This window comes from Hyperolius riggenbachi, chromosome 1, assembly GCF_040937935.1.
Source record: "Hyperolius riggenbachi isolate aHypRig1 chromosome 1, aHypRig1.pri, whole genome shotgun sequence".
In the NCBI taxonomy this organism is placed as follows: Eukaryota; Metazoa; Chordata; class Amphibia; order Anura; family Hyperoliidae; genus Hyperolius; species Hyperolius riggenbachi.
This window is the reverse complement of record NC_090646.1, coordinates 139,477,229-139,755,637: the sequence shown is the minus strand read 5'-3', so window position 1 is coordinate 139,755,637 and position 278,409 is coordinate 139,477,229. Positions and strand designations below refer to the sequence as shown.

Genomic DNA, 278,409 nt, shown 5'->3' with positions numbered 1-278,409 from the left:
TCCAATAGCATGGCTCGGGGGTGTGGCTTGTCTAGCGCTTCTAACTCACTGACAGGTGTTGGACAATGTACTACTTGTGGCGGCAGTGGGGGACAATTCAAGATCCCTCCCGGTGGGCAGCGATCATCGTGGGGTACTGGCCAGGCAGCGCAAAACAGCAGCCACAGCAAAGGCAACTCACATCATGTTAAAAGCACATGGCTCTGGATTGGGAACTTCTCCAGGGCGCAGGCAGAGTGATGTCACAAGTAGTGCACAAAGAGAAATGAGAGTGTTGGGTGCCTAGTGGTGATGTACGGTGAGGGGTTTGTTGTGCAGAAGGAGAGGAAACAGAGGGGATTTACTTCATAATGTATGCATAATGCACTGTGTGCTGCAATGTTTAAGGGGATTACTTTTGCACACTGCCCACCTCACTATGTAAATAGCTGTACTTGGAGGAATTTATCCCTGCTGTGTCAGGTCAGTGACTGTTCTCAGAGGAGTTTACAATCTAATCCCTGCCATCATATCGGTAACTATACTCAGGGTAGCATACAACCTAACCCCTGCTGCCATATAACTAACTGTAGTCAGAGGATCTTACAATCTAATCCCTGCTGTCATGTCAGTAACTGTACTCAGGGGAGCTTACAATCTACTTCCTGCCACCATGATGTCACTACCTGTACTCCAAGGAGCTTACAATCTAATTCCTGTCCACCATGTCAGTAGCTGTACCCAGAAAACTGTGCGTATGTTGAGGGGGGGTTGCGGTTGGTCATGGGGCAGCTGGTGATCTTTGGCCTAGGGCAGTAAAAAGTACAAATCCGGCCCTGTCTCCATGCATGTCTGAAAAACATACAGAACTCCACATAGGGTAATATTGTTCTGTAAAGTCTTATTTGAACACCCAGGTGTCTGTGATCCACAGTGCCACTCTCCAGTGCAAAACCACAGCCCCCAATGCCTAAATGCTCACCAGAAACAGACCACCTCAGCTCTCAGGCGGATCTTAAGTTTTGTATTAGCTCTCCTTGCTTGTATCGGACAATCCTATATCTATTGGTGAATTCTGCGCTTTAGGTTAGCAACCAATAAGGCTAGTGGACAGCTTTAAAACTTCTTAGCCTCCCCAGGCCTTTTATTCCAACAGCAAATCTCAATAAAACATAAAAAACTCCATAGTGTAAAACTATAAAACACTTTCAAGGCGCAATATATATCACAATGGTACATGCTAGGCTGGCTTCAGCATGTACTGTTGGTGGTGGTATAGTGGTTAAGTGAGTTACCTACCACACACTCAGACCTGGGTTCTATTCCCAGCCAAGGTGAGTTGGCTTTTGACATGCTACAAATCCTTAAGCAAGCTGATTTTTGTCTTGGATTGATCATAATGGTACATGCTAGGCTGGCTTCAGCATGTAATGTTGGTGGTGGTATAGTGGTTAAGTGAGTTACCTACCACACACTGAGACCTGGGTTCAATTCCCAGCCACGGTGTGTAAGCTGGCTTTTGAAATACTACAATTCCCTGGAAGACGAGACCCTCTGGGGGGAGGAAGGAAGAAGGGAGAAAGGAAGGTTTTCAGGCAGAAAGTAGTTAGGTGAGATAGTAAATTAAAATTCTGCGGAATTTTAAAATTTTTCGCGGAATTCCGTTTTAGAGCTATAGCAATTCTGTTCCGTCATATCGGAACCGGAATCACCAAATTCCGTCCGGAATCACGGAATTTACAATTTTGCGGAATCCAGCGACCATCACTATACCTATACCTCACTAATGTCTCCAGAGGCTTCTTTTTCCTTTACAAGGCAACCTAGAAGAATTGGTCCATCAAAACATTTTTCATTCTATTTCTCCTGATTTCTCTACCTTACATGGCTTCTTAAGTTGACCTTGGGGTTAATGAGTTTTTGGGGTCCAGTTCACCTATGCCCCATTTTCCTATGCTCTATATTTGTAGCATTAGGATGAGGTAGATATTGGGTGCGGGTGATGCTGGGTTAGCAAAGCACTTATGGTTTTGAATTGTTATGAATGGCTTGGGCTAAAAGTCTACCACATTGATTATTCGACAGGGTTAATATTGTTAAGTCCTATTTGTGAAACACAAGCCATTAAAGTGATATGAAAGTGTAATGATCAGTGATGTATATTGATCAGTAGTAGCTCTATCAGCACAATAGTCAGTACTTTATTCAAATGAAAAGATACTCGTGATTGGGTGCACAGTAATATTCAGGACACAGGAGAGTGACGGCTTTGAGGATCAGGGGCTCAATAGTATGAGAGTGGTCGTACAGATATGGTCGGCAACAAATCAGATAGGCAGAGGTACAGAATCACTAGGCAGAAGAAGAGTCAGAAACAGGCAAAGTGTCACAACAAGTAATCAATACAATGTAATAATCCTGAACTAGTGTGAAATCCCCAGGTTCCTGCCAGATCAAAGCACACACAGATCTGACTAAGGTCTGAGAGCTTTCACTGCGAAGTTTCAGCAACAACAGACAACGAACCACTGACATTGCCAGCCTTAAATACAAACAGGCAATTCCAAACATCCCGCCCAGAACAGCCTGACCAATCCGCAGTGAGATACCGTGGTCTGACGTCAGCCGACCGGCAGGTCAGCTGACTCATCTCCTAAGACCATAAAGGTCCTGTCTCTCCACACGCGAGCGTGCTAACCTACGCTGATGTGTCACTGAGAGGCCTGTTCTGCCGGGAACTACGCAAGTCGCCTGCGGAGACGCGACCGCCGCCGCAGTGACGTCAGACATGGAAGCGGCGGGCCCGCTGCTTTCCGCCGCTGAGGTAATTCCGCTATACCTAACAGAAAGTCAGCATTTCCTCTTTGCTCTAAAAGATTATTTTTACAGCATAAAATCTACTACCACTTTTTGAATTCAGAACAGCATTCAAACAGTAAAACACAGCACTTTGTTCTTCAGTGGAAAGCGCCTTGCATTATCTTTTGTTTACATTTTGTAAATATTAGCAAACTGCCAAACCTGAGCTGAGAAGCAGAAAGAAGTGCTCACTAGATAGATTTTAATATATAAATACAGCAGCTTTCAGAGCAGATAAACTGTACTTTGGGAATTTGTAGACATATAATATTACTTGTGCACAAAAGCAAATATGATAACTGCATAGGAAATAAAAAGTTGGAAAACACATTTTTATTGAATCTTATGTCAGTTTTATCCCAATTTCAAAGGGAACCCGAGGTAAGAAGGATAGGGAGGCTCGAATATTTATTTCCTTTTAAACAATACCAGTTGCCTGGCAGTCCTCCTGATCCTGTGTCTGTAATACTTTTAGCCATAGACCCTGAACAAGCATGCAGCAGATCAGGTACTCTGTCTGCAGAGTCTTTAAAAATGTAGAATGTCCCCATGACAACCTATGAAACAGACATTTAGATTAGACCCATTCACACTGGGAATTACAAAATGCTATCAAAATCATTAGCAGTTTGTAAAGCAATTTTCTAGGGATTTTTCACAGAATGGGAAAGTAATTTTAAGCAATTTCATTTTGTGATTCTTTAACATTCAAATGCAATCACTCCAAAATCATACTGCATGCACAGAGTTTGTGATTTCAGCAAATTGCTAATCGCTGGCGATCGCTACAGTAATAACACTGCCATACACTTTACATTGCAGTAGCACTTCTCAAAAAGCCAGTAATTGAAAGCGCTGCTGAAATTGCCAGTAAAAGGTGGGTATGCAAATTGTGATATGCAGTCTGCGCTATATGTCATTTATTTCTTAAAGGTGTAATCCGTTAGTCTAAATAATAGGAAAGGAGTTTAAAACTGTAAGTACTAATAAGCGTTGGTGAAGTTTTTGAATTAAAAAACAGTTTTACCGACCGTGGAGTATGACGTATAACTCACCATCGAAATTCCCATGAGCACCCACTTCCGGTGCTTAGCCCCACCCCCTGCAGTTGAGTGCTGCGGCGTTCTCTGTGTGCCACAAAAATGCTGAACACTCTGCTGCAGGTTGATGGGGCTACGCACCAGGAGTTGGTGCACAAGGGGACTCTGAGGGTGAGTTACGCTTCATATAACGATTTTGAAGAACCACATCTTTAGTTTTGACTTTATAGTCTCTTTAAAGAGAACCCGAGGTGGGTTTGAAGAATATTATCTGCATACAGAGGCTGGATCTGCCTATACAGCCCAGCCTCTGTTGCTATCCCAAACCCCCCCCTAAGGTCCCCCCGCACTCTGCAATCCCTCATAAATCACAGCCACGCTTCTGACAAACAGCTTGTCAGAGCTGGCTGTGTTTATCTCTATAGTGTCAGTCTGCTGCTCTCTCCGCCTCCTGCAGAACTCCAGTCCCCGCCTGCATCCCTTCCCTCCCTGCTGATTGGAGGGAAGGGACGGGGGCAGGGACCAGAGCTATGCAGGAGGCGGGGGAGCAGCTGAGACTGACACTACAGATGTAAACACAGCCTCACAGCACGGCTGTGATTTATGAGGGATTGCAGAGTGCAGGGGGACCTTAGTGGGGTTTGGGATAGCAACCAAGGCTGGGCTGTATAGGCAGATCCAGCCTCTGTATGCAGATAATATTCTTTAAACACACCTCGGGTTCTCTTTAAGGTTCACTTTAACTACTATCAACAAATTTGGACTGTTTTCTCTGATTGGTGGTAATCAGGTATGAGTTCCATGTCCTGGCTATAGATGATAATCCACAATCTACTTCATTTGATATTACCCCTCTTAAATGGGGCAGTCAGTTTGGTGATGGGAAATTTGTGGTGTCTACTAGTGGTGGAGGTTTGGGCACCACCATAGGCTCCCATTGAAATGCCAGCATTGAGGAGAAATTTGGGTGCCTGTGGCGGGAAGGAACGGGGGGGGGGGGGAGGGGGTTTGAGACGACGACAGTTAAGGTTAGCTGTGGTTAAGGATAGGTGTGTGGGGGGTGGTTAAGGTTAGGCATGGGGGTGGGTGGGTTAAGGTTAGGCATCGGTAGTGGGAGGGTTCAGTGTGAGAATAGGGCTACAGTAAAATATCGGTAATACTGATATTTTACTATCATAATTTTCCCTGTAATAGTAGAATATCTGTAAATGTACTGATATGCTACTGTTCGGATTTTTGGGCGCCCTAATTTCCCCGGCACCCTTTTTACACGTATGCGTCAGTATACCTACCTAGACTGTGATTTCTAAACACTCTACTCACTTTCAAAACAAACTTCATTGTTAGCTAACAGACCCTGCTCACTTCATCAAGTTAAGGTGGACCTGAGCTCTTGCACAGAACAGACTGAAAACTGTTCATTCCACATAGAAATGCTGTAGAAATCAGCTGCACTGTGCTGTGTTTGTTTATTTAGATGCAATTGCGTGTAACAGGTGTGTAATCAGAAGACATAACTCACAGCTCCTGGGCATTAGCTGTACAAGAAAGACAGATGCTTCTTAAAGTGATCTAAGCAGCTCCTGGCTTCAAATAGCTGAAAGGGCTGCCATGTTTCAGGAGTTCAAAAACTCCTGCTGCTTTTACAATGTCATATCCAGGCTAGGTGTGAAATTCTTCAAGTGCATCTTATGTTTTCTGTTTGAAGTACAATGGGTAAGGCTCAGGGTTTGTTTGTGGTCAATTAAGTCTAATGAGGTGATTTCTTATCAGCCTTCCATCATCTGTTGATCTCGTCAGCAGGTCCTTTCACGGACGCAAGAAGTGTGTATTTTAACCCTTAAATGTAAAAAGATGAGGTAAAACAAAAGGTTTTTTTAATAATAAACCACATTTTTAGAATGCATTTTTAATTTGCTATAGAGCTGCACTGGGTGTTAAAATGATGCTTGGTTCACTTTAACCCTTCCTTTTCTCCCTGAAAGTTCATCCAGTACATTTTCAGGGCTTTTTTGGGGGGGGATTTCTGTGCTGTGTTTTCTTACTGTCCCTAATATTTTAGAGCAGAGAGGATGTTCTGAGCTCAGATTTACTTTAAATATAAAATCTGTGGTCAACTTCCTAGATGCAAATTGAAAGTAGATTTTATAGGGAAACCTTTTTCCCAGAATGATTTAACCTGAACACACAGACCCAATCTAAATTTCCAAGGTATATGTGCAGGAATGCCTAAGTAATTGCCTTTTTTTCTGAAATGCAGGATGCACTAGACTTAACCTACTGCGGACCGCCGCAGTACGAATCTACGTCGGGCAGGGGGCGCTGCGGTTCTGACCGGACGTAAACTCTACGTCCCATTGACCGCGCGCCCCCTCCCGTCCCCGCCGCTCTGTCCACTCCGTCCTCGCTGCAGTCAGCTGCCCTGCCGCCTCTATGACGGCAGAGCACTGTGAGCCGGGCAGGAGCCGTTTTCATTGGCTCCTGGCCCTGTCATTCATGTAAGCCGTTCCCATTGGCTTACATGAAGTGACAGGGTCAGGAGCCAATGAAAGCGGCTCCTGACCGGCGCACAGCGCTCTGCCGTCATAGCGACGGCAGAGAGAGCAGCCTGCGGCTGGGACAGAGTGGCGGGAGCAGCGGATTTTGTGGTGATTCGTCGGGAAGTGGCGGTTTACTGGACCAGCACCCTCTGGTCCTTAAGGTGGCAGAGGGTGCTGGTCCTCAAGTGGTTAAGTTAACTAGCTAATGAACGCATCACGCCGATGGGCGTGACTGCGGTGGCAGCCCCAGGATCGCCTAACGCCGATTGGCATCAAGTCCTGGAGCTGCAGTTTGGCAGGGAACACATGCGCGCATGTGCGATCATTCCCTGCCAGTTCACGTGATTAGCGATTGCGGCTAGCAGACTATTTAGAGCCAACAGGGGAAAGAATTCTCCTTTGTTTACAATTGTACAGCACTCCTATTTCCTGCAGCGCTGTACGAGGGACACTGGGCTGTCCCTCAGAGCAGCTCGATCTGTGTGGCCTCTCATAGGCTAATAACCTATGAGAGGCGGAGAGCAGTGTCGATCGCCATCCAATGGCGATTAGGACGGCACAGGGGGGAGGGAGAGGGAGGACGGAGGGAGGAAAAATCCTCCCTTTCCTCACTAAAAAAAAAAAAAATCACAGCAGCTATCAGATACCTCCAGCAGAGTGTCCTATTAAGGACACAAAAAGGAGGAAAACATAATTTGTGTGCCGAGTTGCAGGGGTATGCAGCACCCTGACCAAGCTGCACAGCCCTGTATTGTAAGAAATGGCCTGGTCGTTAGGGGGGGTTTAGCACTGCAGGCCTCATGTAGGTTAAAGAGGAACTCCAGTGAAAATAATGTAATAAAAAAGTGCTTCATTTTTACAATAACTATGTATAAATGATTTAGTCAGTGTTTGCCCATTGTAAAAGCTTTCCTCTCCCTGATTTACATGATGACATTTATCACAGGGTGACATTTTTACTGTTGGCAGGTAATGTCACTGGAGGTAGCTGCTGCTTGCTTTTTTGGCAGTTGGAAACAGTTGGAAACAGCTGTAAACAGCTATTTCCCACAATGCAGCGAGGTTCACATACAGGAAACTGCCAGGACCATGGTCCTCAGAGTTTTCTGTGGGAGGGGTTTCACCACAACATCAGCCATACAGAGCCACCTGATGATCCGTTTGTGAAAAGGATTGGAATAGATTTCTCATGTAAAAGGGGGTATCAACTACTGATTGGGATGAAGTTCAATTCTTGGTTACGGTTTCTCTTGAAGAAACAAATCTTACAAAGCCCTTTAAACAACAGAGCAGGGTCAGCGCAACCATAAGGGCAAAGGGGACAATAGCCCTAGGGCCCCGCATCCATAGAGGCCCCCAAGTGCCCACCACCCCACTAAATTATGTGGCCGGTGGCTGAACTCCAGGCGTTGCAGGTCTGTCTGTCTCCCCTGTAGTGTTGCTGCTCTGCACTTTCTGCTTCTATGTTTGGGCTCTAGTGCTCCACATGAGAAGCAGAGCAACAACACTACAGGGGCAATAGACGCCCCTGCAACACCTGGAACCCAGATTAGGTGAGTGGATGCTGCTTTTCCTCGCTGCTCTTTTTAGCACTGGGGTCGGGGGGGGGGGGGGGTTGGGCTAGGCCATAAGGGGACACAACTGGCCAGTATACTAGAGGGGAGGAGCACATATCTGGCTACTGTACTGGGGGGGGGGGGGAGAAGGGAGCATGCCTAACTATGCTAGGGGAGGGGAGCACATCGAGATACTACACTGGGAAAGGGAGGGGGCCCACATCTATCTACTATGCTGGGGAGGGGGGAGAACATCTGGCTACTATACTGGGGGGATGGAGGAGGAAGCACATCTGGCTATCAAACTGGGCCTGTTACAGAGAATTAGCATTAATGAGTTCTAAAAAGTGCTACTATGCATCCCAACTAGTTCACTTGACCAGATGGATTATGGCAGACCCAGCTCATAAAACATTTTGCTGCAATTCACCTCCTAGAACTAGGAACCTACTGTAGGAAAGGGAAGTCAGGGTTCCCCTCCAAAATATTTTGACATGCCAAATTTATTTGGAAGGCATTGAACAAATCCAGGGAAGTGGGTACACCTCAAGTAGGAAGCAACTCTTCCATTAATTCATCAAACTAGGAATTAGTTAATTTCGGTGCACTTCCCGATTAGTAGATTGGGTGGTGTCATAGACCACAATATAAATTGTGGTTATGATGGCACCAACTGAATAATTTGAGTGCCTTAATTCGACTATCATATAGCCAGCTAGTGGTGGTGGACAGTAAGGGGCAGTGCACAGAATTCAGCTACCGTAACTACAAAAAGCGTCAGAGATTTGTAAGCGGCACTGGGGGATTGGCTAACATGTAGTCGGACTCCAGATATCGGTGGAGGTGGGGGTGAGTAATCTATTATGTAGCCAAACCCCACATCAGCTGCCGAACAACACTCATGGCTATCGTTTAATGTTATGCGTAGGAAGGGGAGTTTATTTTAGGCATATGGAAGAGGAGGTTAGTATTAGGTGTAGGAAGGAGAGTTTATCTTAGGCATATGGAGGGGGAGGTTAGTGTAAGGCATAGGAGGGAGCGTTTATCTTAGGCATATGGAGGGGAGGGTTAATGTTAGGCATAGGAGGGGGAGTTGATCTTAGGCATATGGACGGGGGAAGTTAGTGTCAGTAGTAGGAAGGGGGTGTTAAGGTTAGGCATAGTTGCGGGGGGGGGGGGGGGGGTTGGGTGAGGGTAGTATTAGACATACAGTGGTTTGCAAAAGTATTCGGCCCCCTTGAAGCTTTCTACATTTTGTCATATTACTGCCACAAACATGAATCAATTGTATTCTAATTCCACGTGAAAGACCAATACAAAGTGGTGTTCACGTGAGAAGTGGAGCGAAAATCATGCATGATTCCAAACATTTAAAAAAAACAAAAACTGCAAAGTGGGGTGTGCATAATTATTCAGCCCCGAGTCAATACTTTGTAGAACCACCTTTTGCTGCAATTACAGCTGCCAGTCTTTTAGGGTATGTCTCTACCAGCTTTGCACATCTAGAGACTGAAATCCTTGCCCATTCTTCTTTGCAAAACAGCTCCAGCTCAGTCAGATTAGATGGACAGCGTTTGTGAACAGCAGTTTTCAGATCTTGCCACATATTCTCGATTGGATTTAGATCTGGACTTTGACTGGGCCATTCTAACACATAGATATGTTTTGTTTTAAACCATTCCATTGTTGCCCTGGCTTTGTTTAGGGTCGTTGTCCTGCTGGAAAGTGAACCTCCGCCCTAGTCTCAAGTCTTTTGCAGACTCCAAAAGGTTTTCTTCCAAGATTGCCCTGTATTTGGCTCCATCCATCTTCCCATCAACTCTGACCAGCTTCCCTGTCTCTGCTGAAGAGAAGCACCCCCAGAACATGATGCTGCCACCACCACATTTGACAGTGGGGATGTGCAGTGTTAGTTTTCCGCCACACATAGCGTTTTGCATTTTGGCCATAAAAATTTCCATTTTGGTCCCATCTGACCAAAGCACCTTCGTCCACATGTTTGCTGTGTCCCCCACATGGCTTGTGGCAAACTGCAAATGGGACTTCTTATGCTTTTCGGTTACCAATGGCTTTCTTCTTGCCACTTTTCCATAAAGGCCAACTTTGTGCGGTGCATGACTAATAGTTGTCCTATGGACAGATTCCCCCACCTGAGCTGTAGATCTCTGCAGCTCATCCAGAGTCACCATGGGCCTCTTGACTGCATTTCTGATCAGCGCTTTCCTTGTTCGGCCTGTGAGTTTAGGTGGACGGCCTTGTCTTGGTAGGTTTACAGTTGTGCCATACTCCTTCCATTTCTGAATGATTGCTTGAACAGTGCTCCGTGGGATGTTCAAGGCCTTGGAAATCTTAATGTAGCCTAAGCCTGCTTTAAATTTCTCAATAACTTGATCCCTGACCTGTCTGGTGTGTTCTTTGGACTTCATGTTGTTGTTGCTCCCAATATTCTCTTAGACAACCTCTGAGACCGTCACAGAACAGCTGTATTTGTACTGACATTAGATTACACACAGGTACACTCTATTTAGTCATTAGCACTCATCAGGAAATGTCTATGGGCAACTGACTGCACTCAGACCAAAGGGGGCTGAATAATTACGCACACCCCACTTTGCAGTTATTGATTTAAAAAAAAATGTTTGGAATCATGTATGATTTTCATTCCACTTCTCACATGTACACCACTTTGTATTGGTCTTTCACGTGGAATTCCAATAAAATTGATTTATGTTTGTGGCAGTAATGTGATAAAATGTGGAAAACTTCAAGGGGGCCGAATACTTTTGCAAACCACTGTGTGTAGGGGACAGTTAGTGTGAGGTATAGGTTAGGGAAGGTGATAGTAGAATATCGTTAACATTACTGATATTCTACCTACCGGCATAATTCAACACTCAACCCGACATCTTTTATAAATGTACATGCAATGGTTTTGCCTGTAATTTTATACCAGGAAGTACTGGAAGCAAAAAGATGTGACAACTTTCTCCAGATAGCTGTTTTCTTTCTTTCTTTCTTTTTTTTTTTTTTTTGTAATGAGCACTGTTAGGTTGCATGGCCTTACCATAGGATGGAGCCTTACCCTTAGTGGGTACTGTCTCGAGCTTGATCCACGTTCACATTAAGGATGTATTCCGGCTTAAAACACGAGCACTCTTCAGCTGCCACCAGAAAACCATTGCCCTATTTACATGAATGAAACAAGATTATTAAAATAATAGCAGCATACTGGGTTGATAAACTAAGGTTGGAGAACACTTGGGAACATAAGAGATCACAAAACTAGACGACACCATAAGCTCCAGATGTAAAATGCATAGTTATGGCACTTCAATGAGTGATTAATGATGATTACTATAACAGTCTCAATAAAAATTATATAAGAGCATTCACACCATGCCTATGTTGAAAGGGAATAGATGTTAATAAATGTATGAACGCCCCCCCCCCCCCCCCCCCCCCCCCCGGATTTGTACTTTTTACCGCCTAAGGCCACTGTCACCAGCCACCCCCCTTCAGTATAGGTAGCCAGATATCCACTCCCCCCTTTCCTCTAGTATAGGTAGCCAGATGACCCACCCTCCTTTTGCTCCAGTATAGGTAGTCAGATGACCCCTCCCCCCTTTCCCTCCAGTAAAGGTAGCCTAGCCAGATGACTCCCTTAATACCTCCTTTTTCCACCCCCCATCAGTATAGGTAGCCAGCTCACCTTCACACTGCAGCAGCCATCAGTTATCACTCATTTCTCCGCTCCTCTCCAGTGCAGAAGCTTCCTCTTCCTTTCTGTCTCCAATGCTGCCCAAGTCCATAGCCGCCGGCCACAATGCAAACGTGCACAGAGAGCAAGGTGGCTGCTGCACAGGCAGCTATCAGCAGAATACCGTGGTCAGGTGCTCTCCTGATCTCTCTGCATTGCAATTCTGCACCAGTTTAGCCTGCTGCTTTGGTGCCCTTGCTCCTGTGGTCCCCTAGGCCATGGCCTAAGTGGCCGTGGCCTAAATCCAGCCCTGTACATATATATATAGGAATTTTATGTGTAGATATTAGTAGTGATGAACAAGTGTATAATCTAGTTCAGTCTTGCAACAAATCGGCCCCAATCTCGCTTAGCGAGGTTCTCATGAACTCGGCAGCCAATTTCACTATGTGTTTGGCTTTTAGGCGTGAATGAGCTTGTACAGGGGGCAGTTGAGCGGTAATAGAATTAGTGGGAAAATTTTAGAAACTATCTCTGCTCGGCCAATAACCTCTTCCCATCTTCCCACAATGTACACCTTGCCACAGCAACCAATCCTACAAGATCACTCCACAGGCCTTTGTAAAGGGGAGGGGTTTCGCATTATGTCTTGCAATTTCATGCTGTTATGAAAAAGAGACTAGGAAAGAGCTGAATCCATTTCAGGGAAGGTTAGATCAGGTGTATTGTTGATAGAATTGTTTAGTTATATACTGTAATTGTATTATTATGCATCACATCAAAGTAGCTGCAAAGTAGAGCTGTTTTGCTCTAACTATTTTAGCAGTTATTTCACTTATTCAGCGGTAGCATTGGCACACTGTGGTGGGTCAGCTCATTGTGTATATACAGTAATAGTGATCTTATTTCTAACAATATTTACATTTACATTTTTTAGGCGTTTCTCTCTCCAGAAATTGTGTGATATTTGACCATATTGCTGGCTGATATTGTTTTGCTTCAAAAGATGCAATAGGGCTTATTTTCCAGAGATGGCTTAACATATACACTCTTGATTGATGTCGCTCAATGGGGATCAGGTCCCATTCCCTTTGGGCAACATCGTTGGGCCGAGGCTGTACAAACACGTAGTAAGCTTAGAGGGTAACAACTCGTTCTGTGGCAATTCGGGAAGGTGGAAGGCAGACAAAAAGCTGTCGCTCGGCAGAGTTGAACCTCCAGGCGGATCGCTGGCCAGGCGGCAGTCGGGGATTGGGTGCTGCTGTACACATGCCGAATTATCGGCAGAGGCGGTTGTAATCGGTCACCTCAGCCTTTATATTTTTCTAAGTGTAGCGATTGGCTCCCCCCAGTGGACAAAAGCAGCAACAACACTCTAATCCTAATTTCTGATTTGGAGCCACTATGGGCTTGATTCACAAAGCCGTGCTAACTGTTTAGCACGGGTGTGCTAAACAGTTAGCATGTGAAGTGCCGATCGCGGCACTTTGTGCGCGCAAAAGTCCGCGAACGGCACTTCATAGCATGGCTTTGTGGATCAAGCCCTATGTGATGTCTGTTGCCTCGGGGGCATACTGAGGGCTCTTTCACACCAGAGCTGATTTCTGGTGTTTTGATGCAAAGGGGGCAGCACAGCCGTTTTTTGTTTTTTTTTTATATCATGTAGCGAGACAAGGTCTCGCTACATAATAACCGCTGCTCAGCGGCATCCCCCCAGCCTCCGGCGATCGGAGATCAGGAAATCCCGTTCAAAGAACGGGATCTCCTGGAGGGCTTCCCCCGTCGCCATGGCGACGGGTGGGATAACGTCACCGATGTCCTCGACGTCGTGATGTCAAAGGGGACTCCGATCCACCCCTCAGCGCTGCCTGGCACTGATTGGCCAGGCAGCGCACGGGGTCTGGGGGGGGGGGGGCTGCGGTGCGACGGATAGCGGCAGATCGGCGGCGATCGGATTGCACACGCAGCTAGCAAAGTGCTAGCTGCGTGTAGCAAAAAAAAAAATTATGCAAATCGGCCCAGCGGGGCCTGAGCGGTGCCTTCCGGCAGCATAGCCCGACCTCAGCTCGGGCTTACCGCCAGGAAGGTTAAAGAGTAACTGTTAGCCCCAAAAATCAAATTTAAATCTCTATTGCAATGTTTTAATTACTTTGTAAGGGAGCCAAAAAGGCAATGCAGAAGTTAAAAAGCAATCTAATTTTTTTACTGTGTAGCCTTTTCCCCCAGCTCCTAAGGAGGACGCAAAGCCGCATAACAGATACTGCAGAGCATGCAGAGCATGCCCATGTCTGCCCGACCCCCCTCTCCCCCCTAGGACCAGGTGCCGATGTCTGCCCGACCCCCTCTCCCCCCCCCAGGACCAGGTGCTGATGTCTGTCCGCTCCCCCCCCCAACCCCCCCCCCCCCCCCCCAAGAGCCGATGTCTGTCCGACCCCCCAGGACCAGGTGCCGATATCTTCTCACCCCAAACAGCTGACACGGAGAGAGAGCGGAAGCGGAGTACATCTACACACTTCCAGCGCCGCCACCGCAGAGCAGCCGCCGCCGTGCATCTCTCTCCTGCTCGTGATTCTCTCACATGTGACTCGGCGGCGGCTGCTCTGCGGTGGCGGCGCTGGAAGTGTGTAGATGTACTCCGCTCCCGCTCTCTCTCCGTGTCAGCTGTTTGGGGTGAGAAGATATCGGCACCTGGTCCTGGGGGGTCGGACAGACATCGGCTCTTGGGGGGGGCGAGTTGGGGGGGAGCAGACAGACATCGGCACCTGGTCCTGGGGGGGGAGAGGGGGTTGGGCAGACATCGGCACCTGGTCCTGGGGGGGAGAGGGGGGTCAGGCAGACATGGGCATGCTCTGCATGCTCTGCAGTATCTCCTTAGGAGCTGGGGGAAAAGGCTACACAGTAAAAAAATTAGATTGATTTTTAACTTCTGCATTGCCTTTTTGGCTCCCTTACAAAGTAATTAAAACATTGCAATAGAGATTTAAATTTGATTTTTGGGGCTAACAGTTACTCTTTAAGCAAGGTAAAAAGAAAGTCCATAGATTGTCATTTTACCTTATACATCTAACGCTGCGTTTTAGCGCGGTTCAGTATGACCCGGCCGGGAGTTTTTAACCATCTGGAGCTGGTGTTTTCCTGTTGGGTTAAATTAGAACTACTGCCGCTAATCAGCGTCGCACCGCAACATCCCAACCTTCACGCCGCAGATCATGACACTTGCAGGAAATCAGCTCATGCAAGCGTTAAGTAATGTGAAAGAGCCCTCAGGGTAAAGAACGTCTAATCTGCTGTCCTGCTGAGCCTTAAATCGAAAGTGCGCCTGCCGCCTTACCACAGCTTTCCTGCAGAGTGCCAGTATGTGATTCGCTGCTAGGCAGTATGTTCGACACAGATCTAGTTGTTTTACTTTTTTACATGTGTCCCGTCCCGTCCTTCAGCTGTGAGTCAGAAAATTTGGAATCTGCTACTCCAGTCAAGTGTTCTGGGCTCAGGATTGCCACTTTAAAGCAATGCAAATTGCCTGGCTGTCTTGCTGATCCTCTGCCTCTAAAGACCCGTAGAAGTGTCCGACTGGGTGCACACATAGCAGAAATGCTAGCGCATATATGCGTTTTCAAACCTGCGTTTTTAAAAAAAACGCTGTTTTTTGTTGCATATTATAAGGAGACATTGGCAGCGTTTCCAAAGGCTGCACCCGAATGAACTACCTGCAATAGATGTGCAGAGCTCCACAATATGGACAAAATTACTCAACTTGCATTCAAAACAGGTACAGCAAAGGAGGGCGTTAGCTTCAGTATAAATAGCATGTGCACAAATTTTTCCCTACTAGACTTCCCCACGGCAATGACGGGCCCACTCAGGGAAGACTTACTGCTAGTCTAACGAAATAAACATGATTTTTTCCTAGTGCTGCTAATCATAAAATGGTATACACATTTCTTCAAACAAACAAATGACAGCGCTCATAGGCTGCATAAATGGAAATGGAAAAACGCATTGAAACTGCATACAAAACATGAGTTTCGCATTAAAACGCACATAAAACACATGAAAAATGCATCACAAATGTACCAAAAACGCAGTAAAAACACATAAAAACGCACACAACATTAACAAAGCCTTCAAGAAAAAGTTGCAATGAATACTAGTTCTCCATGGTATGCAAAAATAATGGTAATTTTATTAGGACAAACAATTTGACATTAAATAATAGTCGACTATTAATTAGCTTTCTCACCACACAGTATTGTGTTTATTTCATTGGCTTACCCCTGTATATCATCTGTTATATTACTGAGTATATTTATTGCTGGCAGCAGGGTGGCTGATTACATTCAGCAACAGGAGAATTTTTATTGAATTTTTTAATCATGTTTTTAATATCAGATTGTTTGTCCTAATAAAATTACCATTATTTTTGCACACCATGGAGAACTAGTATTTATTGAATAACTTGAGGGCAACTTTTTCTTTGACAGTTCCATTTTGTAACCAACTCCATAAACGGTTATATATATTTTTTGCTCATTTGTTTGGTTATATCTAAAGACCCGTACGCACACCTGACTTAACTTGGCTGAGGCAGCCGATAATCAGGCTTGTGTATAGAAGGCGCCGACTCCCAACCCTCGAGCGATCCGCCCAATGGATCTACTCACTCCCAGTGACACCGCTCCCCTGCCGATCTCATTGTTCATGCTGCTCCCCTGTCTGCCACGTGACACTTGTTATCCCTCCAACTCCCTGCATAGTAACACAGCCAGGGCCGGATTTCTGGAAAGGCCACAAAGGCCACGGCCTAGGGCGATAAAATCAGATAAGATAAGAAGGGCGGCATGACTTGGAGAGAGAAGAGGTCATATGTCAAAATTAATCACCTCTTCTGGTCCCGCAGCGCAGCCAGCCAGCGCCCTGCTCTGCACTAATAGCTGAATTCCAGAGTTCCCCAATTCCAGCAAGTCTCTCTCTCAATCAACATCTGCTGTCACCTCATCTGATGATCAATTCCTCTTATCATGATCATACAAGTTGATGTGAGAAATACCAGGGATTTACATTACAAAGCAGATAGAACTAAGTTCTGCTGAGTTTTAATGCAGGCATTCAAAGACATCAGTGAACCCTGCTAATTTCTTCACTTTCTCCTTTACAGTTGTAACACTGACCCCAGCAGCTGTAAATTACACTTTCTTATCTCTAGTCTACTTAAATTTATGGCTTTAGGGGTTTTTTTTCTTCCTAGCCAGCAGTGGTCTCAGTTAACTCTTTCCTGACTCATTTTCTGTTCCTACCATCTATGAGAGGAATAAAAATGCTGTTTGCTTTACTTTCATTGCTAAACTGTCACTGTCACCTGAGCTGTTACTACCTCTATGCTAGTCTGTATAGTTTGGCATCCTTCTCCTTTCCTGTAGCAGTAGAGCATTGTACCATTTTAGCCACAGCGAAAGCAGAGAGTTTTGAATGAGGATGATACCATTTATTGGCTTAAAAGTAAAAAAGTAATCTTTCTGTGAATAAGCCTTCTTAAGACTTTGTTCCTGTATACTGTCAATATGTTAGAGCACACCACCATATGTACTTTCAACATTCAAAAGAGATACATAGATTTTTCAAATATAAATAAATATCATTCAGATGCTTTAAAGTGGAGCTGAACTCTTGCACAGGACAGAAGGAAAACATAGAAAAATCTACCTTGTATTTTTTTAGAGAGCCTGTGTAATTCCCCCTCATCTGTGTCTAATCTGACGTTGTAATTTGATCTCTCCTGTGTCCCCTGACTGCCACAACATCTAAGCTAATTTGAAAGCACAGGATGTTAACAATATGTCTGCTTCCATGAAAGCAGGAAGTAGACACTGCCGATTTATTGCAGGATTTGTATCAGCTGTAACAAAGAAATGTTTTTTTTTAAAGGTTATTATGTTATTGTGTATCTTTTGAAGCAGAGAGGAAGTTCTGAGTTCAGGTCCGCTCTAATTACAACCAAACATCCAAAGTGGGTATTGACAGGATGTTTGCTACTTACCTGTTCTCTGTTTCTCTCCATTGAGCTGTCCTGTCACCTGTTTGTGGCTATGACTGCAGCCAGTCACACAGAGGACAAAGAAGCAGCGCATGCTCTGGCCACTCATGCTCCCTGTCACCTGTTTGTGGTTCTGACTGCAGCCAGTCTCACAGAGGACAAAGAAGCAGCGCATGCTCTGACCACTCACGCTCCCTGTCACCTGTTTGTGGCTATGACTGCAGCCAGTCTCACAGAGGACAAAGAAGCAGCGCATGCTCTGACCACTCACGCTCCCTGTCACCTGTTTGTGGCTCCGACTGCAGCCAGTCTCACAGAGGACAAAGAAGCAGCGCATGCTCTGGCCACTTGCGACTTGCGCAAGTTTTCTGCTCCTGCCCAGATGTGCACAGCAACCAACGCCAGTATGGTGTTATGCATTCTTGACAAGTACATATATCAGCATCATTTCTCAAGTATGCATTCCCAGAACACTATTGGCTGCTTTGCACATTCGGGCAGGAGCACAAATTGCAGGAATTATTGAGCAGACAGAGCATCCTCTGATTCTTGGCTGAATGGCCAAGGGGATCAAGTGTGTACGCATCAGTTCCCAGACCCTGAACATGCATGCAGATGAGATGTTTCTGACAAAAATATGCCAAGATTAGCTACATGATTGTTTCAAGTATGTGATTCAGACACTGCGGGAAAGGAAATAAATATGGCAGCATGACTGGAAAGGAAATAAATATGGCAGCCTCCATAACCCTCTCACTTCAGGCTGAGTGATGTCTGATCCAGTTTAGCAAACAGTAGAATAAAAAAGTGAAGAAAATCTCGTCTAAATGAACTTCAATAACACCTCTAAATTCGTTATATGTTGCCCTCTTGTGGCAAAACAGCTTAGTGCATGCTGTGTGAAGGAAAACAACATAAACAGACTGGCATGTTGATACAGTTAGCAGGATTTTCATACTTTTCTGGTGGATGAAACTCTTTTTCCATTATTAGCTCCGGTGTTGCATGTAAAATGGATCTGCTAACTGATCATTTTGGGCTCAAAAGATTAAAAGAGTTTAAAGGGGACCTGTAGTGAAAATAACATAATGAATACAATTTCTTATTTTTAAAAATATTTATTTATAGATTATTTATTCAGTGTTTGCCGTTGTAAGATCTTTCCTCTCGCTGATTTACATTCTGAAATGTATCACTGGTGGTGACATCTTTAGTTCTGCCAGGTGATCTGTACGGAATGCACGTTTACTGAGAGTTCAATACACAGAGGGAGATTCTGCCTGTTTGGCAGTTGGTAAAAACTGTTATTTCCCACAGTGCAATGAGATTCACAGACAGCAAACTGTCAGGACCCTGGATGCCTACAGTGCCTTATGGTAAATTCGGCTGTTCGTAGGGATTATATCTCCGACAGATCTGTAGCTCTAATCCTGCTGAGCATATTGATGCTGATGCCCTTACTAAAACTAAAAACAGGATCTTAAAAGACAGAAGTAGAAGATTGCTATTGTGACCAGCCACTTATTAATAACCTCCACTTCTCTCAGCTCAGTAGAAGGCCAATGAAAGATGTATATAGAGTATTCCTCAGGCCTGTATGCAAAGATGAATTTGGCTTTGACTTTGAGAAAATTCTTTGCTCATCAGGAACCAGAATTACTGTGGGATGAACCATATCTTTGTGAAGGCTGATCTAATTCTGAAAACGTTAAATGAATTACCTGACGGTTGATTAATTACTCCAGCTGTCAGACAATCAGTTATTAGCCTTCTGAATCTGATTAGCTCTATGCAAAGATCGGGTTCGCTGTAAAGTAATCGTTATTGCTGAAAACTGTACTAGTCAAATTTCACTTCCTATCTCTGTCTGAGAAAGGGGAGTACCTTTTTCTGTTATAAAAAAAAAAAACACACTGTACACAATGCTCAAAGTTTGGGGGAAACAGTCCTTGTTCAGGTAGAGCTTTTCATGAATGAGATCAGTTTACCTGTTGCAGCAGATCATAGGTCCTCCCCACCAACAGACTGATGTCCCCTCACTCACGCTACCCATAAGCTGTCAGCAGAGGAGTCTAGTTCCTGCAGACATAGAGGAGAGGGAGGAGGCTTATGCAGTGGGGACCTGGGAACTTGTTATCCTTTCTAGCAGCTAAATTGATCTAATATGTTTCAAAAAATGGAACATTTTGTACAAATAGTAATCAGGAGTATTTAATTCATTAAAATTACCCCCCCTCCCCCTTTCAGATTGTCTCACATTACTCCAACTTCTGCAATGTGTTCCCTGCTCCCCATTAGTGTTCCATGTGTTATAGTGCTCCCCTCCAGGAACATCCCCTTTCTTTATAGTGCACCTTTGTTATTTCTCCATTCGTTATGGTACCTCCCAAAGTACTTCCCTTATCACAGTGCCTCTTCTGCCACCCAAAACTTCCCTGATTATATTGTCCCGCAATAAGTGCTTCCCATAGGCATACATGTAAAAAGAGGGTGCCACAGTAATTTGGGCGCAGAGCAGTGGTGCTCACCGCCAGGTCGTGATCACGCTTACGCGTGGATTCACGACCATTTTGACGCATTCCGCCTCGGACACGAAAATCTGTGAATAGATTTTCAACCACGAAAATCTACTTCGGCTTCGCGTGAATGCGGACAGAAATCCGCATTCACGCTCGTGAAACCCGGTGCTGAAGTCGTGGTTTGCGGAAATGCGTCAAACTATGCGGAAGTGACACATTGCAGGCCAATCAGAGTGCCCCAGCCAGGCCCTAGCAACCAATCACAGGAGGGGAGCTATGCCCTCCCCTCCTGAATATAAAGCGGCGGCCATGATGGAAAAGCTCTGTCCTTGTTAGACTGTGGTGCTGAGAGGATTATCTCCAGGCCATTGTTGTTTGAGCAAGTGCATTTATTGTGTTAAAAACAAAGCGAACACTGCTCTTATACTGTACACAGTTAGCTAGTCAGTGAGTGATTGCTGTAGTTAGTTGTAGTCAGTGTAGTGTAGTGGGAGTGTGGGAGTCTAGTGATTATTTAACTGTGTGTAGTGCTGTGCAGGCAGGTTCAGTGCTGCAGTGTAGTGGGAGTGGGGATTATCTGTGTGTAGAGTGCATGCAGGCAGGTTAGTGCAGCTGCAGTGTTCACTTGTATATTCCAGTGACAGTTATACACTTGTACTATTTGCAGGCAGCCAGTCACACCGCCGGCGCTGCCACTCTCTGCCAGCGCTGTTCATTCATTCTGTCAGTGACCTTGTGCCGTGCCCAGTGCCCACTGCTCGCTCGCTGGCATATGAGCATCTCATTACACAGTGTGACATCCTTGTGTGCCCACTGCATCCTTCAGTGACCTAGTTGTATATCCAGTGCCCACTGCTGTGCCCACTGCATCCTTCAGTGACCTTGTACTGTGGCCACTGCATCCTTCAGTGACCTAGTTGTATATCCAGTGGCCACTGCTGTGCCCACTGCATCCTTCAGTGACCTTGTACTGTGGCCACTGCATCCTTCAGTGACCTAGTTGTATATCCAGTGCCCACTGCTGTGCCCACTGCATCCTTCAGTGACCTTGTACTGTCCCCACTGCATCCTTCAGTGACCTTGTACTGTGCCCACTGCATCCTTCAGTGACCTTGTACTGTGCCCACTGCATCCTTCAGTGACCTAGTTGTATATCCAGTGCCCACTGCTGTGCCCACTGCATCCTTAAGTGACCTTGGACTGTGGCCACTGCATCCTTCAGTGACCTAGTTGTATATCCAGTGCCCACTGCTGTGCCCACTGCATCCTTCAGTGACCTTGTACTGTGGCCACTGCATCCTTCAGTGACCTTGTACTGTGCCCACTGCATCCTTCAGTGACCTTGTACTGTGCCCACTGCATCCCGTGATTCATTACTAGCAACATGTCTGGCAGGGTTTCGCGGGGTGAGAGGAAAGGGAGTTCAATTGCCTCAGCCACTTCTGGGACTGCTCCACGTCCAGGGAGAGGACGCCCAGCTGTACGTGGTCGTGATGCAGCAGAAAAGGGGGCAGCAAAGCCTGGGCCGAGTCAGCGGACGCCATTGTCCAAATATTTTAAAGTTTCTGGTCCCCGTGTGGTGGTTGAGCAAATGGAACCTGACGTACTCATGGACATCATGACTTCCTCCCAGACCTCTACTGTGAGCACCACTCCAAGCAGTAGCAGCAGCAGCCAACATCCCACGCTTGTGGTGACATCCACCCCAGCACCCACTGGTCAGCAGCCCTCCCAGGATGACAGCGTTCTGTCCCTCAGTCCGGCATCTGGGAACCTGCTGATGCAAGAAGCTCAGGACTTACTGGGGACTGATGTGGCAGAGATTGAGATCGGGCCACAATCACAAGCGTTGTTGAGTTCTGGTGATGAAGAAGAGGGGTCTGTGTCTGGGGATGTAGGGACAGAAGAGGAGGCGGGGGAGTCAGAGGAAGAGCTGGATTATGATGATGCTGCTGATGATGACGTTGTGGACCCTAACTATGTGCAGCCTGCTGAGTCCGTGGAAGAATGGTCAGAGCAGGATGACGAGTCACCTCGGCCTAGGCAAGGATATCGCCATATGTCAGGCAGGGGCAGGGGCATCGGCAGCAGTGGGCGTGGAGGAAGTAGACAGGACACTGCTTCAGCCGGCACCACCACCATGCAACCCCCGGCAACTACTACCACACATTGCTCCGCTGCACCCTCTGCTAGTGGGGGCCGCAGTAAATTAAAGTGACCAGTGTGGGATTGCTTTGAGGAATGTACTGATGACAAAAGGTATGCGGTGTGCAGGTTATGCAGCAAAAGATTGAGCCGTGGGAAAAGTCTGAGCAAGATGGGTACCTCATCCCTCCAGGGCCACCTGAGAAGCCGCCACTGCCGCGAGTATGCGGACTTTAAGAGGAAGCAGGCACTGCTGGCAGGGGTTCCTGAGGGCAGAAGGCCCACCAGCGCAGCAGCATCCTCCCTCCCTCAGGGTCGTGAATCCCCCACAGCAGCAGCAGTAGTAGCACGCAAGCGCTCTTCCACCTCGGCTGCTCAGGACACAGACATTGAGGCTGGCAGCCAGTGTTCGTCTCTCTCCTCTGTCTCCCCTGCATCCCAGCGTCGTCAGACCCTGCTGAGCGACACCTTTCAGGGTCTGACCAAGCCTCTGCCTCCAAGCCACAGGCGGATCTGCAAACTAAATGGCTTGCTGGCCCGGGCCATGGCATCACAGCTGCTTCCCTACTCCCTGGTGCAGGAGGGGAGCGCCATGCGGACGCTGCTCCAATTTGGCATCCCCGAGTGGCAAGTCCCCAGTCGCCACTATTTCAGCAGGAGCGCGATCCCAGCACTCCACAAGTTTGCGGTGGAAAACGTGGCCCGTTCCCTGGACTACTCTGTGGGCAAGCGGGTCCACGTGACCATGGACTCGTGGAGTAGCAGATTTGGGACAGGTCGCTACCTGTCCTTTACGGCCCACTGGGTGACACTGATGGAAGGGAGGGAGGACAAGAGCGCATCAGCCCAGCTAGTGGTGCCACCACGCGGGATCAGGGGGATGCAGAAGGGTCCTGTCACGACACTCCCTCAGCACCCGGAAAGCAAGCCCGCCTCGGCAGCAGCAGCGCCAAGCCTCGGCACTGCCAAGCCCTTTTAACATTGGTGACCCTGGGGAAGGAGAGGCTTACGGCCACCAACGTCCTGGCCGCCCTCAGGAAGCAGGAGCAGAGGTGGCTGACCCCCAGAGGCCTGGAAGTGGGGTATGTGGCAGCCGATAACGGGGCCAACCTGGTGGCAGCAGTGCAGCAGGGAAACCTCCAGCACATCCCCTGCTTGGCCCACGTGCTCAATCTTGTGGTGCAGCGCTTCTTGCGCACCTACCAGGGGATGAGCGAGCTGCTGCAGGATGCCCGGGCGGTGGTACGCTTTTTCCGCCTGTCAGCCACTGCCTCTGCACTCTTGTCCACCTTACAGCAGCAGTATGGAAGGCCACAACACCGGCTGATCATCGACATGCCAGTTCGCTGGAATTCGACTCTGGCCATGTTGGAGCGGCTGTGTCAGCACAGGCTGGCTCTTAGGGCCTACATGCTAGACCCAAGTGTCCCCAGCAACCAACAAGTCCCCATGATTACTGCCACTCAGTGGACACTGATGCAGCAAGTATGCCTGGTGCTGAGTCCCTTCCTGGAGGCAACCAAGATGGTCAGTGAGGAGCGGGCCTCTGTGTGCCAGTGGGTGCCCTTGGTTTGTCTACTGGAGCAGGCAATGGACAATTTAATTGAGCGTGGGGATGAAGCCCTGAGGCAGTTGGAAGAACAGGAGCAGATGGCAGCACAGTCCAGCTCAGAGGAGGGCTCACAGCAGGTAGTGGAAGAGTTGGAGGTCCCTAACCTGAATGAGGAGGAGGAGGAGGAGCAGAGTGCAGCAGGCGTTGTACGTGGATGGCGGTTTGAGGAGGACAACGACATGGCACAGGAAGAGGACAGTCATGCGTTATGGGACAATGGCGAGGACGAGGAAGATCGTGCTGGCAGGGCCCACTTGTTTCCCATGGCTGTGCACATGTTGCGCTGCCTTCGCAGGGACCCCCGGGTGATCCAGATGTGTTCAAGGGAGGACATCTGGATTACCTTGATGCTTGATCCCCGTCTAAAGGGGAAGCTGGGAGACTTAATGACGCCATCCACCACCGAGCAACGCACAAGGGAGTTGAAGGAGGCCCTTGTGCGCAGACTACTGGAAGCATTCCCCCAGCCTTCCACCCCCACTGTAACTGCTCTGCCAAGCCAGCAAGAGGTGCCTGCCATTGCCACTAGCAGCACAACAACAACCACCAGCAGCAGCAGCAGCAACTGGCGCCCCGGAGATCTGAAGAGCCTTAGCAAGAGCCTGTATGCAGTGCAGCAGCCCAGAACAGAGGTGCCCGCCACAGCATCCACCACCAACCAGCACAAGCAACGACTGACCACCATGGTGTCTTACTATATGGGGTCATCCAGCGGGCTCAATGACACCGACAGCCCCGTGGACCCCTTGGAGTACTGGGTCAAGAGACTGGACATCTGGAGCGAGCTTTCCCAGTACGCCCTGGAACTCCTATCCTGCCCTCCTTCCAGTGTCCTCTCAGAGAGATGCTTTAGTGCGGCCGGTGGCGTGGTCACAGAGAAGCGCTCTCGGCTCTCCCACGCCTCTGTGGACAAACTCACCTTCCTGAAAATCAACCAGGCTTGGGTGGAAGGTGAGTTCCTGGCCCCTATTGTCGGACACAGGGGGACATGAAGTGGCTGCTGCATGTGCTGTTGTTAACTATGCCTGCCTTTATAAAGACATTTACTACCTGCCTAGTGCCTACCTTGGTTAATTTTTTTGGTGTTATGGTACTACTACCAGTAAGTTGCCATGGTCCTCCTTCTGAGCTGCTGAACTGACCGCCCGCTTTGTCCTCCTGACTCAGTCGCTACTACACTCTGCGTTCACACTGCCCGGGTCGCCGGGTGCATTTAATTTTTTGGCCAGCACTATGACGCTGTGCTACTACTACTGTGCTGCTGCTGCTGAACTGACCGCCCGCTTTGTCCTCCTGACTCAGTCGCTACTACACTCTGCGTTCACACTGCCCGGGTCGCCGGGTGCATTTAATTTTTTGGCCAGCACTATGACGCTGTGCTACTACTACTGTGCTGCTGCTGCTGAACTGACCGCCCGCTTTGTCCTCCTGACTCAGTCGCTACTACACTCTGCGTGCACACTGCCCGGGTCGACGGGTGCATTTAATTTTTTGGCCAGCACTATGACGCTGTGCTACTACTACTGTGCTGCTGCTGCTGAACTGACCGCCCGCTTTGTCCTCCTGACTCAGTCGCTACTACACTCTGTGTTCACACTGCCCGGGTCGCCGGGTGCATTTAATTTTTTGGCCAGCACTATGACGCTGTGCTACTACTACTGTGCTGCTGCTGCTGAACTGACCGCCCGCTTTGTCCTCCTGACTCAGTCGCTACTACACTCTGCGTTCACACTGCCCGGGTCGCCGGGTGCATTTAATTTTTTGGCCAGCACTATGACGCTGTGCTACTACTACTGTGCTGCTGCTGCTGAACTGACCGCCCGCTTTGTCCTCCTGACTCAGTCGCTACTACACTCTGCGTGCACACTGCCCGGGTCGCCGGGTGCATTTAATTTTTTGGCCAGCACTATGACGCTGTGCTACTACTACTGTGCTGCTGCTGCTGAAATGACCGCCCGCTTTGTCCTCCTGACTCAGTCGCTACTACACTCTGCGTTCACACTGCCCGGGTCGCCGGGTGCATTTAATTTTTTGGCCAGCACTATGACGCTGTGCTGCTACTACTACCACCAGTATGTTGCCGTGGTCCTTCTGTGCTGCTGAACTGACCGCCTGCATAGTCCTTCTCCTGACTCAGTCGCTACCACCACTGCACTCTGCGTTCACACTGCCCGTGTCCACTGACAACTCTGCTGCGATGTCATTGCTAATTGCTGCAAAAAAAAACAAAAAAAAAAAAATTACAAAAACCTCTCTGGAGCCTTTTTGCCGTCAGCCACTCATCCTCCTCCAGCGGTACCTTCGCCGCCAAGTGCCATTGGAACTCGCCTTCACCTCTTTGACTGCTTAACGCGTATATCCCTTTTTAAAACCACTTATTACCAATTAATAGCCCCATTTAAAGTGTTGATTTCACTTTAACATCCATTTTCTCTAGAAAAAAAATTTTGGGGGGAATTTTTTATGTTGAAGTTATGTTGCCCCTTATCACCTCGATAATCCATGCTATTTGGGGGACTGTAGCATGTATGGGGGCTTTGTTATTAACGTTAAAAGAAAATCCGCCTCCGGGCGTGAATCCGCGCGTGATTACGCCATTCACGGGAAAAAATCCGCGTGGTTGCGTGGACGCGGACGAAAATCCGCATGCGGCGGGGCCGAATGCGGATTTTTTTTTGCAACCACGCGGATTTCCGAATTCGTGGATGAGGCACATCCGAGCATCCCTGGCGCAGAGGATAGCCACTAGTAAAATATTGTAGCGTTACCAATATTCTACTATTGGACAAAGGGTAATTTGATAGTAGAATATTGATAGTAGAATATATTTACAGATATTTTACTCTCGCTAAAACTATCCCTATTCTTACCTGAATCCTCCCTCTAACCCTAACCAACTCCCCTCCCACCACAATTTCTGTGAATTTCTGCACTGCTTTCGCTTCTAAAACCCCACTCTGCTATTTGCACTGCCTAAAAACGATCCCCCTCGGCACTACTATAGACACAATTAACAATGCGGTGTGTGCAGCACCCATTTTACCAGAGGACCTCAAATGATCTGCTTCCTCCCATAGTGGTCCCTTAATAGTGCTCCCCTACCTTTTCAGTGCTCCATTACAGTGCCTTTATAGAACCCTTCCATTATTGTGCACCTACTAGTGCTCTTTACATTGTAGAGCAGCATTAGTGCTCCCTTTATTATAGTGGCTCCTATTACAGCCCCCTTTATTATAGTGCCCCCAGTAGTGCTCAGGCAACTCCACTAATCCACATCCAGGGATGCAAGTGTTGGGTTGCAGTTGCATACGCTCAGGCTTTGGGTGGCGGGGGCTCTGCAGGAGTTGTGGTGTTGGGTGGTGAGGGCTCTGCAGCTGTTGTGGTGTTGGGTGGTGAGGGCTCTGCAGCTGTTGTGGTGTTGGGTGTTGAGGGCTCTGCAGCTGTTGTGGTGTTGGTTAGTGAGGGCTCTGCAGTGTTTGTATTGTTGGGTGGTGAGGACTCTGCAGTGGTTGTGGTGTTGGGTGGTGAGGGCTCTGCAGCTGTTGTGGTGTTGGGTGGTGAGGGCTCTGCAATGGTTGTGCTATTGGGTGGTGAGGGCTCTGCAGTGGTTGTGGTGTTGGGTGGTGAGGGCTCTGCAGCTGTTGTGGTGTTGGGTGGTGAGGGCTCTGCAGTGGTTGTATTGTTGGGTGGTGAGGGCTCTGCAGCTGTTTTGGGGTTGGGTGGTGAGGGCTCTGCAATGGTTGTGTTATTGGGTGGTGAGGGCTCTGCAGCTGTTGTAGTGTTGGGTGGTGAGGGCTCTGCAGCTGTTGTGGTGTTGGGTGGTGAGGGCTCTGCAGCTGTTGTGGTGTTGGGTAGCAGGGCTCTGCAGCTGTTGTGGTGTTGGGTGGTGAGGGCTCTGCAGCTGTTGTGGTGTTGGGTGGCGAGGGCTCTGCAGTGGTTGTGGTGTTGGGTGGTGAGGGCTCTGCAGCTGTTGTGGTGTTGGGTGGCGAGGACTCTGCAGTGGTTGTGGTGTTGGGTGGTGAGGGCTCTGCAGCTGTTGTGGTGTTGGGTGGTGAGGGCTCTGCAATGGTTGTGTTATTGGGTGGTGAGGGCTCTGCAGCTGTTGTGGTGTTGGGTGGTGAGGGCTCTGCAGCTGTTGTGGTGTTGGGTGGTGAGGGCTCCGCAGCTGTTGTGGTGTTGGGTGGTGAGGGCTCTGCAGCTGTTGTGGTGTTGGGTGGTGAGGGCTCTGCAGTGGTTGTGGTGTTGGGTGGTGAGGGCTCTGCAGCTGTTGTGGTGTTGGGTGGTGAGGGCTCTGCAGTGGTTGTGTTCGGTGGCGGGGGCTCTGCAGCTGGTGTGGTGTTGGGTGGTGAGGGCTCTGCAGGAGTTGTGGTGTTGGGTGGCGAGGGCTCTGCAGCTGTTGTGGTGTTGGATGATGGCCTCTGCAGCGGTTGTGGTGTTGGGTGGCGGGGCTCTGTAATGGTTGTGGTGTTGGGTGGCGAGGGTTTGCAGCAGTTGTGGTGTTGGGTAGCGAGGGCTCTGCAGTGGATGTGGTATTGGGTGGCGGAGCTCTGCAGCTGTTGTGATGTTGGGTGTGTGTGTGGGGGGGGGCTCTGCAGCGGTTGTGGTGTTGGGTGGCGAGGGCTCTGCAGCTGTTGTGTTGTTGGGTGGTGAGGGCTCTGCAGTGGTTGTGTTGTTGGGTGGTAAGGACTCTGCAGTGGTTGTGGTTTTGAGTGGTGAGGGCTCTGCAGCTGTTGTGGTGTTGGGTGGTGAGGGCTCTGCAGTGGTTGTGGTGTTAGGTGGCGGGGTCTCTGCAGCTGTTGTGGTGTTGGGTGGCGAGGGCTCTGCAGTGGTTGTGTTATTGGGTGGTGAGGGCTCTGCAGTGGTTGTGTTCGGTGGCGGGGGGCTCTGCAGCTGGTGTGGTGTTGGGTGGTGAGGGCTCTGCAAGAGTTGTGGTGTTGGGTGGTGAGGGCTCTGCAGCGGTTGTGGTGTTGGGTGGCGGGGGGCTCTGTAATGGTTGTGTTATTGGGTGGTGAGGGCTCTGCAGTGGTTGTGGTGTTGGGTGGTGAGGGCTCTGCAGCTGTTGTGGTGTTGGGTGGTGAGGGCTCTGCAGTGGTTGTATTGTTGGGTGGTGAGGGCTCTGCAGCTGTTGTAGTGTTGGGTGGTGAGGGCTCTGCAGCTGTTGTGGTGTTGGGTGGTGAGGGCTGTGCAGCTGTTGTGGTGTTGGGTAGCAGGGCTCTGCAGCTGTTGTGGTGTTGGGTGGTGAGGGCTCTGCAGCTGTTGTGGTGTTGGGTGGCGAGGACTCTGCAGTGGTTGTGGTGTTGGGTGGTGAGGGCTCTGCAGCTGTTGTGGTGTTGGGTGGCGAGGACTCTGCAGTGGTTGTGGTGTTGGGTGGTGAGGGCTCTGCAGCTGTTGTGGTGTTGGGTGGTGAGGGCTCTGCAATGGTTGTGTTATTGGGTGGTGAGGGCTCTGCAGCTGTTGTGCTGTTGGGTGGTGAGGGCTCTGCAGCTGTTGTGGTGTTGGATGGTGAGGGCTCCGCAGCTGTTGTGGTGTTGGGTGGTGAGGGCTCTGCAGCTGTTGTGGTGTTGGGTGGTGAGGGCTCTGCAGTGGTTGTGGTGTTGGGTGGTGAGGGCTCTGCAGCTGTTGTGGTGTTGGGTGGTGAGGGCTCTGCAGTGGTTGTGTTCGGTGGCGGGGGCTCTGCAGCTGGTGTGGTGTTGGGTGGTGAGGGCTCTGCAGGAGTTGTGGTGTTGGGTGGTGAGGGCTCTGCAGCTGTTGTGGTGTTGGATGATAGCCTCTGCAGCGGTTGTGGTGTTGGGTGGCGGGGCTCTGTAATGGTTGTGGTGTTGGGTGGCGAGGGTTTGCAGCAGTTGTGGTGTTGGGTAGCGAGGGCTCTGCAGTGGATGTGGTATTGGGTGGCGGGGCTCTGCAGCTGTTGTGATGTTGGGTGTGTGTGTGTGGGGGGGGGGGGGCTCTGCAGCGGTTGTGGTGTTGGGTGGTGAGGGCGCTGCAGCTTTTGTGGTGTTGGGTGGTGAGGGCTCTGCAGCTGTTGTGGTGTTAGGTGGTGAGGGCTCTGCAGCTGTTGTGGTGTTGGGTGGTGAGGGCGCTGCAGCTTTTGTTGTTTTGAGTGGTGAGGGCTCTGCAGCTGTTGTGGTGTTGGGTGGTGAGGGCTCTGCAGTGGTTGTGGTGTTAGGTGGTGAGGGCTCTGCAGTGGTTGTGGTGTTGGGTGGCGGGGGCTCTGCAGCTTTTGTGGTGTTGGGTGGCGAGGGCTCTGCAGCGATTGTGGTGTTGGGTGTTGAGGGCTCTGCAGTGGTTGTGTTTGTGGGTGGTAAGGACTCTGCAGTGGTTGTGGTTTTGAGTGGTGAGGGCTCTGTAGCGGTTGTGGTGTTGGGTGGTGAGGGCTCTGCAGTGGTTGTGGTGTTAGGTGGCGGGGTCTCTGCAGCTGTTGTGGTGTTGGGTGGCGAGGGCTCTGCAGTGGTTGTGGTGTTGGGTGGTGAGGGCTCTGCAGTGGTTGTGTTCCGTGGCGAGGGCTCTGCAGCTGGTGTGGTGTTGGGTGGTGAGGGCTCTGCAGGAGTTGTGGTGTTGGGTGGTGAGGGCTCTGCAGCTGTTGTGGTGTTGGGTGGTGAGGGCGCTGCAGCTTTTGTGGTTTTGAGTGGTGAGGGCTCTGCAGCTGTTGTGGTGTTGGGTGGTGAGGGCTCTGCAGTGGTTGTGGTGTTAGGTGGTGAGGGCTCTGCAGTGGTTGTGGTGTTGGGTGGCGGGGGCTCTGCAGCTTTTGTGGTGTTGGGTGGCGAGGGCTCTGCAGCGATTGTGGTGTTGGGTGTTGAGGGCTCTGCAGTGGTTGTGTTTGTGGGTGGTAAGGACTCTGCAGTGGTTGTGGTTTTGAGTGGTGAGGGCTCTGTAGCGGTTGTGGTGTTGGGTGGTGAGGGCTCTGCAGTGGTTGTGGTGTTAGGTGGCGGGGTCTCTGCAGCTGTTGTGGTGTTGGGTGGCGAGGGCTCTGCAGTGGTTGTGGTGTTGGGTGGTGAGGGCTCTGCAGTGGTTGTGTTCCGTGGCGAGGGCTCTGCAGCTGGTGTGGTGTTGGGTGGTGAGGGCTCTGCAGGAGTTGTGGTGTTGGGTGGTGAGGGCTCTGCAGCTGTTGTGGTGGTGGATGATGGCCTCTGCAGCGGTTGTGGTGTTGGGTGGCGGGGGGCTCTGTAATGGTTGTGGTGTTGGGTGGCGAGGGTTTGCAGCAGTTGTGGTGTTGGGTAGCGAGGGCTCTGCAGTGGATGTGGTGTTATGTGGCGGGGTCTCTGCAGCTGTTGTGGTGTTGGGTGGCGAGGGCTCTGCAGTGGTTGTGGTGTTGGGTGGTGAGGGCTCTGCAGTGGTTGTGTTCCGTGGCAAAGGCTCTGCAGCTGGTGTGGTGTTGGGTGGTGAGGACTCTGCAGGAGTTGTGGTGTTGGGTGGTGAGGGCTCTGCAGCTATTGTGGTGTTGGATGATGGCCTCTGCAGCGGTTGTGGTGTTGGGTGGTGGGGGGCTCTGTAATGGTTGTGGTGTTGGGTGGCGAGGGTTTGCAGCAGTTGTGGTGTTGGGTAGCGAGGGCTCTGCAGTGGATGTGGTATTGGGTGGCGGGGCTCTGCAGTTGTTGTGATGTTGGGTGTGTGTGTGGGGGGGGGGGCTCTGCAGCAGTTGTGGTGTTGGGTGGTGAGGGCTCTGCAGCTGTTGTGGTGTTGGGTGGTGAGGGCTCTGCAGCTGTTGTGTTGTTGGGTGGTGAGGGCTCTGCAGTGGTTGTGTTGTTGGGTGGTAAGGACTCTGCAGTGGTTGTGGTTTTGAGTGGTGAGGGCTCTGCAGCTGTTGTGGTGTTGGGTGGTGAGGGCTCTGCAGTAGTTGTGGTGTTAGGTGGTGAGGGCTCTGCAGCTGTTGTGGTGTTGGGTGGCGAGGGCTCTGCAGTGGTTGTGGTGTTGGGTGGTGAGGGCTCTGCAGTGGTTGTGGTGTTGGGTGGCGGGGGCTCTGCAGCTGGTGTGGTGTTGGGTGGCGAGGGCTCTGCAGCGGTTGTGTTGTTGGGTGGTGAGGGCTCTGCAGCAATTGTGGTGTGCGATTCTTTTGAGAATTGAGAGGTTTACTGATTGATAATAAAAAGACCCGTGGTGGTAATGTGAAAATAGTCAGTGTCATTTAGAAGCCATCAGGAATGGAAAGCAATGCAATTTAGAGTGGGGACAACAATCAGAATCAGAATCATTTTATTTCGCCAAGTACAACGGGGGTTGTACCCGGAATTATTTTTGGCTCATACAGGGTCGGAGATGGTACAAACACATACATGCGATCCAACACATACAATCAGGTACAGTATACAAGTAAGCATATACCTATACATACATACAGCACATAACTGTAGTGAGGGACGTGTGGGGGAGTCTGGGGTGCTACGTGAGGGGAGCAGCCTGCCATCTACGGGCGGCGCTCACTCAGCTCTGTAGCAGTTCCAGGTGCCCCGCAGTGTGTCCTGGAAAAGAGTGGATAGAGAAAGAGAGAGAGAGATAGAGAGAAGGGATAGCTAAAGAGAGACTGAGGAATAAAGAGACAGAACCAAGGCAAGAGGAGAGAGACAGAGGCAGAGTCCTTTTAGGGCTGCAGATGTAATAACACCCCTGGGTCCGACAATCAGACCGAGAAGTGTCCATGCCTGTTGTCCGGTTCCCCGATGTTGGCAGGTGGGCAGCTGATCTTCAGGGCTGGGTGGTGGAGCAGGCTGGCTCGGTCCTCAGCAGTGGCAGAGTAAGGCATTGCGTGGCTGAGCAGGCTGGAGGCTGCAGATGGTGGTGGAGACCCTCTCTGGAGCTCAGCTGAGGATCTCTTCCACGTGGGAGGTCCCGCAGGAAGCGGTGACTATGGATGCTGAGCTCTGTGTCGGCAGCTCGCCCGTGAGCCTGCTTAGGTGTGGGGTCCTGCGGTCTCTGAAACTTCCTGTTGTGGCAGTGGCTGGCTCGAGGCAGCAATTGGGGATCAGTGGTATACTGTGTCCGCGTAAAAAGGCAGATGCAGCAGCGGACCCGGCAGCAGTGGAGGAGAGCTTTTAGTGTGGCTCCAGTGTGGTGTGAGGCTCCAGCAGTAGCAGGCTACACAGTTCCCCCTCAGCAGTCCAGGCAGCGCAGATGGAGTACCAATCAGGGCACGTGGGCCCCGATCAGCTGTCCGCCCGATTAGCTGGCAGTGGCGGAGGAGAGCTGCTAGTGTGGCTCTAGTGTGGTATGAGGCTCCAGCAGCGGCAGGCTACACAGTTCCCCCTCAGCAGTCCGGGCAGCGGTGATGGAGTAGCAATCAGGGCACGTGGGCCCCGATCAGCTGTCCGCCCGATCAGCTGGCAGCAGCGGAGGAGAGCTGCTAGTGTGGCTCCAGTGTGGTGTGAGGCTCCAGCAGGCTCCAGCAGCGGCAGGCTACACAGTTCCCCCTCAGCAGTCCGGGCAGCGGCGATGGAGTACCAATCAGGGCATGTGGGCCCCGATCAGCTGTCCGCCCGATCAGCTGGCATGCCGCCGGCGTCATGCGGTTGATTGTTCGCGCTGTGGAGAGCTCCCCGTGTCCCCACATCCTCCCCAGTGAACTAGGGAGGGGTGCCTGGGTGGTGTCGCAGATGGTCGCCGATGGACCGGGGGCAGCGGCGGCAGCAGCAGAGCTCCGTGCTGCCTGCACGTGGGCCTCCCGAGCAGCTGATCCACTCGCCGTCATATGCCAATCCGTGGCCGATGCAGAGCCGGACCGGCAGTACCCATGTCCTCCGTCTCCTACCACAGCAAGAGGTGAAGCTCAGAGGTGAGTGGAGGAGAGATTTCCTCCTAAAAAAGCAAAAAAAGCCGGAGCCCTGTGGCCGAGGCGTCCGAGTCCGGCGCCATCTTGGAGAGAGTGAATATAACCACCCAGTGACTCCTCTGCCTGTGAGACTCAGCAATGGTAAAGGCAGCACCCCAGTGTTTTGTTGTCCCCAAGTTTGATCTGACTAATATTACTATGGATTAACAGGGAAATCAATTTCTAATTAACATGCATGCTATAAGTGATAAAAACAAATCTATTACTGGATAGACTCATCCAGCACTAAAGTGCCAAGTTATAATGAAACAGAGAAGAAATGAAGACAAAGGGAACAGATAAGCTGATTAATGATCACAGGAATTTAATAAAAACAATTGCACAGCTGAAATCATATTTCAGACAAAAATTCACTTCTGACAAAGATGAGCTGAGTCATTCATATTCCAGATAAATCTTGATTAGAGATGGGCTGAAATCTGTCAGATTTCGGCTTATTTGAAAAAAAAAAGAAGGACTCGAAAATAAAGTAATAAAGATATATTATGTATGCAGATATACACAGTCCCCTACTTACAAACAATTCACGTTACGTTTCAGAGATACAAAGTTCATGTACAAATTATACAACATTGTTTTTTCATTACATATTTTTGTTGTTACTGTATAATCTCATTATAATAAACACTGATATAGTAAACATTTGGGTATAGTAAACAACCCTCCAGGTCCGAGGCGTAGCAAGGGTTTTAAAGGGACACTTATGGCAACCCAAAAAAAAAAAAGAATTTTACTCACCTGGGGCTTCTACCAGCCCCCTGCAACTGTCCTGTGCCCACGCAGTCTCGCTCGGATCCTCCTGTCCCCACTGGCAGCCACTTCCATTTTCGGCGACAGGCGCCGACAGGCCAGGGAACGCGAGTGATTCTTCGCGTTCCTGGCTGCAATGCAGTATAGATGGCGCTATTGCGTCCCGGGAACGCGAAGAAGTGCTGTGCCAGGGGACATGTTGTCACAAGCCCCCTAGTGGCCAGACCGGACAATGCCTTCCAATTGGTTTCAGCACACAGACCATGCAATCTGTGGTTGCAATCGGTGCGCAGAAACCGCTGGGAATTTGGCAGCAAACCGACTAGAAGGGAGCCTGTGGGTTACGGTAATACAAATTACACACTATTTCAGGGTATAACTGCCACCACTCCTACAGAGGTGTAGTAGACCTAACTAATACTGAGACTAATACTTGCAAATAAAAAGGTTAAACACACTCTATTTTATCTAGCTATCAACAATAGTAGCGACTCTTCAGAAACTAGAGTTCAGTTTGTGCGGCTGAATAGCAGGTGTAGCTGAACAAATAAAATGAATTTTTATAAAGTCTTTATTATAAATGCAATTTTAAATAATTAATATATACAGAAAATCATTAAAATCAACAATTATGGAGACAATCGTAGCGCAGTATAAAAAAATAAAAAGGGAAGAAAATACTTAAATTCATGTGGAAATATGTCCTTTCTGGGAAAACACATGCAGTTCTTTGTTTCCGTTCAGGAGCCAAAGTTCAGATAAGTTTCAGTTCAGGAGCCAAAGTTCAGATAAGATGGCCCGTCCTCAAGGCAGCAGCAGGCTCACATGAAGATGGAATTGGAGGAATAAAGGAGGAGGCCCTGGCAAACCTTTTTGAATAAACCACAATTTTGGGTGGAGTCTCAGGTTCAGCCCAGGGGCTGGACAGGGTGCGGTTAACCTCCTGGGTGGGTTTCTAGGGCCCACCAAATATGAGTTTTCATATCTCGGCTTACGCTTCCTGCACACACATAACAGTCACTGATTCATATTCCTCTGAATATGCCAGTTCATATGACATCAAACTTGGGTGCTTTCGAATGCCCGGTTACGAGGTAGCGGAATACCTCGGGTTCTGGGTATGTCAGTGGACTCAATTTAATATTTAAATATTCACCAGATCCAGACCAGCAGAATGAGATAACTTTCATACCTCTCATATGAACGGCATTCCTTAAACCGGTTAAAAATCATAAACTCCATGTATTTCTAAGCTGTCTACATGGCTCCGGAGAGTCTGAGCCCTTGCAGTGTGGGGAGCTCACCAAATGGTATCCTTTCCACCTGGCAGGCTCACACTTAGCAGTGATCTGGCTATGACAGGAAATCCTTTGTTCCTTGCTAGTTAAACAAAACCTTGGGACAGCCACAGACAAAAGGGCTTCATGAAAGACTTCCTCTAGCAGCTATGAAAGCTAGATTTCCAAAAGAAGACCCCCCATAGACATCAAATCTTGATATGGCAATGCAACGACAATCGGTTCAGGAAACCGATTGCGATATCTGGTCTCACGGCTCTTCCGTGACACGTGTACCCCCTTGCCCACCCATAGCTATGCCTCTGCTCCAGGTCCCAGCCAATCTCCATTGTATGTCTATGGGAGCAACTGTTACAGTAAACATGACTTTTGGCCCCTACGTGATGCTGACTCTGGATATAGTAAACAGTGGGCGGTGCATGTATCATATGTCAGTGTAAAAGCCATGCTCAGCTGCTCTCTTCAGGCTGGTTGCCATTGAGTTGATGTCTGATAACATTTGTAAAACAAGAATAATGGCACCGGTGTTGAATATACAGTACTGTACAAATAAGCGAGTGGTTGCCTCTATTCAGTGATGGCTGCAATTTTTAAGGAGCCTGGGATATTGCACTAGCGATTTGTCCAGCCTGGCTATGCAGCCCTAAGGTATACTTAAAGAAAATCTGTCAGGAAATAAAGGGCCCCTGGGGGTACTTACCTCGGAAGGGGGAAGCCTCTGGATCCTAACGAGGCTTCCCCCGTCCCTCTGTTTTTTTGCTGCGACCCCCCAAATTGCGGTGAGGCCGGCGCACTAACCACTCTTCAGGTTAATTTGGGTTAAGGCGGAAATAGCCGAACCTAATCAATCCGCCTCATGCCTTCACATGTCAAAGGTGACACGTGCCACGTTACCACATGCTGCCATTTGGCTGCATGTAATTGCAGCCGAATGACGCTTGTGGCCGGCAGCAGGGCAGCTGAACCGATTGACAAACGAGCAGTTCAGCTGCACATCAAAAAGAGGCCTAACTCTATATTACATGCACCTGAACCCCCTAATCTCCTATCCCATAACCTACCTCCAGTCACACTCTCCTATGCTTGGGCCCAGGGAATGGTTACAGGATGCACCATATTGCAATATAGAGCTGCTTTGCACACAAATCAGACAGGGTTTATTGCAGCTTATTAGTAGTTCAGAAGATAAGTGTCTGAAATAGTTGACACCCCATGTTGCAGATTGTGCACCACTGAGGGTCTTATAGACCCTGCAGCATTGTGCCTCCTGTTGGAGTTAGGTTGTGATTACTCTCTGCCTGCTTGCAGTGGGTATTATGACAGGCTGCTGCAGGGTCCATCAGATTCCACACTGCTCAAAGCCCATTTCCTGGATTTTTTTAATACTTCCCTCCCAATCTCTAACATAAGATCTAACCTTTCTTCCCCCCACATCTCCTCCAATACTTACCTACAATGGTCCACAACTTCAGAGTTCAATTGTGACCCCCTTCCCCGTGCAGACTGCTACACTCCTCTTCACACTTAACAATCCCCCATCCTGTCAACATGTCACCCTTTTACAGAGCCGGATTAAGGCTGAATGGGGCCGTAAGCAAAGTAGCAGATTTGGGCCCCCCTCGAATATCTGAATGTTATATACTTGTATTTATGTATTGTCCCTAGGCCTTCTCAAAGGACTAGAGGACATGATCTGCGCATGGAGGAAAAAACATTTTAGCCATTTATTTAGGAAAGGGTTCTTTACAGTAAGAGTGATTAAGATGTGGAATGCATTGCCACAGGAAGTCGTTATGGCAAACTCTATACCTGCATTTAAAGGGGGCTTAGATGCTTTCCTTGCGTTGAAAGACATCCATGGCTACAATTACTAGGTAATGCCTAATGATGTTGATCCAGGGATTTTATCTTATTGCCATCTGGAGTCGGGAAGGATTTTGTTTCCCTTTTGGGGCTAATTGGACCATGCCTTGTAAGGTTTTTCGCCTTCCTCTGGATCAACAGGGATATGGGAGTAGGCTGGCGTTGATGTTGTACTTTGTTCTCTGGTTGAACTCGATGGACATATGTCTTTTTTCAACCCAAATAACTATGTAACTATGTATGTATGGAGATGGGAGGACGCAGCATAAAGAATTGTAGTGCGCCTTCTGGACAGGTGAGAAGGCTATGCTGTGAACAGTTTGAATTAAAGGCAGTTGTGTGGCCCCTTGTTCCACTAGTTTAGGGGGTGGATGGATACAGACAACAACTGATACAACTAATTGGGGGAGGGGGCTGATAAAGTTTGCCCAGCCCATTTTACTTTGTTTAATATGCTCTTTGTAGCTGCACTTTTTCTACAAGTTGTCCCCTTCACCTTACCTAGCTGGAAGCAGCGGGGCTGTAGGTTATCCCCTCAGGCCATAGGCAAACGCAAGGGGGATTGAAGTTGCCCAGAATCTCCCCTCAGATCAGGGTCAGTGCAGTCTCAGGGGACAGGCACAAGTTGAGACAGAATAACATCTGCAGGTATCCTGCAGCTCACAGCACCACCCCATTTCTTTCCCTGCTACAGTTGACTTTGGCTGGAGCAGCAGCGTATGTACAGAGCATAAAGCAGCTCTGGGGAACTTAACAGAGTCAGGTATGAGCCCTGTGCCCTGCGGTGTGAATGCTTCACTTTCCCCTTCATTAGCAATGCCCGCTGTCCTCATTATTATCTGTATCCAAACTGCTCCTGATTGATCCCGTTGTCGATCGGGAGCAGATTGGACATTTAGGAATAGGAAATAATTGTCAGATCCTGTCAGTCGGACGGGAAATTGCATTATGTGTACCCAGCATGATGTCCTACCATATTTAATATACTGTATTGTGCGTGGCTGAGGGAGACCTTTCAGGAATTCCCCCCCTCCCCCTTGAAAAAGCTGGGTTTGCCCCTGCAGGCAGCAAAGGCTGTATTCTGTGTATGCCTGTCCGTGCTCTCTCCACGTGGTGTTACAGCCCCTCCTGTCAGTGACTGAGAGGCGGGAGCAGATGCCTGTAACTACCTAGAAAACAGCACAGACGGACACACTACAATACAGCCTGTGCTGCTGGGCGGGTTAATTTAAACAGCCACTCTGATTTCAGCTGTGATCAGTGTCAGTGGCTGCTAAGTGTGAGTGTGATTACCCTCCTGCCAGGAGGGAAAAGGAGGAACAGTGAAGGGCCTAATTACATGCTGATGGGGCCCCTTAAACTCTGACTGAGGCCCTAAGTCATAGCTCCCAACTGTTCCTCTTTTGGAGGGACAGTCCCTCTTTAGGAGCCCTGTCCCTATTTCTTTCTCATTTGTCCCTCTTTCAAGACTTTGTCTCTCTCTCTATGTAAATATTAAGGTGTTGGGGAGGTTGTGGGCCCTGTGGCACCTCTTAGTCTAATAGCAATCAGTGTGTGACTGCAGTGGTGGGGGGGGTGGAGGGGCGCACTTTGGTGTCTCAGCCTTGGGTGCTGGGGGACCTTGTCCCGCCTCTGCTGGTTAGTTTTCCTTCATATTAACATTTTAAAATTAGTAATACTGTATATCAATTTAAAGGATGGGAATAAAGTTTTGAGTGAAATACATTGTTTAGTAGAGAAATATATATATATATCTAGTTCTCTGGCCTGCAGTCACTGCTATGTATCCCCTTTTCTTATTTATTTCTGCTTCAAACACAATTAGGAATGACAGCTGAATGAATTCTGCGCCCCCCTCCTAGACTGCGCCCTGAGGCTGGAGCCTATCCAGCCTATGCCTCGGCCCGGCCCTGCTAACCAGGATAGAAAGGACCAGTGTGGTTTGAATTATAATGCAACATATTTTTCTCATGAAATATTTATGGTATGCATGACTAGGGGTGTGCCGGGGGCGTGATCAGGGGCGTGGCATGGATGTGGCTTAAGTGTCCCTCTTTCTCATTTTAAAAGGTGGGAGGTATGCCCCAAGCAGCTGCTTGAGGTGCTTAGTGGGTTAATTTGGCCCTGCCCTTTTACTCCACCAAACCTCTCTGCGGCCCAATTGCAATTCACTTTTTCTGCTAGGAGATATTTTTTAATCTTTGATTTAAAATAACTTTTTAGCAAGTTCCATAAAATAAAGGAAAAAGTACTGTCAAAATAATTTTGAGTATTTATTTGCTTGTTTGTGGTAAAAGGCATTTTATTTATAAATAAGTTGTGAAAATATCACTAAGGAGAAAACTCAGGAGAAAAAATGAATTGCATATGGGCCACAGGCCACCGTGAGTGAATTGGGTCAGACCCTGTGGCCCATATGCAATTTCCTTTTTCTCCTGAATTTTCTTCTAGGAGATCATTTTTCATCTTCCTTTTAAAATGACTTTTTAGAATTCTGCAATTAAAAAAGTACCAAAATGCCTAAGATGCCTATGAGAGCTGATCGCTGTGATTGGCTGGCGGGGGGAGGGAGGGGAGTATGAAAAATAAATATACAAATAGCAAAATGTATTCAACCCCCCCCCCCCCCCCCCCCAAACTAATAAAAAAATAAACATAGCAGATGCGATCAGAGACTACCAACAGAAAGCTGTTGGTGGGCAGAAAAGGGGAGGGGGGGATTCATTTGTGTGCTCGGTTGTGAGGCTTTGCAGTGAGCCATTAAAGCTGTAGAGCACTTATTTGTAAAAAATAGCCTGGTCACTAGGGGGGTGTAAGCTTGTGGTCCTTAAAGGACTTACGAGTCCAAATAAAAAAAAAAGTTAAGTACCTGAATGAAATTTGAACGCACGGAGGATGCCATCCACGCCCTCCGTGCAGTTCCCCGCACTTCAATCATCCCCCCGGGTCGCTCTTGACCCCACAGCCCGGGTCGGGCCCTCCTGCTTCTAGTAAAATGGCCGCCTGAGCTGGTCGCGGCTGCGCACTCCGCATATACGCGAGTGCGGCTGCGCAGCTCTAGGACCTCCCCCCCGATCCACGCTACAGGAGACAGCCTGTAGCGTGGATCGGGGGGAGGCACTAAAGCTGCGCAGCCGTACTCGTGTCTCTGCGGACGGTGAAGCCGCAGCCAGTTCAGGCGGCCATTTTACTAGAGGCAGGAGAGCCCGACCCGGGCGGATGATTGAAGTGTGGGGAACTGCCCGGAGGGCGCGGATGGCGTCCTCCGTGCGTTCAAATTTCATTCAGGTACTTAATTTTTTATCATTTGGACTCGTAATTCCTTTAAGTGGTTAACCACTTAGGTCTATCTGGACGGATATATCCGTCCAGATAGCCTGCACTGCTGCTGCGGCGCCGCGCATGCTCCCGCATGCACTCCCGCCGCCTTCCGCTGCCCCTGAGATTAATTAATGGGGATACAGATCCCATTCATTGATCTATGCCCCCCTTAGAAAAACCGACAGCTTTCTCTGAAAAGCTGCAATTTTTCTATGTCCCACGTCACCCCTTCAGTTCCTGTAAGCGAGAGATGTAATAACCGGGACAAATAAAATACGTGGGTTTTAATTATGGTAGCATGTATTATTTAAAAGTAGGGATGGGACGAATCCACAATTTCTTCGAATCCGAATCTAAAAAGGTTCTCGAATATCTCGAACCTTTCGAATCCCGAATCTAACGAATCCTGCACATAAGAATTGTGTGATCCGTGGTATAGTTGCCCGCAGTATAGGTACCCAGGCATAGGTAGCGAGGTAAAGGTGCCTTCAGTATAGCTAGCTAGGTATGGGTGCCTTCAATATTGGTAGCTTTCAGTATAGGTAGCAAGGTATAGAGGCCTGCAGTATAGGTAGCAAGGTATATGGGCCTTCAGTATAGGTAGCAGGGTATATGGGCCTTCAGTATAGGTAGCAGGGTATATGGGCCTTCAGTATAGGTAGCAGGGTATATGGGCCTTTAGTATAGGTAGCAGGGTATATGGGCCTTCAGTATAGGTAGCAGGGTATATGGGCCTTCAGTATAGGTAGCAGGGTATATGGGCCTTCAGTATAAGTAGCAGGGTATAGAGGCCTTCAGTATCGGTAGCAAGGTACATGTGCCTTCAGTGTCGGTAGCAAGGTACATGTGTCTTCAGTATTGGTAGCAAGGTACGTGTGCCTTCAGAATAGGTAGCAAGGTATAGGGGCCTTCAGTATAGGTAGCACGGTACATGTGCTTTCAGTATTGGTAGGTAACTAGGTATAGGGGCCTTCAGTATAGGTAGCAGGGTATATGTGCCTTCAGTATAGGTAGGTAGCAGGGTATAGAGGCCTTCAGTATCGGTAGCAAGGTACGTCTGCCTTCAGTATCTGTAGCTAGGTACATGTGCCTTCAGTATCGGTAGCAAGGTATAGGGGCCTTCAGTATAGGTAGCACAGTACATGTGCTTTCAGTATTGGTAGGTAACTAGGTATAGGGGCCTTCGGTATAGGTAGCAGGGTATATGTGCCTTCAGTATAGGTAGGTAGCTAGGTATAGGGGTCCTTCAGTATAGGTAGTAAGGTACATGTGCCCAGTGCAGTTTCTAGGCTAAAATGCACCCAGGGCGAGGGTGTAAATATTGCGCCCCCCCGGAGCAAGGTATGAGTGCCCGCAGTATAGGTTAGCCAGGTCTAGTTTCACTTAGTATAGGTCCCCCCAGTATAGGTAGCCAAGAATAGGTACCCCAGTATGGGTAGCCAGGCATAGGTGAGCCAGTATAGTTGCCCCCGCTATAGGTTAGCCAGGTAGGTGCCTCCAGTATAGGTAGCCAGTATAGTTGCCCCCAGTATAGGTTAGATAGGCAGGCGCCCCCGGTATAAGTTAGATAGGTAGGTGCCCCAGTACAGGTTAGCTAGGTGGGTGCCTCTAATATAGGTAGCCAGAATAGTTGCCCCCAGCATAGGTTAGATAGATAGGTAGGTGCCCCCAGTATAGGTCATTTAGGTAGGTGTCTCCAATATAGGTAGCCAGTATAGTTGTCACCTGGATAGGCTAGCTAGGTAGGTAGGTGCCCCCAATACAGGTTAGATAAGTGCCCCCAGTATAGGTTAGATAAGTAGCTGCCCACCCCAGTATAGGTTAGATAGGTAGCTGCCCCCCAGTATAGGTTAGATAGGTAGGTGCCCCTGAGTATACGTTAGATAGGTAGGTGCCCCCCAGTATAGGTTAGATTAGGTAGCTGCCCCCCCCCTTCCAGTATAGGCTAGATTAGACAGGTGCCCCCCAGTATAGGTTAGATAGGTAGCTGCCCCCCAGCATAGGTTAGATTAGGTAGGTGCCCCCCAGTATAGGTTAGATAGGTAGCTTCCCCCCAGTGTAGGTTAGATAGGTAGCTGCCCCCCAGTGTAGGTTAGATTAGGTAGGTGCCCCTCAGTATAGGTTAGATAGGTAGTTGCCCCCCAGTGTAGGTTAGATTAGGTAAATGCCCCCCAGTATAGGTTAGATTAGGTAGCTGCCCCCCCCCCCCCCTTCCAGTATAGGCTAGATTAGACAGGTGCCCCCCAGTATAGGTTAGATAGGTAGCTGCCCCCCAGCATAGGTTAGATTAGGTAGGTGCCCCCCAGTATAGGTTAGATAGGTAGCTTCCCCCCAGTGTAGGTTAGATAGGTAGCTGCCCCCCAGTGTAGGTTAGATTAGGTAGGTGCCCCCCAGGATAGGTTAGATAGGTAGCTGCCCCCCAGCGTAGGTTAGATTAGGTAGGTGCCCCCCAGGATAGGTTAGATAGGTAGCTGTTCCCCATAATGGAGGGGGGAAGCACCGTAGCCGCGGGGAGGGCAGCCCGACCTCTCCCTCCCTCTCCCGGGCCGCCCTCCGTGCTCCCCCCTCAGATGTATAGTGAGCAGCAGCAGCCGCCAGCCAGGGAGGGAGCGCTGTATACAACATACCTCCCTGGCTCCAAGCGCTGCTCTCTCGTCGCCGGTCTTCTCCCATCTGCCTACACGCGTATACATACGCTGCTTCCGGCTAAACAGGAAGCAGCGTGTGTATAAGCGTGTATGCAGAGAGAAGAAGAAGACCGGCAACGAGAGAGCAGCGCTTGGAGCCAGGGAGGTGAGTTGTATACGGCGCTCCCTCCCTGGCTGCTGCTGCTCACTATACATCTGAGGGGGGAGCACGGAGGGCGGCCAGGGAGAGGGAGGGTTGCCCTCTCCGCGGCTCCGGCTCCCCCCTCCATTACAGCGCCCCCCTCCAAACAGCGCCCCGGGCGGTGGCACGCCCCGCACGGGGCTAGAAACGGGCATGCATGTGCCTTCAGTATAGGTAGGTAGGTAGGTAAAGGGACCTTCAGTATAGGTAGCAGGGTATAGGGCCTTAAGTATAGGTAGGTATGTAGGTAGGTAGGTATAGGGGCCTTTAGGTAGTTAGGTAGGTACGTATAGGGGGCCTTTAGGTAGGTATAGGGGCCTATAGGTAGGTATAGCAGCCTGTAGGTAGGTAAGGATAGTGGCCGGTAGGTAGGTAGGTATAGTGGCCTGTAGGTAGGTATAGTGGCCTGTAGGTAGGTAGGTATAGTGTCCGATAGATAGGTAGACACCCCCCCCCCGTGCCTCCTCTGCTCACCCCCAACCCCGCACGGCCTTCTCCATCCCCGTGCCTCCTCCGCTCACCCCTGCATAAGTATCTACTCACCTTTCCCGTGGAGCGCAGAGCGGCAGACCTCTTCGTTACTTCCTTGTTCCCTCTAGTGGCCGGACCGGCTTTTACTGATGACGTCATTGAAAAAGCCGTCACTAGAGGGAACCAGGAAGTCAGCGAGAGGTCTGCCGCTCTGGATAGGTGAGTTGATACTAAGTATGCGGGCGGGTGGAGGAGGCGCGGGGTGTCGGAGGAGGTCGGAGGAGGACCAGTGCGAGCGGCGGATGCACGGCGAAGCACCGTCGGGATTCGGCGGATTCGTATAGTGGAAAATGGCGTCGGGATTCGAATCCACAAACTCGAATATTTCCCAATATTCGAGGGATTCGTGGATTCACCGGATTCGTCGTCCCATCCCTATTTAAAAGCTATAATGGCTGAAAACTGAGAAATAATGATTTTTTTTATCATTTTTTTCTTAATATTCCCGTTAAAATGCATTTAGAAAAATATAATTCTTAGCAAAATGTACCACCCAAAGAAAGCCTAATTAGTGGCGGAAAAAACAAGATATAGATCAATTAATTGTGATAAGTAGTGATAAAGCTATTGGTGAATGAATGGGAGGTGAAAGTTGCTCGGATGCATAAGGTGAAACGACACTGTAGGCTGAAGTGGTTAAAAAGGCATTTTATAAACAAGTTTGAAAATGTTACCTAGGAGAAAACTCAGGAGGAAATGGTAATTGCATATGGGGCTCTGTGCTCTATAAATGGCCGAATAATATGCTGGTGTTATTACAACTTGGTAAAACAAAAGTTCACATACATTTCATGGATAGTTCATATATGCCCAGCTCTTATAATCTTCACTTAACAAATCCACTGCTCACCATAAATGGTTTAGGCCCTTATTAATTCCTAGGTCTGTTGCTGTGCAGCCTACCTCCATACTTGTATTGTTAACCAGTTTTATACATGACGTGACACAGTTGTTGCTTTACTTATCTCCAGATCTCTTGTAGATGCAGAGTGATAATTGCTATAGTTCTTGACAGACTGAAGTTAAACAGCACGAGATTGAATTAAAATACCTTCCAGTAGCAAGTCTTCCTCTGAGAGGTCATGATATCTCTCCTTCAAAGAGTTATTTGCTTGCATTAAACTATTATTACAGAACTGTTGTCCCATGGGTGTCACTTAGACTACAATATGCTATGTCAACATTCCACAGCAAGAGAATGGGGCTGTCAAGTGCGTGCATTCTTACAGGCCGCAGTATCTGAATGAACTTGTCAAATGAAAGCAGTCTGTCTTCCAAATATGGCATGCTATCAAAGTGCCACTGTTACAAGACACCGGGGCCAGATAAGGATCGCTTGGCCCACCTAGTCTGTCCATATCTCTTCACAAATGTGCTGCTCATTTGCCATAAAAACATTTGCTGACTTGAGAAACATGTCTAGTTATAGATTTACTGCAGGTAGAAAAGATGTGGGGGGTGGTGACTCCCATAATGGTGGACTGCTAGAATGATGGACTTCCAATAACTTCCACCTCAATTTCTGCATAACTGGCCATTATACAAGAATCTCATTTGTACTTTATCCTTTCTTATAAAAGGACTCCATTAAATAGGAACTGTAACCAAGGACTGAACTTTTCTTGAATAGATCATCAGGAGGGTCTGTGTAGCTGATATTGTGGAGATACCGCTCCCACAGTATGTCAGGACCTAGGTCCTGACAGTTTCCTGTCTGTGAACCTTGTTGCGTTGTGAGAAATATCTTTTGTTTTCAACTGCCAAGCAACCAGAGACTCTCTCCTCTCTGTGCATATGTATATTTATTAGAAGACACCCTTTTAGCGTATCTAGTTGTTAGTGTGTGTGGTTTTAGAAAATAATGGCAGTTGGTGCTTTCTAGTTATTTTTCTGGTCTGTAAGTAGTAAAGATGATGACGTGCAGGTTTATTGTGGATCAAACAACATGAAAAAATTACATTGCAAATATCAATCATTTCTCTTTTTTAACTTTGCAATGTATTGATTTATTTTTTTCTCCTCTTCGCTAAAGTTTCTCTTAAAGCTTCCTTGAATTCCGAATCCAACAAGAACAACATGTGTGATTCATACATTTTTTGTTCTTCAAAACCTATGAGCTGGCAATGTTTTAAAGGATGTCCAAGCTGAAGGGTGGTGAAGCATAGCATTCTATCTGGTTTCTTGCTGTAGTTCCACTGCCCTCCAGGGTGCTGCTGTCTCCTCCAAAAGATCCCCGACCATAGCTGTAGCCAGGAGCCGTCTGCACTTGCACAGTTAAAGTTTTTGTGAACTGTGAAACACAGAATGCCCCCGGCCACGTGATTGAAAGAGATGCGCACACATGAGCTGTAGCCCACCACCTCAGCTGTGGTTGAGGATCTTTCAGAGGGGCTTGCAACGCATTGGAGGGCAGCGGAACTACACAGAGGGACCTGATAGATTGCTAGAGGCTGGAAGAAGCTCCAGTTAAGTAAATATAATCACCCCCCTTCAGCTCGGATGTAGTCTGTACTTTAAGCGGTCTCTCTAGCCCGCTGATCAACTCACCAATCTGAGCAAGAATAGAAATAGTAGGCACAGATTATTTGCATTTAAAGGGCATCTGATTTTGGGAATAGCAGGTGACTGTTGGGTGGCATCATTGACCTTAAAGAGGAGCTGTCAGCCATACTATCTCAGAAAAAACTCCCACATATATAAGTAGATAAATACTTGCATAACATATGTATTGCACTGTCCACGTATAGATTTTAGTGATTTTTCTACAGTAAAAAAAGGAGAAAATCCTTATTAGCATTTCCAATTTTAACTGTGGCTATTTTGAAGCCAATCCTGATGTAATTTCCTCCCTTACTCTCCTATGCCTGATTGTGTATGCATTGCCCGCCCTTCACTATGGAATGTGCATTGTCTCAGCATGAGAAATATTGACCAATCAGAGAGGAACAGAGGTGTGGGAGGGTAAAACAGAAGGGAAAGAGGCTTCAGCCAATCAGACTGCATTAGTTAAGTCTAAGGGGAAGTAGAGAAGCAAAAAAGGACAACCCAGCATGCCCTGCAACTTCCTTTTTGTGTACCAAATTGTGTGTACCAAATAAGAGTCAGGTAAATTGGGGAATGGTCATTTATCAACAAGAAATGTAATAGCGATTTTAACTTTTGGATTGCCTGGTTAGCATCCTTATTACTTGATTACCAGATAAAAATAAAGAATTGATTTTGATTGTATGCCCGACAGTTACACTTTAAAGGACACCTGAAGTGACAACGCGACAAGCGGTACTGTTTTTTTAAGTATACAGTACAAGGTAAGTAGGCATTTTCAGTGAATAAGACTCACAATTCTACAAAGTAAATACAAAAAACACAATTTCATATCAACAATTTTATTTACATGATTATATTTGGTAACAGTGTGTCATGCAGTATAATGAAAACACATTGATAAATATTCATTCAAATGATAAATCAGTTTATCTGTAACTGACAGTCATCTTAGTGTTACAAGTGGTACAAAAGTAGCCATAGGGATCAGGACTATCACAGTTTTGTATCCAGGCAACTGCCCCAAATTTAAGTAACTACAGTTTAATCATATATATAAATAATTAATAAAAAAATCTGCTGATCTAAATGAATAAATACTATTGTAGTACAACAGAGTCTTAATTGATTCTGTTGTCTTATAACTATACAAGGGCATATACAATGCGATGTTAGCTTGTTTTTGTCACTATTGCATTGTGATACTAGGATATCAGGGTAAAGTGACTGTAATCTCTTATTCAAAACTGTAACCATAATAATTGTTAGCGATAGTTTCTGGGTGAGAATTTTAAAAATGATCACTATACAAACACATTTCTCAGTTACAGCTGACCAGTCTGTACTTTTCTATTAAGAGGGTGTGAGGGTTAGTGATCTGGCAGCGACATCAGGAGAAAAACAAAAAGGCGAGGGAATCTCGCCCAAGCTCTCAATAAAGTAGGTATACACTATGCAAATGTTTTAAAATAGATGTTAGAATTGATAAAACATTAACATTTTTAATCTATTAAAAAGAGTGCATCCTCAATTGGTATCTGAGTAAATATTAGTCAGACATGCCTGATGTTTTGACCAGAGTGCAGCGATGCCGCAGGCAGGGGCGGTATTCAAGTGACAGCATGGTAGCTTTGTACTACAGTACATTGAGCAGTACAAAGTTAGCAATGGCTGTGGTGCGACTGATATTAGACAGATTTCTACTAAAATATTTTCTAATATCAAATCAAATCAAAGATAGCTTTATTGGCATGACCAAGCTTCAATACAGGCATTGCCAAAGCAGGGGGAATAGGGGACATGGGATGGGGTGGGGCAGGGATGCAATGGGTTAGCAGTTCATGGACATTTTTTTGGGGGGGAAGGGGTTTACAGTTAATTTATGCTCCTCTCAGTCTTTGGCATGCTGTGACATAGTGTGCAGCTATTGTCACTGTGGATTTCTCTTCTCCTAGTAGAATGTAGCATTTTCTCTACTCCTCTAATGTGTGAAAGTCTGGAAACAGACTACAAAATATCTACTGGTATCAGGTTGTCAACCAGGAGAATGGTCTATATCAGGTAGATAACAGTGTTTGGATCATTTATAGAATTGCATGGTGTACGCCTTGCCTAACACAGTAAAGCAGTAAAAATGACACTTGGCCCACAATGGCAGAAGCCTTTTATTTACAGTCCTCTAAATCCTCTATTAATGTTAAAGTGAACCAATAAGTAAGAACTTGCACATATAAATAGTGCTACAGTACCATATGGATCCTGCAGCCCCTTTAAGTTGATATGCTTATAGTAACTCATATTTGTAATCAACCCCTAAATTCTTCAATGCACAGCTTCCAAATTAGGGTCTGCAGTTCTGTAGTGGCAACCACCAATCACAGGGGTCTTGTATTGCAGTACCATACAGAACACTTGAGATACTTGTAATTGGTCTTCAATCAGAGCTTATAACTTTGGTTGAAACTTCGAACCTGTGTATTCAAGCATGTATTTAGGTGAATTACCACAAATAACTATATCAGTATCATTATATACAGAGGAGTTGGATACCATAATTCTATGACAAATTTATACTGTAACTGCATGTGTTCAGACTACAACAGACTTTCTTTGTACAGGCCCTTACTATATAACTAGGAAGTGATGTAACAGGCCAGACTTCCTGAAGTGGCTTCATATAAAGGATACCCGAGGTGACATGTGGCATGATGAGATATACATGTGAATACAGTGCCAAGCATACAGATAACTAGGCTATGTTCCTTTTTTTCTGCCTGTAAGGAGTGAACATTAAGCTATGTCAGTGACAGTTTCTCTCTAGGTGGGACCCAGTCGGACTGTAGAGTAGCCTTCACTGAGGAGGAATTACAGCCATAAACGCTTTACTGGCGGAGAAAAACTGAGTGTAGGGAATGGATTAAAAAAAAGGTCAAAAGTTCATATACTTTAGCTTCTGGGAAACTGAAAGATTGTATCTAGTTCTAGGCGAAAATACATTAAACGTACTTTTTTTTTGCTACACATAAAACTGTGGTAATGGTAATAAAAAAAGGGTAATGTTTTAGGAGTAGGAGGATAGATACAATTGTTTATCTCATCAGTTTATTTTCACCTTGAGTTTTCTTTGAAACACTATGCTGGCAGCTCTTCTCATATAGTTACTGTGAAAGAGAACTCCAGTAAGAGTAATTTGCATAACATCACATTTCTTCCAAGGAATCTCTCAAAGGAACAAAAAGCAATTACAGATAAATATATTTACAAATAACAATTTTCCTTCATTATGATATTTAGAAACCTGATTCATTCATACTATTCAACCATGGTGCCATGTTGCTTAGCAACGTGTTGCTGTACGGACTGGTGTGATTGTGGCCCTCGCTATTCATTATAATGTAATGAACTCACAGGTCCCAGCACATTAAAATGATGCTGGTGAGGTGAGCGGCGTTACACTGCTCAGGTGCCAATGACCTTACTGAGACTAATGCACAAGTCCGGTTTAGCCTGGGCTATTGCCAGTTGTTGTCAACTGCTCAACAATATGACACATGAGAATGAACTTTCATATGTTAAGTATCTGAGCTGTTGCAGAGCTACATATCCCAGCATGCCTTTCAAGAAGAGTTATAATTCGGTCCAATATACTTTTATTGAATTAAAAGTGTTTATGTGCTGCTCCTGCTGATTATATGCTGAGTTCTTAGTGCACAGTTTTGAGACAGGATTGCTTTATGAAGAACAGTTATTAAAATATCTATACATAATCTTTCTTTACCTTAAAAATCCAAATAATGCAATTTAAAGTAAACTTTAACCGAACCAGACAAAAAAATAAAACTTATCTGGGGCTTACACCAGCCCCCTGCAGACGTCCTATGCCCGTGCCGCTACTCACCGATTATACAGTCTCCCGCCGCGGCTTAGTTTCATTTTCAGTCGCCGGGCCAGTGCGCCTGCGCGCCCCTGTCCGCGTGCGTCCTCGATCATGCTCCCGTCGCCATGGTCAATACGGCTACTGCGCACATGCACAGTATGCGTACTACGTATAAGACAGAGCTTCACTATAAAACATTTTATCCTGACTATTGTATGAGCACACCACTATTAAAGAGACCCTGTTATAAAGTGGACTGCTTTCATAGTGTGGCTTACAGCAGCTCCTTGTAAGCGACATAAACTGGCCTCCGCTGGCTGATGTACTTTATGTGATTCAGACAGCTGATCAGCCAGCGTATTGGTGTGTTTTGATCTTTGAGTGGTGAAGTTATGACTTGCAGTGCCTGCAGATAAGTCCTATGAGATGAGATAGCAGACTAGACTTCCTATATCACCATAATCGTCTTCTGGTGCTGAGGTAAAACTCTCTGCATAAAACAGAGCGTGAGAAGGAACTATTAGCAGAGCACACTGTGGTCAATTGCTTGAGATCTGAACATGGGACAAATTCTTACAATTGCATACAACTATATGTTTACAATTAGGGTTTCGTGGCATTACACGCTTCTATATGCATATACAGTAGTATCTGAACTGCATGCAGCTAAACCACAACAGAGGAAATTATCTATAAGATGCAACAAACTAACTTCATAAAAATCTGTTACCCCAGAGAAAGGTCTCAGTCAAGTAGAAATCTTCTATTATTCCCTTTGCCTTAAAGTGGACTTGACTCTTGCACAGGACAGAAGGAGAACAGAGAGAAATACACCCTGTATGTATTTAGAGTTTAGCCTGTTCAATTCCCCTTCATCTGTGACTAATCACAAGTGCAATCTGATCTCTCAGCTGTGTCAGCTCAGGAAACTCGGTAGCCTCTGAGCAGCTAAACACGTGAAAGCAGGAAGTAGACGCACTGCAGATTTATTGCAGAATTTCTATCTGCTGTAACAAAGAAATGTTTTTCTTTGAAGGTTATTATTATGCTGTTGCTTATCTTTTAGAGCAGAGAGGAAGTACTGAGTTCAGGTCCGCTTTACCTTCACTTATTTGTTTAATGTTCAGCAATTAAGCTGTGTACCATCCAACGCTTCTGCCAGGGGAGGACTGGGACCTTTTGGCCTGGGGAAAACACAAACTAGAGGCCCATTTTCACAGAAGCCCCAGCCCAAATGACATCACATATATGCTGGTAGTCACATGGGAAATACAGCAAGGACACTCGAGGGACAGCGTGACAGGTAAAGTATAAATGCACTTGCATCGGGGGCACATAGTACATTTTGAGTTACAACAGCCAGGGTTTTCATTTCTCACACAATTCCTGCCAGCAACCCTCCTGGAGTCTAGGGACTGTCTTGTAAGCAGTCCTTCTGGAGTCTAGGGACTGTAAAAACCTTTTTAACCTAGACAATATCTTATGTAGCTGTGCACATGCAGTTAACAATGGTGAGAGACCAGAAATATTTTTTCCCATGGACCCTGTAGGCAAGCATCTGCTCTGCATCATGCTGTGTATATTTACCAGTTTGCCCACCCTCTAATTGCTCTGTAATTGGGCGTTTATTTCCCTCAGCCAGCCTAGTGGTTCACATTGCCTTATACAAAAACCTGAATTCCCCAGACATTGTACCAGCCCTAAATCATTAAATGAGAGGCAGCCTGGGGGGAAATCTCCCCCCTTTCCCCTGGCCAGTCCTCCCCTGGCTTCTGCATACCCAAACGCTTGATTTGGTAAGGCGAACATGTTTAGGCTGATGTGGAGTCGAGGTAAAGAGAAACCGACAGTGCAGCCAGATAGCAATTGTACTGGCCTAGGGAAATGATAGAGATCAGAATAAACTTCTGATTCAGTCAAAACTATTCAAATCATCTTATATCTATGGCTACATTGACTTCTGATATACATGGCTACCACTCTTGACCATCACTGATGCCACAATATCTGCCTCAGCTTACAGCCATTATACATGGCAGTGTGGGTCTGACAGCCTTGATACACCCCACATACATATGGCGGTATCACATACAGGCAGCTCGCTGCCACACTGGGCATTGTCTGGCACATGGATGTCGTGTCCCTTTATACACTGTGCTCAGTATAGTCACCAAAAAAGGTGAACACTGGCTGCCATAAAATAACATAATAAAATCACACATCCCTCTCAGATCAGAATCTGATCTAAGAGGAATTAAAAGCTTACACACTACAAGTAGATATTTTCAACATAAAATCTATTAAATATCTATTGAACCACAACACTGCACTGCTCAATCCAATGTCACGCTATGGGCCGTTGATCTACCGCTGCTCTCTCCCCTGTTCGAGCAAGAGCTTTCAACCAATACGATTGAAAATCAATTGAATATATAATTGGAAAGGCATGTTGGGCATCACTTACTGCCAGATTCAATCACAGTGATCAAATCTGCTATGAATCGACATGGAAAATTGCTAATCCTATGGGCACCTTTAGACATAGACAAGGAGGTGGGGCTTCTAATGACGAGCGGGCAGCAATGCTAGTCTATAGCTGTGATACAGGAAGCTCCGCCTCTCGTATATTTTGGAAGCATTATGCAAAACATGCAACAACAAAAAGTGCCCAAAGCCAAAATAAAACATTCTAAAATAGAACTTCAACTTAATATAAATATGTAAAAATATATTGCATCCAAATAAAAGCATGCCTTCTGCTGTTGTACTTCTGAGTGTTTGAAAAGTCAAGCTCATAAAAGAATCAGTGCACAAAAGTGAATCAAGCACCGTAAGACGTATGGCGGAGGTGCTGCAATTGTCTGCCAGTGATTATGCCTTCAAGCAGCACACATGGGGAAATGGTGTAACAGCAGTTTATCTGAGCGAATCCCTGGTGCGGACACTCCGGAATAAGGCTCGAAAGTGTTCTCTTGTGACAGACGTCACACACGTGTAGTAGTCCTTCAATCCATGCTTTGGCTTCTCCTAGAAACAGAGACATTTGAATCAGAACAGAAAATGTTTCAATTGCAACATTATATGCTTCATAGTGGTTATGGAAGGGAACCTGAGAACTTGTTACTGGTGGTATTTATACTTACCTGGGGCTTCCTCCAGCCCCATGAGGTGCTGTCCTCCCCAGCCGCTCCATTGCTTTGTAATCCCCGCCAATAATCTGGATGGCCGCGCTATTCTGTGCATGCATGACCGGGTCGCGCATGTGCAGAAGTGCACGACTGGCCAGATTAACGGAGGAGATTACCAGGCAACGGAGCGGCCAAGTAGGACAGTAAGGGAACCCACACACCAGTCATGTGGCTGGAAGAAGCCCCAAGTAAGTATAAATACCCCCAGTAACGAGATCTCAGGTACACTTTAAAGAGTGAGTGCAGTCATGTGGGAGAAAGTGGGTGGGGCTTTGCCTCTCCATGGTAGCGGCAATGTCAACACAAAAGGGTGGATCCCCCCTCCCCAAAAAAAAGATTTATTGCAAGTCTGCAGTATTTGTAAATATTATCACTCTTCAGTGTCAGTTAGGGATGGTGAATGAGTCGGAAATAATACTGAGTTGATGCAGGATTATGCAAATCCTTTAGGCAAATGTATACAGCTTGAAAGTGGACCAATCAAACCCCTCCTTGATGAGATTTAACTGGTCCATTTCCAGGCTGCATTCATTTGCATACAGAATTTGCTAAATTCTGCATCAACTCTGCATTATTTTCATGCCATTGACCATTCCTAGTTCTCGGTGAATTCACATTGTTGTTTGAAGTTAGAGTAGACATTATACAAAAAAGGATATTTTAATTGTGACAAATGCATTGGCTACATGGTAAAATGCATGATAAGTTCTGGAGTACAGACTAGCCCTTCCCAATACTATGTCACTTTGGCATTGAAGCAATGCCCTCCTGAAGACACTGCACACTACTGACGTTTTCTGGTGTGGTGGTCATGTGGTGTGTGATGACAGAAGATTTATGTCCTATTTATGATAGCTTGAAGATTTTCAAGGGGAAAAAAAGCCCCATAAATCAAGGGAGATGCTCTATGTATTTTAGGGCTGGGGCCCACTAGGCGGCTTTGACAGCGCTTGTCAAAGGATGCATTGCATGCAACTGTACTTCCATTTCATGAGTTGTCAGCTACTTAAAGGGAATGTCCGAGGTACATGAAAATAATCTACTTACCGGGGGCTTCCTCCAGCCCCTGGCAGCCTTCCTGTGCCCTCGCTGCAGCTCCACTCCCAGCCAGTGGCCCGGGGTCCCCTCCAGTGCAGATTCCAACCTCGCCAGTTGCAGTTGCGCTAATGTCATCTGGAGTGTACTGCACACACACAGTAGTCCTGCGCCTGTGATGAACACTCCGGATGATATCAGCGCAACTGCGAGCGGCTCTTGCGCAGGCGCAGTAGATGCCAACCTGGCGAGGTCGGCATCTGCACCAGAGGGGACCCCCAGGCTGTTCTGGTGGCAACAGCACAGGACAGCTGCCAAGGCCTGGAGGAAGCCCTGGTAAAGTAGATTTTTTTTCATGTAACTCGGACATTCCCTTTAAAAAACAACTAATAGCAGGGCTTGTGGTGACTTCAGCATCAGATCAGGTAATATAGGTGGATGCCACCAGGGCCGCCATCAGAAATTTTGGGGCCCCTCACAAATCATCAGTCCGCCCCCCCCCCCCCCAAAGTGAGAAATGTGCATAGCCATTACATGTTGGCAGAGCTAGTTGGAGGCTTGCTGTCCACAAATTAATCACGAATAACCACGGTGGATACTCGTGATTCAAGTTAGCTCTAATTGCCACAGCTGAGCGGCTAGATGCGGCGGGGTTAATTACCCAGAACGTCGCTCTCCGCCCAGCGTTTCAACGAGGTGCAAGTGTCCGAATGGACGCGTTGCAAGCCTCGATATCGAGCACTTCCTCCTTCAAGCCGGAAGGAGGAAGTGCTCCATCATTTTTTTAGAACCTCCCAGTTTTATTTTCTGTTTGAAAAAGCTAAAAAAGTAGGTTTAATGCTATTGTCTCATATGGTAATGATTCAGCTTTTCCCATAGTCTCGCAGTTAGCAATCATGTGACCCCCAACAAGACAAATTCAGCAATCATGAGGCCCCCAACAAGACAAATTCAGCAATCTTGAGGCTCCCAACAAATCATGAGGCCCCCAACAAGTAAAAATTCAATCATTGGGCCCCCAACAAGACAAATTCAGCAGTCATGAGGCACATAAATAGACAGCATTTCACATAAATAGGCAGAATGCCCCCTTATTATGGTAGACACCTCTCACCTGGATTCTGACAGGGACCCCCAGGTTAGGTAGTAAGTGACATGGAGCCCTTTTAGGTAGTGAGTGAGTGACAGGGAGCCCCTTTAGGGAGTGAGTGAGTGACAGGGAGCCCCTTTAGGGAGTGAGTGACAGGGAGCCCCTTTAGGGAGTGAGTGACAGGGAGCCCCTTTAGGGAGTGAGTGAGTGACAGGGAGCCCCTTCAGGGAGTGAGTGAGTGACAGGGAGCCCCTTTAAGGAGTGAGTGAGTGACAGGGAGCCCCTTTAGGGAGTGAGTGAGTGACAGGGAGCCCCTTTAGGGAGTGAGTGACAGTGAGGCCCTTTAGGCAGTGAGTGAGTGACAGGGAGCCCCTTTAGGCAGTGAGTGAGTGCCAGGGAGCCCCTTTAGCTAGTGAGTGAGTGCCAGGGAGCCCCTTTAGCTAGTGAGTGAGTGACAGGGAGCCCCTTTAGCTAGTGAGTGAGTGACAGGGAGCCCCTTTAGGGAGTGAGTGAGTGACAGGGAGCCCCTTTAGGGAGTGAGTGACAGGGAGCCCCTTTAGGGAGTGAGTGACAGGGAGCCCCTTTAGGCAGTGAGTGAGTGCCAGGGAGCCCCTTTAGCTAGTGAGTGAGTGCCAGGGAGCCCCTTTAGCTAGTGAGTGAGTGACAGGGAGCCCCTTTAGGGAGTGAGTGAGTGACAGGGAGCCCCTTTAGGGAGTGAGTGAGTGACAGGGAGCCCCTTTAGGGAGTGAGTGAGTGACAGGGAGCCCCTTTAGGAAGTGAGTGAGTGACAAGGAGCCCCTTTAGGGAGTGAGTGAGTGAGTGACAGGGAGGCCCTTTAGCTAGTGAGTGAGTGCCAGGGAGCCCCTTTAGGAAGTGAGTGACAGGGAGGCCCTTTAGCTAGTGAGTGAGTGACAGGGAGGCCCTTTAGCTAGTGAGTGAGTGACAGGGAGGCCTTTTAGCTAGTGAGTGAGTGACAGGGAGGCCCCCCCCAGCCGCCGCCGCTTCCCCTACCTTGCCAGGCTGCCAGCAGCGTCAGACCTCAAGATCAGCGGCGACCCGACCAGTAAGAGCGGCCGCTGGACGCACCCGCTCTATATGCGGAAGTGACGTCACTTCCGCATATCAGTGCGGGCGCTGGGTCCTAGCGCCCGCACTATTGTCGCTGCCTGATCGGGGTCTGATGGGCGGCGGAGGCGGCGGCTAGAGGGATGGAGGGAGGGAGCAGCGGCCAGGGGAGGTTGAGCGGCGGCCGGGCGGCACCCGCCAGGGCCGCGGCGGGGATGGGGCCCCCCTGCAGGCCCGGGGCCCGTGACGGGAGTCACGGATGTCCCCCCCCTGATGGCGGGCCTGGGTGCCACTATACATCATAATGTTATTACGGCTGTGGTGGTGCAAGGGTATTTCTCAAGAAATCCATGTAATTCTGGTTTCAGCAATAGCTTGACCCCAAATTAGTCTTCCCCAAGTAACTACAACTCAAAGGAAGCAGGGCTAGCGCTCTTTTGACTCACCTTGCACCCAATGGAACAATGGTGGGTTAATACATACCGTGCACCTTCATTCAGCATTGCCCTGGCCTGCATGTCTTACTATTTATTCCTGCTGGTTTCTGTAGTGTAGGGTATCTGCATTCTCCTCTCCTCCCAGACTCCTGTATCGCATGTGCACTCCAGCTCTTCTCCTACTTCCAGCAGACCAAGCTCTTCACAGACTAACACTAGATGCTGCACACATGCATTAGAGGGTGGGAGCTAGGACTAGCTGAAAGCAGGAGAAGCGCTACGGTCCTAGCACCAACATGAAAAATGGCTATCTACGAGAGAAAGAGGCCACAAATATCCAACATTGTGGAAAACAGCAGACGGTGGAGGTGAGTCATGCAGGGGAGTTCTGAACTAGTCTGCACTAACCATGCAGTTTTTATTGTAGCCTTAATTTGGGCTTCAAATGTTTTGCAGTTAAGTTATCCAGAGAAAAATAAGTGGGCTTCAATTGGACATGTTTTTGTAGTAGAGAAAAGGAATGAAGAAAGGATCAGTTGCGTTACCCTGTTTTACCGTAGGGTGACGCAACGGCAATGCAAGTGAGTGGGGCCATTCACACTTAAGGCATTGCGTCACGATGCGCCAGAAGTATCTCATATGCCACAATCCGGGCGCACAGCCTGCAGTGTGTTACCTCAAGCACTGCATTTAACGCACGGTGCTTGGGGTAATGGAAGTGTATGGGCGCGCAGGTCGTGTAAACGACGAAGCATGGTGTATCGCAGTGCACATACGAGGATCGATGGGAATCCCAGTGATGTACATCCTGCCTAGCAGGCAGTACGTCACTGAGTGACGGGTGGCACTATGCAAATGACCGTTGGTGCACTCTGCCAAAGGCTCATCTCGTATGATTGTAGTTTTTTTTGCGTTGCAGTGGAAATCGGCAGGAGCATCCTAGTGTAAAACCAGCCTTAATTACTAATTCTACAAGAGTTACCTCAAACTTTTGAAACATAAAGAGAAACTCCGACCAAGAGTTGAACTTCATCCCAATCAGTAGGTGATACCCCCTTTTACATGATAAATCTATTCCTTTTCACAAACAGACCATCAGGGGGCGCTGTATGACTGATATTGTGATGAAACCCCTCCCACAAGAAACTGTGAGGACCATGGTATTCCTGGCAGTTTCCTGTCTGTGAACATTGTTGCATTGTGGGAAATAGCTGTTTACAGCTGTTTCCAACTGCCAAAAAAAACATGCAGCAGCTACATCACCTGCCAACAGTATAAATGGCACCATGTAATAAATGTCAGAATGTAAATCAGGGATTTAAAAGATTTTACAATGGGCAAACACTGACTAATCATTTATACATAATTATTGTAAAAATGAAGCACTTTTTTTATTACATTATTTTCACTGGAGTTCTTCTTTAAAAGTTCCTTCTTCAGGCATGATACAGAATTGGATGAGATGCTTTAGCTGTTACATTGGTTCCAGAAAATACACGGTTTATAATAAAATGTAGTAGCTATAGTTATCATGCAAGCAGAGAAGGTAGAAGAGAGAGGTGACTTACTTATCTGGTGCTATTGAGCTGCTTCTTCAGACAGGCTCTGAAAGTTGTGTATTTCTGCTCAGTTTTGTAGCCCTGTGGAGCAGGAGAGACGTGTGCAGACGCAGACATGGTGCAGCAGCCACAGAACAGTTACAAAAATGCAATATAGAGAGAAGTAGTTGGTTAGTTTCTCACATGGTGAGCACAGAAGGACAGATATTATGACTTTTCAGAGAAAAAAAAATCTGTTATTTAGCACTGAACAAACAGTACCACGGTTCAGTAAGGTCTGGGTCAGACTTCGACCTGACAAGAACTAAACTCACCTCATGCAGCATTATACACAAGCAACACTAAAAACTGCAGAACACAAGAGACACTTCAGAGTCTCACAGAGTGCATGTTAACAAAGCAGCATGCAAGCCTGACATTTTCATGCAGTTTGCAGAATTTGTTTTTATCTGTATCATCCAATGAAAGGTTATTCAGCAGTAGCATAATATAATAGTCATGGGGACAGTACACTTAGCCACATTGGCACATTTCTTTTAATACTCTACTTTCACAGTAAAACACTGCACTCCATCACATCAAATAATATAATGGCATAGCAAAAACCATGCAATTATATTGTAATGTTTTGTTCACACAGAGAGTTATCAGTGTGGTTCCATCAGAATAATGCAAATAAGAGTCTGGATTACACACCTGAAACAAGCATGCAGCTAATCCTGTCAGATTTGTCATCCGACTGTGATGCAGAGCAGCAGTTATACATTACCTGCTTCCAACAGCAGGACAGGTCCTCTTCACTCGTCTTCAATGCAGCTCATCACCGTGCTCTCGATGTATGTCACATGTCATGCAGAGACTGGAGCTGCAAGGTGACTGGCTGCATGGTGCAGTGATAAGGTGCAGTGAAGAGGAGTAAAGAAGACCTGTCCTGCCCCCGGCAGCAGGTAATGCACAGGAGCAGGACCCCCCCTAGATATTGTTATGCCCCTGTGTAGAACCCGCTTTATACAGTGTTCCTTCTGATGATATGGGTTGAGCATTTGGGCTCTGAATTCAATTGAGTCCCAGTGCACAGCCAGATTCTGCGCTTCTTTAGTAAACATTCAGTCACCCTTTACTGGTGATCTTGAGTTTACTTTCCTTTTGTAAATCATACAAACAAGAGCAGGAGTGTAGCTGCTGCCCACTCAAGCAGTCAGGTTCCTGTGTTATTATTGCACACAAAGATGAATATTAATGGTGCATGCTCCTTCACGGTTCATGTAAAGGGCCATATCTATTCTAGAGAGGACCAGATGGCTACTTGCAGAATTCATCTTGATGTGGATAATCATTGGATAGGCTGCAGAAATATCTGAGGCTTGCCACAGTGTGGAATTTCTCCTAAGTAGCGTATGAGCTGAGAATATTTTTGACCACTGGGTGGCAGCACAGCATATCTAATTCTTCAAAACCAAAGTATTTTTTACATGCACTGAAAGTTTTAGTGAGATGCATCTGTAACTAAAAGTATTGCTAAAAGTGTGAAATTATAGATATGTTTATAGTTAGTGAGCCCGCTTTGGAAAGGACGGATGGTTTATACACAAATGTTCCAAGAAGATCAAAGAAAAATTATATCCAAAACATTTTTGCCCTTAGCCTAATTACTGTCTGTGACTGCAGCTTTTAGTTCCTCCTGATTCCTGTTCTGGAGTACATTTATTTGTTCCTATATAGAATCGACCATTGGTCTGGTGATACCTCACTGCTAGTGTGACTGGTAGAGTCTCCACAAGTATTAATGCAATACTGAAGCAACCCTGGAAAAAACAATTAGATGCTCATCCATACCTCCCAACTTTTTTGAGATGAGAAAGAGGGACAATTAAGCCATGCCCCTGCCACACCCCCTGATCACGCCCCCGTCACACCCCTAGTCACGCATACCATAAAAACTTCATAAGAAAAATATCTTGTTTTATAATTCAAAATTCAAACCCCACTGGTCCTTTTTTTATCCTGGTTCATTGTCCTCCACATTAACATTTTAAAGTTAGTAATGTATCAATTTAAAGGATGGAAATAAAGTTTAGAGTCAATCAAACCTATTTTTTAGTAGATAAATATATATATTTACATAGAAAGAGGGACAAAGTCCTGAAAGAGGGACAAATGAGGAGGACAGAGGGACTGGGCTCCCAAAGAGGGAATGTCCCTCCGAAAGAGGGACAGTTGGGAGCTATGGCTCATCTATGTAAAGGGAACGCTTTGGATCCCTTAGAGCAGGGCTGGGCAAACTTTGCGCAACCTGAGCCGTATGCTGCAGAACGCGGGCCACATTGCTTGTCTCCCTGCAGGGTGTGAGTTAATACTCACCTACTCGCCGCTTTCTGCATCGGGTCTCCATGGCCCCAGGGCATCACGTGACATGTCTGTCAGTACATGCCAGCATATTACATGCTGGCACGTCCTGACAGCATCTCACGTGGCCCAAGGTAAGTAAAGAGAGATTTATTTATTTGCCTCGGGAGTCCTTTAAAGCAAACCTGAACATTGTCCACCAATGTGGGATGACAATATTAGTCAATAATAAGTGCTGGGCTAGGACATGATCTGCATGGTATGTTCTCCCTGTGTTTGTGGTTTTCGATGTACTGTATTCATTACCCTTTTAAATAACCACCACCCTGTGACTTCTGTGTCCAAGTGCAGCATGCACTGTACAGTGCATGTGAGTATACACGGCCATGTCCACTCATGTGCATTTGGTAGGAAAGCTTTTGCTTGTCATTGCTCAAGTGAACCTAGGTTCAGGGGCCCATCACAATTTTGTTATGGAGCATCTAAATTTGTATTTATTCAACTTATTATCTGAGTTCTTGTCAACTTTAATTCTATTGTCAACAAAATTCACAGGGTTCCAAAGCTGTCATCATCCACCCCATGCAGATCCTCAGCATCTTCCAGGACCATGTTTCCTGCTTTCCTGACAGGCTTGCGGCTCCATTTATAGAACCAAAAGTATGGAAGAACTGGGTGTTTTCCTAGATCATCTAAACATGAATAATAGAAACATCGTACTGACTCATGTCATTGACAGACATGAGATCAGTTTTCTAGATTTGCGTATCAGTAAAGATGGTGACAGAATCAGAACTGAAACTTATCGAAAACCGACCGCTGGTAATACACTCCTGCATGCCTCCAGTTTCCATCCTCCTTCCCTGCTGCAAGGTATTCCTGTGGGACAATTGTTACGCGTCCGCAGGAATTGCAGTAGGGATGAAGAATATGAGAGGGAGGCGGAGGAGATGTGTGGTCGGTTTAAACGTCGTGGTTACAATAGAGAAGTATTAGAGAGGGCTAGGTCACGTAGCAATGAGACACCAAGGGAAATACTCCTGATGCAAGATTAGAGGAAGAAAGAACCAAAGGGTGAAGTAATACGGTTAGTTACACAGTATGGAACCCATTGGAATCAGTTGCGAAGATTACTGGCCAAGCATTGGCACTTATTGCGACTTGATCCCAAAATTATTCAGGTGGTTGGCGATTATCCACATATGGCGGCGAAAAGGGCACCCAACCTGCGTGATATGTTGGTGAGATCTGAGTTTAGGTCCACCACAATGCAATCATCACGCATGTGGTTGGGCCCCTCAACACGTCCCCAGGGTATGTTCTCATGTGGAAAATGCTCGGTGTGCCATTTGGTTGACCGTATAAGTACTTTTTCAGACTCTCAATCAAGGAAAATCTATGATATACGGTCTTTTATAAATTGCGAGAGCAAATTTGTTGTGTACATGATTGAATGTCCTTGTGGACTTAAGTACATTGGAAAAACGACACGTATGTTAAAACAACGCATACAGCAACATGTGGGGAATATTAAAGAGGGGGATGAGACTAGCCCTTTGGGGTTACATTTCAGATTATTCCATCATATGGATCCTGATTCCCTAAGATTCAAGGGAATCATTAAGATGCCCATTCCAACAAGGGGGGGAAATCTTGACAGACAGCTATGTCAAATAGAGTCAACTTGGATCTTTAGATTAGCTACTGTGATCCCTAGAGGGCTGAATTCTGAACTCCCTCTGGCTCCCTTTTTACCCATTTAATCATGTGAGTGAGATTGGATAGAAGAGGGGTGTCTGTGAATGTGTGGACACTTGCCCCCTCCCCCTTTTTTGCTACATTTTTGTTTTTGTTTTGTTATGTGTGCGTGTGATTGATGAGCTGACACTGTGCTGTGGGATTCTTTATTGATACTCATATTGTTGGAGTTCCCCTTAATTTAGCGTCCAAGATAAAAGGATGTATGTCTCTTGCTATTACTATTGGACGCTGTGAGTAAAGTGTGGAGTTTGCCAATCCTGATATGTGCCCAATACTTTCGGAGAATTAACTGACATCACGAGTTTCAAGCTGCTAAGAGAACTGCTCGATTATTTGTTTTGGAGAGGAGGCTTAACCAATGGGTAGAGAGTGGAGGCGGGGATATGTAGATGCGACAGGGAAGACTGCCTTTTAAAAGTAACATGACGGTGCCGATCACATGACCGTCTGAGGAAGCCCGAGGGGCGGGCGATACTAGTCACGGAAACGAGCCAGGGGTGACGTCACCCGCTGCGCGTCTTGCAAGCGCATGGATCCGGATTAGCGTGGACGGGGAGCTCTTGTGAGAAGGGGTTGAGAGGAGTGGCGAGCAGTGGCCGGAGGAATCCTGAGGAGTCCACAGGAATACATGACTGTCCCAAGGAGGTGGTGAGAGCCCTCCGGGCAATGTGATCAAATGTGTATGAGATCTGGGCTGAAGAGGTTGCAATTTATGCTGAACGCTGCCCTTTACAATCACATAGGCTTTTGCTTGCTGTGGGAAACGGACTAACACCTGGGGGGCCCCCTATGCATGGATTAACCTTACTGCATGCCTAACTCCACTCCCCCTGAGCTCGTCCTTAGAACTCAATTGCTATTTGAGGGCTTTATATGTTGGAAAGTGTGAATCATCAACCTGGAGGAAACGGGGACTATTCACTAATTGCCTTATAGCATTGACCACGCAAGTTGGATCTGAAACTACAGCCCACACACATCTAATGAACATTGCAGTTGCAATTGAAATAACTCCCGGGAGTGTACCTTCTGAGTGTGTGGGATGATTGTGAGTGCAGTGTGAGTGACATGGCCGGCTATGTATGCCAGGTTTAAATACACTCAAAGGCTCGGTTTTATGGGGGTAATGGGGGATTTTGTATGCAGACATTAAATAAATTAAAAGTGTTTATATGAGACTGAGTGATACAGTTTTTTGGTTCTAGACATTTAATCACTCTCTAGGCTCCCCCAATTGGGGTTTAACACTAACTATATACAGTGAGCGCTGGATAACATTGTTGTTGCTAGCGGCTCCATTTATAGGCTGGAGGGTGCATGGCTACAGCTCTGGTGTGTAGCCGGTGTATTAAAAGTAGTAAAAGTCGAACTCTGCTGTTTACTCAGACTGCTCTCTCTGTCTGGACCCCAGATACGTCCATGAGCTCGGGTGCTGTACATAATGCAGAACGTTGGCAGAGCGTTATACATTATCTACTCCCGGCGATGATACAGGTCCCTCTTCACTTTGCAAGTGCCATGCAGCCAGCCAATCACCATGCAGCTTCAGTCTCATGTCATGTTACAGGGACTGAAGCCACATGGTGATTGGCTGGCTGCACGGCACTTGTAAACAGAAGAGGAAATAAAGAGGACCTGTATTGCCACTGGGAACAGGTAGTGTATAACACTCCACTGCCGCTCTGCATTATCTACATACAGGACCCCCTCAGAGCAGCCACTGTGTCCTCTTGCGATGGGGGCCATTGTAACACTCCTGTTTACTACCCTGTTCAGCCTCAGTCTTGTCCACACCTGTTACCCTTGTCACTCTGCACAATGCTGGTTTCACCCTCATGCTCTCCTCTTCACTGGTAGGGGTAATACTATGGAGAGGGCTAACAGCCACTTATTCTGTGCCCCAATCACTTCCCCTGTCTCCAATAAGTGCAGACAGCAGCTGAAACAATGTATGTTGTGATCCAATGACTATTCTTCAATTTATTGCACTAGGGCTGCCCACCACATTACTCCCCATTTCGTTTTCTACTTCTTCTCAAATGTGAGAGGGAAACCCGTCTAGCAGGGCTAGATTTTCAGCAGTCACGGCCATAGAAGGTGATGAAAATGTGACAAGCAGTTCCTCACCCTGAATCCTCGATGGAGACGGTCTTTCATGATGCCAATAAATTCTTTATAACTTAATTGATCATCTCTGTCAACATCAAAGATCTTGAAGACAGTGTTCACCAAGTGCGGAGACAGCTTCAGGCCTGTAGCTACATATACGGCACGCTTGAACTCATCTGTGGAGAAACCAAACATCAAAAGAGTAAACCCCATCATTATAATAGCAAAATCTCCCATCTTGTTTAGTCATTGAGGATTCTTAAATCCTAATTGGTCATGGAGAGGCAATGGGATGAATGAAGCAAACAGCAGCAAGCTGAGCACTAGAATTAGAAATAAGCGTATCCTAGACGGGTTTTCTCTAAGTTTGGAACACACAGGTGCCCTATTATTAACTCCTTCTTGAGGGTGATTTTTCTTGCTATTGTGGTTAAAGCATTTGTAGTTGGAAGGATGTATACATTCATACATACAGAAGAGTACTGTAGAACTACAAGTGTCCATGATCCTGCACTAAAGAGGGATTGTCAGCTACAAAATATGGTGGATAGTGTACTGGTTAAGGGCTCTGCCTCTGACACAGGAGACCAGGGTTCGCATCTCGGCTCTGCCTGTTCAGTAAGCCAGCACCTATTCAGTAGGAGACCTTGGGCAAGTCTCCCTAACACTACTACTGCCTATAGTGGCTGCAGCTCTGGCGCTTTGAGTCCGCCAGGATAAAAGCACAATATAAATGTTATTTGTCTTGTCTTATTATGCAGCCTGCAACCCGACCCTGCATTGCAAGCATTCCAATCTAATCAGAAATGTTTCAGCTGTAATACATCTTATCTCAGTCAGCCTGGCTCTATTTGGTACATTGCCTATGAGAAGGAAGCTTGTCAACACCCCTCCCACATTCCTGCTCCTCACTGATTGGCTGAGGGCAGTTCAGTGAGCTGTGCTCACATGTTTATAAAGCAAGCTAGATATGAAAGTAGAGAAGTACAAAAAAGGATCCGCAAGCCAGAGCAGGATGAGGTAAAAAAAGGGCTGAAATGTTTATTAGAAAAATCCACAGACAAGGCAATAAAATCACAGGATCAACTAACGCGTATCGGGCCTACCATCTGCCCTTAGTCGTAGTTAAAAGTGAACCTGAACATGAGGAGAATTTATGTGAGGCCAGGGAAGAGAAAGCTCCACCCCCGGGGACACACAAACCGCCTGTTTAAAGAGACATACATCCCCAATGGATACAATGTAAAAATACAATAATAACATTGAAAATGAAATATAAAAGATGTAAAAATGTGTTATCACTGACAAACTGTAAAGTTGTATATGGATAGGAGAGGGGAGAGGACAACAGCAATTCACATAGATTATTATCTAAATACAATAAGTATAATTAAGGAGAGGAAAGAGAGGGGCTCAATATGTGTAAACCAAGCTCAAGTCCCATCTCTTGTTTAAACCCTGTGGTGTACGGGTACCCAGCCTATGAATCCAAAAGGCTTCACGTTTTGAAAGCATTCTCTGCAAATCACCTCCCCTAATTGGACAAACCACCCGTTCCACCCCCTGAAAAGTAAAGGAAGAGAGATCTTTCTCATGTACTGTTTCAAAATGTTTGGAAACCGCAGACTTGCGAAAGGTGTTCCAATTTGTGCCACAGTAATGTTCAGCTACGCGGGCTCTAAGGTGGCGGGTGGTACATCCCACATATTGTACACGACATGTCATGCAGGAGATAACATAAATCGTGTTTTTGGTATCGCAGTTCACATACTGTTTGATAGGAAAGCTTTTGTTATGGGCAAAAGAAAAAATCGAGTTGCTTTTTTTGTGACACTGACAATAGTTGCATGTGGTGAACCCGCAGGGATAAGAACCCACTGTAGCCAGCCAGGTTGGGGTACGGGAAGAGGAGGGGGACCGAAATAGACTGGGTGAAAGGATGGACCCCAAGGTGCGGGCCCTTCTAGCAGAAAAACGGCATCCCCTGTCCAAAATGGTTTTTAGTTTTGTATCCGGATACAGCACAGGAATATATTTTTTAATAATGCTTGTAATTTTATTGAATTCAAGGCTGTAGCCGGTGACAAAAGTAACCCGATCATCTCCGGCCCCCCTCACAACCCTACTTCTCAGTAGATCTGAACGTGATCTATTTGTGCCCTTTTGAAGCCCCACGGCCAACTGTCTTCCAGTGTAGCCTCTTTGTTTAAGTCTGGTCTCCACCAGGTTGCACTCCTGTTTAAGATCAACTGGATCCGAACAGTTTCGTGCAGCCCTGGTGAATTCCCCCGTGGGGATGGCATTTAGGGTGTGTCTGGGGTGACATGAGCTAGCAAGCAGGATGGAATTTCCCGCTGTGGGTTTCCGAAAGGTACGGGTGGTAACTGTGTGTAATGAGGGGTTTCCTGTGAGAGTAAGATCCAAAAAATCAATTCTGATCGGATCCGAGCTCATAGTGAAATTTAAATTCAGATCATTACTGTTGACATAGGTTAGGAAATCACTCAGGAGAGCAGGGGGGCCACCCCACACCAAAAGTAGATCGTCAATTTTTTACCTCATCCTGCTCTGGCTTGCGGATCCTTTTTTGTACTTCTCTACTACTATGGCCTGGCTTGCCTGATCCTGCACCGACTGGTATGAAGGTTAGGGGTAGAGCGTCATGAACCTTCTCACTGCCTAGATATGAAAGTGCAGTCTCGAAGAGAAAAAAATGAGTAAGGGAGGAAATGACATCAGGATTGGCTTTAGTCAGAAGTCAAAATAGAAAATACCAGGAACAGTTTTCTCTTTATTTACTACAGTGTTTCTAAACATTTTATTGGTTTGTACCCATCTTAAAACCCTGTACTCACCAAGTACCCCCTAGCGTAGTAAACATTATCACAGTACCTCTTGACAAATATATTTGTAGTACATGATTAATGACATTTCCAATCATGTACTATTGCTTTTAATTAACTAAAATACTAATTTGGTGTTGTTTAAATAAGATTTATAATTTTCTAAAACCCTAAGTTTGTTATTCTTGGTTAAGTCTATCAAGCCCGAGTACCCCCTGGAACCATCAGAAATACCCCCTGGGGTACGCGTACCACACGTTGAGAACCTAGGATTTTACTATATAAAATTCACTGAAATCATAACGTGGACAGTACAATACATGTGTTATGTAAGTAAAACCAAGTATTTATCTACTTATACGTGTGTTTTTTTTTCTTCTGGGATATTATAGCTGTCCATGCTGTTTTACTAGGCTAATGAGAACTTGCTTGACAAGCAAGTCAAATCTTAGGCCTTGTTTCCATGTCCGCGACGCGGCCACTGCAACACACAATGAATGAGATTGCTTTTGCAAACACGCAGAAATGCAGGCAACTATGCATTGCAATTCCGTAGTGAACTGCAATGTATGGATGGAAGAAGGTCTATGCAGTTTCTGATGTCCCAGCGGATTGCAACTTTGTGCATTGTGGAAAACATGGCCATAATCGTGCAGAGGGAGATGAGGCCTTACTCATGAGAAGGGGGGCTACAAACCAGGGTCTCCTGGGGTATTCTTCAAACTCTCTGATAATATCAGGCATCGGTGCTGCCAGCTTTTATACCAAAACATTCACATAGGTTTACTTTATGGAAAACCTCCACCTTTTAACGCTTAGGTCGGTTGTATCAACTAACAAAGTGCATGAGCAAGAAAAACATAATGAAATTAATATTTGGTGTGACCACCCTTTGACTATGAGACAGCATCATTCTACCAGGTACACTTTTAAGCAGTTATTAAAGGATCTTAAAGGGAGCCTGAGGTAAGAGGGATATGGAGGCTGACATGTATTTTTCCTTTTAAATAATGCACATTGCCTGACTGTCCTGCTGATCCGCTGCCTCTAATACTTTAAGTCACAGCACCCTGAACAAGCATGCAGATCAGATGTCTATGACAAATCTAAAAAGATTAGCTGCATGCTTGTATCAGGTGTGTGACTTCACTGTCCTCTCTCCTCCCCGTTGCTCCAGTGCCAGGTAACGGTAAAATTATTTGACCGGCGTGGTCAAATACATCTTCAGCCCTCCTCGGCAGTCTTTGGCATCCCTGAGTACTTCCAAAGACAAGTGGATCTGAGCTCATGCATGCCTGGTACCGATGCGCCTGATTTCCGAGTTACACAGAGTGGAAACTAGGGAACCTACAGAGGACAGGGAAGGCTCTATGGGACCCAGAGCCTTCCCCCTTAAAGTGGAAACTCTGACATAACATTCAATAAAAAATGCGTTTTCCTATTTTTTATTACCCACACAGTTACCATATTTGCTTTTGTGCACAAGTGATTTTTTTGTCCATTTACAAATGAGAAGTTCCCAAAGTACAGTGTATCTGCTCTGAAAGCTGAAAGCATTTTATTCAAGCTGCTCTTCATTATATATTAAAATCTTCTCGTGAGCTCTTCTGAACTGTGTGCATGCTTGAAGCAGAGAGAGCTTGTTTTCAGTTGTTACACACAATGGGGTTGATTCACCAAACCGTGCTAACTCATAGCACGGCTGTGCTGGCGGTTTTGCGCGCGTTATAATGCGTGTAACGGTTTTCGTGCCCCAACATGAATTTTCACACGCAATTGCAACATTTTGCGTGCAAAAATTTGCGTTCGCGTGCGAACATTCGTGTTTGCGAAAAATATTACGCAAAACGCTAGCGCGGCCGTGCTATGAGTTAGCACGTTTTATCAACCCCAATGTAACAACATCAGAATGTAAACAAAAGATAATATTATCTCCTCTGTGGATGCGGATCTTAAGTTGATGGTGCTTTCCAGTGCAGAGCAAAGTGGTATGTTTAACTGTTTGAATGCTGTTCTGCTACAATTTTTTTTATGATAGTAGGTTTAAGGCTGTAAGGAATCTTTTAGAGCAAAGAAGAAATGCTGAGTTTCTGACCACTTTAATTGGTATTCAGATTATTATAACTAAGCGAAATTCTGTGAAACCCACACGCTCATCCCCAATTATAACTAGCCTTAGATTTATATGCTTGGAACTCTGAGTTTATAATAGCTATCATTTTTTATTTTACCAATTTTTTCGTCATTTTCAGCAGCTAAGGTATAAAATACCAGCAAGAAAAGTTCAGCATATTCCCGCAATCTACATTTTTTACCGCGCGATCCTCCTGAGGGATGATAATACAGTCACTTACCCTGACCGATTGATCTATTGGCAAAGTTGTACATTTGCATGGCAATGGCGAAATCCTCCAGGTTGTTGAGAAACTGGAAGAAGGATCTAAAGTCATCAAAGGAGATTCCCTGAGAAGCGGAGCAGAAAGCCACGGTTAGTTCCTCTATGATTTTATCTAGATAAGTAGATGAAAGTATCAGCAGGCGATGAATAAAAGTCATTTAGAAGGTTATAATATGCAATCTGATATTTCCTGTACCAAAACCAAACTCTGTGTGCTGCAGCCAGCAGAAAGAGCTCTAATGCACGGCTCACAGGATCCAGCATTCTCCGCACAGCCGACAACTTCATTCATTTTAAAGAAACAGTCCATTCAATTCTGATATTTCAGCATAGGGAAAGCCAGCTGGGCTGATTCCCTGCCTGGCTTGTTATACTGGTCACCGGTAAAGCTGCCTGGGATCATTCCTGGCATGGAATTCTGGGGGCTTTCATTGACTCTACGGGGTCTCCTGCCTTCTGCTGCATTCTCCATCAACATGTAACAAGGGGACATTGGGCCTAATTAAAAAGGGGTGGAGAATCACCCCTTTAAAGTGAACCCGAGGTGAAAATAAACTGGTGAGATAAACAATTGTATTTATCCTCCTACTCCTAAAAATTACCCTTTTTTTAAAATATCCCATGGTTTTATTTTATATTTAACCACTTTACCCCCGCGCGTACGTATTTCTCCGCCCCTTTTTCCATCCTTTAACAACCAGGGACGGAGAAATACGTACTTTCCGCGTTCCCGACGCTGTCCGCGCTCCCGCTCGTAAACACGCCGCCCGCCCGCTCACCCAGAGATCAATGAACGGGAAAATCCATTCCCGTTCGTTGATCTAAGCCCCGCAATGATCCGCTGCTCTCCTATGGGCAGCGCGATCATTGTGAGAAAAAACTCACGTGTCCAGCCTCCTTATACTTCCTCCAAGCTTCCGGAAGGAAGCTTGGAGGTCGCATTAAAACAAAAAGTTACTGTGGCCATCTTGTGGCCAAATAGTAAACTACACACTACACATTATTCACATACAAATAAATGACTTTTACACATAAAATTAACTCATTACCTCCTACACTCCCCATTTTTTTTTTATGTAATTAAAAAATTTACAATTAAAAAAAATACATAAATAGTTACCTTAGGGACTGAACTTTTTAAATATTTATGTCAAGAGGGTATAACACTGTTACTTTATAAACTATGGGCTTGTAATTAGGGATGGACGCAAAAATGAAAAAAAATGCAACTTTATTTCCAAATAAAATATTGGCGCCAAACATTGTGATAGGGACATAATTTAAATGGTTTTATAACCGGGACAAAAGGGCAAATACATTCCATGGGTTTTAATTACAGTAGCATGCATTATTTAAAAACTATAATGGCCGAAAACTGAAAAATAATTATTTTTTTCCCCACATTTTTCCTATTTTCCCATTAAAACACATTTAGAAAAAAATAATTCTTGGCATAATGTCCCACCTAAAGAAAGCCTAATTGGTGGCGGAAAAAACAAGATATAGTTCATTTCATTGCGATAAGTAATGATAAAGTTATAGACGAATGAATGGAAGGAGCGCTGAAAGGTGAAAATTGCTCTGGTGCTCAGGGGGTAAAACCCCTCAGTGGTGAAGTGGTTAAACATTTACAAAGTAGACTGATTGTTTTGTTGACTCTGCTCAGTGGCAGCCTATGAAGCGTCCCTAAATGAAAATACATGGACTATTGACCGTTTTCTGCTTTTAGAAGTTGTATTTATTTATTTATTTATTTTATTCTGCCAGAAAAACTTTTATGGCTGTAATTTGCTTATCAGTGATGTTTAGTATATTCCCGACAAGGTACCGACAAGACAGAAGCTGTCACTTCCATGCCCAGAAATTAACTCTTTCAAGTAGAAAAGTAAAACAGCCTGGTTGTTAATATGTTTGGCACTGTACATACTCATTTTGTTCTCATCATGTCATGTGTTGCCTCGAGTACACTTTAAGACTTAGAGCATAAAAGTGGTGCACAATATAAACTCTGACCTAGTGATAAAAGTGCTTGTTTTGCAATAAACACACAGCTGCAATGCACGGCATTGTTATGGACTCCATGCACTGTGGCTGGATAGTGTACTGGTTAAGGGCTCTGCCTTTGACATGGGAGACCAGGGTTCAAATCCTGGCTAGGTCAAGTACCTATTCAGTAATGAGTTCAAGGCAAGACTCCCTAACACTGCAGGGTGGCCTCTTGAGTGCGTCCCAGTGGCTGCAGCTCTTGAGCGCTTTGAGTCCGACAGGAGAAAAGCGCTATACAAATGTTCGGATTATTATGCACTGGGTTAGGATGTGCATATACACCCAATAATTATTGGCTGATTTACCACTTTCATACAGTATGAGGGCTAATAGATACTGAATACTTCAGTATGAGCAGATTGTGTAGGGAAACCCTCACACTATATGGAGGTGGTAAAATTGGTCAGTGATTGGCTAATCATAATTGAAAGTGTGTACAAGGCCCGACTAATCTAACAAAAATCTATAAATCTATAAAATCAATGCATTATTGACATTGGATCACTTAGGGTGATATAATTTTGAATGGCCAATGATTGCACAATTTTACCATTTCCATATAGTTAAAGCCTGGTACACACTTTCAATTATGATTGGTCAATCACTGACCAATTTTACCCCCTCTCTTTTTTTTATGGGAGTTTACCTACACAATCTGCTCATAGTATTCAAACAAACAACAAATAAACACAGAACATTTATATTGCGCTTTTCTCCTGGCGGATTCAAAGCGCCAGAGCAGCAGCCACTAGGACGCGCTCTATAGGCAGTAGCAGTAGTAGTGTTAGGGAGACTTGCCTAAGGTCTCCTGCTGAATAAGTGCTGGCTTACTGAACAGGCAGAGCCGAGATTCAAACCCTGGTCTCCTGTGTCAGAGGCAGAGCCCTAAACCATTACACTATCCAGGCACTGTCAATATCTGTTGACCCTCATACTACATGGAGGTGGTAAAACTGGCCAATCATTATGCAATTAAACTTGAAGGTGTGTGCCAGTCTATAGACCACAACCAATATGGCAACCGTGGCTCAACAATGTTACTTCTCCGAATATCAGACAAGCACTTGCACAATTCTAAAACTAAACATGGATCTATTCCCTTCTCTCCCTTGGTGTAGAAACTGTTTACAAACATCCTACAGACTACCCATTGTACCTTATTCTACCTTATGCCCTCAGCATTTTTTCAACATTTGATGTAACTCTCAGCACTTGTTGGCATGTTTAGTTTTGCTTTAATTACTGACTTTTCACTTTATTGTCATATTTCCCTTTCACTAAAATTGTACAATTCAGGTTATCCCACACTGTACTGTTTTTATAAGATTTCTATGAAACCTACATTACCTACTGTAAACTATCTGACATTATATCTTTCTTCTTTTGTATGTTTTCTATGAAGATAACCGAATAAAGTAATTTTGAAACTAGACCTCAACCAAAGACTTGGTCTGATCAAAAGTACTCCAATGTCATCTCAGCAGGAAGAGCCAGTCAGATACTGTCAATATATATTTATTAAAAATTGTATAAGACATACAGTGCACAAAACGTTGCTAATTAATGCAGATTTAGTATCATATGCTTGAAATGAAAGGCTGAACCAATAATAATGCTTTTACAATGACAGAAAAGCCGCTATCGCTGTGCCCAGCAAGAAGGGTTAACCGTGGAAGAATGGGACGGATGTTTAACTAAACAGGTATTCCCATCATTTACAAGCCACAGAGAAAGAAAATAAAACTTGAAAGGCAGCTAGAGAATAGTGTTTACTTACATGAAAGACACACTGGGTAAACATGTAAGCAAACACCTCCTCTAACATTGCGGTACCATTACAGCAGCCCACTTCACAAAGGACTTGCAGTGCCCAGAAAATCAGTATCCATAAAAGATGACTTCTAACAATTCATTAACTAAACATACACCAAATCATACAGGCACGGTTATTTATTTGTTTTTATTCCCATTTATTTATGTACACTAGCGCCACCATATTACATAGCGCTTTACATAGTACAATTCATGTCGTTCACAGGAACTGTAGGGAATAAAATGTAATGAATAAAATGCTTATTTTTTTTACAATATTTATTTATTATTTACTCAGTGTTTGCCCACATTTAGTCCTGCCAGGTGATCTCTGCAGAATGTCTGTTTACTGAGAGTTGTATGCAAAGAGGGAGATACTGCTTGCTTGGCATTTGGAAACAGTTGTAATTTCCTACAATGCAATAAGGTGCACAGACAGCAAACTGTCAGCGCCATGGCCCTGACTTCATACTGTGGGAAGGGCTCTACCACAATATCAGCCACACAGAGGTTCCTGATGCCCTATGAGAGAAAAGGTTAAGACTTCTCATGGGAAAGGAGGTATCAGCTTATGATTAGGATGATGTTCAATCCTGAGCTACACACAGTTCCTCTTTAAAGTGTATCTGGAGAGGAAAAAGTGCCGAATTTGAGCACAAAGGGAGGTGGGCCCTGCCAAATAGGCTTACAATCAAAGCAGCGGGGGGGGGGGGGGGAGCTAAGAAGATGACAAGAAAGCAATTGTTAACAGATGGATCTTTAAGGCCTACTTGAATTAGTTGGAGGTGGGGGGGGGGGGGGGGGTGCCTAATGAGGGGAGGTAGTTCCATACACTTGGTGTAGCTCTGGAGAAATTCTAGAGCCTCACAAGTGAGAAAGTGGTGGAAATCCGTAGAGTCTTGGAGGAGCGGAGGGAGTGAATTGGGGGTATCTCTGGACGAGATCCAGGATGTACGAAGTGGCAGTATGGTGTACAGATTTGAATGCAAGGCAGAGCACTTTAAATTTAATTCTGAGGGGGACAGTGAAGGGATTTGAGAAGAGGCGCAGCTGAAGAGGAGCGGTGGGAGGAGTTAATAAGCCCGGTAGCTACATATGTGAAGGATGTGGGCAGCACGGTGGTGTAGTGGTTAGCTCTCTCGCCTTGCAGCGCTGGGTCCCTGGTTCGAATCCCAGCCAGGGCACTATCTGCAAAGAGTTTGTATGTTCTCTCCGTGTCTGCGTGGGTTTCCTCCAGGCACTCCGGTTTCCTCCCACATACCAAAAACATACAGATAAGTTAATTGGCTCCCCTTAAAAAAAAAAAAAAATTGGCCCTAGACTACAGTACTTACACTACATAATATAGACATATGGCAATGGTAGGGATTAGATTGTGAGCTCCTTTGAGGGACAGTTAGTGACAAGACAATATATATATACATTGTACAGCGCTGCGTAATATGTCGGCGCTATATAAATACTAAATAATAATAATAATAATAATTCAGGGGGGAATTGCAGTAGACCACACGGGAGATGACCAGAGCATGGACCAGGAGTTTGGCAGTGTCGGGTAGGGGCAAAGTCTGGCGATGTTGAGGAGATGAAAGTGGCAGGACTTAGAAACGTTGTAGATGTGTGTGTGTGTGGGGGGGGGGGGGGGGGGGGAAGGAGAGTGCCGAATCGAGAGAGACATACAGGCAGCAGGTTTGAAGAACAGGGCAGATGGACGTGTTGTTGGCATGGTAGGGATTAAGTGGGAGCCCCTCTGAGGGTCAGTTAGTGACAAGACTATATGTAAAGTACTGCAGAAGATGTCAGCGCTATATAAATACTAAATAATAATAATAATAACAACAGTGTTACTATATTCTGCCACCATACAGCCCTGTGATTCCCTCTTTGAACTGCCAGCCTGAGTAAACAATTCACACTTCACCACCAGCATCATTGACAAAGGCCCTGTGCATCGCTGGCACGCTACAGACCGACAATTGCACTTACTGCGAACAGCACCACATTCCATGCTCAGAGACACCGTTCCCTCTCTGATCTCCACACACCACCTCACAGCCTATCAGAAAATCTGGGGTTCTGAACTCATTGTTTGATTTTCCAAATATGCAATAGTTTTAATGAAATGATATTAACTTATGTGGCCAGTTTTAAACCTCCCGGAATGTAATGTCACATTTTCAGGTTTTATGATAATTTGATTGAAGAAAGCACATACTGTTCATTCCCATTTCACTATCTATTAGGAACCATGTGGAATGGCTGTGTTTTACATGGTTACATGTAGGCAAACTGTATCAAAGCTAGCTATTAATCCCAACAATGTATAAGGCTGAAATAAAGGGAATGCCTTTTGCTCGGCAAAAGTGGAATTTCACTTTGAAATATTGTTACTAATGTGACTTTGCTATTTGCTGGTTTTATTTGCTTTTAGTGCTGCTTTAAAGCAAACCTGAAGTGAAAATAAACGTATGAGATATTGAATTGTATGTGTAGTAGAGCTAAGAAATAGAACATTAGTAGCAAAGAAAAAAGTCTTATGTTGTTTTCCAGTACAGGAAGAGTTAAAAAAACTTCAGTTGTCATCTATGCAAAATAGCTTCTCTGACCTCTTCGACCCACTGGGTCGAATACAGTCCTGTTTTCTGAAGCACTTAAAACATCCAAGAAAGAGAGAGAGAGACAGCATGAGATAAGGTTTTAGTGCAGGAAAGTCCAAAGGGACATTATTAGGCATGATCACCGGATGAAATCCGAATAGGTTTTATTCGGATTTCATCCAGTTAATTAAATCACCTGCGTGGGTGGGCGAGCGCGGGGTTAATCTTACCCATGAGACATCTTCTTTGATCCCTCCCTCGGCGTCTCCCACGCTGTGCTCCAATCCGCCGTCACGTGACTATACACTTCCTCCTTCGACCCAGAAGGAGGAAGTGTTTGTAATCACGTGACGGCGGATTGGAGCACAGCGTGGGAGACGCCGAGGGAGGGATCAAAGAAGATGTCTCATGGGTAAGATTAACCCCGCGCTCGCCCACCCACGCAGGTGATTTAATTAACTGGATGAAATCCGAATAAAACCTATTCGGATTTCATCCGAGTTCAATCCCTGGTCATTATTTCTGCTTTGTTTTATAGCTTAAAAGACAGGGGCCCATATGCAATTAACTTTTCTCCTACGTAGGTTTTCTCATTTTTTATCTTCTCATTAAAATAACTTTTTCAGCACTTTGAAGTTGATAAAGTGCCAAAAAGTAGCTGAAAAAGTACTATTGCAATTATTTTGAGTATTTTATTGCTGTCTGGTGGTATTATAATCGGCAAGATGTGAAAATATCACCCTGGAGAAAACTAAGGAGAAAAAGTGAATTGCATATGGGCCAGAGTGTGATTTCTGAATTGAAAATATGACAGAATGATGCAATGTTATAAAAACACCTATATAACTGAAAATAAAAAGATGAAACTCTTTTCCTTGCTACTAATGTTCTATTCGTTATCCATACTACACATACAATTCATACTTTTTCTTTTACTTCAGATTTGTTTTAAGTAAGACACCTTTAGGGATATACTACTTATACACAACCTCAAATACCTAAATACAAATGATGGGCTTTCAATCTTCAGTCATTAACATTTCAAACGCGACCCTTCTGCTTACATGACAACAGAGACATAAAACAATGAGGTGTCAAAATGGAGGTGAAAGCCAATAAATAGTATGTTCCACATGCTTTCTTAAATGATACAACAATACTTGTTTTTCTACGGTGAGAAGCGATGAGAAACCATTGACACAGCGCTCAATTAAAGGCCATTCAGCTTTTGGCCGGGCAGTAAGATGAAAGTGCTGGCAACAATGGGCCTTGCTCTGAGTACACTTTACCATTTCTAGTCCACAAGCTGCACTGTCAACACTGCCAAAGTGTAGCCATTTCAGGCAACGGCCAACTGTTTGCGAGTTTTCCTTAGTACAGATTAAGCTGATCCCACCACAAATACAAACAGAAGAATACATCCAAAACATCCCACGCCTCAAGGACCGCTAGTGGCATCAGGCCTTTTGGTTTGCACTGAGGCATTTTTCTGTCATTAGATTTTTCTATAGCGCGGGGACTGGCAGCACAATACATCTATTACACGAGAAATGAACCAATTAGACACACAAGCTTCTAAGAAATCATTCAGTCATTCCCGGACTCTTTGAAAATTGCTTCTTGGCAGCAGAGCAGGCTCATCAATAAAAGCCATGGGTCGCCCAATAGAACAGAGATCAAATCTGTCACTTACCAGAGCAGAAAGTAAGCGCTGCCTTTTCACCTCAGAGAATTAAAAGGAAGTTTCCTGCCTGCTTTACCATTTATCTGGATGTGACTGAAATTACAGAAGCCAAGTCCTTTTACAGGTTAAAGGCCCACTACAGCAAAAAAAGTAAGCAGTTAAAATGTGACAGAACCGATTGGTTTCAGACTAGTCTATCTCCTCATGGGGGATTCTTAGGGTTTTCTTTGTTTTAAAACGCATTCCCTGAACGGGTGTTGCTAAGTCTAATTGCCATTAGGGAGGCTGGGTGGTATCTTACTATTCTGGCAGCTAGAAAACACTGAGAATCCCTCATGTGGAGATGGACTAGTCCGAAACCTGTTGGTTCTGTCAGATTTTAACTGTTTACTTTTTTTTTTTGCTATAGTGGTCCTTTAAGAGTCACTCAAGCAAAAAAAGGATGCAGTTAAACTCTAACAGAACGACAGGTTTTGGACTAGTTTATCTCCTCGTGGGGTGTTCTCAGAGTTTTCTTTGTTTTGTCAAAAGCATCTCCTGAAAGGCAGTTGCTAAGCCACTGGCGAACTGAGGGGGCTGTTCCGGGTGTCTGGAACCTCCCCCCTGCACTGAGCTGTGTATTCAGCCAGGGAAGCCCGCATAATATAAACAGCCTCATTCTCCCTCCCTTCTTACTTCTGGTGCTTTCCTCCAGCTAATAGAATGAGAGAGGCAGCCCAGCTTCCCTTACAAGAAGATGCAGCCTGCAGTGAGAGAATGTTGATTATGGAGTCCTGGACTCTCCACAGCACAGAAGTGTCGGACATGATGAAATTAGAGTGCAGGCAAGCTGGTAAATATGCACAGCATGATGCAGAGCTTGCCTGGACTCAGGGTCCGTGGGCAAACATCTGTCTGGTCTCTCCCCATTGTTATAATGACTGCATGTGTGGGTAAGGTGTTTAACAAGCTGAAAAGTTTTTGACAGTCCCTAGACTCCAGGGGGGCTTCTTTCTGACTTGTGTGAGAGACTGACAGGGACAGGAGTCCGATTACAGGCAAGTATCCTGTCTGATGTGGGACTGCAATACAGATAAGTTCTCTGCTCCATCTCAGGCTATTCTCAATTTCTCCACTCCTCTCTCTGGGCTAGTGCACGCCAAAATGACAATAGCAATCGCTAGCAATTTGTGAGTGTGATTTTGTGAAGTGATTTTCAGAGCGATTTTTGAATGAATTGCTCAAAAACATGCTACATGCAGTATACCTGCGATTTTGAAAAAATCACAACGCTGCTGTGGGAACACCCACATAGGGTAACATTAGTCAAGCGCTTTTCAAATCACTGTTGATTTGAAAAACGCTCAGAAGCACTCTTGGTGTGCACCAGCCTCCTTCATTCACCTTTGTTTCCCTCTTCCCCTAGAGCTGGCTGTGTGTTCTTGTCATACAGGAAAGCTAAATAAAAGTGCAAACCTGGTGAGGCAAAATATTATTATTTAGTATTTATATAGCGCCGCCATCTTCCGCAGATGCATATATCCCTGCATCATATGGGTATCGCTTGCGCTATGTGACACTATGTAGCATATTCCACTGAATTGTCCAAACTAAGTCTATCTCCTGTTCCTCTCTTGGGGAGTTGTTCCAGCTCTGTACCCCGTTCACATTTGCTGCTACCAGAAGCACTCAGAAACACTCGTGTCCTTGAGTACTTCCAAAGATAGGCAGCTCTGTAATACGCCAGCGCACTTTTGTGCATGGGCAGTATGGAGCCACCTGTATTCGCAAGCACTCGGGGACATACGTGCTTCTGGACCTTTCAGGAACCCCCCCCCTTAAAAATCCTGCATTTGCCCCTGTAAGCCTAACTGCCAAAATAGTGTGCAAGTGATTAGGGAGGCTATATAGAGACAAAAGGCAAAAAAGTAGTCCCTGAATACTTGTCCATCTTACCCAGGTAAAGGATAATGGGTGGGGTCAACCCCAACATTAATTACTTCCAAAATATATCTAAACACATATGGGTTACCAGCCGCCTTAATGTGCCAAGTATCAAATTTATTAATCAGTTAAGGACATACAAAATCTCTAATAAAACACACATGAAAAGTGCAACCATGATTCCAAAATTTTAAAATTGCATATGCAAAAGCTAATGTAGCCATCAAAGCAGTAAGTATTAGTAGATATTCCAGCTCAGTAGTGCATATAGATGATCCCATACATGCATACTTCAGGCATCCCGCACTTACATACTGGTGCCATGCAGATCATAGGCAGTTTTGGTGGGGGCCCCTTAATGTTTCCACTATCCGGCAATTTCCAGGCAGCAGCCACTAATAGTGGAGTTCAGTTATCCCCTCACTCAGTATCCATAAAGTTAGGGCTGGCGTGATAAGTTTCCCCGGAATAATTGCAGTTCATGCATCCATATAGGGAAAAAAAGGGTGGATCTCACCGCAAGTAGATGCTGGCGTCCCTCTAGCTTCTTTAGTGCGTATGACGCAGTTTTCTTTTACTGCTTGTGGGGCAGCCTAAATTGATGTAAGGCCGTCCCATTCGCCTGCTCCCCTCGGTGGTTAGGTCACCTCGTCCCGGATACAGTCCGGTTAGGTGTTCACTCCGGAGAGGCCATCAGCGGGAAGGCAGGACGCCAGACATTCATCAGCGCAGAAGCGTGGCTGGGAACTCAAGCTGCGTGGCTCCGCCCACCGACGTTTCGCGTCATGTGTGACGCTTCATCAGGGTGTGGCTTCAACATACGGCAGTGCGATTAAAAACAGTCTGGAGGCCCGCCCTATCTCCCTACTCACAGCATAACTTATGATCTGCGGGCTATTGGGTGGGCTGGCAGCCATACATACATGTGTCAATCTCCAGTCGGTATTTATACAGAGCAGGCAGAACCAGTAGAAGAGTCCTACGAGGGTCCATGAGGAAATCGTCAGTTCATGCCTGAAGTATGCATGTATGGGATCATCTATGTGCACTACTGAGCTGGAATATCTACTAATACTTACTGCTTTGATGGCTACATTAGCTTTTGCATATGCAATTTTAAAATTTTGCAATCATGGTTGCACTTTTCATGTGTGTTTTATTAGAGATTTTGTATGTTCTTAACTGATTAATAAATTTGAAACTTGGCACATTAAGGCGGCTGGTAACCCATATGTGTTTAGATATATTTTGGGAGTGATTAGGGAGGCTGGCTGCTATCCTACTATTTTGGCAGTTAAACTGCTGTTCAGGAAATGCTTTTGAAAACAAAGAAAACCTCGAGAATCCCCTATGAAGATGGACTAGTTCAAAACCTGTCAGTTCTGTCAGGTTTTAACTGTTTGCTTTTTCACTGGAGTGGTACTTTAAGGTGTGCTTGTGTCCAGTGAGTATGAAGGAAATAGCCGCCGGGAGACTTGGGCGCAGGATGCAGCCGATATGTGGCTTATCCTGCTGCTGCACAAGTCCCGACGGCGTTAAATACTATTCCCCCTCCAGGTCCACGTGGATGGTGGGGAATTACAGTGTTTTAAAAGTAACTTTAGCTCCGTCTTCTGACGGCGCCGAAATACTCATTGTGCGCAGCTATAGCTGTAATTCCTATTACGGCCTATGGTGGAGCCAGCTGCACCCAAATCTCCTGCGCTGGATTCCTTGTGTTCGTTGTCCAGTTGCCCAAGAAGTGAGATTCAGGCACCTTTCACACTTGATCCATTGCGGTGCACATACACAGAAATAGGATCACACTGCAACAGTGATGAAAAGTGGCACTGCATGATTCCAGTGCGCTGCGATACACACAGTGCCAGGGGCGTAACTAGACATCACTGGGCCCCCCTGCGAAACTTTGGATGGGGCCCCCCCCACGCGAAACTTTGGATGGGGCCCCCCACCTCCCCTGCTTTTTGCACAGGAAAACTGAGGGCCAATGTGTTTTCCCCATGCAGATAAAAACACTTAGACTAAAGGAAATGTCAGGCAATCTATGCTACCCCCAGCTACCCCCAGCTCTACTTACCCGGGGCTTCCTCCAGCCCTTTGCAGCTGACAAGCCCCTCGTCACAGCTCTGCTCCCAGGACATACATACACACACAGCCATATTATTTTACTAAAGGTGGGTACACACGTCAGATAAAAGTCTTTGGAAAATGAAAGATCACAGACCAATTTTACCCCCTTCCATGTAGTATGAGAGCCATACTCTACACAGTCTATTCTATGGAGCTGCACTCCCCATCAGATAGAAATCTTTGCAAGATGCTGCACACAAAGACCGCTGTACAGACACAAAAGATCAGTATCTGCAAAAGATCTGTTCCTGCAAAATGCATTCATAGTCTATGATATCTGCAGATCTCATACACACCTTGTTTAACCACCTGAGCGGTCTGGACGAGCTGAGCTCGTCCAACACCGCCGGAGGTCGCTGCTCAGGCCCTGCTGGGCCGATTTTAATCAAATAAAGTGCAGCACACGCAGCCGGCACTTTGCCAGCCGCGTGTGCTGCCTGATCGCCGCCGCTCTGCGGCGATTCGCCGCGAGCAGCGGCGAAAGAGGGCCCCCCTAGCCGCCTGAGCCCTGCGCAGCCGGAACAAAAAGTTCCGGCCAGCGCTAAGGGCTGGATCGGAGGCGGCTGACGTCAGGACGTCGGCTGACGTCGATGACGTCACTCCGCTCGTCGCTATGGCGACGATATAAGCAAAACAAGGAAGGCCGCTCATTGCGGCCTTCCTTGTTTATTCTGGGCGCCGGAGACGATCGGAAGATCGCCTCCGGAGCGCCCTCTAGTGGGCTTTCATGCAGCCAACTTTCAGTTGGCTGCATGAAATAGTTTTTTTTTTATTTGAAAAAAACCCTCCCGCAGCCACCCTGGCGATTTAATCAGAACGCCAGGGTGGTTAACAGACATTCATCTGCAGATCAGATCTTTTGCAGATACTGATCTGTTGCATGTGTACAGCATCTGTGTGTGCAGCAGCTCCATAGAATAGACTGTGTAGGTATAGCTCTTATACTACATGGAAGGGGGTAAAATTGGTCTGTGATCTTTCACTTTCCAAAGACTTTTACCTGATGTGTGTGACCTTTAATGAGAGCACATGCTATATGGAGAAACAATGACATGCTTAACATAACATATAGTATTTACTGAAACTTTGGCAAAACATTCAGAATGTCACTGATTGATTCACTCTTATTACGGGATCTTTTAACTCAGTATGAGACAAGCTCTCAATGAAGCAGCAACAGTAGACATCAATCTCCACTCTGCTGTGTTGTAAAAGTAATTAGAGGCCATAAGGTCAAGCCTGTGTGATAAGAATCTAGGAATCCTTTCAGAGTGAACAAGGGAAAGTCTAAAAGTTTTTTTCAAAATGTGACTTATTCTTTGTTAGGTTTTACATGCAGCCATCAGATCTTTGCAGCAGTGAGAGACAGAAGTTTTTTACGAACCCTAGGGAGCAGGGACAGTGTATAAATTCCAGAGTGTTTATGAGTCCTTATCTGTGTTTTGGACACATGCAGTCAATATAGCAATGGTGCGAGAGCAGAATACGTTTTTTCTCTTTTTTTCTCTCGTTCCCTTAGCTGTCAGTCTCTCAAACTTTTCCCCCCACGGGCCCCCTGTGGCTTCTGGGCCCCCCTGCGGAGGCATCCCTTGCAGGGTCTATTGTTACGCGCCTGCACAGTGCAGTATACCGTCAATAGACTTCTGCTTGCACCGCACCCCGAACTACGCATCAACCAATAATACACTGCAGGCAGTACGTTGTTCTGTCGCGTGTGTGAAAGACCCCAATTAAATACAATGGCATCTTGTTTCGGTGCAATTATCCGTTGCAAAGGATAAAGTGTGAAAGGAGCCTTAAAGAGAATCTGGACTGTAAAATTCTTACAATAAAGAGCATACCATTCTATTCATTATCTTCTCCTGGGCCCCTCTGTGCTGTTTCTGCCACTCCCTGCTGCAATCCTGGCTTGTAATTGCCATTTTTAAGCAGTGTTTACAAACAAAAGACATGGCTGCTAACCAGCTTGTGATAGGCTGAGAGGAGCTAAGTCTGTGACTCACACAGAGCCTGCAGGGGGCGTGGAGAGGGTGTGTATAGCTTCTATCCTATCACAAGCAGACCAGCACATTCCAGCCTGAGTGCCTGAACCCGACAAAGCAGCCAGAGGAAAGAAGATTAGATTATATAACAGAGATAATACAGCCACTGTGCAACTAGGAAAGGCTGCAGTAAGACAGACCACATTAGAACAGGTATAGGAACTTATAGGATAGAATAAATAAGGCTGAAAATTTTGTTACAGAGTCTCTTTAAAGTGTACATCATACAAAAAGGAAAGAAAGTATTTTTTACTTACCTGGGGTTTCCTCCATCCTCCTGAAGTCCATCTGCAGCCTCGCTGTCTTTCCTGTCCCCTCCGTTATGCAGCTGACAGTGCCTTAAGGTCCACAGCTAGGCTGAGCCATGGACTACTGTGCATATGCGGTCCCAGCCACGTGGACTGCGCATGTGTAAAAATCTGCGACCCAACAGGATCACAGCAGTGGGAATAAGGAGGACGGCAAAAGAGCTGACAGACTGAATACCATCAGAAGATTGATCATATACTGTAATATCATATTAGAAATTCTAGTCATTATATAATATTAATACGTTTTACTAGTAAAAGAAAATCACCTTTTCTTCAGGAATTCTGAAGCGTACATTCTCCAAGTAACTTGATGTGTTTTCCACATTTGTGTACCGTAACAGTATGTGGGCAAAGTCCTCCTCGCTGATTGTATTCATGCCTTTAGAATAGGACAGGAACTCAATCTCAAGCACCTCAGTCTGCAGGTTATCCATGAATCTAAGACAGAAATGGAAGGAAATAAACTTTTCAATGATAATAATGTACAATCATTCAGGCTGAGAAGTTAGTACAGCCAGGGCTAGCCCTAGGTTTTACAACGGCCTGAGGGAAACTAGACTTTGGTGCCCCCTGCTTATGACCCCTACCCGGGTCAAGAATAAATGAACAGTGAGCAGTTGCGTGGTGTGTGTTGCACTAGCAATGTGCACATTACTTGTTATATGTAACTGGTATAGGTACTGCTGTCTGCACCTGGCAATTGTACCCGTATGCCCCCTTGCTGGGCGTCCATGGGGTGGGGGGGGGGGGGGGGGGGTGAGGAGAGGGAATTATTGATGATCTGGGGGATGGTGAGTGAGGCTATTGATGGAGGGGTGGGTATAAAGAGACAGAGGGGCTAATTGTGAGTGTTAAGGGGGAGAGAGGGGCCTATTGAGGATCTTGGGACAGAGAATAAAGTAATTGAGAGTCAGAGAAAGTGATGCTATTGAGAATGCTGGAGGGTGGATACGACGAGAGTGGAACTGACTGAAAATGCTGAGAGATAGGACCTTACTGAAAATGCTGGGGGTGGGGAAAGGGTCTAACTGAGGGTGCTGAGGTTGGATGGGGAGAATGATGGGTTCACAGGGGGTGCTAGGCTGGAGAGGCATACTGAGGGTGCTTGGAGAGAGAGTGGCTTACTGGGGGAGATAGGGGCTTACTGAAGGTGTTCAGGGGCTACTAAAGGTGATGGAGGAGAGAGGATCTTAAGCCCAATCTACACGATACGATTCTTTATACGATTCGATTACGATTCTATTTACGATCCGATTAAATCCGACATGTCCGACCGGGATTCTATTCAATTTAATTCGATTTGCCATTGTTTTGCAATGGCAAATCGAATCGAATCCTGATCGGACTTGTTGGATTTAATCGGATCGTAAATAGAATCGTAATCGAATCGTATAAAGAATCGTATCGTGTAGATTGGGCTTTAGTGAGTGTGCTGAGCAGTGGATGGGTTGAGAAAGGGGCTAAGTGAAAGTGCTATTTGTGGACAGAGGGAGAGAGGGGCTTACTGAGGGAGCCGGGGGGGCAGCTTACTGAGGGTGCTGAGGGGAGGATGATGAGGGGGCTTACTAATAGTGATGGGGGAGGAGAGTTACTGAGGGTGCTGGGGGGGAGGAGAGAGGGGATTACTGAGGGTGCTGAGGGGTTGATTAGGAGAGAGCGGGGCTTACTGAGGGTAATGGGGGAAGAGAGGGGCTTATTGAGGGTTCTAAGGGTTGGATGGGGGGAGAGAGGGCTTAATGAGAGTGCTGGAAGGGATGCAGGGTGGTGTTTGAGGAGAATATGGAAACTATTGAGGGTCAGGGGGAAGAAAGGAGAGAAAAACCACCCCTGAGAGTGCTGGGTAGTCCAGAGGGAGCTGATTGGAGGGCAGGGAGGAGAGAGTAATTTACCTCTCAAGTCCCTCTGCCCCTCCTTCCTCTGCTTGATCTAGTGCAGTACACAGGCATATGCCTGTGGAGATGGACATTCGCAGGGCCTGGGGAGGAGCTTAGAGCTAGTCCAGGGTCAGGGCTTAGCAGCAGTTTGGAGGCAGGGCTTAGCGGTGTTCCCGGTGCCCCTTTCAGAGGGAATATTGTGGCACCTTGAACTCAGGGCAAAGGCTGGCCCTAACATATAGCTCGCTTTGAAAGAGCAGAAAGGATACAAATTATAGAATGCCTAACCTGACCAGCATAGAAAAGGACCTATAACGATATTATGACGCAAACACATTACCAGTATTTACAATTAGTTATTATTAACTTACCTGTAAAAATCTTCAAAGTTGAGCTCAATTTTCCCTTTCTTCCCGAAAAAGTGCACCAGGAGAGTGGTATGTATCATTGAGCTGGAGAGCTCATCCATGCCCTTTAGATAGAACATCAACAGTTTTACCATTCTGCCAGCATTTTATAGTGCTATGGTAATATGTGAGAAAATAAGCAGAGAAGAGTAGAAGGGCAAGGAGAAGCAGGGTTACAAATGATTTGCTAAGTAAGTTGTTACTTATGTAAGTTCAGGAAGTTTTGATTCAAGATGATAGCATTTATTGGCTAACTTAAAAGAAAAAGCGCAAGCTTTCGGCTAATAAGCCTCCTTCAGACTCTATTCCTGTATGCTGCTAACACTTATGGCACAGTACAATACACTACTACTAACTAAGTTATGACTGTTAGTTGAACATAAGACATTCTTTTATTTCAACCTAAAGTCATAAAGTCTGGGGGCTCATGCATCATTCTGAAAGAAGAACGCCGTGCAGTTTGGATGTTTTTTGTTATGGGAGAAGTGAAGAAGACTCAGATTCCCCAATCACCATTTAAAAACTCGTCAGGACCATGGCTGGTGACCATGGCTGGTGAATGTTCCCTCACCCAACTGTAACAGTCTAAACTTGAAAGTCTTCTTTCTAGCCAAGATACCTACTAAAAGAAAATATGAACTAAGAAGAATATAGAAGCTCCTATAATACTGCTTAATTTTTTGTTTAAAAAAAAATGACATGTTGCCGGAATGCAGATCTGTAAAATTCAGTAGCGGGCAGAGGAGGTAAATACAAATCTTAGGGCCCCCCAGCAAAACTCTGGTGAGGCCCCCTTGTTGACCCTCACAGACTGGATCCCATCTTGCAAGGGTAATAAAACAACTGTGGGTGTCATGATCTTCACACCCATAACATGTGTAGCTACAAATAAACACCTGATCTGGAGTATGGAAGGAAGCGAAGGTAAGTAGTTGCCCCCCCCCCCCACCTCTGGCCCTCCCCCCTGCAGTCGCAGTGGCTGCTGCCCTGTAGTTACACCCCTGGTAGCGGGAGTCACACACTTGGGACAAGCATGGAGTCAGTTAACAAATCACCTGATTTGTATACTTGTTTTGAGTCTGTCACTCTGAAAGTAATAGAGGCAGAGGATCAGTGATAGCCAGGTACACTGAAGGTTTTAGAGTTTCTAAACTAATAAAGCCAACAACATGATCTGCTTGTCATGCAAGTCCTAAAACCTGCTGACAAGAAATCAGAGAGACTAAAATGTTTTTCATTTTCATTTAGATATTGAGGCGAATTAAGGTTGTGTATTAATGTATGACAACAAAAACCTCCATTACTACCAGTTCATTTCGAGGAGCAGATGCTGTGAGTATGGGAGGCCCTGTCTTACCTAAAGAACAGACATTTCAGTTAGGCTCTCCACAAGACAGGCTTTTATAAGTGTGTTATGACTTTAACCTTGGAGATTGCTGAAAACGTTTAAAAACAAAGCTTCAAGATGTAAACCTCCAGAGTAAATCCCAGATAACTCCAGAGTAGTGTCTAAAGGTGTGTGCACATGCTCAATGTGTGTATCAACCTTAACGATCGTTCATTCGTTAGGTTGACACTGCCAGTAATGCTGCTGTAATGAAGATGCAGCTTCCAGTAGGTGGGCAAGTAAAACACAATGGGCCTGATCCAATTCACTTTTTCTCTTTAAGGTTTCTCCTAGGTAATGCTTTCATACTATAAATAACATGCCTTTTAAGCCACTGGCAAGCAAGAAAATACTAAGCATAATTTTGACACTTTTTCACCTACTTTTTGGTACTTTTTCAATTGCTGAAAAGTTATTTTAAACAGAAGATGAAAAATTATTTCCCAGGATAAAAAGTGAATTGAATAAGGGCCACTGTGATCATTCAAAGCTTTCTGTTTAGTGATCTGGAGCGGCGGATGACTAAATGACATGGGGGCTGTTGTAGACAGTGTAGATTCTTGGCCAAGGTGGCACTAAATGATTGCTTTGGCTGAGTTTCCGCTAATGTATGTATGAGGCTTGAGCTGCATGGACAAACTACTACCATCCAAAAAGAACATTGCTGTCCATGCGCAGTTTGCTAAAGACATTCAGGGCTACTCTGCCATGGGGGACACAGAGGATGAGGACACATAGCGACAGGACACACACAGACTCCGGGCACCACAGCACATCCCCATAGAGGCACCCAGCATGGCACCACAGAACACAGCATAGCCCCATAGAGGAACCACAGCACCCAGCATGCTTTCATAGAGTCACCACAGCTCCTAGCATGCCCCATTGATCCAGCACAACTCCCAGCATGCCCCCCAATGGCTACACAGCTCCCAGCATGTCGCCATAGACATACCAAAGCTTCCAGCATACCCCAGAGAGTTGTGGTGCTTCTATGGGGGCATGCTGGGAGCTGTGGTCCATCAATGGGTGCATGCTGGGAGCTGTGGTGCATCAATGGGGGCATGCTGGAAGCTGTGGTGCATCAACGGGGGCATGCTGGAAGCTGTAGTGCATCAACGGGGGGCATGCTGCGAGCTAAGTTGCATCAATGGCGGCATGCTGTGTGCTGTGGTTTCTCTATGGGGGGCATGCTGGGAGCTGTGGTACCTCTATGGGAGCATGCTGGGAGCTGTGGTTCCTCTATGATGGCATGCTGGGAGCTGTGGTGTCTCAGTGGGGGGCATGGGAGCATGGGTGGGGTTCCACTAGGAGGTCAGGTAATGCTATGGGAGGGGGGGGGGGCACTAGATAGCCAGGTAATAGTTAATATTGAGGGGAGGATAGGGTCCATTAAGCCAGGGAATACTATTTGGGTGTTGGGGGGACTACTGGATGGACTACTGGAGATTGGGGGGGGGGCACCACTAGCCGGCCAGAGAACATTATTGGGGGGACTACTAGACGATCAGGGATGTTATGGGGTGACCACTAGATGACCAGGGAATACTTTGTGGGGTGGGGTAGGCTACCAGAAAATACTGTGAGGGGACTGCCAGCCAAGCCAAATTATTGTCATGTTTGGTAAGAGGTGAACTCTGCATTCCAGCAAATGTGTTTTTTTCCATCTGTGAAACAACGGCATCAGTACCATAAGCTTACTTCAGGATCAGTACAGCATGACCTCACTAACAGAACTACGAGTTCTGAACTTCAAAAACAAAATCTGAAGGAAAATCTCAAGACATCATGTCCATGACCAGGAAATGAAGCTCAAGAGAAACGGACCATGCAGCAAGACAAGCATCCTAAACACACAAGGTGACCTACTAAAGCATGGCAAGTGCAGAAGAAAGTTAATATTCAGGAATGGCCAGATCAAAGTTCTGACCTTAATCCTAATTCATTTAAATACTGTGGAAGGATCTCAAGTAGGTAGATGAAGTGAGGAAACCCATCACGATGCCCTGCTTCAACCTGGGTTAAAAATCCTTTGACTTGATGTGCACAACTGAACAAGTTACCAGAACTGCTTACATGAGGCTATTGCTAGGTAGGGGAAGCACACCAGTTACTTAAAGTAGACATTCATTTTCTTTTGCTACTCAAATGTAACATTGGACCATTTTCCTCAAAAATAAATAAAAAACAATGTTAATGCCTTGTACTTGTTTGTTTAACTGGGTTCTTGTTATAACGTTTTTAGAACTTGCATGAAAGCCATATCACATTTTAGGGCTTACTTATGCACAAATATTGAAGATTCAAAAGGGTTCATTCACATATTGTAAAGCTACTGTAAGTAGTATTTTCAATGACACCTTCCATATGCCACATATTTCAGGATTTTTATAGGAAAACTATCCATATGCACTTATTGAGAAGTAGCTAGAAGGGGAATGATCCAGCATTTCTGTACGTATATTCGGAATATCAGAAGCTGACATAAGAAGCTCAGCAGTGGCCTAGACCCGGCCTCATTCCAGCTAAAATGGAAAATCTGCTTTGTGTAAAGTTCCATTCTAAATATAGTTTTTGTTTTGATCCACTGTCGACCTAAACGACTTCCTGAGCGAGTGAATATCTGGGACATCCACTGTCACCAGACACATTCTCTCTGTTCAGTAAAATCAAACTTCTTGTGGGCATTCATCTCTCCTTAAAGGGGATTCTCAAAATGTTACTAAATGACTAGATGATTAGACCTACATACAAGTCAGATAGATGAGCAGAAAATGTTCTACTGCTCTCTCTACTCACCCCACTGTGTGACAACACTCCCATGCCGCGTTTTCGGCCCTCCGCATAGTAACAGAACACATCGCTAGCCTATAGCCTAGTGATGCTTCTGTAAAGTGTCGGTTCTGCATGGTGCCGCCCATAAGTATCAATCCTGCTCTGTGACACCCAACTCCTCTCATTTAACATACAATTGTGTTACTGTATATGCTGCAATGCTATAAGTAAGATTAAAAATAATAATATTCTAGCTGTTCACCAAAACTAAACTATGTATGAAAGCCTTAAAACAAACGGAGACATTACTCTTACTCTACCAACAGCTCAGTCACAGCTCTATAGAGGTGGCTAAACTAAGGGCTCAGCTCACAATCGTTTCCATACTCATATGTACGTATAAACATACACCCAGGCACACTATTTAAACAGCAACACACATAAAACAGAAATAGTATTGCCTTTCACAATAAAAAAGCAGAATACAAGAAAAGAAACGTTTAGCAAACAATATAAAAATCAATACAGAAGACAATAGCATGCTGAAAAATGAATGTAAATTAAGATTGGAAATGCAGCTGATGATTTGTGATGATGAAAATGTAATGAGATGGAACATAACAAATGCTTCTTGGACCAGAGAGGTTTTGTTATACCTCTGCAAGGTCCGAAAACAGGGCCTGGCTTGTGCTACGCCTCAGTGTATCCCAATAGCTCCTGGAGACATTGTGATCTTCTGCATCTGTTTTATGTACCTGCAGGAGTTTTAAGAAGTGAAAATACTTGGAAATGCATTCTTAAACATCACTATTTTCAGTATACCGTACTTCTAATACACGGATCATTACAGAAAGCAGTCTGAAATTTGACCACTACATTTTGCATCACCATTTTCGCTCTGTATCTGCACAAGTGAAACCAATACTATTTAAGGGTCAACTGAAAGGTGCAAGAGGTAAATAAAGATGATGTCTAGCTAGCACTCACCTCAGTGCCATGTTGTCCTAATCAGCTGGTTTATGGCCCAAGTTCACGCAGTTCCAAGTTTGCCTGGATCTACATGTCTTTGGGGAATTTCACACACCCAGCTACAAGGAACAGTAATTCAACAAATCCAGAAAATGCCAAAGCTCGGGTATGGAGGTCAACAACACTGACGGATCACTTGTTTCCATCTGTTCCTAAGGATATGTCCTAAATATAAATGAGGAATGGTAGCTTCTCATATACAAAACCACATGAGGATTGTAAATGATCCAATCCACTGTGGAAGCCCCCATGACCGGAACAATTGAAAAGGCCTTGAGACACATCCTGTTGAAAAGGGGGCTTGATAAAATATCGGGTGGCAAACTGCGGCTACAAATAGTGGGCATGACGGGTAGCCGCAGCTACATGCACCCTTTTCAACAGGACACAGATGGGTAGGGTTAGGCATTGAAGGGAAAGGGGTTAAGGTTAAGTACCACCAGGGTTGTGTGTGTGTGTATTAAAGTTAGGCACCACCGGGGGGTTGGGGGTAAGGTAAGGCACCACTGGAGGGGCAGTTAAGGTTAGGCCCCACCAGGGGGGCAGGGGCGGTGAAGTTAGGCACCACCCAGGTGGTTAAGTTTAGGCATCGGTAGAGGGAGGGTTCTGTGTGAGAGAAGGGTTAGGTCATAGCTGATAGTAGAACAACATTACCAATATTCTACTACTTTTTTTTTACTATTTCCTACACCCTACATTATTAAATGTACGCCCTGTCACACTCTGGTCTAGAGTAATGATCTCCTGGGTTTAATCTTTCAGGCTGATCACACACTCTTCCCTGTGCAGTTTAGCATGGATGTTCAGGTGAGCTGTATATTTATATGCTGTCGTAGCACAATGGTTGTCAGGTTCTGCTTTGCATGTTACAGCCAGCTCAACTGTACTTTTCATGCAGTAATTATGCAGTTATAAGTTATGAGTGGACAAAACCATGAGTTGACAAATCAGTCAGGTAGAGCACCCAACAAAAAAAGGTCAGTGGAGAGTACTGAGCCACATCACTGAGCTTCAGCAGTATATTATTCTAATGAGAGCCAGTGCACACCAAAAAGCGCAAACGTTCAGCTCTTTTTGATGTGATTTTACTAGGCGCTTCTAGGCACGTGCCTTGCAAATTTTTAATCATGCCTAGCGATTTTTAGAGCATTTTGGTGCAACGTTTTTTATTTTTTGTTACAGTAGAGCTGTTACTGAACAGCTTCCCAAACAAAAACCGCTTGGAAAATCGCTCTGATCTAGCGCTTTTCAGAGCGATTTTCCACTTTCCTATACTTAACATTGAGGCTGATTACCCTCAGAAATCAGCAGAAATACTGCAGGACCCGTGTTTGCGTTTGGGAGAAAATCTCATCGCTCTGGTGTGCTCCATCCCATTCAAATACATTAGCCAAGTGCTTTTCAAAGGGCTGGCGTTTTTAAAAGAGCTGAGAAGCGCTCTTGGTGTGCACCAGCCCTGAGAGAGATTTTGCTTCCATACCTCAGCATATTATACCTCACAAAGATGTGGAATGGGAGATATGCTTCATACTGCTCTGTAACTCATCACAACCAAACGGATATTTGGTTTCAGGACCTTTATTTCCCACTATGTACCAGGTGGCCGTGCACTATACCACTACACCTGAATTACTCTCAGTTACAAGCACGGATGCCATTCAATGATACTGAATGGACACTACTGCACTATGAATGTAAATGTGTGTGGCTGTAATTTTCAAGAACTTCCTGCTGCGTAACGCATAACACACACATATATATATATACAGTGGTGTGAAAAACTATTTGCCCCCTTCATGATTTCTTATTCTTTTGCATGTTTGTCACACTTAAATGTTTCTGCTCATCAAAAACCGTTAACCATTAGTTAAAGATAACATAATTGAACACAAAATGCAGTTTTAAATGATGGTTTTTATTATTTAGTGAGAAAAAAACCTCAAAACCTACATGGCCCTGTGTGAAAAAGAAATTGCCCCCTGAACCTAATAACTGGTTGGGCCACCCTTAGCAGCAATAACTGCAATCAAGCGTTTGCGATAACTTGCAACAAGTCTTTTACAGCGCTCTGGAGGAATTTTGGCCCACTCATCTTTGCAGAATTGTTGTAATTCAGCTTTATTTGAGGGTTTTCTAGCATGAACCGCCTTTTTAAGGTCGTGCCACAACATCTCAATAGGATTCAGGTCAGGACTTTGACTAGGCCACTCCAAAGTCTTCATATTGTTTTTCTTCAGCCATTCAGAGGTGGATTTGCTGGTGTCTTTTGGGTCATTGTCCTGCTGCAGCACCCAAGATCGCTTCAGCTTGAGTTGACGAACAGATGGCCGGACATTCTCCTTCAGGATTTTTTGGTAGACAGTAGAATTCATGGTTCCATCTATCACAGCAAGCCTTCCAGGTCCTGAAGCAGCAAAACAACCCCAGACCATCACACTACCACCACCATATTTTACTGTTGGTATGATGTTCTTTTGCTGAAATGCTGTGTTACTTCTACAACAGATTTAACAGGACACACACCTTCCAAAAAGTTCAACTTTTGTCTCGGCGGTCCACAAGGTATTTTCCCACAGGTCTTGGCAATCATTGAGATGTTTTTTTAGCAAAATTGAGACGAGCCTTAATGTTCTTTTTGCTTAAAAGTGGTTTGCGCCTTGTATATCTGCCATGCAGGCCGTTTTTGCCTAGTCTCTTTCTTATGGTGGAGTTGTGAACACTGACCTTAATTGAGGCAAGTGAGGCCTGCAGTTCTTTAGATGTTGTCCTGGGGTCTTTTGTGGCCTCTCAGATGAGTTTTCTCTGCGCTCTTGGGGTAATTTTGGTCGGCCGGCCACTCCTGGGAAGGTTCATCACTGTTCCATGTTTTTGCCATTTGTGGATAATGGCTCTCACTGTGGTTCGCTGGAGTCCCAAAGCTTTAGAAATGGCTTTATAACCTTTACCAGACTGATAGATCTCAATTACAGTACTTTTGTTCTCATTTGTTCCTGAATTTCTTTGGATCTTGGCATGATGTCTAGCTTTTGAGGTGCTTTTGGTCTACTTCTCTGTGTCAGATAGCTCCTATTTACCGTATTTTCCGCCGTATAAGACGCACTTTTTCTCCCCAAAAAATGGGGAGAAAAAGTCCCTGCGTCTTATACGGCAAAGGCAGGGAATCCCCGACTTACGGACGCCCGCCGATACAAACCGCCGACCCGACGCCATCGGGTATTCCCTGCCTTGCCGCTGTGAGTCCTCCCCGCTTGTCTCCACCTCCCCCTGTGTCGCCGGGTCACCCCCCCTGTGTCGCCGGGTCCCCCTCTGTGAGAAGCGGCAGCGTCAGAAGCTTACCTCCTCCATCTTGCCCGCGGCGATTGAAGACCTCCGGCTCCTGTGGGCGGCTTCCTCTAGTGCCGGCTTGTAATGACGCGTCATCAATGACTAGAGGAAGCCGCCCACAGGTGCCGGAGGCCTTCAGTCGCCGCGGGCAAGATGGAGGAGGTAAGCTTCTGACGCTGCCGCTTCTCACAGAGGGGGGGACCCGGCGACAGAGGGGGGGACCCAGCGACAGAGGGGGGGGACCCAGCGACAGAGGGGGGGGACCCAGCGACAGAGGGGGGGGACCCGGCAACAGGGGGGGAGGACTCACAGTGGGATACACAGTGAGGAGGGCACTCGGGAGGACACTCGGGGGGCCAGGAGCACTTTGGGAAGACACTTGGGGGGGACAGGAGGACACTTGGGGGGGACAGGAGCACATTTGGGAGGATACTGGGGGACACTTGGGGGGCAGGAGGACACTTGGGGGTACAGGAGGACACTTGGGGGGGACAGGAGGACACTTGGGGAGACAGGACACTTGGGGGGACAGGACACTTGGGGGGACAGGAGGACACTTGGGGGGGACAGGAGCACATTTGGGAGGACACTGGGGGACACTTGGGGGGCAGGAGGACACTTGGGGGTACAGGAGGACACTTGGGGGGGACAGGAGGACACTTGGGGGGACAGGATACTTGGGGGGACAGGACACTTGGGGGGACAGGAGGACACTTGGGAGGACACTTGGGGGGGACAGGAGGACACTTGGGAGGGACAGGAGGACACTTGGGGGTACAGCACTGACACATGGGGGTACAGCACTGACACATGGGGGTACAGGAGGACAACTGGGGGTGACAGGAGGACACCTGGGGGAGACATGGGGACACAGGAGGGCACCATTTGGGGGAGGTCATGTACAAGACGCTCCTGAAATATGGACGCACCAGGTTTAGTTTATATTTTTTTTCCCTGGTTTTTGCCCTCTAAACCTGGGTGCGTCTTATATGACGGAGCGTCTTATACGGCGCGAAATACGGTAAGTGATTTCTTGATTGAAACAGGTGTGGCAGTAATCAGGCCTGGGGGTGACTACAGAAATTGAACTCAGGTGTGATAAACCACAGTTAAGTTATTTTTTAACAAGGGGGGCAATCACTTTTTCACACAGGGCCATGTAGGTTTTTAGTTTTTTTCCCTCACTAAATAATTAAATCCATCATTTAAAACTGCATTTTGTGTTCAATTATGTTATCTTCGACTAATAGTTAACGGTTTTTGATGAGCAGAAACATTTAAGTGTGACAAACATGCAAAAGAATAAGAAATCAGGAAGGGGGCAAATAGTTTTTCACACCACTGTGTGTATATATATATATATATATATATATATATATATATATATATATATATATATATATATATATATTACAATTTCTCCTATGTTGCTGTCACTTACAGTAGGTAGTAAAGAGGTAGTAAAGAGCTGACAGATCTGACAGGTGTTAAACTAGCCCATCTCCTCATGGGGAATCTCAGTATCTCCTTTATTCTTTACAAAAGCACTTTGCAGAAAGGATCTACACCAAGATGCCTTCCAGCCTCCATACTTGTTGCACACTATTTTGGCAGTTGGACTGAGCCACTTTCGTTTAGTAAATGCTGTTGAAAATAAAGAATACCCAGAGAATCCCCTATGTGGAGATAGACTAATCCAAAATATGTCAGATTTAATTTTTACTATCTTCTGCAAGTAACAAGGACATAGAAAAAAGTTAATTTGTAGCACATTTTATTCTGGGACAAATGTATCTATATGAATGTATTTAAAATTGTACAATTTTATATGATAGTGTGCCATTAAAGGACCACTGTTGTGAAAATCTTAAAATTTAAAATGCATTTAAACACATTCAAATAAGAAGTACATTTCTTCCAGAGTAAAATGAGCAATGAATTACATTTCTCCTATGTTGCTGTCACTTACAGTAGGTAGTAGAAATCTGACAGAAACGACAGGTTTTGGAGTAGCCCATCTCCTCCTGCGGAATTCTCAAGGGATTCTTTATTTTAAAAAGCACTTAGCGAATGGCAGTTGCTCCGTCCAACTGCCAAAAAAGTTCGAAGCAAGCAGGGAAATTGGTTAGCATCTTTGTATGAATCCTTTTCAGTTAGATCTTTATTAAGAATAAAGGCATGCTGAGAATCCCCCATAAAGAGATGGACTAGCCCAAAACCTGTCGGTTCTTTCAGATTTCTACTACCTACTGTAAGTGATAGCAACTTAGGAGAAAATTAATTGATGGCTCATTTTACTCTAGAAGAAATGTACTTTTTATTTGTAGGTTATTACATGTATTTTAAATTTTACTCTTTTATTTTTTTTTTTTTTTTTTTTGCGTTAGTGGTCCATTAAGAAGTTCAAGCATTTCACAACATCAGTTAGACTAAGAAAATACCACTAAACAAACAACAATCTTGGTTATTTGTGTAGCGTAAAATAATTTTTATTTTACAGTATACAAATTACAAGATTTTCCTCTTTAATAAATATGTAAAATATTACAGTACGCTGGTTTATAACACAGTTGAAATTTGAATAACTGGGCTTCGAATTACAAAAAACCCCAACAAAACTGTGCTTGCTGTATCGGTACTATAAATATTATTCTGACTGACTGTAGAAAATAAGAGCAGTCAGACATAAATCCTTTATCAACAGATCTGAATGGAAAAACGTACTGATGGACACGGAGTCCTATGAAATAGTCTTTTGTTAGATCAGATATTTCCACAGGTATCTCAAACATGAGATCCTCTATGAGGACACATGAAAAGTCGCCATTGTGCTGCGTCCCCTCCCATGGAACAGAAGGGGAAAAGCATGCATGTTATTTAAAAAAGATTAGTGGAGCCTGGGAATGAAGGAATGTGGAAGTATGTTAAATGTGCCAGTTTGACTGTAATTATTGTGTTAGTGGCATTACTTGGAATTATTAGATCAAGTAAAAAAATTCTTTATAACAGGGGGTTAGTAATACTATCTGCTCAATACACAAATGCATAAGAATTTAGATAATCACGAAACACATGAGCACGCTATTAAAAACACCTATATATAATGGTTCTGATTGCCCAGTGGACAGCACATCCGTCAAAACAGAAATGGCATAGTGTAAATGTAGCCTGAACCCAAAGGATTGTGGAACCTGAAGTGAGAAGTATCTGGAGGCTGCCATATTTATTTCCTTTTCAACAATGCCAGTTGCATGGCAGCCCTGTTGGTCTATTTGGCTGCAGTTGTGTCTGAAACACACCAGAAACGAGCATGGGGTTAATCTTGTCAGATCTGACAATAATGTCAGAAACACCTATAATAATATTCCAAACATTTGTATAGCACTTTTCTCCTGTCACATTCAAAGCACTCAAGAGCTGCAGCCACTGGGACGCTCTCAAGAGGCCACTCTGCAGTGTTAGGGAGTCTTGCCTTGAACTCCTTACTGAATAGGTACTTACCCTGGTCAGGATTTGAACCCTGGTCGCCCATGTCAAAGGCATTGCCCTTAACCAGTGCACCTGATCTGCTGCATGCTTGCTCAGGGTCTGTGACTAAAAGTATTAAAGGCAGAGGATCAGCAGGACAGCCAGGCAACTGATAAAGAAAATAAATATGGCAGCCTTTGTATCCTTCTCACTTCAGGTGTCCTTTCAAGACTGAAAATTACCAGGCAGTCCCCTGCTGATCCTCTGCCTGCAATACTTTATCCATAGTCCCTGAACAAGCATGCAGGTCAGGTGTTTCTGACTGGAGTCTGACTGGATTGGCCACATGCTTGTTTCAAATGTGTAATTTAGATGCTACTTCAGCCAAATAGTCACCAGGACTGCCAGTATAAAGGCCCTTGCCCACCATGCAATTTTCCAGATGATTTTTCCAATCACCGGCAATATTTTGAGCGTCAATCGGTCATTTCTGACATCTTGCGATGTGGATACAGACGTGCGATCACGCGAACAACGTTTAGGGACACGTGCTGGCAACAACTGTCATGGCGGATCGGATCTTTAAGATCCTAGACTACTACGCACAAAGTACCTCAATTGCATAACGTCCCATTTGCACCCATCGCGTGTCGTCGTGCAATGTCACGTGACGTCAAAACCAGGAAGAGGAATTGCTGAAACTCGTCATCAAGGGGGCATCGATGGACCCGTCGGGTGGCGAATATTCAGCTTAAAGTGAACATAAACTGAAAAAAAAAAGAGTTCCCTAGTTTTGTTTTGATGTGTGGCCTCCTGATCGTACGCCCGTATATAGGAGCGCTCTGCACATGTGCAATACAGAAGAATCTGCGCATGCACAGAACGCTCCTGTCGACAGGAGTGTGATTGAGTGGCCCATCGACTCGCCAGTTGGCCAGCCGGAAGAGGGTTGCTGCACGACACTGGACTGGAGGAACACTTAGTGACAGCGCAAGCACAGGGTGGCTGCAGGGGGCTAGTAGAAGCACAAGGTAAGTAAAAGTCTTTTTTTCAGTTTAGGTTTCCTTTAAAGAGTAACTGTCAGGCTGCAGAAGCTAATTTAAACCTCTATTCTCCTGTGTTAAACAGTTTAGAAGGAAGCCAAAAAGGCATTAGTGAAGATAAAAATCTCTCTTACCTTTGATGTGTGCTTATCAGAAAAGCTGTTAGACCCAAGCAGGACGCAAGCCGCATACTATACTGCAAAGCATTCTGGGGCCCTCCCCTCGGCTGCTAATGAGACGTTACAGCAGCTTGTAATCAGTCCAGCGAGTAGCACTGATAAATCTCCGGGCAGAGTACACTGCAGGAGTCAGCTATTGTTCCTAGCCACATGGCTAATTAATATTCACTGCACACTGTGTTATTCAGTACGAGCTTTTCTGTGATCAGGAAGCAGGGAGGACATGACGACACAATTGGCTTCATAGAAGACAGAAAAACATGGAACCTGCCATGAGCTGTCAGGAGCATCAATCTCTGCATATACTATATAAAAATTCTGTGAAGTACAAACGTGGACAGTGAAATGCATATGTAATGTAAGTACAGCCTATATTTAGCTACTGATATATGTGTTTATTTTCTCTGAGACCTTATACCTAACAGCTCCTCTTTAAGAGACACAGGAACGGGGCACAGCCAGCAACTTGCATTGTTTAAAAGGAAATAAATATGGCAGCCTCCATATCACACACACCTTGGGTTCCCTTTAGGGTCAAGAACCATGTCATGTAGTTACATCAACTCAATATGGCAGCCTCCATATCACACACACCTTGGGTTCCCTTTAGGGTCAAGAACCATGTCATGTAGTTACATCAACTCTTAAATGAAAGACAGTGCATTTGAAATGTGTCACATGCAGATTTGAATAGGAAAGGATTATTATATATTTATGACCAGACAAAGACCTTTAGAGTTTGGCATATTAGTGTACTGTTTCATTGCTGGAGACCAGGGCTAAAGCCATGACTTGGACAGAGTCTATGACATCAATAAGGAATAGTAAAAAAGTAAGCCGTATGGAAACAAAAGGCATTCACATTCCTGCTTTGGCTTCCTGACAACAACATGATCCTATGGCACTGAACACCACTTTGTAGCTACTTACAAGCACTGGGAAAGCTGAAGTGTGCAATGAAACTATGATCACAAAGGGACCCATTCAATGCATAATATAAAGGATTCCTTATTAAAGAATCAGGTACATGTATTTTATTCTTTATTTGTAGCTAAACTAATGTGACTTTTACTGTAACAGCCTCCTACTTGCTGATATCAATAATAGCCCACTCATGGCAATTTGCCCCTTTCACAGTAGAAGTATATCTCCTTTTCAGGTTACAGTAAAACTTACGGGTTCTGCGGGAATCCAATAGACTCTTGGGAATGAGCAGGGCTTTAACAGAAACAAAGGGCATAAAGAGAACCTGCTGTAAGGAAAACAGGGTAAAAAAACTCAAGCGTTGCAGTGCACAGTGCTTAGTGTGCACTTTGATGCCTCCTTGCATTCCCCTCCGCTCCAAAGAATGGAAAATCAGCCAAGTTTGGTGACAATTGGCCACATTCTGATCCATGGAGTATAAAGTTAAATGCCTTCTTCTTCGTTAATAGTGATGTGACCACCCACAGAATGACAGAGGCAGGTTACACTCATTGAAGTTGGCATTGCTTGCCTGCAACAGGCATTCTCCTCCTCTATGTACATTGGCCGAAATGAGCTGCTCACACTGTTTCCTAAATGCAACGTTCTGCATTCTGCCACTAATGGTTGGTTCAATTATAATAATAAAAATGGTAACATTTTTATAACGCTCTTCTCCTGTTGGACTCCGAGCATTTAAAAGCTGTATCCACTAAGGGCCCCCTCAGGAAGCCACTTTGGAGCGTTAGGGCTGCTGAACCGGTGTTAAGCAGTGGCCATGGCATTCATCACTTAACAGACGTTGGTACCAGCTTTTATAATTGTTTGTGCAATTTTCACGCTTGATTCCATCATTTCCTGTCATCTCTTAGGGCTCTTTCACATCAGAGCTTGCGTTGGAGAACGCTCAAAGCATACGTTTTGTTGTGTGCGTTTTAATGCGTTTTGATATGCGTTGCACTGCAGTGAGTGTGCGGTTTTAATCCGTTTTCAATGCGTTACAGCACATAGGAAAACGCAGGTAATTTTTTTTTCTTTTAGTTTTCAACTTTCTACATTGTTCCTCTGTTGCATTCTGGGACTGATTGCCTGCGTTAACGGATTAAAAACACGCATAGTGTGCGTTTTACATTGACTAACAGTGTAACGCATAAAGCTAGCGTCGGCCGAAAAACTGCACCTGGGTGCAGTGTAACGCAACGCACAAAAAGGCTGCGTTATATGTGAAAGCTAAAATGGAAGTCTATGGACTTTCATTTCACCTTTGGTAACGCAAACTTTACCCGTTGCGTTGAAACGCAGAAAATCTGCCCTAATGTGAAAGAGCCCTAAATTTTAATCAACTAAATGTAGCGCTTCTGTGCCCCCCTGGAGAGGGGAGGAAGGAAAGACAAGATGCTGCACATTTACTGAATGACAGGTGGCGCTGTTGAAGGTTGACAAATGCTTTTCTGCTCACTTGTAGAAAAGCATTTGAGCGAGATGCCAGGCTGCTGGTTCAGAGCGAGATGCCAGGCTGCTGGTTCAGAGCGAGATGCCAGGCTGCTGGTTCAGAGCGAGATGCCAGGCTGCTGGTTCAGAGCGAGATGCCAGGCTGCTGGTTCAGAGCGAGATGCCAGGCTGCTGGTTCAGAGCAAGATGCCAGGCTGCTGGTTCAGAGCGAGATGCCAGGCTGCTGGTTCAGAGCGAGATGCCAGGCTGCTGGTTCAGAGCGAGATGCCAGGCTGCTGGTTCAGAGCAAGATGCCAGGCTGCTGGTTCAGAGCGAGATGCCAGGCTGCTGGCTCAGAGCGAGATGCCAGGCTGCTGGTTCAGAGGCCCTTATATAAATGTTGTCATAATGATGGCTTTGAAGTTGAGAGGTGGGAGAGTTTATTATCTTTTTTTTTTTTTTTTTTTTTTTTTTTTTTTAAATCTTTGCACACAGACAATTTTTTTCTAATTTTGGTTCAGTACATTACCTCAATGATTTTTTTTTAGCATTCTCATGATGTACTAAATTCTAATAGTAAATTATAATTACTAAATAGTAATATTGTAGCAGTTTCTTGGATGGTTTGTTTTCTTCTGTTTTCACAATTTAAGAATGGCTTCTTTCACCTGCACGGAGAGCTCCTTTGTCCACATGATGTCTGTTTTCAGGACCACACTTCAAATCATCTCAAGGCCTTTTACCTGCTTAATTGATAATGACATAACAATGGACTTGCCCACCATTGCCCATGAAGTAGAATTTCAGTCAATTGTCCAATTACTTTTGAGCCCCTAAAATTAAGGTATTGTTTTAAAAAAATGCTTTAGTTGCCTCACACTTTTATGCAATCATTTTGTTCATCCCACTGAATCAAAGCTGAAAGTCTGCACTTCAACTGCATTTGAGTTGTTTCATGTAAAATCCATTGTGGTAATACACAGAACCAAAATTAGAAACAAGTTGTCTCAGTCCAAATATTTATGGATTTAACTGTAAATGTGTGTAAGGGGAAGAACTGTATTTGTTTAAAATCTTTTGAGTGAAGAGCAGAGTTTTCCTTTACTAGCTGTGGTGGAAAGTATGAGAGTATGCACATGTAATTCAATAGTAATGCAAGGGCTAAATTCACAACACAAATAAAGATCGGTGTGGGAAAAAGGAAAGACAGATGTGTCCTATTCTACTGATGTCATCCTGAAAGCAGGAGCACCCTGCTGTGTAGAAATAACAAGTAATTAGCGGCAGTAAAAATATTGACATATCTTCATTAAATACCATTTTCAAAAACACTTAAAAGTGGACTGTAAAGAACGCTCCAGTGACGAGAGAGAAAGGAAAGAAAACAACACTAACTCTTGACATCTGGGAAACGTGCGCTGGCAGGTTGGGGACATTTGTACTTCTTTCCAGGCACAACTGTTCAGTTCAGGGGATGTTTTCATAAACTAGTGTGTAATCATGTAAACTTTATACATGGCAGAGGAGCTCTATGTATTCCATGGTGGAGCTTCTGAAAACACTGCCCTGCTTGCTATTCCAAGGCCCGAAGTGCATTCTGCAGAAATAAACAGGATTCTCTAAAAATCATACATCTATTTTTCTCGGTGCACAAAACAGACCCCTCCCCCTGCTTTCCTCCAGCTTGCACATCCACCTGCTGGTAAATCTAAAGGTGCCCATAAATTGGTACAATCTCCCAAATCTTTCGGGCCCACCAATAATAAGCAATCCGATCAGACTAATAGAATCAATCCTAAATTTGGATTGACAGAACGATTGTTATCGATTGGCAGTATGAACGTTGCAGTTGATCGTTTGGGACATTGTACTGTTAATGTGCACCTTAAAGTGTACACGAGGTGGTGCAGGGGGTCCATGATGTGCCTCTGTGTCCCCTATGCGCCGCTCTCTGCACCACACTGCCCCCCCCCCCCCCCGAAATTGCTGACATGCAGATTGTCAGCAATCTCGAGGGAGAAGGGGCGTCCCTTGCAGGAGAGGCACTACTGCAAAATGCCCACTCAGGGCGTCAAGAACGCCCCCTCCCTTCTCTCGCAGACTCATGGCCACCTAACCCCCACATTTCTGAGCTCTGTGCTTCTTGGGTGAGAGCATAGAGCTCTGAATGCATCGTTGTGACCCCTGAAACAGAAAGTAAGCCATTACAGGCTTCAGAGGGGGTCGGGGAGCAGCGGGGATAGACGCTACCTGATCCGACCTGTACCTTTCTGCCTGACTTTTAGTTTTAACTTTCTCTTGGGAAATGCATTTCAAAAATCCAGATTGTTGGATAGATGGCATTTCAATACACGCAATCTCCAGATCTAGTAGCTACAAAGTAGTGTTCACTGCAAACCTTCCCTATCCAATTAAAGTCTAATACTTACATGAACTCTTTATATTTCATTTGTTGGCCGTATGGGTGACCCTTGTGGCACTCATTATCAAACATATGACACTGATGCAATAGAAGAGCTCTTTATAGAAACAGGGATATACAGGTAATAACAAATACAATGTCTGGGGTCAACCTTGAAGTGCAGAAATCGTTCTTTATTTGTGTAAAATGATCATGGTGAAATCACTCAACATTTTGGACAACAAGGTCCATTATCAAGTCTACGTAATAAAAAGCCTTGCTGCCCAACTTATCGTGTTGTACCATGATTTCACTATGGTACTTTCACACAAATGGAAAAATACTGCGCTTGGATTGCCAGTCATTGCATTTAGTTATGAATTTCTGCACTCAAGTGGAAGCTGGTGTGTCTGGTTTAGGCTCCCTTGAACAATAAAGTTTTATTTACAATAAAGAATACAGTTTGATTTAGAATGGTTCACATTTCTTATGTTGTTGCAGAGAATAACCAGTCATATTTAGTCTTACATTCTCCACCCTGTAAGGAAAATATAGAGCACAAAACTGTATATATAGCAAAGGATCCAATGGGTATCTGCCGATGCCACCTCTGTTTTTCATTGTTCTAGTTTAAACATGGATTTCCATGCCTTTTAACAATACTTTCTTTCTTAAAAAGTGCTCATAACCACCAATCATCTCTCCTAGAGTATATTTAGTAAACTGCAGTGTAAGAATGAGAGATGGATTCTCATTGGCTGTTATGAGTAGCACAGACTCGACCCTTTCCCTCCGTTTTAACAAATCGGCTACTTTGCCCTTTCCTAAATCATGGACAGAATATTTGTGGAGACACCAACAAGACAACTGTAACATAAACAAGATAAAAGTGGAATCAGAGAAAGGGTGATGTTATGAACACCTCACACTTTTGTTAGCTGAGTGTTAGATCTGACGAATACGGCTTTTGTATAGCATGTGAAAGTACATACACCGTTAGTTGTTGCAAGGTATCCATAAAGTTGTAGACGCTTACATACACCAACAAGGCCCAAGTGAAGTGTCACATTTCAGAGTCAAGTCGAGAGCAGCAGGATAAAAGGAAAGAAGACAAACAGAATGGGTTAAGACATGCACATCTTGCACTGTTTACAGACAATAGAAAAGGGACACATGGAGCACAGTTTACCACATACAGGTAACAGGATTGTACTTCATGCTGCGGGTGAGAGCTGGAATTCACAGCTACTTTATACACATTCACATCCTCATTTTCCGTGAGTAGGAGTTCTGACGGCAGAGCATACAGTGCAGAAACAGATGCAACTAAGAGGACCAATTAAAAAGTGGAATTAAAAGGTGTTGCTAGAGATTTCTCTGACCTCATTCAAAGTTTTTGCAGGTCATACCCTATCTTAGCCATGCAGTGACAAGCACTTCTTGGTCCTCTGCATGCAACAACGTAATAAAGATCTGCCTGTCTTTTATGCACCCTAGACATTGGTCAATGCCACCCTTCCCGCTTAATAAAATGATTTTATAATGCAAAAATGTAGCTGTTTTTGGATTGACTTGACTATGTACTCTGCAAGGTGCTGCAGAAGATGTCAGCTATATACAAATACATAATAGTAATATGCAATCAACATACAAAGTTGAATTCAGCAATGGTGAACAATGGATGTGATATAATTTAAAATGAATCTGAACTGAGTAAAAGTATTTAAAATAAACACATGATGCACCTGCAAATGAAGATTACATACTTACCTCGCCATCAGTTCCTCTAAGAAGCTTACCATTTTCTTCTTACAACGATTCCTTCCAGTTCTGACAAGATTTTGTCAGAACTGAAATATATCAGTTACTGTCAGTTATACTGTATATCAGTTGCTGTCAGGACAACTGATGAGCAAGATAATGTCCATGTATATCTATTGCTCAAGTGGGCGATATAACAGTTTAACAGTGTGCTGACCAGGAAGTTGTTATGGGCTAATGGCCATTTTCAAAATGGAGGAGTGAGAATTCTATTGATCACGGTGGACACAAAGGACACAGGAGAGAAGAAAGAAATCAGGAGGTTAAGTATGAAGTGTGTATGTATATTTTCACTTTTAATTTTCAGTTTAGGATTGCTTTAAGCAAACTCCCCGTACTTTGTCTCACTCCTCTGAATAATGGCAACATAGGTTGGTTTATACAGGTAAGTACAATGTGTAAATAACTCACATACTGCTTTCTGACATGTAACAAGTTGAAGAGCACCTATACTCATTCCACTAGTAGTATTTCCTGGCAAGTAAGCTGAGTATTTATAGGTACAAAATGTAACACCTTAGGAATATATGCTACTTACTAAACAAAATTGCTTTTCCCTCCATGGCTTCTCCCTACAGAATTGCCCACAATCTGGTGGCTCCATGCAATGCAGGGCATGCGTGGGCACTTGGAGGGGCCATAGAGGGCTTCCGCATATTGGAGTGTGCTGAGCAGCAGCAGAACAAGAACAGTAAGACCTTCCAGATGCAGCCTTACCCTCCTCCTGATGGATCTAGGATGCCTGTAAAGGAGACTTGAACTAAGAGAAATAAGAGGGGTGCCGTGATTTTATGCTTTATAAAAATGCTAAATGCTTGCTCATCCTTTGATTTCAGGAGTCTGAGCCAAACACATTATTATTATTATTTAGTATTTATATAGCGCCGACATATTACGCAGCGCTGTACAATGTATATATATATATCTTGTCACTAACTGTCCCTCAAAGGAGCTCACAATCTAATCCCTACCATTGCCATATGTCTATATTATGTAGTGTAAGTACTGTAGTCTAGAGCCAATTTTAGGGGGAGCCAATTAACTTATCCGTATGTTTTTTAAATGTGTGAGGAAACCGGAGTGCCCGGTGAAAACCCACACAGACACAGAGAGAACGTACAAACTCTTTGCAGATAGGATAGTGCCCTGGCTGGGATTCGAACCAGGGACCCAGCGCAGTCCAACACATGAACAAGCATGTAGTCAGTGGAGCCAGAAGACCTGAGCTTCATACTTATTCAGGGTCAGTGGCTCACAAAGCCATAAGGGAGGCTATAGCAGCCAGGCACACTGCATTTCCAAATAGGAGTCAGCAGCGGGGCCTTCCACTTTGCATTTATTTCAGTTTTCTTTCAAAGCATCCCGGTGACAAAACTGAGTTGAGTTGTTGAGCTTTCTCATTGGTCACAGAGGCCAATAGAAAGATTTGGGGGTGGAAAGGGTGGGACTCTGGCCAACTAAGCAAACATTCAATTACCACATTAAAATGGTTTTAAAAAATACTTTGATAAAAAATAGTTATATCTCTGAAACTAAAATTATGTTATTTGCTATTTTTACTGTAGGTAACGTCTGACTGTGATCTTGGTTTCTATTGCAAATGTTTGCTACAGGACGACTTTACAACCCAGATGCACCATCAGTCACTGAACAAAAAAAGTTGATGGTTAACAAAAAAAAAAGTGCAACAAGCATGACCCACAGCAAACAACTTGTATAATATCACAATATGGCACTTGGGACTTGAGGAAGACACACTCGAATTAGCTCCTTGCTGTTGTGTAAACATTTCCTATTTGTTGCCTGTGAGAAGGCTGAAGAATGTGTAGCTGGAGTGAACTTCACAATGTATAATGTCTACCTGAGAGCTCAGCATATGCAGGCATGATGGTCTCAACATCTGACTTTCTGTACACAGAACATTACATGCATTAGATGGACTGCTGTGCACGTTGCTAAAGACGAGTTATGACCATTACTTCTTTTTTCTACATCTAAAAACTTTTTTTCTGGCCTTAATCAGCACCACTGAAGAAGGGGAGCTCAGAACTAAAAAGCTCTGACCTTGTCCATAGTTTGGGTGTGCTAAACTTCAAAAACCAAATCTTGGCTGTTGTGAAATATTTCTCTTTACTCCTAAGTAATATTTAAAGAGCAGCTGTCAGCCATACTATCTCAGAAAAACAATAACACATATATAAGTAGATAAATACTTGCTCTACTTACATAACATATCCACGTTTTGATTTTAGTGATTTTTCTATAGTTAAAAAAGAGAAAATACAACATAGGATTATCCATTTTAACTGTCTTTCTTAAAGCCAATCCTGTTATTTCCTCCCTTACTCTCCTCTCCCTGATTGTGTATGCATTGCCCGCCCTCCTCCCAGTCTTCAGGCACTCCCACCCAGCTCTGAAATAGAAAGTGCATTGTCTCAGCATGAAAGAAATAAAGGCCAATCAGAGAGGAACAGAGGTGTGGCAGGGGAAAACGGGGGAAAGAGGCTTCAGCCAATCAGGCTGCATTAGTTAAGTCTTAGAGGAAAGTAAAGAAGCAAAAAAGACAACCCAGCATGCCTTGCAACTTCCTTTCTGCTGCAATGTACCAAATAAGAGTCAGGAAAACTGGGGAATGACCATTTATAAACAAGAAAAGTAATAGTGATTTTTAACTTTTGAATTGCCTGGTTAGCATCCTTATTACTTGTTTACCAGATACAAATAAAGAATTGATTTTTGATTTTATGCCCGACAGTTACACTTTAAAGAACTGAGCAACTCCTACCTCCAGAGGATCTTCCAAACTTAGTTCACGCCTACAACACATCACAGCTCTACTGCCGAAATGCCCTCTACACAGGCCTTCTAAATGAGGTCGAACACCACTTGCAGTTAGCCCAGAATGCTGCCAAGCTGTTTACAAAGCAACCCCACTATTGTCAACACACAGTTTTCCTTTCTCCACTGGTTACTCATAAAAGGGCAAATCCTCTGCAAGCCTGACCTGCTAACATTCAAATCGCTACAGAACTTAGGCCTTGGATACCTGAAGGATTTATTGCACTTCCCCCCAACCTATGAACAACAAGATCTAATAACTTGGTCATCATAAAGTTCACCCCTAATTCTTTGGAGTCAGAGCCTTCTGCATTTCTTTCCCTACTCTTTGGAACTACCTAGCATACGCAATCAAGAAGGCTATAACCCTATAACTCTGGAGGTGTTTAATCCCAGATTTAAAAAGCCACCTGTTTGGTCTGGCATTTATGCACTTTTTCCTCTGTAGCATTCCTTTTTCCTCTGTAGCATGCATATTCCACCCCACGACTGATTACTGGTCTGATACATTTCTTTGTGCCTACTGAAGAAAATAACTTTATATATGTTATTGATGCTGTTGTTGGACTTGCACTTTAACACTAGAAATAAAATACAGCTTTGTACACTTGCTGGCATACTGTACATACTGTAGATGAGCAAAATCAGGTCTTGGAGGTAAGAGAATGCAAATACATTTCACCCCCATTCTATGTGCCTATGCAATATTCCAAAATGTGGGCTTCCTATGTGACTGAACCTGGTTCCCACCCACAACTTGCCACAGCATTAAACAAATGCCATAACATTTTCACATGCCTGATCTTTGCTTGTTTCCTAATTTTTATCATTGGATTTCTAGGACATCAACTACCATCCCTAACTCTAACTTGTGCCTATTCTTAACACTTTTCCTATCACACCGTTACTAAACCTGTCTTTTCAAGAAACCCTTACCTTAACTCTTCAAATGTGCCTTACCACTAACCTATCAGTTGATCTATTATTACCTCAACTTATTCCAATTCTTTCAATCAACCTAACCACTAACTTGTCTCTAACACTAACCTCAAGCCTAATATCTCTTACTGTAGCCTACTTTGGCTTTTCAACCCCCAAATCCATCGATCCTACCAGGGAAGTCATCACAACAAACTTGCCTGATCTTTACCCTCAAATCCCTAGGTGCTGAAATTAACTGTTAGTAGTCTACAATTGTGTTCGAATTTTTGGCAGGCACCACAAGGCTATTTTAACAAGAAGAAAGCATAAAGAAGAAAATCTGTGAAATATTCCAGCAATAAGGATAGTCTAACCAAAGAAAGGAAAGCGTGTGTTTTCGCTGCAGTAATACCAAACGTGGGAATGCCATGAAGTTCCCAGCTTGTTCGCTCCCAGGTGTTTCACAATAGACACATTTCTCATTGATATGGCAAAGTTGTGTTTCCCCCTGTTGTGTTAGGGAAGGTGGGGTTGTCCGTTTGTTGCTTGCCAGGGGTATAACTGTACTTCTAGCAGTTATTAAGCACCAGCTAATTGCTGTACAACTCATCTGGTTCACAACATTAACAAAAACTGGGTGGTCCCAAACAGAAGATCTGGCTGAAACCCACTCGCTGCCAGATGTACTTGTATAGGCTGGTTTTCAATAACATGTTTGACATAACAGTCACATTTTTCTTTCTTCGTCTAATTCACATTAGCCGATAATATAAAATAATACAAACTTCTATCAATGTTTCTATCTATTGTTAGAATCTCTGTTGTTGAAGCCTTTGTTTATAGTTTCTGGGCAAAAACGTTATAGGTGCATTACTTTCTTACTTTAAATACAATTTTATGAAGTAAAGAATTTATAGAACATGAAAAAGTAATATTTTGTAAGTATAGTTGTCTCAATAGTATGTGCAGTAAAAAAACAAGTAAATAGCTTCTTTAGCAGAAAAAAACATCAGGCACTTGGAGAACTGGAAGATTTGTTTTTCCCTCCTAAATATTTCTTATTTGTCTTATGAATTTTGGGATGGAAAAAGCAATAGAATAATGTGGGATACCCTGTTTGTATTGCAAATACACAGCACTATGAAAGACCCATTGTAAAATCATGTTTGTGGTGACAAGGTGAATATATTTTTAAATCTGATTGGTTGAGAGATCGAATTGACATACCTCATTATTTTTAACCTGAGATGCTTGGGCTCTGTTGCAAGCATCGCAGCTGCCATCCTACATAGTGAGCAACTGACCCGGAACAAATATGCAACTATTGAGGTATGAAAAGTCTGGACTTGTGTCTGACATATTTGGCTTTTATCATATATAAGTACAGATCAGCACAGTTCACTGTCCTATCTGCGTCTCAGCAGCGTAGATTCCATGGCCTGAAACCGCAGCTGTGAATTCAATGACAGTAGCCACTGACTGGAAGGGGTTTACAATGGCCCTTGTACTCTCCGACACATAAATAATATATATTCAGGTTGGGTCACATGACATGCTTCATTTGGATACTTTTTATGCCACCTCAACCTTCCTTTACCCAGATGTAAGGGGTTAAATATTTTCAGATGGGATATTGTTAGAATCTTCTAAATATTCTCATTTAGTAATCAAACATCTTTACATATTTTTATAAAGGGCAAGGGAAATAAAAAGGATGTAAGTAAATAAGAGTGAAAAACAATGTTTGTGTCCCTACTGTTATCAGTAGACGCAACAGTTTTGGATATACAGTGGCTGCTCTTAATGATTGTGAACTATTGCGGGACAATGCAAAAGTGTTGCCCTTTATTAACAAAGGTAGATCAATACATTTTTGAAGTTAGCCTTAGGAGGGTTGAGGATCAGAGAAGGTTAGTTCCTAAAATGACAAGGTGAAGGTTAGGTATTACGAAGGGGTTTACAATGGGGGAAAAGCTAGCTTTAGATGTCAAAAGGGGTTACTATTCAGGAGGCATTTGGTTAAAGGGTCGGGAAGTGGTTAATGTTTGGAGGAAGTTAGGTGCCATGAAGGTGTTAATGTCAAGAAAGAGTTTAGGGTTATAATTAAAGTTGGGTGAAGGTTATGGATAGGCATCAATTAGGTGTTAATGTTTGGGAGGAGGTCAGAAATGGGTTACCATTTGGGGGATATTTGGGGATAGGCATCAGGAAGGGCTTAATGGCAGGAGGAGGTTAGAATCAGGCATCAGAAAGGGAAGTTGGCCTTAGGAGTATTGAGGGTTAGTTGATCAATGTGGAAGATAAGCCATAAATGTCACAAATGTGAAATAGCTGAGTACCGATATACTTATGTGCCCCAGCAGATCCACTTATCTTGGCAATGACACATTGCTTTGAAATAAAGAATGTAGTCTCATAAAGCTAAAATCTCCTGAAAAACAAAACTTGGTCCCTTTAATGTCAGGTTAGTTTTAGACTGATGTGATATTGAGGTAATAGTTAAACCTAAATTACTTGTTTGTTGTTTTTTTTACTGCCCGTGCTATTGAGAGAACTGATTTGTGGATTTCTGCAGAGATGGCTGTCCCTCTGGAACATTCTCCACTCTCCAAAGAGGACCTCTGTAGCTCTGACAGAGTCACCATCGGTTCTTGGTCACCTCCCTGACTAAGGCCCTTCTCTCCCTGATTGTTCAGTTTAGATGTCCAGGCATCTCTAGGAAGAGTCCTGGTGGTTTTGAACTTCTTATGCTGGGAATACACGTTTCGTTTTTGCCTTCGTTTTAGCCTTCGATTCGTTTGGTAAATGAATCGAGTGTTGAAAACGTATGTGAAAATAGTCATAATCTCATTATAGTTTCGATTAATAGACCCCAAAAACGAACGACTAGTGATCGAACATGTTTGATATTATCTCTCTTTATCCATCTAATCGAACCATTGGTAGGCTTGATGGCTGTTCAGATCGATTATATATTTGTTTATGCCGTCCGTCCCTGTACTACGTTTCGTTTCTTTGCAGCCTTCGATCATTGGAAAAACGAAACCATCAGAATCGAAAAAAAAAACCGAAACCGTGGGTGGTGATATTAACCGTACGATCGATTATTTCGGGATCGAAAAGGACAAAAGGCACAATGGAAACGAATGTTTAAACAAAGGCAAAAACCAAACGTGTATTCCCAGCATTACACTCACAGATGATGGAGGCCAATGTGCTCATTGGGACATTCAAAGCAGCAAACATATTTCTGTAACCTTCCCCAGATTTTGTCTCAAGACAATCCTATCTCGAGGTCTACAGACAATACCTTTGACTTTATGCTTGGTTTGTTCTCATGAACTGTAAACTGTGGGACCTTATATAGACAGATGTGTGCCTTTCCAAATCATGTCCAATCAACTGAATTTACCAAAGGTGGACTCCAATTAAGTTGCAGACATATCTCAAGGGTGATCAGGGGAAAGAAAATGCACTTGAGCTCAATTTTGAGCTTCATGGCAAAGGCTGTTAATACTTATGTACATGTCCTTTCTCAATTTTTTTTTTAATTTGCAAAAATTTTAAGTAAACTTCTTTCACATTGTCATTATGGGGTGTTTGATTAGAAATAATAAGTTACAATTGCTGTGTGGTGCACATGGTGACTATTTTGTTTTTTTTTGTCTGTTTTTATTCAGTTCAGATTCACTTTAGGAAACCTTAGTTTGGTCCTAATTAGGAACCACCTGGATGTAAATATATATTATAAAATGACTGTGCTCATTATCATCAATTTACATTTTACTGTATACATGACATTTATGCAGGGTGGGCAATATGACTTTAAGGCCTTGATTTACTAACTGGCACAAAGCTGATTAGTGTGCCTTATCACTTAGTGGGCACAAACTACAGCGCTAACCTTATCTGAGGTTAGTGTGCCTTATCTGAGGTTAGTGTGCCTTATCTGAGTTAGTGTGCCTTATCTGAGGTTAGTGTGCCTTTTCTGAGGTTAGTGTGCCTTATCTGAACTTAGTGCCCCTTAAGTAGCTTTGCGCACACTAAAAGATGCACATAGCTACATTGCGCACTGCACCGCGCACAGCGTAATGCATCTTTTAGTGCATCTTTTAGTGTGCACAAAGCTACTTAAGGGGCACTAAGTTCAGATAAGGCACACTAACCTCAGATAAGGCACACTAACTCAGATAAGGCACACTAACCTCAGATAAGGCACACTAACTCAGATAAGGCACACTAACCTCAGATAAGGCACACTAACTCAGATAAGGCACACTAACCTCAGATAAGGCACATTAACCTCAGATAAGGCACACTAACCTCAGATAAGGCACACTAACCTCAGATAAGGCACACTAACCTCAGATAAGGCACACTAACCTCAGATAAAGCACACTAACCTCAGATAAGTCACACTAACCTCAGATAAGTCACACTAACCTCAGATAAGGCACACTAACCTCAGATAATGCACACTAACCGGCTTAGCGCCGGTTAGTGAATCAAGCCCTAAGTGTTTTAACTTCATCATGTACCGAAATATATGTGTATAATAAAGTTTATCATCAAGTGGTGCTATATATTTTTTCTTGGAGTATATAGATTATACTGTGATGGCTGGATAGTGTAAGTTAAGGGCTCTGCCTCTGACACAAGAGACCTGGGTTTGAATCTCGGCTCTGCCTGTTCAGTAAGCCAGCACCTATTCAGTAAGGAGTTCTTTGGGTGAGACTCCCTAACACTGCTTCTGCCTACTGAGTGCGCTCTAGTGGCTGCCTCATAAGCGCTTTGAGTCCGACAGGAGAAAAGCGCTATACAAAAAAAGGAATTATTATTATTATATCCTGTGGGCTCCGAGCACGCTCGTGGTATTTCATGCAGATCACACCTACAGCTTGAAATTTGGCTTAGCACAGGCAGCTCACGTATCTATAGTCTTGCAGGTTCAGTTTGTTTAAGTCCAGGCACAAGTCTTCATATACCATCTGAGATCTTAGTAATCAGAGAGCCCAAATGTGACCTTCTGTGTCTGATTTTTTCCCTCTGCAACTAAAATTTCACTTTTAAAAAATGTGGTTATGTTATCTGAAGCAGCCTGGCCACAAGAGCAGCTCCATCTGTGAGGCTACAGCTTGCCTTACCATTATTATTATTATGCATTAATACAGTGCTGACATTTTCCACAATACTTCACAGAGCACATTGAACAATTTCTGGCACTAAATGTCCCTCAGAGGAGCTCACAATCTATCCTAATCTCAGCGCAATGCCCTTTCTATAGTCTACTCTAAACACAATCTAAGAGGGAGGCAAATTATCTTACCAGCATGTCTTTTAGACGAGAGAACAAATTCACCCAAAACACAGTGAGAATATTCAACCTTCATGCAGATAATGCCCTGGCTAAGATCTGAACATGCAACCCTCTAGTGACCATCACTGTGTTCCCCATTACATGCTGTTAATGGCACAGACAGAGCTCTCTGAGAATGCAGTCTGCAGATAAGAATGTTTTATGCAATAGGAACTGACTTGTGAAGGGGCTTCTGGTTAGCTACTTAGAAAGTGATTTATTTGTCATCAGCTAATTACTACAGATGAAACCAGATTGTGTCTCTGAGTGCCTATGCAGGATTGAAGCTATTTATAAAGACCAGTGGGCCATGGGCATAAATGCATAGGGCCGGCCCGGGTCCCCAAACAAATGTCTGTCGGCCTCCACCGACAGGCCTGAATTAAGCCCACTACAGGGGCATAACTATGGCCCCCACGGCCCTGTCACAGGGGGTCCTGTTCATAATTAATGCAGCGCAGTGGAGCAGTATACATACAGTACTTGTGCCCAGCGCAATACAAATCTCCTCCACTTCCTCTTCAGTTTGCAAGTGCCATGCAGCCAACCAATCACAATGCAGGAACTGAAACTCAAAGGTGATCGACTGGCTACACAGCACCTGCAAACTGAAGAGGAAGTGGAGGAGACCTATATCACATCAGGAAGAGGTATATGCCTTCCACTCTACATTTATTATGTACAGAACCGCCCCTTGGAGGCCTTTGCAATGGAAGAAAACGGTTGCGGCAGTTTTTCAGGACAGGGTGTGGCTAAACAGCAAAACTTGTATTTTCTGGTACAAACGGTCAGTTCATAAACATTCATGCTACTCTATTATACCTTCTGCAGACTATGCTGACAGTGTGGAATTAATTTCTACACTTTAGGTTCACTTTCAATAACAGACTGGTGGTCATCTTACAAAATGTTACCTTTAAAAACCCAGTTGCAACACATTTTTAAAATGTTTATTCTATTTAAAACAGTGTAGGCCTACCTAACGCTAGATGCTAAGCATTGGCAAGAAAAAAAAGCCCTCCATTTTAAAAATGCTCAATGTTTGTTCTAGAAAAAAATAAGAAAAGAGTTTTCTTTTATGGCTTTTCCTACTGTAGAAAACAGCTGGAGCATATACTAATCTTTGCTGAGAGAACACATCTGTCCTATTGTGAATTAAACAAACATTCTTGAAGAATAATATGTGACAAAGGGAGCCTGTGTACCCCAGACGGTTTATTTTAAAGCTGCCTGAATAAAGTTTTCACGTAATCATCACTACGGTGACGTACTCGAAAGACAAAAAATGTAAGCAAGAAAGATCTTTTCTGTTGGGTTTCATAGTGTACAGATGCATACAATGATTTGCAGAGGCATGTCATGTGCTTACATTACCAGGACAGTATTCATACCTGATTTAATAATGACCACAGCAATATACAGTGTTCTGACTATGGCTACTTTTAGAAGTATTTTTTTTTTGTTATGCAGATGTATAGAATGTTTGAGTTTAGGTCAGGTTTGCTTAAAGGGTACCTGAACTGACATGTGACTTGATGACATAAACATGTGTATGTACAGTGCCATTCCTGCATACAACTTGGCTGTGTTACTTTTTTTTTTCTTTTCTTCAGTGTAAGGGTTAAGAATTCAGACATTTTCTCTCTAGTTGAAATTAGTTCAACTACCTTAGCGCTTTCGGATAATCAATTACAAGCCATGATACTCTTGCCTAGCAGAGAACAACTTTTGACTGCAGAGAGTAGATAAAAAAAGGTCAAAAGTTCATAGGCTGTAGCTCCGAAACACTATAAGACTGTGCCACTCAGCTGAGAAAATAAAAACATTAAACCTGCAGGAAGCTTTGGCTGATCATCAGGAGGAAGCTTTAAATATGTGCTCGACCGAAGCCTCCCACCTGAATGCTGCTAAATGTATGCAAGTCCTGCTAGATTTGGTATAGCAGGCAAAGGGTGTATTACACTTGATTGGCTGATAGGCTGTCTGCTGACCAGATAAAGGTAGGAATTTGCTAACTGGGAGTGTGCATTTGCTTTTCGTGTGTGTTGCAATCAGCATTCAGTATAGAGGCAGTGTGGGTGATTTCCCTGGTGGTGAGAGTTCCCGGGATCACCTGTACCTCCTTCTAGGTATCGCTTGGTGGTTTAGGGGTCCCGGCCAGTGGCAGAGACCAGGACCCCTGACTGTCGTGTGAACCAGTGTTTGTGGTTTTAAATATGTCACTCACCAAAGGTTTGTTTAGTGAAAATAAAGAGTAGAGTTTGATGAAAACTGTTAAACATGAGGTCGTATCCATTATGCTTTAGGGTTGTATGGTAGCCTAGTAGCCAATGTAACAGTAAACACTGTATCGATAGATGGGAGAAGGAATTCAAGCAAATATCTGCAAAATGTGGATTATAATATTAAACAATCAGCCAAGAAGCCCGAAAAAAGGGAAAGCTTCTACAAGACTGTGATAAAAAATATACCTCAAAATCCACCATGAGCTACTTATAGAAGCGAGCAGGTTTTGGAATTCACCTCAAAATCCGATGTAAACATCAATAAAAATCTGTGTATACCCTAAACATGGTAGTCTACGGGTATCTTGGAATTAATAGTGATCTACAAGGGGGGGGGGGGGGGGGGGGGGGGGCACAAATTCCAACAAGAACTGAAATGTTCTCAGCTAAGAACAAAAGGGTTTAAAAGCTTTGATTTATGCTAGAGAGGATGTTTCAAAATATTACTAGTACTACTTTACTCCGCAGCAGCTGTTTACTAGTGCATGCAACTGTTTGGCCATCATTGGTTCCATGGAGTCTTCTGAAATATTGCCAGGTATGTATCAGCCACGTATGTGTATGAAAAAATGATGCTGGATAGTATGGAGAGATCTCAATTCCAACCTTTCAGTGGTCATCAGTAAATCCAGCTTTCATTTGGTTAATTGCAATGTTTGAATTTACTACTACACAGTAAAGGAACTGAAGCTAATACCTCATGCCATCAGCTGCCAGCACTTGGCCTGTCCTAGCATATATACTGCTCAAACTCAGACCAGCTACTACTAAGTCATGGGACAAATGGGCATTTCTGTTCTTATTTCTATTTAAAATGGCATGAGACGGGAAAGTGATGTACTTTACCAATTGTGCACACTTCTCTTCTTCTCCCTTACGTTCCTTCTTCTCATTTTTCTTTCTAAATATTTCTTGAAGCTGAAAAAAAAAATTGATTTTTGAATGGAGTCTATGTTTTCTTTTCTTACACATGGTAGGACTGTACTGAGCATAAAAGACCTTTAAAGTGTCCCGGCATTCACAAACAAATCTAGCAAATAGAGATTATTACTTAGTATTCATATGGCATTGAAGTCTTGTCACTAACTTTCCCTCAGAGGAGCTCACAATTTAATTCCTGCCATAATCTTCTGTCCATCGTAGTCTAGGTGGAAGCAAATTAGCCAGAGTGTTCAGAGGAAACCCACACAGACACAGGGTGAACATACAAACTCCATGCAGATAGTGCCAAACTGGGAAGCCAGAGCAGCAAGTGCTATCCAGTACGCCACTGTGCTGCCCATACAAATATACTTCCCTGAAAGCCCTGAAAGGGTAAAGCAATAGTGGTGGGTCATAGTGGGGAAATTTATACATGAATAAAAAAAGGAACAACCCTTTAAATGACCTCCATATCAAACATATTAACATGGATAATTAGCGCAAGTTTTCATGGTGCCCTGCCCACTTTTTGAGTTTTTTTTTTATTGTTTTTACTTACTGAGCAGCGATAAATCACCTCGTCCCTACCATTGATTTGGCTTCACCAGGGCGTTCCCAGTGAAAGATTTGCATCATGGTTTGCATTATATAATGCATAAACTTTCATTCTTATAATTACTATAGCTGTTATCGACATTACAATGATCAAAACGTTAGGACTAATGATCCATCAAACCAAGACTACCATACCAAACTAACCCTTATTCTTCCTTACATATTCAGACAATACAACCCCCATCTGTGCAAACCCACTCAGCCCAACATCTTGTGTGAAGTCCAATTCTTGTAACTATAAGGTGACACTGTCCCAGAGTTCTTTCCTGGCCCACCCCATAGCGGGTGTAGCAAAGGTAGACTCCTCATCAACCTCGTCTTCCCCTGCCTCATCCATCAGAAAGGATGCCATTTCTTCAACCTATTCATGTAAGGAAGGGGGATCTGGGTCTCTCCACTTTCCTATAATAAGTTTTCTCGTGATGGCAAAGAGTGTACCTGAAATCAGTTTTGATGCACAGAAGGCTTCCACCTCCCTCCCAAAACTACTCACCACACAGCACTACCACATCACATAAGCCAAAGAGCTGGGCGGCTTTTTGCATTTCCAACCTAGGTTGTTATCAGATAGGCCACATCTAGCCATATGCATGGGTTAAATACCATCTAGATAAGAGTTTGAATTAAAAAAGTTGCATATGGGTTTCCGAAAAACCACAAATCTTTCAAAAAATCCTGGACCAAAGCTCTGAGTTCAACTTAAAGCTGTCTTCCTTTTCCCAACTAATACAGTACAGTGGAAGAACCCTGTGTGAGATTGCTTTAATTAATTTGGATAGTGGATAGTGGCCATATTGGCCTTTGTATCAGTGGGAACCATTGTTCATATACAGTATATTTATATATTGTTTAAAGGGACTCCGAGCAGTGCAGAAACTATGGAAAGATGCATATCATTTTAAAGCTCTCTTTCTCCTCTTTCCAATGATACATAAATCGCCGCCCTATGCCTTTTAGTTTTCGCTATTTTCGTGATTGAAATTGCAGCGGCCGCGATTTCAATCGCGAAAATAAAGAAAACTAAAAGGCGTAGAGTGACGATTTAGGTGTCGCCAGAAAGAGGAGAAAGAGAGCTTTAAAATGATATCCATCTTTCCATAGTTACATTGTATTACACAGGACGACACTTTCCCTAGTGTCAGCAGCTCCATTCAGCAGAAAAAGTCGGCCTGTGTAATACAATGTAACTATGGAAAGATGGATATCATTTTAAAGCTCTCTTTCTCCTCTTTCTGGCGACACCTAAATCGTCACTCTACGCCTTTTAGTTTTCTTTATTTTCGCGATTGAAATCGCGGCCGCGGCAATTTCAATCGCGAAAATAGCAAAAACTAAAAGGCGTAGGGTGGCGGTTTATGTGTCATTGGAAAGAGGAGAAAGAGAGCTTTAAAATGATATGCATCTTTCCATAGTTTCTGCACTGCTCGGAGTCCCTTTAAGAACCGCTCCCTTTTATCAAGCCTGCGCTGCGTAATATGTTGGCGCTATATAAATCTAATAAATAATAATAATAAAAGCCTCCTCCAAAAACTTGTTACTTGCATATGACTAAATGGTAACATCTGGCCTGAGTCTGTTAAACCTTTTATTTTTCTACTTTATGTATTAATCTCAGTTCTGTACTTAGATTGTTGGAAATAAAGCAGGACTCATCCCTGGCTGTCCCGAAATCCATGTTGAATGCGAGGGACATCAGCGGGGAGATTCCTTCACTACAATTCCAGCTTTCCATTATCTCTACAGTGTTAACATCGGCAGTAACAAGGGGTGGCAGGGTAAGGTGGTGGCCCCCAACTCTTTCTGGAACCTGATAAAAAAGAAGTTCAGGCATTCTCCAAACTCTCCCAAGTCCTACTATCATCATTGATTCTCCATTCTAGGACTCACATTAAATGAATACTCATATAGTACCTATAAATATCAGGGGCAGCCATACCTTTAAATGTTTTACCAATGGTGATAGTTGAGAAGTGCAACCTGCGCCGGTCTCTCGACCATTTAAACCTTTGAAAAAACCTGTTTCAGTCACTGAACCAGCTGAGAAAGGTCAGGGGCACATGCTGCAGTAAGAATAATACCGTGGGTAAAACCATTATTAATAATTGCTATCCTCTCCAAGACATTAAATCGCTTTGTAAAATTTAAAGCTATAGGCATGCTTATAGCGGTTCTGGATGCAAGCCTGGCTCCAGGGGCATAAAGAGATAATTTGCATATTCAGTAGCAGTGCATTGTGGGTAACCACAGATGTTCACTTAAAGCTGAATTATCGCAAGTACCTTCTGTTTTAAGAAGGCAAATCACACTAATCATTGCTTTTTAGTAGTAAGGCTTTTCGATCTCTTTTAGTCCCCTATACTTTGGTAGTGGTTTGGGTCACCCCAAGCTGTTTAATTACTCTCAAGACATTAAACGAATTGTTTTTGGGTATACATGTAAATAGGGTTCTGTGGTAATTTGTGCACTGGAGATAGCCACTAGTAGAATATCAGTAAAATTACTGGTATAGCGGGTGGACCCGGCGCTCACTATTTTATCAAGCACCTACAGGGTTGCCAAATGTGCCCAAATGACCTGCTTTAGCATTAGGGATGTGACATGAAACTGGAAGATGAAGTCAAGAAAACAATATGAGAGCATACAAATGCTATGCAGGCAGTGTCCTTTTAATGGATTGCTGATCCCATCAGGTTGACGGCTTCAGCACATGTGCGGAGGCATGCACGCGCTTCCTGCGCTCACGTTGCTGGGAGTGTTGTGCGCATGTGCAGTAGTATTAGAAGAAGCCACAGGTAAGTAAAAAAAACATACTTCCTTCACCTCGGAACTCCTTTAAGGATGAAACTAGGGCCACAGCTTTTCCCAGGAAAATATGACCCAATCACAACTAACTTTAGGGAAATCTGATCACAGCACAATCGGGATTGACAGAGGGGAAGTCGGCAAAGCAACACTCATGTTTACTACTGTCACATGTTGCTAGGTGATTTACAAGTCAGTGATTACAGAGTAACCCAAATGATACATTTGCTGCTATACAACTAATCTGTTAATATGCTTCAGTTGATATAATAAATCCTATTTGACCTCTGCTCTACAAAATGGTTCCCTGGCTGTATACAGGGGCTAAGCCATATGACAATCTGCAAAGTGAATATGACTTCCTGTCAGACGTTCCGTCTTTTCTACACATAAATGGGCTTCTCAGTAAGGACCAGTGTTAATCTGGGAGAACCAGCAATTCTCAAATATCATCTCTCTACACCGAGTCATTTGTCTACATAGGAGGCACCAAGCATGCATGCAGATCCCTTTTCATACTGTCAGCACAATTCAATTAAATGATTAAGATTTTTCTGTGCCTGTAAGACTCCTGTGTGGTGCTGTACACATCATTACTTCACTGATTCCAAGCTAGTGTGACAAGACACATCTACGCATGTGAGCACTGCTCCTCGCATGCCAACACTGCTCTACAAGAGAGTCTCACTGTGGTTTAAGTACACACCTACCTACTGATGAGTTCTGCAAAGTTGAACCAGGACAAACAAGACTAAGGCCCAAACACATGTCTGATTTTTGCGGACGACGGGTCGTTTGAACGTCCCGTCGTTCAGTCATTCGCCCGTCAAATCGGGCGTGTGTACAGACTGTCGTTCGCGTGATAAGACTGAGTTTGAGCGATCCGATAGTACATATGCCAAACTAAAGTCGTTTAAAACACCTGACAATCAACAGATTTTGCTATATTTGACGATAAGGAGGAAATTTGATGATTCGTGAGGAAAAATGTAGTCAAACGATAACTACGAGCAACCTACATCGGGCATTTTGCCCATTCCGTCCGTCGGATGAACTAAGACGTCTGTTGGGTAGGTATCATGCAGTTGGCTGTGTGTGTACAATTTCATTTGAACTATATTGTTCTACTGAATGAAAGCATGTCGTTTCCTCTTGCGTGCACAATATTTAAATGCTTGGCCGTTTACAGTATCGGTTTGTGGAAATGACAAGTCGTTCTATCGATGGTGCAGGAAAAGTCGTTTCCACGACGTTTGTCCTGTTTTTGGTATGAGGATATGGACTGAGTACTGTACTTGCTGGTTTGAAATAAGGACATTTTTTATACCTTCCTAAATCAGAATCAGAATCATTTTTACTATCGCCGAGCATGACTGGGTCATGCCCGGAATTGGGTCTTGCACAGAGCAGGGCTAAAGGAACAGTAAGGAAACACAATGGAGATAACAGAAGACAACATGTTAGTATGCAATCAACAAATACAATACCATACAGCAATTTCATAACAAAAAACAAAAAAAAAAAAATAAAAAAAAACCTGCACAGGTCATAGAATTACAGCTTACTCTTGTACCTTGGAAGCAGTTATACATGCATGTAAGATAGCAGGTGTGCCCCAGTTGCAATTTTTTGTAACATGCAATAGTCACTTCCACCGAGCATCTGGCTTCTTTGTTCTTTCTCATTCAATTTGTAATGTTAAGAAAAGATCTTGTGTAAATGAATGACAACTCATCATTTGTCCCCAAAATTATATCTGCCTATGAAAAATTAGCACAACAAAACAGATTGGTCTGAACCGATTCATAGAAAACCACTGCTAGCTTCCTCCGAATTGTCTCTGTTGGTAGCTCATTCCATAAAAATATAGGGAAGCAGACCTAGTGGTAACCAAGCCTAAAGGTCCGTATCCACGTCGATTTTTGCTTTAAAAAATTTCACAATGAATTATCGTTTTCGTGATATTATGCAATGTCCTTGAACAAAAATTCAATAAACTACGGTTAATAAGGTGTTACCACTCGTGGCGATTGTTCATATTGAACGACTGTCATGCCAGATCAGTGGACGCGCAATGATTAGGATCATCATAGACTCCAACGGCAGTTTTGGTGATCACATAAAGATTGTTGGCTATTACAGTAATTCTATTGCAATTCAGGCAGCGACAATACTGCCATAATCAACATTACGATCTATGGCGGTACCCAAATCAAGCACAGGGCTGATCGGGAGCTGAGAAGACCTGACTTGTCATATAAATCTCTTGACCAGCCACTGACTGAATGTAGGCGAGTCTCGGCAGCAGTCATCAACTGGTAAAGAGGCAGGAAAACGAATGCCTGTTAGCTATCTCGGTGAACTTAGCCTTTACCATTACTCCATCTACAAGACAGAAACACATAATGGAGATATTAAGGGCAATAAAAGCATACTTACATACAATTATGTGTCTTTTTTTAGCTGCAGTAAAGCCTGCCATGGTGCTGTCACTTGGAAGCACTCTACAGAAAGCTGTTGGTTTAGCGTGCCTTTCTTGCTCCTCCATTTCATACAACACATAAAGCACGCTTCTGGAATCTGATCACCTCATACTTAGCTCTCAAAGTGATGGTTTTAGGAACCTCTTTCTAAATTGCCGTCTTAAGCATCAAGAATGTTTCTTTTTCACATTCCTCACAGCCTTCACTATCCATCAGTCCTCAACAAATGATCCTTTTATTTTTCTTTTGCAGAGTTCATTAACTACCAGCGAGCATTATTTTGCATGTCAGCTTCCATGTCTTGCGCTTTTGCTGCAAGTCACTCAGGTTGTGATGTGTCTTTCCCTCGGCAGCTCTTGAAACGTCTTGTATTACACACAGATAGCGTTCAGGTCACTGTTGCGTGATCTAGATGTAGCCAATTTAGTTTCACTCAGACGTAGCCACTGTTTTTTCTTTATACATCCCTTTAAGGTAAAGTCATTGGAAAGGTGACAGCAAAAGATTCCAGATATCTACATTTCCAGCACAAAGTTATAAAATAATGCATAAAACCAATCATTGTTTGTTTCGCCATTGTGTTTTAAAGTGTATGTATATGAATACATTTTTTACTTCCTCCATCTCTAACTTAAATGTAGAACCACCACCCGTAAACACGTAGTAAATTTAGAAAGGTTTAGCAATGACTTCATGCTGTAGCTTCTGCCAACTTCTGGGGGAAGGCCACTCTGTCATCAGGCCAATCATACCCTCTCTTGGCACTAACAGGAAGGGAGATGAAACTACTACAGCCACAAACTTATTGCCTGGTGTTGTGTCTGATTACGCTGCCTGTGGATTTGCGCAGCCCCGCATGCGCAGTAGGAGACTGTGCGGCCACAGTTCCTATTTAATTATGCTGCTGATGGTAAAATACTAAATATCTCTGCTTCTTCACATCCTACACTCCCCAACTTTTCAGGGTAGGGTGGGGACCCCCCGAACTACCTCTATGCCAAATTGCAGCCCCCGAGACCCACTGGTTTCCAAGATAGGTTTCTCTAATCTATCTTCTGAACCAGCGGGGCTCGGGGGCTGCAATTTGGCATTGAGGTCGTTCGGGGGATCCTCTCCCTACTCTGAAAATTTGGTGAGTGTAGGATGTGTGGAAGCGGAGATATTTATTATTTTACCCCCAGCAGCATAATTTACTTCACACTGAGCATGCGTGCTACTCAGTGTGGAAGGGAGCTTCCAGGCAGCGCAATCAGACATTACACCTAGCATACTGTGACAAAGAGTGGGAAGGAACAATGTAGGAGTGATGCTGGGATTCTTGGGATGCAGCAGAGGCGGTTGTGGGAGGGATGGAGTCATCCGGCCAATCAAACCTTCTCTTTGGCACTAACAGGAGGGGAGATAAAACTACTACAGCCACAAACTTATTGCCTAGCATACTGAGTGACAAAGAGTGGGAGGATACAACGTGGGAGTGGGGGTTCTTGGAATGCAGCAGAGGCAGTTGTGGTAGGGACTGAGTCTAGACAGAGCAAATGGTGGGGTCATGTGATCTTTAAGATGAACACCTCTGGAGATGAAAGAGGAGGGGGTTATGGAGGTGGTGTTAAGGACTGAAGCAAGGTGTAGCAATAAGTCAGTTAGGGAGAGGGGAGGCATTAGTACCATAAAATCCTGAAACTGGTTTAAGTATTAAAGTGAACCTGGGCCAAATTAAAATGTAAGATGTACCTGCTAATATTACATACTTACCTCGCTGTCCGTTCCTCTCAGAAGCCCACCATCGTCTTCTAACAATGATTCCTTCCAGTTCTGACAAGATTTTGTCAGAACTAAAATATATCAGTTGCTGTCAGTTACATATCAGTTTCTGTCAGTTATAACTGAAAGGACAACTGATGTGCATGGTAATGCTCATGTTTCCCTAGAGTGCTAACTCAGGAACTGTTACGGAGTCATTGGCATTTTTAAAATGGAGGACTGAGAAATCATTGATCAGAGTGGACAAACAGGATGCGTGAGAGGAGAAAGAGACTGATAAGTAGACTATGCAGGAGGTAAGTATGACATGTGTATGTTTATTTTGACTTTTAATTTTTCAGTTCAGGTTTGCTTTAAGCTTGTATATAAAACTTTCCTTCTTCATGTCCAACTGCTTTAAATATTTCAAGGAGCGTAATTAGTGACACTGCCTGACGTTTTTGTTCTTAGAGATGGTGACCAATTTGTTGGTAAATGTCCACACAAAATAGTAAAAACTGAAAAAAAAAAACTAAATTATCTCTGAGATAAATTAAAACTGACAAATCATGTACCTGACACCCATCCCCATTTATTGTGAAAGAAAAAAACATCTCACTTTGCATTAGAGATCTCGCAATCTCGTGACAGGGGTACAGGCGTGCGATCATGCAAACGTCATTTAGTGTCACACAACGATAACGACCGTCATGGCGGATCTTTAAGGTCCCCAATGACTCAGCGCAAAGTAACGTGATTACTTGACTTCCCGTTCGCCCTTGTCGGGTAGTCTCGTGTAGCGTCGCATGACTTTGTCTGCAGGAAGATGGATCGAGCAGCGCTTGTTATTGGAGGACATCTCTGGATCCTCCTTCCAGCATCGCTGCGGTGAGTATCTAACATAACAGTCAACGGCCAGAAATTGTCTGCATGCATCCTCAGACATGCCCCTGTTGTCCAAACTGACAGAAAATGGTTAGACCAATAAACTATGAACTCATGCCCATGGTTACATAATGGGGGTCTTCTTCTCTTGAGAAGTTCTCAGAATGTCTACAGAACTTTTCCTTGGTGAGAACGTTTACATAAAGCAATTCACAGTTACACTTGAATTGCTGTACTGTTTAGAATGTGAGGTGTCCTGGTCCAGGTCATAAAATATAAGCTGTTTGTGCCTGTGATGAGTCAACATATCTGTGTGTGGAAGAGGTGCCAGCATGAAGCTGTAGCCATTCAGGAATTTCCTCACATTTTCAGTATGACATTCACACTAAATCCAAGCGCTGCTGACTCAGCCTGCTCATCTCTGACATCAGTCCTGCCAAATTCATTGCCTCTGGGGAAGCATTCTGCATACAACATCTCCCATGACTAATTGTGAAAGCAATTAGAGAAAATATATACCGGTACCATTCAAATTAAAGAAATGCATAAATTACAGTTTTTAGAAATAAGGTTAAATATAAAATAAGAAACACTTCGATATTCCAACAACTGCTGTTCTGCACATTTTAAAATAACGAGGAGTGTCATGCATTACATTTGCTTCCAAAACTAAAATCCTGAGTACGTTCCTAATACCGAATGTAAACAGAAAGGATGGCCAAGGAAGAGAGAGATCCGCAGTCAGATACGTTAAATGGAATGCATCATTTTTTGGGGAGTTCAGCACTAAAATAGGAATGATTTTTTTCCAATTGCAAATAAAAAATTACATTTATATGTGTGTGTTTCTGTGAGTGTTCCACCCAACCCACGGCCTGATTAGGGTTTAGGGGGCACAATGCCAAATTATATTTTGTTGCGCACTGTCTCATTATGCTACCTACCGGTAAGTATGTTATTTAAAGGGACACACAGCCTAATATTTTTTGGGGGGAGGTACATGCTGTCTAAATGCTGCGTTTGAGGGAATATGCCACCTATTTATATTGTTTTTTGGGGGATGTTGCCTAATTATGTTATTTGAAGGGATGTGCTGACTAATATGTTGCCTACCTATGTTATTTGATGGATATGCATTGAACTATGATTCAAAATTGTAGCAGGAAGTGGCAATTGTGGAAAACACTACATACACTGTCTATTTTATTACGTCTCATATAGCAGTAAAGGTCTAATTTTTTTCTGTTAGGGGAAGGGGCCTTGTCCAAATTTTGCTAGGAGAAAAGGGGCTTGATACTGATTTCTAGTCACTCCTTACATTATTTTGCCCTAACTACAAACCACTCCCACTTTTTGCTTCAGCGAGCTGTTTGCAAATGCCCTTGTATTTTTGCCCAGAATTCTCTGGGATCCCAGCAATGCCCTATCACAGAAAATATGTGTACTGCCCAGGGGTCTAGTCCTGAAAAAAGAAGTGAGTGGACTCACCCGGAAAACCTCTGCGCGCGGCGCGCCGAAAAATGGGCGTGGTCAAGCATAATGTGGGCGTAGTCATGGGTGGGGCCAAATATACATGACCTTAGCAGTGATGTAAAAGGTCTGCCAGGGAAGTTTGAGCTCTGCCGTAGTGTATCCCCCCAAAATAGATGTAATCTGACAGCATTTCACCAAAAAGACACATAATCTGGTAGAAGTTCCTCCAAAATACAGATAATATGGCAGTGGTTCCCCCAAAATAGACAGTGTGGCAGCAGCAGTTCCCCCAACATACACATAATTTGGAAGCAGTTCCCCAAATTACGCGAAACCTGGCAGCGGATCACCCAAAATACACGTAACACCCAAAATACATATAATCTGGCAGCAGTGGTCCCCCAAACATACACAATCTGGCAGCAGTTCCCCAAAATACGCATAATCTGGCAGCAGTCGTTCCCCTAACATACACATAATCTGGCAGCTGTTCCCCAAAATACACGTAATCTGGCAGCAGCTGTTCCTCTAACATACACATAATCTGGCAGCTGTTCCCCAAAATACATAACAGCAGATAATCTGACAGCAGTTCCCCCAAAATAGGTACCCCCAGCATAGGTAGCCAGGTCTATAGGTGTCCCCAGTATAAGTAGCCATGAGTATAGTAGTCCCCAGTATATGTAGCCAGAGGTATATGTGCCTAGTATATCTAGCCAGGGGTATATATCCCTAGTATATGTAGCCAGGGGTATACGTGCCCAGTATATGTAGCCAGGGGTATACGTGCCCACTATATGTAGCCAGGGGTATACGTGCCCAGTATATGTAGCCAGGGGTATACGTGCCCACTATATGTAGTCAGGGGGATATATGTGCCCAGTATATGTAGCCAGGGGTATATATGCCCAGTATATGTAGTCAGGGGGTATATATGCCCAGTATATGTAGCCAGGGGTATATATGCCCAGTATATGTAGCCAGGGGTATATATGCCCAGTATATGTAGCCAGGGGTATATATGCCCAGTATATGTAGCCAGGGGTATATATGCCCAGTATATGTAGCCAGGGGTATATGTGCCCAGTATATGTAGCCAGGGGTATATGTGCCCAGAATAGGTGTCCCCCAGCAGGAGGGGAGCAGCGCTGTGGAAGGAGAGCTGTGAGCTGCACCATAGGGTGCTCTCCTTTCCTCGCTCTCCCCTCCTGAAGTAATGTGCGCGCAGCCGGCAGCGGGCGGGACTTACCTCTCCTCGTCGTCGGAACTCCGGATCTGCGTGCCGCAAGTCTGGTCTGATACAGACCAGAGCAGCTGCACGCAGATCCGACGCCGGAACGAGGAGAGGTAAGTCCCGCCCGCTGCCGGCTGCCTGCACTTTACTTCAGGAGGGGAGAGCGAGGGAAAGAGAGCACCTAAGGTGAGGGGAGGGGGGGGGGAATGGCCCCCCTTCTCCATTCCTGCTCACAGCTCTCCTTCCACTGCGCTGCTCCCCTCCGAACATGGCAGGGTGAACGGCGTCCACCCCAGGGAAATAGTAAGTGGACGCCGTTCACCCGCGTCCACGCACCACTCGACCCCTGGTACTGCCTTTATGTATGTAGCAGAGTGGGGTAGGGGAGAGAAAGCATGCTGTGTGTATCCAATCACCCTTGACGACCGGCTAACAGTAGTGGCTTTGGGAGTGGTCTGACAGCCTCACACAACACCATACGATGTATCTCAGGCCATACCTTAATTCCTCTGAAAATGGCAATGTGCTATAATTCTACTATTGATTAGTGCAACAAAGCTCCAAATTTTACAGCAAATTCAAGCTGTAGCAAAGTGGGTTGTCCAATGCCACTCTAAGCATTATATGAGTTCAAAGTCTTTTAAAGCTATTTTTAAAATACGATTACTTGTCTGATCTCCTTGAAAAAGTCAAAGCACCATTCCTTTTGAACTTAGAAAGAAGCCAGCCATGTACTTTCATTGCAGACAATTTTATATGAAATACAACTAAATAAAGAAATTACCCATCTGCAACAGGAGAAAGATAAAGAATGGCCACTTTCCAAGTACTGCAGGTAAACGTTAATCTGTTTATTTATAGGAATAAACAGTAAAACAAAGTGAAGAATGTGTTTCCTTCTCCAGCAGCTCGTCCTTTAATGTTTCTGCACTTACCTGTAATTACCCATTTTCACATCTGGACATATTAATCTGCATGAGTTGCTGACATAAAACATATTTTATTTTCTTTTGATATTAGAACATGACAGAGAAGGACCTGTGATATGGTTAGATTAAAAGTAGCAGAAGAACTTTGATAGTTTGCAACTGTTAAAATTCTTAAACATCAATGGAGCACAGGTTCCACAGGACCACTGTACTTTTATAATGGATTTTCAGTTAAAGCATGCACAGTATTTATGCTTTTTGTCCACTCTAGTAGAACCCAGAACTCATAGCTGTGGATTATCTACACAACTATGAGCTCGCACTAGGACAGCATTTCCCAAACATTCCATCACAGTCCACCAACAGTGCATGTTTTACACGTAGTCTCACATACGTGCAGGTGGGGTAATTAGTGTCCCAGCTATGTGGACTTCAGGAGGCCTAAATGGAAACAGTTGAAAAGGGTGCAAGATGCGCCCTGTTGAAAAGTGTGCCAGATATTTGTAGCCGCCGTTTTCATGCCGGCTAATGTGATAGTTTAAGCATCTGTGGGGGAGGGGGTTAAGGTTAGGGCACCGTCAGGGGGGTTAAAGTAAGGTGCCCACCAGGGGAAGGGGAAGGTTAGGTACCACCAGGGGGGGGGGGGGGGGTCTTAGGGTTAGACATCACAGGGAGGGGTAGTTGTCTTAGGGTTAGGCACCACCAGGGCGGGTCTTAGAGTTAGGCATCAGTAGAGGGAGGGTTCTGTGTGAAAGTAAGGTTAGGTTATAGTAAAATATCAGTAAGTAGTAAGTGAAGTAAGTAGTAGAATATAGGCAATTTCCTTAATATTCTACTATCGGCTATTTCCTACGCCCTTTTCAATGGGCCCCTTTATTAAATGTACATGACATACCACCTGTGCATATGTGAGGTTGCCTGCCAAACATACATTGTTGGTGGGTTGTGAGCACATATTTGGGGAGCAATGCTCTGGAACAATCCTGTTGAACAACTGAAGATCTGGTATGGATTTTCCCAGCCCTGAAACCTAAGGTGTTGGCAAAGGCCTTAAAAGTGTACCTGAGATGAGAAGCGTCTCAGGTTCCATACTTACCTGGGGCTTCCTTAAGCCCTGTTAAGACTGCACATCCCTCGCTGTCACAATGGTCCCCAAAAGCCGGGCCAAGTCGCACTCTGTTGTGCATACGCGGCCCAGCCAGGCACACTCAACCGCCGAGCTCCCCCACCACGATCCCTTCCCTGCGAGTGATCTGCGGGCAGGGGAGTGCGCCTGGCGGCGCATTTGTGACAGGAGTCACCCAAGGAGACGGCGAGGGACGAGCAGCTTTAACAGGGCTTAAGGAAGCCCCAGGAAAGTATTGTACCAGAGACGCTTCTCGTCTCTGGTACACTTTAAACCTGCACACTTAGCCCATGCAAGCATTTAGATTCATGACACCAGTGCTCTACAGAACTGTCCTTATTTTTCTTTATACGCTTACATGATGCAGATACATTTTTTACTGTGCTTTACAGAGAAAACTGAAGTAACAATTTCAGTTACTGTCCCTGAAAGTAGCTCCCAATTTACAATCTTTACCACATTTTAGGACCTCTTTAGGTGACGCTAACTGACCTACCAGTTTGTTTTTGTGGGAAGAAACTGGTGGACTCAGAAGAAATACACAAAAACATTCAAACACGATATAGATGGAGTATTTGATACAAATAAAAACCAGGACTGTCTTGTATAAAACACAAAAAAAGTTTGTCTCAAATAAAAATCTGTCTCCTACTGTCCATATAGATAAGCAAGCAGTACCATCAGACAAATACTGTTAGCACTCTAGTATTGGACCAATGGACCATAGTTAGGTGGCTTTACTATGCGTGTGGGTCCTGTAAAATGTTTATGGATTCTGATGGTAGCCCAGATTAAAGTGGGTGCCACTGACTGTATTGCATTTTGCAAAACTGTTTTACTGAATTTTCATGGAACCATTGGAAAGTCAAGGAAATTCTTGCAAGACTGACATAGGCATTCTCATGCATCCCTAGCTATACATACATTTTAAGATATATGTCGTTTAAATTATTAGCAGCGTCAGTAGCGTTATCTCATTTGAGATAAGTGCTCTGCTTTTGACTTCACTTGGCAGAACTCGCAGTGCTATAAATTCTTGGAATGCTTTGATCTCTCTCTGCGTAAGAAACTGAAAGCAAAAGTTCTCTGTTATTGTCTCACACTGCCCCCAGTCACAAGTGGCCATAAATACACATTACAGCAGTGCTAATTATTAGCAGGGAAATGTAACAAATAGAGAAATAAAAAAAATGTGCTAAAATAAATTGGCCTGGAGCACTTACAAGCCTCTAAATAAATTGGCTGCTGAAGTGTTAATACAATGTAAAGTAACCCCTTGCATTTTGTAAAAATTGAATAAAGTGACTGCACTTTAAAGAGACAATCAATTCTGTTTTTATCTGCTCATTACATAAGATAAATTATTGCTAGAATTTGACTGGCCAAGGTAATAAGTTTACAGCCATTTTCATTCATTGGTCCTGAACATTTTCTGTATAGAATAAAGAACACTGAAACACCTACAGTAGCTGAAGGCTATAAAGGATACTCACCACCAGGAACTCTTCCCTGTCCACCATCTGATTTCCGTCTGTGTCAAACATATTGAATGCAATTTTGAAGCCTGCATGAGGTTCTGAAAAATCCAAACGCATATAGGTTTAAAGAGCTGTATGTAAAAACTACACATATACTTTAGATAGTTAGTACATAAAAATATGCATACACTGTACATAAAAGGAACAGGATGCATAGTATAGTAAGTAATAATTGTTTAACTATCTTGGAGTTATTTATTTATTTATAAAGCCCCAACATATTACACAGCGCTGGACATTAATTTAGGTTACAGACAATATTTAGGGGTGACATACAGCAATATGACAATACAGGAGTACAAGAAAACCAGATCACACAGCACAGTACAAGTACAAGGTAATGCTTAGTCAGTCACTGGATGGAGCATGGAGATTAGGCAAGTTAGGTTCACTCAAGTGCATAGCATGGGTGCACAGTAATGGAGGTGCATGATCAGGTAGGACACAAAAGGAGGAGGACCCTGCCCAAAGGCTTACAATCTAGAGGGAGAGGTAGGGACACGAAAAGTAGGGGACCAGAGTTCAGCTGTGGGTTGAGAGCAATTGTGAGGGGTGGTAGGCCAGAGTGAAAAGGTGAGTTTTGAGGGCCTTCTTGAAGATGTTGAAGGAGGGGCTGCCCTAATGGGTGGAGGTAGATAGTTCCATAGTGTTGGAGCAGCTCTTGAGAAGTCCTGGAGGCGTGCATGGGACTGGGTGATGCGGGGGACGGCCAGGCGAAGTTCACTGGAGGAGCGGAGTGAGCGGCTAGGTGTGTATCTCTGAGTAAGATCAGAAATGTAGGATGGACAGGTTTTGTGGACAGATTTGTAGGTCAGACACAATATCTTGAATCTGATTGTGGACTGGATAGGAAGCCAGTGGAGAGTCACGGAGGGGAGCCGCCCTGGTGGAGCGATGGGAGGAGTGGATAATTCTGGCTGGCTCCATTCATGATGGACTACAGTGGAGCTATTCGGGTCATAGATAGACCAGATAGAAGGACATTGCAGTAGTGGGAAATTATGAGGGCATGGATGAGGAGTTTGGTGGTGGCAGCGGTCAGGAAAGGGCGAATCTTACAGATGTTACAAAGGTGGAAGTTGCAGGACTTTGTGAGGTTTTGGATGTGGGGAGTGAAAGAGAGTGCGGAGTCCAGGGTGACACCCAGACAGCGGGCTCGAGAGGTAGGGCGAATGGTAGTATGGTTAACAGTGACATACACATCTGGGAGATTCAGGGATGGCCGGGATGGGAAGAACCCCTGCATTATCAGGGGGAATGGGGATTTATTTTGAAGGATGCATGGTCTTTAAATGTGGAATTGGTTGTTCCTTGTGACAGCCTTATTGTGTATTCCCCATTCCATGTTTCTTCCTATGATAGCGGTGTTTCCTATAATAGTAGCGCATATTAGTGTTTCTTGCTAAATCCCACAATTATAGTGCTCCCCTGTTTGTTATACTGCCTCCCTATTTTATTATTTCATTTTATTATTGTGTTCCTCATTATCCTCCAATATACTGCTTCTGTATACAGTACCTCCTATTATAGTGTGCTCTAATAAACTCCACCACCACCCCCATCACAGTTGGGATGAGCATTCAATGAGTGAAGAGGACATAGAGCCAAGAGGTACTTTTGAAACTTTCTCAGCCCACCATTGTCACAAAAAGAAAAAAAATTCCAGGGAACCCAAGTTAAGATCTCAAGGAACTCAAGCTTAAAGAACCCAAGTTAGTGTCTCAAGCTTAAAGCACACTGCCCCCCCCCCCCCAAAAAAAAAATATTGTTCTTATTGTATGTCTAAATCCAGAGTCACCTGAAAGAATATCCAATTATAACACATGGCATGACTTGGTAACAAATTTGACTTACAAACAACCTTCCAAAACAGCATCTGTTTGTAAGTAGGGAACCGCCTGTAGTGCAAAATTGGTCAGCTGCAGGCGGCACACAGAATACACCCCAATTTCAGAGTCAGGGACAAAAGTGGCTCTGATTGGCCAAAGGGGCCCTTACAAGAATCGAGGTCCATTTTTTGAGTGCCAGTACTCCCATTCTTAATCTCATCCTGTACAACAATACATTTTATAAGGCTTCATACAGCTGATTGACAAATCTATAGTTGTAGAACATTAGGAGTACAAAACTAACATGGCAACAATGCAACTGGTTTTCAATCAGAGTTGAGCCTTCTACAAACAGCAGATTGATCTAGGCTGAGACAGCCACCTTGTCCAAGAATATAAATGTGTGTCCAGCAGTCACAATATGTTGCGGAGAGATTCAGAGTGCCGGATTGTCTTCACTGAAGCCATTGTTCTGCACCTGGACGAAGCCGGGAGGCGAAACCGGTCAGGTTAAGAGAGGCCACTCTGGTGCACCAACATTGTACTACTGTGGGTGGAAGGCACACATAACAGCATGGTCCTATGTGGATTAGGACCCTGAAACCTAACGCTGATGTTTTTTCGTGTGGAAGTTGTTTTTGAATAAACAAAGTGGGTACTGCCATTGGTGTGTGTCCCTGTATTACTTTATTACACACTTCTCTAAAGTGTGTTACAGGAGTGGAAGAGGACATGGGCATACACCTACAGTACCATTCTGAAAGTTTGGTTCTAATCTATTGATGCGGATGGGAGTAAGCCAGTGCTACAGGACCCTACAGCTTACATTGTTCTCCACTTTATCCCTCCAGCTCCATGACACTACATCGTGTGTTGTGCTGTCTTCCATTCTTCCTCCTCCATAGCAACAGACAGCACAGCACTCATCCCCTACCTATCACCTAAGGGATCGAATCCCCATCCCTGCGGGCCACAGTAATTGCAGGTGTACGCCGTGGTTGCAAGACTGCATGTTTTTAAACTGAAAGGCACCTGTAATCATTTTAAGTTAGAAAATAGCTTGCTTAAAGAGGAACTCCAGCCTAAACAAACATACTGTCATTAAGTTACATTAGTTATGTTAATTAAAATAGATAGGTAATATAATCTCTTACCCACACTGTTTTAAAAGAACAGTCAAATGTTTGATTTCATGATGGCAGCCATCTTTTTGGTTGAAAGGAGGTGACAGGGAGCATGAGACACAGTTCCAACTGTCCTGTGTCCTGAGCACCTCTCCCAGTTGCTAGGCAACGTGAATAACAACATAGGAAATCCCATCATGCTCTGCACAGCATCAGGGAAAAAAAGCCCGGGCTTTTTGTCTTTGATGGGTGGAGCTTAGATACAAATACAGCTAAAAATGATGCTTTGGTAAGAAAAACAAAGTTCTGATGCTGTGAAACTGTTAAAGAAACACCAAGGGCTTGATTCACAAAGCGGTGCTAACTGTTAGCACGCCTGTGAAAACCCCCTTAGCACGTCTAAACAAGCTTTTCGCGCATAAAACTTTACGCGCGCAAAACTTTATGCGCGTAAAACTTTACGCGCGTACTGCACAGAGCACAGGGCGCACCGCGCGAAGTGCCCATTAAAGCCTATGGGACTTAGCGCGCGTAAAACTTTGCGCGCGCAAAGTTAGCGCGCAATCTAATTGAGAAATCCGGTGCTAACCCACTTAGCACCCTGGTTAGCGCGTCTAAAGACTTTAGACGTGCTAAGTAGGTTAGCACCGCTTTGTGAATCAAGCCCCAAGCCTTTTCAGTTCTGCTGAGTAGATTTTTAGTCCGGAGGTTCACTTTAAGTGTCAGTCATAACACTGTGCTATAACAGAACCATCAAAGAACTGGAATGGGAACTTTTGAAGAACACGCAGTTTACCGGTACTATGTAAAACTTTATAGCTTAGTAGGGAAATGTTATTTCTATACATAGTGTACTTACTTGTCAATATGCAAAGCAGGAAGAGATACTCTGTGTAGGATAGCATTCCTAAACAGAGGAAAAAGAGAAGATTCACATTGTAACAATTTCATTTTCCATAAGAGATACTTTGATAATAAACAGGGTTAATTAGATGCATCAAGAAAATAATCAGTCAACAAACAAAAAAAAATCAACCAACAAGAAGGTGCCCATTAACGGTACAATCTCCTGAACGATCGGCCGTGTGATCATTCTTTCATCGTTCTGTGGATCTGAATTTCGGAAAGATTCTTTTAGTCTGAACGGATTATTTATTATTGTTCATTATTTTCCCCTCCGTTGGTGGTCAATGATCAGACAATAAACTGGGAAACTGGATTGTTAATGGACACCTTTATACTGTTCAAAACAGACTGGAACACACCAGATGAATGCAATGTACACCCCTTGACTTTTTTAGAGTATTTGGTAATGAGCTTCAAGGTGTTGCAACTTTAACTAGGTCTGAAAACTTACATTTTCTTAATTTAAAGAGGAACTGTAGTAAAAACAATAATGCCAGCAGTGCCTGGCAAGCAGCTCAGACATTGGGTTAGTGGATGTGAGCCTGCTGCCTCTCACGGCATATGTCGGGTGCGTGCGTATCTACTGGGGGTACGAGGAAACAGTGCTGGGGTGCTGAAGGACAGCACCACAACACAAAACCTCACGCCCCATTGCATGGGACATAGGAGCATCGCTCCAATGCTCTGAACGTTCAGCCATCGCATTAGTTAAAGCGGCATTTGGATTTACTGGTAGTCCTCATGTGATGGCCAGGTGATAAGCAGCTTGAGTGCTGCAAGCTAATTACCACCTTGAATAGGATATGGCCCATAGTGTGAATTTAGCCTTGCCTGAACCATACCAGCCTGGGGATTGGCTGCGGAAAGATTAGTAAATTAGCATTGGTGCAGATGCAGTCATGCATACACATGCAATAAGAACTTTAATCAGACCATAGCTTATTACAGGTAAGTTCTTGCTGTAGGTGTAAAGGATTGCAGTAGCACAAATCTAAATTTACTAACCTTTCAGCCATCATTTCTATAATTTGATATACCGTATATTCCGGGGTATAAGACGACTGGGCGTAGAAGATGACCCCCCAACTTTTCCAGTTAAAATATAGAGTTTGGGATATACTCGCCGTATAAGACTACCCCTCTTCCAATGCACACCAAATTAAAATAAAAATAAAAAAATCATATCCTGGTGCCATGTATAAACAGATACTGGTGCTGTACTGTATGTGTTACCCAGTATATAACAGTATATAGTCAATTGACTTGTTGCATTGGTCAACTCTCCTTAAAGTGAACCTAAAGTCAGGAAGAAAAAATGAGTTTAACTCACCTGGGGCTTCCCTCAGCCCCCTGAAGCTGATCGGTGCCCATGCTGACTGCATCAGATGTCCCTGGACCGGCCGGCGGCGACTTCCGGTTTCGCCGTCACCGGCCGACAGGCTGGGAACGCAAATGATTCTTCTCGTTCCCAGCCAGAATAGCGCTATTGCGGCCTCCCTATGCTGCAATAGCAGCATAGGGGGCGATATTCTGGCTGGGAACGCGAAGAATCACTCGCGTTCCCAGCCTGTCGCCTGTGACGGCGAAACCGGAAGTCGCCGCCGGCCGGTCCAGGGACATCTGATGGAGTCAGCGTGGGCACCGATCAGCTTCAGGGGGCTGAGGGAAGCCCCAGGTGAGTTAAACTCATTTTTTCTTCCTGACTTTAGGTTCACTTTAAGTAGACTGGTCAGCTCGCCTTGTCTACCTGTTTATCAGAGCGGTATGGAAGAATAGATTGCGCTCCCTCAGCAGCGAGATGATCTGAGAGGCGGTAACAGGATAGGGCGTATCACCCGGCATCAATGACACCCGGCGTACAAGACGACCCCCAACTTTTCAGAAGATTTTCAAGGGTTAAAAAGTAGTCTTATACGCAGGAATATACAGTAACTCAGTCTAGTCTTGCTAATTATTGCCAGCTAATAGGAGACAATCCAGTCAATGAGTGGAGAAGAAGACATCAAGGGCACCGCTCCTTAAAAAGACCTTTAATGCGGTTGTAGGCCTGACCGCTGTTTCATGACTAGGTGTCGCTTCTTTAGAGGCTGTAGAGGAAGTTCTACTGCCTCTGAAGAAGCAAAACCTAGTTGCTGTCTTCTTCTTCACAACCTGTATATACTATTGAGGAGCACGCCACCTATAACCTTCAGAGGATGTTGAGGTCCATATCCAGCTGCATTTGGTGGCGGTAATCAACTTCTCTGTCTTTATTAATTACTACAGTAAACATACATCACAATTTGAATTAAACATTCAGTAAGATGTATATTTACTGCCTCTGGCCATGTCTCTTAAAATGCTATCACTTGTGATGGAGTGCCTGATAATTTGCAGCCCAGGGCATTTGTCCTTTTTTACTCTGTCTTAAAGCCAACTCATGGGGCTTGCACTTAGAAGGCTTTGTTGTGAAGTGTCATTTGCACAATGTTTCAAGTTCTCAGAGCGGATCATGTTGTCAGTCAATACTGTTAGAAGCACCACAGCGAACGCACTGATCCTAGGAAGGCCTTATAGCAAGCATTGTTTTCTAACAAACATAAACACCGCACCTTCTATATGTACTGTTACTGGTTTATCACCCCACACTAACTGGGGCATTAACCACATCACTGACTTGATAGGTGCTTTAGAAAGCAAATGGGAAGAAAGAGACCTGTGAGGCAGATTCCCCTCCTGGGTATCAGATTGAAACAGGAGCATTTTGATAAAGTGGTGTAAGTCTACAGTCAGACAATGTTCAAGCCATTTGTTTTATATTGGGATCTCTTTGTTTTATAGCACTCTCTTTGTTGTGAGACAAAGGGAAGCCCAGCAACTGTCAGGCAGCATGTCAGCTGAAGTGAAGGCAGCTATCTAAGTGGTCCTGAAAGCATTCCCACCTTTTGTTTGTGATGCTGGATTGTGGCCCTGCCAGAGAGATAGTTCTGCTTGATTGCTCTGAGTGTTATGGGAGAAAGACACTGGAATGGTTGTGGCTCTACAGGCAGATCCTGTGCAGGGATGGGATGGAGGTCACAGGCGGGGGAACACCAAATATAGTAAAGGACACCATAGCTTTAAGCATTATTACTATCCGCCCAATAGAGCTTTATCTATACAGAAGGCCTGATGGAATTCATAGGAAGGACATGGCTAACAACAAATTACCAGAATCCCATTATAATTTCTTCACAAGCTAAACTGGAAACACAGGAAAATCAATTAGGGCTCTTTCACACTAAAGGCCTTTTTCTGCGTTCTACCGCCATGGCCATAGTTGGCGTTTTCCATGGTAAAATGAAAGTCCATAGACTTTCATTTTACCCTTCACACTTAACGCCACGTTTTTGAGCGTTGCATTTCGACGCTCCCAGGCGCTTTTTCAGGGCCGTCTCTCATTTCATTGATAATCATGTATTGGCGTTAAAACGCCTTCAAAACGCACCAAAACGCTGACAGCCAAAGGCAGCGTTTTGGCCATTTCTACCGCTGCCTCTAGTGTAAAAGAGCCCTTAACAGCTACTGTATAAACAGCTTGCAGTGGAAATAGGCCTTTGTCCTCTTCCTGTCATGACAGGAAATAATAGAAACCTACCAGATTGGGGAAAGGACAATACTAAGCTATGAAGAATTCTAATTCTTTTTCCCACTATCCAATATTAAAATATAGGGGTATTTTTGCTGGAGATAGGCTGTAATCATGCGTAAGAAATCTACTCTTTTCCTTCATATACATTTTTTTTCACTCCAATGTGTGAATGTCATTGACTTAATGTAACTTACATTATGAACATGTGTCAATATTAAAGTAAATACAGTAGTCTTTATTAATAGGTTTGACGGATGCAACCATATTTGCCATGTCATGCTTCCTATTAAGTAGTCAAACACAATGGTTGCTCCTCCTATCTCAGTGTGAGATTATGGTCAACTCTGTCAACACAGTTTTATTCAAAGTGTTGCTAAGCTAAAACCTTTCCCGTATGGAAATTGTTTGCTCTTCAGATGGCTTATCCTGTAATTGGTTTTCTTTCACTGTTTACTCAACCATTACATATTGCCATGAAAATATAACACGGCAAGCATGAAAATCTTGGCAGCCATTGCTTTCAAGACATTTTTTTTCAAGACCACAAAAATGAATCCTTGCACCTACGTTATGTTTTTCCCTTCATTTGATTTTATCACCTGTATTTTAATTACAGTATAAGTAGCACTAAAATATTTTTAATCAGGAAAATATTAAATGTCAAAGGCTAAAACGAAAAAAAAGTTATAGTTGTTTATAGCCCCATCTGCTGGCTTTACTAGCAAAATGTCTAAATGCAAGAAAGACTTGGATGTGCTGCAGTGAAATAAAAGATAAGATATCTCCATAGAGAATAATAATGCTTAGTTAAAGTGTACCCTAGGCGGCATGTGACATAATGAGATAAACATGTGTTATGTGCCAACCATATGAATAACTAGGATGTGTTCCTTTTTTTCTTTTACTGCCTGAAAGTGTTAACCTTTAGGCATGCAAGTGATAGCGTCTCTCTTGTCTGATCCTTGATTATAGAGTAACCCTCACTGATAAGGAATTACAGCCATATAAATTTTCCTGGCAGAAAACAACTTCTGAGAGCAGGGGATAGATAAAAAGGTCAAATAGGTTATAGATTTTAGCTCTGAGGCTCTTGAGAGACTGCCATTGAGCTGAGACAATGAATCATAAAATCTACTTTGCAAATGTTTAAACATAAAACAAAACAATGTGATATCTACAAAAGTAATTTTAGTAATAGAAGGATGGATACAATTGTTTATCTCATCAGTTTATTTTCACCTCGGGTTCACTTTAAGGGAGAAGTCTACATATGGTCTTTTGCTGAAACATTGGTTCTAAATGAATAAAGATTTTACATTGAGAAAACCTCACAGATTCTTACACCAGGCATCAAGTAAAGAATTATTCAGTCACACAGGCGTACGAAACAATGGTAGTAAGACAGCTACATTCAAGGCAGGAATATTTGCTTTATCCCAGCCAGGTCATTATTATCCCAGCCAGGTCAACATTTGCAAGGAGTTTGTATGTTCTCCCTGTGTCTGCATGGGTTTCCTCCGGGCACTCCGGTTTCCTCCCACATCCCAAAAACATACAGGTAAGTTAATTGGCTTCCCCCTATATTGGCCCTAGACTATGATACATACACTGTATGATACATATATAGACATATGACTATTGTAGGGACTAGATTGTGATCCCCTCTGAGGGACAGTTAGTGACAAGACAATATACTCTGTACAGCGCTGCGTAATATGTTGGCGCTATATAAATACTGAAATAACTAAAATAAATTTGCTGCTGGACAATTTCTGTGCTGCATTCATTTGGCAGCAGAAAATGAACAATATGCTGTAAGCGGTTCCGATGCAGATAGGCAAGTATAAATATGTAAGCATAGGTCTGGAAGTCAGATTGCGTTAGTGGGGAGGAAAAGTAATGGTGCCCATTAACGGTACAGTTTATGAATTGTATTTTCTATCATATTATGTAGATTGTATGTAAACCGAGAAACTAATGTGCTTAACCTTTTCGGGACCATGTGCATTAGTTTCTACGCCGCACTTGTGGCTGTTCTAGCCTGATGCGGCGTAGAATCTACGCCGGCCCGCAATTTCCGCTCCCGACGCGATCGTGCGCACCCGGAGGGGGAGATTAAGCTGTCATATGACAGCCGACATCTCCCCCGAGTGATCACTACGATCGCCGTCGGATCGTAGTGATCTGTTTGACAGCTGCGGCGGCAGGGGGGGAAAGAAGAGGATCCACTCACCTCCCTGCCGTTCCAGCGACGATCGGCGCCCCCTTCCGCTCTGGCCGGCATCTCCGCTTCATCTGACGTCAGCGCCGGGTCCCGGCTTGATGACGTCATCAAGCCGCGACCCGGAACTGCTCGTCAGACAGAACGGAGATGCCGGCCGGAGAAGAGGGTCCCGTGCGGCTCATCGCTGGAGCCTGGAAGGTAAGTGAAGGCTGCTGGCAGAAGGGGGGGCCCAGGCCACCAAGGAGGGACACAATGCCAGGCAGCCACACACGGGATCCGGCCGCCTGACCCCCCAAACGTGCGCACCCCCTTCCCGCGCAAAATGCCTGGTCCTTAAGGGGGGGTAGGTGGCCGGTCCCGAAAAGGTTAATAGATCCTAAATGATCACATTATCGCTTGTTTTCATAAAGAACTGGTTGATCAGTATTGGCTGATTTTTCTTAGATATGATCATAATTGATTTAAATATAATCACAAGTTGGATTCTTTGAAGCTAGAGAACAATTACAGTGGGATGCGAAAGTTTAGGCAACCTTGTTAATCGTCATGATTTTCCTGTATAAATCGTTGGTTGTTACAACAAAAAATGTCAGGTAAATATATCATATAGGAGACACACAGTGATATTTGAGAAGTGAAATAAAGTTTTTGGATTTACACAAAGTGCACAATAATTTTTTAAATAAAATTAGGCAGGTGCATAAAATGTCATTTTATTGATTCCAAAACCTTTAGAACTAATTATTGGAACTCAAATGGCTTGGTAAGCTCACTGACCCCTGACCTACATATAAAGGTGAATACAATTATGAGAAAGAGTAATTAAGGGGGTCAATTGTAAGTGTCCCTCCTCTTCTCATTTTCTCTGAAGAGTAGCAACATGGGGGTCTCAAAACAACTCTCAAATTACCTGAAGACAAAGATTGTTCACCATCATGGTTTAGGGGAAGGATACAGAAAGCTGTCTCAGAGATTTCAGCTGTCTGTTTTCACAGTTAGGAACATATGTGGCAGACCACGAAAAATGTCGGATAAACAGAAGTGACGAATGGTGAGAACTGTTACAGTCAACCCACAGACCAGTACTAAAAACCTACAGCATCATCTTGCTGCAGATGGAGTCACTGTGCATCGTTCAACCATTCGGCGCACTTTACACAAGGAGATGCTGTATGCGAGAGTCATGCAGAGGAAGCCTTTTCTCCGCCCACAGCACAAACAGAGCCGCTTGAGATATGCTAAAGCACATTTGGACAAGCCAGCTTCGTTTTGGAATAAGGTGCTGTGGACTGCTGAAACTAAAATTGAGTTATGTGGGCATAACAAGGGGCGTTATGCATGGAGGAAAAAGAACACAGCATTCCAAGAAAAACACCTGCTACCTACAGTAAAATATGGTGGTGGTTCCATCATGCTGTGGGGCTGTGTGGCCAGTGCAGGGACTGGGAATCTTGTCAAAGTTGAGGGAAGCATGGATTCCACTCAGTATCAGCAGATTCTGGAGACCAATGTCCAGGAATAAGGGACAAAGCTGAAGCTGTGCTGGGGCTGGATCTTTCAACAAGACAACGACCCTAAACACTGCTCAAAATCCACTAAGGCATTCATGCAGAGGAACAAGTACAACGTTCTGGAATGGCCATCTCAGTCCCCAGACCTGAGTATAATTGAAAATCTTTTTTTTTTAATTCCCACTATTATTATTTTTTTCACTTATGTTTTCACTCCTTTTCTCCACCTTTCCTATTGTCCTGCCTGCCACTCGCTGCAGAATGCCTTCTAATTTAGGACACTAGATGGAGCCCCTCCATGTAGCTGCTCTATTCCCTCTGGCGTTCGGGTACACATAATGAATGTGATGCGTCGCCCAATAGGATGCAACGTTTTGGACGCCAAGGGATGTATTGGTCGCGTCGGTAGGCGTCACTGGAACGCATATGCGCCTCAAACGGCGCAGGTCGTGACCCGCAGGAAGTGAATGGGTGCAACCTATCTGCGTCATTCACCTGGTCGACGGCAATTGGCTACAAATAATGCTAGCCAACCTCGCGCAAAACAGCCGTCAGGCTCCAGCTCCCAGCACCCACCGCACCCAACCTCAGCCCTCACTCAGGATGGTATGTGCAATTGTTATTCACTTATTTTCATGACGAAACTTTGCCTGATTGAGCAGATGTTTTAAACTTGGAAACAAATAAAGCTACATTTCAACGGTGCCGATTCACTTTCTATGTGCAGCATAATTGAAAATCTGTGGTGTGAGTTAAAGAGAGCTGTCCATACTCGAAAGCGATCAAACCTGAATGAACTAAAGATGTTTTGCAAAGAGGAAAGGTCCAAAATACCTTCAACCAGAATCCAGACTCTCATTGGAACCTACAGGAAGTGTTTAGAGGCTGTAATTTCTGGAAAAGAGGATCTACTAAATATTGATTTCATTTCTTGTTTATGGTGCCCAAATTTATAAACCTGCCTAATTTTGTTTAAACAATTATTGCACACTTTCTGTAAATCCAATAAACGTCATTTCACTTCTCAAATATCACTGTGTGTGTCTCCTATATGATATACCTATATGACCTTTTTGTATCGTAACAACCAACGATTTATACAGGAAAATCATGACGATTAACAAGGTTGTCCAAACTTTCGCATCCCACTGTAAATACGATCGTTTCATTTGATCTGAATAATCTTAGAAAATAAGATAATTTGCTACAAGTCCCACCATTAATGGGCACCTTTATTTTTTTAGGAAATGTTATGGAAATTGAGGGTTATCGTTAAGGTGCCTACACACCTATGATGTATGTTGCCTGTCGAGGATTGGGATTCAATCCCCTCGGACGACACTGCTAGGTGGGCCAGTACAGACCCGTGTTAGCTGTGTAGCTGCCAAGGCGTTCTGTTGCTATGCGGGGGTGGGGTGGGTGGGTGTGGGTACGACGGAGTGGCGCATGCAAGACATCACAGGCAGGGGAGTGGTGTCTTCAAAGAAGTTGGAATTCAAAAGAATAGCAAGTAGTGCGGCACTCCCTCAGTATCACATCAATTGTAGCAAAATAAAGTAAATAAAACAATATTCTCACCACTGCTGCAGCATCTCTGGTAGCTGATAAGAGGACGTGTGCTCCGTAATTCAAATGTGAAGAAAGGGTTGCAAAGCAGTCCATAAAAGGAAAGAGCATGTGCACCATCTGTCCTTAGCAAAGTGTGCTTTATTCAAAAACTTGTCAGCATACATAAATGTATCCAGGTTGCTGTACAATTAAGCCATGGCTAATGGCATCAAAGGCAGATATGGGAGTAGAGGTGGGTGGCAGGCACTGTGTGCAGGCAAGCAACGGCTGTGTTGCATCCTACCAAATGCTTGGTCATGCTGCATTCCACTAACCGTTTTTGTATAAACCACGCTTTGCAATGGACGGATGGTACACATGCTCTTTCCTTTTATGGCCTGTCTTCAAAGAAGTTGGCCGCCTATTGGGTGAGTAGATCCACCGGGCGGATCGCTCATGGGTTGGGGGCTGCCGTACATACACTTGATGATCAGCTGAGGAGGTTGCTATCGGCTGCCTTATGGTGGCCACTAACGATCAAATCTTTTTCATCCAATCTTACCATTTCTATGTAATATAAGGGAACTGCCTAAATAATCCATTCAATATATTCACTCAGTTTACCCTTCTACAACATAGATTTGGTAAAATTGGATGAAAAACATAGGATCATTAGTGGCCACCATTAGCCATCTTTAGTCAAGCTTGTATACAAGCCTTTAGGCACTTGGCAGGGAAAAGGTTAAGAATAGGAACAATGGATCATCAAGGAGTAAAGGTGAGCAAGAAATGAATGCTAACGTTAGGGATTGAAGAGGGCAGGAAAGGTTGGGTTAAGACACAGGACAGGAATAATATTAGGATTAGGCTAGCATAGGAGAATAAGGGATAGGCATTTGAGGGGTGCCTAATACTTCATAACTCCATCCTAAAAATCTGTGCTCATAAAACAGGCAGCCAGTATAATATCTGGCACATGCCGTGCACTGTCTCAGGCCCCATGGTAGCTGTATCTGATACCATACAGCCTGTAACTCCTCGGCTTTGCGTGAAGGAACTGACCTGACAGCTAGGTGTGTGGGCATCTCATGGGGAATGCATGGATGGCTCAATGACTTCTTCTTTATGGATCAAAGCTGTGGGGCCATTGAAAAGTGTGCTAAGCCCAAAGCTCCCTAGCAGACCATAACAACGGTAGTATGTCTGCACAGGACATCATGCTTGTGCTTGAAGAGTTTTCCTTGTTCAAGTGACTGACAAGAGCATTTACGTATTAAAATGTTGTGAAAACATCCCGATGGTTTGCTCATCCCAAAGTGCGATTAGTATCTCTAAGTATGACACAAAGCTTGCACTTACATTAATATATTGTGTTGCTTTCTTTAGTGGCTCAAACCCCATGCGCTGAATCGCTCAGCTTAACGCTTTGATGAACGTGGCTTAAAATCAAGAGGAAGAAAATGCTTTAAGAAGGGAAAAAAAAGTTTTCTTTCAAGAAATGAAACACAATGCCTCTCTTTGACTTAAATCTGTCCGTGATAATCAGGAGGAATCACATACAACTGTCTATCTGTGTCCAAGAGGCTAAGGGAGAATGTCAACATTTTTTCATACCTCTCTAAAGGCGCTTTGTTTTGGGGGAGCCTTCTTTGCTATTTTGTGGAGACTTGCTCTGGTTTGAAACTCAACACCAGGATTAACAGGTTTCATCCCAGCACAGGTATTTGGCCAGAGTACAGAAAGCTCCCTACCGCCTAAATGTGCCCAGCGAACAGGCTTTACATCTTCAAAGATCTGAAATGAGAGGAATGTGGATGCACCAATAAACTACAGCAAAAGCGTGTTAAGCGCCAACACTGTGTTGTAAGCAAATAGATTCGCCTGAATTCAGACTGTGCTGGCTGCATGCATTAAATATGTTACATCATTTTGGTGTTTGTGATTTGCTTTAACAAAAAAATAAATAAAAATAAAATAAACAAGGAACTATCTTGGGCATATCATCCCTTAGCTGGTGGAGTAACCAATGACAAAGAAGGTGTAGGGTGAACAAGGTTCATGACCCTGAAAACTAAGTACCCATGCCTCTTTATACACTGATTGTCCAAAAAATAAGAGACACCCTCTAAAACCGAATTGGTCCTCTTTTAGCTCTGATTACAGCCGATATTCTTCTTGGCATGGACTCAACAAGATGCTGATACCATTGCTGAGCTGGCCATGAAAGCAGGTTAAACTCTGATTGATGTACCTCAAACTAATTTCAACCAATCGAGCACAGTGGCAAGGGACCACAACAAGCGTATTCTCTTATTTTTCTGTGATACCAAAGGCACTCTTGATGGTCTCCTGCTGCTAAAGTCCTTCCTTTACAAAGTCCGTCTTGGGCATTGGGATCTGCTTTGTGATGCACCTGCATTGAAGTCAGCTGTAATTTGTCATGTTGTTGCCCTTCTGTTGCTGCAGACTATGTGTACTGCTCACCTTTCACCAGAATAGTCCTCATCGCTTGAAGTTTTCTTTTCTCAACTGCAACTCTCTAAACACCCAAGACACTTTTGGGCAAGAAAATCCTAAAAGAGTCGTTGTTTCAGAGATGCAAGCACCAGCTCTTTTTGCACCAATGATTATCCCTCATTCACAGTCACTTACGGTAAATCTTTCGTCTTTCCCATTTTGACATTAACTTCCATGGTAACTACATAGTCTAAAGCTGAGTGTTCCTTATATAAGCAACTCTGCGTCGTTACATCACTCTATGTCACTGTTGGACTGATTTACTTTCAAATAAGGGGTGTCTCTAATTTTTGGTTAACTCAGTTTATATTTGTTACAGTTACATAGCTAAATATTAATTGTTTTTAAAGCTTTTGTAAAGTTTTTTTTGGTCAGGTAAATATGAATTTTTCCATAGTAATATTTCATGCTTACCAGTTGCAGTGAACAGGAAGAGCCCTGGGTAAATAAAACAGATTGATAAAGCCACATAGAAGACTTCTGGCAGCCGACACAATCTTTTGTGATCCTGTCAGGTGATAATTTAATTGTAATGACTGTAATGCTGGGAATACACAATGAGATTTTTCAGCAGATTTACTGTCCGATCGATTTTTCGATCGTTTTTTCGATGGAGTTTTTATAATCGATTTTTATTCACTTCTATGAGAAATCGATCAGAAAAACAATCGAAAATAAGATCGGACCTGTCGGAAATTATCGAACCATCTACCTGCCAAAAAAAATCTCATGGTGTGTTCCCAGCATAAGGGCTTGTTCACATTCCACTCGCATTAGCATTGGGGGTGTTTTACTTGCATTTTTTTTCCGATTCCCGGCGCTTGGGTGGGAGTTCCGTTTTTGTGAAATCGCTTTGCTAAGCTCTTTTCCAGAGCGTTTTTTTTAATTCACTCCCTGACGCAAGTCAGGAAGTGAACTCTTTGACCTGGAAAAGAATGAATACAATGGGCTTGATTCACAAAGCGGTGCTAACCTAGTTAGCACGCCTAAAGACTTTTGGGCGTGATAAGCATTGCACTAAGTAGGTTAGCAGCGCTTTGAGGGAAAAATTCGCACGCAAAGTCCGGTGCGCGCAAAGTCCGGTACGCGCAAAACGTTGCATAGGGTTTAATGGAGTTGCGCGCGAGTTTATTTTATCACGCCTAAACTGAGTTTAGGCGTGATAATGGGCTTTTCTCCAGCGTGCTAACAGTTAGCACGGCTTTGTGAATCAAGCCCAATGTATTTATTATTTAAAACGCGAACGCAATCGCATTACAAAGCAAGTTTGTGAGCATTTAGCACTCTTCCTATACCTTTCATTATAGCAAAATCGCCCCAAAAATGGTCCAGGCACCGCTTTGCTGAACGCACAGCGTACGAACCCCGCTAATATGAACCTTCTCATAGACATTCATTGCACAAGCGTTTTGGGGTCGATTTTAAATATCGCCTGTGCTTGAAGAAAAGGCAGAAAAAACGCCTCTAGTGTGAACGATCCCTTAAGATGTGTTGCTGGGCTGAACATGTTTGAAACAGGTTTGCAACAGGCTAGGGTTAGCATCAGATGTTAGGTCTGCATTTATTGTGGCACAGACCAGTGTGTAAAAGCTGGCCATGCGGTATGCAACTTTTACCCACTCAGGTAAATCACAGATATTATCCCTGATCAAAAATTATAGGAGGATCCGTCTAGTTTTCCACCTTGCACTATTTGATATCACACTTCAGGAGGAACCTTTTACAAAATTGTCCATAACAACATTACTGCTATCCCTGTACTACTCCATACAGTACACAGTTATGTGGACAAACATTACTCAAGCTTGATCGATACAAAGAACGGACATTCCTGATTATTATTCAATCTATGGTTCAACCAGAACACTCTGGTTTTTATAGCTTTTTCATTTGATTCACTGCTTTTATTGGATGTCTAATTTATAAAAAAAATGTTGGGATTTGAGGAAGGAGACAGCCTAACTAAAAATTATTATCTTATCTCGAATGAGGGGTAGTGTATCTAAAGACAGAATTTTATTGGACACTTAAAATGACGATGCATTTCATGGGTCTTACCAGCTTAGTCAGGTCAGGGTCACAGTGTCTTAGCGTCTTAGCCCCTAAGTCCAACGTGTCCTAAGCCAAGGCACTGTGACCCTGACCTGAAGAAGCTGGTAACACCCTCAAAATGCGTAGTCCTTTTAAGTGTCCAATAAAATTGTGTTTTTTAATAGCCTACCCCTCATTTAAGGTAAGATTGATAACAATCTTTGTTATAATTGTTGAGGCACCTCCTTCCACCCATCCCAGTGTTTTCCCATAGACAGAGCTCCCCCCATGACATTAGTCCAGTGGTCCATTTTTATTGGAGAGCGACCAGCAACTTTTATAAGAAGAGTAGCCAGATTGGCGTGGAGACTGAATTCTCCACCTGCTCATTAATTTGGTAGTATTTTAGCAACCCAGTTTTGTAAGTAGTAATCTACTAGCTTAACGTTCCCATTGTTTTAAATGCTACACTTTATTGGTGCTTCTGTGTTCTCTGTATCTTCTTTTCCTGGTACTTGTAGTTCATTGAACTTCATCAACCGGACACATCTACTATTAAAAATGTTGGACAGTGTATGACTAGCTAGAGGCAGTGATACGTCACAGCCAATCAGAATGAACCTATCACGCTGGTGTGTGATTAGACAGCGTTTAGGTACGTGAGGTAGCGTACAGGTAAATACAACGATAATACAAAACGTAGTCAATCAGGCTGAGGTCAGATACAGGTCAGAGATATCGAAGTACAAGGGAGTAAAGCTAAATCGTGGTCAAATATTCGAGTAGGGTCATACACGTAATCAGATGTCAGTCGTATTGTAAGGATCAGTCAATAACTGAGTAAGGGACAGGCCGAGTCGGCAACGTAAATCAGATGGCAGCGGTACAGAAGGACTAGACAAGAGCGAGGTCCGAAGGCAAGCGAGAAGTCGGTACACAGAAAATATACAATATGATGTTACAATAATATTACGAGAATATATACGAAAATAACAATGAATGACTAACTGGAGTACATATATATTGTGCGTCTACACAATATATCAATGTAGCTCAAAGAAACTAGCTAGACCTAGAACCAGCAAACGGATTAGTATCAAGGTCAGCGAGCACTGAATGCTCTGGCCTTAAATACAAAAATACTCAACCAGTAGCCACTCCCCTTTGGTGATGTCACTTAGTGACATCAGCAGTCATCCTAGACCCTCCTCCTGAGCCTCTAAGGCTCACTCGAACTCGCGCGTGACCCAAAGGTCGCATCACGCACGCACGAGTCAGAAGACACCGCCGGAGGGATGCCGGCAGAAGATTTTAGCGCAGAAGCCTCGCCGCTCGTCCGGACAAAGCCGGAGTTGCCGCGGGACCTGCCGCTGGAAGGTAAGCGTATTACAGAACCCTTTCACTCATCTAACCTTAGAAAGCGGATTAGTTACTGTATGTAGCTTCAGTACTTCTCTTATTTCTGCTTTATGGAATCAATCTGACCAATAGTTTTGCAGGAAAAAAATATTAATTTTCAGTTGATCTAAACTAAGCATAAATGCCTCTGTCCTCAAACAACCAAAGAAAACAATGTGTGATATCTCCTTCTGCAGCCAACAGGAACTCAGATAATAAAAGTGATTCAATTATTTTATGCCGCAGCTATTTAATATTACTTCTGCTATTATCTACTGGTTTATTGTGAAAGAAGAGATTGTGAAGCCGATTAAGGCCTGAACAATGTATCCTAGCAGACTAGAAGCCAGGACATTGCAATACATAAAAGCTTGGCAGTGAGTCCGCACGTGTTCCAACAGGCATTGGGACTGAGAAGGTGTCATTTATCGTTATCTGATAATAACTTTGTTTTGGCCCAAAAGATGCAAAAGATGTAAGTGTATCTTAAAAATCTTAAATGACACAAAATTACACAGTGCCTATGACTCACGCTAAGCTGAAATAGGCAGCGGAACAGAAAATGGTGGCTTCCACTAGATGACATCATTAACAGGCTGCGCTGAGAGTTTGTCAGAGGATTAACAAGCTCGATGATTGAGTTAAGTTTCAAGTTTTCTGCATTTAGGCATAGCTGTAGGGTCTGACTGACCCCCGTAAGGCTATTTAGTATTCTCTGGTGTATATGCAGAAACAGCAACATTCTCTTAAAGGGGAACTGAAGAGAGAGGTATATGGAGGCTGCCATGTTTATTTCCTTTTAAGCAATACCAGTTGCCTGGCAGCCCTGCTGATGCTCTGCCTCTAATACTATTAGCCATAGCCCCTGAACAAGCATGCAGCAGATCAGGTGTTTCAGACTTTAAAGTCAGATCTGGCAAGACTAGCTGCATGCTTGTTTCTGGTGTTATTCAGATACTACTGCAGAGAAATAGACCAGCAGGGCTGCCAGGCAACTGGTATTGATTAAAAGGAAATAAATATGGCAGCCTCCGTATACCTCTTACTTCAGTTCCCCTTTAAAGTGCACCTGAACTCTTGCATGGGACAGAAGGAAAACATAGAGCAATGCATTCTGTATGTATTTAGAGAGTTTAGCCTTTGTAACTTGATCTCTCACTGTGGGCAGCACGGTAGCATAGTGGTTAGCGCTCTCGCCTTGCAGCGCTGGGTCCCCGTTTCGTATCCCAGCCAGGTCAACATCTGCAAGGAGTTTGTATGTTCTCCCCGTATCTGCGTGGGTTTCCTCTGGACACTCTGGTTTCCTCCCACATCCGAAAAACATACAGACAGGTTTATTGGCTTCCCTGTAAACATTGGCCCTAGACTACATTACTCACACTGCACGATGCATACACAGACATACGACTATGGTAGGGATTGGATTGTGAGCCCCTCTGAGACAGTTAGTGACATGACAATATACTTTGTACAGCACTGCGGAAGATGTCAGCGCAACATAAATACTACATAATAATAAAATACTGTAATACCTCTCAGCTGGCTGCATTGGCAGAGCAGCTAATTAGTAAACACAGGATGTTAACCCTATGTCCATGAAAGCAGGAAGTAGACACACTGCAAATTTATTGCAGGATTTGCATCAGCTGTAACAAAGAAATGTTTTTCTTTAAAGGTTATTATGCTGCTGGTTATCTTTTAGAGCAAAGAGGAAGTTCTGAGTTCAGGTCCGCTTTGACAAGCAATGAAGTTTATGTGCTTGATGAGCTCTAACAGGGGGTGCTCAAATGGTTTAAACAACGGTTTATAACAATGTTCACATTACTGTAAACTGCTTACCAGTATAGAGCCCACATCATAGAGCTCTCCTTTACAATATCTGTTATAGAGCTTCCCACAGTAGTGCCCTTATGGTAGTCATCCCCATAATAGTGCTGTTATAGGTCTCATATACTACACATGCCATACTACCCTCTATTATAATGTCCAGTTTCTCTGCTTCCCCAGTCACATGTTCCCTGCAGAGATCAGCAGGCAGGAGCATAGATACCTCCTTGGAGTCCACCAGCATTGCACTTCTACTTTGCCAGTACAATGCTCACATGTTACGGGACGCAACAATCACATGACTATCAGGATGAAGAAGACACGGAAGCTAAAATGAGTAGTGCTTGAGGACTCTAAACAGGCAACTAATATTTACCATTACGGCTATGCTTGAGCTACGTACACACTCTAGACCACCGTCGGTAGCAAACTAACCATAGCAAACTAACAATTCTTGACAATAATGCAACAAATGAACAATGTCTAATGGCAACATGGCACATTTGTATTCAATACCGCCAAAATGATAGTCTCCCGATCAGATTATTAGCAAAGAGTTTAAAACTGAGGATCTGGGGTAGCTAGCTACACAGGATGGTTTTGAATGGTGCAATCATTTATCATCGTCCAATACACATGTTTTCATCCGCCAGGACGGATCAGTCTACATGGCCAATAATCATTCTTTTTTTGATGATACTCTGAACCAGAGAGGAGTTGTGGAGTTGTGGTAGGGGTGGCTCACCCCCCTGTAGAAAAAGACACGGGAGACAAAAACGGGAGCCCAGTAGTGCAATATGTCAATAATAAGTGATGAATAGAAATACTACTCACAAAGGAGGGTTGCAAGGGGCAACCAACCACAGGAAGCAGCTGGAGACAATAAACACAACTCCACTCGGGGTGGTCCTAGCCAGGACTCGGATGTGGTCGCTCTCTTTGAAAGAACAGGGACAGATGTCCACCGTGGTGGGGGCCACAGGTGGTCTGTCGCTACCCCTCGGACAGCAAGTGAACGGGAGTATACTACGCACGATATTGGGAAAGAGATAGAATAAAAGCGTCTAAAAACAGTTTAAAATCGAAAAATATGAGGTAGCTTACCTCAATGACGAAAATCTCTGTAGTTATACAAAAGATTTTTTATTTAGCAAAGGCAACGCGTTTCGCGGGTCTGAGCCCGCTTCCTCAGGCCAATAACAGTGCCAAATAGAAAGGAACAATCTGGCAAAAGAAGGCTCCCTTTGCCAGATTGTTCTTTTCTATTTGGCATTGTTATTGGCCTGAGGAAGAGGCTCAGACATGCAAAACGCATTGCTAAATAAAAAATCTTTTGTATAATTACAGAGATTTTCGTCATTTCACAAGAAAAGAGAGAAAGATCCCTGATATAAAATTGCTGCACCACCATTCATAGTACAAAAAGAAGTTTATTGAAATGCTAAACAAGTCTAAAAACATTTAAAACCAAAACAATCCCCAATACAATCATATGGAGATCAAAATATGTACAAAATCACAAGTACCTCACCTCCAAAAATATGCATTGATAAGCCCTGATGGCTGTTGTACATATCTATCTTTGTTCGTAAGAGCCAAGAGTGGAATAATGGGACCCGGGTCCTGATGAATCAGTTAACTAACTGCCAAGGTTAACGTGCTAAAAGGATTCAAACAAGTGTAGAAATATAAATACAGTGTGCAGTGTAAGGGCAATATGCTCATAACATGAGACTTGAAGTAATCAAAATATAAGGTGCATCAGATGTGGACAAAACTTATCTGAACCAGGCAATGCCAGCAAGTAAAGTGATAGATACGTGGTCCTGGCGGGGTAGGGTCCCCTAGTGCAATGTGAGGCAGCCAACTGAGTAAGGGCGGAGGGAGGCACAGCAAACGCTCTACGCATGGCGTGGTCCTACATGACCACTTCGTCAGGAGCCCGGGCGGATTTTCGTCACTGAGGTAAGCTACCTCATATTTTTCGATTTTAAACAGTTTATAGATGCTTTTATTCTATCAGGGCGCCTCTTTCCCAATATTGTGCTGAACCAGAGAGGAGAGAAACATCAGGCTGTGCATTGCAGGCACTGGCACTACACTTACCTCCCTCTGCTTCCTCGAAGACAACATCTCCTCCCTGCTAGACCATCCTGGCTCTGATCCCCAGGATGCCAGGTATGTGCTCCATTGGCGCCGGATCACTCACCTGGTCTCAGCAGATTAGCAATGGGATCCCCAGCAACACGTGAAGTCCTGCTTCCTCTCTGACTAGAGCGGTGCCTCATGTGACCTGGTAGCAAGTAACAAGTCACATGAGGCACCGTTGTACCCATGGATACAGGCCGCTGGACGGGTGGATGGAGAACCCATTGCTGGACTGCTGAAAGCAGGTGAGTGAAGTGGTGCCGCGCAATGGAGAGAGCAAGGAGCAGGGCATAAGGGGAAGGGACCACATTACAAACCTCAGGGAATGCTGATTTAAACCAAGGATCAACATCAAATTAACATTACGCAAGAGGTTCAGTTCATTGTTACTTATTTCATGAGACCCGAACTATAGAGTCAAAGATGGAAATCTCTAAACCCTGATGGTACCTCCTGTGTGCCTTCTAAACCAAACAGCTCATGAGCAGATATTATGCTCATTTTCCTGCAGATTGTCGTGAGGTGCACAGTGCAATCTCTGAAAATATCCTACAACAACAAAGGAAAGAATAACATCATACTGGCATGAGAAAGATCTCCTCTCAGGTGTTTGACTGGGAGTTGCTGCATGGCTCATATTGCAGTACCAGTAAGTGACAGATTAGAAACAGCAGTGATTGTTAGCACATCTGCAGAGCGTGATGAAGAGCCTAGCTATCAGAGACCATTCATGTCAGACCTGTCAGTTTTCTGCATATAAAATGACACAATACAGTATCCTATAATAACAGGTATTCTGCCTATCCCTCTCATGTAGATAATTCACTGTTATGAAAACAAACTAGCACTTTAAAAGTGCAGACCGAAAACAAGGCACTTCAAAGAATATCTACGTTTTAAGTTGTTATTTCTACAACAAGTTTGGTACAGCTGTTTTTTAAGCATCAAAACACGGACAATGTATTACAACAAAAGAAGAGAAAAATCTGCGTGTTCTTATGAAATCAGCCTTGTCAGCTGTGCTTAAGGAGCAAGAACAAGCTATCGAGCTGGCCTTTTTAATCCAGCAATAGAGAACAATTTGCCCTGGGGCCACCAATGCAAAGAGCCAACAAACAAGCTATAATCCAGAGGTAAGAAGAAAAGCTATCCTGGGGCCACCAATACAGGATGCCGGTTACTTGACCTTTTTGCAGAGGAACCTGAAATGCCTGACTTCTGACATCTAGGAATTAGGAGGCTGGTCACATGGAACAGTAAAGCTGTCTGCACCATGGACCATATTCACAAAACCGAACGATTGCAAGTTGGGATCTTTTGTCTTATTATGCCTCAGCCAGTATTGATTACATTTTTACATCTTTTTCCTTAACCTCTTGAGGACCGCGGTCTTAAGCCTCCCTAGTGACCAGGCCATTTTTTACAAAATTGGCCACTGCAGCTTTAAGGGCTCGCTGCAGGGCCGCACAACTCAGCACACAAGTGATCCCCTCCTTTCTGCCCACCAACAGAGCTTTCTGTTGGTGGGCTGTGATTGCTTCCCCAATGTTTATTTATTTATTTTTTAATATTTATTTGTTTATATTTTAATAGATTTTGCTGTGTTTTTTTTTTAACCCTTCCTCCCTCCCTCCACCAGCCAGTCAGCGTGATCGGTTGTCATGACAGTGGATCACTTTTCTGCCACCCAGGGGGACAGCCGTGTCACACAGCTGTCACAGTACAGCGCTGCCTTAGAATGCAGCGCTGTACAATGTTATTAGATGGCGATTTCACCATCTAACAGCCCCTAGCGGCAATCGCCGCTGGGAGGCTGATGACGGAGCCGAGCTCCGTCATTCAAACAGGGATGCGAGCGCTGTACAATGTTATTAGACGACGGTTTTCGCCGTCTAACAGCCCCTAGCTCCGTCATTCAAGCAGGGATGTGCGCGCATTGCCGCGCACGATCCCCTGCAATCTCCGCCCCTAGCACTTCATGCCAATTGGCGTGAAGTGGTCCTGGGGCTGCCGCGCTGCTCACGCCAATTGGTGTTGAGCAGTCGTTAATCATGTAATAATAATAAAAATCTGAACATTTGTTTAGAGCTTTTCTCCTGTATGACTCAAAGCGGTCAAGAGCTGCAGCCACTGGGACGCGCTCAAGGGGCCACCCTGCAGTGTTAGGGAGTCTTGCCTTGAACTCCTTACTGATTAGGTACTGACCCTAGCCAGGATTCGAACCCTGGTCTCCCATGTCAAAGGCAGTGCTTTTAACCAGTACACTATCCAGCATGTGTGACACTATGGCAAGGGAGGCAATGGTACTTGGTTGTGGCCTAGTAATATAAGGTGTGCAATATGGGTGAAGGACTTGCAATACATTTAAACAGTACATGCATCATGTAACCATTAGTCATTTTTGAACATGGCGACCTCCATGTGCCATCCAGCTCCCACTGGTTGGTGCCTAGAGTTGTCCTGTATGTGGTCATTACTGTGCACAATTCCACCTTTTGCTTAACCCCTCCTGTGGAGTAAAGCAAAAGGGGTTTCAGGGGATGAAACAACAATATTGGGCCTGCACTTCATTACTATATGACCTTTTCAATGGTTTGAATGGCTCTATTTGCCAATGGTTTAAATGGCTCTATCTTCTCTGAATTAATTTCAATTAAAGGGGCACTACAGCGAAAAAAACTGTAAAATGTAAAATATGTGCAAACATATACAAATAAGAAGTACATTTCTACCAGAGTAAAATGAGCCATACATTACTTTTCTCCTATGTTGCTGTCACTTACAGTAAGTAGTAGAAATCTGACAGAACCGACAGGTTTTGGACTAGTCCATATCTTCATAGGGGATTCTCAGCAAGGCTTTTATTCTTTATAAAGATATTCCCTAAAAAGGATTTAAACAATGATGCTGGCCAGCTTCCCTGCTCGCTACACTGTTTTTGGTAGTTGGACGGAGCAACTGCCATTCACTAAGAGCTTTTGAAAATAAATGTATCCCTGAGAATCCCCTATGAAGAGATGGACTAGTCCAAAACCTGTCGCTTCTGTCAGATTTCTACTACTTACTGTAAGTGAAAGCATTATAGGAGAAAAGTAATTTATGGCTCATGTTACTCTGGAAGAAACGTACTTCTTATTTGTATGTGTTTGCACATATTTTACATTGTACAGTTTTTCGCTGTAGTGCCCCTTTAAGTCATTAAATTAATTTCTCTGAATTTTTTAATTAAATCTCATATTGGTTTTTCTTGACTTGAAATTTTTATATACCGTATTTTTTGCACCATAAGACGCACTTGACTTTATGACACACCTGGTTTAGAGAACAGAAAACAGGGAAAAATATTCTGAACTTGAGGTGTCCATGGTGCAGAAGCATCTTGTGGTGTGTCTCCCCCTAAGCTGTCTTACCCTCCTAACCTGACACTTCTCCCCTGAGGCCCCAGCAGAGTAGCTGCAGCCACCGCCATGTGTCCCCCACCAAGATGTCTCCCACCCATCCAGGCTAAAGACTATCGGCAGCCGGTGCCAGGTGCCCCCCATCAAGCTCTCCCCTCCCCTCTCCGTTCAAGCTAAAAAATAGCAGCAGCAGTCACAGCCAGGTGTCCCCCGCCAAGCTGTCTCCCCACTCTATCCAAGCTAAAGACAAGTGGCAACTGGTGGCATTTGCACCCCCTCCCCCTCATCTCTTCCCCCTCCTGCACCAAAGCAAACTGATCCCCCACTACAGCCGCCTCCTCTCTCCATCCAAGCTAGGTGAACCAGTAGCAACTGCAGAGTCACATTGTGACCTAGCAGTGCCAGGGTCACGGAAAGGGTGCACCAAAGGGGCGTAGCAATAGGGAGTGCAGAGGTTGCGAACGCATCGGGGCCCTTGGGCCAGAGGGCCGGTTGGAGAGGTGACGTCTTCCAATGAGCTTGTACTCTGCAGTTGCTGCGGGATCACTTAGCTTGGACTGAGGTATTATTCGCTCCATAAGATGCACATGCTAAACCACCCCATGATAGGGCAATGTCTCTGTAGTTATACCACTGCAGAGCTGTGAGCTGCAGTTTAAAAAGTTCCTACTGACAGCAACTTGATATTCAGCTACAAAACTTTGGTTTCAAAGCTGGTTTACAGTGGTGGGTAAGAAAGTAGGATGAGTCTGTAGATGTAGATGGTCTGTCGGTAGCTTATCCTGAGCAGTGTTGTTTTCACTATGCTAGGATTCTATGGAGTCTCTATTCACTATGGAGTGACTATTCAGCAGTAATTGCATAACCGGCAGGCTTACAATCTTATAACTAATGACATTCCAACAAGAAAAACATCAGGTAAATATAGTATCTTACCTCGGTCTCCAAGATTTCTAAACAGCTTAGACGATCCCTTCCATACTGGTGGAGTATCTATGAGCAAATCGTTCACATCCTGTAAAAGAGAAATATATAACAAGAACTATAATAAGGATTACTTCCAGGTTTTGCAAAAAAAGTCACCCTGAAAATATGGAAATATATGGTAATGACCCAGTTGTGTCCCTGCCTTGGGAAAACTAACGTATGTATCATGGCAAATGGGAGGATGGGGGAGATTTCTTAAAATATTCAGGCACTTTTAGGGGAAAGTTTAGGGTGTTTTCACTGATTTGGTTGATAAATAAAATTAACAATATTCACGCAGACAAAACCTGAGGAGCTTCTACACGTACTTTGAAGAGCTGCCAGTTGTATTTGCTAATTCCATAGTGTAGGGCGTGCAGACTACTCCACTCCCCAGCACCAGGCCTACTGCTGTAAGCTAGGGCTATACTGCAGGATACATCCTGCAAGCCACCAAACTGATATTAGGTCTGTGAACATCCACATGCCTCCTGACATCAATCTATGGAAGCTATATCATGGAAGTACTATAATAGCAGGTGACTAGAATAGCAGGTAAGATAACTAGGGTATTGCTGTATATACAGCATTAGCCCTACTATCTAAATGGGCATTTTTATTTCAGATGTACTTCAGCCCTTTCCCACTGCGCACTGCCTAAATGTCAAGGGAAAGTTTGTTTTCCACAAGAAATAATCCCTTTAGCAGTCAATTTATTTAGAGGCTTGCAAGTGCTCCAGGCCAATTTATTTTAGCACATTTTCTTATTTCTTACTTGTTACACTTTTCTGCTTCTAATTAGTACCACTGTAATGTGTATTAATGGCTACTTGTCACTAGGGGGCAGTGTGAGACAATAACAGAAGACTTTTGCTTTCAGTTTCTATATTTTCTGCTAGTAGAGAGAGATCAAAGCATTCCAAGAATTTACAGCCCCCATGGGTTCTGCCGACAGAGGCCAAAAGCAGTGCACTTATCTCAAACGCGATAACTCTATTGAAGTTGCTAAAGGGTTAAGTACTGTGATTGTGGTCAGCTGATCACAGCAATCACATGATTGGTAACCGCATTACAAAAAGATAGGCACAGTAAGTTTAAAATACTGTACGTTTAAATTATATCTTGTGCAGTTGTTTCTCCCTGCATTGCTGTGCATAATTTAGTATGTTCCATAGTATCACACTGCCTGTAGCTGAGTTACTTTGGCATAGTGATTCCTTAGCAAGACTTACAATTATTATTATTATTATTTGTTTTTTATATAGCGCCCTCATATTCCGCAGCGGAGACCAGAACAGAAGTGGACGCTCACAATGGATCCTACATCGGATCAGCTGTGACTGTCCATGTTCTGGCCATTGTCTGATGTGAACCCAGCCTAATTTGAGGTTTGCTACTACCATTAATTGCTTGTAATAAACACAGCATCAGCCCTATCCCTATGGAGGTAAGTATGTTTTGCGGTGCAACCACATAAGTTGAACATCAGGTGGTGCCATTAGTACAAAACGGTAATTTACATTACCGATATATTACTATGCATTTTTCCAGCACCTATTCTTACTTGAACCCTCCTCTCCTAGTGCCTAAAACTAACCCCCCTCCTAATGCTCAAGACAACCCCCCCCCCCTCTTGAAATGCCTAAAACTATCCCCCCCCCCCCTCCTAATGCCTAAGACAAACCACCCTCTTAAAGGCATACTTTTGAAAAAGTCGGAAGTTGAAAAGGTCGCAGATAAGCAGTAATAGAATATTGGTATTGATATAGTAAAATAACCACCCATTCAGATGCCTAAAATCAACCTCCCCCCTCCTAATTTTTAACACTAATCTCATCGCCCAAACGACCGCTAGTTGTTGCAGATAATTTACACAGGCATCTATTAGATGCCTGCCGACGCCGTGCCCAAATAACCTGGTCTGTATGGAGGGGTCTGCAGCTTTCACATCCTAGGTAGAAAATGGCAATTACTTTATGGCAGGGCATGGGAAAGAAGGGGGGGGGGAGGGGCATGGCACGTTTAACTGGGCCACTTTTAACTGCAAATATACTTTTCCTTTAATACAAAGGAGGAGGTTCTCAGACTACTGACAGATGTGCATTAAAACTTGTTACTTAGGAAACTGTGCTACAAAAATAATAAATAAGCATAATCCAGAGAATCCTATAAATGAGTAATTCCGCTGATGTCTTTCTTCTTGAGTAAAGAGACAGACGGGTAAAATTATGGCACTGCAGAGAACACTTGCTTATTGATTTACAGAACTGAGGACAGACATACTGTAGATGGAGGGCTCAGATTCCATCATCGGCCCCTTGCAATTTGTCAGTCTATTCCGCCAACAAATGGAACACATACCAACTTCCACCCTGACATTTGTGAGCACTTATATTATCAGATCCATATATATAATTCATTACAGCAAATGTTCTGCACAAAAAAAATGAAAATGTAGCCCGATGAATTATTCAAAAATCCCCCTTTCAGTATTTGAAGAAATTATAAAAGAATTACAAAGCCTTATTTCTCAGTTTTAGAAATGGGACATAAGTCATTAAAATGCATTAGGCTTGCGGCACAAAATCCATGAAAGCAGTCTAGAGTTAATGATACTGCAATTTCATTACAAGATTCTGCGGACGCCTTTTGTGGAAATTTAGTAGACGTATCGAGTCTCTTTAGCTTAACTGCAGCACAAGAAAAATACAAAAGAGTTACAAAGCAGATTATTATTATTTTTTATTTATAAAGTGCAATCATCTTTTGTGGTGCTGTAGAGAGTATACATAGTTCATACAGGACAGGAAAGCATCCAGTAATACAGGTACATATCTGTTTGATAAAAGAACAACTATGGAAACAAGACACATAAGGTGGAGGAGGACCCTGCTCTTCCAAACTTACAAGCTACAGGGTAATGGGGTGGAGACACTAGGTAAGCTGGAGGAAGAGATAGTACATTTTGACATCTGACACAGATCTGGATATGTTTCTGAAGGGCACTTTGAGAGATGAAATGCCTGTCTGAAGAAGTATATTTTATGGGTGTCTTTGAAGCTTTCCCAGTTTGAAATATGGAGGACAAGATGTAGAAAAAACTTTTAAAGAAGAGGTGAAACTCAAGAGAAGTTCTGTATGGGAGCGTGAGAGGAACCAAAATGAAGGATAGGAGGAATTCATGTGCAGAGCTAAGGCTGCGGATGCAATGGTATCTGGATATTAGCAAGGGAATGTATGGAGGGGACAACTTATAAAGGCTTTGAAAGGGAAGGCTAGGAGTTTATTATTATTATTATTATTAATATTGATTTGTAAAGTGGCAACATATTCCGTGGCCCAGTACAAAGTTAGGCCTCGTTCACATCAGGGCCGTTTCTGTGCGCTTTTTACAGCGCACTGCCCTGTGCGATCAGCAAGGTATTTATTTTCCCATGTAACTAAATGTAGCTGGTTCACATCTATGCGCTGCGCTGAGCAGCGTTACAGAAACGTAGGGTTGCATGCATTTCTGTGCGTTGAGCTGGAAAGCGCACATCAATGCAAGTGAATGGGTGCGCTTTTTTAGCGCATAGAAGCGCATACAAGCGCATAGAAGCGCATGCAATTTTTACCTCTAATTGGAGAAAAAAATACATTTACATACAAAAACAAAGTTTTATTGACAACTGCTGCTGGTACAACAAGCAAAACGTGCTTTAAAGAAGCGCAGCGCATCGCACAGAAACGCGCACTAAAGCGCGCACAAGCGCATGCGTTTTTTCCCACGCGCTTTCACACATTTTTCAGCGCAGCAGATGTGAACGAGGCCTTAGACACGAACATGGTACATAATAATACAGACAAATGGAATCAGAATCAGAATTCGTTTATTTCGCCAAGCACGGTTGCATGCCCGGAATTAGGTTTGGCACGTTGATTGGCAAGAAAGAGTTGTACAAACAGACAAGAATAATACAACATAACAAGAGTGCAGCAGAACAATACAACAGATACAGGAGTAATACAACATTTGTGGTAGGTCAGTTGCGGGTCTAGCAGGGACAGCAGCGTGTAGCAGAAGATAATTCTAGTACGACCTAGGCAAGGCAGTAAACAGAGCGGCTGCAGCCGAAGTCAAATATTAGTCCGGTAGATGGCTGCAGGGGCGGTCAGCGGAATGGGCAGAGTTCAAGACTCTGACGGCCGTGGGGAAAAAAGTGTTCATACGCCTAGTAGTCTTAGCAGGGATGTACCGAAACCTCCGGCCCAGTTTGAGTCGAGTGAAAAAACTGTGGCCAGGGTGAGAGGGGTCGCCCACAATTTTCATTGCAGTCTAGTGTTATAGATGAGATCTAGAGGGGGAAGAGGTTTCCCAATAATCCTCTCCGCTGAGCTGATGACCCTCTGGAGTTTGTATCTGTCGCTGGCGGTGCAGCTAGAGAACCAGACCAGGATGGATGAGCAGAGGACTGACTCGATCGTAGCAGAGTAGAAGGACCTCAGAAGTTCATGGGCCATGCCAAACTTCTTAAGTTGGCGAAGGAAGAAGAGTCTTTGCTGTGCCTTCCTATGAGTCGCGGTAGTGTTTGCCCTCCAGGTCAGGTCAGCAGAGATGGTTGGACCCAGGAGGCGGACGTTGGGAACCCTAGCGACCTCAATGCCCTCGATATATATCGGAGGGGGGTTGCTGGCATGCTTCCTGAAATCAATGACATCTCCACGGTTTTGGCTGTGTTAAGAACTAGCCTATTCTCTCTACACCAATTGCAGATTCTGTCTACCTCCTTGCGGTAAGCCTGCTCGTCGTTCTCACTAATAAGGCCAATGATTGTGGTATTGTCCACAAAATGGATGATTTTGACAGAGTCAGCTGTGGATGTGCAGTTATTCGTGTATAGAGAGAACAGAAATGGTGACAAGACGCAGCCCTGAGGGGCTCCAATGTTGGTCACTCTGGGTCTGGAGGATATGTCACCCAACTTAACCACCTGGGACCTGTTCGAGAGAAAGTCTGTGATCCAGAGACGGAGGGTTGGATGGACTTTGAGCTCCGTTAGATTGTCGTGCAGAATACGGGGGCAGATAGTATTAAAAGCCGAGCTGAAGTCCAGGAGAAGAACTCTAGCATATGAGTTTGGCATGTTGAGGTGGTTAGTGATAAACTCCAGGCAGATGTTGATAGCGTCGTCAGTGGACCTGTTTGCTCTGTATGCAAACTGGAGAGGGTCCAGTCGGTCCAGAGTAACATTCTTGAGCAGCAACAGTACTGCTCTTTCAAAGGTCTTCACGACCACCGATGTTAGGGCAACGGGCCTGAAGTTGTTTAGGTTAGAAACCCCTTGCTTTTTCGGGATGGGGATAATGATGGATTCCTTGAAGCAAGTAGGGACTTTCCCTTCGGTGAGGGACCTGGCGAAGATAGAGCTCAGGACGGGGGCCAGCTGACGTGCGCAGGACTTCAGACATGCAGGTGACACGCAATCAGGGCCATATGCTTTCCTGGCATTCAAGGAACACAAGAGGTGCAGAACAACGGCTTTGTATACTGTCAAGGGGGGGCATGTGCTCGAGCTAGGTTCAATGCTCTTATAGACAGAGGCGGGGGGGGGGGGAGTAAGGAGTAGACGGCCCCCCAGAGGTACCCGGTACCTCAAACCTGCAATAAAAGTTACTGAGTTCCTCAGCTAGCTCGGAGCAGGGGGTAGCCTGTTGGGGAAGAGGCTTGTAGCTGGTGGCAGCCTTCAGGCCCTTCCAGACAGCCCGAGGGTCGTTTGAGCAGAGATTGTTCTGAATTCTTTTAGCATATGACCGTTTAGCTCAAACGACCATCAGGCTGTCTACACCAATATACAAAATACATACCGTAATTGGTGACAAAATACATAATTGGTAATGACAATGACACAAGTAACATGATGAATAAAATGTATAATTAATTCCAAGACACAAAAGGGGGAGAGAGCCCTGCCCTTGCAAGCTTACAATTTAAAGAAATGGGGTGGGGAGCAAGAGGTGGGGTAGTATACAATAAACATACCCAGACGCAGTGTGATTTAGGATATTTAGTAGGAGTGCAACTTGGCCTTAGGACAACGGACAAGTGGCCTAAGGTAGAGCAAGTGAGTTTTGACAGAGCATTTAAAGGTAACAAAGGTTGGAGAGTGATGGATGTGTTGTGGAAGGGCATTCCAGAGGAGGGGTGAAGCACGTGAGAATTCCTGTATACGTGAATACGAAGAGGTAATTCTAGAAGAGGACAACAGAAGGTCATGTGCAAATCAGAGACTGCGGTTGGGTTGGTATCTGGAAACTAGTGACAAGATGTACAGCGGAGAGAGATTGTGGAGAGCTTTGTAAGTTAGAGTTAGGAGTTTGAACTTGATCCTCTGGTTAATTGGCAGCCAATGAAGAGCTTGACAGAGAGGAGCAGCAGAGGAAAAGCAAGAAGAAAGATGAATGAGAGCAGCCGAGTTCAGTACAGATTAAAAGGATGCCAGTCTGTTAGTTGGTAGTCCACAAAGTAGTATGTTAGAATAGACCAGACGAGATATTATATATATATACTTATATATTATAAGAGAATGTATTAACTCAGGCCACAGTTTTTTATAAGAGAATGTATTAACATTTTATTTGTGTCTGAACTGGTTAGTTGAGTTTGAACTGGTTCCTTTGGGTAACTGCCAGCTAACAAAGGGACAGGACTGGCAAAGTAGGGCAGCATCAGAGGAGTAAGTGTGCTGGAGTTAAGGGACTGGGGAGGCACCAATCTGTTTTGGTAGGTTGCAGAGTAGGATGCAGGGCCGGCGCTTCCATGGGGGCAAAGGGGGCAATTGCCCCAGGGCCTGTAGTGGCCCTCAAGGTGTGTGTCTGCTCCCCACCCAGCTATGGTGACCCCATAAATACCTGCAGGGAATGAGGAAGAGAGGCGCTGTGGGGAGAAGTCCAGAGTGTAGAGCATGATGCTGCCTCCTGTGTCCAGCCTGGATTAGGTAAGACCCCAATGTGTGTACACTCTGGATTTGTAAAGGAAAGGAGGAGGGGAAATAATGGGGTCCCCAACAATGCGTTTGGGGACATATGGGCAGCACGGTGGCATAGTGGTTAGCACTCTCGCCTTGCAGCGCTGGGTCCCTGGTTCGAATCCCAGCCAGGGCACTATCTGCAAAGAGTTTGTATGTTCTCTCCGTGTCTGCGTGGGTTTCCTCCGGGCACTCCGGTTTCCTCCCGCATCATCAAAACATACGAATAAGTTAATTAGCTCCCCCTAAATTGGCCCTAGACTACAGTACTTACACTATATAATATAGACATATGGCAATGGTAGGGATTAGATTGTGAGCTCCTTTGAGGGACAGTTAGTGACAAGACAATATATATATATATATATATATATATATATATATATATATACTCTGTACAGCGCTGCGTAATATGTCGGGGCTATATAAATACTAAATAATAATAATAATAATAATATGATGGACACCTAATGATTTTGTGTGGCTGATAGTGTGGTGGGATGGGCCCTGGGAGGCAGCTCAGAGGTTGCAGGAAAGGGAGGGGGGCCCTCCAAGTTACTTTTGCCCCAGGGCCCTATTGTAAATAGAGATGGCCCTGGTAGGATGTTGCAGCAGTTGAGACTGGATATTATTAAGGGATACACAAACATTTTAGTTGCCTTTTGTGGTGAAAGGGGAGCATTTGGGTGTATTTTAGAGACGGATGTAGTCAATGAGGTAATATAAGGCTTATGAAAGAAGATCAGCAGAGCTTGAGCTCTGCTGATCTTCCTCTTTCATTTGTCTTGGGGTCTGGCTAATTTAGTCCAGCACCAGTGAGGACTTTACACGGAGAGTGAGCGTTTATACTTTTCTTTTATGTAATGTGAGACTTAAATGAGCGTTCAGAGTTTATTATTACCCCCAGACAGTGGAACTGATGAAATTAGGTTTTTGGGGTTGTAGAGAGTTACTCTAAGCATTATCAATATGCTGTATTCCAGAGCACTCATGCCCTATCTAGTCCACTACACAGGCCCAGGTGTAGGAAAAAGTTTAACTGACATCTATGCTGCCAGATACTACTTGAAGACTTGAGAAGAGCGAAGGCAACAGAGGCTGATGTGGCAGAAACCAACAGTTTGAATAACTCTAAACTAGGGGCAAGATCATCTTAAATTATCCATTAGAATATTCAATCCTTGTTATGGTTTTGATGGCCACAGGATAACAGGATAACCCTCCTGCAAACCACTGCTATGAGTATGTTCTATTAAGCTTAGACTGTTAGTCTGTACAAACCAGGGTCTTAGCTGAGCTTACCCTGTATGACAGTGTGTTCTGCTTTTCACAGTTTAGGACAACTCGCCCAGTAAAGAGATCTCTTCTATGTAAAGAATATAACAAAACAATTGTCAATAAAAATTTGATAACATGCAGGCTTTTTTCTACATATTCTGATGTTAAATAGATGGCTTTTAAAGTGGGCCTGAACTCAGAACTCCTCTCTGCTCTAAAATATACACAACAGCATAATAAATAATAACATAATAAAAAGCATGTTTTTGTTACAGCTGACACAAATCCTAAAATAAATTTCCACAGTTTCTACTTCCTGATTCATGGAAGCAGACATATTGGGCTCGATTCACAAAGCGGTGCTAAGCCAGTTAGAGACTTTAGGCGTGATAACCATTGCACCACGCTGGTGAAAAGCCAGTTTAGGTGTGATAAGTTTAGGTGTGATAAGTTTAGGCATGCTAAGTTTAGATAAGTGTAGATAGCGTGCAAAGTCCCGCACGCAAAGCAGCACCATTAAACTCTATGCGATGTGCACCAGACTTTGCTAGCGCAAAACTTTTGATCAGCTGTGCACTGCGGTGCTAACCCAGTTGGTGCTTAAACTTATCATGCCTAAACTTATCACACCTAAACGTATCATGCCTAAACTTATCACACCTAAACTTATCACACCTAAACTTATCATGCCTAAACTGAGTTTAGGCATGATAAAGGGCTTATCACCAGCGTGCTAACTGTTAGCACCGCTTTGTGAATCAGGCCCATTGTTTACATCCAGTGCCTTCAAATGGGCTTATCTGCTTATCTGCCACAGGCAGTCAGGTGACAAAGGAGAGGATCAAATTACAACTTGTGATTTGACACAAATGAGGGGGAATTAAACAGGCTAAACTCGCTAAATACATTCAGGGTACATTTCTCTACGTTTTCCTTCTGTCCTGTGCAAGAGTTCAGATCCACTTTAACCACTTCCCTACCACGGTATTTTGTGCTGATCGGTGCTGCGTGGGCTCTCCAGCCCGCAGCACCGATCAGCTAGCAGCCAGGCCGATCAGACTTCCCCCCTTTTTTCCCCACCAGGGGGATGTCCTGCTGGGGGGGTCTGATCGCCGCCGGCTGCTTGCGCTTGCGGGGGGGGGGGCTCTTCAAAGCCCCCCTCCGCAGCGCTTCCTGGCCTCCTTCCCCTTCCCTCCCTCTCCCTCCCCCTGTGAGCGGCGCAGGACGGATTTCCGTCCTGCGCCTGATGGGATAGGCTTTAGCCTATCAGATGCCGGTGATCCCCGGCCAATCAGAGGCCGGGGATCACCGATCTCCTCTACGGCGCTGCTGCGCAGCAGCGCCGTATGCATGTAAACACCGGGGAAGGTCTTCCCCGTGTGTTTACATTTACCCTGCGAGCCGCCGATCGGCTCGCAGGGTGTTCACGGAGACACCCTCCGTGAGCTGACATGGAACGGCCGCTCATACGAGCGGCCGTTTCCATGTAATACACTTCAGGATTCAGGGGCGTGTATATACGCTCCGAGAATCCGGAAGTGGTTAAGGTACCTGATAAGGAGCCCACTTGCCATGACCATTGGACAGTTATACACTAGGTTTTATTACTGGCCTGCATAACTCTGACCAAGAACAGAATGCACAGAGAACATCAAAGGAGGCAGCAGAAAGAGATGTCCAGTCCACTATACAGGCTCAGGTGTAGAAATAATTTTGACATCTATGCTGCCAGAAACTAATTGTAGGCTTGAGCAGAGCAGAGGCAATGCTGACGTGTGAGGCGTCACACTGGTCTGCCTGCATACTTCTGTCCTGGAGGACCACAGCACATCTAAAGGCTTGTACGCTTGCAACTATTCTGCCCAACTATTGTCTAAACTGAGTCTGTTGGACGATAGTTGGGCGTGTGTAGGCGTGGCAAATAACTAGACGAACGACCAATAACAGGCATTTTGTCCGCTCCAACTTATACATCTGTTGGGCTGATATTGTGCAGTTGCCCACGTGTGTAAAAGTCATTTGAATGACTTGTACTTGTTTTTAGGGTGTCCATATCGTGCAGTCCGTTGTTCCGCTTGTGCGAACAATATGCAGATGAGTTGTTTGTTCAGTTGGTTGGTGCACAGAATATACAAGTCGTGCAATCACTTGCTCGTGCGGTTTGCCATGTTGTGGTGTTGGTCGTACACTTTGTTGAATGTGTGTATCAGCCTTAACCCTCTGGGCGATACAATTATATCGCCCAGGAGGTCGCGCAGCACAATTTTTTTTAAATTTTTTGTTTTTTAAATCATGTAGCGAGCCCAGGGCTCGCTACATGATAGCCGCAGCGCAGCGGCATCCCCCCACCCACTCCGATCGCCTTCGGCGATCAGAGTAAGCAGGAAATCCCGTTCAGAACGGGATTTCCTGCTGGGCTTCCCCGGTCGCCATGGCGACAGGGCGGGATGACGTCACCGACGTCTTGGACGTCGTGACGTCAGAGGGAGTCCCGATCCACCCCTCAGCGCTGCCTGGCCTGATTGGCCAGGCTGCGCAAGGGGTCGGGGAGGGGGGGGGCTGCGCGGCACGGCGAGCGGCGGCGGATCGGCGGCGATCGGAAGTTACACGCAGCTAGCAAAGTGCTAGCCGCGTGTAACAAAAAAAAAATTATGCAAATCGGCCCACCAGGGCCTGAGAAATCCTCCTGCGCGATATACCCTGAGCTCAGCTCGGGATTATCGCTCAGGAGGTTAACATACAAACTGTTGATGAATGTAGCCCATTGAGGATTGGGACACAATCCCTCGGGAGATATCCCTGAGCTGATGATGTACAGTCACGGAGTCACCTGTATAGCTGATAATGCGTTCTGTTGCTATGCGGGAGGGGGCGGAGGGATGATGCACACGGAGGACTGGGTTGCACAATAGACTAAATCATCGCTCAGCCAAGTTGATTGTCTCCAAAGGGTGGCTGTGTGTATAGCTTAAAGGATACCCGAGGTGACATGTGACATGATGAGTTAGACATGTGTATGTACAGTGCCTAGCACACAAATAACTATGCTGTGTTTTTTGTTTTTTTTCCCTCCCTGAAAGAGTTAAATATCAAGTATGTAAGTTGCCGACTCAGTCCTGACTCAGACAGGAAGTGACTACAGTGTGACCCTCACTGATAAGAAAATGCAACTATAAAACACTTTCCAAGCAGAAAAATGCTTCTGAGAGCAGGAAAGAGATAAAAAGGTTCAATAGCTCATAGATTTTAGCTCTGGCATACTTCAATGAATGTGTAATTGAGCAAAAACAAAACAACAGTTAAAACTTAAAAAAGTAGATTTAAACATAAAATAAAACTGTGGAATATCTTAAAAAGTCATTTTTAGGAGAAAGAAGATAGATAAAATTGTTTATTTTATTAGTTTATTTTCACCTCGGGCATCCTTTAAGGTGGTATCAGAATGAGATATTCACCAAACAAAACCACATAAAATCATTACAGTAAGGAAGGGTGCTGCCCAGGATGCTACTCCAGTAAAAAACACTAAGAGCAAGGGCACCCTCTACTGTAGCTGCATCCAATGCAGAATGCACACAGTTCTCTGCAGATAAGATGCCACTAGGGTTGTATCTAACAGGAGAGTCATAATCATTTGCAGTTGTGAAAATTCATGATGTTGAAAAAGTCTGAAAACTGAATGTACAGGGTGGAAGGGCAAAAGAAACATGAAGACCAAACATTTCAAGGCATTACATAAACAGTGTCGGGGAGTTTGAAAGTTTGCACACTTACAAAGAAATGAACAGTTTGTAATGTTTATGGTGGTTCCATTTTAATGAAGACAACCAATAGAAATCCAGTAGAAATGCATTACATAAAATGATAAATTGATTTGCATGTCATTGAATGAAATATGTATTCGATCCCCAAGCAAAACATGACTTAGTACTTGGTAGGGGAACCCATGTTGGCAAGCACAGCAGTAAGATATTTCTTGTAGTTGGTACCCAGGTTTGCACACATCTCAGGAGAGACTTTGTCCGCTCCTCTAAAAAAAACCTCACTAAATCCTTTAGGTTTTTGTGGCTGCTGCTTGGTAGGTATGTTTTGGGTCTCTTATTCTGGAAGGACGACACATCTTCAGAGTATTGTCTGAGGGATGGAGTTTTCATTCTCATTCATAGATGGTCCCATCTATCGGCCTCTCAGTGCAAGAAGTCTTTCTATGCATTTAGCAGCAAAACAGCCTCAAAGCTAAAAACGTTTCTGCCTCTGTGCATGACTGAGGGGATGGGGTTCTTTAGGCCATACTCAGTAATTCTCTTCTTTTAAACACAGTGGTTAGAGTTGATGGTGAAAAGCTTGATTTTGGGCTTATCTGAGCAAAGCACTTACTCGCAAGCTTTATCTGAATCATTTACATGTTCACATCCAAACCTAATGAGAAACCGTAACCAAGAATTGAACTTCATCCCAATCAGTAGCCGATTCCCCCTTTCCCATGAGAAATCTATTCCTTTTCTCAAACGGATCATCGGGGGCTCTGTACTGTTTGGCTGATTTTGTGGTGAAACCCCTCCCACAAATGATGTCAGCGCCTCACAGCACTAATGTACTGACATTACTCTGGAGCCTTGTTGCACTGTAGGAAATAACAGCTGCCAAAAAAGCAAGCAGCATCTCATTCCAGTGACATCACCTGCCAGCAGTAAAAATGTCACCATGTGATAAATGTCAGAATGTAAATTAGAGAGAGGAAATATTTTACAATGAGCAAACACTGACTAAATCATTTATACGTAATTATTGTAAAAATGTAGCACTTTTTTATTACATTATTTTCACTAGAGTTCCTCTTTAAGACTGGCCATTACATGTGCCTTTTTAAGCAGGGGGGCATTATGGGCTCTGTAAGATTTCAATCCATTAAGGTATAGTGTGTTACCAAAAGTGTTCTTGGTGACAGTGGTTCCAACTGCCTTCAGATCATTAACATGGTCCTCCCATTCAATTGTGTGTTTTAGGAAACCTCCAGACTAAAAATCTACTCAGCAGCACTAAAAAGGCTAGGTGTTTTTTTTACAGTTTCACAGCATCAGAACTTTGTTTTTTTCCATAAGCCTCATTTTAGCTGCACAAAAGAAAACTGCCCGGGCATTTTTCCCCTGATGCTGTGCAAAGCATGATGGGATTTCTGATGTTGTTGTTCTCGTTCTGCTGTTTTGGTGCAAATTTTTTTTCTTCAAATATTGAATTTGAGATCTGAAGCCTAGCGCTTAGATGGGAGGGTGATCAGGACACAGGACAGTTGGAACTGTGTCTCATTCTCCCTGTCACCTCCCTTCAACCAAAAAGATGGCTGCCTCCATGAAAAAGATGGCTGCCCCCATAATCACAAACATTTCTTCTTTTAAAACAGGGTGGGTAAGAGATTATATTACCTATTTTAATTAGCATAACTAATGTAACCTAATGACAGTATGTTTGTTTAGGATGAAGTTCCCCTTTAAGCCTATGCCTTCCAATGATCATCCTCATCCTGTAAGGAAAGAACTTGCAAAGAGCTCCAGACCTAGGGAGATTGATGGCCATTTTACATTTCTCACACTTAGGCCACATACACACATCAGCCCATAGTCTTTGGAAAATGAAAGATCACAGACCAATTTTACCCCCTTCCATGTGGTATGAGAGCCATACCTACACAGACTATTCTATGGAGCTGAACTCCCCATCAAACAGAAATCTTTGCAAGATGCTGCACACAAAGATGCTGTAGACATTCAAAAGATCAGTGTCTGCAAAAGATCTGTTCCTGCAAAAGATCTGTTCCTGCAAAATGCATTCATAGTCTATGATATCTGCAGATCATCATACACACCTTGCTTAACAGACATTCTTCTGTAGATCAGATCCACCAGGATGGATTTTCAGATCTGCAGATGATTGTCTGATCTGCAGATGAATGTCAGTTAAACAAGGTGCGTATGATGATCTGCAGATCTCATAGACTATGAATGCAATTTGCAGGAACGGATCTTTGGCAGGAACAGATCTTTTGCAGATATTGATCTTTTGTCTCTGTACAGCATCTGTGTGTGCAGCATCTTGCAAAGATTTTTTTCTGATGGGGAGTTCAGCTCCATAGAAAAGACTGTGAAGGTATGGCTCTCATACTACATGAAGGGTGGTAAGATTGGTTTGTGATCTTTCATTTTCCAAAGACTATAGTCTGATGTGTGTATGAGCCTTAACAGTTGTCACACACTTATCAGGCTTCTTGCTAATGCTCTTGAAGCTTATTCCAGTATTGTGCAGCACTACAATCTTGTTCCCAAAGTCATCTGACTGCTCTTTAATTCATGGTGATTGAGGTTGTATTGGGAAAAAAAAGTTATCCCGTGGACAGGTGTGCTTTATGCAAATGATGAGTCGGGATCAGGAATATCTCTAATGTATTGACTGTAATGTCTTGTGTAATCTGTGTGCCACATGGAAACATAATCTGTGGGAGCCAGAATTCTGTCTGGGTTGTAGGGGATAAGATACTTATTTCACTTAAAGAGAATCTGTATTGTTAAAATCACTCAAAAGTAAACATACCAGTGCGTTAGGGGACATCTCCTATTACCCTCTGTCACAATTTCGCCGCTCCTCGCCGCATTAAAAGTGGTTAAAAACAGTTTTAAAAAGTTTGTTTGTAAACAAACAAAATGGCCACCAAAACAGGAAGTGGGTTGATGTACGTCCACACATAGAAAATACATCCATACACAAGCAGGCTGTATACACCCTTCCTTTTGTATCTCAAGAGATCACTTGTGTGTTTCTTTCCCCCATGCACTGAAGTTTCAGGCTGCTCTTTTCTTCCTGCAAACAGCTCTGCCTGTATGTAATTCCTCAGTATGTGAAAGCCCAGCCAGCTCAGAGGACGATTTATCCAGCTTGTAAAAGATAAGAGAGAAGCTGCTCTAATCTAAATAACACACAGGCAGTGTGCAGAGAGGGGCCTGGAAGGGTGAGTTCATAGCAGAACCACAACACTGAAGAACTTGGCAGCCTTCCAGACACAGGCCGACAAGTCTGACAGGGGAAAGATACATTGATTTATTACAGAGACAGTGATAGTATAGAGTGCTGCAGTTAGCCAGAACACATTAAAATAGCATTTGGAACTTGTAGGATGATAAAAAACAGGATGCAATTTTTGTTACGGAGTCTCTTTAATGGAGAAAAGAAAGGTCTGCACTATGCCCACAAATATAAAATCTTTATTGTGGATCTATTAAATAAAATTGACCAGCAATCACAACTAGCTTGTCAAGATTTCTGGTCATTTTTATTGGATATGTCCACAGTAAAGATTCAATATTTTTGGACTTAGTGTGGGTGTTTTTCTTCATCATTGTTGTTACCGGATTGGTTGTCTTGGGTCGAGCACTGTGCAGTCGGCCTTGGAAAAAGCAAGCGGTCTTTCTACTTTTCACTTATTATTAATGATATAATATGAAATTATACTCAAAACAGTTTATAAATCTTTTCAGTTAAATGTTTTTTTTCTACATTTTTGATTGAAAAAAATAAACAGTACCCAAAAATTACAAAATTTGACAAAATTTATACTTATTAATGTCACTTTAGGTGTGGACTATAATATTCAGTATTTGCTGGTAAATACTTACTTGTCTTGAAAGTGTTTTCCACTTTTTACGAACTGAAAAGAAAAAAAAAATGTTAATGAAAAATATTTGTGGCACTTTTACTGTAGATACATATTTCTTCATGTTTTCTTTTTCAGTTTTAAAGTTTATATTACTTCTGCAGAAGTGGAATTTGGCAAAAAATACATATTATGGCTGCCCTTAACTGAAAAGTACACCCATTCAAACGACTGATATGTTGATTTTTGTGAATCCTCATGACTCAAGTCAGCTGATCGGCCCACCTCCAGTCCACCTTTATTGTTTGAGCCACTCCCCCAGCGGCGGCGGCTCGTTATGCATGCACTGCTTCGTCCTCCCACCACCAGCACCGCATAGCAGTATACAGCGTCGTCAGCAACACAGCTGACACATGTCTGTACATCTGAGCCCAGCAATGCCACAAAAGGGGATCGGGTTCTGATCCCCAGAGGGCGACATCAGTAGTTTGGTGTGTACGCACCTTCAAGGTCTAGCGATTGGTCACACTGGTAAGGAAGCTCTATTCACACACAGCCAGAAAGTGTCCCTGACAACATACTTACATACTTAGTTTGGCGGAAAAAAAGACACCTGTCCATCAAGTTCAAAAAATGTGGTGAAGAATGGCTCTAAGGACTAAGGATAGCTAATAGTGTTAAATTGGGAAATACTCTTCTCAACTGGTGTCTTAAGGTACGTACACATGCACAATGGTTGTAATCTGAAGAGATTGGGACTTTGGGTGACAGTTTGAGAGCCGAGCAATGTTAAAGAGAAACTACGACCAAGAATTGAACTTAATCCCAATCAGTAGCTGACACCCCCTTTTTTATGAGAAATCTATTCCTTTTCACAAACAGACCATCAGGGGGCGCTGTATGACTGATATTGTGATGAAACCCCTCCCACAAGAAATTCTGAGGACCGTGGTACTCCTGGCAGTTTCCTGTCTGTGAACATTGCTGCATTGTGGGAAATAGCTGTTTACAGCTGTTTCCAACTGCCAAAACAGCAAGCAGCAGCTACATCACTTGCCAGCAGTAAAAATGTCACCATGTGATAAATGTCAGAATGTAAATCAGGGACTTCAAAGATTTTACAATGAGCAAACACTGACTAAATCATTTATACATCATTATTGTAAAAATGAAGCACGTTTTTATTACATTATTTTCACTGGAGTTCCTCTTTAAGACGTCCCACTCTGCTACAGCACAAAAACAGCTATGGGGAGGAGGGACAACAGTGACTTCCACTGTTGTTCAAAGATCTGGCTTTCTGGATCTTTACCAAGCTTGGGGGCACATGTACATGGATGTAGCATGTGTATGCACCTTTGCAGTATTGGCTTGACTCTATAGCAGAAAATACAGAAAATATTGTGATTCAAGGTGGACAGAATTATTATGTGTTCTTTCTACCTTTCACTATTAAAGACTAAGGGGCTTCCACACTCCATTGAACAGTACATAGAGCCCATCTTAATAGTTAATAGTCCCCACTCCCCAAAATACTGTCCTAATGACTGAGCGACAACAGCCATTAACCTCCCAGGCGGTACAATTCCCACGGCTGCGCAGCCGCGGGAGGGTTTTTTTCACCTTTTTTTTTTTTAGCATGTAGCTAGCCTAGCGCTAGCTACATGCTTCCCCCCTCCCCACGGCGTCCGCCCGTCCCCTCCGATCGCCGCCGGCGCCGCTTGCCCATAAGGAAATCCCGTTCTGAACGGGATTTCCTTGAGGGCTTCCCCCATCGCCATGGCGACGAACGGAGTGACGTCATCAACGTCATGGACGTCGTGACGTCACAGGGAGTCCCGATCCACCCCATAGCGCAGCCTGGCGGCGATTGGCCAGGCTGCGCAAGGGGTATGCGGGGGGGGGCCTGTATCCGCAGCGGGTAGCGGCGCATCGGCGGCGGCGATCAGACCAAACACGCAGCTAGCAAAGTGCTAGCTGCGTGTTTGAAAAAAAAATTATGTAAATCGGCCCAGCAGGGCCTGAGCGGCACCCTCCGGCGGCTTACCCCGTGTCAGACACGGGGTTAGCGCCAAGGAGGTTAAGGGCATTGTTAATTTAATATGTGTACAAGCTTCAAGTCAAATAAATGGTACATGCTTTAAAGAGAGGAATGTAGCAGGAAACCACACTGTCGAAAACAAAACTCTTTAAAGGGGCACTATGGTGAAAAATTGTAAAATTTAAAATATGTGCAAACATAAACAAATAAGAAGTACATTTTTCCAGAGTAAAATGAGGCATAAATTATTTTTCTCCTATGTTGCTGTCACTTACAGTAGGTAGTAGAAGTCTGACAGAAGCGACAGGTTTTGCACATATTTTAAATTAAATTAAATTTTTTTGCCATGGTGCCCCTTTAAAGAGGAACCCCAGTGAAAATAATGTAGTAAAAAAGTGCTTCATTTTTTACCATAATTATGTATAAATAATTTAGTCAGCGTTTTCTCATTGTAAAATCTTTCCTCTCCCCGATTTACATTCTGACATTTATTACATGGCGACATTTTTACTGTGGGCAGGTTATGTAGCTGCTCCTAGCTGTTTTGGCTGTTAGAGACAGCTGTAAACAGCTAATTCCTGTCTGTGAACATTGTTACATTGTGGCAGTTTGCCCAGAGTACCACTGTACTCAGAGCTTCTTGTGGGAGGGGGTTCAGCACAAAAATCAGTCATACAGCGCCCCCTGATGGTCTGTTTGTGAAAAGCATTCTATTTCTCATGTAAAAGGGTGTATCAGCTACTGATTGGGATAAAGTTCAATTCTAGGTTGGAGTTTCTCTTTAAGTCTTTATCTTCAACTTAAAATCATGATATAGTTGGGCTGGATCATAGTGACACACAGTGTTTCAGACAAGGTCCTTTCTCAAGCTCAGGACACATTGTATTCCAGGGATACTTAAACCATTAATGACCCACCTATCTAGACATTTTCACCAGTCAGAAACCGTATTACCCATAGCAGACCTGATGGGAGACTCCACAGAACAAAAATCTACCTAGCAGGGCATGGATCCCTGCTACATTTCATAGACTGTGATATATCCCTGTGGTTCCAAAGGTGGACCAGCATGTTATATTTTCCATTGGTTTTAGCCAAACTGAACTTAATTGCTCTGAAGAGAGGTTCACATATAGAAGTGATAGTACCACATCCCTCCTATACGGCTTTCTTTATCATAGATTCTCAGAGTATGAAGGTGTTCAAAGCGGACCTGAACTCTTGCACAGCCCACAATTAAAATTATTTATTTCACTTATAATTGCTGAAGAAGTTCACTTCTTTGTGTTCTGTGTTTCTTCAGGCAGATTAAGGTGTCTAATTAGTTCTTATGAGCAACTGTAAATAGGCAGAATAGCTGTGCTTAGGCAGCTCACCATATAGTAAACACTGAGGCTTAACCCTTTCAGTGCATTCTGTAAAAGTGAAACCAAGTAAAACGTCAGTTTTTTTTAGGATTTCCGAATGTTATAATGAAGATTTTTTTCCCCCCATAAAGGTTACCATGCCATGGCTAATCTTTTACAGCAGAAAGGAAGTTCTGAGTTGAGTTCCACTTTAATGAAACACATAAATAGAGTCTCCCGGTGTAGAGTATACATTTCTAACATACGAAACGGAAAGTCCTTTCAGTCTTTGCACAAGATGAGATAAATTATTCCAGCAGTGCAATATACAAATCGCATAAGGGGAAAGTGGGAGGAGATGACATGAACTAGTCACCTAGGGAACCAAAATGGTCAGCCGAGCTTGCCCGTGTTTGATATTTATGGGCACTATTGTGAGTTTGAATGTATCTGCGGTCACATCTTAATATACCAAACTGAGCATATTCAACAACAACAATAATAATAATAAACATAATACTTACGCCTTGGTTCATCTGTAGTTACTGATTCTAGAAAATCCCTTGGGGTCATATACAACTGTCCTTCATACTCTAATGATGCAAATACGCGGAAACGCTGCTCTCGGGAACTAGCAAAAACATCCAGATCCTCCGAGTCTGACCTGTCAGCTGGGTTCTGTGGGAAAAAAAGACCATGTGGGCTTAGTTCCAAGACAACAGCAACAGAACTCATAGTCAAAATAAGGAAAACACACACTACACACACACACACACACACACACACACACACACACACACACACACACACACAGACAGACACACACACACACACACACAGACACAGACACACACACACACACAGACACACACACACACACACACACACACACACACACACACACACACACACACACACACACACACACACAGACACACACACACACACACACACACACACACACACAGACACAGACACACACACACACACACAGACACAGACACACACACACACACAGAAACAAGTAAAGAAAAAGGAAGAACAGTATTACCATAGGATAGTATGATGACTATTAAAATCCTAAATATACCATTTATGGTTTAGTAAACAGTGTGTTCAAATGTCAAACAAGTCTTCTCCAGCTTAACATTTTGTTTTAAAGTTTTGATCATGTGACCTGAAATAGCCCAGTTGAAGTAAGTGGAGCTGCTGCTGCCATTTGGCTTAGCATTATTATGTTTTTAATAATAAATCCAACATTTGTACAGCGTTTTTCTCCTGTTGGACTCAAAGCACTTGAGAGCCGCAGCCACAAAGACCAGTCAATTAGGGAGTCTTGCCCAAGGACTGCTTACTGAATAGGTAGAATTGAGATTCGAAACCCTGGTTTCCTATTTTAGAGGCAGAGCCCTTGACCAAAACACTATTTCTGACTGCAAGTTGGGGCCCCAGCTATATGAGAAGACTGCAGTTTTAAGGTTGGAATGTCTGTGCTGCAGGAAAGGGCTGATGTAAATACTCCTCCTGACTAGGTACTTTTAAAGTTACTTATTGGACATCAGGTAGTAACAGAGATTATCCACAGGCAATACAAATTTCTGACACTGAATGGGGACCAGAAATACAGCTGGAGTTGGTCTTTAAACTCAGAAGAAGACAGTCCTAAACATATACACATATCTTAAATATAAAATGAATACATTTACTCCAGATATTCCAATCATATTAATTTAAAAGCTCAACTGAAAACCTAGAGCTAAATGAGAAAAGGAACAGATTTAAGGGATTTATGACTGAATTAAAATAACTTATATAATGAAATAGTTATTTTCACTCAAGAAACCCCATTGAATCTGAATGATACACAAATCTCTGTGTTCTGCTGTCACAGATAACTACAGTACTTTTTCAGGAACAAGAAGTAATCCCTTGTGTGAATTACTGGGCCGCTACTGACCCAAATACGGCCAGCATTAGGGGATCTTTCACACCCTGTCCAGGCTTCTTTTCAAAGTACACCTGAAGTCTCAAAAAAGGCTTTTTGGACCCTCCTTCAGCCCACTGATCTATCATAGGAACACTCTTTACCTATTCATGAGTGGAACATGTATCTTCCACTCATGCCCAGTAGAATGAAGCGTTTGTGCACGAAGGAAAAAGCAGCTTTGTTCTACTTTGCAGACTTTATTGGCACATGTCCAGTAGGGATATGCTCATCCATGGTCAGAAGAATCTATTTGACTTGCGCTGAGTCAAGTAGGTAAAGAGGGTCTTTAAGATAGGTCAGTGGTCTGAAGGGGGACCAGGAAGCCTGTAGACCATATGCGTAGGATGAGCACAGTTATCTTGTATGTTGGAATGCCTCTGGAAGCCATGTTGGCCAGGCCTCAAGCTGTAGCTCTCCTATCCTTATACCAATACAGCTCATTATTGTAATGGCGTAATAGGGAGTTTGTACCTCCTTGAAAGGCTGCTTGGATGCATACGTGTGTGTTCCCTTTATTTAAAGGTTGAGAACCCCAGTCACTTCCAGTCTGAATGATCTACTTGCTTGCTGGTATGAGTGGACCGATTCTAAGGTGGGAAACTTGATGATTTTGGTGGGCTGGCTTTATCTAAGAATGCTGCAACATTTTTGGAGAACTAAGATCCTCCACTTTTTTTTTGGGGGGGGGGGGGGGGGAGGGTTGTTTTTATTGCTGTGCGTTAGACATTGCTGCAAGTGCGTGCAAGCCTCCAGTGCAAGGGTTAATACTAATTTTTTTCAATAGGTAGCCTCACTATTATAACTTCTAAGAACAAACTCACTTTTTTTTTTTAAGTACAAGAAAGGGTTAGAAGGTTTATTTTCATTTTCACCTGGGAGCATTATCAGCATGCCAAACTGAGCTGCGGTGAGCTCTGCGGACTGACAGGAAATTGTTTTTTCATCTCAGACTGCAGAAGGTAAAACTTCATTTATATCAATGAGCTTCTATGTGAAATTTAACCACTTTCCCCCCACGCGTACTAATTTCTCAGTCCCTTTTTCCATCCTTTAACCCCCAGGGACGGAGAAATCCGTACTTTGCGCACTCCCGCCGCTGTCCGCGCTCCCGCTCGTAAACACGCTGCCCGCCGCTAGTAAACACGCTGCCGCCCGTTCGTTGATCTAAGCCCCGCAATGATCCGCTGCTCTCCGATGGGCAGCGAGATCATTGTGATCTTACCCAGCCTCCAAGTACTTCCTCCAAGCTTCCGGAAGGACGCTTGGAGGTCGCATTAAAACAAAAAGTTACTGTGGCCATCTTGTGGCCAAATAGTAAAACTACACCCTACACATTTTTCACATACAAATAAATTACTTTTACACAAAAAATTAACTCATTACCTCCCACTCCCAATTTTTTTTTTTTTTTTGTAATTAAAAAAAAATAAAAAAATGTACAATAAAAAAAATACATAAATAGTTACCTTAGGGACTGAACTTTTTAAATATTTCTGTCAGGAGGGTACAACACTGTTACTTTATAAACTGTGGGCTTGTAATTAAGGATGGACGCAAAACTGAAAAAAATGCACCTTTATTTCCAAATAAAATATTGGCGCCAAACATTGTGATAGGGACAATTTTATAACAGTTTTATAACCGGGACAAAAGGGCAAATACATTTCATGGATTTTAATTACAGTAGCATGCATTAATTAAAAACTATAATGGCTGAAAACTGAAAAATAATTAATTTTTTCCCCGATTTTTCCTATTTTCCCATTAAAACACATTTAGAATAAAATAATTCTTGGCATAATGTCCCACCTAAAGAAAGCCTAATTAGTGGTGGAAAAAACAAGATATAGATCGTTTAATTGTGATAAGTAATGATAAAGTTATAGACGAATGAATGGAAGGAGCGCTGAAAGGTGAAAATTGCTCTGGTGGTCAGGGGGTAAACCCCCTCAGTGGTGAAGTGGTTAAACTGACTGTAATGGTATTTTCCTAGGTACTTAGCTTTAAGATTGAACTATTACATAGCAAAGAAATTAACAGCGCTACTTAAAAACAGATAAGTGCCTACCTGCAAGAGAGTGCAAGTCCCACTTGTGGGATAAAATACACACCTAGCATACACATAACCTGTCTACCACTGGAGGATGTTGGTTTCCTGGAACAGCTTGCATGCAAATTGTTAAGTACTCGTCCCTCCCACTGCGGAGAAGTCATCCCCCTATGGGAGGGGACCTAACACTAACTAAATCCTAACCTATGCATATGCATAGCCTTGGTGCGCTACCAAATAAAATCGAAAATTGAAAATTGCGCAAAAGGTGGATCAGCGCATCACCAGGCCGCCTCCGAATGGACTACAATCAGAGGTGCGCTGAGCCCCGCTCATTTCTTTGCTATGTACTAATTTAATAAGCGACGAATGCAATGGAATCCTGGTGCTGCCCCCCCCTCCAGTGTAAAATGTGCCCCCTGGTGCCTGTGCAGTATGCTTCACCTGTCAGTGTCTGCTCCCTTCTCCTTCCTTCGTCCACATACACGTGGCCCACGTGGTGTGACATCACACACGTGACCACATTATGCTGGCAACCACGTGGGGCGCATGTATGTGGACAGAGGATGGGGCATGGAGCCAGCGGTGGACACCGACAAGCAAAGCATACACCACAAGGCACCATTTACATCAGGTGGCCCATGGTGGTGTCACAATACTGAGTCCTGATAGATTTCATGCTGACATTGATCGGGAATCAGCCTGTGGTGTATGGGCAGGCATCAGATCTCTCTCTGATCAGATTTGATCAGAAAGAGATCTGTCTCTTGGTCAATCTGCCTATAAATTGTCTGTTGTATGGGCATCTTTAGAGATTTGATCAGTTCTGGTATTAAAGGTCTTACAAAAGACTGTTAAGTCCATAATTTTCTTTTAATCTGACATCAGACACAATAGAGTGTTTAGCACCTTTGTCAATAGCCATTTGGAAAGTAGTTTGTGTAGCGTTAGATGTGGGAATTCTCAGCAAACACAATGCAGTAGATCAATCTAGCTGATGCTAGGTCTTCAATGGTTATGTTACTTCATTATACTATAGGTAAGAAGAGAAAAGGTTCACTGCCAAGTCATTGTCTCACGTTACATTGGGTCACTAATTCAAAAGTTTCACTCAGCGGGCAAAATATTTGGTTTTCCCATACAGACAAGATTAAATGCCAGATAAGGGATTCGCTGCCTGACAGAGGATACTGATGCCTACAAGCTGATAATATCCTAAACAGGTAAACTGAAACAATTATATCAGTTATCTAGGCCCTACACAATGGCCTGTCTTTCACCATCCCATAGATACTTGCACATGATCATGTGACGGCAGTAAGGTGGGAACACCCTGAGGTCAGCGGGCATATGGTAGAAATAGATTACCTTTGCTTGCACTGCCATTCATTTATTTACTCCACGCAGACCAACTTGACTTGTTTAACCTAAGAGTGCCATGGTTTATTTTAGTTAAGACTAATATACTGAAGACCAAACACACACTTTGTATATGTGGAACCATAGATACTTTCACTGTCGTCAGGCTCAGATTTACCTCACAGGAGCCTATAGGCACAGATGTCCTGGCACCCTAGACTTCGCCCACCATGGACCTACAAACACCTGCTGAACACACCACAAGTGTGCTGGCTTTCCAAGCTGTCCTAGGTAGCTACAGGTGACCTTTATTATTAGGTAGCCAGAACTATCCTCAATATTAAGTAGCTATAGGTGCCCCCGACTGAAGGGAGATCTCGTTAGTGGAATGGCGAGAGCTGGGTGAGTAACCTCTCATTTATGCTTTGCTTAGGACTCTGCATAGGGAAGGTGGCCCTAGGGGAGGAAAGTGAGCCACCTTTCCATCATTAGGCACCTGTAGGCATGTGCCTACAGTGCCTTATGGTAAATCCGGCCATGCGAGCAGGTATTTTATATGGTTGTGCATCTTCCCAAGTATCTGCACATACATACTGTATGTGCAAATGATATTTCATTCAGTTTAGAGAAAGGTAATTTTCAAGTCTTGGAGCTAATGTTCACCTTATTCATGAACCAAAAAGAAAACAGATTATGAGTTAGACCATACCAGCATATCCAAATGTAATTAAGGCCTAATTCCAATGAACAGGAGTGTTTCTCTGTCTTTCTCATTGCTGGGTGAACGATAGGGGTTTGCCTATAAAATGTGGGCATGGGGGTTCAATGGCAGCTTTCACACTAGCGCTCAGTGCTGATATTCCATTGAGGTCACTTTGGGCAGGTATGCCATAATGCCAGGAAACAATGTGTGCATCGCTATGTGATTTTCGCTGATGCGATTGCGATTCCATTATAATGAATGGCAATCACTATGATTTTGCTTATTTTTGTCTGCAACCATGTGTTGGGATTCCATGGTGGATCACAATAGATTGATAGATACATCAGAGAGTGCAGTCTATGCACTTCTGATGTCCCTGCAGATTGCATGATTGTATATTGCTAAAAATGCCATTGGCAACACACAGGTGGGGAAGGAGCCTAAAACTCTGTGTGCTGCATTTTGTGAATCACGTTTCATCGGAATTGCATCAGAAAGCACAGCACAAACATAATCAGTGTCAAAGAACCCTACGACCACAAAATATTCTATGAATGCATTTGTTAAGGTTTTGAAAATAAATGATGCATATGATATGTAAATTAAATTAAGAATACTTTGACCTTCTTGGCGGTAACCACGAGTCAGGCTCAGGGTGGAAAAAAGAAGCCAGGAACAGTAATCCTAAATCTCGAGGTAGCCTAAGTAGCAGGAGATATGCAGACACAGCGCATCGGTGTTTCTAACTCACCTCCCCCGGGATCTAGACACTGGCAGCCATTCTTCTTCCAGTCCTCTGAGGCTCTGAATCCCTGAGGTGAGATAGCCGTTTGCCGTCATGACTACAGACAGCGATCTAACTATAAGGGTACAGCGCCACCTGGAGGACGAAAGGAGAATTACCGTGCTGGATCCCAGGGAGTCTGTGCAGGGGCTCCTGCAGATCTCACTGTAGTATGATTTTTTCCCCTACTTTTATGGTCTAAAAGCTTGTAAAAAAAATTGGACCGCTTTAAAAAAAACCTAAAACGCGGAAATAATTATACCGCTAGAGAGGTTAATGGTAGTTGCAGGTGTAAGATCTAAGAACCCTTCTACACCCAAAAATCATGATCACAGCAATGTGATTTTCTTTATTTAAATGCATTTTTCCCCACAACTTTTGGCCGCTATTAAAACAAGTGAATAGCAGCCAATTGCAAGCACACAACAAATGCAGCATGCACTATTATCCCGAAATGCTGTAAATCAAATTGCACTGATGCAAAAGATGCACCGCGTGCCCTTGAGACCAGCAAAACGCAAGCGTTCCAGAAATGTTAAGGATTTGTCTTATAAAGGAGTATTACCGGTATGTGAACAAGTGTGCCAGCTTTAGCTGTTTGGTGTATACTAATTCCTATGGAAATGGGTGGGAGAAAGAGTCAAAAGGGATATCCGGCCTCTACCTTATTTTAGAAAGATGAATAGCGAATTTGAAGATACAGTGGGTTGCAAAAGTATTCGGCCCCCTTGAAGTTTTCCACATTTTGTCACATTACTGCCACAAACATGCATCAATTTTATTGGAATTCCACGTGAAAGACCAATACAAAGTGGTGTACATGTGAGAAATGGATCGAAAATCATACATCATTCCAAACATTTTTTTTACAAATAAATAACTGCAAAGTGGGGTGTGCGTAATTATTCGGCCCCCTGAGTCAATACTTTGTAGAACCACCTTTTGCTGCAATTACACCTGCCAGTCTTTTAGGGTATGTCTCTACCAGCTTTGCACATCTAGAGACTGAAATCCTTGCCCATTCTTCTTTGCAAAACAGCTCCAGCTCAGTCAGATTAGATGGACAGCGTTTGTGAACAGCAGTTTTCAGATCTTGCCACAGATTCTCAATTGGATTTAGATCTGGACTTTGACTGGGCCATTCTAACACATAGATATGTTTTGTTTTAAACTATTCCATTGTTGACCTGGCTTTATGTTTAGGGTAGTTGTCCTGCTGGAAGGTGAACCTCCACCCCAGTCTCAAGTCTTTTGCAGTCTCCAGGAGGTTTTCTTCCAAGATTGCCCTGTATTTGGCTCCATCCATCTTCCCATCAACTCTGACCAGCTTCCCTGTCCCTGCTGAAGAGATGCACTCCCCGAGCATGATGCTGCCACCACATTTGACAGTGGGGATAGTGTGTTCAGAGTGATGTGCAGTGTTACTTTTCCGCCACACATAGCGTTTTGCATTTTGGCCAAAAAGTTCCATTTTGGTCTCATCTGACCAGAGCACCTTCTTCCACATGGTTGCTGTGTACCCCACATGGCTTGTGGCAAACTGCAAACGGGACTTCTTATGCTTTCTGTTAACAATGCCTTTCTTCTTGCCATTCTTCCATAGAGGCCAACTTTGTACAGTGCATGACTAATAGTTGTCCTATGGACAGAGTCTCCCACCTGCGCTGTAGATCTCTGCAGCTCGTCCAGAGTCACCATGGGCCTCTTGACTGCATTTCTGATCAGCGTTCTCCTTGTTCGGCCTGTGAGTTTAGGTGGCTGGCCTTGTCTTGGTAGGTTTACAGTTGTGTCATACTCCTTCCATTTCTGAATGATCGCTTGAACAGTGCTCCGTGGAATGTTCAAGGCTTTGGAAATCTTTTTGTAGCCTAAGCCTGCTTTAAATTTCTCAATAACTTGATCCCTGACCTGTCTTGTGTGTTCTTTGGACTTCACGGGGGTTGTTGCTCCCAATATTCTCTTAGACAACCTCTGAGGCCCTCACAGAGCAGCTGTATTTGTACTGACATTAGATTACACACAGGTGCACTCTATTTAGTCATTAGCACTCATCAGGCAATGTCTATAGGCAACTAACTGCACTCAGATGAAAGGGGGCCAAATAATTATGCACACACCACTTTGCAGTTATTTATTTGTAAAAAAAAAAATTGGAATCATGTATGATTTGCGTGCCACTTCTCACGTGTACACCACTTTGTATTGGTCTTTCATGTGGAATTCCAATAAAATTGATTCATGTTTGTGGCAGTAATATGACAAAATGTGGAAAACTTCAAGGGGGCCGAATACTTTTGCAACCCACTGTGTTTACAACCAAGTGATCATTTCTGACCATTGATTGCTGAACGAAATATACTACCATAGCCTTTCCAAATGTGACCATAAGTAGTCAGATTGGGCAATAGTGATGGTGTTTGCAGGCAGCTTTTTTGTCATGACCCGTTAGAAAGTGAGTAAATAAATAATTAGACGTCATGAACAATTTCCCAGTGCTGTTGAAATATCCGTGAACTTGAGATGAAGCTGGAAACCCCAGTTGAAAAGTGCAGAAGAGGATCAGGCAACAAGCATGGGATACCCACTTCATGTGAGTATGGCTGATTATATTACACTTGCCTGTGTGTAACCTCACAGAGGTGATGTGCTGTGTGTGAGCACCACATGGAATCAAACAGGAAGAGATCAGCATCCCAAGGCTTTGTTCACAACCGGCCTTTCTTATTACATCGTTACACAAAGCAAGGGATGCTGCTAAAAGTTTTTGAAGCCCCAAGTGGCACATAATTTGTCCCTCCCATCCCACAGGGAGTGCGTCATGACAAAAAAATGAGTGTGGCCATTATATGTGATGTGGGAGAAGCCCACTGCATGATGCAATCATGTCAATATGGACCAAAAATCTCAGAGGAATACCATGAAGAATTAAGGCAGTTCTGATGGCAGTACCAGCATACAGTGGCAAGATAGAGGGGAGGCCAGAAGTAACAAGGAACCTGGAGGGGTCTGAAGTGCATATAGATCATTGAGGGTAATGTTTTTTCACCCCCCCCCCCTTTTTTTTTTTACTTTTAAGCACACCTGAACTGATCCTCAAGCTGCTCAATGAATTATGTCAGTGTGTGATTATGTCCACTGCAATGCTGCGGCACCATTTGTGACTTTAACTGGATGGACTCAGCTCTCCCTGGGCTCCTGCCCAGCTCTATATAGCAGTCACAGCCAGGAGCGTTCTGGTCATACGCACTTCAGAAGCTTCACGAATGGCACTTCTGAAAAGCACATGTCCAGAACACTCCTGGCCATGCCTGCTATACACGGCCAGGAGTGGATATCCAGAGAGCAAAGAGTCTGTTAGACTAGAAACAGCAGGGGTCACTAATGGGAGCCATGGCAGCGCAATGGACAGAGACCTGGCCAAACAGGAGGGAACTGTATGCATTGTCTGCACTGTTTGTATGGGAGGCTTGATGGACCTCCTGTCCCACTTGGACTCCCCTCTATCTACTATCACTGTTCCCTGAGGCTGGCAGACATACTTTTGCCACAAAGCTATACCCAGGATTGTGCTAATGCTGCTAATTGTATCAGGAGGACCTCAGTGACAGAAAGAGGTCCTTCACTTTGACCTTTCAAGTCTCTCAACTTGAACTGTAATGACTATTGCACAATAGAAACAGAGGTGTGTGCTCGGACCAAGCAGCACTTGTTATATAATGGATTTAAAGGAACAGCATGTGCAAATTGCATCTGTTTGCCAGTATATGCAGGGCCTAAACTAACTGTACTGCTATGCAGAGACATGCACTTCTCCCTGTCTCTTCTCTCCCAGGGCACCCACGTCACTTGACACACACTAGAGTCCGAACAGTAGAGGCCTCTAGTGGTCATGCTATGTTCATGCAACGATGTGTTTGGCCTCTAGCGTTTAGTCATGCGGTACAGGTGCCTCAAGACAAAAGAGACAGGGAGAAAAGCTGCCGGTGGAGAGAAGATATTACAACAGTTTGCATATGTGTCTCCCATTTGTTAAGGGACCAAAAGTAATGGGACAGAATAACAATCATAAATAAAACTTTCACTTTTTAATACTTGGTTGCAAATCCTTTGCAGTCAATGACAGCCTGAAGTGTGCAACACACAGACATCACCAGATGCTGGGTTTAATCCCTGGTTATGCTCTGCCAGGCCTCTACTGCAACTGTCTTCAGTTCCTGCTCGTTCTTGGGGCACTTTCCCTTCAGTTTTGTGTTCAGCAAGTGAAATGCATGCACAATCGGAATTAAGTCAGGTTGATTGACTTGGCCATTGCATACCATTTTACCTATTTCCCTTCAAAAACTCTTTGGTTGCTTTTGCAGTATGCTTTGGGTCATTGTCCATCTGCACTAGGCGTGTGTGTGGGGGGAGATTAGTGTTAGTAGTAGGTGGGGGAGGGTGAGTGTGGGAATCAGGTTAGTTAGGGTGATAATAGAATATCTCTAAAATTGCAACATGCAGCAACTGCAGATAATTTTTTCACCAATTATGAAAACAAAAATTATTGAAAACTGAAAAAATGATTTGGTCTATAAGTCAAGAAATTGACAATCTACCCTAAACCATTCAATTTCCATAAAAAACTATCAGAAAAATGTGCCACTCCTGATCTCCGTGCTCTTAGGGTTAGGTACTACAGGGGGAGGGGGTGTATTAGGGGTAGGTATCAGTACAGGGAGGGCTCTGTGTGAGAGTAGGGTTAGTTTGGGTCATTAACCACTTGACGACCAGTGGATTTCTGTCTGTGCAGCCCGCAGCACAGATCAGGATTATGCCAGGGTGATCAGACTTACCCCCTTTTTTCCCCACTAGGGGGATGTCCTGCCCGCGTGTTTACATTTTGCCGGCGAGCCACGATCGGCGGCTCTCCGGCTGTTCACGGAGACAGCCTCCGTGAACGGACATGGAAAGGCCGCTCTAACCGTTTCCATGGAAACCCGCAGACGACCAATTTACGCCAATCGGCGTTAGCTGGTCGTCAAGAGGTTAATTGCCAAAATTTTACTATTATAATTAAGTAGTAGAATATCGGTTATTTTACAGATATTCTACTATCGGCGATTTCCTGCTCCCTTTTCGACGGGCACCTTTAACATTCGGACCAAACTTTTTCTAAAAAGTTTTCTCCTGGGAGATAACTTTTCAGCACTCTGCTATTGAAAAAGCAAAAGTATTTTCTTGCTTCCTGGTGGCTTAAAAGGCATTTTATTGATAAGATGTGAAGATATCTCCTAGGAGAAAACTCAGGAGAAAAAGTGAATTGGATCAGGCCTGTAGTCTAATGTGGATATTTCATCCTAATGGTGGCCATACATGGTACAATTTTTTTCATACAGTCTTACCATTTCTATGTAATAAAAGGGAACTGCCTAAATTATCCTTTCAGTGTATTCACTACATTTACCCTTATACTACATAGAAATGGTAAGATTGTATGAAAAAAATTGTACCATGTATGGCCACCATAAGGCCAGTTTTAGGGAAACCAATTACATTTCAGTATGCTTTTGGGATCATGATTACTGCTATCATAAGTCCAAATAATAGGATTGTAGGTTTTTTTTTTCCTATCACAACTCATTTTGTTTAGGGGCAAATGACTAGTATGTGGTCTGGGGTTGGACTTTACCCCCCTTGTACCACCTTCCTAGATCAACCTCTATTATCATTGTCAGTGAAGTCGGCCTAAGCTGATCTCTCAGGTATCTTATAACTGTACAGCAGGATCAGAGTGAACACTATCAAGTACTGTAAGTTGCAAAAGAATTAAGGGATTCCCAATCCTCCAGTTCATCTTAAAAATATTACAAAAATCAGTTCAAATATGAACAGTGTTTTTATCTTGATTTGCTTTTGTTTTAATGGCACTGTAATTTAATAAACAAAAAAAAAATCAGTCATGAATATTTATCGTGTTGAAATGTTGATCTTATTTTCCTACTTGATTTCAGTTGATACAATAAAAATTAAAAAAGCACTTTGTAGCCCCACTGTAAGAAAATAATGTTAAACAGGATGATTGAACTTGTTGCACTATCTCTCAGCTTCAGCCAGTCCTCACTGCCAGAATGCAGCAGCAGGGTTAGCACATCAAATCGCTTCCGACTTTGCTGTAAAGTACTCATCTAGAATTAGTTTAAAGTTACTAGTGTCCGGTATTCTAATCACACTTAAACACTAGGTGCTTTCTTCTGTCGCTTAAGGCAGAATCAGCCGTGCATCAGGCAAAGACTTATTGCTAAAGCCTGCAGTTACAGAATTGCATAAATACAATGTGACGTACCAGTGGCGTGTTAAGGAGTTATGAGCACCAGTGTGAGTTTTACATCGAGCCCTCTCAAGCATTGTATATACAGTATAACAATTGATATGGAGCGCAAAACCCAGGATATCTGCAGTATCAATGTAAATAGGAGAGAGGAAAACCTGGATAGAAATCACTAGCAAATCCAGGGGCGATTTTGTCGCACCATTTCCCCCCCCCCCCAAAAAAAAAAACAACTTAACAGACAACATTACACACTAAAGACTGTAGACCAAGTGATGTATAGGGTGGATGTATAGTACATGGAGTCCCTGAGATACAAACAACCCGCTGTTCCCGGGGCCGGATTTAGACTTTTTGCTGCCTGGGGCAAATCTGTGAGAATGCCCCCCCCCCCACCCAATTTGGAATGATCACACAGCACCCAACAATTTACTCTGCTTCATTTAATGTTCTCACATGACTTGCTGCAGCTCAACACAATAGCACACTGGCAGGCTGTGAGTCTGTGACAAACAAACTGCTCACCTCTAGCCACTCCATTTCTCCCAGTCAGGACAGCAGTGCCACCTCCTGCCTTCTGCTGTGCAAGTCAAATGAAAGACTTCTGCTCTCCTGCCTTCCCCCTCCTCGCTCACTGTCAGGCTCCTCACACAGCACAACAAGCTGCTTTTCCCCAATGATGACCTCTTCACCTCACTCTCCTCTCACTTCTCCTCCTACTCTGACTGCATGCTGTACTTGTAAACACACTACAAAAATGCTGCACCTGTAATCTTTGTGCCTGATGCAAATGTTTCACCTTGCTTCATGAAAGAATTGGCTGGAGTCCAGTGCTGTGCTTCCCCCTGTCTGTACAGGGGGACTAAAGGTGGCACAATGAGAAGGAATGAGGGACAAAGGAAGACAGGAGACAAAAAGGGAGACAGAAGGAGGCACGGGGGATAGAGGGACACACAGGGAAACTGAAAGTGGCCCAAGGAGATAGAACACCCATGGGGCATGGCTTAATTAGGGGCGGGGCTTAATTCAGGGGCATGGCAACCCAGGACCAATGGCACTCCAGGCAGTGGCCTGCAGTGCCTTTGCCTAAAAATGCCCCTGGCCAAATCCCATCTCTTTCCATGAAGTAACACCATCCTCACCCATCCTTCTCTCTCAAGCACATGTGCTTATGCCACTCCCTCTCCATTATATTACTATGTGAGTGACGATAAAGAAGGCCAATGGTTTATATTTAGCTAAAGTGCTGTGAACAAAGCGGGATCATCTACATGGCAACAAACGCAGGTGCCTGGGGCATAGTGGGTGTCAGGGGGCCTAACTGCCACTTTCCCTATCTCGTCTCCCACCTCAGATTGCCAACAGGACCATTGGGATGACACAAAATAACTGCCTTTCCTAAGCTGGGACAGGCCAAGATTTGAAGAGATTATTACAGTGATCCTGGACTGGGGATCATGTAGTATGAGGTGTGTGAAGGCAGTCAGCACTATATGTGGAGACATGCCCTGTTGGCACTCGTGTTCCTCTCCAATAAATCCAGCAGCAACCATAATGTAAATCCATGTTCCCATGTTCTTCTTGTTGATTTAGGAGCCTTCAGCATTGTCATCTTTTCTTGGCCTAGTCTCACAGCCAAATGACAGGAATTCCTGCAGCTCCTGCATATTTGAATTAATAGGCATTAATAAGTATTTAGAGTTTATTACAAGCATTTTTATACAAATATGGAGTATACCTAACAAATATACAGTGGTGTGAAAAACTATTTGCCCCCTTCCTGATTTCCTATTCTTTTGCATGTTTGTCACACTTAAATGTTTCTGCTCATCAAAAACCGTTAACTATTAGTCAAAGATAACATAATTGAACACAAAATGCAGTTGTAAATGATGGTTTTTATTATTTAGTGAGAAAAATAACTCAAAACCTACATGGCCCTGTGTGAAAAAGAAATTGCCCCCTGAACCTAATAACTGGTTGGGCCACCCTTAGCAGCAATAACAGCAATCAAGTGTTTGCGATAACTTGCAACAAGTCTTTTACAGCGCTCTTGAGGAATTTTGGCCCACTCATCTTTGCAGAATTGTTGTAATTCAGCTTTATTTGAGGGTTTTCTAGCATGAACCGCCTTTTTAAGGTCATGCCACAACATCTCAATAGGATTCAGGTCAGGACTTTGACTAGGCCACTCCAAAGTCTTCATTTTGTTTTTCTTCAGCCATTCAGAGGTGGATTTGCTGGTGTGTTTTGGGTCATTGTCCTGCTGCAGCACCCAAGATCGCTTCAGCTTGAGTTGACAAACAGATGGCCGGACATTCTCCTTCAGGATTTTTTGGTAGACAGTAGAATTCATGGTTCCATCTATCACAGCAAGCCTTCCAGGTCCTGAAGCAGCAAAACAACCCCAGACCATCACACTACCACCACCATATTTTACTGTTGGTATGATGTTCTTTTGCTGAAATGCTGTGTTACTTCTACGCCAGATGTAACGGGACACGCACCTTCCAAAAAGTTCAACTTTTCTCTCGTCGGTCCACAAGGTATTTTCCCAAAAGTCTTGCCAATCATTGAGATTTTTTTTAGCAAAATTGAGACGAGCCTTAATGTTCTTTTTGCTTAAAAGTGGTTTGCGCCTTGGATATCTGCCATGCAGACCGTTTTTGCCCAGTCTCTTTCTTATGGTGGAGTCATGAACAATGACCTTAATTGAGGCAAGTGAGGCCTGCAGTTCTTTAGATGTTGTCCTGGGGTCTTTTGTGGCCTCTCGGATGAGTTTTCTCTGCGCTCTTGGGGTAATTTTGGTCGGCCAGCCACTCCTGGGAAGGTTCATCACTGTTCCATGTTTTTGCCATCTGTGGATAATGGCTCTCACTGTGGTTCGCTGGAGTCCCAAAGCTTTAGAAATGGCTTTATAACCTTTACCAGACTGATAGATCTCAATTACAGTACTTTGTTCTCATTTGTTTCTGAATTTCTTTGGATCTTGGCATGATGTCTAGCTTTTGAGGTGCTTTTGGTCTACTTCTCTGTGTCAGATAGCTCCTATTTAAGTGATTTCTTGATTGAAACAGGTGTGGCAGTAATCAGGCCTGGGGGTGACTACAGAAATTGAACTCAGGTGTGATAAACCACAGTTAAGTTATTTTTTAACAAGGGGGGCAATCACTTTTTCACACAGGCCCATGTAGATTTGGGAGTTTTTTTTTCTCACTAAATAATAAAAACCATCATTTAAAACTGCATTTTGTGTTCAATTATGTTATCTTTGACTAATAGTTAACGGTTTTTGATGAGCAGAAACATTTAAGTGTGACAAACATGCAAAAGAATAAGAAATCAGGAAGGGGGCAATTAGTTTTTCACACCACTGTATATGTGTCAAAGGGTACTAGAACAAGAACACACTGCTGGAAGTAGTGCTGTACCAGTCAGTCAGGGGCGTAGCAATAGGGGGTGCAGAGGTTGCAACCACATCGGGGCCCTTGGGCCAGAGGGGCCCTCCCTCAACTGAGGTACTAGCTCTCTATTGGTCCTGTGCTCATAATAATCACTTCTCTAGATGCTTTGAATAGTGGTAATCATCAACAAGCTGTTCCCCATCCACTTCTTGCACCTCTGACACTGTAGTTGCCATTGGCAGGTTTTGGTGCACTGTATCAATTGTTATGTATAGAGTGTTTAGGGGGCCCCAATATAAAACTTGCATCAGAGGCCACAGCTCCTTAGCTACGCCACTGCAGTCAGTATAGTTGAATGTGGGCAGCACTGTAATGAAAAGCATCACAGGTGCCATGTACTTCGGTAAAATGCACAGACACTTGCTCTGCAAAGCAATGTAAAGGTGTGCCCAGGGCCTTTCAGCTCCCTGGAATTGTCTTTCTTGGTTCTGAAAAGTGTCTATGGGGTAAATTCACTAAACTGCAGTAAGCAAAATAATGTACGTAGTCTTATTACATGATGAGTACTTACATTCAATACACTGTACACATCATGCAATAAGACTTTGTCATGGTATTCCGCTTACTGCAGTTTAGTGAATATACCCCTATAATTCACTTTGACTTAGAACCTTTTTTTAAAGATGGAATCTTTGTATAGCAGTCTTACACCATATATGATTATTATTATGCTAGCAGATTGCTGCTGAACATCTTGTCTCTGCGGTTCGGCATACCAGCATCTTAAATCCAGCTGACGCTGAGAATTCCACCACAGAAACACTAGAGGAAAAAATGTGCCACATAAAAACTCTGCTGAGGGACTGAGCTGAAATGTGCAGTGTAAGGCAGGCCTGTGCTGGGCGCTAGAGCAGGAATAAGGGGTGTGCAGTGTGAGACAGGCCTGTGCTGGGCACTAGAGCAGAAATACGAGGTGTGCAGTGAGACAGGTCTGTGCTGGGCACTACATCAGGAATATGATGTGTGCAGTGTGAGGCAGGTCTGTGCTGGCACTACAGCAGGAATATGTGTTCTGTGTGAGGCAGGCCTGTGCTGGGCACTACAGCGGGAATAAGAAGTGTGCAGTGTGAGGCAAGCCTGTGCTGGGCAATACAGCAGGAATATGATGTGTGCAGTGTGAGGCAGGCCTGTGCTGGGCACTACAGCAGGAATAAGAGGTGTGCAGTGTGAGGCAGGCCTGTGCTGGGCAATACACCAGGAATATGATGTGTGCAGTGTGAGGCAGGCCTGTGCTGGCACTACAGCAGGAATATGTGTGCTGTGTGAGGCAGGCCTGTGCTGGGCACTACAGCGGAATTAAGAGGTTTGCAGTGTGAGGCAGGACTGTGCTGGGCACTACAGCAGGAATAAGAGCTGTGCAGTGTGAGGCAAGCCTGTGCTGGGCAATACAGCAGGAATATGATGTGTGCAGTGTGAGGCAGGCCTGTGCTGGGCACTACAGCAGGAATAAGAGGTGTGCAGTGTGAGGCAGGCCTGTGCTGGGCAATACACCAGGAATATGATGTGTGCAGTGTGAGGCAGGCCTGTGCTGGCACTACAGCAGGAATATGTGTGCTGTGTGAGGCAGGCCTGTGCTGGGCACTACAGCGGGAATAAGAGGTTTGCAGTGTGAGGCAGGACTGTGCTGGGCACTACAGCAGGAATAAGAGCTGTGCAGTGTGAGGCAAGCCTGTGCTGGGCACTACAGCAAGAATAAGAGGTGTGCAGTGTGAGGCAGGCCTGTGCTGGAACTACAGCAGGAATATGTGTGTAGTGTGAGGCAAGCCTGTGCTGGGCACTACAGCAGGAATAAGAGGTGTGCAGTGTGAGGCAAGCCTGTGCTGGGCAATACAGCATGAATAGGAGGTGGGCAGTGTAAGGCAAGCCTGTGGTGGGCAGTACAGCAGGAATAAGATGTGTGCAGTGTGAGGCAGGCCTGTGCTGGCACTACAGCAGGAGTAAGAGGTGTGCAGTGTGAGGCAAGCCTGTGCTGGGTACTGAAGCAGGAATAAGAGGTGTGCGGTGTGAGGCAGGCCTGTGTTGGACACTACAGCAGGAATAAGAGTTGTGCAGTGTGAGGCAGGCCTGTGCTGGGCACTACAGCAGGAATAAGAGGTGTGCAGTGTGAGGCAGGCCTGTGCTGGGCACTACAGCAGGAATAAGAGGTGTGTCGTGTGAAACAGGCCTGTGCTGGGCACTACAGCAGGAATAAGAGGTGTGCAGTGTGAGGCAAGCCTGTGCTGGGCAATACAGCAGGAATAAGAGGTGGGCAGTGTGAGGCAGGCCTGTGCTGGGCACTACAGCAGGAATAAGAGGTGTGCAGTGTGATGCAAGCCTGTGCTGGGCACTACAGCAGAAATAAGAGGTGGGCAGTGTGAGGCAGGCCTGTGCTGGGCACTACAGCAGGAATAAGAGGTGTGCAGTGTGATGCAAGCCTGTGCTGGGCACTACAGCAGAAATAAGAGGTGTGCAGTGTGAGGCAGGCCTGTGCTGGGCACTACAGCAGGAATAAGAGGTGTGCAGTGTGATGCAAGCCTGTGCTGGGCACTACAGCAGAAATAAGAGGTGTGCCGTGTGAGACAGGCCTGTGCTGGACACTACAGCAGGAATAAGAGGTGTTCAGGCACACAGGACCTCATACCTCTGATAACAACACACATTATAACAAGGCCTTTATCTCAGAACACGAAATGAGTTATAAATTGTACTGTGTGAATGTCACAGTTACATAATCCACTGATAACACGTGCAGTGTATAAACATAGCTGGGATTACCAAACACGTTACTGCACCTTTCAAACACTAAAATGTCATCCTGACAACCCAGTTCAATTTAGGTGAACCAGAAGTACCCCAACTCTTTTGTATTGAGACTAAAGGTGCCCATTAATGATACAATGTTGATTGTACAATCTTCCCTCTGTAATATCCCTTATCCCCACAACAGCCATACGCTTTGTACATCTAGCTGCAGTACAAAGCTACACCCCCTCACTTTTCTGTCGCTTATGCCCACTCTCTACTCCAGACTGAAATATACTCATTACAGGTAAAGCGAGATATTTCAAGTCTTTGTTTTGTTATAATTTTGATGATTATGGCCTATAGCTTAGGAAAACCCAAAAATCTAAATCTCAGACCATTAGAATATTGTGAAAATGCTCAATATTCTAGGCTCAAAGTGTCAGACTCTAATCAGCTAATTCATCCAAAACACCTGCAAAGGGTTCCTATTTCATATATTCGTTTCACCTTTTAAGTTGAATTACTGAAATAAATGGACTTTTGCACAATATTTTAATTTTTTTGAGTTTCACCTGTATTAGCCTCTTAACGCTCAGATTAGCAAACTGCATTCCCCACATTTTGGCAAACCTGACACTTAAGAAGAATGTCCACTTTCTACAAAAGTCTTTTTCACACTGGTCTGTCAGCTCCTCCTGCTCTGCCTCATTGGGAAATAAAAGTCCAGGCAACAATTTGCACCAGAGCTGTCTTACAATAGAAGTCATGTGGCTTTACACACTGCTCAGGGCTATCAGCACTCTGACACTTGTAATTCCATCTCTATGAGGCTAGGAACTCTCTCTTCTCACCTCATGAGAGGCAAGCTGTTCCCAGCAGTCTGTCTTTACTGGAGGTCAATACACAAACTCCCAAGCACATGAATAGCCAACTAAATGGAGCTCTTTGTGGAGGAGCCACTTAAGGTACTCTACCTCCTTAGAAAGTGAAAGAACCCCACAAAAGAAATTAATGTTAATGACAGGCTGCATCTGAAAGCATCTCTCAAGCAGGTCAGCTAATTAAATTAACTGGTCCATGAATATTCAGTGCTGTACCATTGTTCAGCTCTCATGCAAGAATCAGCTGATCATTAACCTTGCATTACTCTCTGGTAAACATTGTCTCATCTCTGATAGCTTTTCACAGGTGAAATTCCACCATCAGCATCCCAAAGATCTTCTTAAACACAGTTTTATTTGCTAATAAAATATTGATTGAATTGCTCATTCACATTAGAAAGACAAAACGCTGTGGCTTGTTTGTGTTTGGTAAATGACGTACAGGTGTTCCTACGTTAGTCAATTTTATTCGCAATTCCTGGAAGATTTGGTCATTGTGATCAAATCTCCTAGAGATCGATGCTGCAACGTTCCTGCTAGAACGTAATTTCGTTCAGGCTGAAATCAATCGAAACAATCCATGCAACATGCTGGAAAGTTATCTCTTGAAATGGGTTGGTCTGATGTGCCGTGGGCAGGGCTGTGGAGTCGGAGTCGAGGAGTCTAAGCAATTGTGGGTACCTGGAGTCGGAGGTTTCAAAAAACTGAGGAGTCGGATGATTTTTTAACAAAATCCATAGCCTTTGTAAAAATTAGACTAAAGAGTCGGAGAGTCTGAGCAATTTTGGGCACCTGGAGTCGGAGGTTTCAATAAACTAAGGAGTCGGACGATTTTTGTATCGACTCCACAGCCCTAGGTTGTGGGATGACTGACGGACCCGGGGCTCACATGACATGGGGGAGACCGGAGGCAGCTGCACAGATTTCCAACAACATATAGCAGAGCATGGATGCTGCACTGAGAGGTAACATACGTGGCTACAAGTGTTTGGCAATCCCCACACGTGAACTGCGAGTGTGCCAGCATAGAGAGGAGAGATGGACAGAGCCAGCCAGAGCCCAACACTCTAGGCGAATAGTTTCTTCTATCATCTGTGAGTTATTAATAATTTTATATTTTTATTAAATGTAATGGTTTTACACTATAAGGAGTTTTTTTATCCGAGGTTATATGGTGATTATCATTGATTAACAAGAGGAGACATTATTAAAGACCACAGAATCCAGACATGCCTTAAGTGGTGGAGGATGGCCCTAAGTGTCCTAAAGCTAAACTACACTTGTATTATAGGTCGCCACATCTGGTGAGTCTGCTCACATCGGGTGTAATGGTGATGTTTATCCTTGGTTATCTGGAGGCCGATTGAAACTTACAGAGACCTACAATTGATACAGAATTATATGGATGGAAAATAGATTGTATTGGTCAGATGCAGGCTAGTGAGCTAATGTTGAGCAGTGCCATCCTTTTATTGCTGAGTTATCTGATGAAATTTGTTTGCACTACAATGGCAGTGATAGATCCCTCTCTGATCAGATTCAAGGTCAACTTAGCTGGCCCATGAAATAATGTAGGAGGACCTTTACAGAAGATATGTCATACTGTGAAAATTCCAAGAGAACCAGAGCAGTATTTAAGTTCAAAGTTTACATATTTTTTCATATTTTCCAGATGATGCCATAAACGGCATCCTCAGCACACAGCTTCATAGTTACATAGTTATTTGGGTTGAAAAAAGACATACGTCCATCGAGTTCAACCAAAGAACATTCGTGCATTACCTTTTTTTCTTTTCTTTAATTTGACATTATGTTTCTCAGAGAGCGGCAGGGACATCAGGGATCAACAGCAGTCTAAGGTGGAAAGGTAGGGAGATGATCATGTGAGAGGGGTATGTAGTCCTGACGGGGATGGCCCGAAACTTACGACCTGATGGGAGTTGGTTGAAGAAATGGTTGCCTGGATGGGAGGGGTCATTAGCTATCCTCAGTGCTCTGAAGTTAAGCCTGGAGGTGTGGAGGAGGTCAAGTGGGGTAAGAGGTTTTCCAATGATCCTCTCTGATGACCTGAACCTCTGGAGTTTGTATCTATCACCAGTGTAGGAGCCAGTGTACCAGCCCAGGATGGATGAACAGCAGACAAATTCAATACTGACAGAGTAAAAGCACCTCAAAAGCTCCTGAGCATTGCTGAACTTCCTTAGCTGGCAAAGGAAGAATAACCTTTGCTGGGATTTCTTTTGGATAGAGGCAGTGTTGGCTTTCGAATGCAGGTCGCCAGAGATGATTGTACCCAGGAGGCGGACTCCGGACACTTTTGACATCAGTGCTGTTGATGCAGATCGGAAGAGGTTTTGGGGACTGTTTCCTGAAGTCGATAATTATCTTGTAATTTTGGCTGTGTTGAGGACCAGCTTGCTTTCCTTGCACCGGTGACATCTACAAGCGGTAAGCCTGCTTGTCATTCTTGGTTACAAGGCCAATGATGGTGGTATTGTCTGCAAACTTGATGATTTTAACAGAGTTTTCCGTGGATGTGCTTTTGTTCATGTAGAGGGAGAACAGGCTTGGTGACAAGACGTAGGCTTGTGTGGCTCCAGTATTGGTGACTCTTGGGTGAGAGGAGAGGTTGCCCAGCTTAACACTTTGGGACCTGTTAGTCAGGAAATCCATAATCCATAGGATGGGATGGATGCTGAGTTCCACAGAGTTGTCATGCAGTATATGGGGACAGATGGAAGTAAAAGCCGAGCAAAAGTCCAAAAGAATTCTAGCGTATGAGTCCGGTCTGTCCTTATGGTCAGTGATGAGTTCCAGACAGATGTTGATAATGTCATCAGTGGATCTGTTTGCTCTATATGCAAGCTGGAATGAGTCTAGGAGGGTCGTTGTGTCAAAAGTCTTCATGACAATGAATGTAAGGGCTATGGACCTGAAGTTATTAAGATCAGAGACTCCTTGCTTCATAGGAACGGGTATGATGGTAGACTTCATGAAACATGTAAGGACCTCGCCATCTCTACGTGGCTTAGATGAAGGCTGTCATATTTATATCGTTTTAAACAATCTAGGCATTGCCTGGCTGTCCTGCTGATCCTCTGCCTCTAATTAACACCTTTACCCATTGAACCAGAAGAGGCATGCAGATCAGATGTTTGTGACAAAAAATCTGACAAGATTAGTTGCATGCTTGGTCAAGTGTGTGTTCCAGATACTAAGGTATCCAGAAAGATCAGCAGGATGCAAGGCAACTGGTCCTTTAATTCCCTGACTGCTAAGGAGGTCAAAGGCACAATAATAAAGCTTTGTACACATACTAGATCGTCTGAGATGATGGGTTTGTGATTGTCTTGGATGGGAATCTAGCAAGATATCATTGGCCTCCTCATCCTCTCTTCTTGTGGCCTATATCCAAGCAACATTTTTTGTACTGTACAACAATCCATCCTAGAGGTACAGCATGACTGCCAAGCAATTGGCATTCTTTAAAAAGAAATACCGGTACTGTAAATATGGCATCCTCCATATCCCTCTCACTATGGTTCCCTTTAAGTAGGGGTGGCCACTCATTCTGAGTTGAGGTAGAATTATGACATTTTGTAATGTAAATATATGCAGCTTGAAAATGTACCAACCAATCCCACCTCAGCTTAATTTGATTGGTTGATTTTCAATTTACATACATCTTCATAAAAAAATTATACAATTCTGTATCAGCTCAGACTATTATTTGTATCTCAATGACCAGCTCAAGTCTAAAGGTGGGAATCCACTATGACACATTTTTAATAGTTTAGATGTTCAGTTTATTAACAACTTTTAACCAAAGTTCTATGAAATTTAAGGCACCCTTATTTAAGGCACTGATAGAGCAGTAATGCCCACTCTTACACTGAGAAGCGTGGAGATGGGCATGGTAGACCACGTGCTGGAGCGTCTTGCATCTGACAACCATGGAGCTTTATACTGCATAAAGAGGTACAAAACTAAACGTGATGGAGATCCAACAAATATTCTATCAGTCTAGGTTCATAATGGTCAGTGTTATAATAAGTATGAACTGCAATGGAGACTGGACATAGACTTTAATACAAAGCCTGCATGCAGCGAGTTAGATGACGCATTAAGTTACAATGCAGTACTGTGAACAGGCCCATAGAATTGTATGGGCAGTGAGATGACATGCAGAATTATTCTACAACGCAACTGTGCACTGTGAACTAGGCCTCAGACTTCTGCTGAAATCAAATTGATATTGAGTGTTGCACGGCAATAATTCAGATTTAATATAAATACATATCAACAGGAAAATATCTCAACTGTCCAGCTTCATTATTATTAAGTATTTATATAGCAGTGACATCTTCTGCAGCGCAGTACAAATAATACTGTCTTGTCACTTAACCGTCCCTCAGAGGAGCTCACTATCTAATCCCTACCATAGTCCTATGTCTATATTGTGTAGTGTATTGTAGACTAGGGACAATTTAGGGCGAAGCCAATTAACTTATCTGTATGTTTTTGGGGTGTGGGAGGAAACCAGAGCGTGTGGAGGAAACCCACGCAGACACAGGGAGAACATACAAACTCCATGCAGATATTCCCATGGCTGGATTTGAACCAGGGACCCAGCGCTGCAAGGTGAGAGCCCTAACCACTATACCACCATACTGCCTTCTGTGCAGCTTCAGTGGAAGAAAAGTGATTCTAAAGGCAGATTACAGTATACTACACAATAGCCACATAAAAGCAATGTTAAATGTAGATCTAGGTTTTCTTTTAGGAGCCCCATTGTATCCCTAATACTACAAAACAAGTAAAACTGTATGCCAGTTATTTCCGAAACTAGACTCATTGTTTGATGTGTATTAAGCCGCTAATTGGCACTTGCTTTGCTATACATGAAAAGGGTTGATTAGGTTTACATATGAAATGGCTGCTCAGGCTGCTGAACAGTGAATGTTTGCAGGGAATGGCATAAAGACACATGCAGATAACACCTCTGCACACAGTGTACCTGCTACAAAGCACTCATTACTGATTCCTCAGCCCTGCCAGCAAATGCAATTTAACGTTTTAGCTTCTGCATTGATTTACCCCAGAAATAACTCTTTACAATGTTCAGCTGATTTTTTTAAAATTTATTTACCTGACAAATACAGCTTTTATCGGTCGTTTATTTATATCGATATCTGTTTTAGTTCACAGGTATTACCTTATGAAAAATGAGCAAATAATATAAAAGCCTTTTAACATTTAGGTAAACGACTGATAATGACCGCCTCAGCCGACAATCAGTCCTGTGTACTGCAGCCCCCAACCCAGGAGTGATCCACCTGATGGATCTACTCACCCCCAGCAATGCCGATCTCCCACCGATACCAATGTTCGTGCCACTCACCCGCCCACAACATGATGTCACACACACGCAGCTCGTCTTCCCTCTGTTGTGCCGCCACGCATATCAAAACAGCGCGTCGACACGTGTGTACAGCCTATCCCAGCGATGTCGCCCAAGGGGAAGAGGTCCTGATTCCCAATGGGCGACATGCTTCAAAGGTGTGTCCGCACCTTTACTGAAATTGTTAACACACGCTATGGCCTCCATTCACAAGTGCTGGTCGATAAAGACATTTCAGCTGGTGAAGTACCACATCCGATGTCTAAGATTTTGGGGGGAAATCCACAATTTTTTTATTTAGCCTATGCAATATTATTGCGCCAAGCGATTGCAATTTTCTGACAAGAGAAGAGGTGGGGGGTGGATGTTAAACAGGGAATAACAAATGAAATCACATAGTACTGTGTTTGTTATGCTCTATTCATGGGCTTCCATATTAACCTAAATGCAGGAAGAATGAAGCATGGACTACATTTGTGTATGTAACAGCTCTGCATAACATAACATGAATCATAGAATTATGAATGCTCATAATGTTGTGTGTGTCCTTTTTAACATTTTTGCAGAAGACCCACTATGGGACATACTGTATATTCTGGCGTATAAGACTACTTTTTAACCTAGGAACATCTTCTCAAAAGTCGGGGGTCGTCTTATATGCCGGGTGTCGTCTTATAGGGCGGGTGCTGAAACTTCCGAGCTGGATTGGAGAATCTGCAGTTGCCGCATATGGTGGGGGAGCTCAAATATGGCTGCGGCCGCACCCCCACCATATGTGGAGACCATATGAAAGCAGCAAGGGCGGTGCTGTACAAGTATGGTAGAAGTAAATCCACTCACCAGGATTCGTAGGAAGAAGTGACTTAACGTGGTCCTGATGACAAGGTGAGGGGGCACCTCGCTGGAAAGGTGTAAATGAAAGGGTGAAAGAAAAGAGATAGAATGGCGCTGTGCCCAGAAAACCACCCATATTCACATGTCTGGCCCGCCCTTGTATCATATTACCATACCTCCTTCTTTGCCTCTCGCATCTCATTCCTGAGGACTGCAGTTAAGCGGCGCATGGGGCATGTGCGAGATCTAAGAGGAAGAGAAGGAGGTAATGGTACACAAGGGCAAGCCAGACGGGTGAAAGGGGCATGTTTGCACTACCGCTCTGATAGCTGACCAATCCAAGCAGGCTTTGTACACAACAACCAGCCAATCGCCGGTAAGGCACATCGCTTGCCGTGATTGGCTGATTGTTGTACCACATACAGTGCAGCACCAGTATATGTACCTGTTTATACAGTACAGCACCAGTACATACAGTACAAGTATACAAATGTCCAAGAGTTAAGAAGGGTAGTCTTATTGGGTGAGTAAATCCCAAAATGTATATTTTAACTGGAAAAGTTGGGGGTTGTTTTATACGTGCAGTCGTCTTATATGCCGGAATATACGGTATTTACGAAGCAATGTTGCCTCGTAACATTGACGCGCTGTTAAATTGCCATGTGCCAGTCACGTACCATATATTGTGCAAATAGTGCAACCCTCATTACCCTACTACCCTAGGCAATGTGGCATGTTGCCAGTGGAGCATCCATTATTCTGCTTGCTAGGTACACACCATGCAAATTTTCCATCAGATTGAAAGGAAACTGCTACCGTTTGATAATTTCCAGCATACCAAATCTGCTTCCAATCAAGAAAGGGATCAATTTTGTGCAGTACTGATCTCAAAATTGATCCCTTTCTTGATTGCTGTATGCAGATCAGGCATATTGGAAATGATCAAATGACGATCTGACGATAAAATTGCATGGTGTGTACCAGGCATTACATGTTTCTGTATCATTGTCTTTCTGATCTTCTCAGACAACTCTCTGCTTAGGTTTCTCTGGTCCATGTTGTATGAGACACACAATAATGGGAAACAAGCACTACTTGTTATCATTTACATATCGGATTGATTGATTGATTGCTCTACTAGAGACATTTGAGATACTGATTAAAGAAATTAGGCAGTTTGTAAAATCCCTCTGATCCAATTATTGATCTCTGTAGGCAATACTTACTTTGTGTCACTTGACATAAAAGACATGCAGGGAATTCTTTTCATTGAAACATTTTCCAACAGCCTTAAAACACTTTCCACTGAGCTGTAAGGATACCAACACATTATCAACCTGGGCAGAAAACAGGTTTAAGTAGCAACCCTAATCCAAATACCTATTTGGAAATCAATCAAGTACAAGTGAAATCAATCAATTGAACCAGAATGCCCTCCTCAGTCTCAATCATATTTCATCAGAAGTCAAATCGAGAGTTGATTGAATTGCTGCCAATGCTGATCAGGGCTGTGGAGTCAGTACAAAAATTGTAACGCTGCACGTTCTGTGAAAGTGCAGCATACTGTGCGTTATTTGCGGCTTTAGCTGCGTTAGACTGCTTGCCCATGCGTAGTAATTAGCCACATGGCTAATTAATATTCACAGCACTGACGTGCAGTGTTTTCTTCCTGGAGCCGCCGCTTTGTGCGCTGATTGGCTGGCGGGATCACGTGATGCGGAGTGGAACAGACCACGTGATGCGGAGTGGAACACTCCGCATCACGTGGTCCCGCCAGCCAATCAGCGCCACCGAGAAGCAGTGCACACAAAGAGCTGCATAACGCGGCTCACTCTGGCGTCCTCCTTGAACACCACCAGGCATTGCGTTAGGGGCACGTTATGCGATCATAACGTCCCCTAAGACGCAACGTCTTGGTGTAAAAAAGGCCTAAAAGATATATATATTTTTTCAAAATTGCGTTATGTCAATCCAAACAATGCCTACCTGTATCACCCACAAAACACAGCTAGCATCCTTTTCATGATTGCATTCCTTGGCAACTTTTTCTCCTGAGTTTTCTCCTTAGGAGATCATTTTTCATCTTCTCTTTAAAATAACTTTTCAGCACTTTGAAATTGAAAAAGTCCAAAAAAGTAGGTAAAAAGTACCATCAAAATTATTTTGAATATTTCCTTGCTTGCTAATGGTTTAAAGGGCATTTTATTCACAAGGTATTAAAATATCACCGAGGAGAATACTCAGGAGAAAAAATGGCCCTTGTATCTTATTAAATACTTTATATTTGTTTCGGCGTAAAACAGAAACAAGTTGACTCGAATGTGAGACAGTGCGTTAACCTGGTGGAAATACCAGACTTATTCATAGTACGCTACATGATCTGGGGGTTCTACCTTGGCTTCCCTTACAAGAACAAAATTCGAGGTCGGATATCTGGTTACAAAGACTTGTATAATCATAAGTGGATGAGTGAACAGGTGAACTCTAGGCATATAAAATCTAAGACAACATCAGCAACTGCATAGTCAGTTTCCTGTCAGACAGGTAAAAACATTACCCTGGCGATAGCATTTTTATTTTATAAAAGCATAATGAACAGCATATAGAACCATGTCACATGGACCACTCTGCAGCTAGCAAGGAACTGCTACTTATGTGCGATCCATATAGTTATGTCTTCCTCTAAGGCTACTTCCACAGTGGGACGTTGCGTTTTGATGCAACGTTAAAGTCGCAAAGCAAACTAACAACGCAACGTCCCAAATATGTCACAACGCAACGCAACCTGTTATTGTCGCATACAGTAGGGCATACAGGCAATGAAAAATATGCTTCCAGGTCATTACTGAGCATGTGCAAACAGTCCAATGCAGTTAATAACGTGTATAACGCACAACATGCAGCACTTTCTAATAATGCTACACGTTACACACAAACGCAACGTATGCACTGTGACTGTTGCACGGACTTTAGTACTGCTGTGCGTTAGTCCACGTTAAAACATTTTCTAACATGCGACTTTAACGTCGCACTGTGAAAGAGGCTTAGGCCTTTAGAGGTGGCCACACAATAATTCTGTTCAATTTTGCTGCAATTCGATGAAAATGATCAGTTTTACAGAAAAATTTGGTGAGAACTGGTGGTGTAGTGGTTAGCATTCTAACCTTGTAGGGCTGGGTCCCTGGTTCAAACTCAGCCAGAGCACTATATACATGGAGTTTGAGGGTAGGAACACACTAGGCAGAAATGCTAGTGTTAACATGTATAATGAGTACATCAAAACAAACCGGGCAACTGTCACTTTTTTCCACTTTAATTCGTCTTCATGCAAGGTAAGAAACATACATAATTGCAGCTCTTGAAGGTATCAAACCTGTTCCAGGTGTATGTGCTGAGGTGTGTTGGGGTTCGGTGACCAGGGTGGAGGGACTGCACTACGCCGTTTCGCGCCCGACTGGCGCTTGTTCACGTGCTTGTGTCCGTAGCCAATGGCTACGGACACAAGCACGTGAACAAGCGCCAGTCGGGCGCGAAACGGCGTAGTGCAGTCCCTCCACCCTGGTCACCGAACCCCAACACACCTCAGCACATACACCTGGAACAGGTTTGATACCTTCAAGAGCTGCAATTATGTATGTTTCTTACCTTGCATGAAGACGAATTAAAGTGGAAAAAAGTGACAGTTGCCCGGTTTGTTTTGATGTACTCGTTATAGGATGACTTTTCTCTAAGTAGCCTGCACCGGTTGCACGTCCTTTGGCTCTGATTCACATGCTACTATACAGGGGGTGCTTTGAGGTGTAGTTTTGACCAGTCAAGAGATACGTGTGCAGACCACTTCCATTATTCCATCCCCCCAAGATATATGTGCTGAGTGCCGAGTGGTGTGACTTTCTACTGTGTACTTAACATGTATAATGTTAGTCAATGGGATGTATGAAAATACACATGTGTTTGTGTTCTCCAAAGTGCGTTTTTAAAAACGCTGGTCTTGCTGCATATTTTTTCAAATCGCATCTAAAACGCACATAATGAAAGTCAATGGTGAGGTAGAGGTATTTGAAGTTTGATGATGTATTTCCTCTTCCTGTTGACTTCCTAGTGATTTGCATAAAAATTATACGTTGTTATAATTATATATTTACTGACTATTTCTTCACATGATTCAAAAGTTCTATTACTCGTTCCTTACAGATGTTAATAATATAATCTGCTTTGTTCTCTACTTGGAAGCTGTTATTTCACCTGCCTATTATGAGTGCCGTACTGTTGAATAATTTGTATTGAGCTACAAGTTGTACAAATTGTTTATTTTGAAAATTCAATAAAAAACATTTGAAAAGGACAGCTGTGTTGAGAGTTATATGGAGGCTGCCATATTTATTTCCTTTTAAGCAGTTCCCTGGCTATCTTGCTGATCCTTTACCATTAAAGTGGACCCAAATTAAAAATACAAGATTTTAGAAATAAAACCTATTTTCTAATTTATAATAATAAATAGCAGCCTTTTTTCATCTGCATGATGACAAATATAAAATTTTTTACATTTATTGGAGGAACCCCTCCCTTCCTTTCAAATTGCCGGGATTTTTCCGGCAAACTGGTGGAGTAGATGGTTTCCAGCAATGGAGGAATTGCTAAAGCTGCCCCCAGTATAACCCTAGATATAAAAAGAGAAGGGTGAAAAGCATGCACTGAAATGATCATATGTTTGAAGGAGTGTTTATTTATCTTTGTATGTGTTAGAGTGGTGCAACTAAATATTTTTAATTAAAAAAAATGTTTGGTTTGGGTCCGCTTTAATACTTTTAGCCATAGACCCTGAACAAGCATGCAGCAGATCAGGTGTTTCTGATATTTGTGTCAGACTTCTGAAAAGATTAGCAGCATGCTTGTTTCTGGTTTGATTAAAATACTACTGCAGCCAAACAGAGCAACAGGGCTGCCAGGCAACTGGTTTTGTTGTAGGAGAGATGCATTTGGCGGCCTCCATTTCCCCCACTACAGTAGTCCTCTAAGCATGGTCGCTGTGTCCAAAAAACAAACAAAAAAAAAAACATGCAAAACGCATACAAAAGGCATACGTGATTTATGTATGCGAACCGCAAACGCATTAAAACGCACGCAAAATGCAAGACAAACGCCTGTGCGGGTAAAAAACACAAAATGCAAACGCATGGAAAACGCACTAAAATGCACAAAAGCATATGCAGCAAAGTGCTCCCTTTCCCGCACTGCCTAGTGTGTTCCCAGCCTGTATGTTTTCCCTCAGGCGCAATAGAGATGCTCTCGTACTGCGCTTGCGCAGGACGCTCCTGGCTTGAGGAATACGTACGAGGATACACGTGGCCAGAGCGCAGGGAACGTCGACTTAGAAGTCAGCTTTCACTGTGAGACAAAAAGTGAGCCTCGGTGGGGGAACAGAGGATCGGTATGTCACGGCGGGGGCACAGGTCGGCTGCAGGGGGCTGACAGAAGCCCCAAGTAAGTGAAACTCTTATTTTTTTAGGACCTTTCAGTGCCGCTTTAAGTGACAAGAATATATATATTCTGTACAGCACTGCGGAAGATGTTGGCACCATATAAATACTAAATAATAATAATGATGTCAGGGTACAGACTAAGGTGAGGACTCACAATATGCAAGGCAAGATTAGGACAAACAAGGAAGGTTGCAGGGCAAATAGGACAGTGTGTTGTTCTAACTGCTATCCTGTGACCACAGCCTCCAACCCAGTTAACAAGCCAATGACAAGCAATCACTGCATGTATAAAGCGAAAAAAAGTCAGATCACCACTTTACGGATCACGTTTTCCAGCTTGAAAATGGAGAACACTGAGCTTGCTTATGCTGCAATGCAGACACTGTTTATCATTTGACCTGAAGAAGCGGACTGCGTTCCGCAAAATGCATTATCAGTCAAGTGTCTGCTCATTAAATCTATTTTTGAATATTGGCGTTGCCCCTTCTTTTAGAGGTAAGCCAGTTATCTTTTATTATTTGTTTAGAACCATTGTTATTTGAGGCGCCTCCTCCCTCCCAGTTATAACTCACAGATTTGATTTCACAGGCTGACCCAAATATAAACTTTTTGCACAGATGTTCTGGGACCCTACCCTTTGCCTTCAACAAGCCTACAAACTCCCGCCAAACACAGATGTGCAGGCCGAACCTTGCAATCACTTCTCCCGATGTAGGTAGCCACAGGTTTCCCTTAATACTGGGCGTACCTTTGGCTACCTAATACTAATTAGCTAGAGGTGCATCGAATAAAGGGAGATCTCATTAGTGTAATGCTGAGAGCTGGGTGAGTAAACTCTCATTTATGCTACACTTGGGACTCTGCATAGGGAGGGAGGCGCTCGAGGAGGGGAGTGAGCTGCCCTTCCATCATCAGACGCCTGTAGGCACGAGCCTACAGTGCCTTATAGTAAGTCCGGCCCTGGTATATACAGTAAGCGAGAGGTAAAGAGAAGACCAGTGAAATTTCAATATGCTCATTTCAATCATCCAACCAGCTGCAAGAGAACTGGAAGAAAATGAACGCTTTACTCCATATGACTGGATGTATGAATTGATTAAGATAAAACGTCACACTGATCATCCCTGGATCCATGCTTTAACCACTTTACCCCCGCCCGTACGAATTTCTCCGTCCCCTTTTCCATCCTTTAACCCCCATGGACGGAGAAATCCGTACTTTCCGCGCTCCCGCCGCTGCCCGCGCTCCCGCTCGTAAACACGCCGCCCGCTGCTAGTAAACACGCCGCCGCCCGCTCGCCCGGAGATCAATGAACGGGAAAATCCATTCCCGTTCGTTGATCTGAGCCCCACAATGATCCACTGCTCTCCGATGGGCAGCGCGATCATTGTGAAAAAAAAAAATACTCACAGCCTCCTACTACTTCCTGCGAGCGTCCGGAAGGACGCTCGCAGGTCGCAATACACAAAAAGTTACTGTTGCCATCTTGTGGCCAAATAGTAAAACTACACCCTAAGCATTTTTTACATAGAAGTAAATTAGTGTTACACAAAATATTAACTCATTACCTCCCACACTCCCCGGTTTATTTTTTTTGGTAATTAAAAAAAAAATTCAAAAATTTACAATACAAAAAAATACATAAATAGTTACCTTAGGGACTGAACTTTTTAAATATTTATGTCAAGAGGGTATAACACTGTTACTTTATAAACTATGGGCTAGTAATTAGGGATGGACGCAAAACTGAAAAAAATGCACCTTTATTTCCAAATAAAATATTGTCGCCAAACATTGTGATAGGGACATAATTTAAACGGTTTTATAACCGGGACAAAAGGGCAAATAAATTTCATGGGTTTTAATTACAGTAGCATGCATTATTTAAAAACTATAATGGCCGAAAACTGAAAAATAATTCATTTCTTTCCCACATTTTTCCTATTTTCCCATTAAAACACATTTAGAATAAAATAATTCTTGGCATAATGTCCCACCTAAAGAAAGCCTAATTGGTGGCGGAAAAAACAAGATATAGTTCATTTCATTGCGATAAGTAATGATAAAGTTATAGACGAATGAATGGAAGGAGCGCTGAAAGGTGAAAATTGCTCTGGTGCTCAGGGGGTAAAACCCCTCAGTGGTGAAGTGGTTAATCACCACCACATAATAGCCTCTCAGGCTTCGTTCACATTGCATTCCGGTTGCGTTAGCGTTGGGCTTTTTTTGTCGTAATTTTTTTTTCGATTCCCGGCGCTTGGGTGGTCGTTCCGTTTCTGTGAAAAGCACTTTTCTAAGCGCTTTTGACGAGCATTTTTTTAATTCACTCCCTGACGCAAGTCAGGAAGTGAACTCTTTGACCCGGTAAATAATAAATACAATGTATTTATTCTTAAAAGAGCGAACGCAATCGCTGCACAAAGCAATTTTGTGAGCGTTTTGCATTTTCCTATACCTTTGGAATCGCCTCAAAAATGGTACACGCAACGCTTTCTTGAGTGGATCGGAAACGAACCGCTCAGATGTGAACTCTCTCATAGGGAATTATTGCACAGGCACTTTGGCCTAGTGCACACCAGAGCAGTTCGGCTGCTGTTTGCGATCTGCTTGCGGCTGCGGATACGCTTGGTTAATGTATTTCAATGCGCTGGTGCACACCAGAGCGGGAGGCGTTTTGCAGAAACGCATACTCCCGGGCTGCTGCAGATTTTGGATTGCGGAGGCGTTTCTGCCTCAATGTTAAGTATAGGAAAAACGCAAACCGCTCTGAAAAACGGCACTTCAGAGCGGTTTGCCAGGCCTTTTTTGTTACAGTAGCTGTTCAGTAACAGCTTTACTGTAACAATACATGAGATCTACTACACCAAAACCGCTAGACAAAACCGCAAAATGCTAGCTGAAACGCTACAGAAAAAGAAGAAAAAGCGTTATCTGCTAGCATTTTGCGGATCTGCTAGCGGTTTTTGGTGTGCACTAGGCGTTTCAGGGCTATTTTCACAAATTATGAAGTACCTCTGGTGTGAACGAGCCCACACTGAGAAGCTAAAGTGTGATGTGAGGAGAAGGTGAAGTGCAATGAACATGCATTCAATTCAGAAAACAAAAAGGAGAAGCTCTTATTTTACCCTCCTGCTTGATTGGATGTTTGAAGTGAACACAGTTATGTTTCAACTCATTTCACTGCACTTTACATTGAAGTAAAACTAGTACACAACATTCTTCCTAAGACGCTGGTATGAATCATGTGAACATAGCTAACAGAAGGGATCCATGTCTGTACGCAGTACAGCTGAACTATGCAACAACATGGTCAAATGTCACCTACTCAGCAGCAGCATTAACTTCGCTGGCAATAAACCAAGCCTGCCACTGTACACAAGGCTACCAGCTGAGGGCTCTTTCTCCTATGTGCAGCAGCATTAACAAGCATACTTATGCACTGTGTGCTGCAGGTGTTTATCCACAGGCATCTAGGCTATCAGGCAGTATGCTGTGTATTCCCTGCAGTGAGAAGCTGGATCTCAGACATAACAAACCTTGTGGGGATACACCACCCTTGTTTAAAGGATACCCGAGGTGACATGTGACATGATGAGATAGACATGGGTATGTACAGTGCCTAGCACACAAATAACTATGCTGTGTTCCTTTTTTTTTCTTTCTCTGCCTGAAAGAGTTAAACATCAGGTATGTAAGTGGCTCACTCAGTCCTGACTCAGACAGGAAGTGACTACAGTGTGACCCTCACTGATAAGAAATTCCCCTTATTATCTCTTTCTTGCTCTCAGAAGCCATTTTCTGCTAGGAAAGTGTTTTATAGTTGGAATTTCTTATCAGTGAGGGTCACCCTGTCTGAGTCAGGACTGAGTCAGCCACTTACATACCTGATATTTAACTCTTTCAGGCAGAGATAGAAAAAAAGGAACACCGCATAGTTATTTGTGTGCTAGGCACTGTACATACACATGTATATCTCATTATGCCACATGTCACTTCGGGTATCCTTTAACCACTTCAGGATCACAGCCCCAACCCCCCCCCCCCCCCCCCCCCCCAGTGACCAGGCAATTTTTTACAATTAAGTCCTCTGCAGCTTTAACTGCTAGCTGCAGAGCCATACGATGCAGCACAGATATGAACTCCCCCTCCCCAATTTCTGCCCACCAACAGAACTACCACCAACAGAGCTTTCTGTTGGTGGGCTCTGATCGCTGCTGCTGGATGTTGTTTTTTTTTTTTTTTTTTTTTTATTAATTTATATGTTATTTAATTTTGAATACAAATGTATATTTTGTATGTATTTATCCCTCCCCCCTCACTGCCAATCACAGCGATCAGCTCTCATAGGCAACAGCCTATGAGAGCGATCTCTCTCTGGGCCACTCCAGGGGACAGCCAAGTGACACGGCTGTCCTCAGTACAGCGGTGCTGTAGATCGCAGCGCTGTACAATGTAAATAGACAGCGGTTTCGGCATCTAATATTTGTATCAGCTGTAACAAAGAAATTTTTTTTATTTAAAGGTTGTTATGCTGTTGCTTATCTTTTAGCAACAGAGGAAGTTCTGAGTTCCACTTTAACACTAAGTTACTGTGGGGTAGCTGCTTCTCTCTCTGCTCACAAATCAAGGTATGGTAAGGAATCTTTAATCATGGTTGTGAAAATCCTTGCAATATACAGATCTGAACTTCTGAGATTAATTCTATCATAAAGGACATAACAGTACGATGTGTCTTGTCTCCTGGCCTGGCTCAGTCACTGAGGAAGCTGCTGGCATAGAGGGCACACAGAGAGGAAGCAAACACTGCCACCAATGGGTACCTAAGAAAAGCGTGGAGGCAAAGAAGGTGAGACTATGCAACCTGCAACCTACCTGTCACTATCTGCATGTTACTACAAGCTACCTGTCACTATCTGCATGTCACTACAAGCTACCTGTCACTATCTGCATGTCACTATAAGCTACCTGTCATTATCTGCATGTCACTACAAGCTACCTGTCACTATCTGCATGTCACTACAAGCTACCTGTCACTATCTCCATGTCACTACAAGCTACCTGTCACTATCTGCATGTCACTACAAGCTACCTGTCACTATCTGCATGTCACTACAAGCTACCTGTCACTTTCTGCACGTCACTATAAGCTACCTGTCACTATCTGCACGTCACTACAAGCTACCTGTCACTATCTGCATGTCACTACAAGCTACCTGTCACTATCTGCACGTCACTACAAGCTACCTGTCACTATCTGCACGTCACTATAAGCTACCTGTCACTATCTGCACGTCACTACAAGCTACCTGTCACTATCTGCATGTCACTACAAGCTACCTGTCACTATCTGCATGTCACTACAAGCTACCTGTCACTATCTGCATGTCACTACAAGCTACCTGTCACTATCTGCATGTCACTACAAGCTACCTGTCACTATCTGCATGTCACTACAAGCTACCTGTCACTATCTGCATGTCACTACAAGCTACCTGTCACTATCTGCATGTCACTACAAGCTACCTGTCACTGTCTGCATGTCACTACAAGCTACCTGTCACTATCTGCTTGTCACTATAAGCTACCTGTCACTATCTGCTTGTCACTATAAGCTACCTGTCACTATCTGCATGTCACTATCTGCATGTCACTACAAGCTACCTGTCACTATCTGCATGTCACTACAAGCTACCTGTCACTATCTGCATGTCACTACAAGCTACCTGTCACTATCTGCATGTCACTACAAGCTACCTGTCACTATCTGCTTGTTACTATAAGCTACCTGTCACTATCTGCATGTCACTACAAGCTATCTGTCACTATCTGCATGTCACTACAAGCTACCTGTCACTATCTGCATGTCACTACAAGCTACCTGTCACTATCTGCATGTCACTACAAGCTACCTGTCATTATCTGCATGTCACTACAAGCTACCTGTCACTATCTGCATGTCACTACAAGCTACCTGTCACTATCTGCATGTCACTACAAGCTACCTGTCACTATCTGCATGTCACTACAAGCTACCTGTCACTATCTGCATGTCACTACAAGCTACCTGTCACTATCTGCATGTCACTACAAGCTACCTGTCACTGTCTGCATGTCACTACAAGCTACCTGTCACTATCTGCTTGTCACTATAAGCTACCTGTCACTATCTGCTTGTCACTATAAGCTACCTGTCACTATCTGCATGTCACTATCTGCATGTCACTACAAGCTACCTGTCACTATCTGCATGTCACTACAAGCTACCTGTCACTATCTGCATGTCACTACAAGCTACCTGTCACTATCTGCATGTCACTACAAGCTACCTGTCACTATCTGCTTGTTACTATAAGCTACCTGTCACTATCTGCATGTCACTACAAGCTATCTGTCACTATCTGCATGTCACTACAAGCTACCTGTCACTATCTGCATGTCACTACAAGCTACCTGTCACTGTCTGCATGTCACTACAAGCTACCTGTCACTATCTGCATGTCACTACAAGCTACCTGTCACTATCTGCATGTCACTACAAGCTACCTGTCACTATCTGCATGTCACTACAAGCTACCTGTCACTATCTGCATGTCACTACAAGCTACCTGTCACTATCTGCATGTCACTACAAGCTACCTGTCACTATCTGCATGTCACTACAAGCTACCTGTCACTATCTGCATGTCACTACAAGCTACCTGTCACTATCTGCATGTCACTACAAGCTACCTCTCACTATCTGCATGTCACTACAAGCTACCTGTCACTATCTGCATGTCACTACAAGCTACCTGTCACTATCTGCATGTCACTACAAGCTACCTGTCACTATCTGCATGTCACTACAAGCTACCTGTCACTATCTGCATGTCACTACAAGCTACCTGTCACTATCTGCATGTCACTACAAGCTACCTGTCACTATCTGCATGTCACTACAAGCTACCTGTCACTATCTGCATGTCACTACAAGCTACCTGTCACTATCTGCATGTCACTACAAGCTACCTGTCACTATCTGCATGTCACTACAAGCTACCTGTCACTATCTGCTTGTCACTACAAGCTACCTGTCACTATCTGCATGTCACTACAAGCTACCTGTCACTATCTGCATGTCACTACAAGCTACCTGTCACTATCTGCATGTCACTACAAGCTACCTGTCACTATCTGCATGTCACTACAAGCTACCTGTCACTATCTGCATGTCACTACAAGCTACCTGTCACTATCTGCATGTCACTACAAGCTACCTGTCACTATCTGCATGTCACTACAAGCTACCTGTCACTATCTGCATGTCACTACAAGCTACCTGTCACTATCTGCATGTCACTACAAGCTACCTGTCACTATCTGCATGTCACTACAAGCTACCTGTCACTATCTGCATGTCACTACAAGCTACCTGTCACTATCTGCATGTCACTACACGCTACCTGTCACTATCTGCGTATCACTAGAATCTACATAGTACAGTATAATCTTGTTATAATAAACGATGGTATAGTAAACATTTGGCTATAGTAAACTACAACTCCCTGCCAAACTCCATTATAAGTTTATGGTAACAACACCTGGTATAGTAAACTCCGATATAATAAAACTTCTGTTATAGTAAACATGTCTTTTGGCCCCTACATGACGCTGACTCTGGATACAGTAAACAGTGGGCGGTGCATGTGTCATGTAAGTGTAAACCCATGGTCGGCTGCTCTCTTGCAAGGCTGGTTCCAGGTGAGTTGATGTCTGATAACATTTGTAAGACAAAAAGAATGGCACCAGCACTAGATACACAGTACTATGCAAATAAGCAGCTTGGGGAAAATGAGATACAATGTGAACATAAAGAGAATGCAGTATTACCACTTCCACTTTGCAATTACTGATAAAAGTGTCATCACACAGTCCTCCCATTGGATTGTACACACTCCTGGGTATCTCATCCCTTGTTAACAATAACGCTCTTGGCAGCGTGTGGAGCGCAGTACAGGCTACTTTCACTTGTAGTGTAGATCAGAGTGGGCCTACTAGTTGCAAAACTAAGGAGAGTGGAGAAGAGAGTGCTAAGTCCCGCCCACGGAGGTATCGGAGCCACTCGCATTACAGATGCGAGTGGTTTATTATGACTGGCTGCATTTTGAAGAGAGGCTTCATGATTGCCTCAAGTGTGATCAGAAAGTTTTCCAGGACATGTGCTGCAAATTTCAACCACGGAGGTATCAGAGCCACTCACAGGAAGCGGCTGCCTCTATTCAGTGACAGCTGAAATTTTTAAGGAGCCCTGGATACTGTACCAGCAATTTGTCCAGCCTGGCTATGCAGCCCTAAGCTATACTTCACCTTGTAGTCCACAAAATGTTCCAGTGCTTGTACTGTACCTCCAACGGGAGGACATAGTTGGTCCTTTGCAGCAGAGAATGTACCAGGGCATACTGGGCCATTTCTAGGACAATTTCTGATATAGTAAATCACTTTTCCTGGTCCCTTGGAGCTTACTATAATGAGATTATACTGTACAACCTGCCTATCACTACCTAACACTATCTGTTTATCACTAGAATCAACCTGTCACTTTTTGTGTGTTAGGGCCCTTTTCCACTAGCGGCGTTTGCAATGCTGAATCGCAAAATCGCAAACCGCTAGTGATTTTGAAATCGCTACGGTTTGCTTTTTAACATAGGAATCGCGGTAGGTAATTTCCACTACCGCGATTCGTTTTTGACTCAAACGCGATCGCACCGCGGAGCGATCTTTGCCGCGATTTTGCTATGCAGTGCATTGCATAGCAAAATCGTGAACACAATCACCGGGAAGTTTCCTGCACTTGCGATTCAGCAATCGCTAGCGTTTAGCGCGAACGCTAGCGATTGCTAGTGGAAAAGGGCCCTCACTAGAATCTACATATCCCCTTGCCTGTCATTTGAATCTACCTTATGCTGAATACACACCATGCGTTTCTGCGTCGAATGCGTCCGTCAATACGCGTCGATTCGATTATTTCCGAGCATTTCCGAACGCATTTCGATGATTTTTAGGTCGATTGCCATGTAAAGTATGGCAAATCGACCTAACAATCCATCGAAACGTGAATTGGACATGTCGGAAATAATCAAATTGATGCGTATCGACGGACGCAACGAACGCGGAAACGCATGGTGTGTATCCAGTTAGACACTATCTACATGTCACTAAAATGTACCCAACACCACATGCTTGTTACTAAAATTTACCTATTGCTATCTGCATGCCGCAAAAACAATAGAATCTATGTATCATTAAAAGTGTCAGAACTCAGAAGGTGGAGCTGTGGGGGTGGATCAGGAGTGGTTAAGGCGGATGGCTGCCAGTAGCTCGTTTAACGGATGCTAAACACTTTACTGCTACTAAGCAGAAAAGCATTTGGCATCGACTCCCGGCATTTTGTCATCACGTTTTGAGCCCCTTAGGAGGACACTGAAGCACGAACGCAACCTATGGTAGAGAGTGAGACAGCGTCGCAGAAAACTCGAAAATGGAAAGCCATAAGCTATTGGAGACATGGAGCTGTGCCAGTCCCAATACTCCACACGTGACTCGCTCACTTTTGGACACTTTCACTTTTTGATCACACAGATACTTCTTTACCCTAATATAAACTAATATACTATTGAAATCTGACTGTACATTTTAATTTTGTTGTCTTATTCCAGCTTTAAATAATTTACCAACTGAATCTGCTCCATATGTTTATAATGAAATATCTTTCTCAGATTTCACAACACTAGTGATGCTTGTCGCTATGGCACCCAATGCATTGCTGCAGAACTTGGCAGCATATGGAGTGTGATGCGAGATAGCCATGCTGTGATGAAAGGCCAATCAATGGGAAAGTCTTATCATTAGAAACTGTCGCTGACTTGGGGACAGTTAATGACAGGCCAGTTAATGACGGGTCCCGGACACCAGCAGTAAACGCCCGCCAAGCGTCAATGTGAATCAGCCCTAAAGCTCTTTTGCTTAATTGCCTACTGGCACTGGCCCCACACATATCTATAGGTTAGTCGGGGGCTTCCGTGAGGTGAAATGACTGGTCAGGTAAGGCACATCACCACGACAAAGTATATAAATAATAGTGGGAATGGTTGCTGGAAGTCGGTTGAGCAGAAAAGCTGCACGAAGATGGAACCCTGTCCAGACTCATCCAGCAAGATGGAAGACTGCAGCAACACAGAGAAAAGCTTTGTACTCACCGCTAGAGTTCCAACCTCGCTGTGGTCACATGACAGTGAAACTGGAGCTCTGGGGGCGAGTTACCTCCTGGCCTCGTAGCTCCCCGCCAGAGCTTGTCTCACCCTCAAGTGATGGCAGTGGGCCTGGAGCTCTAGCACGGAGCAAGAAGCTGCCAGGAAGACTAGTAAGCCGGAGCTGGAGTAAGGATAGGTAGCTGTGATCTCAAGGATGCTCTCAATGCACACTCTGCATGGTGGTGGTGGTGGGGGGGGGGGGGGGGGGAGGGGGAGGCTTGCTTGCAAATATTATATCACAATGTCAAAATGGAATTCAGTCATAAAAGAATGTATATAAAGTAGGACCTCTCTTATCTGGAACCTATGGCGATTGGTATATGCCACATAACTGAAGTTTCTGGTTGTGGAGAGTCACGACTAAAAATCTGCATTACTATTACTGTACTATACAGTACCTCATACCAGTGCTGTGGAGTCGGAGTCGAGGAGTCAGAACTATTTTGGGTACCCGGAGTCAGAGTTGGAGTCGGTGGTTTCATAAACTGAGGAGTCGGAGTTTAGGAGTCAGAGCCATTTGGGGTGTCTGGAGTCGGAGTTGGAGTCGGTAGTTTCAAAAACTGAGGAGTCGGAGTCAGATGATTTTTGTACCGACTCCACAGCCCTGCCTCATACAACATATACATCTTAATCTCTATTTGTAATTAAAAACAAATTAGGACAAACGTAATGTGACACAGCTTTATTACTGTGTACTGTACTGTAAAAATAGGTCTGTATATGCTGCAAAGATCTGATTTTTTTTCTGGGGTCTGGTTTTGATTAACTGAATTCTGCATAGCTGGCATTCCACTGAAATTGGCTCAAGTCAATTTTATACATTTTAATTTCTAAGGAGATGTTATTTAGCAGAGCCTAGCCTGGTACATAGGCTATAGAACTATCATCCAAAACAATCAACAGTGATTATTTCAGGAATGATCACTGTACAGTCACAATGCTTCAGTCTCAGATACTTTTAAGTAAGGGGATGGAGTTCCACTGAAGGAACTACAATAGCAGTCAGCTGCGTATTGTCCCACTCGGTGAATCACTGAAAGGGAGGCCAATGGCAATGGCACGCTTAAGGTAGCCATATATCTAGCAATTCTGATTCAATCAACAAAGTGATCGACTTTATTGGGCGATTAACTTCAGTACAGTTGATCGAAAGTCGATCGACTAGTGGCCCACACACTACAGGCGACTACTATGCGATGCATCTTCACTAATTGATCTGACCGATGTTGTACCTAAATGCTCTAAATGCCAAAATCAATTCAGTCGATTAAATGACAGAGGAACAGGAGCCGATTCATGTGCGATCGACCAATATCTTTCATTCTGCACGACCGACTAAGCTGGTCAATATGACATCAGCCACTTTTTTTCATTGATTGGGCATACTGGAATACACTCTATTTTCTCTTGATTCGATAAAATGATAGAATGAAATGGTTGATCACACAGCCAAATCGCTAGATGTATGGCCACCTTTATGCAAACCAAAAAAACTTAGTGCAAGTCAAAGGGTGGTACACACTATATACATGGCTATATGGGCAGATGAAATCAATGTTGAAAAATGTAAAGTCATGCATTTTGGTCGTACCAATGGTCTAGCACCATACAAAATAAATGGGATACAGTTGGGGACATCAAACTTGGAGAAGGACTTAAGAGTACTCATCGACAACACGTTAAATAATCGTATTCAATGCCAAGCCGCTGCAGCTAAAGCTAATAAAATTTTGGGATGAATTAAAAGGGAAATAAAAACTCGAGATGCTAGCATAATATTGCCCCTGTTAACTCTCTAGTAAGGCCACATCTGGAATATGGAATTCAGTTCTGGGCACCACATTACAGGAAAGATATTGCAGTTTAGAGCAGGTGCAGAAACGAGCAACAAAATTGATACGTGGGCTGGATGGTCTCACTTACCAAGAACGGTTAGATAAACTGGGCTTATTTAGTCTTGAGAAAAGACGCCTTAAGGGGCCCATACACCTAACGATTTTTCCGCCGATATACAGCAGATTCGATCACTGTGATCGAATCTGCTGTAAAACCGTTGCGCAAACGCTGACAGAATGATCGATTTCCGTCCGAAATCAATTGTTCCCGTCGATCCGTCCGTGCAGAAGATTTCGCTCAATCGCCGGCGGGTCGGGAGTGCGACGATAGCGGCGTTCGAATGCCCGACGACCGACACTAGCGGAAATACATTACCTGCTCCGGCGCGTATCCTCTGGCCTCCGCTGTCAATTCTCCGAGCTCGCCTCCTCCAGCTTCACTGAACTTCCTGTCCCGGCAGGAAGTTTAAACAATAGAGCGCCCGGCAGGAAGTTCAGTGAAGCTGGAGGAGCCGAGCACCGAGAAGTGACAGCGGAGACCAGGGGACACACGCCGGCCGGAGCAGGTAATGTATGCGGGGGGGGGGGGGGGGGGGCAGCAGCAGCACCACCACAGATTGTGATCGGTTTCATGCTGAAATCGATTCACAATCTGTTTGCAGTAAAGGCAGCCATCAGATTCGACCAGAGAGGGATCTATCTATGTTGGTCGGATCTGATGGCAAATCGACCAGTGTATGGCTACCTTTAGAGGGGATCTAATTAACATGTATAAATACATCAGAGGGGAATATAAAAGCTTAGCGGATGAGCTTTTTGTCCCTAGGCCTTCTCAAAGGATTAGAGGATATGATCTGCGCATGGAGGAAAGACGTTTTAGCCATTTATTTAGGAAAGGTTTTTCTTTACAGTAAGCGTGATTAAGATGTGGAATGCATTGCCACAGGAAGTCGTTATGGCAAATTCTATACCTGCTTTTAAAGGGGGCTTAGATGCTTTCCTTGCGTTGAAAGACATCCATGGCTACAATTACTAGGTAATGCCTAATGATGTTGATCCAGGGATTGTATCTGATTGCCATCTGGAGACGGGAAGGAATTTTTTCCCTTTTGGGGCTAATTGGACCATGCCTTGTAAGGGTTTTTCGCCTTCCTCTGGATCAACAGGGATATACGAGGGAGCAGGCTGGTGTTGTACTTTGTTTTCTGGTTGAACTCGATGGACGTATGTCTTTTTTCAACCGAAATAACTATGTAACTATGTAACACTGGGCTTGAATCACAAAAGTGTGCTAATGTAGTTAGCACGCCTAAAAGCACCTTAGCCCTTTTGGCGCGCAAAGTTTTGCATGCTAAGTTAGCACACGCAAAGTTTAAGTGCTGCGCACGAAACGTTGCACCAGGTGCGATCAAGACGTTGCACCAGGTGCACCTAAAACGGCGCCCTAGGTGCAGCCGAACTGTCGCACGGTGCAACGTTTTAGGCGCACCTGATGCAACATTATGAATCGCACCCGATGCAACGTTTTAAGCGCACCGTACATCGCTAAACTTTGCACATGATCAATAAAAGCTTTGGCCATGCTAACTGCTTAGCACCCTAGTTAGCACGCCCAAAGCTTTTAGTCGTGCTAACTGAGTTAGCACATTTTTGTGAATCGAGCCCACTGTGTTTGATTATTCATTTGTTTGTACACACGATTAAAATTCAGACAGCTAGCTGCAGTCTCATGGACATTGTGCACGTTCTCTCTCTATTTTCCATCATGCTGCTGTTGACAATCGCAAATGTATTTTCTATAAGAAAACCCACAGAATTCCCCCATAAGGAGATGGTCTAGTCCAAAACCTGGCAGTTCTGTCAGTCTTTAACTGCTTACTTTTTTGTTGGATTGCTCCTTTAAATGTTATATAAGATAGAACTTCGATAGACGTACACCTCAGGACATTCCAGGGATGCCATGCCACTAAAGCACATTCCGACCTCGGGCCTTGTGTGACTTTTGTGACAAACTGTGAGGAAGGATCAAGAGGATGGCTCATTCTTTCAAAGCCCGCTAAACCAACTATTTAATATAATTCCCCCTTTTCCACTAATGGGATTTGATTTTTTTCCCCCCGAACACAAACGTAGTACACGCTCCATGTTTTTACCTGCATTTGTGATTGGGTTAATGTCAATAGGTGTGCAAGAAAATTGCATACCAAATTGGGTGCTACGTGACCATCTTGTGATTTCCCTTCTCTACATTTTTTATTTTTACTAACAAAGCTTTGGAAAAACACAATCACACTGTGAAAAAGATCGCACAAAACTCCCACTGAAAAAGCACAGAAAAATGCTTGGTGTAAAAAAAAAGGAAAATTAGGATAGCATCATAGTGTGTTCACAATCGCAGTTTTTCAGTGGAAAACCTACCTATGTAGAAAGAAGGTTTTCAATACCATAAAGCCTTACTGGTCTCCTTAGTTCATCTCCTCCATCCCTGGTTGGTCGAATACATCTTCAGCACTACTCAGGCAGCCATTGCAAGTACTTCCACCGACCAGTGCATCCGTACTGTGCATGAGTGTGTCTTGTGCATGAGTAGTATGGATGCACCATCTTCGGAAGCACTTGGGGAGACCAGTACTTCCGAGGAGTACCAAAGACACAGCCGGTCATGGAACTTCCACGAGGCATGGCGCTGGAACAACAGGTCTGACCGAGGACAAGGAAGGCTGTATGGAATCCAGAGACTTCCCTCTACATGGGTAAGTATGTAACCTGAAGTGAGTTTCCTCTTAAAGTAAACCTGAGACGAAAGACTGTAAAACTTTTTTACATACCTGGGGCTTCCTCCATCCCCCTCCACGCAGATCGTTCCCAAGCCGTCCTCATCCACCTCCTGCATGCTTCAGTAAATGCCCCGATAGCTTCGCCAGTGGGGGTGTACTTCGCATGCAACTGGAGCTGTCGCCTGGAGCATTCTGCACCTGTGCAGGTGGACTGCACCTGCGCCGACTGGCCCACGATAACGGGGCATCTATCGGAGCATCCAGGAGTCAAAGGAGGATGGCAAGTGGGCAATCTGCATGGAGGGGGATGGAGGAAGCCCCAGGTACCTATAAAAATGTACATCCTTTCGTCTCAGGTACCCTTTAGAGAATAATTGTTTCTGCTGTCCAAAATTTATTTACGTTTTTGGCTGTGTTGCACTGTGACATCATCATAAGGCAAGGTGCTCAGAAAGTATACAATAATGTCTTGCTGTTGGTAACTGCTATAAAACAAAAAACAAACAAACAAAAAAAAAACATTTTCATAAGGTATACATGACAAACCTAGACTTTATCCAATTATATATATATATCTTGTGAAGCCAATATGTGATACCATACGTGTGTCAGTGTTTCCCTGCGGTGACAGATCCAGGCAGTGACATTGTGCTAGCCTGTCACCCTGGGGAGAGCCACTAGTCTATAAATCTTGTGGATCGATCTGCCGGCTGGGTCACGATGACCTCCAATACTATGCTTCCTGAATGCTGCTGTGGCATGCCCAGAGCTGGCAGTGCATGCAGGGGAGTCCTGGGACCTGGCAGTGCCATGGGAAGGGTGGGCAGAGCCTGGGTGGCGCCTCCTTTGGGAATACAACTGTCAGCACAACTTGTACACTGCACTCTCTCCTCCTCTTACCGTTTCCTTGGCAGCGCTGACTGGCAATAGGATGCCGATTCTCCTCGGCTCCCCGGGCCTCCCCTCTGCCAGAGGGCCCCCTGTCACCTGCAGCACTATGTCGCGATAGTGTCGCTCTCCCCAGTGCTGAACGCGACCGTCCCGATAGGCAGCATAGCAGAGCAGCGCCAGCCCGGACCCGGCAGCCCCGGAGAGAAGCCGTAACAGACCGGGGGGGAAGCGGGCACCGGGCACAGGGGGGCTCCACCACAGCTGCTGCTCACGGAGAGCCCGGAGGAGTCTGCGGAGAGCAGCCATGAGCCTAGAGATGGAGTGACAGTCAGGGAGGAGGGGAGAGCGGAGAGAGGGAGGAGGAAAGATCGCGAGAAGAAAGAAAGCGGCCCTGTCTCTGTACCTCTGTGCTGCTAGCCTCCGGGATGTGTGCTGAGTGCTGCTTCCCTTATCTCAGGGATGTGACACCGCAGCACCGGCTTCCTCATTTCTGCAGAGCTGTCAGCAGCCACGTGTCTTAAACGCACACAAACGCGGATGGCGTGCGTTCGTACGCGTTGCGGTCCGCACGCGTTCCGCACGCATGGCCATCCGCGTTTGTGATGTGAACGGGGCCTATCTGTATCTCTGCAGTGTCTGGTCTGTCAGTACTAATATCATCATCATCATCCTTGCCTTGCTGTACTGTGCCTACCTGACATCCCTCCATCAGTGCAGCTGTACTGTGCCTGACATCCCACCATCGGTGCACCTGCACTGCCACTGTGCCTCCATCATCCTTGCTGCACTGTGCCTGCCTGACATCCGTCCATCAGTGCGGCTGTACTGTGCCTCCATCATCCTTGCTGTACTGTGCCTGCCTGACATCCCTCCATCAGTGCGGCTGTACTGTGCCTCCATCATCCTTGCTGTACTGTGCCTGACATCCCTCCATCAGTGCAGCTCTACTGTGCCTCCATCATCCTTGCTGTGTACTGTGCCTGCCTGACAACCCTCCATCAGTGCAGCTCTACTGTGCCTCCATCATCCTTGCTGTACTGTGCCTGCCTGACATCCCTCCATCAGTGCGGCTGTACTGTGCCTCCATCATCCTTGCTGTACTGTGCCTGACATCCCTCCATCAGTGCAGCTGTACTGTGCCTGCCTGACATCCCTCCATCAGTGCAGCTCTACTGTGCCTCCATCATCCTTGCTGTACTGTGCCTGTCTGACATCCCTCCATCAGTGCAGCTCTACTGTGCCTCCATCATCCTTGCTGTACTGTGCCTGACATCCCTCCATCAGTGCAGCTCAACTGTGCCTGCCTGACATCCCTCCATCAGTGCAGCTCTACTGTGCCTGCCTGACATCCCTCCATCAGTGCAGCTCTACTGTGCCTCCATCATCCTTTCTGTACTGTGCCTGCCTGACATCCATCCATCAGTGCAGCTCTACTGTGCCTCCATCATCCTTGCTGTACTGTGCCTGCCTGACATCCCTCCATCAGTGCGGCTGTACTGTGCCTCCATCATCCTTGCTGTACTGTGCCTGACATCCCTCCATCAGTGCGGCTGTACTGTGCCTGCCTGACATCCCTCCATCAGTGCAGCTCTACTGTGCCTTCATGATCCTTGCTGTACTGTGCCTGACATCCCTCCATCAGTGCAGCTGTACTGTGCCTCCATCATCCTTGCTGTACTGTGCCTGCCTGACATCACTCCATCAGTGCGGCTGTACTGTGCCTCCATCATCCTTGCTGTACTGTGCCTGACATCCCTCCATCAGTGCGGCTGTACTGTGCCTGCCTGACATCCCTCCATCAGTGCAGCTCTACTGTGCCTCCATCATCCTTGCTGTACTGTGCCTGCCTGACATCCCTCCATCAGTGCAGCTCCACTGTGCCTCCATCATCTTTGCTGTACTGTGCCTGACATCCCTCCATCAGTGCAGCTCAACTGTGCCTGCCTGACACCCCTCCATCAGTGCAGCTGTACTGTGCCTCCATCATCCTTGCTGTACTGTGCCTGCCTGACACCCCTCCATCAGTGCAGCTCTACTGTGCCTCCATCATCCTTGCTGTACTGTGCCTGCCTGACATCTCTCCATCAGTGCAGCTGTACTGTGCCTCCATCATCCTTGCTGTACTGTGCCTGACATCCCTCCATCAGTGCAGCTCTACTGTGCCTCCATCATCCTTGCTGTACTGTGCCTGACATCCCTCCATCAGTGCAGCTCTACTGCGCCTCCATCATCCTTGCTGTGGTGTGCCTGGCTGACATCCCTCCATCAGTGCAGCTCTACTGTGCCTCCATCATCCTTGCTGTACTGTGCTTGACATCCCTCCATCAGTGCAGCTCTACTGTGCCTCCATCATCCTTGCTGTACTGTGCCTGGCTGACATCCCTCCATCAGTGCAGCTTTACTGTGCCTCCATCATCCTTGCTGTACTGTGCCTGACATCCCTCCATCAGTGCAGCTCTACTGTGCCTCCAACATCCTTGCTGTACTGTGCCTGGCTGACATCCCTCCATCAGTGCAGCTCTACTGTGCCTCCATCATCCTTGCTGTACTGTGTCTGACATCCCTCCATCAGTGCAGCTGTACTGTGCCTGCCTGACATCCCTCCATCAGTGCAGCTCTACTGTGCCTCCATCATCCTTGCTGTACTGTGCCTGACATCCTTCCATCATCGCTGCTGTGCTGTGCCTGACATCCCTCCATCATCGCTGCTGTGCTGTGCCTGACATCCCTCCATCATCGCTGCTGTGCTGTGCCTGATATCACTCCATCAGTGCTGCTGTGCTGTGCCTGATATCACTCCATCAGTGCAGCGTCAGTGGCAATCACCATTGCTGCTCTACTATGCCTGACATATCCTTCTATCCATCACTGCAGCTTATGTCAGGGCTAATTAGCAGCATTATTCCTGTTGTACTCAGTTTTGCCACCCGTCAGTAGATTTATAGGCAGTCTGTAAATAAATAGAATACCCAGATAACTCATGATGACCCAGAACCACTAGGAAAGTATAAGGCCCGGCACTGTCATAAAAAAAACGGTTTGTATCCTAAGGGCCCGTTCAGACTACAAAATGCGGACCGCAACGCATGCGGACCGCAACGCGTACGAACGCACGCATGTCCGCGTTCGTATGCGTTGCGTGGCTGATCCCATCACTGAAAAGTGAATGGGACAGCCGCGCGTTTTTGTAAAATCTGCGTGCAGCATGCGTTCCCGGACCGCACAGGTCCGGAACGCATGCTGTGTGAACATCAGACATTGCACTCTATGCAATGTCTGATGTCGTGCGTTTTGGCCACCTGCACGCGTTTCCAAAACGCGGCTGGAAACGCGTGCAGTGTGAACGGGCCCTTACGGGGGAACTAAATGGACCAGATCCTAACAGAGGTGACGATCCTAGGTTAATCAATAGAATCCGTTCACAGTGCATCCCGCCGAACAGACCGCATGTTTGGGGTGGGAGTGATCGACAGGCATGTAGCATTGATAATGCACTAACGGAATGGAGGTTCATGGGTAAAAAGCTGATGCCTACACAGATCAGTTTTTTTATCCTGCAGTGTGAGCCAACCCTAAGGGCCCTTTTACACTAAATGTGTTGTGTTTTAATGCGTTTTTCCCCATAGCAGTGCATTGTGAAAAAGCAAAACATGGATACTGTTGTCCATCGGTTGTCCTTTCAGTTACAATTGACAGCAACTGTTATAATGTAAAAGGACATGTCAGTTGCACTCAGCTTTAACTGAAAGGACAACTGATTTTCAAAGTAATGCCCATGTTTTCCTATGGCTCAGTTTCCACTATACGTGTTTTAACTGAAAGCTTTTTCACAATGCACTGCTATGGAAAGTTAAAATGCAGCAGTTTTTCAGCGAATATTAAAAGAGATCTAGGGTCTAAGAAAACCCTTTTTCTAAAAAGCAATGCTAAATATCATTTTGCCTTCTTCAAGGGTACCTTAAAGAGACTCTGTAACAAATTTTTCAGCCTTAGTTCTTCTATCCTATAAGTTCCTATGCCTGTTCTAATCTGCTCTGGCTTACTGCAGTCTTTCCTAACTGCACTGTCTCTATAATAAATCAATGTATCTTTCCTCTGTCCTGTTTGTCGGGCTAAGGCTTGATTGTGTGGAATGTGCAGGGCTGCTTGTGATTGGTAGAAGCGATACACACCCTCTGCAGGCCCCCTGCACACTCTGAATGACTCACACACTATGCTTAGCTGAGCCTATTAGAAGCTGGTTAGTTTGTTTGTAAACACTGCCTAAAACTGTTAATTACAAGCCAGGATTGCAGCAGAGAGTGGCAGAAACAGCACAGAGGGGCACAGGAGAAAATAATGAATAGAATGGTATGCTTTTTATTGTAAGAATATTAGAGTACAGATTCTCTTTAAGTGAAAGTAATACGCCCATTATTACTTACCTGGTGCTTCTTTTAGTCCCCTGTAGTCCTTCTGGTCCCCCCGCTGTCGTTCCGCTCTGATCCTTCCAGCAGTTGTACCCCTCTTAAAGTTGATGGTCTGAGCTGCTGTGTGGCTGGGAGTGTTAGCGCATGCACAGTTGCAATTTATACAAACTGCAAATACAGATAGCTCCCGGTTACAGGGCCATGCATGCAGCTTTGCTGTACTGCTAAAGCGTACGAGAGATATCGGTGTGGGAGACTTGGGCGCAGGATACAGCCGGTATGTGGCTGTTACGGCTCCTGCTGCTGCACAAGTCCCGGCCGTGTTAAATACTTTTCCCCCTCCAAGCCGCCATGGATGGTGGGGAATAATATAATTTGGCTTCTAGCAATTGCTGGAAGCTGAATTATTGTGTTTTAAAAGTAACTTTAGCTTCGTCTTCTGACGGCGCCGAAGTTACTCCCTGTGCCTGCTATAGCTGTAATTCCTTTTATGGCCTATGGTGGTGCCGGCTGCGCCCAAGTCTCCAGCGCTGGAATCACCGTGTTCGTTGCTAAATAGATTGGATAGGAACAATAGCAAGGAACCAGAAGGACTACAGGGGGCTAGAAGAAGCCCTAGGGAAGTTTAACTGGACACCCAAATTACACTTAAGGTTTCTTTTAAAACAGAAATTATTTGAAATAATTCTGTTTTTTGCTCATTTAAATGGACCCTGACCTCTAAAAATAAACGAAATTGATACTTACCTTGGGCTTTCTGCAGCCCACCGTAGGTCGGGAGGTCCCTCGGCGTCCTTCTGGCTCTTCTCCTGGTCCCTGCGCCGCATACCGCACCGGGGACACCCGCGCCGGGGGTCGGGCTGACACTTCCTGAACGGGGACGCTCTTCATCATTACGCCGGCTGCTGCGCGTCATCACAGCGGCCGACGTGACAGTACTGTGCATGCGCGGTTAAATTGCACATGCACAGCACTGTCACGCCGGCCGCCGTGATGACGCGCAGCGGCTGACGTAATAATGAAGAGCGTCCCCGTTCAGGAAGTGGGAGCCCGACACCCGGCTTGGGTGTCGGCGGTGCGGTAGAGGGACCGGGAGAAGAGCCAGGAGGACGCCGAGGGACCTCCCGACCTACGGTGGGCTGCAGAAAGCCCCAGGTAAGTACCAATTTTGTTTATTTTTAGAGCTAGGAGTCCCTTTAAAGTAAACCTGAGACCAATACAACACAAGGATTTATACTTACCTGGGGCTTTTTCTAGCCCCCTGTAGTCTGTAGGCTCCCTGCTTGTCTGTCTGTTCTCCTGCTGTCAGCCCCAGAAGTCAGGGACTACTGCTCAGGCACAGAACCCTTTCGACTGCGAGAACATGAAGAAAGACGGCCGACACAGTAGTCCCCAAATGGCTCGGAGGACTTTAGCGGAGCTGACTGTGGGATAACGGACAGGACCGGAAGGACACCGAGGTAACCCACGGACTACAAGGGGCTGGAAGAAGCCCCAGGTTAAGTATAAGGGCCTGTTTCCACTAGCCAAGAATTTGCATCGCATCAAAACTAAATGCGTGTCAATGGAATAGTTTCCATTGCATGCAAATTTTCCTTCGCGATGCAATGTGACCTGTGAAAATTATGGTTGGCATGCTGCAGATTTCCACAGCACACATCCGATTCTCCTTAGCAGCCACTGACAGACGCATCCGGACTTTCGGAAGACATCTGCGGCTGGATGCAATGACCCCCTCCCTCCCCTATACAGTTTCCTGGTGTCTAGTACCTCCCTCCCCTATACAGTTTCTTGTTGTCTAGTACCACCCTCCCCTATACACTTTCCTGGTGTCTAGTACCTCCCTCCCCTATACAGTTTCCTGGAGTCTAGTACCTCCCTCCCCTATACAGTTTCCTGGTGTCTAGTACCACCCTCTCCTATACAGTTTCCTGGTGTCTGGTACCACCCTCCCCTATACAGTTTCCTGGTGTCTAGCACCTCCCTCCCCTATACAGTTTCCTGGTGTGTAGTACCTCCCTCCCCTATACAGTTTTCTAGTGTCTAGTACCACCCTCCCCTATACAGTTTCCTGGTGTCTAGTACCTCCCTCCCCTATACAGTTTCCTGGTGTCTAGTACCATTCTCCCCTATACAGTTTCCTGGTGTCTAGTACCTCCCTCCCCTATACAGTTTCCTGTTGTCTAGTACCACCCTCCCCTATACACTTTCTTGGTGTCTAGTACCTCCCTCCCCTATACAGTTTCCTGGTGTCTAGTACCTCCCTCCCCTATACAGTTTCCTGGTGTCTAGTACCACCCTCTCCTATACAGTTTCCTGGTGTCTGGTACCACCCTCCCCTATACAGTTTCCTGGTGTCTAGCACCTCCCTCCCCTATACAGTTTCCTGGTGTGTAGTACCTCCCTCCCCTATACAGTTTCCTTGTGTCTAGTACCACCCTCCCCTATACAGTTCCCTGATGTTTAGTGTTTCCCTCCCCTATACAGTTTCCTGGTGTCTAGCACCTCCCCCCCCCCATACAGTTTCCTGGTGTGTAGTACCTCCCTCCCCTATACAGTTTCCTGGTGTCTAGCACCTCCCTCACCTATACAGTTTCCTGGTGTCTAGTACCACCCTCCCCTATACAGTTTCCTGGTGTCTAGTATCACCCTCCCTATACAGTTTCCTGGTGTCTAGTACCTCCCTCCCCTATACAGTTTCCTGGTGTCTAGTATCACCCTCCCTATACAGTTTCCTGGTGTCTAGTACCTCCCTCCCCTATACAGTTTCCTGGTGTCTAGTATCACCCTCCCTATACAGTTTCCTGGTGTCAGGTACCACCCTGCCCTATACAATTCCCTGGTGTCCAGTGTTTCCCTGGTGATCTAGGGCTTTATCCCCAATATATTATTATTTAGTGTTCATATAGTGCTGCCACCTTTCACAGATCTGTGCAGAGCTCTGTGAAAGGTGTCTTGTCACTTAACTATCCCTCAGGAGCTCACAATCTAATCCCTACCATAGTTATATGTCTATGTATGTATCATAGTCTAGGGCAGGCATGGGCAAACTTGGCCCTACAGCTGTTAAGGAACTACAAGTCCCACAATGCATTGCAGGAGTTTGACAGCCACAGTCATGACTCATAAAGGCAAATGCATTGTGGGACTTGTAGTTCCGTAACAGCTGGAGGGCCGAGTTTGCCCATGCCTGGTCTAGGGCCAATTTAGGTTGAAGGCAATTAACATATACACTCACCTAAAGGATTATTAGGAACACCATACTAATACGGTGTTTGACCCCCTTTCGCCTTCAAAACTGCCTTAATTCTATGTGGCATTGATTCAACAAGGTGCTGAAAGCATTCTTTAGAAATGTTGGCCCATATTGATAGGATAGCATATTGCAGTTGATGGAGACTTGTAGGATGCACATCCAGGGCACAAAACTTCCATTCCATCACATCCCAAAGATGCTCTATTGGGTTGAGATCTGGTGACTGTGAGGGCCATTTTAGTACAGTGAACTCATTGTCATGTTCAAGAAACCAATTTGAAATGAATCAAGCTTTGTGACATGGTGCATTATCCTGCTGGAAGTATACATCAGAGGATGGGTACATGGTGGTCATGAAGGGATGGACATGATCAGAAACAATGCTCAGGTAGCCTGTGCCATGTAAGCGATGCCCAACCTTCACTAAGGGGCCTAAAGTGTGCCAAGAAAACATCCCCACAACATTACACCACCACCAACAGCCTGCACAGTGGTAACAAGGCATGTTGGATCCATGTTCTCATTCTGTTTACACCAAATTCTGACTCTATCAAGACTCATCAGACCAGGCAACATTTTTCCATTCTTCAACTGTCCAATTTTGGTGAGCTCGTGCAAATTGTAGCCTCTTTTTTCTATTTGTAGTGGAGATGAGTGGTACTTGGTGGGGTCTTCTGCTGTTGTAGCCCATCCACCTCAAGGTTGTGCCTGTTGTGGCTTCACAAATGCTTTGCTGCATACCTCGGTTTTAACTGGTTATTTCAGTCAACGTCGCTCTTCTATCAGCTTGAATCAGTTGGCCCATTCTCCTCTGACCTCTAGCATCAACAAGGCATTTTCGCCCACAGGACTGCCGCATACTAGATGTTATTCCCTTTTCACACCATTCTTTGTAAACAGTAGAAATGATTGTGCGTGAAAATCCCAGTAACTGAGTAGATTGTGAAATACTCAGACCGGCCCGTCTGGCACCAACAACCAAGCCACACTCAAAATTGCTTAAATCACCTTTCTTTCCCATTCTGACATTCAGTTTGGAGTTCAGGAAGTTGTCTTGACCAGGACCGCACCCCTAGATGCATTGAAGCAACTGCCATGTGATTGGTTGATTAGATAATTGCATTAATGAGAAATTGAACAGGTGTTCTTAATAATCCTTTAGGTGAGTGTATGTATGTTTTTGGGATGTGGTAGGAAACCAGAGTGCACAGAGGAACATACAAACTCTGTGCAGATAGTGCCCTGGCTGAGATATGAACCGGTAGCTTCGCTGGTGGTCTAGAGTGGGTCAAACATAATGCAAAGGGGGAAACCACCTGGGGGTTAAATTTGATGGCTCTGCGGGCCAGAGTTTGCCATGTATGTTTTAGTGGGTCCTAGCCCTTTGGCCTGAAACCCACTAGAGTGCTTTTAACAGCAATTTATGCTTCATAGGAATTGCTGCTGAAAGCGATTGACCATGATCTCACAGAAGCTATTGCGATTTCCCACTTACTTACTCTGCATGCAGCATTTTGGGAGCAATTTCATAAGTGAAAGCAAACAGTAAAATCAGACAGAAAAATTGTAACATGTGAGGCTACCTTTAGGCCTCTTTCACAGTGCGACGTTAAAGTCGCACCTTATAAAATTTTATAACGCAGAGTAACGCACAGCAATGCAAAGTCTGTGTGACATTCACAGTGCACACGGTGCGTTAGTGTGTAACGTGTAGCGTTATTAGAAAGTGCTGCATGCTGTGCATTTAGCTATAAATCTGCTGAGTTACTTGTGTTGGAAATTGCTCAGTGATGTTTTTTTTCTTATTTAAAATGTTCCACGTGTGCCTTTTTCGTTCCATAGTATATACATTTTCTAACGTGCGACTTTAACATCGCACTGTGAAACTGTATATGCGCTGAGTTAGGGCTGCGTTGTGCGACCTTAACGTCGCATAAAACGCAACGTCCTACTGCGAAAGTAGCCTTAGCGTTGGAAAACTATCCAAAGATTGCTCCATCAGATTGCTGTATGTATAGGTTACATTAGTATGATCTGCATCCCTGAATTAGCTTTTCTGCACAACAGTGTCCCTCATGCAATATAAACTGCCACATCAGCCTGTTTATTCCAGTAGCAGTGTGACTATCAGAATCTAAGCTGTTGATCTTCATTCCAGCACTGAGTTTCTCTAGTGTTCCTCATTCTTGCAAGTGTGTGTCTGGCCGTCACTGTATGACTATCTGATTTACACATTTTTTGATGCATTGATTACATTCTTGTAGCTCATAGTCTGTCCCCAGGTATAAGTGCTCCCCACCCTTGAAATAATCTGTTATTGTAGCAAAACTACATATTTATCTAGTGTTCATCAGATTCAACCTCTTAAGCCTCACTGTACCTTATATTCACTTTTGTCCTCTGTACTGTATTCAGAGGAAATAAGTGCCAAATGGGTAAAAATTGTCTCTTGGATCATGGTATCACCTTGGCCCTCTACTACTAATGTCTCACATTGTTGCGTCTTCACACATAGGCCTCAATTCACTATGGGCAGTTTGGTAAAATAATTTAGGTTGGTAAAATACAGCATTCTGTTACACTTTTTTTTCCCAAATTCACTAAGATTTTCCCCATGAGGTAAAAGTTTGGTAATTTACTGAACAAACATGCTTCAATTCACTAAGCTGTGCTCGGTAAGTGTCACTTACCAGCTGTAGAGCAGGTCAGCAGTCAGGCAGGAAGCTGTGTGCATGAGTCAGGGTTTTCTGTCCAAAACATCCCCGGCATCCCTTTAGATGTGCTGCAGCCACCAGGGGGAGCTCTTCTGTATCAGAGTATACATATATTCACATCTAAAGGGATGCAGAAAAGCCTTAAAATATTTCCTTTCCTTGCTCTGCCAGAGTGAAGTCCTGCCTTCCAGGGTATCAGACCAAATCAGTTGAGAAGAGGGCTGTGTGGCTCTCCATATTGGCTGCCTGGCTCTCCCTATTGGCTGCCTGCTACATCTGTCAATATGTTACAGCATGAAGAGTGTGAGTTATCGGCTGGTCAGAGCTGGAGAAAAATACAGAACACTTTTGCTTGATTTATCAAATGTGTTAATCTTTGTGAATTGCAATTTCTTGTCATTTCTTGAGATATTTACCTCACTAGGCGGTACTTTTGCTTTTGAGTGGGGTAATAGGTTTACTGAATTGGCATTTGGCAAAGGTGATCAGTAAAATCAGCTGTTTTCTGCATTACCGAATGCGGCAATGCTTAGTGAATTGAGGCCATAGTGTCATATCAGCAGTTACCACATTAGGACTCTTTTCCACTTGCAAAGCAGGTGGCCTTAGTGACGCACAGTTCTGCGTTGCACCGCGATTCCGCCATAGGCTCTTTAAATGCCATTCATTTGTAATGAATGGGATCGCTGCGCAGACGTGCCGAAACGCATGCAACTATGCTCTGCAATTTCGCAATGCATCTATGGAAATGTCAGACAGTGCAGTCTATGCACTTCTGATTTTCATGCGATCACACATTGCGGTGTGTTTCCCGAATCGCGGCTAAAATCTTGCAGATGGAAACAAGCCCTTAAAGAGACTCCGTAACAAAAATTGCATCCTGTTTTTTATCATCCTACAAGTTCCAAAAGCTATTCTAATGTGTTCTGGCTAACTGCAGCACTTTCTGCTATCACAGTCTCTGTAATAAATCAATGTATCTTTCCCTTGTCAGACTTGTCAGCCTGTGTCTGGAAGGCTGCCAAGTTCTTCAGTGTTGTGGTTCTGCTATGCACTCCCCCCCTCAGGGGGGAAAGAAACACACAAATGATCTCTTGAGATTCAAAAGGAAGTCTGTATACAGCCTGCTTGTGTATGGATGTATTTTCTATGTGTGGACATACTGTACATCAACCTACTTCCTGTTTTGGTGGCCATTTTGTTTGTTTATAAACAAACTTTTTAAAACTGTTTTTAACCACTTTTAATGCGGCGGGGAGCAGCGAAATTGTGACAGAGGGTAATAGGAGATGTCCCCTAACGCACTGGTATGTTTACTTTTGTGCGATTTTAACAATACAGATTCTCTTTAAGTTGCGTACACACGCACTACTATAAGGAACGATGGGTCCGTCAGACCCTCCCGCTGGGCGGGCGTTCCAGCGATAGTAGAGCGTGTTATCAGTCTGTCGGCAACTGATAACACTGTTTCTGAACGATCCGCTGAGCGGATCGTTCAGAAACAGTGTTATCAGTCTGCCGACAGACTGTACACACGCTCTACTGTCGCTGGAACACCCGCCCAGCAGGAGGGTCTGACGGACCCATCGTTCCTTATAGTAGTGCGTGTGTACGCAACTTAACTCAGCAGTCTTCCAGTTGGGTAGTTTACACTTTTCCTCTCAATAAAGTTAATGTTCTTATATACAACGTTTTATTGTACTGAGCCCAGAGTATTGCCATCTAGATGACAGCTGACACCTAACTGACACCACAATGCATTATTGTTTTCTACAGCTGTAATAAATTATCTAGCGTTACTCCTCAGGCTAGGGTCACACTTGGCACAAATCACATTCATTTTTCCAAACACGTTTTCCGCAGAGCGGTTTTACATCATGGGGAGAAAAGACAACACTGTTGCTTTTTATCGCAAAACGCATACGATTCCCCTTTGCCGACAGTCAGCTGTTCTCTGCGGCCAGGAATGATGATTCTGCTGCTGGAAAATGCTGCAGTTTTTTCCGCAGCCGCTAGTGTGACCCTACCATCAAGGCAAGGTGGCCACTTTACTAAACAGGTACAAAAGAAAAATAGATCAGAGTGGAGCAGCTGCCCAGTTCAACCAGTCAGGTGTTCTCTGTTAAAGTGACCCTGTAGTGCATCAGTGCATATCATAGATGGTTTCTGATCTGAGGACTTTATAAACCCCTGAACAAAAAAACAGGAGAAAAAAGATAGGAAGTGTATGCTGCAAGCAATGCAGAATACCAATATATCAGTAAAATGTCTAAATTTTATTATAGAAGAGCAGAAAAACCACAGGTCCGATCTGATTTCCGATCATTTTTCTGATTTATTTTGATTAGAAGTGATTAGAAATCAGATTGGACCTGTTGGAAATTATTAATTGGACCATCTATCTGGCGAGAAATTGCATGCTGTGTACCAGGCATAAGCGTGGATTTGCACTGGGCAGTGGTGGTGTGTATGTCTGCATGTGCAGCTGTGATTGTGTAGCCAGTTGGAGTCAAGGTTGCCATTTTTTAAATATATGTATATGTGGTTTTTCTGCTTTTCTATAATAAAATTATGACATTTTACTGATATAAGGCATAGGAACTTCAGTCCAAAGCGAACGTATCCACAAGGCTGATGCAATCCGAGCAGGACTGCCAGTTGGCCGGCAACAGACACTGTAAGCAATATAAACCAATCAAAGCAGGCAGGCTAAGCTAAATCAGTCTGCATAGGGAAGTCAAAAGCAGCATAGTTGTAAGGAAAATGTCCCGTTACACTGTGTGAGGTTAATTTAAAGTCCAAAAGCAGCAGTGACTGTGATTGATGCAACAAAACTAGCATGCAGTACTAGATCTCTGGTATCTGCTGATGGAATTGGGTAATATGAACACAGCTTACTAGTTGCCAAGAGAGTCTTTGCATCTTTGGTAGACCAACTGGAGGTATCCAGTGAGACCCGGTGACATCAGTATCGTAGTGGAGGTGAACAGTAACAGAAGTGCACCAGCTATTGCCAGTAGAGGAACAGGTAAAGTAATGCAGGTGTGCAGCAGACAAGATGCAGAAGCCAGCGTATCAGCAAGACACCTTGGGGTTGATTCACTATAACAAATAGTGTGCCTTATCAGAGTTAACATGCCTTATCAGGGTTAGCGTGCCTTAACAGAGTAGCATAGCGAGCGCTACAAACTTATGCCTGCTAATTGGCAATGACGGGAGCTACATTCGTCCTGCCCTGAGCCTCTGCGGGTCCAACCACTTTAAAGGACATTATCCCCGCATTTTAATTGGCCCAATAGGCTGCATGTCACTTGACAGGAGACTTGACAGGCAGCCTATTGGACCAATCAAAGTGCGGGAATAATGTCCTTTAAAGTGATTGGACCCACAGGGGCTCAGGGCAGGACGAGTGGCGCTCTCATCATTGCCAATTAGCAGGCATAAGTTTGTAGAGCTCACTATGCTACTCTTATAAGGCGTGTTAAATCTGATAAGGCACATTAACTTTGATATGGTATGTTAACACTGGTAAGGCATGCTATTTGTTATAGTGAATCAACCCCCATGTGCTTGGCCGGTATCTACAGCTTAATCAAAAGGGTGTGGTCACAACTTTATAAAGCCCTGTTTGTGACGGCATTATTGAGGAAGTAAAAATGCACACTATACAGTATTACTGCTAGACAGGAAAGCAGTCACCTAACCATAGGGTCTTAAATGGGTCTTAAATGAAAAAAAAACAGATGTTAACTTATAATCAAGCAAGCAGATGTTAACTTACAATCCAACAAACGATCTGATCAAATACCCGTATTGTCTAAATACATTTTCTGGAAACTGATTGGAAACAATAAATAAACAACCATTATATGATTGGCTGTTGGGTAACTGGATGCTCTGTTAAAAAGGCACTGTAGCAAAATGTGTGGCATCTGTACCTATTATCAGTTGTGTAATAGGGACAGCATAATTTTCTCCATAGAACTTGTGTTAAACTATAAAAAGCCTGCAAGTAGAATTTCCTCACTAAACTGCTTACCTCCCATCATAAAAGCAGTTTCTGACAACGTTGTGTCCCCTGCACCACATGGTCTTACCTATTATTTCTCACTTCCTTCTCTCTCTGAGCCAGGGGCTTTTCTAGCCCCAAAGATCAGTGGCACATGCCCCGAATCTATTCTGGGGTGTCCTTGATGTCCCCCAGGCAGAGTCAGCTGTGGTGCCTCAATGGTGGGCATGCTGGGAGCTGTGGTGCATCAATGTGGAAGGGGGAAACTTCTTGATTCTACAGAGGTTTCCCCTGTCCTCCTCACCAGATCTGCTGACAAGCTCTTGTCAGCAGTGCACACAGATGCAGTAGTGGCTTTCCGATGGGCTCCTGAGGAAATAGCTGAGCCAAATCAGGTCTACACTACTGCGCAGGTGCAGACAGTTCACGCCTGCGCGGTACAGCGGACCCATTGGGACTTGGCTATTTTCGCTGGAGCCCAAGGTGAAGGTAAATATTATGGCCTGTGTTGCTGCGGAGGAGCTAGCGCTGGAATGATACTGTGCACAGTGCATGACGATGGGAAAGCCATTAGGATCCAGAGGCTTCCCCTGCATGAGGGTGGAGAAAGGAAGGAGGAGTGCTCCCACAGTCACCTTGGCTCCTCCCCGATGAACTTGGGGGTCACAGGGGTTATTGTTACACTCCTGATTAAAACACAATGACGCAATACATGTTTTGAGTAGAGCCCTACCTAAGCTTATAGAAGACCATATGTGTATCTGCAGGAGGTATATACCGTATATTTAGTATGATGAGTAACGATAGCTAAACAGCATTCATTTTTTTTCATTATTAAATAAATCAAGACAGAAACGTAGAACGATATTAAAGGACAAAGTCTTTTTGATGAAAATGCATACTATAAAGGTAATTTCATGACAATGCTACCCAGTAATGCTTTTGTAATTCAATACAATGTAATGGGTCCAATTATATTTTTGGCGGTATTTAACTCAAGCCTCGTAAACATGTCAGCAGTTCAGTTTGATGGCAGAGCACCTGCATTGGCTCAGCATAAATTACCACTCAACACAGTCCGCGTCAAACAGGAGTTTTCAGGACCTCACAGGCTTCATCTTTTTCATGTGTCCTAAATAGAATCCTGATATGTTGTCACTAGTATCTGGCACCTACTTATAATTCCCATCAGGGTTCTGAGTCAGGGGTTACCACTGCTGCTTTGGGCTTATATGTCTTAGTGGATTTTGCTGTTCCCTTTCTTCCCGTGTGTGATAGTAGGTTAATTGGATTCTGGCATCCTTACGTGTTGGAGACAGAGAATGAGACAGTAATGGTGGCTATTAAATGAGAAACCTAGCAAGCATAGTCCTTTGCCATGGATGTAAGGGCTCATTCTTTTGTCTTCCAAGTGTCTTTTTTTTCATTGAAAACCCATTCCTTTACGGTGGTGAAAATTAGGGCTGTAGCACTCAATGGAACCATAGGAAACAGCAGTGGCGTTTGTTTTGGCATCATGTTTACCGCACCACAGCAGCATTGATGGGTGGAGGACACCTTATAAACATCTATGATGTTTGGACACAATTTTTTCCATGTTTACTATTGTGTTACTTCTTGTTTCTGACTAGTGGGTAAATTTTGCGCGAAGAATGCCAAGATGAAGCATGAGTGGTGGTTACAATGTAGTATGTGGGAGCAGCAGACCATCAATACAAATGTCCATTGTTTGTGTTTATGTAAATGAAAGCTTAAAGTACACCTAAAGTGGCTCTGCTCCCCACTTTGCATGTGGGGCCCCTCTGGTTGCCTAATACTGGGGATGCTATCTTTGGATACATAATACTGAGGCCCCTCTGGCTACCAAATACTGGAGTGCATCTCTGACTATAGAGGGGGGTCTACTTCTGGCTAACTAAAACTGAGGCAATTCTAGCTTTGGCTACCAAACACTGGGAGGCTCCTCTAGCTACCTATACTAAAGGGCTACCTATACTCAGGGGTTATCTCTGGCTACTTAATACTGGGCGCCCATCTGATTACTTAATAGTGGAGGCACCTCTGTTTACCAAATCTTGAGGGAAACCTCTGTCTACCTATGCTAGGGTGTTAGCTCTGGCTACCTAATACCTATACTGGAAACTACCTCAGGCTACCTATACTGGGAACTACCTCAGGCTACCTATACTGGGAACTACCTCAGGCTACCTATACTGGGAACTACCTCAGGCTACCTAATACTTGGGGGCACCTCTAGCTACCTATACTGGGAAGGAACTACCTCAGGCTACCTATACTGGAGGGCTAACTTTGGCTACCTAATCCTGTGGGCCCCACTGGCTACCTAATATTGGTGGCATCTTTGGTTACCTAATACTTGAGGTCCCTACTACTATTTGGGGGCACATCTGTCCACCTATTCTCAGGACTACCTAATACTGCTAATTGTGGGGCACATCTGAGAAAGGTTATGAGCACAAATGCTACCTAATACTGATTTATGTATTTTTTTTTTTTGGAATAGAGGTGCTCAATCAAAATTTTGCAAAGGGGCTCAGTGATTTCTAGCTACATCATACAATAGTAGCATGGCTCAGCAAATATACAAAATACAATTGCAGAGGTCACATGGAGTTTTACTAGACTGGGATTTTGACCTATTGCTATCCTAGAATATCTAAAAGAACATAGGCACTAAAGGTGCCTACAGACGCAATAGTACTGTCACCTGCAGAGATTGGTTCTCGATCCCTGGGCCAATACTTAGGAGCTAAGTGCTTTACAGATGTGTCACAAGCTTACAGTCTAGTGATGTATTCTATTGCTGTGGAGGGGCAGGAGGGATCGCTGCAGAGTGCATGGCAGAGGGGCTTAGAACAGTGTTTTTTGGCCAGGTATCCCCTGTTGTGAGTTGCATAATCTCAAGTACCCATTGGCTCATATATATATTGCTTAGGAACTCTTCATAATTGTGTATTAGGGCTCGTTTCCACTAGTGCGGTGCGGAATCGCCTGCATTCCACCGCGGACGAAATCGCATGCGGGTGCGATTCCGCATGCGTTTTTGCCGTGATTTCGCATACGATTCCGCATAGGTAAGGTATATGCGAATTTAACCATGTCACTGCTGGTGTAAATTAACATTATTACCTATGCGAAATCGCATGCGATTTCGCGTCAAAAAACGCATGGTCACCCCGCATGCGATTTCCCTATTAAGATACATTAGCGGCGATTCGTGCACATTCCTTCTGCACGCGAAATCTGATTTCTGCCGCTTCAAAAAACGCTGCCGCACCCGCAGAAGTGGAAACAGCCCCATCCACTGACATTGCCTATGCGAATCCGCGTGCAGTGCCCGCATGCGGATTCGCACTAGTGGAAACGAGTGCTTTTCAAACATTCCTTGATGCTTCTAATTCACTATACTTATTCAGGTTAATTTATACATGGTTTATTATATTATTTTTTTTTCCAAAATAATATAATAGATTGACAGTAACAAATTTAAGTACCCCCTGACCCCAATGTAAGTACCCCCTAAGGGTAACTGTACCATGTGTTGAGAACCTAAGGCTTAGAGCAGGTTGGGTAAGGAGGAGAATATTGCACTTAGTTTGTGCTCATCCAAGACAACCAGATCTCTGGCCACTATACACAGGGGTGTAATAATAGATTGCAGTGGAGGGGGGGGGAGCTTATTGGGCCCCATTCCTCCGCTCCCAACCATGCAAAATAGCGTAATATTTACCTGCTATCTTTTTGCAGGGCAGGGGGGACATTCATTCTAGTTACCAACCCCACAAAAGCTTCCTCCCGCCCAAAAGCATCCACTAGATTACTAGCACAAGGCTTTAACTGTACCAGAGCTGTCACTATACTAAGACTCAATACTTACACGTTGCTTCCTCCAGCCCCATTAGCACGTGTGAGTCCCTCGCCGTTCCTCCCGTGGTCTGCCGTTCAGCCGCAATCAGCCCCGATAGCTGGCTCAGTCGCGTCAGTCGCGGTCTTCTGCACATGCGCATAGGTCCCGCACATGCACAGACGACCACGATTGGTGTGACTGAGCCAGGTTTTCACTCAAAAGTGATCCATTTGTGATAAATTCTCAGAGTACTAAGCATGTTTGTGAAATATCATTGTCAGAGGTGTATGTATGGTTCAAAGAGGAAGTCCAAATTTGGAGGAAAGCAGTGGTGGATTGTGTCTTTTTAAAGTATAATTAGTTAATAAAGAGGCACCGCAAGGACACATAGAAGAATGTACAGCTCTATTCAGGATACCCAATATTATGTTAATGATCCCGTTTTCAGCATCAGAAAAACTTCCTATATCTATATATTACTGTGCATTGGTATGTAGCTCCGCCCTCCCAGTGATGTTTTAGCCTAGGCTATGATGTCACGAAGCCTTCTCCTCTCAGTGCACTCTGGGAGACCAGGGGCCCTATGCACTTCACTAACTTGCCTAATTCAATTGCATTTAGCACCAGGCCGAGCAATAATCCTTGTGAGCCAATCACAGTGATCATACCACTAAAACAGAAAAAAAGACTCTGGACCTTAATGGGCCACAACCAGCAAGTCCCAAAGGGGTTAATGAGTAAATCAATGCTGAATTTTGATGTTACCTGAAATTAAATTCCTTTCTTTTACAGAGATTAGACATTGATACGTGAATCGTGCTTAATAAAAATCAGAATGGGAGTTGGAAATCAAGAAAATATGGTAAAGGGAAACATTTATTATTTCTCAAGTTTATAAACGGATGTATTATTTAAAAAAAAAAAATAATTCATAGATTTTTTTTTCAAACGAATCTTTAAAGAATAAAGTTACATTTTACAGCTAGCAAACTCTTCTATGTTTTTGAAAAATGACATAATGCATGGAGGTATTTTTAACACTAAAGGCTGTACGCGGAACCCTGTATATTTACTTCACTGAGTATATAGACAGTTTCCCCTTATTTTACCTCAGGGCGCACTACCTAATAGCTGCTATTTACATACATATATGGATGTAGACTGACTACACTCCAACAGCGTGCCAGTCTACGTAACGTGTTGTAGTGCTTAGTCCAGGGGGATGACACAGGAAACTCCTCAAGGCATTTCTGACACTTTCCTTAGTAGTAGGAAACATGACTAACCAAATGAGTAATGCTGGCTGAGTTCCAGGTGACTAAGCGGTGGCTACAGGTTTTAGAAATGAGAGGGTCTTCTGACTAGACTTAAACATGACAGAAAACTCCTCAAAACTTTGAAAATCGGTTTAGTAAATCTGCCAAACTACTGCCTGGAGGGATGTGTGACAACCCTGTGACTGATGTGTAATTATTACGGCCTGCATACAGGGACCAGCTCCTGGAATTCACTGGTGATGGTGCTATGCAGGTGCTTGATCCATGGTGAGGAAGCTGCCTCATCTGATTAGCTAAAGAGATCAAAAGAACATTACTGAATCATAAAGGTACAGTACATAGTATAATATATATCTTTATACACATTATATGGGTCCTCATGGGCAAAAATATGGTCACAGGGAGAAAATATGAGGCTCATTACACCTGCAAAAGAGAACAGGGGAAATGTGTGACGCATATAGCGCAGCATGGAAAATGCGGATGTGGTCACAACAGGTTGTGGACGAGGTCAAATGATGGACATAAAAATGGGTACATGACTTCAGGTCATATGCTCTAGCAACTGTGTTAATGTGTCTCCCTGAACATGCATAGTACCTTACATGTTTATTCAGGACTTATATGCTTTACACTGATGAAGTAATGGTCATTTCACACTAGACCTAACTGACTGTTAGCACCTGACCTCCCAATTGACTGTTAGAACCAGAATGCCTAACCTTGCAACTGACTGTTAGCTTCAGACTGCTTCAACTGACTGTTAGCTGTACACTGCCTGACCTCCCAATTGACTGTTAGCACCAGACTGCTCCAACTGACTGGTAGCTCCAGACTGCCTGACCTACCTACTGACTATTATCATCAGGCTGCTTCAACTGGCTGCTAGTTCTAGGTGCGAGTCAAACAGGCGGGAGGTGTTTAGTTCCAGGTGGGAGGTGTTTCAACTGGTATATGTATTACAGGGGTTAACAAGGGGTTAATAGGCTAGGTAGGGGTTAAAACCTAACTGAAAAAAAACACTTTATTTTTTTCTTTTTTATTGTGACCTTGTAACTTAGGCCATTTCCCCTTCCACCTCTGATCAAATTGTACTCCTCCCTAGATAATCTAAAAACACACTGCCTGTATGAATACCATATATTACCCCACCTCTTGCCCCTCCGCCCCATTTCTTTTGATTATAAGCTTGCAAGGGCAGGGCTCTCTCACGCTTTTGCGTCTAGGATTTATCATGTTACATATGTTCATATTTGGTGTGCACCATTGTCTGTATTATTATGCACCCCATATTTGTTTCTTACTTTGTACAGCGCCACGGAACATGCTGGTGCTTTATAAATCAATAATAATAAATAATAGGACGTGTATTTGATTGTTCCAATTCAAAGCTACATACCTGTACAATTTGAATTGAGTTTGCTTGCATCACACTATGTGCTATATACAGTATTTAAGTTTTTCATTTGCACCTTTTATTTATAACACAACTACACATGATCAGTGGCGTAGCTTATGAAGCCGTGGGCCCCAGTGCAAGTTTAGCATTGGGGCCCCACAAGCATGCTATAGATCAGGGCTTTTCAACCTGTGGTACGCATACCACCAGTGGTACTTTGCTGTTCGCCAGGTGGTACATACCAGGTTTGCCTGCAACTTTATTGCCCGCCTGCCCCTTGTTCTTGACCTATCCTCCCTCCACTAAGTTTGACTCCCCCTCCCTCGCACCATGGTGTGCTGCCCTGCGGCATACTTCAGACCTCGGATCAGTGGGGAAGAGAGAGCCAGGCGAACAGTGCACAGTGATGGCGCAGATACAGAAAGTGACATCACTGCTCACTTCCTGTATTTGAAGTATACATGCCGTCACTGTGCACCGTTTGCCTGGCTGTCTCTTCACTGCGGCTGGCTTACCGATGACCTGAGGTGAGAACTATTCCGCAGGGCAGTACAGCGAGTCACTGCCCAGCTCTCTGGTGGTGGGCCAGGCTACCTATTCCCTCTTTTTTTAAAAAGAAACTGTAAGAAAAAAATACCTCGGGGGGGGGGTAGGGGGGGGTGTTGGCTTTGCTTGGGGAGGGGAGACCTTTGAATCCTAAAGCGGCTCCCCCCTTCCTCCTCAGTAGAGGAAATCCAGCGCTGGGTGCCCCAAAGTGCTACTCGTCGGGGTGTGCACATGCGCAGTAGCTGCTCTCCATTCAGGCTCCAGCAGAAACAGCCAAGCCAAGCTCGATCACGTCCAATCTAGCGCACAAACACACTGGTGGTACTTGAAAATTTTCAGGCGATAAAAGTGGTACAATTAGTTAAAAGGTTGAAAAGCCCTGCTATAGATAACAATTGATACAAAACTATATAACCAATCAAGGACAACCACAGTGTCAGAGGTGCAAGAAGGGGATTGGAAACTGCGTGTTAATGATCACTAATCAACTCAACTATAGAAGTGAATATTATTTATCAGCACAGAACCAATATAGAGCTAATACTGTGTTTGACGGGTGGGCCCGACTGTGTTTGGGCCCAAGGGCCCCAATGCGTTCACTACCTCCAGGGCCGGTTCAAGTAACAATTGGGCCCTAGGGCAAAATTAGCCTGGGGGGCCCCCCAACAGATACCCCCACCCAAAAAAGCATCAGAGGCCCTTTGTTGCAGCCAAATTTCCCTCCTGGGCCCCTGAGCTGGCTGCTGACCCTCCCCAATCACCTCCAAACTTAACAGACTCTGCAGAGTCCCTGGGAGGGAGGGACACCTTGGGGGCCCCCACAGGCTCTGGGGCCCTGGGACAATTGCCTATTTTTTCCTATGGTAGCTCCGGGCCCTGACTACCTCTGCACCCCCTATTGCTATGCCACTGCACATGATTTCATAATAGGTTGGTACTTTATAAATGAAAAAAATATATATGTACAAATAGTTTTATAACTAATGAGAGGGGTATGGTGTATATACTGGGATGCACTGTCATAGAGCCTGCTTTACAGTATGTGTATTTAGCCTATAACTATGACCTCAGCTGGTCTCACTGTACATCATTAGCAGATAATCCCCTCCCCATGAATAGGCAATTGCAGCAAGGCACCCACTGGCTGCCAGCTTGAAGCCAGAGCATTGAAGCTATGTCACCACTTATTTTTATTTGGAGCAATATCAATAAAAATTCCCTTGGTGGGAGCCATAAACTGCTGCAAATCGGCCCTTTCTATTCATTTGGATACAAAAGCTCTTGAGAAATTGGTGCGCTCAGGAGCAGGAACTTTGATCTGGGTGTCTTTGAATTAACAGAGCAATTAAGTAGATTTTGTTCAAAGCACAAACTCATTGGCTGGTGTTTTACACTGATGTGATAATGTTTACACAGATGTGCTTTGAAATCAGGACTATGCTGCACCGCAGATCCCACCACATGACAGAATCCTGCCATTTACAAGGTAAATAATGTAACATATACCTGCTACAATTATTTCAGCCAGGCCCTGAAACTTTGTTTTTTTTTCTGCAGGATGGTTTATTTGTTTACAGCTTCTAAATGTAATAGTACAGTCACAAGAGGGGGGTGGATGTTTTAAAGGTGTCTGTTTATGGTTCAGGTGCACTATAGAGCATTGTGAGGTTAGGAAGGTGTAATGTTACCTGCTCTAAAACATTTGCCAGTGAATTCCTACAGACTACCCCATACAGCACTGAAAGAAAAGTCTATTTGATCTCTCTGATCTAATATTACACTCACTTTATTGTCTTTACAGGACTCTGGACATGTTAGCGTTTATTACATACGTAGATGAGAAAGAGAGAAAGCTACTACACAGAATATAGGACCTTATTCCCTGACATCACTGTAACGGTGTCCATAAGCATGATGGGATGACAATCACATGATCAGAGTGTTCTGACAGTGTAACTGCAAACAATTATATATACAGTATATATTATCAGGGGCGGGACTACAAATCTTGGGGCACCCTAAAAAAACTTTGATGGAGCCTCCCAATGTTTTCACCCTTTCCCTTGCCTATGCTTGGTGACCCTCACAGCCTCGGGGCCCAACTTGCGAGGGTCCTAAAACAAGTGTGGACATTAAAATCTTCACATCCATAACAAGTGTAGGCACAAAAATGCCTGATATGAAGGATGGAGCCCTTCACCGGAGGGAGTGAAGTAGCATTCGGGGCCCCCTTAGCGCTCTGGGCCCTCGTGCAGTTGCAGGGGCTGTTCCCGTGGTTACGCCCCTGTATATTATATACAGTGTGTGTGTTATAGGCAGCTTCAGAGATACTCACCTAGCTGCTCACTCTGCTCCTCCACCGAACTTTGACTGACCCCCCCCCCCCCCCACACACACACACACAAACACACATTTCCGCATTACCCAGTCCAATGAACAACTCCAGGATATCTCAAGAGCTGCTCCAACACTATGAACCCCCCCATTATGGTTGCACCATCCTTTAACATCTTTAAGAAGGCCCTCAAAATGCACCTTTTCACCCCGGCCTAACCCCCCACCCCCTCACTGGTGCTCTAAACCCACAGCTGAACGCTGAACTCTCTAGATTGTAAGCCTTCGGCAGAGTATTCCTCCTTGTGTGTCCTACCTGATCACGCACCTCCATCAACGTACACCCATCCTATGGATCTGAGTGAACTCAACTTGCCTAATCTTCATGCACCCATCTATTGACTAAGCATTTCCTGTACTCATATTGTGCTGCGTGATCTGGTTTGCATGTATTCCTGTATTGACTTGTTGCTGCATGTCACCCCTAAATATTGTCTGTAACCTAAACTAATGCCCAGCGCTGCGTAATATGTTGGCGCTTTATAAATACAATAAACAAATAAACCTATAAAAAAACAGGCATTACCCAGCTAGAATGCCTTAGGCTAGGTTCACAGTGGGAGGTTCAGGAAAGTTTGTAAAAGAGGATGCATTGGAGCAGTCTTGGGCCTCATTCACATTGTTTGCTTTTGTGACGCTATAACACAGTGATGGCTAACCTTGGCACTCCAGCTGTGACAAAACTACAAATCCCATCATGCCTCTGCCTCCCCGAGTTACGCTTAGATCTGTCAGAGTATTGCAATGCCTCATGGGACTTGTAGTTCTACCACAGCTGGAGTGCCAAGGTTAACCATCACTGCTATAATGCAATGCATTACCACATGTGACCACACTGGCTGTGTTCTGCAACGTTCACATTGTAATAGATTACACTTTCCTGACACTTTCGTGCAATTCTGTACAAATCATGTGGAAAACCACATGTACCATAAAAAGTGACACGGTTATACAGTTACATGTTTATTAAAGCACTCACCTAATGTCCCTCAATGCAATGTTCACAGTGACAGGTCATAATGCACGTAATGCTTTCCTAAGGCATGTGAATGTTTCTTTTGCAATATGTTTGTGATTCCCATGTGTTTGAAAATGTTGTATCACTTAGATTATAAGCCTTTGGCAGGGTCCACCCTTCACCAGTATATTCTATGTGATCGTGTTCTCCTTTCCTATGACCAACTCATATGTATGTATTTTGTACCATTTGCCTTGAATAACTTTGTCCTATGTTGTATGTATAACCTTCTTACGTCTGTCAGCCTTTGTACCATTAGTAGTAGCAGTAGAGTACAGGATTGAAAAAGGCTGCACAGCCAAAAGCTTACTCTCAGGGGCGTAGCTAGACTTAATAGGGCCCTCCAGCAAAAACAATAGCATGGGGCTCTCTTGGTCCGGATCACGTGATTGGGAGCCTGCGAATGGCAGCAAAGAGTGTTCTGGAAGCAAGATAAAATTACAGACGCTCCTGCACACGTTTTTTGTGAGTGAATGGGGAGGGGTTTCTTTGATAATTGGCTGCACTTGCGGTTGGGGAGAGGAAGGTGGATGGAGGGGCCCCCGAACCTCTGGGCCCCCATGCACTGGCAGGGGTCAGAGGGGTGATTGCTACTCCCATGCTTACTCTCATTCTTTTAAGTTAGCCAATAACCTTCGTAGCACTGTATGTATTATGTGTATATCCAGTGCTGCGTAATACAGTATATTAGCACTTTATAAATACAATAAATAATGATAATATTACTGTTTTTCTGGACTATAAGACTCACTTTTTCTCCCCCAAAAGTGGGGAAAAAAAGTCACTGTGTCTTATAGTCCAAATGCAGAGAGTTCCTGACTTGAGCGACTGCCAATACAAACTTCCAACTCGCCTCAATGTCGGGGATTCCCTGTACTGGGCCCATGCAAAGGAGGACACAGGGGGACAAATAAAGGACACGGGGACACAAAAGGGGCATAGAGGAGGACACATGGGGACACAGGAGGACACAAGTGGGACAGAGGAGGACACAGGGGGACAAATAAAGGACATAGGGACACAAAAGGGGCATAGAGGAGGACACATGGGGGACACAGGAGGACACAAGTGGGACAGAGGAGGACACAGGGGGACAAATAAAGAACACGGGGACACAAAAGGGGCATAGAGGAGGACACATGGGGGACACAGGAGGACACAAGTGGGACAGAGGAGAACACAGAGAGACACAAGAGATACAAGGGGGCATGAGGTACAAAGGGGGCATAATCTATGATATACCCCTTCATCATGGATGCACCAGGTCTAGTATATATTTTTCCCCTGGTTTATCCCCTCTAAACCTAGGTGCGCCTTATAGCCTAAAAAATACGGTAATCACTGTCACCTGATAAGTTAATTAGCTTCCCCCTAAATTGGCCCTAGACTACGATACGTACAATACACGATACATACATAGACATATGACTATTGTAGGGATGAGATTGTGAGTCCTTCTGAGGGACAGTCAGTGACAAGACTATATACTTTATACAGCACTGCAGAAGATGTCAGCGCTATATAAATACTAAATAATAATAATAAACTGCCACATAAAATGAAACACTGTGTGGGATTTCAATAGACAGCCAGAACATGGTGTGGAAAATTGTTGTTGGAAAACCACGGACACAAGCATGGTTCCAGCCTAAGTGCTTACAAGTGTTAAAATTATGTGATTTTTATATTGTATGTTTTAATATAAAATAATAAAAAAATGTGTTTGAATGTTTATTTCCCCTTATCCTGAGTGTTTCACAGTAGAAATTGAGGACAGATGCCTGAGAAACCTAGTAACCCTTTTACCCTAGTGATTTGACCATTTTATTTACATTTTTTAGAACTATTTTAAATAAAATAACTTGATAAAAAAAATGGCAGAGCCACCTTAAGGCTTTTTAATCTCTTCTTTCCAGCATTGCTGGTTTTGACATAATGGTTGAGCTGGGTGGTGTGGAGCTCTGCCACATAAATAACACCAGCCTGCATGGTCTATGTATGACATGGGAAGTACACAGCAAAAAGCAGGCAGTAATCTATCCCACTTCTTGAAAAGCACAAGTGGCTCATACCCCCCCCCCCCCCCCGCCCTTCTGTTTGGGGAGGTAGGATAACTATCCCACACGTGCTTGGTCCAGAAGATTGGCTTGTGGAATCTTATGCTAGGTGCACACGATAAGTTTTTGCGTTCGGTAGATAATTTCCGACATGTCCGATATTACTTTCAATCGTTTTACCGCTCGATTTCTCATAGAAGTGAATGGAGAAATTGATAAGAAAAGATAAGAGAATGGAGGGGAAAAACGAATCGAAAATCAATTGAACTGTCTTAGGGAGTGATGTGGCCGCATATCTCCTGATATCGGTGTGGCTACAGCTGCAATGCTATAGTCTGCCCCCGCGTACCTGTAATTTGGGTGCCGGCAAAAGCCGTACCCCCAATTTAGTGTACCGCCCCGAGTTGCTATGAATTAAAATGGGAATAGTATTTTATTTTTTCTTCTAGTCTTGTTCTTTTTCGTTCCATTCTTCTTTGTTTCTACCTTATTTTCTTCTAAAATCTTGATTGCAGAGTCACCTGCCACCAGTTTAACTGACAGTACCTGGGGCTTTTTCCTGCCCCTGAAGTCCTTCGGTTCCCTCACCATCATTCCATGCTATTCCGTTCAGCCGCTGTCCACCTCTGAAAGCTGCCTGACTCAGACAGTTGCAGGTCACCTGACCTGCATGGCCTTGTGCACGAAGCAATGCAGGCAGCTTTCGGAGGGGCAGAGCAGCTGAATAGAGCAGTGCAGAATGACAGAAAAGGATCTGAACCAGAGCCAGATTTACCATAAGGCACTGTAGGCACGTGCCGACAGGCACCTGATGATGGAAAGGCGTCTCACTTCCCTTCCTGATCACCTCCCTCCTTCCCTATGCAGAGCCCTGATGAGAGTGTAGATGAGAGGATACTCAACCAGCTCTCAGCATTCCATTGATGAGCTCTCTCTTCAGTCAAGAACACCTCTAGCTACTTAACACTGAGGGTACCTCTAGCTACCTAAAACTTAGGGGCACCTCTAGCTACCTAATACTAGGGGCACCTTTAGCTACTTAATATTGAGGGTATGTCTGGCTACCTAATACTAAGGGGCACCTGTAGCTACCTATGACGAGTAAGGGAGAAGGGACAGCGGTGCCAGCCAGCACACTCGTGGTGTGGTTCGGTGGGGGTTTGTAGGTACGTGGAGTGTGAACTGTAAGGTGCCACGACATCTGTGCCTATAGTCTCCTGTTTAACTTACTGTTTAACTTACTGTGATGTAAATCCGGGCCTGATCTGAACTATTACAGGGGTCTGAAAAAAGCCCCAGGTAAGTAACTGGCCATATTACATCAACTTAAATTTCCTTTAAACTGAACCACACCTTGCTTGCATACTTCATGTGCACACATAAACCAAAGACAGCCAGACACACAGTCTGAATCAGACCATCTGAAGATGCACCACCTGCAGGCATAGAGACAAACTGTGGCACTGCACAGATATTCATGTCTATACTATGAAGACAGAAGAGGAAGGTACACCGAGACTGTCAGCTTAGCTGAAGGCTTTGAATTCTTTTTACAATTAGTCATTAAATATATTGCTTAATGCTTAAAAACAAGAAGAGAATCGAGATCCCAATATGGTGCAGTATTGTCAGGTAAAATGAAGAGTTCAATACAATTTTATGTATATATATACTCACAAACACGGGTTACCAATAGGCAACCACTTTAAATGCAGGTGGGGAGCATTAGGACCTGACCCCACTCAGGTTAAGAAGTCGCTCTCTGTAGATAGTAGATGGGGATGCACCCCTCCACCCAGGGTGGACTAGAAGATCAGCAAAAACTCGGTATACAGAGGCGCCAGAGTAGAGTAAAACGTTTTAAAAACCGCTTAAAAGGAGAGGGGGATGTTAAGGTGGACTCACCTCCCTCTTACAAAAAAAGAAAACTCACTTGAGTCTCAATAAAATAGAATTGTCAAGTAAAATGGGAGCACAACTCAGTGGGTCAAGCAATAAGTTTGAGCGCCTCTCTCACAGAGGCGCTCAAACTTATTGCTTGACCCACTGAGTTGTGCTCCCATTTTTGCCTGAGGAAGCGGGGTCACGCCCGCGAAACGCGTTGCATTTGTGGAGTTGAATAAATTACTTGACAATTCTATTTTATTGAGACTCAAGTGAGTTTTCTTTTTTTGTAAGAGGGAGGTGAGTCCACCTTAACATCCCCCTCTCCTTTTAAGCGGTTTTTAAAACGTTTTACTCTACTCTGGCGCCTCTGTATACCGAGTGTTTGCTGATATTGCTTAATGCATTTTTTTTAGTATATTTTTGGATGAAGTGTACATTATGTCCTATCTGAATATTTGTAGAGATAAACATGGCCATAAACATTGGTTAATCTATGAAAGGTAACTGGCAGATTATTATTATAAAAAAAATTATTTAAGGAAGACTTTGGCTGCGCACGGGAAGATGGTTCCAGTTTTTAGAGGCAAATCCAAGCATTTTAAATGGACTAACCCTGAAAGCAGTAGTGTTCTGAAGACAACATTGATAAGAAGCAGTGCAACATCGTTAATAGTTTTGTACAGGACTTGTTGCAACTGCGTCATTCCGCCCATAATGTTAGATCTAAAGGATCTAATAACTTGGTCACCCCCCACCTCAAAACCTTTGGAGACAGAGTCTCCTGTCATGCTGCCCCTACACTACTACGCCCATCCAGAACATTTCAATCCCTGGAAGCATTTAAGTCCAAACGAAAAGCCTTCTTTTTAGTCTGGTGTTTCTGAACACCTATTTCCTCTATAACACAGTCCAGCCTGCAACCATGTTGAAACATATCTATGCTCTTTGAATCCTATGGGAGAAAAGCGATTTACAAATGTTATTGTATGTATTATTATTATAGTATAATATAAAATTAAAAACCTGTTTCCCAACTCCTTATTGGCTATATAGCTATCCTATCTGCCTTTGACCCACAGAACTGTTATCCGTGTGCAAATTATAGTTACTGCCTGCCCATATCTAGTAAGCACTAAAAGCTGCCATCCTGCATTATACATTAATAACTAGTTCGATTTGAAAACACCACACTGGTATTTTTAGACCACATAGGTGCTGCAGAGTTTTTTATCATTGAGTTTTCCACATAGAAGATGGCTCAAGTTTTAACTGCAGTCAGAGATAAAATAATATTTTTGGCAGCTTGGATAGTTCAGTTCTGAGGCTCAGCACAGCACAACACAACTCAGTGACTAATGAAGCTGCAGGAGAAACTGAAATTAAACCTATTAACCCTTTTACATTTTTTAAAACCAAGAACTTGTTCATAGAACTTAAAATAGTGTACCTAATCTATTAGGATAGAGGCAACTGTTCAGTCTAATTGGGGTTGATTACCCTAACTACCGCCACTGTGTACCGCAAGTTACATTATAAGCACAACCCTCAAGACTCGACCACCACAACCATTGCTATGGTAACACTTGTTTGTAAAGCACATTACCAGAGCAACGATTTCCCTAGATGAGTACTGCGGGTCGCTAATAACGTACTGTAACTCATGGTATATAGTGCAGTAAGGGTAATATAAGGGTGAAATTGCCATGCATGCACTGCAATATTACCACAAGTTTGTGCATCAACTCCAATGTGCTGTAAAGGATACCAGAGCAAGAAGGTTCTGGTAAGAACTGAATCTGTACTGGGTAGGGGGCAATAATCAAATACTCACCAGGCCCTCCGTTCCTCTCCATTACCCGCTGCTCTTCTCCGGTCAGTCCCATTCTCCTGGGTGGCCTCGGCGACTCCAAACCTGGACATACTGTGCCATGCATGCGCAGTAGGTCCGTTCTGCTCCCCTGTGGCCGCGTAGTGATGTCAAAAGACAGGAGCGCACTCGCTCCTAGATCCCGACGTAAGCGCTGATTGGGGACGGGGGAGCGAGCTCACTCCTGTCCTGTGACATCACTCAGAGCGGCCACAGGGGTGCAGAACGGACGTGCTGCACATGCATGGCACAGTATGTCCAGGTTTGGGGTCGCCGAAGCCGCCCAGGAGAATGGGACTGACCGGAGAAGAGCAGCAGGTAATGGAGAGGAACGGAAGGCCTGGTGAGTATTTGATTATTGCCCCCTACCCAGTACAGCTTCAGTTTTTACCAGAGCCTTTCAGCTCCGGTATCATTTAACATGAAAACATACTTATGGAATAGCAATATTACCCTTGTTGCACTCCAGTCCCATGCTCAACTTTAACCAGGAAATTATGCTCATGCAATTTGTGAGAATTCCCCTGGTTTGCATGAGTCCCCTCCGAATGTTCTGATTTTCTTATCCCACTCAAAACTAAATTAGAAGGTTAACTTGCTTCCCTCAACTTGAACCTAGACTGCTAAGGAACAAATTAAATAGGAGCTGTCAGCCATACTATCTCAGAAAAAAACATATATATATATGTAGATAAATACTTGCTCTACTTACATAACATATGTATTGCACTGGCCACGTTTTGATTTTAGTGATTATTTCTATAGTAAAAAAAGAGAAAGTCTTTCTTGGGATTCTCCATTTTAACTGTGTCTATCTTGAAGCCAATCTTGATCTAATTTCCTCCCTTACTCTCCTCTGCCGGATTGTGTATGCATTGCCTGCCCTCCTCCCAGTTGTCAGGAACTCCCACTCAGCTCTGCAATGGAAAGTGCATTGTCTCAGCATGAGAAATATTGGCCAATCAGAGAGGAACAGAGTTGTGGGAGGGGAAAACAGGGGGGAAAGAGGCTTCAGCCAATCAGGCTGCATTAGTTAAGACTGAGGGGAAGTAAAGAAGCAAAAAAAAGACAACCCAGCATGCCCTGCAGCTTCCTTTGTGCGGCATATGTACTAAATAAGAGCCAGGGAAACTGAGGAATGTTGATATATGGATAAGAAAATTAAGAGTGATTCTTAACTTTTGGATTGCCTGGTTAGCATCCTTACTACTTTTTTACCAGATAAAAATAAAGTATTTATTTTATGCTCGACAGTTACACTTTAATATTGTGATAAAAAGAATTGGCTTACCACATGGCAGCATGCATGGCTTCCATTAAGCTCTATACACACAGAAGATTAAGGCTGAGAAGAGTGATAAAGGCTGCCTTAGGTAATAATCTAGCACAGGGGTGGGCAAACTTTTTGACTTGAGGGCCGCATGGGGTTCTCAAATTTATCCACACTTTGAAGAGTGATTCATGCGCACTGCAAAAAAAGGGCGTGTCATGACAGGATGTGGGTGGAGCTAACTGTAATGTAACAGTGTAACGCAAAGACATTGGGCCCAAGTTTTCTTTTAAAACACAGGCAAAGTGACCCTAAAGATAATTAGACATTGTTCCCCCACCCACAAACAGCAAATGGCAGCAGCCAGACTTCTTTGACACTAAACAAGGCCCAGGGACAGCAGGCAGACCCCCGCAGACAGAAAGAAACATAATACTGCAGCATTTTACCAGAAAATACACATAATGTGGCAGTGTTTCACTAGAAAATACAGATAATGAGGCAGTGTTTCACCAGAAAATACAGATAATGCGGCATCGTTTCACCAGAAAATACAAATAATGGCCCAGTGTTTCACCAAAAAATACACATAATGCCACAGCATTTCACTAGAATATACACATGATAGTGCAGTGTTTCACCAGAAAATTATAAAATGACGGAGCATTTCCCCAGAAAATACAGATAATGTGGCAGCATTTCCACATAAAATACAGATAATGCGGCAGCGTTTCATCAGAAAATGCAAATAATGGCGCAGTGTTTCACCAGAAAATACAGACAATGAGGCTGCATTTCCCCAGAATATACACATAATGGTGCAGTGTTTCACCAGAAAATACACAGCATTTCCCCATAAAAAACAGATAATGTGGCAGCATTTCACCAGAAAATACACATAAGGGCGCAGCATTTCCCCAGAAAATACACATAATTCGGCAGCATTTCGCCAGAAAATAAACATAATGGCGCATTGTTGCTTGCTTTTTGTGGGGAAATCTGCTGCCAATCTAAATGCATTTTGTGGGGAAATCTGCTGCCAATCTTATTGCATTTTGGGGGGGGGGATATCTGCTGCCAAACTGATTGAATTTTGTGGGGGGATATCTGTTGCCAATCTGATTGCATTTTGTGGGGGTATCTGCTGCCAACCTGATTGCATTTTGTGGGGTTATCTGCTGCCAATCTGATTGCATTTTGTGGGGGTATCTGCCGCCAATCTGAATGCATTTTGTGGGGGGATATCTGCTGCCAATCTTATTGCATTTTGTGGGGGGATATCTGCTGCCAATCTGATTGCATTTTGTGGGGGGATATCTGCTGCCAACCTTACTGCATTTTGTGGGGGGATATCTGCTGCCAATCTGATTGCATTTTGTGGGGGGATATCTGCTTCCAATCTGATTGCATTTTGTGGGTATATCTGCCACCAATCTGATTGCATTTTGTGGGGGTATCTGCTGCCAACCTGATTGCATTTTGTGGGGATATCTGCCGCCAATCTGATTGCATTTTGTGGGGGTATCTGCCGCCAATCTGATTGCATTTTGTGGGGATATCTGCCGCCAATCGGATTGCATTTTGTCGGAAAATCTGCTGCCATTTGACTACTTGATGAATTATCATGAGGGATGTAACTACTTGAATATTTTATCTAAAATGTATCTGGTCGGACCTAATCTCTGTGAATAACACCGCTACTTATTTTGTGTTTTTTTTTTTAAATCTGCCCATGACTCATCATGACCATGCTGATGTTCCAGTGCGTGGTGACACCCATTTATTTTTGCTGCGGTGCGCTGCAAAATGCAACATTTCTAGAGTACATGTGTATGTGAGCCCAAAATGCGGGGAGGGGGGGAAGAGGAGGAGAGGGGGTGGGCCCCAGGCTGAAACTTCCTTGGTGGGCCCTTAGTGTCCCAGTCCGACCGTGTATACATAACTCATGATGCTATACTCTATAAAATAAAATTCTATAGTGCACGTGTAATGATCCGCTCAGCTGTCTGCACAGACAGACAGCTGTTTGACCATTCCTTAAGTCTGAGGGCTGTAGGTCTCTGGAAAGGAGACCTGTCTTTACTTTGTAAGTTTCAGACCTGCTCTGCTGCTGAGGAATTTGCATATATTTGTTATGCAGATTGCCTAGCTGCCTCCTTTGAAGGCTGGCAGTATAAATACCATGTTCTCCCAGAATCCCTTGCTGGTCATCTTCATGGTTTGTTACTGATGAACTCTCCTAGAGTATCAGTCCTGTTTGTTTGTTAAAGTTTATCTTAGAGTAATTCCTTGGGACTGCACTAGGCAGCTCTTCTAGTGCAGTCAGGTTGCATTATCTGTTTTGCCTGTGTTGTCTCTCTGCTGCGATTGTCCTGTCGCTGGGCGGTCGACAGGAAATCGTTCTGTCTGTCTGGGAGTGTAGGCCAGAGCTGCAGTTGCTACTGGCTGCTCCATCTGTCTGGATCGCACTCGCCCTAGTGGTAGTGGCAGTGCCTCCTTCTGTATTCTGTCTGTCTGGGAGTGTAGGCCAGAGCTGCGGTTGCTACTGGCTGTTCCATCTGTCTGGATCGCACTCGCCCTAGTGGTAGTGGCAGTGCCTCCTTCTGTATTCTGCCTCAGGGGTGCTAACCAGAGCAGCGGTTGCTACTAGTAGCCCCATCTTTTTGTCTGTCTGGATCGCACTCGCTCTAGCGGTAGCAGCGGTGGTTCCTTCCAAACTCTGTCTGGGAGTGTAGGCCAGAGCTATGGTTGCTGCTGGCTGCTCCTTCTCTCTGTCCTGTCTTGTACGAACACTTGCTGTAGGCTCGGTGAGGTAACCGTTAGCAAGCGTTCGCGTTCTCTATTTCATGTTGTGTGTCATTAGTTAGTTAGGGTGGCACGCTTATCACTGGGCGCCTAACGCGCGGTGATCGTGCTTAAACGCGTTCGCTATTGCGAATGAGTGCGGTGTTCGCATTTAGCTAGCGTTAGTTACTTTCTTTATCTTCTCATTGTTGTCTGCTGTGCCTTTGCTACTCTCGTGCTCTGTTCTGTTCAGCCTTGTATCACTTCTGGCAATCGCCTCTCTCCTGCGATTGCGTTCCCGCTTTGTTTCTGCAGATGTGTGTTCACCGTCGCTGGGTGGCGACTAGATTGGGGAACACACATTTAGTCTGTCTCTGTGCTCTCTCTCTTAGAGGGCTATCGTGTCCTACTTTGCCTTTATCTGTACAATTCCCATCTAGCATCTGTGGCCGTGCAGAGGCTGTGCTCGTCTGCACTCCACAGCTCCATCTGCCGGTGGGAATTGCCCTCTACTGGTGCATTGCATCCAAGCTGGGTACTATCTTATTATACGCTTGTGGAGGATTTCCGCTGTGTCAGCACGCATCTTGTGCGCTGACCACGGTTATAGAAACCCGCAAACGTTACAGCACGGTTACACAGCTCATGAGAACGCATTTTGCTCCGTCTCTATTTAAATTACTACTGCAAGGTAGCCTTTCATATTCTGTGCTTCCACCAAGTGTCTCTAGACAGGAAATATTCACTTGTTTGCAATCCCCAGTCATAACAGTGACACGTCATAGGTGACCAGCCTGAGGTGCTTCAAAGCTAGTGTGAGGTGAATACAGGTGAGATGAAGAATGGTTGATACACTTTTAGTGACACTGAAAGTGCTAAACCAGCCATTAATCAGCTACACTGACACATCATGGTGAAATATATGTGAAAAATGTAAGAAAAAAGTTTTTTAGCAAGAGATTGATAAACAGGACAAATCACAGCATAATTGTTTGGCAGAGGGAAGTAGTAGAATAGTTGCACCAGTCCTTATAAGGTGTCCTTTATATTAAGCAGGGTGAACACTGTTTTGAGTCGTATGCATTTTGCCTCTTAGTGGAAAAGACATGCGAAATTGCATTTAAAGGACCACTATGGCGAAAAATTGTAAAATTTTAAATACATGTAAACACATACAAATAAGAAGTCTGTTTCCTACAGAGCACAATGAGCTATTGAGCTATACATTACATTAATCTTATGTTACTTTCACTTACAGTAGTTGGTAGGAATATGTCTGAGCTGACAGGTTTTTGACTAGCCCATCTTCTCATGGGGGATTCCCAGTATTTCATTTATTCTTTATCAAAGCACTCCCTGGAGAGGATCTATACAAAGATGCAGGCCACCCCCTACTGTTTGCACACTATTCTGGCAGTTAGACTGAGCAACCGCTGTCCACTACATGCTTTTAAATAAAGAAAACCCTGAGAATCCCCCATGAGGAGATAGGCTGGTCCAAAACCTGTTGGTTCTGTCAGATTTCTACAACCTACTGTAAGTGACATCAACAGTGTAGATAAGTAATTTATATGACATTTTACTCTGGGAGACATGCACTTTTTATTTGTGTTTTCGTGTATTTTAAATTATAATTTTCCTTTGCTATAGTGATCCTTTAATGAATATCTATGGGCTCTCAGAAATTCACATTTTAAAATTGTACATCATCAATTGCTTCTTCTCCCATACTGTATGCAAATCACATAGAACATTTATATCACACTTTTCTCCCTGCAGACTCAAAGTGCCAGAGCTGCAGCCACTAGGGTACGCTCAGTAGTCGTGTTAGAGAGTCTTGCCCAAGGTCTTCTTACTGAATAGGTGATGGCTCACTGACAGGAAGAGCTAAGATTCAAACCCTGGTCTCTTGTGTCGGAGGCAGCACTTTTGAAAGTGACACTGAAGCAAAAAAATAAAAAATGATATATTGAATTGGTTGGGTAGTACGGATATTTAATAGATCATTAGTAGCAAAGTAAATAGTCTCATCATTTTTTTTTTTACAGTTACATTGTTTTTTGTTTTTTTTATAACATTGCATCATTCTCTAATATTTGCAGTTTACACACTACACTCACCATTCTAAATGATTTCGCAGAGCAGGCTAGTGAACCTTTGAACTTTCCTCTGCAGAAAAAAACAAAATACAGTGACAGACAGTTGAGATAATAAGCTTCAGAAGACAGAGCTCTCTGTGATTTTGAAAGTCGGAGAGTTCAGTGAAGCTTTTTTGCATAGATAACAACTGGCGTTTCTTAACTCTTCCTGTACTGGAAACAATATTAGACTCATATCTCGGCTGCCAATGTTTTATTTCTTAGATGTACTACTCATACAAATCATTGTATCATATGTTTATTTTTACTTCAGATTCCCTTTAACCAGTACACTATTCAGCCACTGCGTATAAATGTTTCCTATTAAGCAGCAAAAAAACCTGCGTTTTGCATGTCTTTTTGTAAAAAATATATCTAATACTGTATTTTTACACCTGTTGAAAGGGCAGATTATTAAAGGGGAACTGAAGTAAGAGGTATACGGAGGCTGCCATATTTATTTCCTTTTAATCAATACCAGTTGCCTGGCAGCCCTGCTGATCCTCTGCCTCTAATACTATTAGCCATAGCCCCTGAGCAAGCATGCAGCAGATCAGGTGTTTCAAGTCAGATCTGACAAGACTAGCTGCATGCTTGTTTCTGGTTTTATTCAGATACTACTGCAGAGAAAAAAACCAGCAGGGCTGCCAGGCAACTGGTATTGATTAAAAGGAAATAAATATGTCAGCCTCGTATACCTCTTACTTCAGTTCCTCTTTAAAGAAAATTTGTAACGAAAAAACCTCCCCTGGGGGGTACTCACCTCGGGTGGGGGAAGCCTCCGGATCCTATTGAGGATTCCCCCGTCCTCCTCGGTGCCACAGCGGTGGCAAAAATCCTCCCGGAGCGGCAGTATCCGCTCTCTGCACGGAGATAGGCGAAAATAGCCGATCTCCGTCAGGCTGCTCTACTGCGCAGGCGCAAGTCTCCTGCGCCTGCGCAGTAGAGCGGACCCGACAGAGATCGGCTATTTTCGCCTATCTTCGTGGGAAGAGCCGCAACAGCGCCCCCCCTGGAGCCAGAAAAGGTAAATATTGCACAGCCTGACAAATTGTCGGCTGTGCGTTCCGTGGGCTGCAGCGAGACCGCCGTGGGACACAGGAGGACGGGGGAAGCCTCGATAGGGTCCAGAGGCTTACACCTACTGAGGTGAGTACCCCCCAGGGGAACTTTTTTCAGTACAGATTCTCTTTAAAGAAAACACAATGCATGTAAATCATAAATGCAAAAATCATACAAAAATCGAAATCCGAAAACACAAAAGCAGAGAAAATGCAGAAATGCTCAATGCAGAAATCACATGGTTTTCTGCACAGACAAGTCTGCTCTCTACCTAAAATGTTTGCTGCCCTTTATATCAAGAAGGTGCAGCATATCAATGTATCAGAATTGCAATGAGTTTTTGGGCCAGGGTATCAGCGATGAGCAAAATTGCCAAAATTCTTTTTGCATACATTTTTGCAAAAATAATGTTACATTTGATTTTCAAACGAAAATGCCATCAAAAATACGTTTTATTTTATGCTATAAAATTAAATTTTTTCGCATTTTCGCAGTCTAAATTATCTTGCTAAAAATATTGTTTTCTGCGCTTTCATGGGAAAATAGCGATTTTCGCAAAAACAGCTTGTATTTTTGTGTTTTCACGAAAACACAAAAATACAAGCTATTTTCGTGAACATTTTTTATCGAAATCAAAAATTGCATTTTCGAAGCGAAAATGACTTTTGGCGAAAATTCGCAAGCAACTATGACCAGATCCCAGTGTTGCACTAAAATCTGGATGTGTGTTTATTTGGATAATGGAAGACACCTAAAAGTAGACATATTAAAATTAGTGTTGGTGATCACATAACTCCATACTTCCTCCTTCCAAAGCTGAAAGGAGGAAGTATCAGAATCAATGTGAAGTTCAAGTAAGTGAACTCCCCCTGACCCTGTCCACAGGTTCAGTGCTGAATGGTGCTGAAGTGGGGTGTTCGGGGGAATATGAAGTGATGTCCCAAATTCAAACACAAACACCAACTAAAATTTGGCCATTTATTTAGAGGTTGTATGCCCCATGAGGACTTAATTTGACTATTACATAGATTGTCAGTTTGCTTAGATTTTGCATAGGAGGTGAAACTGAGGCAAGGCTATTAGTTATGGTTATCGGTTAGGGTTAGGCATGTTTAGGAGGGTTAGTACTTGAGGGCAGATAAAGAGGAAATTTGTTTCATCAGTTTGGGGTGGAAGAAGATAACATTGAAGGTGGTGTGGGCATGAGTTTTTAGTTACAATTCAGGAAGAAATCAGTGTGTGAATATGGTTAGGGTTAGGCAGTGGCACTAGGAAGGGGTTTTCACAGTAAAAGGATGGAGATTTAGGTTAGGTTTCAGGTGAGGCTTAGGCATCAAGAAAGCACTTGCACTGATGTTCAAGGTTAGGTGTCATAAAGGAATTAAAATGATTGGAAAGGGCTTTGTGTCAGTAAAGAATCAACTTTGGAGGGAGGTCAGGCAGCACAAAAGGGTTACCATTATGGGGGAGATTAGGCATCAGGAATGGCTGGCCGGCTGGGCATTACGCCTCATTCACATTAGATGTGTTGAGAAACGTGTGGAATCGCATGGGCAAAAATGCATGCGTTTGTGTGCGTTGCTCAATGTGTTTCTGCACGTTTTTTAAATGCAAACCCATGCGTTTGTATGCGCTTCTATGCGTTTTTCTGTATCTGCGTTTTTGTAACAAGATGTAGCAGATGTCAATAAAGATTTGTTTTCTTTTGAAAATGTGTTTTTTTTCTTTACACTGATTACCCTGTGATGTCATATCCTTTTCCTGTGGTGTGTAGGAGATTTGGTGGAGAAAGGAGTGTTGTTTTACAGCTGTGTAGAAATGTATTCAATGGCAGCTTTAGCTATTGTAATCATCATTGCCATTCTGCTGCGAAGGAGAGCAAGACCTATATAGAAAAGGAACAGACTGGCACTAGATGTGGGTGGATGGACAGGGTTCACCGGATTGCGTACTCCATGCCACACGTGCTCTCCAGAGCATACACTTTTGCAATTTGAGGTTAAAGGAGGCAGAGGCACAGTTAAAGCAAGTAGAAATACCTTTAATCCACGGTGTACTGACACGCGGGGTTACAGTGGGGGTGAGGGGATGCCTGACAGCTGTTTCGCTAAGAAAGCTTCTTCAGAGGCAAAATTAAGGAATTAGATTTGCCTCTGAAGAAGCTTTCTTAGTGAAACAGCTAAGGCATCCCCTCACCCCCACTGTAACCCCGCATGTCAGTACACCGTGGATTAAAGGTATTTCTACTTGCTTTATCTGTGCCTCTGCCTCCTTTAACCTCAAATTGAAGGAAAGCAAGACCCAGAAGATACTGGGTTCATCCAATTTTGAAAGATCGTAAAGACAAAGGACAATTCTGGACTCTGTATGATGACCTCAGACTTCACCCTGACAAGTTTTTCAATTACAGTCGAATGTGTATACGAAGGTAAATGTAATATATGCAATTAGTTTTTAAATTTCCAGTAGCATATATATGTACCTTTTTCCTTCTTTTGCTTATTGGTGGTTTGTTTTCCAGTAGTTTGATGATCTTGCCACTTGCCTATGGAGTTCCACAGGGTTCTGTACTATCACCATTACTCTTTGCAGTCTACATGCTCCCTCTGGGCAAAATAATCCAGAACTGTGGCCTAGGATACCATTGTTATGCAGATGACACACAACTGTATCTGTCCTTCAAGCCAGGCACCCAAGACCCATCAGCATCCATCAATGCGTGTCTAGTGGATTCACAAAATTGGAAGAACACCAGCTGGCTGAGGCTGAACTCTGACAAAACAGAAGTGTTGGTGGTAGGTGGTCCACACATGATGGATAAAGTTCAAAATGCTCACCACCTCAAACTAGCAATTGGGGGAGATACTGTACAGTATAAAGACTCTGTGCGAAACCTTGGGGTGATCCTCGATGGAAATCTAAAACTCAGACAGCAGGTATCAGCTGTCGTCAAGTCTTCCTTCTTCCATCTAAGAAATATAGCGCAAATCAAACCCCTTATCCCAGCTGAAGACCTACCTACCTGCCCTGGTTCATGCATTTGTATCCTCCCGCCTAGACTACTGCAACGCCCTGTTCATCAGATCTACAGATAAGGTTCTGCGCCCCTTACAGCTAGTACAGAATGCTGCAGCCAGAATCCTAGCCAATGCCCCCCGCAGCTCACACATCACCCCAGTACTGCAAACTCTTCACTGGTTGCCAGTAAAATGGAGAATCAATTTTAAGATCTGCCTGCTGACATTCAAGGCTCTACACCACATGGGACCCAAATACATAGCGGATCTATTGGAACTTTATGCCCCTCCACGCACCCTCCGCTCTGCCAACAAGATGAAGCTGGTTATCCCAGGATACACTTAACATTTGGTGCTCGGGCCTTTTCCTATGCAGCCCCTACTCTTTGGAACTCACTTCCACAATCAGTACGAGAGGCTCCTTCTCTGGACAGCTTTAAAAAAAGGCTAAAAACTCACCTCTTTTCCCTAGCCTTTGAGACGGCATAATGCAGAGTCACAGCGCTTTGAGTCCCCAGGGAGAAAAGTGCTATATAAATATTATTGTTATTGTTATCTTCTGGAAGAACTGCATGATGAACTGTTTGAAAATTTGAAGATACCTGATTCCGGCAAGCCATTCCACCATGTGAACGACTGATGTTAACATTAAGGTAACATTTTTAAAAAACCCTTCACCAAACTAGGCCCAGGCACCATGTCCAGACCCGACTAGCCCCAGGCATCTTGCCCAGACCCAGGCACCATGCCCAGACCCAGGCACCATGCCCAGACCCAGGCAACGTGCCCAGACCCAAGCACCGTGCCCAGACCCAGGCACCATGCCCAGACCCGACTAGGCCCAGGCACCATGCCCAGACCCAGGCACCATGCCCATACCCGACTAGGCCCAGGCACCATGCCCAGACCCAGGCACCATGCCCATACGCAACTAGGCCCAGTCACCATGCCCAGACCCGACTAGGCCCAGGCACCGTGCCCAGACCCAGGCACCGTGCCCAGACCCTGGCACCATGCCCAGACCCAGGCACCATGCCCAGACCATACTAGGCCCAGGCAACATGTTGTACACAGTTGTTGTTTATAAAATAACCTAATGTATTTTTTAGGAATGTATATTTATTATCACATTTATCAGCACAGATACATTATTAGTTTTCCTTTTTTAATAGATTTTTGGCTACCGGTCATTCATACAGTTCCTTACATTATGAGTACTGTCTTGGAAAGAGCACTATTCAAACAATAGTGCTTTCTATGTGCAAGTTATTATGGAAAAAATTGCAACCAAAATATATGGTCTTCCCCGATAAAAAAAAGATGGGAGGAAGTGGCAGAAGGTTTCTTACAGAAATGTAAATTTCCTCACTGTGTTGGAGCTATAGACGGGAAGTATGTGCGGATTGTGTGCCCACCTTGTAGTGGTAGTAAGTACTATAACTACAAAAACATTTTTTCTTAGGTGTTACTAGCAATTGTGGATGCTGATTACAGATTTTTGTATGTGGACACTGGGGCTTATGGAAGTAATAATGACTCTAGTGTATATACCAATTCAAAATTTGGAAAACTACTGCAGAGTGGGCAATTGGATTTGCCTGACCCAAAACCATTGCCAGGAGAAGATGGAACTGATTTTCCATTCGTGTTTGTGGGTGATGAGGCTTTTGGGCTGTCAACCCACATCGCATGAGAGATTACTATGCAGAGTATTTGAAACCTGCTTGACGTTGGTGGTTACCAAATAACACCGAAGAAATTCCAGAAACAACTGAAAATCAAACCACTTAAATAACATACTGCCACTATGAATTTTTAAGCAAACATGAATGTTCTGTTTTTTATTTCTTGTTGACATGTTTAAAAAAAATGTAAAGAGAATCTGTACTCTAAAATTCTTACAATAAAAAGCATACTATTCTATTCATTATGTTCTCCTGTGCTGTTTCTGCCACTCTCTGCTGCAAACCTGGCTTGCAATTACCAGTTTTAGGCAGTGTTTACAAATAAAAGACATGGCTGCTAAAAGCTTGTGATAGGCTCAAGTAAGCAGAGTGTGTGAGTCACACAGAGCTTGCAGGGGGCCTGGAGAGGGTGTGTATAGCTTCTATCCTATCACAAGCAGCACAGCACATTCCAGCCAGACTGCCTGAGCCCGACAGACCCGACAGAGGAGAGAAGATTAGATCATATAATAGAGATAACTCAGCCACTGTGCAACTAGGAAAGGCTGCAGTAAGACAGAGCACATTCGAACAGGTATAGGAACTTATAGGATAGAAGAAATAAGGATGAAAATTTTGTTACAGAGTCTCTTTAAATAATTGGTTTTCAACTGTTCAACAAATATGTTTGGTTGAAAACAAAAGATAGTCTTTGTTTTGATTCCAAATTGAAGGAAATGTGTACATTATACTTTGAAAGTCTTATTCACAAACTCACCCATAAAGTAAAGAAAAAAATATTTTTAAATGTTGAACAGAATAGTTATGTTTGCTTAGTAGGGAATATCTATTAATACAGACAATGAATGACAAGTTCCATTGAAAATGGTTTTTATTTTCAAAAAATAACAACAATTACAAAACTTGTATTAAGCAATATATAAATGATACTGCTTAACTAGCACAAGAAATTACAAAGAAATAGTGCATAAACATTCACAATTGCACTTGGTGTTTGTAGTCAAGTATTTCCTTGGATATATAACAATGTTGAACCATTGAGATTTATAATTAACATAGTAATAACATAAATAACATTTTAATTAAACACTCTGTCTTCAAAAACAGCTATGTGATATACCCATCTGCTCAGTAGGAGCTAATTACCTCTAGGGTTCTAAAGCCAATGAGAATCAATAATACAAAAAAAAGAGTCTGATACTCAATTAGGAGCGGGAAGGCTCTGGTCCAAATGAGCATTCCCTCTCCTCTCCTTGTGCCCTTGGTGCTTTGCTGGCTCCCCCGTTCAAATCACGCAAACCGGGGGGGGACTTCGGAAGTCTTCAGGAGATGTGTCCTTCCGAAGACAGTCGGGTATATACTGCGTTCGTGCGACAGGGAGCACACGCGTGCGTAGTGTAGCGCGACACATCATTGGGAACACTTGCCGGAGCCCCCGTTCGGCAAGGAATATGCTGTATTTGACCGAAATGGCTTAATAGCGCTTTGTTGGAACGGACCCAGAACCTCCCTCACCTTAGGTGAGTAGTGGACTTTATTTTATTATCGGTTCCCATTCACTTTAACACAGAATTTGGTTCCTGCAACAATACCCTTTTTAAAAAAACGAAAAAAATGTTTTTAATACAAATATTCAAGTATTATATTGGTGTATGACATAATGGTACATATTATTTTGTACATTAGTAGTATAGTGCAGAAATACTTTGAACGAATATATGTTATCGTTTTACCAAAAAAAGTCTCGAAAAAGTGCAAAAAATTCAAAACATGCTATTCTAAGTTGTAAAAATACTTTTTAGAAAGCAATATTAGCATAGCATTACTCAGTAGAGTGTGAGACAAGAGCATCAACTGCACATGCGCTGAATTTTAAGGCTTTCATATTTTACACTCAATATCCAGTGTATAATTCCAGTATACGTTAAATCCAAATTGAAGTATTAGCGGTTGTTTATTTTTATTTTTTTTAGAAAGCTCATAATCAAAGTTTACCATATGTACCATTGTATCATTATAATAGTGCATACCATATAATACTCATCTGTGCAATAATAAAATAACAGTTTGAAACATAGCAGCTATATAAGTGTAATAGGAAAATAACAGTTTGCCACATAGGCCTCAATTCACGGAGCTTTATCAAACACTTTATCAAACATTTGATAAATCTATAACACCTTAGTGAATTCAAAATTAGATTTTACCCATGAGATAAATTATCAAACGCTTGATAAATTGTTTGATAAAGCTCCGTGAATTGAGGCCTCAGCCACTAAACTAACAACTTTTTAAAGTTCATCACCTATTGACCTAGGAATGATTGAGGAACAATTCCGAAAAATAGTATCATGGACAAATCTCAACCACAATTGGTTAACTATGAACCCAAAATAGTGTCCATATCGCTATGGTAAACATACCACATTTTGGCTACTCTACAGCAAAACTATCAGAATTTTTAAATAAAAAATATTTTTTTTAAGAAACATATATTAACATACACACACAATCATTGAAGCTTAGTATCTGCAACATGAATACCTACATTGAAATCACAATTGAAAATGACTACATGGATTTTTTAGAATATTCATTATTGTTTGCACTTTTCGCTAACCGTCCGCTTACGCCGATCTCGATGGTCTGCACTAGTGATGACCCTGATTAGGGGAACTCAGGGAGAAGCATGTGATCAGGTTGATACGCTGATAAATTCATAAGGTTCTGATTTTACGATACTGATTATGTGTCAGGAAGTCATCACAGCAAATCTAAACCTTACATATTTATCAGCTGATTAAAATAAACACATGCTGCTCCCAGAGTTCTCCGGTCCATCCCTACTCTGCACCCACTTCACATCTGTATGATAAAGGTCTGGGACTAGGTCAGATGCCTCTGTAATGGTTTCATGAATACTTGATCACTTGGAGGCAATCACGTTAAGATTGATATACAAAATCAGGAGCCTATTAAAGCTGCTGCTGGCTAGCTCATAACACTATGCTGTCAAATACATACATTAAAGGGTCAGCGTCCACAGGAGAGTGTCGTGACTGACGGTTATGTGTCAAGATTCATTGGTACAACATTTAATGTTAAAGGGGAACTGAAGTAAGAGGTATACGGAGGCTGCCATATTTATTTCCTTTTAATCAATACCAGTTGCCTGGCAGCCCTGCTGGTCTATTTCTCTGCAGTAGTATCTGAATAACACCAGAAACAAGCATGCAGCTCATTTTGTCAGATTTGACAATAATGTTAGAAACACCTGATCTGCTGCATGCTTGTTCAGGGGCTATGGCTAAAAGTACTAGAGGCAGAGGAACGGCAGGATAGCCAGGCAACTGGTATTGCTTAGATGGAAATAAATATGGCAGCTTCCATATCCCTCTCACTTCAGTTGTCCTTTAACAGTTATCTGTAGCCCCCTGTACCACAAATCACAGAAAACTAAAAATACATTGGACTTCCTTCAGTGCCCAAAGCATGTGTAATTTTCTCATTGTCATTTAGTGGTCTGGCGTTCAAGTGCGATAAGTATAATGTACTGTATATGCGTGCTCAGAAGAACACAAGTGTACTTCAGTATGAACAATTTACTGAAGCTGTTCAGAGTGTAACGACTGACCACGTGAGGAGAAAGAGACACTCACATGCCCTTCTGCAGCTGAAGGAAGGCCTGGCCATTGCTTTTTCATCTTTGGTACACTTTAAGGGACCACAGATAACTGGTACCTACATGGAAACATTTCCCTTGTAGGGTTTGACAACTGCAATGAGAAAAATATGTTGATCATTTGATCAAACATATTCAAAGACTGCTAACTAAATCCAAGCAGTAATGACTTTGAAATAAGCAATTTTATGATTTTGTGTGCATATAATACAGGCTCTAAGCTTTCTAATCATTTAACTGTTACAAACATTTTCAGATTGCAAATCTTAGGAAATACTTCGGACCAGTACTTTAGACATCGTTCACAAACATAGCATCAGCAAGACATGCGGATGTGCTTCTGGAACTCTCATCTCTCTGAACATTTGGGTCCTGTCTAGGGGTGGCAGTATTGAGGTTTCGATATGTTGAAACATCTGCAGCTTGATTCATCTGCATTCGAGAGGTGTGGGGAAAAGTATTCCCATAACCACTGGCATGCATAGGAGGAAAGGTAGAGTGATGTTTGTCATGTTAAAGTACTCTGCTTGAGACAGTTGTCGGTACATCTGTGGCCTAGATTGCACAGGGACATTTCTACTGTATGCAGACTCAAAAGGATAAGTATTATGGCTAGGATCTGCCATTGCACTGTGACCATTGACATCTGAGGATCCAGCAAGGTTTATAGGGAAACATTTTTTTACAGATTCTAATATAAGCTTGCGTAACATGATTATATTTTGCTTAGGTACTTCTTCGATAATTGGCACAAGACTTATTGCTAAATGGTATGCAGAGGTTTGCCCCTTTTTTCACCTTCCATTACATTCATAACCGATTTCAAGGATGAAATTAGTACCTCATTATCTGATTCTTTTCCCCTGTTTTATTGTGCACATCGGTTCGGCTAGTTGACTGTCCAGCATTCAATGCAGAACTTGTAGAAGGTTGAGCTTGATCCTGAGTTTCCAAGTTCTCAGTCGATGTTGACAGCGTAGTTTCTTCAGTAGCATTCATCGAACTTTCTTGTTCTGTCTCTTCCTCATTGACGATGAGTTGAGATGATGATGAGAATGTTGTCTTCGGATCTTTTTAAAAAAAAAATAAAAAAAAAATATAGGTATAAAAATTAAAAAAACAACTATTAAAAACAAACAAGGGACTGACATCATTAGTTTCCTTACAACAATATTAGTTTTCCAGTTGACTTCCTATACTGGTAACCACTTTAAGCTCATAACACTTTAAAGGGATCCTAAACTGAGAAGGATGTGGATTTTTGCTTTTTAAAAAATACCAGTTGCCTGACTCTTCTGCTGATCCTGTGCCACAGCCCATTAACAGGCAAGTAGATCAGGTGCTCTGACTCAAGTCAGAATGGATTAGCTGCATACTTGTTTCAGGGTTGTAATTCAGCCACTGCTGAATCCAAAGAGATCAGCAGCAATGCCAGGCAACTGGTATTGTTTAAACTGGCACATCCTTATCCCTCTCAGTTGAGGTTCCCTTTAACCAAGGTTATACACGGAAAAATAGTGGCAGACAACTGATTGTATTTAAGGAAAAAACCCTCCTCACTATGCCCCTCATGGTCCATACCAATTGTTCAATTAAATGTTGATACCTGTGCAGCGTTCATGATTCCAAAACTTTATATTCAAATTACATGCATCCACCTTATAAAACAGCAAAAATCTATTAACCCTTCGCACTCTCGCATGCAAATGTTTAAACAAATGCATTCACAGATTCACTCATCCAGGCACAACTGTTATCCCTACAGCTAAGTTAAAAGCCGGGATTTTAGTTCACAGAAGAATGCATTCTTATGCTTAGTCACCTATACTGCGCAGAAGTACCCAGGTAAACATAGGTGTCCTAACTCTGGCCCTGTAACATGCATAGTGCAGACATGCAAACACATTCATTGCATCAAACTTATCAATGGATCAGGAGCACACATCCTAACGTCCTCTCCTGGGACAGACAGTGCATCTTACCAATCGCACAAGGGAGCTAACGTTATGTGTCCATGTGCACCATGCACATACACCAGCATAAGCTGTGTGCATGCTGACAAACACATACAGGGTAGGAGGGAGTGCACCGAATTAGACCCTAGCCACAGGGGTCAGTAACAAGAACAAAATACATATATCCAGGCACATCGCCTCTAGTTAGGACATTAAATAAGTTATTAAGGAAAGGGAGCTGCTGAAGGGGGTGTGGCTAGAAAACAGCAAAAATCTATTAACACTTTGCACTCTCGCATGCAAATGTTCAAACAAATGAATTGACAGTTCAAAGTCGGGGTTTTAGTTCACAGAAGAATGCATTCTTATGCTTAGTCACCTATACTGCGCAGAAGTACCCAGGAATTCATTTGTTTGAACATTTGCATGCGAGAGTGCGAAGGGTTAATAGATTTTTGCAGTTTTCTAGCCACACCCCCAAGCTTGGTAGTACAGTGTGCGTCCTCCAAGCTCCGCCCTATGCATTTCGTCACATGGGTTGTGACTCATCAGGGGCCCTGGCACATTGAACCGCTGCCCCCCCCAAAGGCCGGTTCTGCGTGTCACTAATAGAGATGGTCAATGAGATGGAAATAACTCTGCGTTGATGCTGATTTATGCAAATGTATGCACTCTCTTTGCTCATCAAATAATTTGATATGTTAAAATTTGGTTTGGTGACTACGAATTAAAGGGTACCTGAGACGTATGAAAAGAAAAGTTTTATACACACCTGGGGCTTCCTCCAGCCCCCTTCGGGCCAATCAGTCCCTTGCTGTCCTCCTCCATCACCCGGATCTTCTGCTATGAGTCCCAGTAATTCAGCCAGTCAGCGCAGTCCGGTCACGTGCCGCTTCCACAGCCAGGTGTGTTCTGCACCTGCGCAATAGTGCTGCGCAGGTGTAGTTCTCTCCCGGCGATGGAGTGTGTGCATGCGCACTACGCCAGACTGGCTCAAGTACCTAGACTCATAGCAGAAAATCCAGGTGGCAGAGGAGGACAGCGAGGGACTGATTAGCCTGATGGGGGCTGGAGGAAGCCCCAGGTATGTATAAAACTTTAAATTTCATCTGTCTCAGGTTAACTTTGTTACACAGTAGTACTTTACTCTACATATGCACTCCCCATAGAGCTGCAGGAAATCCACTGAGAATGTTGTGCACAATGAACAGAGAGGTGTTGTCTGTCACCCATAAACCTGGTTCAGATTGTGCATGAAGAATGTGTAATAGAGGAAGAATCTCCTCATTCCCCTGCAGAGTACCTGCACATCACTCTTACATGTACGCACCCAAAGTTATATTGCCTAGGGCCTGATAGATGTTCTCTGTTCCGGTCTGTACAAGTACTCTTACCAAGGACTAGTTTTAGTCTAAAAGGAATAAATATGGCAGTCTACATATCCTCACTTCAGTTGTCTTTTAAAATTCCCAAGCGTTGACAGTTAAGAGACGAATTTCATGTTACATACTTTCAATAAACAAGATTGTAATATGCAATTTAGAGGAGTTGAGGAGTCGGAGT

General features: G+C 44.3%; 1 protein-coding gene and 1 long non-coding RNA gene across 6 annotated transcripts; one reads left to right on the top strand and one right to left on the bottom strand.

Moving 5' to 3' along the window:
* Positions 1-53,725: 53,725 nt before the first annotated feature.
* Positions 53,726-229,030, bottom strand: MICU3 (mitochondrial calcium uptake family member 3). 5 transcript variants are annotated; one of them, XM_068278620.1, is made up of 15 exons: positions 228,956-229,030; positions 181,308-181,461; positions 177,419-177,450; positions 161,443-161,521; positions 138,248-138,295; positions 134,391-134,473; positions 119,536-119,607; positions 106,461-106,499; positions 92,287-92,385; positions 87,433-87,533; positions 85,454-85,625; positions 70,599-70,707; positions 65,420-65,577; positions 59,195-59,266; positions 53,726-53,838 (listed from the first exon to the last, which is right to left on the bottom strand). In XM_068278620.1, the coding sequence occupies exons 2-14, from the start codon at positions 181,354-181,356 to the stop codon at positions 59,195-59,197; spliced, it is 1,113 nt and encodes a 370-aa protein (XP_068134721.1). In that variant the 5' UTR covers positions 181,357-181,461; positions 228,956-229,030; the 3' UTR covers positions 53,726-53,838. The 5 variants fall into 5 exon arrangements, with proteins under 5 accessions (XP_068134721.1, XP_068134717.1, XP_068134719.1 ...); XM_068278616.1 differs by lacking the exon at positions 228,956-229,030 and adding an exon at positions 228,562-228,887; XM_068278618.1 differs by lacking the exons at positions 92,287-92,385; positions 228,956-229,030 and adding an exon at positions 228,562-228,887.
* An 18,449-nt stretch (positions 229,031-247,479) lies between these two features.
* LOC137546336 (uncharacterized) lies at positions 247,480-252,021 on the top strand. The gene is made up of 3 exons (XR_011026244.1): positions 247,480-247,670; positions 251,447-251,516; positions 251,832-252,021. It is a non-coding gene; the product is annotated as an uncharacterized lncRNA (long non-coding RNA).
* Positions 252,022-278,409: the final 26,388 nt, after the last annotated feature.

Excerpts from the sequence above, each read along its gene's own strand:
- MICU3 (XM_068278616.1), bottom strand. The coding sequence starts at position 228,858 with ATGGCTGCTCTCCGCAGACTCCTCCGGGCTCTCCGTGAGCAGCAGCTG. Across the intron at positions 138,296-161,442 it reads TAGAAATCTTGGAGACCGAG|GAATGCTATCCTACACAGAG; the intron begins GTAAGATACTAT and ends TCCTCTGTTTAG. Across the intron at positions 70,708-85,453 it reads TCAGAATTCCTGAAGAAAAG|GGAATCTCCTTTGATGACTT; the intron begins GTGATTTTCTTT and ends TCCGCTTCTCAG.